General features: G+C 44.9%; 5 protein-coding genes across 17 annotated transcripts in view; 2 read left to right on the top strand and 3 right to left on the bottom strand.

Annotated features, from left to right (window-relative positions):
- TTYH3 (tweety family member 3) overlaps window positions 1-21,187 on the bottom strand; it is a 151,211-nt gene extending 130,024 nt beyond the window's left edge. For 3 of the 4 annotated variants that reach the window (XM_056535958.1, XM_056535957.1, XM_056535955.1), the window contains exon 1: window positions 20,794-21,187. In XM_056535958.1, coding sequence (XP_056391933.1) covers window positions 20,794-20,919 — 126 coding nt within the window. In that variant the 5' untranslated portion in view covers window positions 20,920-21,187. The remainder of the gene's footprint in view (window positions 1-20,793) is intronic. The other variant, XM_056535956.1, reaches the window with a different exon arrangement.
- Window positions 21,188-53,564: 32,377 nt separating this feature from the next.
- On the bottom strand, window positions 53,565-119,894 carry IQCE (IQ motif containing E). Of its 2 annotated transcripts, none has more exons than XM_056535954.1 (24): window positions 119,660-119,894; window positions 116,404-116,488; window positions 110,654-110,722; window positions 110,140-110,182; window positions 102,385-102,531; window positions 99,926-100,057; window positions 97,847-97,917; window positions 94,743-94,856; window positions 93,666-93,716; window positions 87,944-88,014; window positions 86,793-86,865; window positions 86,462-86,511; window positions 81,256-81,425; window positions 79,383-79,438; window positions 77,039-77,235; window positions 76,879-76,959; window positions 74,814-74,913; window positions 74,238-74,399; window positions 66,658-66,684; window positions 62,651-62,764; window positions 61,454-61,572; window positions 60,677-60,786; window positions 54,220-54,348; window positions 53,565-54,132 (listed from the first exon to the last, which is right to left on the bottom strand). In XM_056535954.1, exons 2-24 carry the CDS (start codon window positions 116,458-116,460, stop codon window positions 54,029-54,031), a joined length of 2,247 nt encoding a protein of 748 aa, XP_056391929.1. In that variant the 5' UTR covers window positions 116,461-116,488; window positions 119,660-119,894; the 3' UTR covers window positions 53,565-54,028. The 2 variants fall into 2 exon arrangements, with proteins under 2 accessions (XP_056391929.1, XP_056391928.1); XM_056535953.1 differs by lacking the exon at window positions 119,660-119,894 and adding an exon at window positions 119,402-119,541.
- On the top strand, window positions 119,376-153,688 carry BRAT1 (BRCA1 associated ATM activator 1). 5 transcript variants are annotated; one of them, XM_056535950.1, is made up of 14 exons: window positions 119,376-119,496; window positions 125,317-125,451; window positions 132,799-132,953; window positions 135,281-135,425; window positions 137,681-138,050; window positions 140,094-140,213; window positions 141,136-141,227; window positions 141,315-141,433; window positions 142,138-142,324; window positions 142,439-142,512; window positions 143,104-143,197; window positions 146,111-146,209; window positions 151,020-151,201; window positions 152,351-153,688. In XM_056535950.1, exons 2-14 carry the CDS (start codon window positions 125,325-125,327, stop codon window positions 153,044-153,046), a joined length of 2,460 nt encoding a protein of 819 aa, XP_056391925.1. In that variant the 5' UTR covers window positions 119,376-119,496; window positions 125,317-125,324; the 3' UTR covers window positions 153,047-153,688. The 5 variants fall into 5 exon arrangements, with proteins under 5 accessions (XP_056391925.1, XP_056391923.1, XP_056391924.1 ...); XM_056535948.1 differs by lacking the exon at window positions 119,376-119,496 and adding an exon at window positions 119,620-119,759; XM_056535949.1 differs by lacking the exon at window positions 119,376-119,496 and adding an exon at window positions 119,666-119,789.
- Window positions 153,689-158,082: 4,394 nt separating this feature from the next.
- Window positions 158,083-175,161, bottom strand: EARS2 (glutamyl-tRNA synthetase 2, mitochondrial). 2 transcript variants are annotated; one of them, XM_056534607.1, is made up of 9 exons: window positions 174,814-175,161; window positions 169,081-169,236; window positions 168,796-168,985; window positions 166,609-167,081; window positions 163,193-163,301; window positions 162,953-163,091; window positions 161,611-161,741; window positions 160,277-160,412; window positions 158,083-158,321 (listed from the first exon to the last, which is right to left on the bottom strand). In XM_056534607.1, the coding sequence occupies exons 1-9, from the start codon at window positions 174,917-174,919 to the stop codon at window positions 158,238-158,240; spliced, it is 1,524 nt and encodes a 507-aa protein (XP_056390582.1). In that variant the 5' UTR covers window positions 174,920-175,161; the 3' UTR covers window positions 158,083-158,237. The 2 variants fall into 2 exon arrangements, with proteins under 2 accessions (XP_056390582.1, XP_056390580.1); XM_056534605.1 differs by lacking the exon at window positions 174,814-175,161 and adding an exon at window positions 172,337-172,600.
- UBFD1 (ubiquitin family domain containing 1) lies at window positions 172,585-195,509 on the top strand. Of its 4 annotated transcripts, none has more exons than XM_056534610.1 (7): window positions 172,585-172,712; window positions 186,719-186,982; window positions 190,153-190,361; window positions 190,543-190,608; window positions 191,824-191,929; window positions 193,665-193,747; window positions 194,699-195,509. In XM_056534610.1, exons 2-7 carry the CDS (start codon window positions 186,736-186,738, stop codon window positions 194,807-194,809), a joined length of 822 nt encoding a protein of 273 aa, XP_056390585.1. In that variant the 5' UTR covers window positions 172,585-172,712; window positions 186,719-186,735; the 3' UTR covers window positions 194,810-195,509. The 4 variants fall into 4 exon arrangements, with proteins under 4 accessions (XP_056390585.1, XP_056390583.1, XP_056390586.1 ...); XM_056534608.1 differs by having other exon boundaries at window positions 172,662-172,775; XM_056534611.1 differs by lacking the exon at window positions 172,585-172,712 and adding an exon at window positions 173,883-174,011.
- The last annotated feature ends 10,106 nt before the right edge of the window (window positions 195,510-205,615 follow it).

Consider the following 205,615-nt stretch of genomic DNA (forward strand, 5'->3'; position numbering starts at 1 on the left):
ACCATAGAAAACAGGAACAGAAAATTAACATGTGTCCCTGCTCAGCCGATGGGGGGCCTTCTTATACACAGTTCTTCTATCTATCCATCTTCCTCCTCCTCCAGGCTTATAAACCCATTTCCTCTTCCGCGTGATCACATGACATCCTGCCATACAGCGCTTACAGCAAAACAAGCTCGGATTTGCATACAGTTTATCAGAAAGTTGCTTACACAGCAATTCCATATATCACAATCGCCGCTCCAGGGAAATACAACTTCCTCAATTGTTGTCATTTGGAACGCAGTTTACGGCAGTCTGTGCTCCGTCATCCGCGCCGGTTAGCCTACTGCGACTAGCAAGGGGTTGTACACTTCTCTAATGTAAAGCTCCTTCAAAGCGTACCTGTCATATCACAGAAAAAATAATGCTTCTATAGCTATATGTCGCTCTCTAGGTCCTACAGATGCTTTACGTGTCTTCTTTTGTGTGTCTAGCTTCTGTATTTGGCTCACAAATCCCTCTGTTCTGCTGCTCACTCAATCCGACATCCACTGCTCAGAAAGGGGCGTGTCCGAGGCAAGCACTGCTGCCCTCACTCACCTTGCATTCACTTCCGCCCTGAGTCTGCTGTGTTGTGCTGGGTCTCCTCATCCAATCACAGCAGGCTGCTTTGTAGGGCTAGGTTCACATTGCCGTTTGCATCCAACCCGTTAAGGGTCCAATGCTTGTTTGTTTGTTTGTTTGTTTTTTTAATTTATTATAATTATTATTATTATTTTTTTTTTTATTATTATTATTAATTATTATTATTATTATTATTATTATTATTATTATTATTATTATTATTATTATTTTATTATTATTATTATTATTTTTATTTCTTTATTATTATTTTTTTCAGCTGAATGGACTCTGAAATGGGTCAGGTGCAAACGGCTACTGCTGGGTCCCATTCACTTGCAAGGGATCTGTCAGTGATCTAGTAATTTTATAGGAATTTAGGATATAAAAAAAAATTTGTTTTTGCACTAATTTTTTCTCCGCTAAATTCTCATCATTCTGATCGGATCGTCATTGGAACTCCGAATAGCGTATTCCAACGGCAATGTGAAGAAGCACTAACCCCTTTATGCTGCAGTCTGATAGGACAAGAGTGAGCACTGAGGAGTTTCTAGTCCTGCCCTCACTTCATAGTAATTTTCCCAGCCTGTGCTTCAGCTGGGACAAAGATGATGCTGCAGCCGGACAGGATTATGTTCTGGATGGTATGGGGACCACTAATGGTCTTTTTTTTTTTTTTTTAAATAAGCCATGATTTCTATAAAAAGGAGATAACATTTTAGGATGTAAATTAGAAAGGTTAATGGGGTACTCCGGTGGAAAACATTGCCAGAAAGTTAAACAGATTTGTAAAGGACTTCAATAAAAAAATAAAAGAACTTAACCCTTCCAGTACTTTTTAGCAGCTGTATGCTACAAAGGAAATTCTTTTCTTTTTGAATTTCTTTTTTTGTGTTGTCCACAGTGCTCTCTGCTGACACCTCTGTCAGTGTGAGTATATTGAGTGGTGCAAAAAAAAAAAATTGCAAAAAAGGTGGTCTGCAGTGGCGCTGCCTTGTGGAGATCGGAATGAAGATTCAGTCTTATAGATAAAATCCCATTTATTGTTACATAAACTGAGATGTAGACATGCAAAACGCATTTCGGGGCTAAGTTCCCCCTTTCTCAATTGCAGAAATTACAATATTGTAATATTGTGATATTGTAATTTCTGCAATTGAAAAAGGGGGAACTTAGCCCCGAAACGCGTTTTGCATGTCTACATCTCAGTTTATGTAACAATAAATGGGATTTTATCTATAAGACTGAACCTTCATTCCGATCTCCACAAGGCAGCGCCACTGCAGACCACCTTTTTTGCAATTTTTTTTTGCACTACTCTCAAGATTACTTTCGGCCTCATACCGAGTACCCGGCTGGACCCTGCAAGAGATCATCTGACCCCACACGGAGGGGTGATATGCATGTATCGAGCCCTACCCCAGGTGAGTACCACTAGCATTGGGGTTGTGGACTGGGATTATCCCACTGAATTACGCTATCCTTTTCCTTTCTTTTTTCTCCTTACTACATGTCAGTATATGTCCAGAGCAGCATAGGGAATTTTCTCCTGCTCTGGACAGTTCCTGTGACGGGCACTAGGTGTCAGCAGAGAGCACTGTGAACAAGACAAAAAAGAAATTCAAAAATAAAAGAACTTCCTCTGTAGCACACAGCTGCTAAATAGTACTGGAAGAGTTAAGATTTTAAGTCATTTACAAATCTGTTTAACTTTCTGGCACCAGTTGATTTAAAAAAAATGTTTTCCACCAGAGTACCCCTTTAATGTTTTGCCAAGATGTACAACATATAAAAAGTTTTGGAATCTGACAGACCTCATTTAAAGGGGTTCTCCAGGAAACAGACCAAAAATAACACCACCCATGTCCTTAGGCTGTGCGTGGTATTACAACTTGGCTCAACTCACAGAGCTGTTTTTTTTGGACAAAATCTGCTCTGCCTTTACAATACTGGATAACCCCTTTAAGATTTGCTGTGGGGATTTTCTCCTGCTCTGGACAGAGGTGTCAGCAGAGAGCACTGTGGTCATGACAGAAAAGAAATCCAAAAAGAAAAGAACTTCCTCTGTAGCATACAACCGCTAATAAGTACTGGAAGGATTAAGATTTTTAATAGAAGTCATTTACAAATCTGTTTAACTTTCTGGCACCAGTTGATTAAATAAAAAATAAAAGTTTTCCACCGGAGTACCCCTTTAAGCATAAAATAAATAAATACATAAAGATAAAAAAAATGAATATGAACGCCGCACAAAGCAGCTTACTGCGTAATCCATGTTAATCACGGAAAATGTAAGGAGGATATTTTGGCTTTGTTCCTCTATAGTTTTGTATGAAAACATTATCAGAATTTCTTTTAACGACAATCATGTCGGTTATATTCTGCAAAACTATACAATTCTGTCGGGTGTCTGGCAGCAGCTTTTACCTCTTTTCACCATTGAAAACTCATTCACATCAAAAGATGTATGGAGGTGTATGGCCGCCTTAAAGGGGTACTCCGGTGGAAAGCTTTTCTTTTTAATTCAACTGGTGCCAGAAAGTTATTTGTAAATTACTTCTATTAAAAAAAACATCTTAATCTTAATCCTTGCAGTACTTATTAGCAGCTGTGTACTACAGAGGAATTTGTTTTCTTTGTGAATTTCCTTTCTGTCTGACCACAGTGCTCTCTGCTGACACCTCTGTCCATGTCAGGAACTGTCCAGAGAGAAAATCTTCATAGCAAACATATGCTGCTCTGGACAGTTCCTGACAAGGACAGAGGTGTCAGCAGAGAGCACTGTCGACAGACAGAAAGGAAATTCAAAAATAAAGGAACTTCTTCTGTAGTATACAGCAGCTGATAAGTACTGGAAGGATTAAGATTTTAATATAGAAGTAATTTACAAATCTGTTTAACTTTTTTGAAGCCAGTTGATTTAAAATAAATAAAAAAGTTTTCCACCGGAGTACCCCTTTAACACCCAGTTGTCCAGGTATTCATACACCTCTAGTCTAGTGAACAGTATCGCCATGCGGCTCAGCTTCATATTTAGCGCAGTGTCCGGCCGTACTATTGACTTGGGTGTATATTTAGCTTGGAATTAAATAGAAAAGCCCATAAACCGGTGACTGCGGATCAATCATATTCATTATCCAACCTGTAAATGTTTATCTGCTAAATGAGAAACCATAAACACAAGTCAATTACACAATCAATACCTTCTCTGCGCTTGTCTAGCGCACAATCTTCCGACGTTGGGACGAGTTACCTAAAGATTTACCTGGATCATTAAATAATTAGATAATAAGATGTAGAGAGAACATATCCATAGACGGGGGGGGGGGGGGGGGGGTTGGGGATCACTACTGGGATACTGATTAGGGTTTCTTATCGTGCAGAGCCCCAGAGGCCAGTGTCGGTGCGGAGAGCCCCAGAGAACAGTGTCGGTGCGGAGAGCCCCAGAGGCCAGTGTCGGTGCGGAGAGCCCCAGAGAACAGTGGAGGTGCGGAGAGCCCCAGAGGCCAGTGTCGGTGCGGAGAGCCCCAGAGGCCAGTGTCGGTGCGGAGAGCCCCAGAGGCCAGTGTCGGTGCGGAGAGCCCCAGAGGCCAGTGTCGGTGCGGAGAGCCCCAGAGGCCAGTGTCGGTGCGGAGAGCCCCAGAGGCCAGTGTCGGTGCGGAGAGCCCCAGAGGCCAGTGTCGGTGCGGAGAGCCCCAGAGGCCAGTGTCGGTGCGGAGAGCCCCAGAGGCCAGTGTCGGTGCGGAGAGCCCCAGAGGCCAGTGTCGGTGCGGAGAGCCCCAGAGGCCAGTGTCGGTGCGGAGAGCCCCAGAGGCCAGTGTCGGTGCGGAGAGCCCCAGAGGCCAGTGTCGGTGCGGAGAGCCCCAGAGGCCAGTGTCGGTGCGGAGAGCCCCAGAGGCCAGTGTCGGTGCGGAGAGCCCCAGAGGCCAGTGTCGGTGCGGAGAGCCCCAGAGGCCAGTGTCGGTGCGGAGAGCCCCAGAGGCCAGTGTCGGTGCGGAGAGCCCCAGAGGCCAGTGTCGGTGCGGAGAGCCCCAGAGGCCAGTGTCGGTGCGGAGAGCCCCAGAGGCCAGTGTCGGTGCGGAGAGCCCCAGAGGCCAGTGTCGGTGCAGAGAGCCCCAGAGAACAGCGGAGGTGCGGAGAGCCCCAGAGAACAGCGGAGGTGCGGAGAGCCCCAGAGAACAGCGGAGGTGCGGAGAGCCCCAGAGGCCAGTGGAGGTGCGGAGAGCCCCAGAGGACAGTGGAGGTGCGGAGAGCCCCAGAGAACAGTGGAGGTGCGGAGAGCCCCAGAGAACAGTGGAGGTGCAGAGAGCCCCAGAGGACAGTGGAGGTGCGGAGAGCCCCAGAGGCCAGTGGAGGTGCGGAGAGCCCCAGAGGACAGCGGAGGTGCGGAGAGCCCCAGAGGACAGCGGAGGTGCGGAGAGCCCCAGAGGACAGTGGAGGTGCGGAGAGCCCCAGAGGACAGAGGAGGTGCGGAGAGCCCCAGAGGACAGTGGAGGTGCGGAGAGCCCCAGAGGACAGTGGAGGTGCGGAGAGCCCCAGAGGACAGAGGAGGTGCGGAGAGCCCCAGAGGACAGTGGAGGTGCGGAGAGCCCCAGAGGACAGTGGAGGTGCGGAGAGCCACAGGTATATGGCAGGGACTGGGAGTTCATTCTGGCTGGGTACATGTGCTTCACACTTAACTGGAGAAGAGATGGCACCAGGATGCACTATGGGAAGACGACAAGCCAGCGCACATCACACATGGGAGCGCACATCACACATGGGAGCGCACATCACACAGGGGAGCGCACATCACACAGGGGAGCGCACATCACACAGGGGAGCGCACATCACACAGGGGAGCGCACATCACACAGGGGAGCGCACATCACACAGGGGAGCGCACATCACACAGGGGAGCGCACATCACACAGGGGAGCGCACATCACACAGGGGAGCGCACATCACACAGGGGAGCGCACATCACACAGGGGAGCGCACATCACACAGGGGAGCGCACATCACACAGGGGAGCGCACATCACACAGGGGAGCGCACATCACACAGGGGAGCGCACATCACACAGGGGAGCGCACATCACACAGGGGAGCGCACATCACACAGGGGAGCGCACATCACACAGGGGAGCGCACATCACACAGGGGAGCGCACATCACACAGGGGAGCGCACATCACACAGGGGAGCGCACATCACACAGGGGAGCGCACATCACACAGGGGAGCGCACATCACACAGGGGAGCGCACATCACACAGGGGAGCGCACATCACACAGGGGAGCGCACATCACACAGGGGAGCGCACATCACACAGGGGAGCGCACATCACACAGGGGAGCGCACATCACACAGGGGAGCGCACATCACACAGGGGAGCGCACATCACACAGGGGAGCGCACATCACACAGGGGAGCGCACATCACACAGGGGAGCGCACATCACACAGGGGAGCGCACATCACACAGGGGAGCGCACATCACACAGGGGAGCGCACATCACACAGGGGAGCGCACATCACACAGGGGAGCGCACATCACACAGGGGAGCGCACATCACACATGGGAGCGCACATCACACATGGGAGCGCACATCACACATGGGAGCGCACATCACACATGGGAGCGCACATCACACATGGGAGCGCACATCACACATGGGAGCGCACATCACACATGGGAGCGCACATCACACATGGGAGCGCACATCACACATGGGAGCACTCTCATGACAGATTTACAGAGCGAGGAAGATGAAGCAACAGTCAGGGTCAGCACAAACCTAGAGAGAGAAATAGTGTCACGCTGCCTTGGCGATCCTCTGCTGCCCGGCATTAAATCACTGTGACTTTATAAGAAATAACCTCATATACACCATATTGATTTCTGTCACATTCCATTTTCCAAAGGGATAAGGGGTGGGGGATATATAGTTGCACAACTGCCCTAAAATGAGGGCAGAAAGAAAGTTCAAAAGGGATTGTCTAATGTTTTTGTTAAATTTCTTTTCTCTCGGACGCAATGGGACCTTTAGTTATCAGAAGTCATCTACATGAGGACCTACACACAAGGGGGAGATTCATCAAAGCCTGTCCGGAGGAAAAGTTGCCCATAGCAACCAATCAAATCGCTGCTTTCATTCTGCAGAGGCCTTGTTAAAAATGAAAGAAGCGATCTGATTGGTTGCTATGGGCAACTTTTCCTCTGGACAGGTTTTGATAAATCTCCCCCATAAAGAATTGTTTTTCCTCACGAAAATGTCCCAATCCGCCAGCGATGCCCCCGATAAGGAAAGCCCCCATTAGGCGATGTTCACACAGCGGAAATCTTGTGCTGAATTCCTCCAGAAAATGCAACTAGAAAATTCTGCAAAATGAACTGCACATTGAATTGAAAAGGGATTCCACTGTCCCATTCCCACGGCAGAATACCGCTGCAGAAATTCTGCTTTCCAGTCTCTGCAAAAATATTGAACAAGATTTTAAATTTTGTACAAGTTCAGACAGAATCGTATTGAAGTCAATGGAGCTTTGAATTTTTGAAACGCTGAGCAGCGGAGTACCCTCTTAAGGCTATGATCACACGGCCGAAATTCTGCAAAACTGCAAAAATTCCGTAGCAAGCCAAGCAGAATGGAATTTGAGCAGAATAACAGAATTTCAGCCGTGTGATCATAGCCATAAAAGAGTACTCCGCTGCTCAGCGTTTGGACCAAACTGTTCTGAACACTGGAGCCGACACCAGGAGCTCGTGATGTCATAGCCCCACCCCCTCATGATGTCACGCTCCGCCCCTTCAACACAAGTCTATGGGAGGGGGCGTGACAGCCGTCACGCCCCCTCCCATAGACTTGCATTGAGGGGGCGGAGCGTGACATCATGAGGGGGCGGGTCTATGACGTTACGAGCTCCCGGTGTCGGCTCCAGCATTCGGAACAGTTTGTTCCAAACGTTGAGCAGCGGAGTACCCCTTTAAAGTGAATTGGCTGGCCCTGCAATGTATGGACCTGTCGGATTCCCCAGACCAAGAGATAAGGGTCCTGAAGAGTGGACCCCCGCTTTTAACTCAGAATTCCCTATTAATGTATTTGACAAAACTAGACAACCCTTTAAATGCAATTTTCCAGCAACAACATCCGTCATCTAACCACAGCGTAGGTGATCAGTGTCCAGCCGCTGGGTGTCCCACCTCTAGGACCACCAACAAGCGCAAAAATAAGAGTCGCCAATTGAAAGGAGCGATGGTCAGTTATGTGACCTCACGTGTCCATCACATTCTATGGGCCTGACAGACACCTGGGCGCTGTACTCCACTACCTCAGTTAAAGGTCTACACAGTGCTCTACCCAAGCGAGGGATACGAGACCCCAGTTCTTGACCGGTGGGGCCTCCAGTGATCAGACACTTATCTCTCCTGCAGACACTTATCTCCAGTGATCAGACACTTATCTCTCCTGCAGACACTTATCTCCAGTGATCAGACACTTATCTCTCCTGCAGACAGGTATTGTTGCCATCATTTGGATTCCAATCCAGAATGGCGTCATCTGTGGTCACAGGCTGATTCTTCAAGCTAAAAAGACTGTCTTTAGGCCACCATATACATAGAGCAAGATGTGAACCATGGGAGCAATGAAGGTCACAGCCACCAGAGCAAAGAAGGTCACAGCCACGGGGGGGAAGGAAGGTCACAGCCACGCGGGGGGAAGGAAGGTCACAGCCACGCGGGGGGAAGGAAGGTCACAGCCACGCGGGGGGAAGGAAGGTCACAGCCACGCGGGGGGAAGGAAGGTCACAGCCACGCGGGGGGGAGGAAGGTCACAGCCACGGGAAGAATGAAGGTCACAGCCACGGGAAGAATGAAGGTCACAGCCACGGGAAGAATGAAGGTCACAGCCACGGGAGGAATGAAGGTCACAGCCACGGGAGGAATGAAGGTCACAGCCACGGGAGGAATGAAGGTCACAGCCACGGGAGGAATGAAGGTCACAGCCACGGGAGGAATGAAGGTCACAGCCACGGGAGGAATGTCACAGTCATGGCACAGCCATCTTTAAATCCCTCCATCTAACCTAGTGTTTCCCAACCAGGGTGCCTTTGGCTGTCCGGGCATGCTGGGAGTTGTAGTTTTGCCACAGCTTGAGGCACACTGGTTGGGAAACACTGATCAAACCTCAAGATAAAAACAGTCCAGACTTCAAGAAAGTGTGCCGTACCAAGAACGATGATAGGTTAACAGACACCAAAGACAGGAAAAAGGCGACTATTCCCCTTTAGGTTATATACACAAAAATAAACCAGAAGATACCAGAGGGGACAAGCGAGGACGACGGCGCGGCTCAGGGAGAAACAAGCAGGCCCCGCAGCATATTGCTTCCAGATTCTCCTGTAAATTTACAGTACAACCCCCTTCCAATTCTTCTGCCAAGTTAAATGAAAACAGATTTTCTTTGCTGGATTCCAGTTTAGTCAAATGAGCCAAAATATAAAATCACTTGCGTCTGAGATTACAAGGGCCAGAAGCTTCGCAACCATGGGGGGGGGGGGGGGGTGAGTCGCTTTACGTCTCCCAGAACATGGCCCAATGCATACAGCAGAGCCCCGGGTGGGGTACAGAGCCCCCAGGGGCCTCGTGCATTCTATGGGACATTCCATTGATTTTGTGAGGAAAAACAATTCTCTATTGGGGGAGATTTATCAAAACCTGTGCAGAGGAAAAATGGTACAGTTGCCCATAGCAACCAATCAGATCGATTCTTTCATTTTTGAAAAGGCCCAAAAAAAAAAAATGTAAAAAAAAGAGAAGCGATCCGATTGGTTGTTATGGGCAACTGGTCAGCTTTCCCTATGCACAAATATGCTTTTGTATGAAGCTAAACAGGGCTGGTATGAGCCAATAGAAGTCTATGGCCATGTTCATACACAATTCCGCAGTAATATTTCAATGGGAATCTGATGAACTGGGTAAAAGGCGGTATTTCTATGGCGGCTGATGCCGGCGGCTGCAGAAACATTGAACCGGTACAAATCGGAAATTGTCTGCCATCTAGTGCTGCTGAATCAAGCGAGTGTGTGGAACAACAACCCTTATTTTCCGCCCGGACATTCTGCCCACTTTCGCCCATATGAACATGACCTATGAGTGCCCTACTGAGGCTTCATACAACTCCAGGCCCTGAACTGCCTATAGAAGCCTGATAACACAGCCGGACTTCCTACCACCAGAATTAAAGGGGTTATTCACCATAAGGTGATTTTAGTAGGTACCTGGCAGACAGTAATGGACGTGCTTAGGAAGGATCTGCGCTTGTCTTGGGGCTAAATGGCTATGTTGTGAGATTACCATAACACTGTGGCTAGCTTTTTGTGAACTGGTATTTCCTGTTTGAGTTTTCTTCTTTTGCCTACAAATTGAAACATTAATGAGCTGCATCCATTCAAAAGACCTGTGGTTTTCAATCAGGGTGCCTACAGCTGTTGCATTAGTGGCAGATTGATCTCTCTCCCACCAAGCGATCCCTCCACCCGTTGAAGCAGACAGGCTCCCTGTCATCAGCTGACTAGTGAGTCAGGTCTCGTCCGCATTGCAAGCTGGGAAATATCTGAGACAACAGTCATTTTGTATGCTGTTAAAAATAAATATTGGGGCGAAAATCACAGAAGAATTGTGAGAAAACCGTCACACACAGGTACAGACACTATATTATGAACTACACTAACTTTACAGCCCCTGTAGCATAGTCAAATAAAAAAATTCCTGGAATCCCCCTTTAATACCTCATAGGTAGGGGGTCCATCTGCAGGAACTGGGATCACGAGATCAGAGGTTTGTTGGAGTGTTAGTGGGCACGCTCAGCTGCTGCTCCACTCACTCTCTATGGCAGAGGTCCCCAAGGCTCCACCAACAGTCCAGGATTAGAATTATTCCCTATTCTATTTTAATGGAGCAACTAAAAAAAAAAAAAACTGGAATGTTGGTGGTCCTTGAGCACTGGACAGGGGGACCACTATCCTTATATAACTGCTATACAACAGCATCACACATGCCAACCACCGCTTTATCCACATGGGCACAATGGACCGCCATTCTTCTGATAAATAATGTCCTAGATACTGTGGATAAGGGACAGGTTTTAATCTTGGGATACCAATGTGTTCTCCAGGGAGAATTTTGATTTTGGAAACCATCATCTCAGAGCAGCCCAATTCTCACCCGATGGAGCCAGAAGGGTGCTGTTTATGGACGGCTCTGCTCCTGCCTGGAGCTATTAGTTGCAGATTTAGCAAAATTGTGCCATTCCCTTAAAGGAGTTTTCCGGCACTAAGACATTGTATCCCCTACTATCCAAAGGATAGGGGATAAGATGTCTGATCCCGGGGGTCCCACCACTGGGGACCCCCGCAGTATAGCATGCGGCACCCACCTGTTAACACTGCAGGAAGCGATGGAGGCTCCAAGTCTTATGCCTCCCAACCACGAGGATGGAGTATTGTCACGCCCTGCCCCCTCAATGCAAGCCTATGGCATGACGTCACACGTGGGCAGAGTCGTGACGTCACAATACTCCATCCCCCTGGTCGGGAGGCATAAGACTTGGAGCCTCCAGCACTTCCTGCAGTGCTCACAGGTGGGTGCTGCATGCTAGATTACAGGGGTCCCCAGAGGCAGGACCCCCGCGATCAGACATCTTATCCCCTATGCTTTGGGTAGGGGATAAGATGTCTTAGTGCCGGAGTACCCCTTTAAAGGGGTTATCCAGGAATAGAAAAACAGAGCTAATTTCTTTCAAAAACCGCTTCCCGTCTGTGTGCAGGTTGGGTGTGCTTCTGCAGCTCAGTTCCATTGAAATGAATGGAACCAAGTTGTAATACCATGCTACATCCAAAACACCCCCCCTGAGGAAGTTGCTGACAGGCAACGGAAGGCTTGGGGTTCAGGGGGGCACCTGCGAGGTTATTCTCCATCTGCTCTCCATTGTCCACGCTTTCTCAGTTTGGCACCTAGTGATTACATACAGGTTGTATCTAATTTATTGTTTACAGGTTGATTATTAATCTGAGGAAAGCTGCTTTTATGCCATTATGCATACTGTGGTTATCAGACTGGGGCTATAGGGACGAGTGCCATTTAGCAGGTGCCCTGTGAGTGGTCTCTCCCTTCTATAGGGGGGTCCCCCCTGTTATGTGGGGCCTTCGGGCCTTTTTTAGATGTTTTTATGAGTTTTTCTGCTATATTATTGTTTTGGATTTGTAAGAAAATATACTTTTCACTATATATAAATAGTGGGTGTGCACTTTTTTGGTACATCATCTTTTCTTGTGCTGTAAAGTTGTAATACCACAGACAACCTGGAGACAGACGATTTTTCGTGTTGAAAACGCCCCCCTCGGCTTATACTCGAGTGAACAAAAAACCACTTCTGGCTTATCTGTGAGGGGATGGGCCAGGCGATCCATCTTCGGCCATCTATGCTGCAGGGACCGTCCGGTGGGGAGTTTTAGTCGTTCTGGGCTGTCCATCTTCACCAAGAGGTCCTCTTCTCCGCTCCGAACTAGTGACGCTGCATTGACCCCACCGCGCAGGGACGTTCATGCGCAGGAACGTCACGGACGTCTGCTGTGCACGGAAGTCCCTGTGTGTCGTCGTCAACGCAACGTCACTAGTCCATGGTCGGCCCAGAGTGGAGAAGAGGGCCTCCCGGTGAAGATGGACAGCCCGGACTAGCTCACCCTTCCACAACTGGGGAGGAGAGTAGAAAACAAAAGTGGGGTCTGGATGATGACGAAGGGATTGACAGGCGGTGATGATGAAGGGGCGGGGATGACGACGTGGGTGAGGAGGATGATGACAGGGTGATGATGATGGGGGTCTGGATCATGACGAGGGTCTGGATGATGACAGGGGGGGGGGGGGTTGTATTTCCCACCCTAGGCTTATAGTTGAGTCAATAACTTTTCCTGGGTTTTTGGGGTGAAATTAGGGGCCTCGGCTTATATTCGGAACGGCTAATACTCGAGTAAATACGGTAGCTCAGTTTTTTCTATTCCTGGATAACCCCTTTAAAGAGGAATGTAAAGAAATGGTGGCTGACATGTAGATAAGAGAAGATTTAGTGTCCGGCTCTATTGACTGATTGTCCGCTTCACTTTCCCACAGAATCCCCCTCCCCCACCCTACTGACCTAGAGGAAGGAGACAAATGACAGAGCTCAGCTCTGCAGGAATGTGCGGCCACCATTATGACTCAAGGGCTATATAGCCCCTGGTGCTAAATACTATAGGAGGAGTTCTGCTCTGCAGCCACCTAAAAATGAGGACCACTAATATGGCTACTTTCCCACACTCCTGAATTTATTACACACTCCTGTTTTATCATTTGTGGCATTTTCTTCTTTTTTTGCTGATTTTTTTAAGTGGCGTTTGAACACTTATGTTTTGTGCAAAATGAAAAAAGTTTTCAAGCTTCATTATCAATTTTGCGTAAAAAAAGTAGTATATATTTGATTTGCGGCAACATATAAGCATGGTAGTCACAAGTCGATCATGTCACATCCCTCAAACTCTATGGCACCATTTCCCAACCAGTGTGTCACCAGCTGTTGCAAAACTACAACTCCCGGCATGCTGGGAGGCCCCCTGGTTGGGAATGACTGAGCTTGTTTTCCCAAAACTACAGCCTTCTGCTATCCAGGCATGCTGGGAGTTGTAGTTTTACAACAGCTGGGTTCACACTGTTTGAAAAACACCGAGATAGCTATATGAAAACTACAGCCTTCGGCTATCTGGGCATGCTGGGAGTTGTAGTTTTGCAAAAGCCAGAATCAGACTGCATTAAATGGCCAACCAAAGGCTGTCATGACTGGATGGGAGTCGTAGTTTTTCAACAGCCAAATAGCCACAGGCTAGGAAGGGGGGGGGGGGGAAATACTGCAGTAGACAATGTGCCGATTTCATGAAATTGGCCAATCCAGTCGACAAGTGTCCCTATCATTTAGAAAAAATAAACTTCTGATGTCACAGAAAAAGTTTTGATCAGTCAGGGTCTCAGTGCTAATCAAAATGAAAGGGGAAAAAAATAGAATAAAGCACTCCCTATTTTTAATTAAAAAAAATTTTAATAAGCATATAGAGGAGTAAGGAAAAATCGGAACACCACTGATCTGAAAGTTGGACCCCCATTGATCTGATACTGGTGTCCGCAGCCCCAGATGACCCTCTGAAGAACCGCAGGCGCATGTATCGTATTAAGCGCTTCTTAATTTTAATAAAATTATTTTTAATAAGCATATAGAGGGGTAAGGAGAATCAGAACCCCACTGATCTGAAAGTCGGACCACCATTGATCTGATATTGGAGTCCGCAGCTCCAGATGACCCTCTTAACAACCACAGGCACGTGTACCGTATTAAGCGCTCCAAATTTTAATAAAATTATTTTTAATAAAGCATATAGAGGGGTAAAGAGAATCGGACCCCCAGTGATCTGAAAGTCGGAACCCCACTGATCTGATATTGGTGTCCGCAGCCTCAGATGACCCTCTTTGGAACCGCTGGCGAATGTATCAAATAAATCGCTCCCTAATTTTAATAAAATTCTTTTTAATAAGCATATAGAGGAGTAAGGAGAATCGGACCCCCAGTGATCTGAAAGTTGGACCCCCATTGATCTGATACTGGTGTCCGCAGCCTCAGATGACCCTCTTAAGAACTGCAGGCGCGTGTATCGTATTAAGCGCTCCCTAATTTTAATAAAATTCTTTTTAATAAGCATATAGAGGGGTAAGGAGAATCGGAAACCCAGTGATCTGATTCTGGTGTCCACAGCCCCAGATGACCCTCTTAAGAACCGCAGGCGCCTGCATCGTACTGGGGGGGGAGAACACTCCATAATGATATAGAGGAGAGGATCCGATAATCCTGTATACACAGACAGGCCGCCATACAGACCCAGCGCTGACTGTGAGATGACGTAATCCCCTTCTCCCATCTCCACATCACAAAGGCGGGAGGAGGAGGAGGAGGAGGGAGAGTTGGGTTTTGTGCTCGCAAATGCAGAATAAAAAATTAAAAAAAGAAGCTCCCCCGAAGAGACATGGAAGCAGTTCCCAAGGTAACGCCAACAATAGCGCATCCGGGAGGCAATTCACATTGTGTGTGAGCGAGTCTGACGCCGCAGAAAACGCTGCAGCGCTACCACGCATCCTGCTCGCCATCACGGTCTCGCTGCCGTAAATTCTAACGAAAGCAAAACCGTTCCCTCTTAAGCAATGGCGGCGCCGGTTCTGCTTAGATACGTGCTCTACGCCTTTAGATACCTCTGCTGTAAGTGACAGGAGGATAAAAAGGGGCTGTGCTGCCATAGGGGTGATTTCTCCGAGTGCCCCCCATTCCTCGCGGTCATGCATGTGCGCTGCACGGTTTGCCATAATGGAGTGAGGAGGAACGGACCCCATTTTGCCGATTATTGGGGGTCCCACATTCATCACCGAGCAAGAAGGCTTGAAATGTATCGGCCAATAAAGCTGGCTCAGCCATAGGTTTGTTTACCCACCAGTTATCTGCTCCCATTCACGTGCACGCTCAGCCAAGCTGAGCATACATGTACTCTAAATGGGTAAAAAGCCAGGCCCTTAGGGAGAGTCAGCTCCCTACACACACATTGTTGGCCAATAAGGCAGTGAACTTGAATAAAATACAGTGTTTCCCATCCAGCGCGCCTCCAGCTGTTGCAAAACTACAACTCCCAGCATGCCCGGACAGCCGAAGGCTGTCCGGGCATGCTGGGGGTTGTAGTTTTGCAACAGCTGGAGGCGCGCCGGATGGGAAACACTGACTTAATGAGTAAAATCAGGTCAGTGCGGACATTCAGCCAGCGGAATTCGTACTTTGGCGGTAGGACAGTGAGGAAATTGCCATCTCCGTAGACGGCAATGCAGTCCCGTCGGAGTTCCGCCCAAAGAATGAACATACTTTCCACCGGCAGGATTCCAGTCTGAACAGAGCGGCAAAATCCCTTTGAAAACAAAGAGACTCTGCTGCACGCAGAATTACGCCGGCGGAGCGTCCGCAGTGTGGGCAGGGTCTAAAAGTTAGAACTAGTGAAGGTATAAGCTTATCCAAAAATTGGCAAACAGCTCCACCCTTGTCCTCAGGCTGTGTGCGGTATTACAACTTGGCACCATTCACCTCAACGGAACCGAGATGCAATACCGCACACAAACTGAAGACAGGATGGCGCTGTTTTTTAATGTAGTAGCTGTGTATATCTAACCCATAAACCCATTGTGTGACTGGGGGGCACAGAGCCCTGGCACCCCCACTGGTCTGGTGGGTTACGAGATCCCCCCCAATTGATCAATAATAATAGTCATCAATGTATTATAGTATTATACCTGCTAAACACCTCTTTACGTATCAATATGTATTGGGAGTGTAGGAGTTAAAAGGGTATTCCCGGGGGGGGGGGGGGGGGGGGGGGGAAATCAATAACATTTAAATCAACTGTTAATTACTTCTATTAAAAAATCTTAATCCTTCCAATAATTATCAGCTGCTGAAGTTGAGTTGTTCTTTTCTGTCTGGCAACAGTGCTCTCTGCTGACATCTCTGCTTGTCTCGGGAACTGCACAGAGTAGAAGAGGTTTGCTATGGGGATTTGCTTCTACTCTGGACAGTTCCCGAGACACGTGTCATCAGAGAGGACTTAGACAGAAAAGAACAACTCAACTTCAGCAGCTCATAAGTACTAAAAGGATTAATTTTTTTTAATAGAAGTAATTTACAAATCTGTTTAACTTTCTGGAGCCAGTTGATATATATATATATATATATATATATATATATATATATATATATATATAAAATAAATATATAAAGTTTTTCCCTGGAATACCCCTTTAACACATGTACGCACACACGGGGGGAGCATACATGTAGGTGTTGTCCTTGCTCTGCACATCTTTACCTCAAGGTCCATCTCTAGCTTTATTACTAATCCACAGGTGGTGTCACCCACCACAGAGGACGGGCATTGTTCTGGAGACGCCCGCTCACCTTCTCACGCCGTCAGTAAATTACAGCTCCGGCTTTGTCGCCGGCGTTCGGCAGCCACCACATCGTTGTCTACATAACAATTTTCTGGTTTGCAAACAAAACCATAAATGCCCACACAAGGCTTAACCCTGGGAGTGCGAACACACTGCGCCGCGCCAGTCACATCTTACATGGGCAAACAACCGCCAGCCGACCGATGCGTCTACAACTCGTGTGTACAGCGCTATGGAATAGGATGGCGCTGATTCAGCAGCAGGAAATGGAAACCCAACTGGCACCGAAGGATCCCAACAACCTGGTCCTTCTACCCTCGGAATTCACACAACAAAGAGACGCAAAAAATCTGACGTCAACCCCATTAGTTATAATAAATAAATAAATAAATAAAATATCATATGATACAATATTATATAAAATATAAATAAATATTAAAAAATAAATAATATTTATAAATAATAATAATAATAATAATAAAAAAAATAATTATTTTTTTAAATAATCTACAATTAAAATCCGAGCTCTACGGTAAGTTAACAGCGTTTTTCCATGCATGGATTGTCTGCACACAACCTTGAACTGGCCATCCTGTACATACACTCTCCTGATCCAGCTATACACATGCACGCTCAGCTCAGCCGGGTGTTCATATGTTCTGCATGAAAGCTCCAGTAGGGTCCAATACACAGTCTAAAACTGTGGTCCCCAAACCTGTGGTTCTCCATCTATTGCAAAACTACAAATCCCAGCATGCCCGGACAACAGCTGGAGGCACACTGGTTGGTAAACACAAGGGCAGGTTAGAGGGGTCTGTGCTGATTCCCAGCCGCCGCCCCCTCCCCCATCCTGTACACTGCAGAATTTCTCTCCCCCAATTTCCAACAAAACTAACCAGGAAAACAGATGTTCTCAGGAATCGGAGACACTGTTTAACCCCTCAGCTGCTGCTTCCTTAAAGGAGCCCAGCAGAAGATAGATGGCGGTATCACAGAAGTATGCCCCTGTGCCCCTACCGCTGGGCTCATTGTTGCCCCATTAGTTAGATCTCTGTATGGTATAAGATCAGAGCAGCGGCCATGCTGGAGACCACCGGAGCACACAGGGGTAAAGCACACACTGACTTCTATACAGGGGGGGGGTAATAACGTATGCAAAGTGACCATCAACAGCGCCCCCTGCAGGGAGGGGAGGGCAGTGTTTACATACAGGCTGGGGGAGGTGCTGCTCATGTATCCTGACATCATCTCATATACAGACCACATGTCCTACACACAAGGCAACCATCAGCTGCGCCGCAACTATGATGGGCAAATGTTACATGTATGATGGGTGTACACTGTCTGTATGACATGTATGACGGATGTACAGTATATGTATGTATGATAGATATATGAGTGACTTACAGTATATGTATGTATGAAAGATATATGAGTGACGTACAGCATATGTATGTATGATAGATATATGAGTGACGTACAGCATATGTATGTATGATAGATATATGAGTGACGTACAGTATATGTATGTATGATAGATATATGAGTGACGTACAGCATATGTATGTATGATAGATATATGAGTTACGTACAGCATATGTATGATAGATATGAGTGATGTACAGTATATGTATGTATGAAAGATATATGAGTGACGTACAGTATATGTATGTATGATAGATATATGAGTGACGTACAGCATATGTATGTATGATAGATATATGAGTGACGTACAGCATATGTATGTATGATAGATATATGAGTGACCTACAGTATATGTATGATAGATATGAGTGATGTACAGCATATGTATGTATGAAAGATATATGAGTGATGTACAGCATATGTATGTATGATAGATATATGAGTGACTTACAGTATATGTATGTATGATAGATATATGAGTGACGTACAGCATATGTATGTATGATAGATATATGAGTGACTTACAGTATATGTATGTATGATAGATATATGAGTGACGTACAGCATATGTATGTATGAAAGATATATGAGTGATGTACAGCATATGTATGTATGATAGATATATGAGTGACGTACAGCATATGTATGTATGATAGATATATGAGTGACGTACAGCATATGTATGTATGATAGATATGAGTGACTTACAGTATATGTATGTATGATAGATATATGAGTGACGTACAGTATACATATGTATGATAGATATATGAGTGACGTACAGTATACATATGTATGATGGATATATGAGTGACGTACAGTATACATATGTATGATAGATATGAGTGACGTACAGTATATGTATGATAGATATGAGTGACGTACAGTATATGTATGATAGATTTGAGTGATGTACAGTATATGTAAGTATGATAGATATATGAGTGATGTACAGTATATGTAAGTATGATCGATATATGAGTGACGTACAGTATATGTATATATGATAGATATGAGTGATGTACAGTATATGTATGATCGATATATGAGTGATGTACAGCATATGTATGTATGATAGATATATGAGTGATGTACAGTATATGTAAGTATGATCGATATATGAGTGACGTACAGTATATGTATATATGATAGATATGAGTGATGTACAGTATATGTATGATCGATATATGAGTGATGTACAGCATATGTATGTATGATAGATATATGAGTGATGTACAGTATATGTAAGTATGATCGATATATGAGTGACGTACAGTATATGTATATATGATAGATATGAGTGACGTACAGTATATGTATGATAGATATGAGTGACGTACAGTATATGTATAATAGCTATGAGTGACTTACAGTATATGTAAGTATGATAGATATGAATGATGTACAGTATATAAATGATATATGAGTGATGTACAGTATATAAATGATAGATATATGAGTGATGTACAGTATATAAATGATAGATATGAGTGATGTACAGTATATAAATGATAGATATGAGTGACATGCACAGTATATAAATGATAGATATGAGTGACATGTACAGTATATGTATGTATGATAGATATGAGTGACATGTACAGTATATGTATGTATGATAGATATGAGTGACATGTACAGTATATGTATGTATGATAGATATGAGTGACATGTACAGTATATGTATGTATGATAGATATGAGTGACATGTACAGTATATGTATGTATGATAGATATGAGTGACATGTACAGTATATGTATGTATGATAGATATGAGTGACATGTACAGTATATGTATGTATGATAGATATGAGTGACATGTACAGTATATGTATGTATGATAGATATGAGTGACATGTACAGTATATGTATGTATGATAGATATGAGTGACATGTACAGTATATGTATGTATGATAGATATGAGTGACATGTACAGTATATGTATGTATGATAGATATGAGTGACATGTACAGTATATGTATGTATGATAGATATGAGTGACATGTACAGTATATGTATGTATGATAGATATGAGTGACATGTACAGTATATGTATGTATGATAGATATGAGTGACATGTACAGTATATGTATGTATGATAGATATGAGTGACATGTACAGTATATGTATGTATGATAGATATGAGTGACATGTACAGTATATGTATGTATGATAGATATGAGTGACATGTACAGTATATGTATGTATGATAGATATGAGTGACATGTACAGTATATGTATGTATGATAGATATGAGTGACATGTACAGTATATGTATGTATGATAGATATGAGTGACATGTACAGTATATGTATGTATGATAGATATGAGTGATGTACAGTATATGTATGTATGATAGATATGAGTGATGTACAGTATATGTATGTATGATAGATATGAGTGATGTACAGTATATGTATGTATGATAGATATGAGTGATGTACAGTATATGTATGTATGATAGATATGAGTGATGTACAGTATATGTATGTATGATAGATATGAGTGATGTACAGTATATGTATGTATGATAGATATGAGTGACATGTACGGTCCGGGTACAATATAGCGGTGAGGATGAAGCCTTCATGGCAGTGACATCGCGGAGCCCCGACAGCCGTATACATAGCCCGGTAGAAGATGGCGGTGCTGCCCCCGACGAGTCCCCACAGGTGCCCGACCTGCTGCCCCGGGCCGTGCCCCCTCAGTCCCCCGGTCCCCTCACCTGCTGGTAGTCGGTGTCCTCCGGCTTGAAGTCTCCGCTGATGAAGTCCCAGTTGAGGCTGAGGTGCGGCAGGCGGTGCAGCAGGGTCACCCACCAGGGCGGACTGTAGCTGATCGCGGCCGCCATGTCTGGAGCTCAGCGCCGCGGCCTGCCGCTCATCAGGTGCCGGGGATGTCGGGGGGTCGGGGGCAGCGCTCACAGCTCAGACTCGCCGCCTCCCGTCCATCCTCCGATCAGGATTATTTCCCGCTGCGGTACCGGAGCCGGCTGTTCCCCGGGTCTCCCCCGCTCATCCTCATCCAGGTTACCGGCGCTGCTCCGGGAGACCCCCGGTATTCCAGTCCCCAGATCCGGCTCTTTGTTCCCTGAGAGTCGCTGTGCTCCGTACCCCCTCCCTCTCCCGGTCTGGCCCGGCCTCCTCCCCGCCCTACCCCAGCCGGAGCCGCCCTCACCCCCGCCCAGCCGCCCGGGGCTCCGGTGTAGTGTAGCCCGTCACCCGCTCCGACACCCGGTCACACTGTGCGGCTTCCCTGGGAGTTCTGCTTCATACAAGTGGGGACTGCGGCTCCTACCACTATGTAATGGCCGGGCAGTGCTGCCCCCGGACCTGTCACCTCCACCAGCTGGGAGTTGTAGGTTTACTGCAAACTAGGCTGTCAGGACATGCTGGGAGTTATAGTTACTAAATAGACTAGGCTGTCAGGACATGCTGGGAGTTATAGTTACTAAATAGACTAGGCTGTCAGGACATGCTGGGAGTTATAGTTACTAAATAGACTAGGCTGTCAGGACATGCTGGGAGTTATAGTTACTAAATAGACTAGGCTGTCAGGACATGCTGGGAGTTATAGTTACTAAATAGACTAGGCTGTCAGGACATGCTGGGAGTTATAGTTACTAAATAGGCTAGGCTGTCAGGACATGCTGGGAGTTATAGTTACTAAATAGACTAGGCTGTCAGGGCATGCTGGGAGTTATAGTTACTAAATAGGCTAGGCTGTCAGGACATGCTGGGAGTTATAGTTACTAAATAGGCTAGGCTGTCAGGACATGCTGGGAGTTATAGTTACTAAATAGACTAGGCTGTCAGGACATGCTGGGAGTTATAGTTACTAAATAGACTAGGCTGTCAGGACATGCTGGGAGTTATAGTTACTAAATAGACTAGGCTGTCAGGACATGCTGGGAGTTATAGTTACTAAATAGACTAGGCTGTCAGGACATGCTGGGAGTTATAGTTACTAAATAGACTAGGCTGTCAGGACATGCTGGGAGTTATAGTTACTAAATAGGCTAGGCTGTCAGGGCATGCTGGGAGTTATAGTTACTAAATAGACTAGGCTGTCAGGACATGCTGGGAGTTATAGTTACTAAATAGGCTAGGCTGTCAGGACATGCTGGGAGTTATAGTTACTAAATAGACTAGGCTGTCAGGGCATGCTGGGAGTTATAGTTACTAAATAGGCTAGGCTGTCAGGACATGCTGGGAGTTATAGTTACTAAATAGGCTAGGCTGTCAGGACATGCTGGGAGTTATAGTTACTAAATAGGCTAGGCTGTCAGGACATGCTGGGAGTTATAGTTACTAAATAGACTAGGCTGTCAGGACATGCTGGGAGTTATAGTTACTAAATAGGCTAGGCTGTCAGGACATGCTGGGAGTTATAGTTACTAAATAGGCTAGGCTGTCAGGGCATGCTGGGAGTTATAGTTACTAAATAGGCTAGGCTGTCAGGACATGGTGGGAGTTATATTTACTAAATAGGCTAGGCTGTCAAGACATGCTGGGAGTTATAGTTACTAAATAGACTAGGCTGTCAGGGCATGCTGGGAGTTATAGTTACTAAATAGGCTAGGCTGTCAGGACATGCTGGGAGTTATAGTTACTAAATAGACTAGGCTGTCAGGGCATGCTGGGAGTTATAGTTACTAAATAGACTAGGCTGTCAGGGCATGCTGGGAGTTATAGTTACTAAATAGACTAGGCTGTCAGGGCATGCTGGGAGTTATAGTTACTAAATAGACTAGGCTGTCAGGGCATGCTGGGAGTTATAGTTACTAAATAGGCTAGGCTGTCAGGACATGGTGGGAGTTATAGTTACTAAACAGACTAGGCTGTCAGGACATGCTGGGAGTTATAGTTACTAAACAGACTAGGCTGTTAGGACATGGTGGGAATTATAGTTACTAAATAGGCTAGGCTGTCAGGGCATGCTGGGAGTTATAGTTACTAAACAGACTAGGCTGTTAGGACATGGTGGGAATTATAGTTACTAAATAGGCTAAGCTGTCAGGACATGCTGGGAGTTATAGTTACGAAATAGGCTAGGCTGTCAGGGCATGCTGGGAGTTATAGTTACTAAACAGACTAGGCTGTTAGGACATGGTGGGAATTATAGTTACTAAATAGGCTAGGCTGTCAGGACATGCTGGGAATTATAGTTACTAAATAGGCTAGGCTGTCAGGACATGCTGGGAGTTATAGTTACTAAATAGGCTAGGCTGTCAGGACATGCTGGGAGTTATAGTTACTAAATAGGCTAGGCTGTTAGGACATGCTGGGAGTTATAGTTACTAAATAGGCTAGGCTGTCAGGACATGCTGGGAGTTATAGTTACTAAATAGGCTAGGCTGTTAGGACATGCTGATAGTTTTAGTTTTGCTACAGGCTTAGCTGTTGGGACATGTTGGGAGTTGTAGTTATACAACAACAACAGGATAGGCTGTCAGGTCATGCTGGGAGTTGTAATTTTGCAACAAGCTAAGATGTCGGGACATGTCAGGAGGTGTAGTTATCCAATAGGCTTGGCTGTCAGGACATGCTGGGGGTTGTAGTTATGCAATAGGCTTGGCTGTCAGGACATGCTGGGGGTTGTAGTTATGCAATCGGTTAGGCTGTCAGATAATGCTGGGAGTTGTAGTTATACAACAGGAAAGGCTCTCAGGGCATGCCAGGAGTTACTGATATGCCACAGAACTGGCTGTCAGGGCATGCTGGGAGTTGTAGTTTTGCAACAGCAAAACAGCCTCAGGTTAGAGACCACCGTTCTAGGGATACATAACTACTTTGTCCAGTCAATGAGAAGACAACCACAGTGACCGGCTATAGTTTGTAGATATAGATAGATAGATACAGTGGGGGGGGGGGGGGGGATTTAGTCAGTTACCAATTGTGCAAGTTCTCCCACTTTGTTATATCCCTTTGTTGGCAATGACAGAGGCCAAACGTTTTCTGTAAGTCTTCACAAGGTTTTCACACACTGTTTCTGGTATTTTGGCCCATTCCTCCATGCACATCTCCTCTAGAGCAGTGATGTTTTGGGGCTGTCGCTGGGCAACATGGACTTTCAACTCCCTCCAAAGGTTTTCTAAGGGGTTGAGATCTGTAGACTGGCTAGGCCACTCCAGGACCTTGAAATGTTTCTTACAATGCCACTCCTTGGTTGCCCGGGCGGTGTGTTTGGGATCATTGTTATGCTGAAAGACCCAGCCACGTTTCATCTTCAATGCCCTTGCTGATGGAAGGAGGTTTTCACTCAAAATCTCACGACACATGGCCCCATTAATTCTTTCCTTTACATGGATCAGTCGTCCTGGGTCCTTAGCTGAAAAACAGCCCGAAAGCGTGATGTTTCCACCCCCATGCTTCACAGTAGGTATGGTGTTCTTTGGATGAAACTCAGCATTCTTTCTCCTCCAAACACGACGAGATGAGTTTTAAACAAAAATTTCTACTTTGGATTCATCTGACCATATAACATTCTCCCAATCCTCTTCTGGATCATCCAAATGCTCTCTAGCAAACTTCAGACGGGCCCGGACATGTACTGGCATAAGCAGGTGTCCACATCTTGCACTGCATGATCTGAGTCCCTGGCGGCGTAGGGTGTTACTGATGGTGGCCTTTGTTACTTTGGTCCCAGCTCTCTGCAGGTCATTCACTAGGTCCCCCCGTGTGGTTCTGGGATTTTTGCTCACCGTTCTTGTGATCATTTTGACACCACGGGGTGAGATCTTGCGTGGAGCCCCAGATCGGGGGAGATTATCAGTGGTCTTGTATGTCTTCCATTTTCTAATAATTGCTCCCACAGTTGATTTCTTCACACCAAGCTGCTTGCCTATTGCATATTCTTTTGTTTCTGGTGTCCTTCGACAGCTCTTTGGTCTTGGCCATAGTGGAGTTTGGAGTGTGACTGAGGTTGTGGAGAGGTTCCGCACTGGGTAGGGCGTTATATTGACGATCTGCTATATTTGAGTTCCTAGTCATGTTATGGACCCAACGAAATTCCTTTTCTTGACGTGATCCTCACCAGCCAAGACGGATCTGTAGTGGTTAAACCGTACAGAAAACCAATAGCTGGTAACACTATATTGTTGAAAAAATGTCATCCAAAACGTAACCAATAATATCCCCTATGGAGAATGTCATAGACTGAGAGAAGGAATTGTTCTAAATAAGCAAAAAAAACTCTCCGACCGTCTGCTCCAACGGGGCTATTACAAGCAAAACATACAAAGGGCTAAGACTAGAGCTCCATCTTTGAACAGACAAGATTTAAAGGGGTATTCCACCAGCCAGCGTTCAAAAGTAAATGTTCCAAACGCTGTTTTCATGCTGCGGGGGGGGGGGGGCGGCCACGCCCCTCGCGACATCGTGGTCATGCCCCCTCAATGCAAGTCAATGGGAGGGGGCGTCACGCCCCCTCCCATAGACTTGCATTGAGGGGGCGTGTCCACGATGTCGCGAGGGGCGTGGCCGACCCCGCAGCACGAAAACAGCATTCGGAACATTTACTTTCCGAACGCTGGCCGGTGGAATACCCCTTTAATTTCTTACAACAGAACATCAGACAAGTGCAAACAGAATAACAACAAAACCTTTTGTATTACATCGTACAGTAGACAGTTCACGCAAATTAAACGGATCGTACAACACTATGGGGGGAGATTTATCAAAACCTGTGCAAAGGAAAAGTTCCTGTGTTGCCCATAGCAACCAATCAGATCGCTTCTTTCATTTTCCAGAGGCCTTTTCAAAAATGAAAGAAGCGATCTGATTGGTTGCTATGGGCGACTCAGCAACTTTTCCTCTGGACAGGTTTTGATAAATCTTCCCCTAGGTTCCCATTAGAGATGAGTGAACTTACAGTAAATTCGATTCATCAAGAACTTCTCGGCTCGGCGGTTGATGACTTATCCTGCATAAATTAGTTCAGCTTTCAGCAGTTCCGGTGGGCTGGAAAAGATGGATACATTCCTAGGAAAGAGTCTACTAGGACTGTGTCCACCTTTTCCAGCCCACGGGAGCACCTGAAAGCTGAACTAATTTATGTTATTAAAAAATCTTAATCCTTCCAATAGTTATTAGCTTCTGAAGTTTTCTGTCTAACTGCTCAATGATGATGTCACGTCACGGGAGCTGTGCATGATGGGAGAATATCCCCATAGGAACTGCACAGCTCCCGGGACGTGAGTCATCAGAGAGCAGTTAGACAGAAAACAGCAACTTAACTTCAGAAGCTAGTAACTATTGGAAGGATTAAGATTTTTTAATAGAAGTAATTTACAAATCTGTTTAACTTTCCGGAGCCAGTTGATATATAAAAAAAAGTTTTTGCCTGGAATACCCCTTTAAGTTTAGGTAATCTTTTTTCCCCCAGTGAATGTAAAGGGGTACTCCGGTGGAAAACTTTTTTTTTTTTTTTTAATCAACTGGTGCCAGAAAATTAAACAGATTTGTAATTTACTTCTATAAAAAAATCTTAATCCTTCCAGTACTTATTAGCTGCTGAATACTACATAGGAAACGCTTTTCTTTTTGGAACACAGAGCTCTCTGCTAACATCATGACCACAGTGCTCTCTGCTGACATCTCTGCCCATTTTAGGAACTGACCAGAGTAGGAGAAAATCAGCAGAGAGCACTGTGGTCATGATGTCAGCAGAGAGCTCTGTGTTCCAAAAAGATAAGAATTTCCTCTGTAGTATTCACTCCCCAGCTGTCACTTAAATCCAACTCATTCACCATAGACTCTAATGCAGTGTTTACCAACCTGGGTGCCTCCAGCTGTTGCAAAACTACAACTCCCAGTATGCCAGGACAGCCTTTGGCTGTCCGGGCATGCTGGGAGTTGTAGTTTTGAAACAGCTGGAGGCACCTTGGTTGGGAAACATTGCTCTAATGTAGTAACGTGGTTGTCCGGTGAAAAACAACTTATCCCTTAGTGTCTGATCTTGGGGGGGGGGGGGGGGTCTGATTACTGGGACCCCCTGCTATCAGGGGCCTGACTCTCTGCAGATGACGTGCGCTCCATTCATTTCTAAGGGAGCACCTAAGACACCTGAGTACAGCACTTGAGTATCTTCAGCGCCCCCATAGAAATAAACTCATGACCGCAGCAAGTCTTAAAGGGGAACTCCGGAGGGGAAATAAAATTTCAAATCAACTGGTGTCAGAAAGTTAAACAGATTTGTAAATTACTTCTATTTAAAAATCTCAATCCTTCTAGTACATATTAGCTGCTGTATACTACAGAGAAATTTGTGTAGTTCTTTCCAGTCTGACCACAGTGCTCTCTGCTGACACCTCTGTCCATGTCAGGAACTGTCCAGAGCAGGAGAGGTTTGCTATGGGGATTTGCTCCTACTCTGGACAGTTCCTGACACGGACAGAGGTGCCAGCAGAGAGCACTGGGGTCAGACTGAAAAGAAATTCTCAAATTTCTCTGTTTTATACAGCAGCTGATAAGTACTGGAAGGATTGGGATTTTTTTTTTATAGAAGTAATTTACAAATCTGTTTAACTTTCTGGCACCAGTTGATTTGAAAAAATGTGTTTTATACTTGTTTCCGCCGGAGTTCCCCTTTAACACTGAAATGCGGCAAAGGATTTTACAAATGGCAGTGGCGCTTTAAAGGGGTACTCCACTGGCCAGCGTTCGGAACTAAATTTGTGTGCGCTGCGGGGGTCGCCCACGCCCCCCTCACAGAGACTTGCATTGAGGGAGCGTGGTGTGACGTCACGTGGGGGCATGGCCGATCCCTGCAGCGCGCACACAGCGTTCGGAACTAAATGTTCCGAATGCTGCCCAGTGGTGTACCCCTTTAATACCTCATATTGTCAAGTAAAGCTCACTATAAAAAATATATATAAGTAAATAATTATTTAGCTTTGTTGATAGCAAAATTGAAAAAAAAAATGTTACGGCTCTTAGACCATGAGAAGGTGTTAAATTATTGAGCGGGGGGCAGCTGGGTGTTGTAGTTTTGCCACAGTTTGGAGACCACCGGCCTATAGGATCCATGTGGAGAGCTGAATTGTGCTGAGCGCCGTCCAGGCATTAGGGGGGATTGGATCATCATACAACATATTCTTACCCATATTACCAACATATTCTTTTTTTTCGTCTTAAAGTACAAATGGACGCTTTGTTCCTCGGGCAGCCTCACCTCAGCTCCTCACAAGCCACTGGGGGAAAAGTGTTGATTTCGGGGAAAAAATCTGTTAGGATGAAGAGTAAAATAAAACTGCACATTTCCAGCATAATGGGGGGAGATTTATCAAAATCCGTCCAGAGGAAAAGTTACTGAGTTGCCCATAGCAACCAATCAGATCGCTTTCATTTCTCAGAGGCCTTTTCAAAAATGAAAGAAGCAATCTGATTGGTCGCTATGGGCATCTCAGCCACTTTTCCTCTGGACAGGTTTTAATAAATCTCCACTAATCTGCTCAAATAACCATAATCTTTGGATTGGCAGAACAATGATAGCGCCTCTTTGCAGTGCCACCCTGGGTAATGCAGTTCACCATCTCTGTGCGCTGATTTATACCCACAGGCGTAGAAAATCTGTCTTCAGGCTGGATACAGGTAGAATTTCCTCATTTAAAAGGGTACTCTGCTGCTCAGCGTTCAGAACAAAATATTCTGAACCGCTTAGAGATGGAGCCGGGGGGGGGGGGGGGGGGGGTATGTCACGGCCCTGCCCCTCAATGAAAGTCTACAGGACGTGACGTCATGAGCCCCCGTCGCTGGCTCTAAGCGTTTAGAACATTTTGTTCCGAGTGCTAAGCAGGGGATTGCCGCTTTAAAGGGTACCTATCAGCAGTTTTGAGATCTATATAGAGTAATGTTTTCCAACAGGGTGCCTCCAGCTGTTGCAAAACTACAACTCCCAACATGCCCAGACAGCCTGCTGGGAGTTGTAGTTTTGCAACAGCTGGAGGCACGCTGGTTGGGAAACACTAATATAGAGGATGGGAAGAGGAGTGTAATCATACCTTGAGTTACAGTCATGCAACCTGCAAAACCAAGAGAAATGTTTTATGATCTCCTGACTGCAACTACAGCAAGTGCCCTGGAGGCGGACCCTGTGCATCAAGTGTCCAGAGCTCATTTAACGCAAAGTGCTCTTGGGCGCCCAGATCATTAAATGGACACTATCTGAATATAAAAATTTTGATATGTTGTACATTTTGGCAAAACATTAACCCTTCTAATATACTTCATTAAAAAATGTTATCTCCTTTTAATAGAAATCAAGGCTTATAAAGAAAAAAAAAAAAAAAAAAAAGAAACCAATAGGGGTCCCCTAACCATCCAGTACATAACACTGTCCAGCATCATCTTTGTGCCAGCTGAAGCACAGGCTGGGACAAAGTTCAGGAAGTGAAGGCGGGACTAGCACTCCTCTGTGCTCACTCCTGTCCTATCAGACGGCAACATTAAAATAGAGAGGAGGGGGTTACAGAGCAGCCTCCAGTAATTGGATGAAGAGACCCAGCACAGCACAGCAGACTCAAGGAGGAAGTGAATGCAAGGCGAGTGAGGGTTGGCTCAGTGCTTGCCACGGACATGCCCCTTCCTGAGCGGTAGATGTCAGAATGAGTGAGCAGCAGAACAGAGCCAACTACAGAAGCTATACACATAAAAAAAAAGACATGTAAAGACATGTTCTCCATTGATCTCTACATTAGACAACCATTCCTGCACAGTTATAGGCATTTTTATCCAGGTATATAGTGCTGTACAGTTCACTTGCTGATTAAACTACCGTATTTTTCGCCGTATAAGACGCACTTTTTCTTCCCCAAAACTGGGGGGGGGAAGTTGGTGCGTCTTATACGGCGAATACACCCCTATCGCGGAGATCCCTTCGGCCATCAACGGCCGGGACCCGCGGCTAATACAGGACATCACCGATCGCGTTGATGCCCTGTATTAACCCTTCAGACGCGGCGATCAAAGCTGACCGCCGCGTCTGAAGGGAAAGTGACACTAACCCGGCTGAAATTGCGGCGTCCCGAACAGCTTACAGGACCTTACCTGCCTCCTCGGTGTCTGCTCCATGCCGGGATCCCCTGCATGGCCGGCGCTCTCCTTCGACGTCATTACGTCGTCGCGCCCGTTATCCAATAGGAGCGGCATGCGTAGCAACGTGATGACGGCGACGTGGTGACGGCGACGGAGAGCGTGGATCCCGGGGAAGAAGACGTCCGGAGCGTCGGGGGAAACCCCGGGGATGCGACGACAGCGATGGAGCGACATCCAGGGCAGCGGTGACGGGTCCGGAGCGGCGGGGACACGTTAGTACTACCTCCTATACCAGTGGTCATTAGACCTGTGGACCTCCAGATGTTGCAAAACTACAACTCCCAGCATGCTGGGAGTTGTAGTTTTGCAACATCTGGAGGTCGGCAGGTTGAAGATCACTGTTGGGTTTAGAATCTTTTTTTTCTAGATTTTGCACCTTTAAAATTGGGTGCGTCTTATATGCCGGTGCGTCCTATAGGGCGAAAAATACGGTAGGTAAACCTCATAGCAGTCGGCACTGAAAATAGCAGAGTACAGTGAGAGGACATAGGGGAGGGCTGTCACACAGGTCAGGGGTCTCTGCTGTCACAGCTGCTGGGGGGTAAATAGCAGAACCCCCGCTGTGCGGTTCAGTCACGTCATCGCGTTTGGACAGACGCACTTGTTTATGCAACAATCAGCGAAAGGAATGATCACCTCCAGGGGAAATATAATGCTTTTTCTAAAATGTGGAAGCAATACAGCCAGAAGATGAGAGAGCGGATCTTGTTCTTATCAATTTGTGATCACATGATGCAATCGCATGTCGGCATTGCGGTACCCTGGGGCTCTACACGTCTATCTGCACTTTAAAGGGGTACTCTGGTGGAAAACTTTTTTTTTTTTTTTTTTATGTACTGGTGCCGGAAAGTTAAGCAGATTTGTAAATGACTTTTATTAAAAATTCTTAATCCTTCCAGTACTTTTTAGCAGCTGTATGCTACAGAGGAAAATCTTTATTTTTTGAATTTCTTTTTTGTCTTGTCCACAGTGCTCTCACCTGACACCTGATGCCTGTATCAGGAACTGTCCAGAGCAGGAGAAAATCCTCATAGCAAACCTATGCTGCTCTGGACAGTTCCTGACACGGACAGAGGTGTCAGCAGAGAGCACTGTGAACAAGACAAAAAAAGAAATTCAAAAAGAAAAGAATTTCCTCTGTAGCATACAGCTGCTAATAAGTACTGAAAGGGTTAAGATTTTTTTAATAGAAGTAATTTACAAATCTGCAGTTCATTTAAAAAAAAAAAAGTTTTCCTCCGGAGTACCCCTTTAAGGATATGTCCACTTTCGAATGCCATTTTAAAATTTATATTTAGATGCAATGCTGATCACAGCAGAGCTGATCTGTTATACCAGGGTGCCTCCATCTGTTGAAAAACTGCAACTCCCAGCATGCCCGGACAGCCAATGGCTGTCCGGGCATGCTGGGAGTTGTAGTTTTGCAACAGCTGGAGGTAACCTGGTTGGGAAACACTGGTATAACAGATCAGCTCTGCCATAGATTGCACTTTATCACATTACTGATCCCGGGCGGCTCAAGGCTGTGCATGCTGTGGTCATGTGATTAGTGTGCTTCATGCTATAGAATCACTTTATATAAAAAAAAAAAAGGGGTACCCAGGAGGACTATTACCTTAAATCGGTTTGAAAGTTGCTTTTTATAAATCAATTGAATGTAAAATACTTGATATAGCTTCCTTTTCATGGCTTATAAAATCATGGCTTTGTCTAAGCTGAAGCACAGGCATGGACAAAGTCCAGTAAGTGAGGGTGGGCTAGCACTTCTGGATTCATAGCCTAAACTGCTCATTACTGCTCGACAATGTCCTCCATGCTGCTGCCGGTGTTGCAGCAGTGGTGGTTGCCATCCTTTGCTACGCCTTTTTAGGTTAGAGACCCACTCGAACCAGGAGGCCATGAAGTAGATGTACAGTTTGATCAAAATGTATACTAACTATCTGATCTAAGTTTTTGTCATTATGCTATGAAGCAATTAATCTGCATATAACGTGTGGATGTGCAGCCATTTCTTCTTTTCCTAAATTTGTGACACACTCGAGGAGACTGCAGTAACTTGTAACGAGCATCATATATCTTAATGATTTTATGGCTTACACTGCTCAGTACTGCTCTACATGTCTTCCATGCTGCTGCTTCATAGAGTGTGTGATAGAGATATGGGGGTCCTTCTGTGTATGTGCAGTGTATTTGAGACATTATATAGGCTTGTCTAAAGAATCTGTAGCCATAATTAGTTCTACACCTCATGTATACACACCTGACAGCTTATCGCTTATGTTAAACGACAGGTACGCTTTATTGATCAGAACAAACACTCTGTCAATCCATAGAGGGAACAGAGCGAGTATTCATAGCCACACAGCCCTCTCTGTCCCTGCATACTGATGACCTATATGATCAGTGCAAGGCACAGCAGGGGAGCGAAGTGCAATACGAACCCCCAGGTACTAACCTTTTACCCGAAACCACAGGAAATGGGAACACCAACCTGGACCACCAGATCTAGTAACATTAAAGAGAAACTGTCAGGAATAGAGATGAGCGAACTTACAGTAAATTCGATTCGTCACGAACTTCTCGGCTCAGCAGTTGATGCTTTTCCTGCATAAATTAGTTCAGCTTTCAGGTGCTCCGGTGGGCTGGAAAAGGTGAATACATTCCTAGGATACTCTTTCCTAGGACTGTATCCACCTTTTCCAGCCCACCGGAGCACCTGAAGGCTGAACTAATTTACGCAGGATAAGTCATCAACTGCCGAGCCGAGAAGTTCGTGACGAATCGAATTTACTGTAAGTTCGCTCATCTCTATTCAGGAAGTTAGAAGGATTGTGGCTCCCAAACCACTACCATAATGTCATCCAGGACACAAATTGGTTAACTATGATGCTCTTGTATACTCTGAACCATACTTAAAATGGAACTATAATAATTCTTTATATTTATATAACACACACAGATTCTGCAGTGCTGTACACTGAAACTGGTCCCAGTGCCCACTGGAGCAATTCACCTATCAGTATGTTTTGGATCAAAGGACGAAACTGGAGTAAATCCAAGCAAAAGCTCAGGGAGAACATACAAACTCATTACAGATATTGTCCTTGGCAGGATTTGAACTTATAACCCCAGTGCTTCAAGGCAACAGTGCTAACCACTGAGCCACCATGCTAAAGGTGTACATGCTGTACTAATTACCTATAAAGAGTCATGGAGGTGGAGTCACGCTAGCCAGGCCTCCTACTGGCTTGATTGACACTCCACAGGCCAGATACGTTATAACAGGCCACCTACGGCAGCATCCAGCACATATGCAATACGCAGATGACTACACCTCCCTTCACTGCCTATGCGCTGGATGTTGGCAAAACTGGCTTGATATCATAACATATCCCACATCACAGTCCTGTCAATGGAGATTATCCCTCCAGACTTTGACATTGCAGTCAATTTGCTTAAACATTTCCAGGAGGAATAACAGAGGGACAGCACATTTGCTGGGAAGAAGGTGTTATCTTTTGGGGAAGTCACTTTGTGAGAGTATATGTTTATCCTCGGACATAGACTGATGTGGGTAATTACAGCCTGTGTACAATGTCGCAGAATATGTTGGTGCTATAGGCAGGGTTAGTGCAAGGATTTTTGCCACCCTAGGCAATAGCTAGTTTTGCTGCCCCTTGACCCCACTCATTGGCTCTGCCCTTTGACATGCCCCACCTTACTACTGGGTTGACACACTGTAACAAACCTCCTCCTCATGTAATCATCTTACTACTTGGGTGACACACTGTAACAAACCTCCTCCTCATGTAATCTCCTTACTACTGGGGTGACACACTGTAACAAACCCTCTCCTCACACAACAGTGGGGCTGGCTGGGCAGGTGCTTCAGATGAGCGGCAGCTGTTTTAGATGCTGGCTGGTTACTAACTTTCTTACAGCAATGAGAGTGGCGCCCCCATGAAGAGAGCACTCTAGGCGGCTGCCTATTTTGCCTATAGGCAGAACCGGCCCTGGCTTAAGGAGGGGAAGAAAATAAATACGAGGAATAACAGACTCTCAGCTACTGTGACTGATCATTAGATCAGAGACATGGATATGATAGAATTCAAAGAAAATGAGAAAAAATATTAATTGTGCCGTGTAGTTTGTGCCAGGTACAGAGAGTGAAAGGTAATTTCCTGCCTCTCATTCACTAAGTGCTGCAGCGATAACCACAGCGGAGGGAGAGGACAGCGCCGGCCTATGCCGCAGCTCTGCCGGGTGCCGATAATCATCTGCCGGTCTATTATCTGTCTGCTTACAGCAGATAACAGGCAATCTAATAATAAGAACCGCCATTGCGTCCGCTGATAGCCATTTTAATAAAAGAAGAGATCAGTTCCATTGGTCACTGCAGAATCTGGCTCATAAAGGGGGGGTCCTGAGCGGGGGGGGGGGCATCTTCTATGTCTATATACACTAACAGGACATACGGTAAGGGGTTGTTTAGAAAAAAAAACACTGTCAATTTCTGCAGGACCAGACGACAACTTAATGCAGCGTTCAGGCATGCGTTGAATTATAGTTTGTCAACAACTGATGTGTATGAGGACCTACCAACTTTCCCATTACAGATAATGTTGGAGAGAGAAGAATTAAAGGGATTATCCAGGAAAATTTTTTTTTTATATATTAACCGGCTCCAGAAAGTTAAACAGATTTGTAAATTATTTCTATTTAAAAAATCTTAATCCTTCCAGTACTTTTTAGGGGCTGTATACTACAGAGGAAATGGTTTTCTTTTTGGATTTCTCTTATGTCATGACCACAGTGCTCTCTGCTGACCACTGCTGTCCCTTTTAGGAACTGTCCAGAGCAGGAGAAAATCCCCATAGCAAACATATGCTGCTCTGGACAGTTCCTAAAATGGACAGCAGAGAGCACTGTGGTCATGACATAAGAGAAATCCAAAAAGGAAAACATTTCATCTATAGTATACAGCCCCTAAAAAGTACTGGAAGGATTAAGATTTTTTAATAGAAGTAATTTACAAATCTGTTTAACTTTCTGGCACCAGTTGATTAAAAAAATAAATAAATAAATAAATAAAAGTTTTCCACAGGAGTACCCCTTTCATCCTTCCAGTACTTATGAGCTGCTGAAATTGAGTTGTTCTTTTCTGTCTAAGTGCTCTCTGATGACACGTGTCTCGGGAACTGTTCAGAGTAGAAGCAAATCCCCATAGCAAACCTCTTCTACTCTGTGCAGTTCACAAGACAAGCAGAGATGTCAGCAGAGAGCACTGTTGCCAGACAGAAAAGAAAAACTCAACTTCAGCAGCTGATAATTATTGGAAGGATTAGGATTTTTTTATAGAAGTAATTTGCAAATCTATTCTATCTATCTTTCGGGAGCCAGTTGAGATATATATATATATATATATATATATATATATATATATATATATATATGTTTTTTCCCGGAATACCCCTTTAAGCATGTTGAATTGGACACCCAAACTTTTTGTTTTCCCTAGTGAAACACATTCATTGAAAAACACATGCATGCTCATCCGAGCTAAGCATGAAAGTGCATGAGGGAATAGGGAGGAAGTAAGAGAGAGTATGGCCACCTTTTTAGTATTCTTTACAGCCCCTAGTAGCACTATATAAAGATCCTGAGGAGCCAATAGTTTTGGGAGCAGGGGAAAGAAACACAATTGTATAGGTGGTCAAGCAGTGCCACACCTGGGGAAGTGCAGAGGTTATATGGGATTTGTAGTTCCATGTACAAGTGGTTGATGGCAGCCTCTGACCCTGGGGCAGCTCTCCGGCACACACAGCAGTTTAGGATGAATTGATGTTTTAAGTGATTTCTGTACTTGTGTGGTGACCCAGTACAGAATATAGCATCCTGCCCGCCCTGTGTGGTAGATCTTGCCTTCAGTGTCCGTATTGGGCCCACACTACTCAGGACTCTATATAATTTTATGCTATGGTTAATGTATTGTCATTTTCTGTGTACCTGTTGCTTTAAGCCTGTTAAACCTTAGGAACCTTGTTATTAGCGGAGTGTCCAAGAGGTGAACCATGTGACTCATCTGTCCAATGGGAATGCACAAAATCTGCCCCTTATATAGTGTGGTAGGAGTTCAGAGTTCAGTCATTGCTGAGGTACAGTTTGGAGAAAGTCTGAAGTGAGTCTGTGAGGTGTTCTGAGGAGGCCTCAAGTCTAATCCTGCAACCACACATCTTCCACAGCATATCCCCTGTGCCCAGGTGAATGTCAAGCCTAGCGGTAAGCACTAAAGTCCCGGAGATCCATTTCAAGTCAGTAAAGTCAAGTGTGGGTTGCCATACAGCAAGTCAGTCATACACAGCACAATCAACTATAAGTCACAGCAAGCCAATGAGCTTCCAAGGTTCCCCCTTCACCTCTCTTTATACCAATCTGAGCTGTAACGGATTTTACCATCTATCCTGCCTCAGTAAAGTCAGTTTCCCCGTAACCTTGCGTCGGAGTACTTATTGCCACGTGCCTGGCCCAGGAGAAGCTGGCTCAACCTCGGGTGGTGTATAGGTTAACCACGCCTTGGCATCACAAAAAAGTTAATTGTACATTTCCCTTACCCGACACCACAGTTGCTGTGTTAGCCTAACACCCTGGAGTTGGGTCCATGTCAGATCCATATAGACACTTCTATGGACCTACTTCTCCAAAGTCTGATTTGGGGTCCTTAGGAATCAAATTTAAAGTGTAACTGTCAGATCACATAACAAATGCCTAGATATGTTACTCGCTAGGTCATGCAGATTCTTTACATGTTTTTAATCCCTCTGTTCTACCGCTCACTCATTCTGACATCCATCACTCAGCTCTGAGCCCGCCCTCACTCACCCATGCATTCACTTCCTCCCTGAGTCTGCTGTGCTGAGTCTCTTTATCCCCCCTCCTTTTCATTCTGCAGTCTGATAGGACAGGAGTGAGCACAGAGGAGTGCTAGTCCCGCCCTCACTTTGTGGACTTTGCCCCAGCCTGTGCTTCAGCTGGGATGACTATGATGCTGCAGCCGGACAGGATTATGTTCTGGATGGCATGGGGACAAATAAGAAGCAACTCCCAGAACAGACAGTAATATAGGGATTGCAGAATTTGCAAGTTCCTGGATGAAGTGACTATATTGTAATGGCAGTATACGTAGACATTGTTCCTTTAAACCTTCCATACAGTGTCAGGGAGGAAGCAGCTGTTCAGAATTCAGTTTCATGTGGCGTTATCATGGTGCTGCAGACAGTGTGTGCTATCAAATGGGTAGACTGTGCTATCAGGGTATGACAAGTTTATATATAGATATATATATATATATATATATATATATATATGCCTGTTGTACTGTTCACACAGAGGCATATACACAGTGTAGGGTCCGTCCCAGAATGAGGTCACCTTACCGTGGTGGGACGGTCCACGCTATTTGGCGCCAAATTTTCAAGCTAAGTACCTCATATTTTCATAGTTTCATATCTTCATTTATTGCATTACAGCTGTGTAGCTTTTCATGTTCTATCTATATACTCATGTTTTATCTATATACTCATGTTTCATCTATATCTTTGTGCTAGCAGTGTGCTGCTGTATTCTCCTGTTGCTGTATATTTAGCCCAGCAGCTTGCACCTGCAAGCCAGGTTTTTACAATAGTTTGGATCAATAGTGCTGGCCAATTTATCCTTTGGAGATATATATATTATAAAAATTTAAATCCAAAGATTTTTTTTCCCTGAAGGAAGGTTTTAAGTAAAGCTGCAGATTTTCAATGCAGGTTCCACAGCAATTTACAGTTAATACAATCTAGTTAAAAAAAACAAAAACATCATGTTATAGTGGGGAAAAAAAAGTGCATGAAAGGGAGGGCATGCAAGTAATTTCTGTCACAGATATGGTACAGATTTCCCTCTTTGCAATGCACAGGTGGAAATCCATCTATGCGGGGCGTGGCCTGAGTGAGCGGTCTCATCCCGCAGGAGCTCCCACTACCCCGATGAAATAACCCTGCTTTTACTCACCCTGCCAGGCTGGTCTGACTCCGATGGACTGCTGAACACCGGGGGAGTCTACGGGGAGCCTGTGGTTCCAGTCCCATCAGTTGCTGTGGTTGCGGGAGCAGTCGGCTTCCGCGGCCTGTGGATCCTGGTCCTGGGTGACGTGGCGAGGGGAGGCTTTGGTGGGGAGCAGTTCGGTGCTGCACTCCACCAGTTCACAGGCTGTGGCGTTGAGAGTGGTGGGGCGGTCCCTCCTGGCAGTGTTGGACTTCGGGTCTCCGGCCATCCTTGGAGCTCCATCTTCTGCCTTCGTGGGTAGGGCCTAACTGGTTGCCGTGGTTACTCCCATGGTGGCTGGTGGAGGAGGCAATGAAGGTGCAGAGTGTTGTCCCCTGCTGTGAAGCCTCCTGCTGGAATGAAATGGTGCGAGCATCCTGCATGCTGTGAGCCGACCTTGCTAGCTCTCTCTCTCTGGCATTGGGAGGTACTTTACTTGGACAGTCCTGTGCATGCTTGGGGTAGCTTGAGGTTATTTATGAAGGGAGCAGAGTATCCTTCCATCCTGACTTCTCTGTGGAGCTCCGCAAGCAAAGGGGTGCAGTTTACCGAGGTCCGGTCAAAGCTACGTGCCAAAGGTTATCACTATTCCATGCTCTATCCTGCTCGCCTGCGAGTGGTAGATGGAACTTCTTTTTTCCTTTGCTTGGCGTTTTGTGGACACCCTGCAGTAGTTGTAGTTTTGGGTATAGGTCTGCACAGTGTTACGGGATAGTAGTTACTATGTCCCGTTTAGTGGTGGACAGAGAACTAATGGGATTGTTCAGTTTATGCTTTGCTGTTTTTCTGTTCGGTGTTTGTGCCCCGTTTGTCTTTTTGTGGTATGTGTGTGGTCCTGGTGCTCCGTCCTGTCACGATGCCGGCTGGCAGGTAGTGGATCCTCTGTGCCAGAGAGGGATTGGCGTGGACCGTGCTAGTGGATCGGTTCTAAGTCACTACTGGTTTTCACCAGAGCCCGCCGCAAAGCGGGATGGTCTTGCTGCGGCGGTAGTGACCAGGTCGTATCCACTAGCAACGGCTCAACCTCTCTGACTGCTGAAGATAGGCGCGGTACAAGGGAGTAGACAGAAGCAAGGTCGGACGTAGCAGAAGGTCGGGGCAGGCAGCAAGGATCGTAGTCGGGGGCAACGGCAGGAGGTCTGGAACACAGGCTAGGAACACACAAGGAAACGCTTTCACTGGCACAATGGCAACAAGATCCGGCGAGGGAGTGAAGGGGAAGTGAAGTATAAATAGGGAGTGCACAGGTGAACACACTAATTGGAACCACTGCGCCAATCAGCGGCGCAGTGGCCCTTTAAATCGCAGAGACCCGGCGCGCGCGCGCCCTAGGGAGCGGGGCCGCGCGCGCCGGGACAGGACAGACGGAGAGCGAGTCAGGTACGGGAGCCGGGATGCGCATCGCGAGCGGGCGCTACCCGCATCGCGAATCGCATCCCGGCTGGAGACGGTATCGCAGCGCACCGGGTCAGTGGAGCTGCCCGGAGCGCTGCGGTAGCGAGAGAGAAGCGAGCGCTCCGGGGAGGAGCGGGGACCCGGAGCGCTCGGCGTAACAGTACCCCCCCCCCCTTGGGTCTCCCCCTCTTCTTAGAGCCTGAGAACCTGAGGAGCAGACTTTTGTCTAGGATGTTGTCCTCAGGTTCCCAGGATCTCTCTTCAGGTCCACAGCCCTCCCAATCCACCAAAAAGAACCTTTTTCCTCTGACCGTCTTGGAGGCCAGTATCTCTTTCACTGAGAAGACGTCAGAAGAACCGGAGACAGGAGTGGGAGAAACTAATTTGGGAGAGAAACGGTTGATGATGAGTGGTTTAAGAAGAGAGACATGAAAGGCATTAGGAATACGGAGAGAAGGAGGAAGAAGTTTGTAAGAGACAGGATTAATTTGGCACAAGACTTTGAAAGGACCAAGATAGCGTGGACCCAGTTTGTAACTGGGGACACGAAAGCGGACGTATTTAGCGGAGAGCCATACCTTGTCTCCGGGAGCAAGAATGGGGGGAGCTCTTCTTTTCTTATCGGCAAACTTTTTCATGCGAGATGAAGCCTGTAAAAGAGAATCTTGGGTCTCTTTCCATATGGTGGAAAGATCACGAGTCACTTCATCTACAGCGGGCAAACCAGAGGGCAAGGGAGTAGGGAGGGGGGGAAGAGGGTGACGGCCGTACACCACGAAAAATGGGGATTTGGAGGAAGATTCAGAGACTCTAAAGTTATACGAGAATTCGGCCCATGGTAGAAGATCTGCCCAATCATCCTGGCGGGAGGAAACAAAATGTCGTAAATAATCACCCAAGACCTGGTTAATTCTTTCTACTTGTCCATTGGATTGAGGATGATATGCAGAAGAAAAGTTTAATTTAATCTTGAGTTGTTTACAGAGAGCCCTCCAGAATTTTGACACGAATTGGACGCCTCTATCCGAGACTATCTGTGTGGGCAACCCGTGAAGACGAAAAATGTGTACAAAAAATTGTTTAGCCAACTGAGGCGCTGAAGGAAGACCAGGAAGAGGGATGAAATGTGCCATCTTGGAGAATCGATCAACGACCACCCAAACAACAGTGTTGCCACGGGATGGGGGTAGGTCTGTAATAAAATCCATACCAATCAGAGACCAAGGCTGTTCGGGGACAGGCAGAGGATGAAGAAAACCAGCGGGCTTCTGGCGAGGAGTCTTATCCCGGGCACAGACAGTGCAGGCTCGCACAAAGTCCACGACATCCGTCTCCAGAGTCGGCCACCAATAGAAGCGAGAGATGAGTTGCACAGATTTCTTGATGCCTGCATGACCTGCGAGATGGGAGGAGTGACCCCATTTGAGGATTCCGAGGCGTTGGCGTGGAGAGACGAAGGTCTTTCCTGGAGGAGTTTGCCTGATGGAGGCTGGAGAAGTGGAAATCAGGCAGTCAGGAGGAATGATGTGTTGCGGAGAGAGTTCAACTTCCGAGGCATCCGAGGAACGAGAGAGAGCATCGGCCCTAATGTTCTTATCGGCAGGCCGAAAGTGAATTTCAAAATTAAATCGGGCAAAGAACAGAGACCACCTGGCCTGGCGAGGATTCAGCCGTTGGGCAGACTGGAGATAGGAGAGGTTCTTGTGATCGGTGTAAATAATAACTGGAAATCTTGATCCCTCCAGCAGATGCCTCCATTCCTCAAGTGCTAATTTAATGGCTAGAAGCTCTCGATCCCCGATGGAGTAGTTCCTCTCCGCCGGAGAGAAGGTCCTAGAAAAAAAACCACAAGTAACAGCATGCCCGGAAGAATTTTTTTGTAGAAGGACCGCTCCAGCTCCTACAGAGGAGGCATCAACCTCCAATAGGAAGGGTTTAGATGGGTCAGGTCTGGAGAGCACGGGAGCCGAAGAAAAGGCAGACTTGAGCCGTTTAAAGGCGTCTTCCGCTTGAGGAGGCCAAGACTTGGGATTGGCATTTTTTTTGGTTAAAGCCACGATAGGAGCCACAACGGTAGAAAAATGTGGAATAAATTGCCTGTAATAATTGGCGAACCCCAAAAAACGTTGGATAGCACGGAGTCCGGAGGGGCGTGGCCAATCTAAGACGGCAGAGAGTTTGTCTGGATCCATTTGTAGTCCCTGGCCAGAGACCAAGTATCCTAGGAAAGGAAGAGATTGGCATTCAAACAGACATTTCTGTCACGATGCCGGCTGGCAGGTAGTGGATCCTCTGTGCCAGAGAGGGATTGGCGTGGACCGTGCTAGTGGATCGGTTCTAAGTCACTACTGGTTTTCACCAGAGCCCGCCGCAAAGCGGGATGGTCTTGCTGCGGCGGTAGTGACCAGGTCGTATCCACTAGCAACGGCTCAACCTCTCTGGCTGCTGAAGATAGGCGCGGTACAAGGGAGTAGACAGAAGCAAGGTCGGACGTAGCAGAAGGTCGGGGCAGGCAGCAAGGATCGTAGTCAGGGGCAACGGCAGGAGGTCTGGAACACAGGCTAGGAACATACAAGGAAACGCTTTCACTGGCACGATGGCAACAAGATCCGGCAAGGAAGTGCAGGGGAAGTGAGGTGATATAGGGAAGTGCACAGGTGATAACACTAATTGGAACCACTGCGCCAATCAGCGGCGCAGTGGCCCTTTAAATCGCAAAGACCCGGCGCGCGCGCGCGCCCTAGGGAGCGGGGCCGCGCGCGCCGGGACAGGACTGACGGAGAGCGAGTCAGGTACGGGAGCCGGGGTGCGCATCGCGAGCGGGCGCTACCCGCATCACGAATCGCATCCCGGCTGGAGGCGGTATCGCAGCGCCCCGGGTCAGTGGATCTGACCGGAGCGCTGCAGTGAGGAGAGTGTAGCGAGCGCTCCGGGGAGGAGCGGGGACCCGGAGCGCTTGGCGTAACAGTACCCCCCCCCTTGGGTCTCCCCCTCTTCTTAGAGCCTGAGAACCTGAGGAGCAGACTTTTGTCTAGGATGTTGTCCTCAGGTTCCCAGGATCTCTCTTCTGGACCACAACCCTCCCAATCCACTAAAAAAAAGGTTTTCCCTCTGACCTTTTTAGATGCCAGAATCTCTTTGACGGAGAAGATGTCCGAGGAGCCGGAAACAGGAGTGGGAGGAACAGATTTGGGAGAGAAACGGTTAATGATAAGTGGTTTAAGAAGAGAAACGTGAAAGGCATTAGGAATACGAAGAGAAGGAGGAAGAAGAAGTTTGTAAGAGACAGGATTAATCTGGCACAAAATTTTGAAAGGACCAAGATAGCGTGGTCCCAACTTATAGCTAGGGACACGGAAGCGGACATATTTAGCGGAGAGCCATACCTTGTCTCCAGGGGAAAAAATGGGAGGAGCTCTTCTTTTCTTATCCGCGAACTTCTTCATGCGTGATGAAGCCTGTAAGAGAGAATTTTGGGTCTCTCTCCATATGATGGAAAGATCACGAGAAATTTCATCCACAGCGGGCAGACCAGAGGGCAAGGGGGTAGGGAGGGGGGGAAGAGGGTGACGGCCGTACACCACGAAAAATGGGGATTTGGAGGAAGATTCAGAGACTCTGAAGTTATACGAGAATTCGGCCCATGGTAGAAGATCTGCCCAGTCATCCTGGCGGGAGGAAACAAAATGTCGTAAATAATCACCCAAGACCTGGTTAATTCTTTCTACTTGTCCATTGGATTGAGGATGATATGCAGAAGAAAAATTTAATTTAATCTTGAGTTGTTTACAGAGAGCCCTCCAGAATTTAGACACGAATTGGACGCCTCTATCCGAGACGATCTGCGTGGGCAACCCGTGAAGACGAAAAATGTGTACAAAAAATTGTTTAGCCAACTGAGGCGCTGAAGGAAGACCAGGAAGAGGGATGAAATGTGCCATTTTGGAGAATCGATCAACGACCACCCAAATAACAGTGTTGCCATGGGATGGGGGTAAGTCAGTAATAAAATCCATACCAATCAGAGACCAAGGCTGTTCGGGGACAGGCAGAGGATGAAGAAAACCAGCGGGCTTCTGGCGAGGAGTCTTATCCCGGGCACAGATAGTGCAGGCTCGCACAAAGTCCACAACATCCGTCTCCAGAGTCGGCCACCAATAGTAGCGAGAGATGAGTTGCACAGATTTCTTGATGCCCGCATGACCTGCGAGATGGGAAGAGTGGCCCCATTTGAGGATTCCGAGGCGTTGGCGTGGAGAAACAAAGGTCTTTCCTGGAGGAGTTTGCCTGATGGAGGCTGGAGAAGTGGAAATCAGGCAGTCAGGAGGAATGATGTGTTGCGGAGAGAGTTCAACTTCAGAAGCATCCGAGGAACGAGAGAGAGCATCGGCCCTAATGTTCTTATCGGCAGGCCGAAAGTGAATTTCAAAATTAAATCGGGCAAAGAACAGAGACCACCTGGCCTGGCGAGGATTCAGCCGTTGGGCAGACTGGAGGTAGGAGAGGTTCTTGTGATCGGTGTAAATAATAACTGGAAATCTTGATCCCTCCAGCAGATGCCTCCATTCCTCAAGTGCTAATTTAATGGCTAGAAGCTCTCGATCCCCGATGGAGTAGTTTCTCTCCGCCGGAGAGAAGGTCCTAGAAAAAAAACCACAAGTAACAGCATGCCCGGAAGAATTTTTTTGTAGAAGGACAGCTCCAGCTCCCACAGAGGAGGCATCAACCTCCAATAGGAAGGGTTTAGATGGGTCAGGTCTGGAGAGCACGGGAGCCGAAGAAAAGGCAGACTTGAGCCGTTTAAAGGCGTCTTCCGCTTGAGGAGGCCAAGACTTGGGATCGGCATTTTTTTTGGTTAAAGCCACGATAGGAGCCACAACGGTAGAAAAATGTGGAATAAATTGTCTGTAATAATTGGCGAACCCCAAAAAACGTTGGATAGCACGGAGTCCGGAGGGGCGTGGCCAATCTAAGACGGCAGAGAGTTTGTCTGGATCCATTTGTAGTCCCTGGCCAGAGACCAAGTATCCTAGGAAAGGAAGAGATTGGCATTCAAACAGACATTTCTCTATTTTGGCATAGAGTTGATTGTCACGAAGTCTCTGAAGAACCATACGGACATGCTGGCGGTGTTCTTCTAGATTGGCAGAAAAAATCAGGATATCGTCCAGATATACAACAACACAGGAGTATAAAAGATCACGAAAAATTTCATTAACAAAGTCTTGGAAGACGGCAGGGGCGTTGCACAGGCCAAAGGGCATGACCAGATACTCAAAGTGTCCATCTCTGGTGTTAAATGCCGTTTTCCATTCATCCCCCTCTCTGATGCGGATGAGATTATAAGCACCTCTTAAGTCCAGTTTGGTAAAGATGTGGGCACCTTGGAGGCGATCAAAGAGTTCAGAGATGAGAGGTAGGGGGTAGCGGTTCTTAACCGTGATTTTATTAAGACCGCGGTAGTCAATGCAAGGGCGTAGAGAGCCATCTTTTTTGGACACAAAGAAAAATCCGGCTCCGGCAGGAGAGGAGGATTTACGGATAAAGCCCTTTTTTAAATTTTCCTGGACGTATTCAGACATGGCAAGAGTCTCTGGGGCGGACAGAGGATAAATTCTGCCCCGGGGTGGAGTAGTGCCCGGGAGGAGGTCGATAGGACAATCATAAGGCCTGTGAGGAGGTAGAGTCTCAGCTTGTTTTTTGCAAAAAACATCCGCAAAGTCCATATAGGCCTTAGGGAGACCGGTTACGGGAGGAACCACAGAGTCACGGCAAGGGTTACTGGGAACCGGTTTTAGGCAGTCCTTGGAACAAGAGGGCCCCCAACTCTTGATCTCCCCAGTGGACCAATCCAGGGTTGGGGAGTGAAGTTGAAGCCAGGGAAGTCCAAGGAGAATTTCAGAAGTGCAATTGGGAAGGACCAAAAGTTCAATCCTCTCGTGATGAGGTCCGATGTGCATTAGAAGGGGCTCCGTGCGGAAACGTATGGTACAGTCCAATCTTTCATTGTTTACACAATTGATGTAGAGGGGTCTGGCGAGACTGGTCACCGGGATGTTGAACCTGTTGACGAGAGAGGCCAAAATAAAATTTCCTGCAGATCCGGAGTCCAAGAAGGCCACAGCAGAGAAGGAGAAGGCAGATGCAGACATCCGCACAGGCACAGTAAGACGTGGAGAAGCAGAGTAGACATCAAGGACTGTCTCACCTTTGTGCGGAGTCAGCGTACGTCTTTCCAGGCGGGGAGGACGGATAGGACAATCCTTCAGGAAGTGTTCGGTACTAGCACAGTACAGGCAGAGATTCTCCATGCGGCGTCGTGTCCTCTCTTGAGGTGTCAGGCGAGACCGGTCGACCTGCATAGCCTCCACGGCGGGAGGCACAGGAACAGATTGCAGGGGACCAGAGGAGAGAGGAGCCGGGGAGAAGAAACGCCTCGTGCGAACAGAGTCCATATCCTGGCGGAGCTCCTGACGCCTTTCGGAAAAACGCATGTCAATGCGAGTGGCTAGGTGAATGAGTTCATGTAGATTAGCAGGGATTTCTCGTGCGGCCAGAACATCTTTAATGTTGCTGGATAGGCCTTTTTTAAAGGTCGCGCAGAGGGCCTCATTATTCCAGGATAATTCTGAAGCAAGAGTACGGAATTGTACGGCATACTCGCCAACGGAAGAATTACCCTGGACCAGGTTCAACAGGGCAGTCTCAGCAGAAGAGGCTCGGGCAGGTTCCTCAAAGACACTTCGAATTTCCGAGAAGAAGGAGTGTACAGAGGCAGTGACGGGGTCATTGCGGTCCCAGAGCGGTGTGGCCCAAGACAGGGCTTTTCCAGACAGAAGGCTGACTACGAAAGCCACCTTAGACCTTTCAGTGGGAAACTGGTCCGACATCATCTCCAGGTGCAGGGAACATTGGGAAAGAAAGCCACGGCAAAACTTAGAGTCCCCATCAAATTTATCCGGCAAGGATAGTCGTAGACCAGAAGCGGCCACTCGCTGCGGAGGAGATGCAGGAGCTGGCGGAGGAGATGATTGCTGAAGCTGTGGTAGTAACTGCTGAAGCATAACGGTCAGTTGAGACAGCTGTTGGCCTTGTTGCGCTATCTGTTGCGACTGCTGGGCGACCACCGTGGTGAGGTCAGCGACAACTGGCAGAGGAACTTCAGCGGGATCCATGGCCGGATCTACTGTCACGATGCCGGCTGGCAGGTAGTGGATCCTCTGTGCCAGAGAGGGATTGGCGTGGACCGTGCTAGTGGATCGGTTCTAAGTCACTACTGGTTTTCACCAGAGCCCGCCGCAAAGCGGGATGGTCTTGCTGCGGCGGTAGTGACCAGGTCGTATCCACTAGCAACGGCTCAACCTCTCTGGCTGCTGAAGATAGGCGCGGTACAAGGGAGTAGACAGAAGCAAGGTCGGACGTAGCAGAAGGTCGGGGCAGGCAGCAAGGATCGTAGTCAGGGGCAACGGCAGGAGGTCTGGAACACAGGCTAGGAACATACAAGGAAACGCTTTCACTGGCACGATGGCAACAAGATCCGGCAAGGAAGTGCAGGGGAAGTGAGGTGATATAGGGAAGTGCACAGGTGATAACACTAATTGGAACCACTGCGGCAATCAGCGGCGCAGTGGCCCTTTAAATTGCAAAGACCCGGCGCGCGCGCGCCCTAGGGAGCGGGGCCGCGCGCGCCGGGACAGGACTGACGGAGAGCGAGTCAGGTACGGAAGCCGGGGTGCGCATCGCGAGCGGGCGCTACCCGCATCACGAATCGCATCCCGGCTGGAGGCGGTATCGCAGCGCCCCGGGTCAGTGGATCTGACCGGAGCGCTGCAGTGAGGAGAGTGTAGCGAGCGCTCCGGGGAGGAGCGGGGACCCGGAGCGCTTGGCGTAACAATTTCTCTATCTTGGCATAAAGTTGATTGTCACGAAGTCTCTGAAGAACCATACGGACATGCTGGCGGTGTTCTTCTAGATTGGCAGAAAAAATCAGGATATCGTCCAGATATACAACAACACAGGAGTATAAGAGATCACGAAAAATTTCATTAACAAAGTCTTGGAAGACGGCAGGGGCGTTGCACAGGCCAAAGGGCATGACCAGATACTCAAAGTGTCCATCTCTAGTGTTAAATGCCGTTTTCCATTCATCCCCCTCTCTGATGCGGATGAGATTATAAGCACCTCTTAAGTCCAGTTTGGTAAAGATGTGGGCACCTTGGAGGCGATCAAAGAGTTCAGAGATGAGGGGTAGGGGGTAGCGGTTCTTTACCGTGATTTTATTAAGACCGCGGTAGTCAATGCAAAGACGTAGAGAGCCATCTTTTTTGGACACAAAGAAAAATCCGGCTCCGGCAGGAGAGGAGGATTTACGGATAAAGCCTTTTTTTAAATTTTCCTGGATGTACTCCGACATAGCAAGAGTCTCTGGGGCGGACAGAGGATAGATTCTGCCCCGGGGTGGAGTAGTGCCCGGAAGGAGGTCAATAGGACAATCATAAGGCCTGTGAGGAGGTAGAGTCTCAGCTTGTTTTTTGCAAAAAACATCCGCAAAGTCCATATAGGCCTTAGGAAGACCGGTTACAGGGGGAACCACAGAGTCACGGCAAGGAGTACTGGGAACCGGTTTTAGGCAGTCCTTGAAACAAGAGGGCCCCCAACTCTTGATCTCCCCAGTGGACCAATCCAGGGTTGGGGAATGGAGTTGAAGCCAGGGTAGTCCAAGGAGGATTTCGGAAGTGCAATTGGGGAGGACCAAAAATTCAATCTTCTCGTGATGAGGTCCGATGCACATTAGAAGGGGCTCCGTGCGGAAACGTATGGTACAGTCCAATCTTTCATTGTTTACACAATTGATGTAGAGGGGTCTGGCGAGACTGGTCACTGGGATGTTGAACCTGTTGACGAGAGAGGCCAAAATAAAATTTCCTGCAGATCCGGAATCCAAGAAGGCCATAGTAGAGAAGGAGAAGGCAGAGGCAGATATCCGCACAGGCACAGTAAGACGTGGAGAAGCAGAGTAGACATCAAGGACTGTCTCACCTTTGTGCGGAGTCAGCGTACGTCTTTCCAGGCGGGGAGGACGGATAGGACAATCCTTCAGGAAGTGTTCGGTACTGGCACAGTACAGGCAGAGATTCTCCATGCGGCGTCGTGTCCTCTCTTGAGGTGTCAGGCGAGACCGGTCGACCTGCATAGCCTCCACGGCGGGGAGGCACAGGAACGGATTGCAGGGGACCAGAGGAGAGAGGAGCCGGGGAGAAAAAACGCCTTGTGCGAACAAAGTCCATATCCTGGCGGAGCTCCTGACGCCTTTCGGAAAAACGCATGTCAATGCGAGTGGCAAGATGGATGAGTTCATGTAGGTTAGCAGGGATTTCTCGTGCGGCCAGAACATCTTTAATGTTGCTGGATAGGCCTTTTTTAAAGGTCGCGCAGAGGGCCTCATTATTCCAGGATAATTCTGAAGCAAGAGTACGGAATTGTACGGCGTACTCGCCAACGGAAGAATTACCCTGGACCAGGTTCAACAGGGCAGTCTCAGCAGAAGAGGCTCGGGCAGGTTCCTCAAAGACACTTCGAATTTCCGAGAAGAAGGAGTGTATAGAGGCAGTGACGGGGTCATTGCGGTCCCAGAGCGGTGTGGCCCAAGACAGAGCTTTTCCAGACAGAAGGCTGACTACGAAAGCCACCTTAGACCTTTCAGTAGGAAACTGGTCCGACATCATCTCCAAGTGCAGGGAACATTGGGAAAGAAAGCCACGGCAGAATTTAGAGTCCCCATCAAATTTATCCGGCAAGGATAGTCGTAGACCAGAAGCGGCCACTCGCTGCGGAGGAGGTGCAGGAGCTGGCGGAGGAGATGATTGCTGAAGCTGTGGTAGTAGCTGCTGTAGCATCACGGTCAGTTGAGACAGCTGTTGGCCTTGTTGCGCTATCTGTTGTGACTGCTGGGCGACCACCGTGGTGAGGTCGGCGACAACTGGCAGAGAACTTCAGCGGGATCCATGGCCGGATCTACTGTCACGATGCCGGCTGGCAGGTAGTGGATCCTCTGTGCCAGAGAGGGATTGGCGTGGACCGTGCTAGTGGATCGGTTCTAAGTCACTACTGGTTTTCACCAGAGCCCGCCGCAAAGCGGGATGGTCTTGCTGCGGCGGTAGTGACCAGGTCGTATCCACTAGCAACGGCTCAACCTCTCTGACTGCTGAAGATAGGTGCGGTACAAGGGAGTAGACAGAAGCAAGGTCGGACGTAGCAGAAGGTCGGGGCAGGCAGCAAGGATCGTAGTCGGGGGCAACGGCAGGAGGTCTGGAACACAGGCTAGGAACACACAAGGAAACGCTTTCACTGGCACAATGGCAACAAGATCCGGCGAGGGAGTGAAGGGGAAGTGAAGTATAAATAGGGAGTGCACAGGTGAACACACTAATTGGAACCACTGCGCCAATCAGCGGCGCAGTGGCCCTTTAAATCGCAGAGACCCGGCGCGCGCGCGCCCTAGGGAGCGGGGCCGCGCGCGCCGGGACAGGACAGACGGAGAGCGAGTCAGGTACGGGAGCCGGGATGCGCATCGCGAGCGGGCGCTACCCGCATCGCGAATCGCATCCCGGCTGGAGACGGTATCGCAGCGCACCGGGTCAGTGGAGCTGCCCGGAGCGCTGCGGTAGCGAGAGAGAAGCGAGCGCTCCGGGGAGGAGCGGGGACCCGGAGCGCTCGGCGTAACACGTCCTCTCATCCTGGTCTTCCTTTGCTTCCTACTGTTCATATATTTGGCTATGTCTAATAATGGGGACCTTAAAAGTTATTAGCGGGAATGTCCGGGGGCTTAACTCCAAGTTCAAGAGGGCCTTATGTTTAGACTTTGTGAAATGTCGCCCCACATTATTTACTTACAGGAGACTCACATCAGAGGCCAAAAGGTACTTGCCTTAAAGAGGGCATGGATAGCACAGGGATACCATGCTTCTTATTCTTGTTATGCCAGGGGTGTCTCGGTTTTAGTTACTAAGTCTCTGCCATTGGTGGTTTCCCAGGTAGCTTGAGACCACTTTGGGAGGTTTGTGATACTGCATTGTGCTATAGGCTCTTTCACATTTGTTCTTGTTTCTATTTATGTACCTCCTCCATTTCAGGTCTCTGTATTGGAGTCAATTACTAACAAACTTTTGTCTTTTTCCTCTGATCCTGTTTTACTTGTAGATTTCAATGTCGTTCCTGATCCTCAACTCGACCGCACCACTGCTATTGACCCTGGCTCCTCTCATTTTAATGCCTGGCGCACAGCGTTGAGCCCGACTGACCTCTGGAGGTGGAAATACCCCATGGCATCTGCTTTCTCCTTCTTCTCTGCTGCCCATAGATCCTTCTCTCGCATTGATCTCGCTCTGGTGTCCGAAGATCTCCTCCAGGCGGTAAGAGATGTTTCCTCCACCACAAGGGGGATCTCAGACCACTCCGCTATATTGGAAGTTCTCAATCTAGGTCCTAGTCCCCCTTTCCGTATTTGGTGCATGCACCCTGGTTGGCTACAGAGGAGGTGGTGGAGGCTTTAGGGGTTGCCCATACTGAGTACTGGGAGCATAATGCTTCGTATCCTGATCCCCTAATTCAGCGGGATGCTTACAAGGCTGCGATCAGGGGCGCTTTTATAGCCGGGGTAGCGGGTCACCGAAAGCTCAGGTCGGCCATGGAGCATAAGTTGTTGCAAGTAGTACTTTAGAGGCAATTTATATTAGAGATCCTACACCTGATAGTGAAAGGGCATGTGCTAAAGTGCAGAGGTCTCTGTTAGTTGTTCAGAAGGATAGGGGTCAATTGAAGTTGGCAGATAGGGAAGCAGCGCTTTTTGCATTTGGGGATAAGAATATGAAGCTTCTAGCGTACTTCACAAAGGCTAGTCGCCCTGCTGATTCTATTCCTTGTAAGAAGGGGGGGGGGGGATGGTTCCATATTGTCTGACCCTCAGTTAATCAATTAACTTTAGGTATCTTGGGGGTAGAGGTTGCTGCATCTCTGGCAGATTATATGTTCCTGAATTTAGACCCTCTCTGGATTTCCACAGAGGATGGGTTACATGCCTGGTCCTCCCTCCCTAGCTGGAAGGACTAATATTTTTTAAATGATTTACCTACCTAAATTCCTTTATCTGTTTCATTTGCCTCCTGTGGTTCCCCCTAAGGAATATTTTAATAAACTGTGTGGTGCTCTGGGATCCTTCCATTGGCAGGGAAAGTCTCCCTGACTCGGTCGGGCTCTCCTTCAGACTCCTAAATGGCATTGTGGTTTAGCTGCTCCCGATGTATATAACTATTTTCTTGCCTCTCAGTTAGTCTATGCAGCGTGGAGGATTGACCTGGATCTGTCGAACTCGACGACTGCCTTGGCTGGAGCACTTATGGGCTACTATGAAGCTCTCACTAACTCACCATAAAGGTACCATTCTCGCTTCTCTTATCCTCTTCCCCTGTAAACTATAGCTAAAGTGTGGTCCGTGGTGTCGAGCAAATTTCCACAGCCTTTGGTGTCTCCTAGGGCACCCTTGTTGGGGAATGTACATTTACCTCATCTACATGGGTTACAGGAGGCCGGCTTCTGGGGTTCTCATGGAGTCAAATTTGTGATTCATTTGTTCGAGAGGATCAAGTCTTCTTATCCTTTGTGGAAAACAAAAGAACGTGATGGTATCTCTGAAAGTGTCTTATTATAGGTATCTTCAGCTTAGGCATGTGGTCCAAGCGCAATTTGGCTCCCTGATGTTTACTCTTGTGTTTTCTGATGTGGTGATTCTCCTGGGCACCACGGATCTCTCACAACCCCTTACTCAGTCCTATGCTCTCCTCCAGACACTGAGGCCTATCCAGTTCTCAAACGCTTGTCATAAATGGGTGGCTGATATTTCTGATCTGTCTGTGTGCCAGTGGAAGGAAGTTGAGGGCTCATATTACTCCACGGTGGTGAGTAGTATCAATAGGTTGATTCAGTCTCGGTACGTTTTGAGTTTATATTATACCCCTGCTAAGCTGAAGCGTATAGGGATTTCCACATCAGACTTATGTTTTCGCTGTTCTGCGGAGGTTGGTACCTTCCTGCATGCAGTTGGGGAGTGTCCTGTTATAGCATCTTTTTGGAGGGAGGTGATGTTTTTTTTGGCAGATAATCTGGATTTCCCCTTCCTGCTTACCCAGGTGGTGTGCTTGTTGAGAGTTCTCAATGAGGTGGTCTCTGGTCCGCGTAGAGATTTATTGATCCGTTTCTTGCTATTCTGTGCCCGTAATGTGGTTGTTATGACGTGGAAGGATGCTTCACCTTCCCCTTTGTCTTGCTGGCTGACTTTGGTAAATAAATATGTCCCGTTGTACCAAGCCTTGTATAAGAGTCGTAGGTGCCCAAAGAAATTTGGCAAGGTATGGACTCCCTGGCTTTTACTGGATGTGTCGGCTGACCTTCCATCTGGAGTGGCCCATTAAGTTTTCTATACTAGGATATTGGTCTTACAGGCAGGGGTTGGAGTCATTAGGATGTGTGGTAGTGTGAATGTATGAGTATCTCTTGGTGTGGGGCTTCTCTGGATGGTACTGGGGATGTTCTTTACTTATGTGCATGATTGTCATTCCTGTTATTTTGGCGTTTCACCCCCCCCTTTGTTTTTAGTGACATGTCACTCGTCACCTTGTGGCGACTTTCCATGTTTTAATTAGTTGCCATTAAAGGTTAAGTTTTATTGGAAACTTCTACCCAGGAGCTGGACCCCTTCCATTTTCTTTTTCTCAGTTTCACGGGGAGTGGCGGCTCCCTGTCTCCGTGCTCCGGGACTATTGCCTGATGCTTGACACATATGGACTTTGGTGAGCTGATCTACTCCTTTTGTTTCCCTGTTATTTTATCCCTGTCATACTGATAGAGTTGACCTGTGGACCTACAGAGGCAATTGTTGTGTGTTGCACTTTATTGTGGTGTTTGTTTATATTATGCAAAACAAAACTTTAATTAATAAATAAATACTTTAAAAAATAAAAAGGAAATCCATCTGCGCCAATGTCTGTGGGCAACAAATGCGGATTTTGGTCTCATTTCTTAATGGATTTGATATAAAATCTGCAAAGGAAAAAGTATGTGTCCAGTAAACTCACTCAACCATAGTCATTATCAGTGGTCTCCAGCCTGTGGCTCTCTTTAGTTGCTGCAAAACTACAACTCCCAGCATGCCCAGACAGCAAGCAGCTGTAGAGGCATACTAGGAGTTGTAGTTCCGCAATAGCCAGAGAGCCAAGGGATGTAAACCACTGGTCTACAGGAACTTATTGGAAAAAGTATAAATATAGAAAAAGTTTTACTAAAAGAAAATTACAGCCGGTCTGGTTTTAAAGGCACTTATCAAAGTATATCAGCCATTTAAAAATCTGAGTCTTTCCTTCTTGCCGGTCGTGATGGAGATACAACGATGATGTCATCAGAATCATCAGACTGTGGGTCTTCGGTGGGTGGGTGGGATTTGCCTGGACAAGAGTAAAGATTTACATAGAAAAGAGAACATGTGTTTGAGGACACAGATTATAACTGTGCCGTAATCCAGGGTCACATACCAGATGGTGATCGTTGGGACAATGAGGTCCTGGAATTTGGCCTCTTGGTTTTTGGCTTTTCTTCTTCTTCTTCTTCAGATACCAGCTCTTCAATAAAATCTTCATTGATCTCTTCACTGCTTTCACTGGCTATAAAGTCATAAAATAAAAATAGTGATTTCCTTTTTGATAGTATAGTGAGTGAATCAGCAACATCTCATGCTTTATTATATATCGGACACTAGAGAAAGAGGTAAGATAGATAGATATGATAGTTATGAGATAGATAGATATGATAGATATGAGATAGATAGATATGAGATAGATATGAGAGAGATAGATATGAGATAGATAGATATGAGAGAGATAGATATGAGAGAGATAGATAGATATGAGATAGATAGATATGAGATAGATATGAGATAGATAGATATGAGATAGATATGAGATAGATATGAGATAGATAGATATGAGATAGATAGATAGATATGAGATAGATAGAGATGAGATAGATAGAGATGAGATAGATAGAGATGAGATAGATAGAGATGAGATAGATAGAGATGAGATAGATAGAGATGAGATAGATAGATAGAGATGAGATAGATAGATAGAGATGAGATAGATAGAGATGAGATAGATAGAAATGAGATAGATAGATAGATATGAGATACAATCAAAGGATAAATTGGCCAGCACTATTGATTCCAAACTATTGTAAAAACCTGGCTTGCAGGTGCAGGCTGCTGGGCTAAATATACAGCAACAGGAGAATACAGCAGCACACTGCTAGCACAGAGATATAGATGAAACATGAGTATATAGATAGAACATGAAAAGCTATACAGCTGTAGTGCAATAAATGAAAATATGAAACTATGAAATTATGAGGTACTTAGCTTGCAAATTTGGCGCCAAATAGCATGGACCGTCCCACCACGGTAAGGTGACCTCATTCTGGGACGGACCCTACACTATGAATATGCCAGAATGAGGTCACCTTACCGTGGTGGGACGGTCCATGCTATTTGGCGCCAAATAATTTCATAGTTTCATATTTTCATTTATTGCACTACAGCTGTATAGCTTTTCATGTTCTATCTATATACTCATGTTTTATCTATATACTCATGTTTAATCTATATCTCTGTGCTAGCAGTGTGCTGCTGTATTCTCCTGTTGCTGTATATTTAGCCCAGCAGCCTGCACCTGTAGGCCAGGTTTTTACAATAGTTTGGAATCAATAGTGCTGGCCAACTTATCCTTTGGTTGTATTACACATACGGGGGAGTGGCTACCTCCATGTTGGCTCCTGCACCCCACCCACCTCTATCAGGTGTATATTAGGTGCCTTGGATGTTTCAGACCTTGCAAAGCCTGCTGTACTGTTCACACAGAGGCATATTCATAGTGTAGGGTCCGTCCCAGAATGAGGTCACCTTACCGTGGTGGGACGGTCCACGCTATTTGGCACCAAATTTGCAAGCTAAGTACCTCATAATTTCATAGCTTCATTTATTGCACTACAGCTGTATAGCTTTTCATGTTCTATCTATATACTCATGTTTCATCTATATCTCTGTGCTAGCAGTGTGCTGCTGTATTCTCCTGTTGCTAGATATGAGATAGATAGATAGATATGAGATAGATAGATATGAGATAGATAGATAGATAGATAGATATGAGAAAGATAGATATGAGATAGATAGATATTAGATAGATAGATATGAGATAGATAGATATGAGATAGATAGATATGAGATAGATAGATATTAGATAGATAGATATGAGATAGATAGATATGAGATAGATAGATAGATAGATAGATATGAGATAGATAGATAGATATGAGATAGATAGAAAATCCAGAAACAGGGCAGCACTGAAGAATTGTGCGGTGGTGCAGGCTGTAATTGACTTGAGTCCGCAAGTCCAGGATAATCCACAAACAAAGAATGGCAGCAGCACTCAGGGAATACAAAGAACGTGTGGCTTTATTTACCAAACATAAGCAACGTTTCGTCCGTCTCTCACGGCCATTGTCGAGCAACAAATGGTACAAGTGCTGGGTATCAATAGCTTACATCCAATATTACAATTAGTGTTACAGTGACAAAATAATTGAGACATTTACAGACAATCATTGATTAAGATTACATAGATCAGGATCATAAAAAGACTCTAAAGTCTGAAGAAGCGCCCGGAGGAGGCGTGAAATAGCTGTTACCTCTACTTGGTGTGCTGTGTCCACACTTGTCCGGTTTCCCTGCACTAATGCAATAAAGAAACTGAATTTTGCACTATTCCAGGTGGTGAGTACCTCCTGTATACACTGTACTTGCTTTCCTACATGAATCTTACTAAGTTTTATATTTACATAGTAAGGGCTCCCTATAAGTGTGCAGAGTCTTTTTATGAACCTGATCTATATAATCTTAAAGGGGTATTCCAGGAATTTGTTTTATTTGACTATGCTACAGGGGCTTTAAAGTTAGTGTAGTTCATAATATAGTGTCTGTACCTGTGTGTGATGGTTTTCTCACAATTCTTTTGTGATTTTCACCCCAATATTTATTCTTACCAGCATACAAAATGACTGTTGTCTCAGATTTTTCCCAGCTTGCAATGCGGCCGAGACCTGACTCACTAGTCAGCTGATGACAGGGAGCCTGTCTGCTTCAATGGGTGGAGAGATCAATCTGCAACTAATGCAACAACTGTAGGCACCCTGATGGAAAACCACAGGTCTTTTGAATGGATGCAGCTAATTTATGTGGGTGGGGTGGCTGATGTGTGGGACGGAGGAAAATGGAATTATGGGATTTGTAGTCAAAAAAAGAAAACTCATACAGGAAACCAGTTCACAAAAAGCTATCCACAGTGTTCTGGTAATCTCACAACATAGCCATTTATCCCCAAGACAAGCGCAGATCCTTCCTAAGCATGTCCATTACTGTCTGCCAGGTACATACTAAAATAACCTTATGGTGGAGAACCCCTTTAATCACGGATTGTCTTTAAATGTCTTAATTATTTTGTCACTGTAACACTAATTGTAATATTGGCTGTTAGCTATTTAAACCCAGCACTTTGTACCATTTGTTGTTCGACAATGGCCGTGAGAGACGGCCGAAACGTTGCCTATGTTTGGTGAATAAAGCCACACATTCTTTGTATTCTGCAAGTGTTACTTCCATTCTTTGTTTGCAGATAAATAGATATTGAGATGGATGGATAGATAGATAGATGGATAGATAGATAGAGTGGGGCAAAAAAGTATTTAGTCAGCCACCAATTGTTCAAGTTCTCTCACTTAAAAAGATGAGAGGCTGTAATTTTCATCATAGGTATAACTCAACTATGAGACACAGAATGAGAAAAAAAAAATCCATAAAATCACATTGTCTGATTTTTAAAGAATTTATTAGCAAATGATGGTGAAAAATAAGTATTTGGTCAATAAATTAATCTCAATACTTTGTTATATACCCTTTGTTGGCAATGACAGAGGTCAAACGTTTTCTGTAAGTCTTCAGCTGCATTCACACTTTGTTTTTACATTACGGGTGCCGTATCCGGCTGGGGGAGGGGCAAACCGGGCTCTCCCGTACACCAGCCGGACCAGGGCTGAAATCCATTTACTTTAATGAGCCGTATTCGGTTTTGTGACTGGACTTAAAACCGTAGTATACTACGGTTTTAGGTCCAGTCAGGAAACCGCATACGGGTCAAAAATGAGCCGGCCGGAGTCACTGTTTGACTCCGGTTGGCTCATTAAAGTAAATGGATTTCAGCGCTGGTCCGGCTGGGGTACGGGAGAGCCCGGTTTGCCCCTCCCCCAGCCGGATCCGGCACCCGTAATGTTAAAACGAAGTGTGAATGCAGCCTTCACAAAGTTTTCACACACTGTTGCTGGTATTTTGGCCCATTCCTCCATGCAGATCTCCTCTAGAGCAGTGATGTTTTGGGGCTGTCGCTGGGCAACATGGACTTTCAACTCCCTCCAAAGGTTTTCTATGGGGTTGAGATCTGGAGACTGGCTAGGCCACTCCAGGAGCTTGAAATGCTTCTTATGAAGCCACTCTTTAATTGCCCGGGCAATGTGTTTGGGATCATTGTCATGCTGAAAGACCCAGCAACGTTTCATCTTCAATGCCCTTGCTGATATTAGGAAGTTTTCACTCTAAATCTCACAATACATGGCCCCATTCATTCTTTCCTTTACATGGATCAGTCGTCCTGGTCCCTTTGCTGAAAAACAGCCCCAAAGCATGATGTTTCCACCCCCATGCTTCACCGTAGGTATGGTGTTCTTTGGATGCAACTCAGCATTCTTTCTCCTCCAAACATGACAAGTTGAGTTTTTACTAAAAAGTTCTACTTTGGTTTCATCTAACCATATGAGATTCTCCCAATACTCTTCTAGATCATCCAAATGCTCTCTAGCAAACTTCAGACGGGCCCTGACATGTACTGGCTTAAGCAGGGGGACACATCTGGCACTGCATGATTTGAGTCCCTGGCAGCGTAGTGTGTTACTGATGGTAGCCTTTGATACTTTGGTCCCAGCTCTCTGCAGGTCATTTACTAGGTTCCCCCATGTGGTTCTGGGATTTTTGCTCATCGTTCTTGTAATCATCTTGACACCACGGGGTGAGATCTTGCATTTTCTAATAATTGCTTCCAGAGTTGATTTCTTCACACCAAGCTGCTTGCCTATTGCAGATTTAGTCTTCCCAGCCTGGTGCAGGCCTACTATTTTGTTTCTGGTGTCCTTCGACAGCTCTTTGGTTTTGGCCATAGTGGAGTTTGGAGTGTGACTGTTTGAGGTTGTGGACAGGTGTCTTTTATACTGGTAACAAGTTCAAACAGGAGCCATTAATACAGGTAACGAGTGGAGGACAGAGGAGACTTTTATAGAAGAAGATACAGGTCTGTGAGAGTCAGAAATCTTGCTTGTTTGTAGGTGACCAAATACTTATTTTCCACCATAATTTGCAAATAAATTCTTAAAAAATCAGACAATGTGATTTTATGGATTTTTTTCCCCATTATGTCCCTCATAGTTAAGGTATACCTATGATGAAAATTACAGGCCTCTCTCATCTTTTTAAGTGGGAGAACTTGCACAATTGGTGGCTGACTAAATACTTTTTTGATAGATAGATCGATAGACCAAAGAGTAAAACAGCACAACCCGTAGATAGATATATTCCGAAAAGCTGGTGCACACAGAATCTGGGGTCCTGGTTAAGGATCCACACACTTCAGACAGGAAAAGATAATCTCTCCACAGCACCAATGTAGTAAACGTGAAATTTATTCCATAAACAGTGTCATTACATTAGCAGCAACATTTCGGCCAGCTCAACCCAGATAGATAGAGATGAGAGAGATTTAATTAAAGGGTTCTGCAGCGATGGCCTATCATTAGCAGAAACACAATCACACTCTCCTTTTCAAGCTCCTGTCTCAATGTATCCATGGTACCTACCGGTCTCCATTTACTGTGCTCACAGGATGATGTGGTGTCAACACAAACATTTTAGTCGACCACAGACTGTAGCGATGATGTGTCGACACCACTGAGGTTGGCGATTGACTACAGTGGTCACATGTTTTAACACAATATTGCTAGTGGCGGGTGAACAGAGACTCAACAGGAAAGAGTTAGTACAGGAGCAGCAGAGGTTTGGTAAGGTAAGTATTCCAATTTTTTTTAATTTTACAGTGGTCCCTCAACATACGATGGTAATCCGTTCCAAATGGACCATCGTTTGATGAAACCATCATATGTTGAGGGATCCGTGCAATGTAAAGTATCGGACAGTGGTCTACAACCTGCGGACCTCCAGATGTTGCAAAACTACAACACCCAGCATGCCCGGACAGCCAACGGCTGTCCGGGAATGCAGGGAGTTGTAGTTTTGCAACATCTGGAGGTCCGTAGGTTGAAGACCACTGGTATTGGAGGTTATACTCCCGTGCCCACACCGCTCCGGACCGTCACCGCTCGTCACCGCTGCCCTGTATGTCGCCTTCCATCGCTGACGCCGTGTCCCCGACGCTCCGGCAAAGCCTCTGCTTCCCCGGCATCCTCGCTCTCCGTCACCGCCATCAAGTCGTTATGCACGCCGCTCCTATTGGATGACGGGATGACGTGCGCAGCGACGTGATGACGACGATGGAGAGCGCCGACGATGCAGGGGATCCCGAAGAGGACTTGCCGGAGCCCCGAGGACAGGTAAGTGATCGTCAGCGGACCACACGGGGCACCATAAACGGCTATCAGGTGGCAGCTGAAGCAGTCTGTGCTGCTGTATAGCCGTTTATGCGATGGGGCCATCGTAGGTCGGGGGGGGGGGGGGGGGTCACTGTATATGATTATCTCATATTTGAGTCCTCAGAGGGAATGGAGGATCATTAATGGCAGGATAATTTAAAAAGAGAAGATAAAAGCAGAAGGTGAGTGAATTACCCAGCGAGTGATGTCTATTCTGCCCGGAGGATTTCCTGGAGACTGGAGATCTTGTGTTGGATCTTGGACTCTTCCTGATAGGGCTCTCTCTGCCTTTCATCTCATTATGCCTAAGATGTGAGTAATATGAGCATCGCATGAGTGGCCTCATGTAACATATGCTTCAGTCATTGCTAAGTTTATGCAGAAAAGTACTTAGCATAGTCTAATAAATAAGGTCATTTGTAAAGCAAACATTCCACAGCGGTCGTAATTCTTCCCTATTTACATTATGCAGTCAGAACACAGGATATGTGACACACATGTTAGAAAGGAGAAATGTTCACAGCAAACAGAATAAGGGTAGGGTCACACGCAAAAGGATCCGCAGCGTATTTTACTTTGCGGATCCGCCGGGGACCCGACCCATATTGTGTAGACGCAACGTCTGTGTGCACTCGGTGACCCGCAGGCCCCCAGTGTGGCTGCTCGGAGCGGCGGATTGCTGCTGCGACCAGGCCTGGGGGTGGGGCGAGGGTGGGGCGGGTGGCTTCGGCAACAGCTGGAGGCGCAATATGGGTCGGGTCACCAGCGGATCTGCAGCGTAAAATACGCTGCTGGTCCGTTACGTGTGAACCTATCCTAAAGGAGGTTTATTAAAACTAGTACAAAGGGAACAGAAGGGAGACAATATGCATTAAAAAAAAAGCAATCACAATCTAGCTCTGTTTCTGACTGCGATGCTTTGTGATGTTCGTATTATATTCTGTAGCATCACTTGTGTGTACAGTTCTTTACCTTTGTTCAAGCATTTTATTGCGGGTCAAATGAGCTCGAAACGTGGACTGCAGAAAGGTCACATGGTCATCATCTTTGCTGGCCTCTTGTAGGTCTTTACTGTCAGATGTGGCGCTGTCCTGAAGGAAACACAGAAATGGTTTATGCAAAACACAGTTCTCTTTAGATGTTCTTTTGAGCCTGTCAGACAATGTATCCATTTCATTTTAGTCAGTCTAGACCAGTGGGCTTCAAATTGAGGACCTCCAGATGTTGCAAAACTACAACTTTTAGGGTCCACAGTTTGGAGACCACTGGTGTAGACTTTTTAGTGCCAGACACAGCTGCATGGTGACGGACAGCACTATGTTGGTTAGGTTATGTTTACACTAGGATATCCTAAAAGTCAGAGCTATGTTGTCGTGAGCGACCTACAGTGACATCAGACAATGGCTGCAGTACAAAAAAAAAGATATACCATATGGTGTATATATATATACATATTTTTTTACCAGCAGCCTATAGTATAGGAAAGTGCAGTCTGTTGTACTTTCCTATACAGTAAAAGAAGAAGAAAAAATGCATAACATCCCCACTGAGGCCAAAAGGAACATCTTTTGGCTTCTGTTGGGACATTTGGGGGCCTATGGCTATGGTCAGCATGTCCACGATGTGAACACAGCATAACTTCAATGAAGGAAACATGGCATTCCATTGACTACTGTAGTTCCTTCTTTTTGGTAATCTTGTAGAGACTTAAAATCCCATTGATCAAACATTGAAGGCCTATCCTAAGTATAGGCCATCAAGGTTACATCATGGGGATACATAAAGGGGTACTCCGCCCCTTGATATCTTATCCCCTAACAATCTCCCTGCTGCCTCTGTCATTCGTTTAACGCATCGGGTGCAGCGCTGGAAGCTCGTGCTGTCACAACCCCCTCCCATGGACTTGCATTGAGGGGGTGGGGTCGTGACATCACAAGCGGGGCGGGGCCGTGACATCACGAGCCTCCGCCCCGCATCGCCAGTCATCCGGCACAGAGCGAAGTTCGCTCCGTGCACCGGATGTCTGGGGTGCCGCAGCCATGATCATGGGGGTCCCCAGCGGTGGGACCCCTGTCCTCAGACATCTTATCCCCCATCCTTTGGCTAGGGGATAAGATATAGGGGATAAGATGGTGGAGTACCCCTTTAAGGATATCCTATACAACTTACCTGCTGGGTGAGACTGCTTGATCTGGGAGACCTTGCACGAGAGGCTGCAGCTGGAGATAACATTTTGTGTCTTGTTAGGTGACCCCGCAGGGCTGCTTGAAGGAACACGGTTGTCTGAGAAAAGAATGAACACAAATGATGTAGACTACTTGGAGAATTCTACCACCTGGCAGGATTTGATGGCGGTAATGTATACTGTGGTGACCATCACATCCGTACATATTACAGACATAAACAGGTTATTACTTATTACTAACAATAAAAAAAAGAGATAATGACACAATTGGATTTTAACACATTTCTATGCACTAACCACCCATAAAATCTTAATAAGTCATGCCAGATTATGGCTTCCTTATGCGGACTAATAGACTATAAACCTCACACCAGCATAAGCCATCGCTGCAGTGATGTAATGATCACATAATCGTCTCCTTTGTCCTGGAGTCCATCTGTCTGGTAGTTTAATATCTGGAACACTGGGTCAGTGCTCGGATATCAACAGCTGTCCGGCTTCCATTTATTGACACGTCACACGCTACATTTATAGCTACTCACATTCAGACTGCTGACACCAGGAATATCATCTCTTTTTAAAGCTTATGCTTCTTGAATGTTTATAGAACAGCATTTAGTACAAATTCCTGCTCTTGGTGGCTATAAAAAAAAAAGCAGATGCCGGGTCTTGTGTCACTGTGATATTATTACTTCTGCCCTCCTGCAATTTTAGGAAGCAAAGTAAACATGAAGCTCTATAGTAAAGCGTAAAATACTCTTCCTTCACTAGACCCTTTCTACCATTAAAGGGGTACTCCGCTGCTCAGCGTTTGGAACAAACTGTTCCGAACGCTGGAGCAAGCGTCGGGAGCTTGTGACGTCATAGCCCCGCCCCCTCATGACGTCACGCCCCGCCCTCTCAATGCAAGTCTATGGGAGGGGTGTCACGCCCCCTCCCATAGACTTGCATTGAGAGGGCGGGGCGTGATGTCATGAGGGGGCGGGGCTATGACGTAACGAGCTTCCAGGGCCGGCTCCAGAGTTCAGAACAGTTTGTTCCAAACGCTGAGCTGCAGAGTACCCCTTTAAATACAGTGACTCCCCGACCTACGATGGCCCCGTCATACGATAATTTCAACATGCGATGGCAGCATCAACACACGATGCTTTTGTATGTCGGGGCCATCGCATAAACAGCTTTCCGGCAGCGCTGACTGCTTCAGCTTCCGGCGGATACCCGTTTACGGTGCCCCGTGTGCTTCGGTGATGGTCTCTTACCTGTCCTCGGGGCTCCGGAGCGTCCTCTTCGGGATCCCCTCCATTGCCGGCGCTCTCCATCGTCGTCATCACGTTGCTGCGCATGCCGTCCCGTCATGCAATAGGAGCGTGAGGACGGCGACGTGAGAGCGACGATCCCGGGCAGCAGAGACGTTCCGGAGCGGCGGGGACATCACGGGGACGAAGCGACAGCGATGGAGTGAAACATACAGGGCAGCGGTGACGGTCCAGAGTGGCGGGGACAGGTGAGTACAACTTCCTATTCTTTACATTGCACGGATCCCTCAACATACGATGGTTTCAACAAACGATGGTCCATTTGGAACGGATTACCATCGTATGTTGAGGGACCACTGTACTGTAGTTCTTACAAGGGGTTTCTGAGTTTTAACACGGATTCCCTTTCCTTAGACTCATTCAATCCACAGCTCCTGAACCCCTTATTCGTGTGCATGCTCGTGAGTGTTGATCGACAATTTATCCTGCTAGAATTGCTGGGTTCAACCAACATTAAAGGAGTTTTCCAGCGTTTGATCGCAGGGACTCTCACGAGCACCACCGCCCATGGAAGTGCCGACCCATCAAGCTCCAATAGTGATCACAGGGGCCTGACCCCTGGTTCCCATCCCCATTTCCCTGCAACCTACAGAACAGGATCCTAAATCTCCCAGCTGCATGGAGCGTGGGGTCGGCACGCACTTCAAGCATTCTCTATGAACGCGCCAGAGATACCCAAGTACAGGGCTTGTATATTTTCTGCGCTCCCAAAGAGAACACATACCAAACCCTTGCTCCATGCAGCAGGGATATTTGGAGCCTTGTTCTGGAGATTGCAGAGGTGGTCTCAGACACTTATCCTCCTTTGGATAGGGGATAAGTTGTTAACACTGGAGTACCTCATTAAAGGGGTTACCCAGGAAAAAACATATATAAATATATATGAACTGGCTCCAGAAAGTTAAACAGATTTGTAAATTACTTCTATTAAAAAAATCTTAATCCTTTCAGTACTTATGAGCTGTTGAAGTTGAGTTGTTCTTTTCTGTCTAAGTGCTCTCTGATGACACCTGTCTCGGGAACTGTCCAGAGTAGAAGCAAATCCCCATAGCAAACCTCTTCTACTCTGTGCAGTTCCCGAGACAAGCAGAGGTGTCAGCAGAGAGCACTGTTGCCAGACAGAAAAGAACAACTCAACTTCAGCAGCTGATAATTATTGGAAGGATTAAGATTTTTTTAATAGAAGTAATTTACAAATCTGTTTAACTTTCTGGAGCCAGTTCATATATATTTATATATGTTTTTTCCTGGGTAACCCCTTTAATGGGGTACTCCAGTGTTAACAACTTATCCCCTATCCAAAGGAGGATTTCTGGAGCCAGTTGATTTATATATATATATATATATATATATATATATATAAAAGTTTTCCCTGGAATACCCCTACATTGCTCATTTAGGCAACACAGGGAAGGTACATGGTGTTTCAATGCACCTGCCCTTTTGCAAACCTCTATACCAGTGGTCTCCAACCTGCGGACCTCCAGATGTTGCAAAACTACAACTCCCAGCATGCCCGGACAGCCGTTGGCTGTCCGGGCATGCTGGGAGTTGTAGTTTTGCAACATCTGGAGGTCCGCAGGTTGAAGACCACTGCTCCATACCAATGATCTTCAGCTTGTGGCTCCCCAGTGGTTGCAAGAAAACAGCTGGGGAGCCACGGGTTGGGGCCACTGCTCTATACTAAGTTGGGCCTGCTACTATGATAGAATTTACCTTGAAAGAACCACTGTGTTTCCTCACCTTGCTACAGATTATGGAAATATACCTTTTATTTTATTAATATCTGGCATCGAAGAGCCATTTATAACATTTGGGTGGAAGCAGTATATACATGTAACAATGTAAAACAGGTTCTTCAACTAGTTTTATTATAAAAAAAAAAAAAAAAACCTGATAAAAGGCCAAGACAAAAAACGGCATGCTGCCAATGTGCATTACCACTTCTGCAACGTCAGCAGACGGCAAATCTAAGCTTCAGCTGAGAGTCTGGTTGCTTTGTATATACTATCTTATCACTGCTGTCTTTTATATGCTAGAAACAAGGCTTTGATTGCTAAGTCTTTGGAGAAGGCTCGAAAGCTTTAAAAGTGTTCGTGTCATTTGCAAAAACTTTTCACATGTCGCCCATACATGTCAAAAGTTTAGATCGAAATGGGTCTCAGTTCTGACTGGGTAACGCGCACCGACACAGGCTTCACATGCCGGCCGGAAGCCTGATCCTACTGATTACAGGAGTTCCCTGTAGTGCGTTGGATCGAGAGGCGGGCCAAGGAGTGAAGTGCGCGGCCATGCACTTCACCTGCAATTGCAGTGCGATCTAGGAGGAGGTCCCATGTTGGAAAATGTATTCCCTATCCAAAGGATAGGGGATAAGTGTCTGATCGTGGGGTGTCCGCCTGCTGGGACACCCCACAATCTCCTGTACAGTGCTCCTGCTCTCCTCGCACATGGAGTAGGGTTTGGCACGCACCTTCTATTCATCTCTAAGGGAGATACACATGGACTGTACTCATGTATCTCCGACTCTCCCATAGAGATAAATAGAGGGCGCAAGCCAACCCCGGCTCTTTGCTCGAGGAAGCTGGAGCGCTGTACAAGGGATAGGGGGTGCATTTTTCTACAAGGGACTTCTCCTTCTACTTTAATATTTAATCTACACTTATATGGTTTACCTCTTCCAAGTCGCTGTTTTCTTCTTTCTGTGAAAACAAGTAGAACACAAGATGTTAAATGTTAAAAAATACTAGTACTAATTTCCCTTTAAAACTTCCCTTTAAAACGTATGGTCTGTCCTCAGGATGGCTATTAATATTCGATCAGTGGGGTCAGACTTCAAGTCCCTCCACCACCACTGTTTGAAGTGGAGTCAATGGCAAGAACCATGGTCACTTCAAACAGCTGATTTGTGGGGGTGCTGAGAGTTGGACCCACACTGATCACTGATCTTAAAAAGAACAGCTCAAGCTAAGGATAGGCCATAAACTTCACACAAGCAGATAACCCAGAAACAGCTCATAAATCAGTGTTTTCCAACCAGGGTGCCTCCAGCTGTTGCAAAACTACAACTGCCAGCATTCCCGGACAGCAGCATGCTGGGGGTTGTAGTTTTGCAACAGCTAGAGGCACCCTGGTTGGAAAACACTGTCATAGATGATTCATAAAGAAAGTTCATCCATGTCTCTCTGAAAAGAGAGGACTGCCACCTAGAGGTAAAACAAGAAGCTACATGAGGCATTCTTGGAAGTGATATGAGGCTCTGATTGTTGTGGTTTTATAAACTTCCCAACTGATTCTGAACAGAAATGGTATTTATTAAAGCTTTATAATGGATAGGCTTAGGGTGCCCGATTCTTTTACAAAAGCAGCTATCTCCTGTGTATTTTTCTACTTTTCATTTACCAAATTGCTATTTAATTAAATGAAAACATCTTATCCCCTATCTAAAGGATCTCCGGGCCGGCAGCGGCGGTGTCTGGAACACGGCAGCTTGCAGCTTCCGCGTTTGTGACATCACGCCATGGCCCTTCCATTCATGTCTATGGGAGGGGGTGTGACAGCTAATACATAGCCAACACGCCTCCTCCCATAGACGTGAATGGAGGGGGCGTGGCCACCGGCATCGCCAGTCATCGGGCACAGAATAGAATTTGCTCCGTGCACCGAATGACAGGGGTGCCGGCCCAGAGAACAGGAGGGTCACCAGTGGTGGGACCCCCACGATCTAACATCTTATCCCCTATCCTTTGGATAGGGGATAAGATGTTTACAGCGGAGTATCCCTTTAAGAAACAGGAGTATATAAGAAATGCTGCAAGATTTTGTTCTTTACTTCAAATGCTGGCTGCACAAAAGCTCTAACCTCCAGCCAAATACACAATGGTGGCAGCTTTGCAGACCCACTGAACTCAATGGTAGAAAAATCCGCAGTAAATCTGACTCTGTGAACAGACCCTTAGGCTACGTTTCCACTTTATATGTCCTTTTCCCTTTTGAATACATTTCTGGCTTTGGCTCAAAAACTGTGGAAACTTAGCCTTAGGGTACCTTCACACGTGTGTATTCTGATGGCGATTTTTTCTACACATTGAAGTCAATAATACGCACGTGTGAATATACCCTTTTTTTTTTTTTTTTTTTTTAAGTATTTATTTAATTTTGGCATTTTAAGTAACAAACATCACCAGTAAGGTGAAACAACAGCCTCCGCAGGTCCCAGAGACTGACTCCAGCACAGTGACAGGGATTCAAAGTATGCAAAAATATTCGCCAGCAGGACAGAAGGGTGCACCTGAGACCCAACCGGAGAAAGCCCAATGCAGACAGACACACATACACACACACCCAAGCACATAACCCGGTAAACACAGGAGTAAACGTCAGGGAGCCAAACTGCGCCTGAACCGCATGCATGAGCTGAAGACACCTATAAAAGGTATTTCCAGGGATGCTATAATGTTCCTTCATGTCCGAAAAGGATAAGAAAACTTGATCCTCCCCAAACAAGTGGATCACAAATTTGACTCCATGAGAACCCCAGAAGCTGGCCTCCTGTAACCCATGCAGGTGAGGTAAATGTACATTCCCCCACAATGGTGCCCTAGGAGATACCAGAGGCTGCAGAAATTTACTCGACACCACAGACCACACGTTAGCTATAGATTGAAGGGGAATAGGAAAGGAGGAATGGGAATGATACCTGTAGAGAGAGTTAATGAGAGCTTCAGCCAAGGCTGTCGCCGAGTTTGACAGATCCAGATTGATCCACCACGCTGCATAGACCAGTTGGGAGGTAGGAAAATTGTTATATATATCAGGGGCAGCTAAGCCGCCATGCCGTTTAGGAGCCTGGAGAAGAGCCCGACCACATCTGGGAGGTTTTCCCTGCCAGTAGAAGGATCCAAGAGCACCACATAATGTATTGAAATATTTCCTAGGGGGGGATCAGAGGAGCTAAGTGAAAAAGGTAAAGGAATTTAGGGAGGTAAATCATTTTAAATATACTGATCCTGCCAGCTAGGGAGAGAGGGAGCGAGGACCAGGCAATCAACCGCTCCACAGTGGAGCATAAGAGCAGCTGTAAGTTTAGGGACATATAGTCCACCAGGGACACAGTCACCTCCACCCCTAAGTATCTAAAATGAGGTACCGCTTGCACCCATGCCAAAAGAGAGGAGGGGAGGGGGACACCAGACTAGAGCGCCATTAGGGAGGACTTAGCCCAGTTGACCCGCAAGCCCGAAATCAAACCAAACCGGTCAAGTAGAACAATAAAGGGACAGGAGAGAATCCCCAGCATCCGCTCAGTACACCAATGTGTCATCTGCATAAAGGGAAACCTTCTCTACCCCCTAGGAATACCACAGATAGTAGGGTCCCTACGGAAGGCTGCTGCCAAAGGCTCTACCGCCAGCGCAAAAAGGAAGGGAGATAGCGGGCATCCCTGCCTCGTCCCACAACCCAGTAGAAAGGGAACAGAAACATCCAAGTTAGTTCAAACACTGGCTCTAGGACTATCATATAACAAGCGAACCCAAGCACAGAATCGGGGACCAAACCCAAACACCCCTAGCACCTCCCACAGATAGGGCCACAGCACCGAGTCAAAGGCCTTATAAATATTTAGACTAACAACCACACCTGTAGGAAAGCCCTCCCCTACTGCTGCTATGTTGAGCTGCAGATGCTTCACATCAACATCAGTAGCACTACCCGGCATAAACCCCATTTGGTCAGGATGAATGATAGCGTTAATGACTCCACATAGGCGAGTAGCCAGCACTCTAGCCAGCCAAGATCTTAATATCAACATTCAAAAGGGAGATAGGCTTATAAGAATCAGGCATCAACGGGTCCTTTCCAGGCTTTGGGAGCACTACAATCAACGCCTCCCGCATAGAGTCTGGAAGAGAATCTGCAATAGCTATCGAGGGAAACAGTTTAAGGAGTATAGGGAGCAGTCGCTCCTCATTCATCCTATACCAATAGCCTATCATCCCATCTAAACCCGGGGTCCTCCCATGAGGAAGATCACGTATGGCCTGTTCTACCTCTTCAACTGTAAAGGGGGCATCTAACACCCCGCCTGAGCGCGATTAAGCATTGGAAGGGATAGGTCATGTATGAAAACCAGAAGTTCCCCTTGGCATGGTTTAGAAGGGGCATCATACAAAGAGGAGTAAAAGTCCCTGAAGACAGAGTTAATCAACTGGGGATCATTCACCACAGAACCATCCCGGCCCCTAATACAAGGGATAGAGGCAGCAGGACGACTAGCACTCGCCAAATACGCCAACAGTTTACCATTCTTGTCCCCAAATTCAAACAGGGCAGCTTCCCTATCCGCCAACCACAACTGGACCCTATCCCTCTGGACCACCAAAAGAGACCTCTGAGCTTTGGACCATGCCCATTCACTATCGGAAGATGGATCCCTAATATATGCCACCTCCAAGGCACTGACTTCCTGCAACATCCTGCCCTTCATAGCCGACCTAATTTTCCTCTGACCAGCAACACCCGCTATAAAAAGGAACCTCTAACAGTCGCTTTGTATGCATCCCATTGAACTAAGGGGTCAGGATAAGAAGAATTATGCTCCCAATACTCGGCATGGGCAACCCCCAGAGCCTCCACAACCGCCTTAGCCTGCTGCCAGCCAGGGTGCATGCGCCAGATACGGGAAAGGGGACTAGGGCCCATGTGCAGAACTACTAGTACAGCAAAGTGGTCTGAGATCCCCCTAGTGAAACATCACTTACCATCTGGAGGAGGTCCTCAGATGCAAGAGTGAGATCAATTCGAGAGAACGACCTATGGGCCACAGAGTAAAAAGAAAAGGAGGACGCAGTCAGGTACTTCCACCTTCAGAGGTCGGTCAGGCCCAACGCCAAGCGCCAGGTATTAAATGAGCCAGGGTCAGCAGCAGTGGTGCGGTCAAGCATAGGATCAGGAACCACATTGAAATCACAGGACATAGTAAACACCTACTACCTAACACAGTGCAGACCTAGACCCTAAATACAACTACTACGGAGCGTCAAAAGAACGCCAAGTGAGTCTAAAACTATTATTACTAAAACTATCCTCCCGCCTCCCACCATAAACAAAATTGGCCGGTAACTAAGAGAAACTACCCAGAGAGTCCTTAGGGAGACTGGAATCTATGGAGACCCTAAGGAAAAATCTCCCTAACCACTATCTAAAGACAATTCTGGAGAGCAGACTCTAGTAAGGTAGTCCAGGACAGACAGTTCAATCTGGAGATCTGACAGGGGGGGCTGCATCCACCCAGTGCAGAGCGTCAATTGGAGAAGTGAAGAACTTGGTAGAGGTCCCATCCATTACTCTAAGGCGAGCAGGATAGAGCATCGAGTAGCAGTAGCCCTTGGCACGTAGCTTCACCCGGACCTCTGTGAACTGCACCGGCTGCTTGCGTAGCTCCACAGAAAAATCAGGATAGAAGGATACTCTGCTGCCATCACAGATGACCTCGCCCTTGATATGCACTGCCCAGAGAATAGCATCTCTGTCCTTAAAGTGTAGACATTTGGCCAGGAAGGGACGTGGAGGATACCCAGGAGGAGGAGGTTGAGCCAGAACTCGGTGGGCCCTCTCAATGGAGAAAAAAGGAGAGAATGTGTCCACACGAAGAATCTCCTTGAGCCAGGTTTCCAGGAACAGCACAGGATCATTCCCCTCCACCTTCTAAGGGAGGCCCACCAGGCGGATGTTATTGCGCCTCAAGCGGTTCTCTATATCATCCATCCGACTCAGAACCCCCGTAACCTGACGCTGCAGAGAGTCAACACCCTCTGGCAGTGGGTATAAAGTATCTTCCACCATAGAGACCCTACGCTCCACATCTTTAGTGCGCTCACGGATCTTTTGGGTCTCATTTCGCAGGATAACAAACTCTTGCCACAGTTCATACACTTTGGTCACCATGATTGATTGGCATGAGGTAATGGCAGCCAAGAGTTCAGTGAACCACTGGTCAATAGTAACAGCATCATAGACAGGCCTTTCATGGGGCTGTTGCTTAAGCGGAGTCGGAGATCCCTCAAACAATGACAGCGGAGGATCAGGAGAATCCCCCCTAGGACGGTCCGGAGCCCTGGAGAACTGGCTCAGCGCTTTCATCACCTGCACCGAGACTCTAGTAGCAAGCGGGGTCTGAGCACCAGGATCCCGTTGAGAAGGGCCACAGGAACGGAAGGACCCATCATCAGAGGTCGGCCGGGAGGCCTCAGCATTCAGTTTGGATTTCTTATTCCTATTACTACCACGGGGGCAATCCATGGCTGATAGGGCCATGCAGAAAGCAGGTAGAAAGTCACTAGTCACACAGTCCAGTAAGCTCAGGGCACCCAAGCAGAGCAGATAGGCTTAATGAATGTGCAATGCAACACAAGTCCCAGCAAGTACAGATGTCTCCCACCAGGGTACTCACAAGCAAGAAGGGAGATTCAGCAGGAAGTTCAGCAAAACATCCTTGAAGAGTGAGGCCAGGACTCCAATAAGACTCTGGGTGTCTGAAGGCAGCACTTTGTAGCCCCCCCAGGGAAGGGTCAAGGAGAGATTAGCTGCCACACAGGTCTCACTGCACTAGAATCCGCAGCACAGCCAGAGATCACTGCAGAGGCCGCACTCCACGGCGGGAGTAACCACAACAACCAGGACTGGAGGTGCTAGCCCCGCCCACGAAGGCTGATAATGGCACCCAGCCCCAGGAAGGGCCGAAGAAACAGGACCCAGGGAGAGCCAGTGGAGCCAGCAGAGACCACACAGCCAGGACCAGGGGGAACCGCACCACATGACCAGCTACTCTACCAGAGCGCCGCAGCGCAAGCCAACTGGAGCCACAGGCCGCAGGGGAAGGAAGCCGCCCGCACCACCGAGAGCAGCCGGGACCGGACCAAGGACAGCACCAGATGATCCGCAGCACAGAAGGAACACTCAGGGAGAAGACCAGCCGATCAGGGTGAGTACAATCAGAGTCAATCAGCACGGTCAGCGGGAGCTTTCACTGCACACGACCGCTCATGCCGGCATCCAGGCCTCGCCCCCATGAATATACCCTTAACAACCATAACAGATCCAGCCCACTACATGCCCTCACAACATTATATACATTGGAGGATATGTATCAATGCTTACACCGGAAAGCTGGCCTAAAAAGTTTTTAAAAAATTTGTGCAAAACACAGAAATGTCGCAAAAGAGCATGCAAACATTAGCAACTTTTTTTTATGCCAGAAAACTGTCATGCAAGCCTTGAACCTCCCCATTATGTTCATGATACACCATGTGGACAGAATTGCATAGCTCTAAAGGTGTGCCCCTCCCCTGCAAAATGCTGTCCGCTGCTTGTTGTTAGGAGAAACTTGTCTCTAGTAAGAGCTTGTTATGGGCGGAACGTAAGTGGGGTGGGGCTTAGCATGTGCTATGTTCAGGAGAGAATGGTAGAAAACCTAACAGAGTCTAGGCTATATAACAGCAATCTGAGCCTGTCTGTTTGCTGGAGGTGATCAACACTGTTCTTAAAATGTAAATCAAGGATTCCCTTTTGTCCAGTTTGTAAATGCCAGTGTAGCTACCACTATATGTCCACAGTGCTGCAGTATAATCCTCCCTCACACCCTCCCTTTAGCTTCTCAGCAGTGGCAGCAGCTGTTTAGTGCAGTGTAAACCCTTTCCTTGCTGTTCTGCTACTGTTTCATAAATTTATGCCTACATAAAACCCAGTGCATTAGTAACCCCTTCTCACCTACACATGACATCTATAGTAGTGTACTGTGTAAATCATCATTCAAGAATGTTTAATGTGTTTAATATGCTTTCACCAGTTCTATGTCATGTCATAGCAGAGAGGAGTATGTGCTGTTCTGTGATTCCCCGAGAAGTAAGGGAAAGGATATACCAGTGTGTGTGCTACTGGCAAACCCCTCAACTCTGGTCCCAAACTTTAAAATGGAGAGATGGGTACCATGAAGAGGATTCTCTGGGGCTTAATCATGGCAGTAAAACACGTCAATCACCACTCTGGAGGGTTGAATAAAAAAAATTAAAAAAAACAACACGCTTTGGTTTAAAAAAAAAAAAAAAATCTTTTGGCGGCTCATTTTCAGGTAGGAAGTAATGTGCAACACTAAGGACTACCCTGTTGTGTGCCTATTCTCTGTTAATGTATGCTTCCTATTTGTGCCATCAAAAGTCAAAATGCTTTTCCTTGTCGTTGTGGTCCCCAAGCTTACCCTGCTTTTATACAGCTTCCAGTTCTTCTGGATAAGTTTTGCTGCATCCTGTTTTCTCTTCGACTCTCCTTCACTGAAGGATCCACTAGATCTCCGGAGTGATGATGTGCTCGATGTGCTTCTTGCAGAGTTTGGACGGGATCCACGTGACTCCTTCTGTGCCTAGGTAGTAAGTCATCATTTTATATTTTCAATAAATATTTACAGCTATATAAAAAAATAAAATAAAAAAAAATAATAAAAAACTGCGCTGAATGAATAGTGTGAAGTGTACATGTCAAAGGGTTATTTTTGCCACAGGATAGCCTCTATAAGGCACCATGGTAGGGCCCCCCTCTATTAGCTGCAGGTAAGGGTAGCCTGAATAGCTTCTGCTATGAAGGACTTGATGCAAACACATTTACATAGTCAATCATTCCCCATGTATGCTACATTGCACCTGTAATGTTAGTTTGCAGCATGGGAATATGTGTGACTGTCAGGAGAGTAGGGGTTGCTGATATATATACAGTATATATATTTTCTATGCTGACATGTCACATACACAGGCACTTCACATCAGGAAACATCAATAACCTTTTTTGCAGATTCCAGGGCAGCCCCCTTCTCTCGCTTCTCATCTTCCAGCTCGGCTTCTAATCTCTTAATTTTTTGGCCCAGCCGGTTGATTTCTTCTCTGTGATGTAAAAAAATAAAGAAATTTTTTACTTTTACATCCATAGGTCTGTACAGGAAACCAGGAGTATAACAACCTAGTAAGCTACATATGGTAGCATCTCATACAGTATCCCCTATATGTAAAGGCATACTCCAGGATATAATATAACCTACCTCCCACCGCTCTCCTGGTGCCTCTGGTATCCCACTCCACACCAATCCTCTTCCTTCTTTTTGCTGGTGATACGTCACACTGCGGTTCAGCTAATCTTCGGCTGTAGCGATATCTTGCCAGTGATTAGCAGTGTAATCTACTGAGCCCCGGCCCTGTTCATCCTGGTGCCGAGGGCCAATACATCACATTGCCGCTAAGCCAATCACTGGCTGAGGATTAACGGAGCCACAGTGTAACGCAAGAAGAAGGAGCGGCTGAGGAGCGGTAAGGAGGTAAGTAAATTAGTTTTTTTAAATGCTGGTAAGTTTAGAAAAAGAAAGTTATATACCGGAGTACTTCTTTAAAGGTTAAGCTAGCCATAAGGATTTCATATACAGTGTATATTATATATATATATATATATATATATTATATATGTGTGTGTGTGTGTGTCAACTGAACCTGACAATTGTGGAAGAGTTACTGTGTAATGTGTATGGTGGCCTTTGGACTCTTCCCTGTCATGGGAAAGAAGGATAAGGCATGTAAAACACAGTCGGCTGTGTACATCTGTGTGTGTATGTGGGACCAAGAGGGACAGTTCAGCCGACAGTGAACTTATGCGTGTATCCAGCTACAGACCTTAGATTTTAGTCAGCAGACACAGAGAGTGTTTAAAGGATCTAGCAACAATTTATTATCTGTGGTGCCGTACAGATAGTCTCTAAACCTTTGCCACAGCGTCTTCCCCATTAAATCCAATTGTTTCCCGAACTGTCTGGCAGTCATGTTTTTCATATCCATCCTCTGTACTGAAATAATGTGCCGTTTGAAGTCTAATGAAAGTCTGTCCATAGTAAGTCTCATAAGACTCAAACGGTTGACTATTGACTGTCATCAGAAGGACCAGTGCAAAAATACAGCCACAAGCTGTGAATTGGGGACAAGCTCTTTAACTTAAGGTAGGTGGTTATAATTTATAAAGGGTTGGCAAATTTAGGGACCCCTATGTATATGAGGACAGTCCTCTTGGTTTGGATCCTCTCTATCACTAAGCTTGTCCACATACAACTGGATGGGTATGAAGTAATGCTTTGGTGATGCAGTAGGAATGAGGACTTGGCGTCATCTTTTCATGCAGATAAATCTGTTATGTTTTTTTCTTCTGGTTCTCGGACAGTTTTGGGTCTTTCCTTGACCTATTGGTCTCCTCCTATTGCTCTGGATCTTAAACTGACTAACTCAGAGCCTGAAGGCGGGTATATCCTGCTGGGAAGAGCTGACTTTTTTTTTTTTTTTATCACCATAGTGTCACACCTCCTAGAGACAGCAAGATACACCCACTGTCTGTGTCCCCCAATGGATCCTTCGAGAAAGAGATTTTACGGTAAGTGTCAAAAAATCTCCTTTTTAACAATAAGTCAATGTTAAAACAACATACTTATAATTTTTAAAGGAAAACTGACAGCAGATTCACTTACACTAAACCCAATACACATGGTTATAGTGCGGGTGAACTGAATTACAAAGAGGTATCACTTATCCCGATTTGCAGTTTGGTTCCAGGGATATTAGCTGACATTGCTAATCTCGAAATGGCCAGCTTTGCACAATGCGGTGAGCGGCATATCAGTGCAGATTGGAAGCCATAATTGTGCAGATTCTCTGGAAATGGACACAGCCTGCCCCCCACAACAATACGTGGATAGCAGGCCGCAGAGAAGGAAAACCCCTAGTGGCCACAACTTTAGAGCAGAAGTGATTTACAGACATCACATGGAAGGAAATTGTTTGAAATAACAGTGACAACTTAGGATCATGACCATTCACCTTTCATCTTTTCTCTCCTTCAGTCTTTGCAGCTGCTTCTCCAGTTCTGTCTTTTCCTGCTGCAGTTTTTTTAGGTTAGCTCTGTAGACAAAAAAACATTACAGGCATCATAAATACATCCACCATAGAGATTCCTCAATGACAGGAATCATCTCCTTACTCCTTTGTGGCGAGTTGTTCCTGTAAAGCTGCCCGATCTTCTTTTATCTTCTTGACCAAGTTCCTCAGTCTTTCACATTCTTCTTGCGGGTCAAGTTTCTGGACTGATGGACCATCTCCCTGACTGGAGAGAGGTGTTCCGGTCACTTGTGCTGACTTGACCTGATCTGTGGATGACTTCTGCATACTTTCCAATTTCTATAGACATACAGAATGGAACTTTTATTTCAAATGATGTAAGTTACAGACATTCTAAGAGGTATTTCCACATCAGACATTTATGGCATATTCACAGGCTATGCATAAATGTCTGATACATGAAGGTCCAACTTCTGGGGCCCACACCTACCTTCAGTACAGGCACCTTCTGATTCCCGTCACACCTGGCAAGACAGCTACCAGCCACTGCACTCAGGAAGAGAACAAATGGAGAGCTGGCTGCAAATGTGTGCATGTCTGTATCTATTTAATTCTATGGCAGCTGAGGGTGGCTGATAAAGGTGGGAGATGTAGAATGCAATATGTGTGGTGTTGCTCTGCAATGGAATTTCGAATCAGAATTTTTCCGCTCGATTCCACTCAGAACAGTCTAGTCCAGTGTTTCCCAACCAGGTTGCCTCCAGCTGTTGCAAAACTACAACTCCCAGCATGCCAGGACAGCTTTGAAACTGCTGGAGGCACCCTGGTTGGGAAACACTGGCTTACTGTCTTGTTTGTTAGGCTGCCATGTATACTTTACCACTGACAGTACTCCAGCAGCTCACAGTGACCGCTGTGTACTCATCAGTAGTGACAAGTACCGTATATACTCGAGTATAAGCCGACCCGAGTATAAGCCGAGGCCATTAATTTCAACCCAAAATCCCAGGAAAATTGACTCGAGTATAAGCCTAGGGTGGGAAATACATCATCCCCCCCTGTCATCATCCAGACCCCCGTCATTAACATCCTCATCATCATCACCTCCTGTCATCATCCAGACCCTCATCATCATCACTTGTCATCATCCCCACCCCCCTTCATCATCCCACACCCCCCCCTTCATCATCCGCTTGTCATCATCCCCACCCCCCTTCATCATCCTCTTGTCATCATCCGCCCTCAGTGGTCTTCAACCTGCGGACCTCCAGAGGTTTCAAAACTACAACTCCCAGCAAGCCCAGGCAGCCATCGGCTGCACGTCGTCTCTCCTGTACACCGATCAGCCATAACAATAAAGCTACAGATGTATGAAGTGAATAACATAGATCATCTGGTGACAATGCTGCCTGTCAGGGGTGGGATATACTAAGCAACAAGTAAATAGTAAGTTCTTATAGTTGACGTGTTGGAGGTAGCAAAAAATTTTAAGAATCTGAGCAACACGGGCCAAACTGTGCCGGCTGGATCACTAGGTCAGAGTATTAGTAAGTACTTGCCAAAAGTAGTCCAAGAAAGGACAACAGGTGAACCAGCAACAGGGTCAAAGGGATGCCCAAGGGTCAATGATATCTATGGGTAGTGAAGGCTAGCCTGTCTGGTCCAGTCCCACATAAAAACTCGCTCTAATTGAGCATCTATCTGTGTGCTGCAAAAACAAGTCTGATCCATGGAGGCAAAAAATGACCCTGACACTTCACAATATACAAGACTTATTTATTGGTGCTAGATAACACAGGACACTTTTATTTTTTTTTTCTTTATTTCTTTATGTTTTTTTTTTTTTTTTTTAACTCCCCACCCCAACCACCCGCCCCATACGACCGACTCCCGGGAGGGACAAAAACACAGGACACCTTTAAAGATCTTGTGGAGTCCATAAGCTATTTTGGTAGCACAAGGGGGGTCTACACTGTATGAGGCAGGTGATTTCAGTGATATAGATGATCAGTGTTTAGTTTTCATTATTCACAATTTACCTCCAGTTATAGAAACCCACAGAGTCTTTGTGAATATACCGGTGGTCCTGTCACAGCAGCCCCTACCAATCACTAGAATAAAGGGGGCTCTGGTGATCAACAAACAATCATGCTAGAGCAGTGTTTCCCAACCAGGGTGCCTCCAGTTGTTTCAAAAATACAACTCCCAGCATGCCCGGACAGCCAACGGCTGTCCGGGCATGCTGGGAGTTGTAGTTTTGCAACAGCTGGATGCACCCTGGTTGTGAAACCCTGGTCTAGTCTAATGGAGCAACAGGGACAGCCATTTAAGTACAATCGGCTGTTTCCACAACTGCCTTGAGACCCCAATAGCAGAACAGAAAAAGGGTGAAGGAACAGATTGTATATCTGATTGGTGGGTCAGATTTTATACAATGTGAGGAGTCTAAGCAATGATTCTGGTGGAGAAATATTGTAATCTCTTACCTTTTCTAAATCCGAAATCTTCCTCACTAGTCTCTGCTTGCTCCACTCACTGTAACCTACATAAAAACAGTTACATGTGAACACAACATCTTAGGACCACAATAAGCGAACGTTTTGCCTTCAGATTTCACAGTTTCCAGTTTGAAATGGGCGCGGATGAAAGATAAGTGAGAAAAGATTCTGAATCCATGATGGACTATGGTTCCATTAATCATCAAAAAGAGCTTATCCCAATATTTATATAAATAGGCACTGTCAGATACAAAAACTTTTTATATGGTTTTACAATAGCTTTTATTAGAACTTTTTTAGTATTTCATACTGAAAAAGCCAGTCAAACAACTGCCCCCCGTCTGCTTGGACACATACTAGTCCTGCTGTGTCCATGAGTCATCACCTATGTCATGGACACACTTCCTTGATTGACAGCTGTGAGTGCAGGGCTCAGAGCTGGAGGAAAAATCCTCCCACTGTCAGCTTGTGTCCCGCTACTGTCAGTGAGGACAAGCTGGGAGTTGTAGTTTTGCTAATGCTAGGGGAGATGTGAGCAGACAGCATACTGAGGGAGGGGGCGGAGACCTGCAACAGTGAGGCCACACCCCCTTCCTTTGAGAGGAATTCAGACTAGTGAGCTAAATTAAAAGTGTAATAAAAAAATAAATAAAGGTGCTAGACACATAAAAATTAGATGTACATGGTCAGGATTAGGTACTGAGTGATATATTTAAAAAAACATTTTTTTGTTGGATCTGACGGGTACGCTTTAAAGGAGATCTGCGAAAAAAAAACGTATTTCTTATCCACAGAATAGGGGATAAGCAGCTGATCGTGGGAGGGTCCGACCGCTGGGACCCCCACGATCACCGGGACGGGACCTCTGCGCTCAGTAAGGACCACGTGCTGCAGACGGCACACACTCCATTCATTCCTATGGAAGCGCCAAAAAAACCTGAGTACAGCACTCGGGCACCATCGGCATTTCCATAGGAATGAATGGAGCGCGTGCCAGCTCACTGAGCGCCAGGGTCCCATCCGGGTGAACGCGGGTGGTCCAAGCGGTCGGACTTTCTGCGATCAGATGCTTATTCCCTTTCCTGTGGGTAGGGGATAATTATTTATTTTGCCAGAGTACTCCTTTAAGAATCATACTTCCTTCTACTGTTATGCATTTCCATTTGTCATATTTTGTGATAGGTCTTTAAACGACTTCCTATATCTAATATGTGCCAGAGCAGGCACACCGGGGGATCTTGTGCAATGTAGGCAGGAAAGCAAACACTAGTATAAATCTTTATTAAAAACATGTAAATGTAGACATCCAAAATATATAAAATGATTCCCATATTTATTTATCTGAATTGTGTAGAAATATTGGAATTGTATTACAGTGCCCCCTTGTGGAATAATTGTAAAATACATGGTGTAAAGCTTCACACAATCATTCCATAAAGGGTAACGCTCCAGGCATAGAATTTTAGTCCATAGTATGTTAATATATGCTGTAGATATTGCAGATTTTTATGCAGGAATTATACGGATCTGCAGAATTTTAAATGTGTTACATATTCTGAACTAAAATCTACAGCGAGAAATTTGCAAAAAAAAAAAAAAAACAACTATATGCAACAAAGCCATAAAAAACATCAGCAACAATCGAGTAACAAAATCTACAAGCCCATAAAAGGAAAAAATCTGAGTAAACCCCTAACAAAATCAGCAACATAAGCATTCACAAGGTTGATACTGTTATAAACTGCAGATTTTCTGAAACTGCATATCAGAACCACATGAAAGTAAATGTAAATGATGCATAATATCACAGTAAGTATAAAGCAAGCAACCAGCTCTGAAGCTGCGTTTATGGTGTATTTACCTTTGGATCTGGTAGATGTAGGAGACTGCGCCATAGCTCTGTCCAGATCAGCTTTTAGGCTTTTATTTTCCTCCTGTAACTCCTTGACTTGTTTGGAGAGCTTCAGTACAGCCGCATTCAGGGCTTTTTGTCTTCTCAGGGAATCCTTACTTTCTGGTGGAGGTCTATAGCTGATAGAGGGAAAAAAAAGAGAGGATCAGTAAATCAATACATCATAGGAAAACATGGAACAATATCCGCTCAGTCAAGTTATATACGACTTGCCTTTAAAAGGGGTTATCCAGGGAAATTTTTATATATATATATATATATATATATATATATATATATATATCTCAACTGGCTCCAGAAAGTTAAACAGATTTGTAAATTACTTCTATAAAAAAATATTAATCCTTTCAGTACTTATGAGCTGCTGAAGTTGAGTTGTTAATTTCTGTCTAAGTGCTCTCTTATGACACCTGTCTCGGGAACTGTACAGAGTAGAAGCAAATCCCCATAGCAAACCTCTTCTACTCTGTGCAGTTCCGGAGACAGACAGAGATGTCAGCAGAGAGCACTGTTGCCAGATGGAAAAGTACAACTCGACTTCAGCAGCTGATAATTATTGGAAAGATTAAGATATTTTAATAGAAGTAATTTACAAATCTGTTTAACTTTCTGGAGCCAGTTGATATAAAAACAAAAAAAAACTAAAAACTTTTTTTTTCCTAGAATACCCCTTTAATTTTCCATTGTCTGGTGAACAATAATAGAAAAAAACTGCAGCTAAAATATGAAGTATTTATAGGAATATCTGATTACAGTAAAAACAGGGAAGACAATTATTAAAACATGTGCAAAAAGTGGAGCAAATGCCCATAGATTAGTCAGATTACTTGAAAAAATAAAGAAGAAATCTGATTTGTTATCACGATTCTTCAGATCAGTGTGGTTACAAAGATACCCAATTTGTCTATTTTTTTTTATTGTTTACCAGTTTGTGTTGTTTTTCAAAAATTGCCCTGTTTTGACTCCTTCAACTTTTTTTTTTTTTTTGCCAACAGAGCTGTGGAACTGTGCAGAGCGATTTTTTTTTTGCACAGTGATCTGTAGTTTTTTCTGAGACGTGATAAAAAAAAACTCAAAAAACTGCAATTCTGGATTTTCTTTTTTTCCCATTTACACTGTTCGTAAAAGTTTGGACAATTCTGCATGCAGCAATATCAAATGTTTGTTTGTTGGTTTTTTGTTGTTGTTGGTTTTTTAACTGTTAAAAGAAGTATATGAATTTTTATTTTGAAAGATTTTTTTTTTTAAATAATTTTTTAAAACTTTTTTTTATTTTTTTTATATATATTTTTTTTTAAGTCCCCCCAGGTGAATTGAATGCGCAAACATTTGATTACTCATACAGATTGATGCAATAATAAAGTATAATAATTAATAATAAATAAATAATAATTCAATTGATTCATTAGATCACATGCAGAAGATGCAAAACACTGTAGAAATGCCGCTGTCAGATGATATTGTTGAAATGCTTGAAAAAGTTAACAAAAATATAGCTGATTAAAATAAAAAAAATTTAAAAAAAGTTCGCTGTCAAGTTTTGACAGCTGCCTTTAAAGAGTTAATAGCCAGCAACATAGATTGCTGTGTGCCAGCAGTTGGCAGTGACCAGGGCTACTGAGTACAGAGCAGGATCGAACCCAGAGCACTCTCCATACACCCTTAATGGCACCATGACCAATATATCTGCTATGAGTCCTTAAAGGGGTACTCCGGTAGAAAACATTTTTTATTTTTTTAAATCTACTGGTGCCAGAAAGTTAAACAGATTTGTAAATTACTTCTATAAAAAAATATTTACCCTTCCAGTACTTTTTAGCAGCTGTATGCTACAGAGGATATGCTTTTCTTTTTGAATTTCTTTTTTGTCTTGTCCACAGTGCTCTCTGCTGACACCTCTGTCCGTGTCAGGAACTGTCCAGAGCAGGATAGGTTTGCTATGGGGATTTTCTCCTGCTCTGGACAGTTCCTGACACGGGCATCAGGTGTCAGCAGAGAGCACTGTGGACAAGACAAAAAAAGAAATTCAAAAAGAAAAGAATTTCCTCTGTAGCATACAGCCACTAAAAAGTACTGGAAGGGTAAAGATTTTTTAATAGAAGTAATTTACAAATCTGTTTAACTTTCTGGAACCAGTTGATATATAAAAAAAAAGTTTTTTCCTGGATAACCCCTTTAAAGGGGTACTCCGGTGGGAAAATTTTTTTCTAAAAATCAACTGGTGCCAGAAAGTTAAACAGATTTGTAAATTACTTCTATTAAAAAATCTTTATCCTTCCAGTACTTATTAGCTGCTGAATACTACAGAGGAAATTCTTTTCTTTTTGGAACACAGAGCTCTCTGCTGACATCATGACCACAGTGCTCTCTGCTGAATACTACAGAGGAAATTCTTTTCTTTTTGGAACACAGAGCTCTCTGCTGACATCATGACCACAGTGCTCTCTGCTGAATACTACAGAGGAAATTCTTTTCTTTTTGGAACACAGAGCTCTCTGCTGACATCATGACCACAGTGCTCTCTGCTGACCTCTGCTGTCCATTTTAGGAACTGTCCAGAGCAGCATATGTTTTCTATGGGGATTTTCTCCTACTCTGGACAGTTCTTAAAATGGACAGAGATGTCAGCATAGAGCACTGTGGTCACGATGTCAGTAGAGAGCTTTGTGTTCCAAAAAGAAATGAATTTCCTCTTTAGTATTCAGCAGCTAATAAGTACTGGAAGGATTAAGATTTTAATAGAAGTAATTTACAAATCTGTTTAACTTTCTGGCACCAGTTGATTTAAAAAAAAAAAAGTTTTCCACCGGAGTACCCCTTTAAGGGGTTCATGTGTACTTCTCGTTATTTAAAACATTTGAGATGTCAAACTGACACATGATAAGGAGCCATTAGTCTGGATAGGATACAGAGATCTGCACTGTTGAAGGGGCTGTGGCATCACTGTGTCATTTCTCTCTGTTTAGAAAGGGTAAAGCCAGAGGCCACAAACCTGCATAGTAGTCAATGTCTAGAGCAGTGTTTTCCAACCAGTGTGCCTCCAGCTGTTGCAAAACTACAACTCCCAGCATGCCCGGACAGCCAACGGCTGTCCGGGCATGGTGGGAGTTGTAGTTTTGAAACAACTGGAGGCACACTAGTTGGGAAACACTGCTCTAGCATGATTGTTTGTTGATCACCAGAGCCCCCTTTATTCTAGTGATTGGTAGGGGCTGCTGTGACAGGACCCCTGGTATATTCACAAAGACTCTGTGGGTTTCTATAACTGGAGGTAAATTGTGAATAATGAAAACTAAACACTGATCATCTATATCACTGAAATCACCTGCCTAATACAGTGTAGACCCCCCTTGTGCTACCAAAATAGCTAATGGACTCCTCAAGATCTTTAAAGGTGTCCTGTGTTTTTGTCCCTCCCGGGAGTCGGTCGTATGGGGCGGGTGGTTGGGGTGGGGAGTGTTAAAAAAAAATAAAAAAAGTAAGAAAGAAAAAAAAATTTGAAAGAAAGAAAAAATAAAAGTGTCCTGTGTTATCTAGCACCAATAAATAAGTCTTGTATGTTGTGAAGTGTCAGGGTCATTTTTTGCCTCCATGGATCAGACTTGTATTTGCTGCACACAGATAGATGTTCAATTAGAGCGAGTTGTTATGTGGGACTGGACCAGACAGGCTAGCCTTCACTACCCATAGATATCATTGACCCTTGGGCATCCCTTTGACCCTGAAAGGCAAAAAACCCTCATACTAGAGGTAAAAATTCCTTCCCGACTCCAAATATGGCATCAGAATAAATCCCTGGATCAACGTTCTGTCACTGTAAATCTTAGCATCCAGAACCTGTAATGTTATTATTCTCCAAAAATGCATCCAGACCCGTTTTGAACTCTTTTACAGAGTTCCCCATGACCACATCCTCCGCAGGGAGAGAATTCCACAGTCTCACTGCTCTTACAGTAAAGAACCCCCGTCTGTGCTGGTGTAGAAACCTTCTTTCCTCTAGACGTAGAGGATGCCCCCTTGTTATAGATACAGTCCTGGGTATAAATAGATCATGGAGAGATCTCTGTACTGTCCCCTGATATATTTATACATAGTTCTTAGGTCTCCCCTAAGCCTTCTTTTTTCTAAACTAAATAACCCTAATTCTGATAATCTTTCTGGGTACTGTAGTCCTCCCATTCCCCGTATTACCCTGGTTGCCCGTCTTTGAACCCTCTCCTGCTCCACTATATCTTTCTTGTACACTGGTGCCCAGTACTGTACACAGTATTCTATGTGTGGTCTGACTAGTGATTTGTACAGCAGTAGAATTATTTCCTTGTCGTGGGCATCTATGCCCCTATTGATGCCCCCCATGATTTTATTTGCCTTGGCAGCAGCTGCCGACACTGGTCACTACAGCTAAATTTACTGCTAACTAAGACTCCCAAGTCCTTTTCCATCTCAGTCGTCCCAAGTGTTCTCCCATTTAATACATAATCCCAGCCCGGATTTTTCCTCCCCATGTGCATAACCTTACATTTATCAGTGTTGAACCTCATCTGCCACTTCCCAGCCCAAACCTCCAACCTATCCAGATCCATTTGTAACAGTGCACGGTCCTCTATTGTGTTATCTACTATTCTACAATACACAGTGCACTGTCCTCTATAGTGTTTACCGCTTTACAGAGTTTAGTATCATCTGCAAAGATTGCTACTTTACTATTAAACCCTTCTACAAGGTCATTAATGAATATATTAAATAGAACAGGACCCAAGACTGACCCCTGTGGTCCCCACTAGTAACAGTCACCCAATCAGAATAAGTACCATTAATAACCACCCTCTGTTTGGTTATTAATGGACACATTCTCCCCCAGCCCCATCCTTCTCATTTTATGCACCAACCTTTTATTTGGCACCGTATCAAATGCTTTGGAAAAATCCAGATATACAACATCCAGCGATTGCCCCTGGTCCAGTCTGTAGCTCACCTCCTCATAAAAGCTGATCAGATTAGTTTGACAGGACCGATCCCTCATAAAGCCATGCTGATATGGGGCCATACATTTATTTTTATCAATATACTCCAAAATAGCATCTCTTAGAAAACCCTTAAACAATTCACATACAATGGAGGTTAAACTAACATGGCAGTCATCATTCCTTCTGACCTTTGTTGTGCAGCCTCTGCTTTCGCCAGCAGCATCTGTAGCCTCTGAATCTGTTGATTTCAGACAAAATGTGATACACAATGAATTTCCTTTATTCTCAGATTGTCCCCCAATCACTAAACTAGGAAATAGGGGATGAAATGGTGGTTGTTTAGGCCTAAATGTATGTTTTCTTCCAGGACATGAAGAATGTTATTAGATCTATTTGATTATTTGGGGGCAGATTTACTATTGAAAATATGTGTGCATATGTGCCTTGTTCCACCTTTATTTTGTGCTTTTTACTGTAAAGTGCCAAGGTCAGGCATTGCTGCCTATCATCAGGACTCACCTCTTCATAATACGTTTCCATAGCTATCCTCATCTCTTCCACACTTGTAGTTTTTAGCTCAGTCTGGAGCTTACTATAAAACATAATAGGTATACACACTGCATTATTACAGGACAGGATAAGGTTTAGGTGCAGCCAAAATGCTGCTCTGCCTTCTCTCTCTCTCTCTTTATATACAGTGATCCCTCAACTTATAATGGCCTCAGGTTACAATATGTTTGGTCTTTTCTGGACCATTGTAACTTAAAACCAGACTCACCATACAATGTACAGACAGTCCAGATCTGTAAGACATGTCAATAGCTGGAAGAACCGACCAATCAGAATGGGCTGTCACTGGTAAAACCACTGTATTACTTAAGTGCATGCACTGGCTGGTGTCTGGTAGCGCCCCCTACAGTACTGGGAGGTATTACATGTTCTGTACTACTCTTTACCTGTATTACTGAAGTGCATGCACTGACTGGTGTCTGGTAGGGCCCCTACAGTACAGGGAGGTATTACATGTTCTGTACTCTTTACCTGTATTACTGAAGTGCATGCACTGACTGGTGTCTGGTAGCGCCCCCTACAGTACAGGGAGGTATTACATGTTCTGTACTACTCTTTACCTGTACCAGGGTTAGTTGCTCCTTTGGACACCAGGTGAGGGCGGCTCCATGTTACTTTTTTAGGACATTGTGTCCTGTACAGGACCCTGAAGAAGCTCCTGTCCTCTACATAGACAGTGATTACAGCTCCCAGCAGATCTTTCTTACTTTTATATGGAAGGACTTGCTTTATCTATATTTGTTATCTACTTATTTTTCTTTATTTCTCACTTTTTTCCTATTTTTGGATATTATTTTGGGCTTTTGAACCAATTAACAGGTTTCCATAGAGTTATGGTTTCAACATACAATGGTCGTCCTGGAACCAAATAATATTGTAACTTGATTGACCACTGTATATGTTATATAGCTTTTTTTTATTCCCAGATAAACGTTTTAGACCAGTGATCCCCAATGTGTGGCTCCTTTGTTGTTGTTGCGCTTCCAGCACGCTCAGGGTCATTCGGCAACAGCTCGACAGTCATAGGTTAAGCAGCGCTGGTCTTTGTAACCAAACAGAAAATAATAATCTACATCTGACAGCCAATATTGTTTTCATACCTTAAGGCATTATCTTTTTCTTTACATTGCTTTTCCAGCTTCAGAATCTTCTGTTTGAGATTATTTACTATCTACAATGAAAATAAATGAGAATGTCATGTGCAGCTATTTCTATGTAGGAGAAATATGTATTAGGACTACATAGGCTTTTTTATATATCAGAAAGCCATTGTATTTTTTAAATTTGTTTTATTGAAGTGTAAAAAACCATGGGCATGACAAAAGGAAAAGGCAGGCAATAAAAACGTGCATAGCAAAAGGATATGCATCATAAAGTGCAAAGTACATTGCCAATTAACATCCGCTCACATCAACTCGGGTAAATCTGCCGATTAACAAAGAACATAAAAACATGCGCTTGTACGCGCTAAGAAAACATGCAAAATTAGGTCCATTAGTGTATCAGGTTCCAGAACCTAACCGTAGCCATATGATTGTAGTAAAATAAGAATAAGGAAACATAGTGCCGCTGCACTTGTAGAAATCTACCGTATAATATCTTAAAACATCTGCCAAGTCACGTATTGATATCACAGATCATTGGGTAGATAAGGAGAAGCACCAGGGTCCCCATACCATTTCAAATTTAGCTAGGCAATTCCTATGTCTATACACCACTTTAGAAAACGGGATAACAGAATTAACTAATTTCTTCTACTTAGTACAAGTGGGGGGGGGGGGGGGGGTCGAGGTTCCATCCACCACAAACCAATCACCTTTTTGCCCATAAATAGGGACTCCCTGAGTAATGTACACGATGGGGCCAAACCTCCTCATCCAGGATACCGAAGAGACAAACTAGGGGGTCAGCCTGGATTGGTGGGGCCACTATTAGAATTTAGCAATTGCAGGACTTCCCCCCCCACCCCCCAAAAGGATGCCACATAGGAGCAATCCCAAATAAGGTGCCAAAAGTCCACCCTAGGGGCAGAGCATCTATGGCATGTATCCCAAGACGCACGCCCCATCTGACAGAGACAGAGTGGAGTAATATAACAGTAATGGACAATGTACAAGTGAATAAGTTTATTGTTGGCAGCTGGAGAAACCAAAAGGTGGGAGGATTGCATGTCCTCCCAGTTCTCAGTAGTCATAGAAGGGATATGGGACCTCCAGTGCCGTTCAGCAGGGAGAGGGGTCAGCTAAATTTTAGCCTGGATGAAGTGGGTGGATAAAATGGAAACCAGACCCTGTGAGCGTAGCACTCCAAACAGTGGATAGGCGGAGATTGGAGGAATACCACTGGGGAATTGGGCATTAACAGCATGGCGCAATTGGAGGAATTTATAAAATGTTTCCCTGGGGATCCCAAACTTAGTCTGGAGTTGTAGAAAGGAGCACAGAACATAGTCAGTAAAGAGGTGTTCCAGTAAAATAACCCCATAGCTTGTCCAAAAGTCGGAATCTGGAGAACCCATGGGGTGATAGAGATGTGGGTTGTGCCAAAGAGGAAGTTCAGCAGGGAAATCAGCAAAGGAATAGATCTGCTTGGTGGTCTTCCACACCTGGACAGCAAGTCTCCCGCTGGGGGACCCTCTAACAGTGGGCGAAGGGAGGGGAGCTGCACATATCTAGTCAGTGTACACTCCGCCATTGGCATGGGATCAGGGAGCACACAGTGTCGCAAGTACATGGCCAGCTAAATAATAGAGATAAAGGTCCGGCAGTTTAGGGCGCTGGAGGGTAGACAGCTTAGCCTTATGCTTATTCAGACCCCAGACAAAGAGATATAAAACATGGAAACATGTAAATGACACTATAAGGTAGGGATATAATACTACACAACTGAAAGAATATATATTATATGCAATACTGCCCTATATTGGGAGTTGGTATATCATAAGATAATGTATAGAAAGGTATTAATGACCCCCTAACAAGTGTACAAATATGCCTAATATAGACTCCAAAATAATCAAAAGAGCAAAAAAGGAAAAAGGAGCTACTCAAAAATGGGTGAGAAAAGTATATAAAATACAATCTTTATTTCATCATATTAAAAAACAGTGCAGTTTGAAACAGGAGGAATACGGCACAGACAGGCGGCATACCTGGGACAATCAATGGTAAATGTGCAAAAAATGCTAATAACTATTATATAAATACATAGCTATGTAACTGCTGGGTCCTAAGGATTAAAAAAAAGTGCTGATAATGAGATGTATGGTTAGTCTGCCTAAAGTGCAAGTGCAGAAGCAGTCAGATACCAACATCCACTATGTGACAATAGCTCATAGACAGTTACATACCACAGTATATGTAGGGAGAGTACTGCAAGTCCCAGGATGCCGCCATCCATACCCAATTTTGAGTAGCTCCTTTTTCCTTTTTTGCCCAGATAAAGAGAGCAAATAGTGAGTGCAGAGTGAGAAGAAAGGATTTAGGCACAGGTACCGCTGAGTGCTCCATGATATATAAACATTTCGGGAGGATAATGTGACCCGCCACTGCCAGAGGGAGAGAACTCCACAATTTGAACTTATCTCGTATATAAGGCAATAGGGGCATAACATTAGTGCTGAGATCTCTATTAATGTATATTCCCAGGAATTTAAACGTGGAGACCACCGGCAGACCACACACTACCGAAGCCCGAGGAGAGTCCAAGAGGGGCATAAAAGCAGATTTAGACCAGTTTATACATAGACCTGAGAAGCTATCAAGTAATTGTATATAGTAGGGTAGCATTACCTCATGGCGGGACATGAATAGGACCATATCATCAGCATATAGACCTATACGCTCCTCCCCACCCCCAAGGGACATACCAGTGTAGAATGTATCCTGCCTAATGAGCAGGGCCAGGGGCTCCACTGCCACCGCAAAAAGAAGCGAAGACAGCGGTCACCCCTGATGTGTGCCCCTCCCCAAACTAAAGGACTGTGAAAGCCATTGTATTTTTCATTGCATGCAAAGCATGGAGCTGCACTAGGCTAAAGGCCCTTTTGCACGGGCTGATTCGTTCATAGGAATAACTGGTCTGTGTAAAAGGTCCAGTAGTCAGTTAGCAAACTAAAAAACGCTGGTTCATTGGCTGATCAGATTAAGGGCAGGGTCACATGTGCCGTACTTTGCGGCTGTGTATTTTCCTACCCATTAAAGTCAATGGGTAGCAAAATATGCAGCTGATTTTTTTACCCATGGACTTCAATAGGTAGGAAAACACACAGCAGCAAATATGCAGCAAAAGTACAAAGATTGTAAGAAGTGCAGGAAAGGCACGAAACGATCTGTCGCCTAGCAACGCCCTTCTATCTTTCCTGTTGTGTCCTGTCCTGCACATGCTTTGAAATAAAGCCAAGCTGGGTGAGTACCGTTCTTTTATTACTTCTGTGTATTTATTTAATAATTTTAAGACCTTTGAAGGAAGTATTTTTGCACCATAATAAGTACAAAGCAAGAATTATAGGGGTACTCCAGAGGGAAAAAAAATTCAAATCAACTGGTGCCTGAAAGTTAAACAGATTTGTAAATCACTTCTATTAACAAATCTTAATCTTTCCAGTACTTCTCAGATGCTGTATGCTCCAGAGGAAGTTGTGTAGTCCTTTTCTGTCTGACCACAGTGCCCTCTGCTGACACCTATGTCCATGTCAGGAACTGTTCAGAGTAGAAGAGATTTGCTATGGGGATTTGCTCCTGCTCCGGACAGTTCCTAACACGGACAGAGGTGTCAGCAGAGAGCACTGTGGTCAGACTGGAAAGACTACACAACTTCCTCTGGAGCAGATGGCCCAGTATTATTTCCCTTTAACAGGATTAAGGACAAATATCATATTTCTAATCAGGAATTTTACACGTATTTACAGGTCCGCCACCGCTAACATGAGACCGACTGAGCACCCTCTGGACAGCTCCTCTCTTAAACTACTCACCACATCAGCGAGAGGGTTGAAACCATACTACAACAATCTTTTACAGGGGAACATATTTACCAAGACATACCCCTTGTGAATGTGGGAACAGGATCTCAACATAACGGTCTCCCCAGAGAACTGGCAGAAGGCATTTAAAACCATACATATCTCTTTTCAATGTTCCACCCACCTAGAATCGGCCATTAAGACAATGCTGAGATGGTACTACACCCCAGACCGCCTAGGCAAAATATACCCCACAGCCTCCTCGCACTGCTGGCGAGGTTGCGGCATGGGTGGCACTCTCCCTCACATTCTATGGCTTTGTCCTATTATCAGGTCCTACTGGACACAATGTAAAACACTCTTACAAGCATTGTTCGGTCGGCATGTCCCATGGTCCCCTCAAACTGTCCTTTTATTTTTAGATTTGCACACTCTTCCCTGTGAAGCCAGGGCTTTGTTCTGTATTATTTGTATCCTAGCAAAAACGGCCCTCACCAGCCACTGGAAAACACCGATAGTTCCTTCCTTGGAGACCCTTATTCATAAAATGAATATGACCTATGCTTTTGAGAAAATCATAGCTTGCAGGACTTGCAAACGCTCTTCTTTCCAGAAACGTTGGCTTCTCTGGTCCTCACTGCACAGATGTTTAATCCAATATCCTCACTTGCTGCACCGATGACTCCTCCATGCACTATCATCTCTCAACCCATTCACACCACTAGCGCTTCACTACACCGCAAGCGTTCATAGCACTGTTTGAAAAGAAAAAGTATCCTTCACAGTCATACCTTTGGGTTCTCTTTCCTGACAACTGCTGGACGCGTCCGGCTCTAATTATGACACTTTATTGTACATGATAAGACACTGTTTTTCCCTGTTTTGTGTATTTTACTTTGTTGTTTTGGGCTTCATTAAGAGAGTACAACTTTTTCCAACTCTACAGTACACCTCTGAGACGTCTATCTGTCCTGCATGAAGTATGACCTACTGTTACGTTTGTATTTTACTTGAAAATTTCAATAAAAACTTATGAAAAAAAAAACTTCCTCTGGAGCAGTGTATCCCAAGCATGGTGCCCTCCAGTTGTGTTGTTGCAAAACTACAACTCACAGCATGCCCAGACAGTCAAAAGCTGGGAGCTGTACTTTTGAAACAGCTGGAGGCACCTTGGTTGGAAAACACTGCTATGTAGCATATAGCAGCTGATAAGTACTGGAAGGCTTAAAAGGAGTATTGCAGTGGAAAACTCTTTTTTTTTTTTAATCAACTGGTGCCAGAAAGTTAAACAGATTTGTAAATTACTTCTATTAAAAAATCTTTATCCTTCCAGTACTTTTTAGCAGCTGTATGCTACAGAGGAAATTCTTTTCTTTTTTAATTTCTTTTTTGTCTTGTCCACAGTGCTCTCTGCTGACACCTCTGTCCTTGTCAGGAACTATCCAGAGCAGCATAGGTTTGCTATGGGGATTTTCTCCTGCTCTGGACAGTTCCTGATACGGGCATCAGGTGTCAGCAGAGAGCACTGTGGACAAGACAAAAAAGAAATTCAAAAAGAAAAGAATTTCCTCTCTAGCATACAGCTGCTAAAAAGTACTGAAAGGATAAAGATTTTTTAATAGACGTAATTTACAAATCTGTTTAACTTTCTGGCACCAGTTGATTTAAAAAAAATATATGTTTTCCACCGGAGTACCCCTTTAAGATTTTTAAATAGAAGTAATTTACAAATCTGTATAACTTTCTGTCACCAGTTGATATGAAAGCTTTTTTTTTTTGTTTCTTTCTGAGTACCCCTTTAAAATAATGCTTTTTACAGGGTCCAATAGCTTATATATCAGTAATATATATTAACTTACCAAACTGCTGTCACTTTTTTTGTCCACCAGGCTTCTTGCAAACTCTGAACTCTGTAATTAAAATAAAGGGAATATATTTTATACTATTTTCAGTAGACTGTTTTTTGTAAGTATATGTATAATACAGACCCCCCCCCCCCCTCCCACCCAGCTCTTTGGTATTACAGCGACATTCATTTGAGCTCCAGTAGCAGATGAAGCTCCTGGATGATAGCGCCAATGTTTCTGGAGGAAGGCAGCCATGTTTGTCTAATTTCCTACAACTCCATTAAAGGGGTACTCCAGTGAAAAACTCTTTTTTTTTTTTTTTTTTTTTTTTTTTTAAATAAACTGGTGCCAGAAAGTTAAACAGATTTGTAAATTACTTCTATTAAAAAATCTTAATCCTTCCTGTACGTATTAGCTGCTGAACACTACAGTGCTCTCTGCTGACATCTCTGTCCATTTTAGGAACTGTCCAGAGTAGGAGAAAATCCCCGTAGCAAACATATGCTGCTCGAGAGAGTTCCTAAAATGGACAGAGATGTCAGCAGAGAGCACTGTGCTCGTGATGTCAGCAGAGAGCTCTGTGTTTTAAAAAGAAAAGAATTTCTCCTGTAGTATTCAGAAGCTAATAAGTACAGGAAGGATTAAGATTTTTTAATAGAAGTAATTTACAAATCTGTTTAACTTTCTGGCACCAGTTGATTTAAAAAAAAAAAAATTTCACCGGAGTACCCCTTTAAGCAACTACAGATTCTTCCTATATGCACTGGGAACAACAAAGCAAACTCATTTTTCTGACAAATGTGCAGTCTCCATCCTATAAAGCAGTGTTTCCCAACCAGGGTGCCTCCAGCTGTTGCAAAACTACAACTCCCAGCATGCCCGGACAGCCTTTGGCTGTCCGGGCATGCTGGGAGTTGTAGTTTTGCAACAGCTGGAGGTACTCTGGTTGGGAAACACTGCTATAAAAGCTTTCAGGGAGCCTTTACAGCCATGTGCTAGTAGTTGTCATATTTAACTATTTTAAAAAGCCACAGGTTGGAGACGGCTGCAGTAAAGGATCAAGGGTAATGCCTCCAAGATTGAACTCGCCCTTGAGGGATCCAGTAACTGCTCAATCTGACGGTCTTTCCTGTTGTTTTCTTCCTCCAATCTCCTGAGCTTCGTTTTCATTAAATCCGCTTCAGATTTCTGTGCCTGTAACATCTGAAATGAAAATCAAAAATCAATCCAGAATTTTTTTTTATATTTTTCCAGATTATATTAAACAATATTAAAGATAACAACAACAATATAAGAAGAAGCTTCTCAACTTCTACTTTGCGTGAAGTCTTTTTTAATATCTTATTCATACTCTTCTTCCTCAGGCGTTGTTCACATCCTCTCCTCACCTCCTAATGTATACATTAACCTGAGTGCTTCCCAACCTGTGGTTCTCCAGCTGTTGCAGAGCTATAAATCCCACCGTACTAGTGTGGCTGTCAGGGTATGATAAAAGTTCTATTTTGCAACAGCTGGAGAGCCACAGGTTGGAACCACTGACCTATAGGCTATTATGGCGTCTTTTTAACAGATTACTTATGAAAAGCTCACGATGTCTACATTTAATGGATGCTTATGAGGGAAGACATGCAGTGGCATTCATCCCCAATAGGCTTTTATATTGACAAAAACATACAATACACAGTATTATTATTTTTTTACAGAAGAATTAAAGGGAACCGGTCATTAGATTTTACCATATATAAGGCCGGGTTCACACCACGTTTTTGCAATACAGTTCCCGTAATAGATTTTTTATAAAAAACGGATTCCTCAAAACCTGACTAAACTGTATCAAAACGTGTGTACAAATTTCAATTCCTATACGGTTTAAAAAATGATGTCCGGTTGCATCTGGTTTTAAGAAAAAAAAAAACTATACGTTGCTAACTTTTCATTCCATTATGAATAACGTTTCACTTGTTTGATTGAAATTCCAAGTAAAAAAACCAGATGGTGGAAACCAGATGGAACCATACGCACATACAGTTCTGTGCGGTTCCCATTGACTCCCATGAAAAAAAAAAAAAAATGTATACGATTTCCATACTGTTTTTCACCCGGACCAAAAACCGTGGTAAATAAACGGACAAAACCGTACAAGACACAAACGGATACAGGATTCAATACGGTTCCGTATAGTTTTCAAATTGGAAACATATACGGGAACTGTATTGCAAAAACGTGGTGTGAACCCAACCTAACTCATGGCAATGCCTTATATATGGTCAAATCTTCTTCCTCACCATCCCCAGGAGACATTTCTGCCCACAGGGATGATGAGGATGTGTATGTATTGTATATATATATATATATATATATATATATATATATATATATATATACACACACACACTCTCATCTGTAAGGCAGTATCTTGTAATACCTTTTTATTGGTCTTCCCTCTCCCTGCTCTAACACCATTACACCCCTGCTCCCCCTCCCCTGTCTAAGTCTTATCTTCAGTCTATGGTTCTGTAGTATAATTGTCCTTTCTCCTCCGTACAGTGTAACCACCATTCTCACCTCTGCTCTCCAGCCCCCCCCCCCCCCCTCATCCTTATCTGGATCTATCGTCCTATAGCTATACAATTTATGGCCCAACTTAATGTCCATTCTCCACATATGTTGTTTTAACCCCTGCATATTTTGTGAGATAGAACGTGTGTTTTCTCCTTGTGAGCTCAGAAATGCTTATGACTTGATAAAGGGAGGAATCCCGAAAGCTTCTCTACAAAATCTTATTAGTCCAATAAAAAAGGTATTACAAGATACTGCAACTACCGATGATTTTGCTTTTTGCATCACTGGACTAATACAGCTACTCCTAACTACTATATATATATATACTTGAATATATGGAGGTCACATTGCATTATGCCTTAAATGGTTTAGTACGGATAGTACAGTGTCAGTACTTACTGACCCACTTACTTTAGTTTATTCCTTACAAGTGTGTAGGGCTTTTGGTTAATATATATATATATATATATATATATATATATATATATATATATATACACACACACACATTAGTTTAAAAGTGTCCCCCCACCGGCCCCATAAGTAGTCTCCTGGGCTGGGAGCTATACTTACCTGGTCCTGCTGTAATCACGCCTCCTCAGTGTGATTGACAGCCTATGCACGGCCAGCGTCATTGCTCTGCTGCTTCTGCTCAGGGAGCAGAGCTGTGATGAGGGCTGTCAATCACACGGAGGGGGCGTGATTACAGCTGGAGCAGCAGGACTAGGTAAGTATAGCTCCCAGCCCAGGGGACTACTTACAGAGCTGGCAGGGGACACTTTTAAACCACAAATCTTCACCATCCCTGGGGATAGAATTGTCTCCTGGGGACGTGAGAAAGAAAATGTTACCATATATAATGTGTTGCTATGCATTATATATGGTAAAATCTGATGACAGGTTCCCTTTAATAGCATAGTCTACTACTCTACTCCATCCTATTTTTTTGTTGCAGAATACTGGTCAGATGGAGGCTAAATGGATACCTTTCTGTCACCTTCTGACTAAGGACCCCTATAGAGACATTAAGAATGTATGTCGAAACCATTACTTACATATTTGCTAAATGTATGGGAAAGCTGATTGAAGACAGAATGGAAAAATATGCTAATCCTTCTTATGAAGGGAGACAACCTTTTCTAACGATTGCCATAGCATTGATTGGGATATTTATGCACCTTTCCACAGCTTCTTACTTGTACATTATACAAGTTATATGCAAATTAAGGTATATTATAGAATATTGTCTGTATCAGTGCACAGTTGTTTTTGGTTAAGATGAATATAGTGTTTTTTTTATGCAAGACCAGATTTATTCAACAAAAATAAAAGATTGTGGTATATATTGGAAAACCTACAAATAGAAAGCCGACACATATCACTAAGTACCCCATCTAGATGCACTGATTTCAGTGGACTGAACGTAGTCTTATAGTGACTATGGCTGGTACATTAACAAAAGGTATTTTTTTTTTGTGCAGAACTTTTGAGTCCTGAACAAAAATTGTATACACACAAAAATGTACTGAACATGGTCATTATTACTACTTTCGGTCTGCTAAAAATCAACAGATCCAACCATAGCCTTACACAGTAACAAAGAAGGAAAAGAATACAGCACAGACAGGCACCTTTTTCAGGTCTATGATCTGGTCGTACATGTCCTCTTTCTCTTTAAAGTCTGGTGTTCCAGGTATGTAACCTAAGATACAAACACAAAATTACCTGAAAAAGAGAATCAATTACATCAGCAATAACAACTAAGACACAAAAAACATGCATTTTGTTTCTGGGCAGATCTCTTACATTTGCAGTATTGTTTTATTCAAACTGGTGTAATGGATTTCACTTTCACAAAATCAAAGGCATAGACCCTGCCAGTAATGCTTTCTAAGGCCTTCTTTCGTCCCCTGACCGCACTCTTTACTAAGTTTGTGTGGTCTGGTGGCCGGCACAGGTTCGCAAAAGATACGCTGGCTCAGCCTAAAACAGATGGTGGCCTAGCCTTCCTGATCCATACACCTACTATCTAGCTACCATTGCCACTCGTGTACTGGACGGCTTTCACTTGGCTCACACAAAACTCTGGGTACGCCTGGAAACGGACCTGTCTCCCTTCCCTCTCACCTCCCTGCCCTGGATTTGTCCCTCATATTGGACTGCCTGCTCCAAATCTACTCTTCCATTTGTCTCTAGGGTCGTGCTGTACTGCTGCCTCCATCACCTGGTCAAGGTGGGCTTACTTCGTCCACTAGGCCCCCTAACACCTTTAACAGGCAGCCCAGACTTCCTTCCGGGGACCTCTGTGAGAAGCTTCCTTTCTATCTCGCCACCATTGCACCTACCTATAGCCAAGGTCCTCCTCCCCTCTTCCTTGAAATCTCTCTCTGAAATTATGGGCGATGCTACCCCCTCTGTCTTGTGTACGTTCCAATATCGCCAACTCCAGCATTTCTATGACACATGGTGGGTCTCTGGTGAATTGCATAGGGAGGTCCTCCCCTTTGAGCGATTATGCTTAAGTACTGTTAGACCCACCCATACGGTATCCTTGCTCTATGCTATGCTTCGTACTCGGGACTCCCGCTCGTTGATACCCTATCAACAGGGGTGGGCTAGAGAGCTCGACTACACCCCCAGCGCTGAGGAATGGACGACCTCATTTATGCTCTGCCATAAGGCTTCCAGGGCAGTAGCCCTACAAGAAACGAATGACAAATTACTCTCCAGGTGGTACAAGTTTCTGGCCCTGCTCCACCGCTATTACCCATCGGTGTCCAATGTTTGCTGGAGGTGTGGCCGAGACGTGGGCACCCTCTCTCATGTCTGGTTATCTTGCTCCTTACTAGCTGACTTTGGTCCTCGGTTAGGGCCCTCATCCATGACATCACTGGGACCCAGGTAGCAAACACCCCACAGGCTCTCCTCCTCTCCATGTTGCCTGGCTCTTCTGACTCATTGAGAAAGAGCATGATAGGCGTGCTTTTAGCGGCCGCTAGGAGTCATACCGAGAGGTTGGAAGTCTACGCCCCCCCCCCACCACCACCACCACCACCACCACTGACTGGCTCAGGGAAGTCCTATACCTCCAGGGCTTAGACGAATGTTTGGCTGACCTTAATGGTTGGACTTTGCTGCTTCCCCGCACTTTCTGCAATATGGGCTTACTGCTTCCGCTCCTCCCTAGTGACCTCCCTCTTATTTACCGCTGATTTCCTGGTCTCCGGCCCCCTCTCCCTCCTTCTCTGCCTTTTTCTAACCTCTCTCCCACATACTCCTCCTGTCTTTTCCATCCTATCTCCTCATTGGCCCTTTTGAGTTCTTATTTGCCATGTTTTTTCCTGGACTGATTGGCTCTCTGTGATTGGAAACACTTGCATTTCTTAATTTCGTTTCACCTTGAGCCCTGTTAATGATGACTGTTTTTGTTCTCATATGTTTTAATAAAATTATTTTTGGAAAAAAAAATAAAAAATCAAAGGCATAATTTCCTTTATACCAGGCAGAGTAGTGCAGCAGACTATCCTGCTTCTAGCGCTGGTCATACATTTCAGGTGGCTGGCGGCTGAACGCACATTCACCACAATTCGACATAATGACATCTGCCATTGAAGGAGTCAGGAGGCTTATGTACACATTATATGGTTGGCCAATCTCACAGGATATAGCAGGTTTGGCAGACTGTGCTGGTAGCTTTCCATTGTCTTTACCAGTACTAGCAGAACGGGAATATTTGGGCTTCTTCATGCCAAGAGCTTCCTTAAGATACTCCGGAGTGCTGCTGCCTGGGCTCACCCAGGCCTGGCCAATATCCATGTCAGATTTCAAAGGCTGAGTGAGACCTAAGAGAAAAAGCACAAGAGGGTCATGAAGAGGAAATGAAACATCATCAACATGATAAGCTGGGCAGGCATTCCCGTGTGTCTAGATGAAAGCGAAAAAGAACAAACTGATAAACCGGGACGGTATGTTAAAAATGGCAGCAGTAACCATTGGGGAGGAGAGTATCTTTTACTTTTGATTCAATTACATTTTGCTTCAAAATTTATATAACTGGAAAACCACTTAAGGCTGTGTTTCCCAACCAGGGTGCCTCCAGCTGTTGCAAAACTACAACTCCCAGCATGCCCGGACAGCCAACGGTAGGTTTTCATTGAAGTCAATGTAATCTGCTGTGGATTTTCCATTGCAGAGACTCCACTGTAGAAAATCTGCCGCAGCTCAAACTCACAGTAGGAAACTCACTGTAATACCTCCTGTGTGGACATACCCTCGCACTTACTTTTTACTATGTAGATCTAGGAAAGTAGGGTAACAAATGATGTAGCGTTAAAGGGGTACTCCACTGGCAAGCATTCAGAACTAAATGTTCCAAACGCTGTTGTCGCACCGTGGGGGTCGGCCATGTCCTCGTGACATCATGGCCACGCCCCCTCAATGCAAGTCTATGGGAGGGGGCGTGATGCCCCCTCCCATAGACTTGCATTGAGGGGCGTGACCATGATGTCAGGAGGGGCGTGGTCGACCCCGCAGCGCAAAAACAGCGTTCGGAACATTTAGTTCTGAACGCTGGCCAATGGACTACCCCTTTAAAGGGGTATTCCTGGATCAGTGGGAATCGCAGCGGTCGGACCCCCACCTATCAGCATATTATCCTGTATTCTGTGAATGGAAGATAATGTTATCAGATGGGAATACCCCTTTATTACCATACTCCGCAGGGTCTGCAATGTATCGTTCCCAAACTATATCATAGAGCTGACAAGTAATGTTCAAATAAACCTTCTCTCCAATATCACTGCAGGATTACTGTAGGGGGACGCTGACAAAGGAGTAAGAAGTTTCTAAAGCTGTAGAAGGTTTTCTTATTTATATGGCCATAGTAGTCCCTAGAACCCTCAACCTGTAATGATTTCTTGTAGGTTACACTTTTACATATAAGAGGATATAAATGAATGTAATTGTTAAAGGGGTACTCAGGTGGAAAACATTATTTTTTTTTTAATCAACTGGTGCCAGAAAGTTAAACAGATTTGTAAATGATTTCTATTAAAAAATCTTAACCCTTCCAGTAATTGTCAGCTGCTGTATAATACAGAGGAAATTCTTTTCTTTTTGAATTTATTTTCTGTCTGTCCACGGTGCTCTCTGCTGACACCTCTGTCTGTGTCAGGAACTGTCCAGAGCAGGAGAGGTTTTCTATGGGGAATTGTTCCTGCTCTGGACAGTTCCTGAAATGAACAGAAGTGTCAGCAGAGAGCACTGTGGTCAGACAGAAAAGAAATTAAAAAAAGAAAAGAACTTCCTCTATAGTATACAGCAGCTGATAAGTACTGGAAAGATTAAGATTTTTTTAACAGAAATAATTTACAAATCTGTTTAACTTTCTTGCACCAGATGATTTAAAAAAAATTTTTTTTCCACCGGAGTACCCCTTTAAACACAGTACAGTCTGGGCATTAAAAACCGTATATAACCAGAAGTCACTGAGGGTAATTGCTATAAGCTGACTGAGGATCGGGATGAGCAATGACCCCATTAAACATCAAGTGACTTCTAATCCAACAGCAGACTGACAAGCACAAAAGCTGAAATTTCAATCCATTTTGTAAGATAGTAGATAAGATGACATAAAGCCGGGGTCATAAAACTAGAAATGGCTTTTCTGCGTGTGTGATGCTCATTGCTCTTTTGGTATCACTGATGAAGCTACAAATGAAGCTTTCATAATGAGTAAGGCTGGGTTCACATCACGTTTTAGGCAATACGGGACCGCATACGGCTTGGGGGGGGGGAGCTAAAACCCGGGTGCTCCCGTATCCCTGCCGTATGCGGCCCGCACGTAATGTATTTCAATGAGCCGACCGGAGTGAAACGCTGACTCCTGTCGGCTCATTTTTGCCCCATATGCGGTTTTTCCACATGACCTAAAACCGTGGTAGACCACTGTTTTAGGTCCGGTGGGAAAACCGCATACGGGGCAAAAATGAGCCAACTGGAGTCAGCGTTTCACTCCGTTCGGCTCATTGAAATACATTACATACAGGCGGCATACGGCAGGGATACGGGAGCGCACAGTTTTAGCTCCCCCCAGCCGTATGCGGTCCCGTATTGCCTAAAACGTGATGTGAACGCAGCCTTATACAAAAGAACAAAGCCCGAGTTTTACCATTGCCTTGTTTCAGGGAGGACAGCCATAGCTGCCTCGGTACTTTCATCATTGGGTTTTCTGAGTGCATTTGTCCGGTTCCTTTTAGAGATCTCCATACAGGGGCTTTTTTAGGGTTAAGCTTTGCGCTGGAGAGATAAGGAGAATCTGCAAAAATAAAATGACAAAACATTTAAATCTTCTGAAACAATATAAATGGAAACGAGAAGAGCATTGTTTTCACTAATAATAGCACCAGCCCCTGGACTCTCTGTATACAGCACAATATGATGACCTGACATATATGAGTGTGGGGTAGCATTAATAAGGTCAGTATAAGAAAGTTTTCTACTTTTGCAGCTGATAAAATTTGGATACTATTCTTATTATCTGAAAATCCCTTTAACCCCTTAAGGACCAAGCCCATTTTGACCTTAAGGACCAGGCCAATTTTATTTTAGCATTTTTGTTTTTTCCCCCTCGTCTTCTAAAAATCGTAACTCTTTAAAATTTTCATCCACAGACTAGAATGAGGGCTTGTTTTTTGCGCAACCAGTTTTCCTGCATAATGACATCACTCATTTTACCATAAAATGTATGGCGCAACCAAAAAAATTCTATTTGTGTGGGGAAATTAAAAAGAAAACCGCAATTTTGCTCATTTTGAAAGGTTTCGTTTTCACGCCGTACAATTTACGGTAACAATTACATGTGTTCTTTATTCTGTGGGTCAATACCATTAAAATGATACAATAATAGAAAAGTATATAATTATGGGTAACACTTAAAAAAAATCGCAAACTTTTTAACCAAATTAGTATGTTTAAAATCCTTCTATTTTGACTACCTGTAACTATTTCATTTTTCCGTATAAGCGGCGGTAATAGGGATCATTTTTTGCGCCATAATCTTTACTTTTTATTGATATCTCATTTGTGTATATAGACGATACCAAATATGTGTATTAATATTTTTTTTTTTTTTTTTTTTTACACTTTAGGGGGGTAAAATGGGAAAAAAGGACTATTTAAATTTTTATTGGGGGAGGGGATTTCTCACATTTTTTTACTTTCATTTTTATACTTTAATAGTCCCCATAGGGGACTATCTATAGCAATCGTTTGATTGCTAATACTGTTCAGTGCTATGCATAGGGCATAGCACTGATCATTGTTATCGGTGATCATCTGCTCTGGTCTGCTCGATCTCAGACCAGAGCAGAAGACGTCCGGAGCCAGGTGAGGGGACCTCCGGCCGCCATGCTGTATGATCGGATCACCCGCAGAGCATTTAAAGCAACGCACTACCGCAGATGCCGTGATCAATACAGATCACGCCATCTGCGGCAGTGCGGTACTGAGGGGTTAATGGCGGACATTCGCGCGATCGTGGATGTCCGCCACTACCGGCGGGTCCCTGGCTGCTGACAGCAGCCGGGACCTGCCGTGCATGACGCAAGCACCGGTCCGGTGCTCGCGGTCATGGTGGAGCGTAAATGCACGCCATGGTGCGTTGAGTACCACAGCACCATGACGTACATTTACGTCCATTGTCGTTAAGGGGTTAACTCTCCAACTTACTATCAGTCAGGAGGCAGGGCACAATTTAGTTTTACCTGTGGACAGCTCGGGCATCAGAGCAAGCAGAGGAGAAGCAGCTTATACTCGTTATTAAAGGGGTACTCTGCTGCCCCAGCATTAGGAACATTTTGTTCCAAACGTTTGGACTGACTGGCGGGGGTCGTGACGTCACGCCATGCCCCCTCAATGCAAGTCTATGGGAGGGGGCCCCCTCCCATAGACTTGGATTGAGGGGCATGGTGTGACATCACGACCCCGACGGCTGCACCCAGCATTCTAAACGAATATCAGGTGCTGCACAGAGATCAAGGGGGTCCCAGCTGCGGGACCCCCGCGATCAGATATCTTATCCCCTGTCCTTTGAATAGGGGATAAGATGTCTAGGGGCGGAGTACCCCTTTAAGACTAAAGTTTTTTTTTTGTCCTGTTAACATAATTTTTGCTCCCTGGTGTAACATAAGGGTCAGGAAACTCCTTACATACCAAACGTGTCCTCCCAGGGTCAGAGCCTCCTTCACTGGACCCTCTCCTCTCAGCTCACAATGACCGCTCTACTGTTCATTCAGGATAAAGCTTTCACTCATAGCTGAGAGGAGAGGCAGGAGAAATGTTCACTGCCAGCGACAACCTCCAACAGTGTCCAGGATGATGCACAGTGTCCAGGATGCTACAAGACTTGCTTCTTAGCCATGAAACCTGAATGACCAGAACTTTAGGTTCCTTTTATGGCACATACACATAGTTGCTCACACTCTTTATTTGTCCAGTTACTACAAATACAATACCGTGGAAATGAGTAATTTTAGTGTCACAAAGTGATTTTCAACCCTATATATTACTTGCTATTTCATTATCATCTTTGGTATAGGTCAATTCTGGTTTGTCCCGGTGTGTGTATATATGAGGAAAATATGGTCGCAGCACTCCAAAAATGGAGAAAAAAATATATGTGGCTTTATTCCATACAAAAAAACAGCAGCAACGTTTCGGCTGCCTGTGCAGCCTTTTTCAAGCATAAGAAGTGGCCCAAGTGGTGGGTTTAAATACATGTTCACAACAATCAATCAATTAATACAGTGGTATATTAATACAACTTCATTAAAAATACAAAGTGATATCGTGCAAAAAATTTACTTAGTGTCCATAAGGTACGGGGCGGATTTCTCCGTCCAAATAATAGTGCAGTGATCTGGTAGAGCAGCATATAAAATCACATTGAAAAAGGCATAATCACTTAATTAACAGTACAGACCATTATTAATATTTACAAAAGGGGCAGGGGTCACGGCAGGACACTCACCAGATGTTGATGCCATAATGGAGTATACACGCCATACTAGCGTGTGTGTAAGCAGTTACGCAATATCCGGCAATGGCCTCTACCAATTGGCAACCCCACTGTGTGGTCATGTGACGCGCCGTCACGCAGGATGACTGCGCCTGCGCACCAACGCCATATATATATATATATATATATATATATATATACACCGTAGTTTAGGGTAAGCCTGCCATACATTTTTCAACATAGTTGTTCTGGTGTTCCCTACTGTGAAGTGCTGTGATAATAGGGCAGTGACAAAGACAGTGAATGAAGGGATGGCTGATCAACTGCGCTACCACTCCATTCACTCAGGGAACAGCTGATATTCATTCCTGTGATGAGTGGGGGTCCCAGCAGTCAAAGCCCTACTGATCAGCTACTCATCCTCTATCCTATGGGTAGGGAATCATTTTAAGTGTGGGATATCCCCTCTAATTAATCATTTCTTTTTTTACAGAAGATTTTAAGGGAACCGGTCATTAGATTTTACCATATATAACTTGTGGCAATGGCTTATGTATGGTCAAATCTTCCTCACCATCCCCGGGAGACATTTCTGCCCACATGGATGATTAGGATATTTTATATACAGTGACACCCCGGACCTACGATGGCCCTGACAAACGATAATTTCAACATGCGATGGCCTCTCAGAGGCCATCGCATGTTGAATGCCGTATCAAGATACGATGCTTTTGTATGTCGGGGCCTTCGCATAAACAGCTATCCGGCAGCGCTGACTGATTCAGTTGCCGCCAGATAGCCGTTTATGGTGCCCCGTGTGCTCCGGTGATGGTCTCTTACCTGTCCTCGGGGCTCCGGAGCGTCCTCTTTGGGATCCCCTGCATCGCCGGCGCTCTCCTTCGTCGTCATCACGTCGCTGCGCACGCCGTCCCGTCATCCAATAGGAGCTGCGTGCGTAGCGACGTGATGGCGGCAACGGAGATCGAGGATCCTGGGGAACCAGAGACGTCCGGAGCGTCGGGGACACCCCGGGGACGCGTCGACAGCGATGGAGGGCGACATCCAGGGCAGCGGTGACGGTCCGGAGCGGCGGGAACAGGCGAGTATAACTTCCTATTCTTTCCATTGCATGGATCCCTCAACATACGATGGTTTCAACAAACGATGGTTCATTTGGAACGGATTACCATCGTATGTTGAGGGACCACTGTATATGCCATAGCAAGGCGGGCAGGGGCAAGTGGGGGACCCGAACGCAGAGCACTACCGCCAGGTGCTGAGCGTTGGCGAGAAGGGGTTGACGGCCCATACTTTATGCACCGTGCCCCTTTGTCAAATGTGGGAGATCAGTTAGCACCATGCTCCTGTAGCCCAACCTAGAAAAATAATAAAGGAAAAAAAATGCTAACTAGACATACCTAGCTAGAAAATAATAAAAGATAGAAGTTCAGGTCTGGAGAGCTCCAGACCTGTGTCTACCTCCTACTGACACTAAGCTAAAACTGATTAGCTCTGTGCTTGTGGGCGGGTATATCCTGCTGGGAGGAGCAGACTTCTTTTTTTGCCTAGTGTCCTTGTGGACAACAGCATATACCCATGGTCTCTGTGTTCCCCAAAAATTATATATACAGATTTTTCATTTTATTTTATGTTACTAATATACCATATTAGAGAAATTAAAGATCACAGTATGTTTTATGCATTCAGCATAGAAATATAAAATACTGTTCTGAGTTGGCTGCCTACCTGGACGGCATTGATTTTCCTAAATTGTCTGCTGAGGATAGGGATTTTTTAGATGCTCCCCTCACTTTATTGGAGTTGCAGGATGCTTTGGCTGACATGGCCAAAGGTAAGTCTCCGGGCCCTGATGGCCTCCCTTTAGAGATTTACCTGAGGTACAGTGAAGTACTCCTGCCTCCTTTGCTAGCCATGTATGAAAGAGCCTTTGTAGATGGGGTCCTGCCTGATTCCTTATATGAGGTGACAATTGTTGTCCTCCTAAAACCTGATAAAGACCCTATGGAGTGCGGTTCCTACAGACCAATCTCCTTATTGAATCTGGATTATAAACTTCTAACTAAAGCCCTGGCCAATAGACTGAATCGTGTTATCCTATCTCTTGTGCATCATGATCAATCCGGTTTTATGCCGGGCAAATCCACTTCGGATAATATCCGTCGTGTCCAAACTGCCGTCCAGGTGGGTAGTGCTATGGGAGGGGACTGGGCCTTGGCGTCACTGAATGCTGCCAAGGCCTTCGATTCGGTTGAGTGGGGCTACCTCTTAGAAGTGCTTTATAGGTTTGGCTTTGGCCCCAATTTTAGGTCCTGGGTCTCCCTCCTTTACAGATGCCCGCGGGCCCAGGTCCTTGTGAATGGCATGTGTTCTCCTCCATTTCACCTAGGTCGAGGTACGCGTTAGGGGTGCCCCCTGTCCCCGCTTTTGTTTGCGGTGGCGGTGGAGCCACATGCTTTGCGTATACGACAGGATCCTGATTTCCGTGGTATGTCTGTGGGGGGTAGGGAGAAGCGCAAAGGCCTTTACGCCGATTACATGGTCCTCTTTGTGTCTGACCTCACTACAATGCTCCCCTATGTGATTGACCTGATGGATCCCTTTGGGTACTTTTCGGGACTGTTCATTAATTGGTCCAAGTCGGCGGTCATGCCACTGCTGCCTAGAGCCTGGCCCCCGATGTTAGGTGGTCTCCCGGTTGTCACTACGTTTAAATACTTGGGGGTATATATCAATAGGGATCCCCTGTTGGATCTAGAGGTTAATGTTCTTCCCCTCCTGCCCTATATTAAATCTAAATTTAGGATATGGGCCCAGCTGCCACTGTCTGTCACTGGACGTATTAATCTTATCAAACTTATCATTCTCCCCAAATGCTTGTATGTACTGGAGCATGCTTCTGTTCCTGTGCCTAAATCCTTTTTAGACTCTGTACACTCCCTTATGTCCCCGTTTATTTGGGGACCTAGTAGGCCTAAGATTAGCCTCACCACTCTCCAGCGCCCCAAGCTGGAGGCGGGTATGTTTCTCCCTGATTTTTACTTGTACTACCTGGCGGGGCAGTTAAGGTATATTAGGCATTGGGTTCTGGGAGACTCCATGCCAGACTCTGAACAATCTTTGGATAGGTTTGTCCCCTCAGTGTCTCCCCGGATGCTCTTGGAAAGTCCTACCCTAGGGGGCCGTGCTTACTTACCTCTTCATAAACTGGCTGTAAAGGTGTGGCGGGCCGCTAAGTCAGTATCTGAATATGCTGATGTGCCGTCTGATACTCCTCTATGGCACAACCCCTTTCTCATTCATGTGGGTGATGCTCTAGACTCAGCTTTTTGGATGAATGCTGGTGTGCTTACTCTGGGTGATGTGTACAGGGATAATGTTTTATGTTCCTTTGAGCAATTGCAATCAGATTATGGTTTACCCCGACATTGTTTTTTTAAGTACCTACAGCTACGTCACGCATTGTCTACACAAGTCCCTGCTGGGAGTGCGCCCATATCAGCCTTCCCTCTTATTGGTATTCTGAAATCGCAGGGGACTGGTGTCCATCCTCTACACGCACCTCATTCAGGCCAAGAACTCCCGTTTCCGGTTGCCGGCTGTCCGACACTGGGAATCTCATATTCCCCACCTGACCAAAGATGATTGGGAGGAGATGCTTTCCTCACACATGGTGGTATCTCCTTCTGCTAATAATAAACTGATACAATTAAATATTATACATTATAGTTACATCACCCCTGTACGTTTACTTAGAATGGGTCGCTCTGACTCGGACGCCTGCCATCGATGTGGTGCGGCTAGAGCTGATTTTTGGCATCTTATTTGGGCTTGTCCTGTTATAAGATCCTTCTGGCAGGATGTCCTTGGACTTCTTGCCACAATTGTCCAACCTCCCCGGGGTGTGATCCTCTGATTTGCTTATTTGGAGTTCTGGATGAGGAAGTGTGGCCACATTATGTGCGCACTATACTGCGAGAATCCTTATTTTTTGCTAGGAAAGCGATTGCCCTCAAATGGATGGACCCCGGCCCGCCTTCCCTGTCTGAGTGGAAAGCCTTAGTTAATGCTATGATACCCTTTTCCCACATTGTCTACAAGAATAGAAAATGCCCTGGTAAATTCCTTTCTGTGTGGGGTCCCTGGTGCTCCTCACCATTGACTCAGTGTTCCTATTCTGCATCCTCCAGAAGAGATTTAGAGTCATAAATGTCCTTTAATTTCTAGACGTGGTTGTCTGTACCCCTTTGTTTTGTGTTTGTCGCTTTGTTTTGCCGGGTGTGTGTGATACCTCATCTCTATGGACGCACGGGTCTGCTCTAATAGTAGGAATACTTTGCTTGGTCCTCGTAACTGATTATAGCTGTGTATGCAGAGTTCTACACAACGGCCCCTCTTTAATTTTTTATTTTTTTTGCTAACTTCATTCTGCTCACATGTCCATGTTCTCAGTGCCTTTTTATCTGTATAACTCACTTTGTACCAATTTATTTCTGTGAGGCGATTTGGCTGATGTTTGTTTAACCTTCAATAAAACGTATTTAAAAAAATATATATAAAATACTGTTAATTGGTCGCCATTTACTATTAGGCTATGTACCCATGGCAAAATGACTGTGCGGAATTCCGTATGAATATTTTGCACGGACATTCTGCAGCAGCAGAGTCCCATTAATTTAAATGGGATCCTGCTGCACTGTTCACACGGCAGAATTTCCGCACCATATGTTTCTAACATGGAAATTCAGATTCCGTTGTCCGCAGAAAGAATAGTCAAGTTCTGCCGTCTATGAGAACATATCCTAAGAGTTTACTTAATTTATAGGTACACTTTGCTGCTTATTTGCAATAGGTACATGCTACTATAAAGATATTCAAGCCAACACTTACTCTGTGACCTTGGTGGTTTGCTTGATTTCTTCTTCTTTACTATCTATAGAAAAAAGGAAATATTTTATACTGACTACGGGAATGAAAAATATGCCTATTAAAAGGAGTTGTTCTGCAGAAAACATGGAAAACAAGGAGAGAGGGGGAAGACTGGGCTGAAATAAAAACAGCAGTACTCACCTCACTGTCCCCCCGCCGCTGCAGATCCTACAGTGTCGGGGTCCTCACAGGTCTTCACTTTCTGACACATGGAAATACCCACTCAGCAAATCACTGGCAAGACAGATCACAATTGTTGCCAGTGACTGGCTGAGCTAGCTCCCTTTGTGTCGTAATGTGGACCAGAAAGTCAAAATCAGGGGAGACCAGGCAACATTAAAAATGACAGCGGTGGTGGGTCAATGAGTTCAGTCCTTCTTTATAAAACCAGTCTACCCCCATTTATAAGAATATTTAGTTCATTAGTCCCCCCCCCCCCCCCCCAATTATTGCAACAATACAATATCCTCCATACCTTATCTGTGTCGGATTCATATGTAATAGCAGAAACCGTGTCATCCCCCAGCTGGGACAGTTCATGGTACTTTAAAGAAGCAGAACAAGAATTATAAAGTGTCATCAATAAGCAAAATAAAACTGTAGGGAAATAATCTGTTATAAATTACATCTGCATTTTGCCCATCTTCACACAATTCCTACCATATACTTTATTGGGGTGTGGGGCATAATGGAGGGTGGTCTTCCCCAAGTGCAACCCACTCCTGTAGAGTTGCTAGAGATATTCAGAATACTGAAAAGATCTGCATTGTTTAAGAACATATGATACTACACCCTGTTCCAAATTATTATGCAAATTCTATTTAAGTGTCACAAAGATAAAATATTACGTTTTTCAGTGTAACTCATGGATGGCATTGTGTCTCAGGCTCTATTGATCACTGAAAACAATCTCGGACACCTGTGATAATTAGATTGCCAGGTGAGCACAATTTAAGGAAAAACTACTAAAGGTGGGTGTTCCACATTATTAAGAAGACACCATTATTAAGAAATATGGGGAAGAAAAAGGATCTCTCTGCTGCCGAAAAGAGTAAAATAGTTCAATGCCTTGGAGGAGGTATGAAAACATTAGATATTTCACGAAAACTTAAGCGTTATCATCGCACTATTAAGATATTTGTGGCTGATTCAGAGCACAGACGGGTTCGTGCAGATAAAGGCAAATTGAGGAAGATTTCTGCCCGATCCATGCATCGGATCAAGAGAGCAGCTGCTAAAATACCATTACATAGCAGCAAACAGATATTTGAAGCTGCTGGTGCCTCTGGAGTCCCACGGACATCGAGGTGTAAAGTTCTCCAGAGTCTTGCAACTGTGCATAAACCTTCTATTCGGCCACCACTAACCAATGCTCACAAGCAGAAACGGCTGCATTAGACAGAAAAATACATGAAGACTAATTTTCAAACAGTCCTGTTCACTGATGAGTGCTGTGCAACCCTGGATGGTCCAGATGGATGGAGTAGTGGATGGATGGTGGACGGCCACCCTGTTATAACAAGGCTGCGACGTCAGCAAGGCGGTGGTGGAGTCATGTTTTGGGCCGGAATCATAGGAAGAGAGCTGGTCGGCCCCTTTAGGGTCCCTGAAGGTGTAAAGATGACCTGTGCAAAGTATTTGGGGTTTCTGACTGACCACTTTCTTCCCTGGTACAGAAGGAAGAACTATGCTTTCCGTAATAAAATCATCTTCATGCTTGACAATGCACCATCTCATGCTGCAAAGAATACCTCTGCATCAATGGCTGCTATGGGGATAAAAGGAGAGAAAGTCATGGTGTGGCCTCCATCCTCCGCTGACCTCAATCCTATTGAGAACCTTAGGAGCATCCTCAAGCAAAAGATCTATGAGGGTGGAGGCAGTTTACATCCAAACAGCAGCTCTGGGAGGCTATTCTGCAAACAAATTCAAGCAGAAACTGTCCAAAAACTCACAAGTTCAATGGATGCAAGACTTGTGAAGCTACAATCAAATAAGGGATCCTGTGTTAAAATGTAACGCGACCTGTTAAAATGTTTAAAAAGTTAAAATGTTGTAAAAAGTTTGTGTGAAACAGCTTTTGATTTCAGTAAATATGCTGCAAACAAATGACAATTTTCAGTTCTTTACAACCTATAAAGTGTTTTGAAACTTACTGTATTGTGATAACATATCATACTATATAATGATAGCGTGAGAATTATGCTGACTGTTATTTACATCTATTATTTAGGTAAATGAGAGAAATATCATTTGCATAATAATTGGGAACAAGGTGCAGAATACACTGGCCTACTATCAGAGCCAAAATAAATATAGCTGGTCCCAGAGTATCCCACTGCATCCGACTTCTAGTAGATTTACATGGATAAATATCACAGAAGCAATCTTCCAATTTACCTACAGAAGGAGTCTACAAAATAACGGAGTCATTATATAATTAGTATGTCTAACCTGAAGTTGTAAGTTTTATTTTCTATTATAGTCCAGAATGCATTTAAAAATCTTTAGGATAAAGAGAGCTAAAATTTCCCAGGATTCCTTGCTGGCTCAATGTTTGGTGATTTGCATTCTGGAAACTGCAATTTTTACGCCAGGCATTCAGTCATCTGAAGTGGGGAAAATTAACTGTCCCAATGCATTATAGGCGCAACGCTACGTTTCTACGGGTGTGTCTGCCAACAAGCTTGTTGACTGTTTCCACAACAGAACTGAGAATGTACCTACTGACATTACCACAGGTTGTAACTCACGATCAGTAAAGAAGAAGCAATGCAATGTACTTAAAGGGGTATTCCAGGAAAAAACTTATATATCAACTGGCTCCAGAAAGTCAAACAGATTTGTAAATTACTTCTATTAAAAAAATCTTAATCCTTCCAATAATTATCAGCTGATGAAGTTGAGTTGTTATTTTCTGTCTGGCAACAGTGCTCTATGCTGACATCTCTGCTTGTTTCGGGAACTGCACAGAGTAGAAGAGGTTTGCTATGGGGATTTGCGTCTAAACTGGGCGGTTCACGAGACACGTGTCATCAGAGAGCACTTAGACAGAAAAGAACAACTCAACTTCCTCAACTCATAAGAACTGAAAGGATTAAGATTTTTTAATAGAAGTAATTTACAAATCTTACAATGAAAGAGAGGTAGCGTGCACTCACCGCGGGTAAACAGCTGCAGGCCCGAGGTCCGGGATCACCACGGCATAGACGGAGACGGTAAGGGGCGCTCAGAGGCTATGCCGGCTGTTTCGGACGTAGGAACGTCCTTGGAGGCCGGAAGAAGGACGTTCCTACGTCCGAAACAGCCGGCGTAGCCTCTGAGCGCCCCTTACCGTCTCCGTCTATGCCGTGGTGATCCCGGACCTCGGGCCTGCAGCTGTTTACCCGCGGTGAGTGCACGCTACCTCTCTTTCATTGTATTGTTTGATACTTTATCTAGTGTGTGCACCCCGCAGGTGCTGCGTTGTTATTTATCGGGTCCGGAGGCTGCCAGTGTACACCAGCGGTATTGTATATCTGCATGTTTAGCTGCATGGTGTGCTCTCCCCTCCTCTAGTGGCTTAATTTACAAATCTGTTTAACTTTCTCGAACCAGTTCATATATAAAAAAAAACAGTTTTTTCCTGAATAACCCCTTTAAAGAGGTATTCCGGCCAAATACATCTTATCCTCTATATTCTATCCATGCAGCACCTGCATTTTATGCAGGGATGCTTCTCCAGTCTCATAAATCTCTGTGTTTCCGGGACTGGAGATGTGATGTCACTCCACGCCCCCTCCATTCATGCCTATGGGAGGGGGCGTGACTGCTGTCACGCCCCCTCCCATAGACTTGCATTGAGGGGGCGGGGTGTGATGTCACACAGGGGGCTGAGTCTTGACATCACAATCTTACATCCCCGTGGTCGGGATGGTATTAGCCTGAGGGCCTCCAGTGGTTCCGGAAGCCGTTACAGGTGGGCGCCGCATGTTAGAATGCGGGGGTCCCCAGTGGCGGGACTCCCGCGATCAGACATCTTATCCCCTATCCTTTGGATAGGGGATAAGATGTCCAGGGGTGGAGTACCCCTTTAAGTAGACAGTACATGTCACATTAAAGGGGTACTCCAGTGGAAAACTTTTTTTTGTTTTATTTTTTTTTTTAAATCAGCTGGTGCCAGAAAGTTAAACAGATTTGTAAATTACTTCTATTAAAAAATATTAATCCTTCCAGTACTTATTAGCTGCTGAATACTACAGAGGAAATTCTTTTCTTTTTGGAACACAGAGCTCCCTGCTGACATCACGAGCACAGTGCTCTCTGCTGACATCTCTGTCCATTTTAAGAACTGTCCAGAGTAGGAGAAAATCCCCATAGCAAACATATGCTGCTCTGGACAGTTCCTAAAATGGACAGAGATGTCAGCAGAGAGCACTGTGCTCGTGATGTCAGCAGAGAGCTCTGTGTTCCAAAAAGATAAGAATTTCCTCTGTAGTATTCAGCAGCTAATAAGTACTGGAAGGATTAAGATTTTTTAATAGAAGTAATTTACAAATCTGTTTAACTTTCTGGCACCAGTTGATTTAAAAAAATAAATAAAGTTTTCCACAGGAGTACTCCTTTAACATCAACATGATGCCAAGACCCGAGGTTTCCAGCAGAACATTGCTCAAAGCATCATACAGTCTTCCCCAGCTTGTCTTTGTCCCTTTGAACATCCTGGTGCCATCTCCCAGGTAAATCAGGCACATGCACCCAGATGCGTCAGACCAGCCCATGATCCAATCCTGATGCTCATGTGCCCATTGTAGTGGCTTTCAGCTGTGGACATGGGTCAGCGCGGGCACTTTGACCAATATGCAACTACACAGCCCCATACACAGCAATCTGTCATACTCTGTGATCTGATACCTTTGTATTATGGCCAACAGTTAACCAATTTGCTGTACAATAGCTTTGGTGGGATGGGACCAGATGGACTAGCCTTCACCCCCCATGTGCATCATGATCATGTTGCTGGTTTCTTGGTCGGTCGACCACCACACGAAGTGGCCGACGCGCCGCCTCCATGCATCTCTATGGGAGAGTCGGAGATACAGCTTCACGTGGTGGTCGACACACTTCATTCATGCAGTCAGCCGGGAGAGAGATCACAGACCACCCCCCCCCCCCACCCCCCATGATCTGACACCTATCCCCCATACTGTGGATAAGGGATACGTTTTTTTTTTTTTATACTGGACTACTCCTTTAATAGGGATATTCCAGGATTTTTTTCTTCAGCCTTTAAAAGGGCTACTCCGCTGCTCAGCATTTGGAACAAACTGTTCCGAACGCCTGCGCCAGGAGCTTGTGACATTATAGCCCCGCCCACTCATGATGTCATGCCCCGCCCCCTCAATGCAAGTCTATGGGAGGGGGTGTGACGGCTGCCACGCCCCCTCGCATAGACTTGAATTGAGGGGGCTGGGACGTGACATTTTGAGAGGGTGGGGCTATATGTGACAAGCTCCTGGCGCCAGCGTTCAGAACAGTTTGCTTCCTGGGGACGGGAACGTCACAGAGCCATCAGCGTATCACCGGCCGCAGCGATGTCCCACCTTGGCTGGTGATAGGCTGAGCGCACTGTCATGTAAGGAGCTGGCTGGTGATACGCTGATGGCTCTGTGACGTTCCCGTCCCCAGGAAGCAGCATGAGGGTCATGAGGCCGATACCGAGCAACGGGGGAACATAGGAAGGTGAGTCAAAGTTTTTTTTGTTTATTTTTGCAGCCCGGGCACAGGAATATGTTAAAATCATCAGTACAGACAGTACAGATGTCCTTTATTAATCATTTCCAGCGCTGCGGCACGGAACTCATTTAAAGCACCGGCGGGTCACATATGATTAGTTCCCCGATGTGGGGGACAGTGCAGAGCTGCGGCTGATAATTCATTGGGGGAGGGGTTAGAGAAGCAGAGCAGCACCCACTGGTCACTTATGATTAGTTCCCCGATGTGGGGACAACCGCTGCGGCTGATAATTAATTCATTCGAAGGGGGGCAGAGGGACCTGACCGGTAGTGCAGTGTAGGAAAAATTCATATCGTACAGAAAAAGAAAAAAACGCTATTCGGTATGAACCAGTATACCGCCCAGCACTAATTACATTTATTCTTTGTCTCCAGTTGTGCTTTAATATTGGATTTTAAAAAAAAAGTATAAAAATAGTAAAATGTCCCATGATTGCATTTGCCAACTCACCACGTCTTCAAGTTCTTCAGCTTCAGTCCCATTCTCACTGGAGAGCCAAGAAGACATCGCTCTCTGAACTCAACTACTCCACAGTCTGCAACAGAAAAACAATGCTATGTCACGGCCCTAGTAGGCTATATGGGTGGAAAAGTGGTTCCTCATTTGGCACACGGTCTAAGTTGATGTTTCCCAAACAGAGTGCCTCCAGCTGTTGCAAAACTACAACTCCCAGCATGCCCGGACAGCCAAAGGATGCACAATGCCTATAACCGCACTGCAAAATCACAGCAACATTTATTTTTTTAATTAAAGGTCCATTTACACCGCATGTTTGTCTCCGTTTTACCGTTTCTGTTTCAGAACGTTTCATTTGGTTGTATGCAAAAACGTAAACAACTACACGATTGTGTACAGCGAAAATACATATGTGTTATGGCAGAGCTGGACAAATACCAGGTTTTTGTCAGCCCTTTTGAATAAAGGAGGTCCACCGTTTAAAAAAAATAAAAATAAAAGCTGTTGCTTATCTCCGCCTACATTACTGCGCTGATACCCCATAAAGCATGCAGTCAGTGCTCTGGTGTTACAGGAGCAGCGGATGTCAGGTGACATAAAGGGGAAGATGAGGGGACAGTAATGAATGTGACACACAGAGGGCAGATGAGGGGACAGTAATGAATGACACCCAGGAGGGAGATGAGGGGACAGTTATGACTATGACACACAGGAGGGAGATGAGGGGACAGTAATGACTGTGACACGTAGGGGGCAGATGAGGGGATAGTAATCAATGTGACACACAGAGGGAAGATGGGGACAGTAACGAATGACACCCAGGAGGGAGATGAGGGGACAGTAATGACTGTGACACAGGGGGAGATGAGGGGACAGTAATGACTGTGACACAGGGGGAGATGAGGGGACAGTTATGACTGAGACACAGGGGAGATGAGGGGACAGTTATGACTGAGACACAGGGGGAGATGAGGGGACAGTTATGACTGAGACACAGGGGGAGATGAGGGGACAGTTATGACTGTGACACAGGGGGAGATGAGGGGACAGTTATGACTGTGACACAGGGGGAGATGAGGGGATAGTTATGACTGTGACACAGGGGGAGATGAGGGGACAGTTATGACTGTGACACACAGGGAGAGATGAGGGGACAGTAATGACTGTGACACGTAGGGGGCAGATGAGGGGATAGTAATCAATGTGACACACAGAGGGAAGATGGGGACAGTAACGAATGACACCCAGGAGGGAGATGAGGGGACAGTAATGACTGTGACACAGGGGGAGATGAGGGGACAGTAATGACTGTGACACAGGGGGAGATGAGGGGACAGTTATGACTGAGACACAGGGGAGATGAGGGGACAGTTATGACTGAGACACAGGGGGAGATGAGGGGACAGTTATGACTGTGACACACAGGGAGAGATGAGGGGACAGTAATGACTGAGACACAGGGGGAGATGAGGGGACAGTAATGACTGAGACACAGGGGGAGATGAGGGGACAGTTATGACTGTGACACAGGGGGAGATGAGGGGACAGTTATGACTGTGACACAGGGGGAGATGAGGGGACAGTTATGACTGTGACACAGGGGGAGATGAGGGGACAGTTATGACTGTGACACAGGGGGAGATGAGGGGACAGTTATGACTGTGACACAGGGGGAGATGAGGGGACAGTTATGACAGACACAGAGGGAGATGAGGGGACAGTTATGACTGAGGCACAGGGGGAGATGAGGGGACAGTTATGACTGAGACACAGGGGGAGATGAGGGGACAGTTATGACTGAGACACAGGGGGAGATGAGGGGACAGTTATGACTGTGACACACAGGGAGAGATGAGGGGACAGTAATGACTGAGACACACAGGGGGAGATAAGGGGACTGTAATAACTGACACACATAGGGTAAATGAGGGAACAGTAATGATTGTGACACACCAGGGGGAGATGAGGGGACAGTTATGACTGTGAAACATGGCGAGAGAAGAAGGGAAAGTAATAACTGACACACACAATGGAAATGAGGGGACAGTAATGACTATGACACACAGGGGAGATGAGGGGAGAGTAATGACTGTGACACACAGAGAGAGATGAGGGGCACAGTAATGACTGTGACACACGGAGGGTAGATGGGGGACAGTAATGAATGACACCCAGGAGGGAGATGAGGGGACAGTAATGACTGTGACACACAGGGAGAGATGAAGGGGACACTAATTACTGTCACACAGGGGGGGGGAGATGAGGGGACTGTAATGACTGTGACACACAGGGGTGAGGGGGGGGTGACCACTCAAATGCGCCAGCTCCATAAACAGCAATGCGATGTTCAGAGCGGATTCCGCAGAAAGAATTGAAACATCTACAGAGGCTGAAATCAGAAATTCAGCCCTGTGCACAGTGGAGCAGAATCCCATTGAAAACAATAGGACTCTGCTGCAACAGAATTCCTGAGCAGAATGGTTCCGCTGGAATCCGCTCGGAAATTCCGCCATGTGAACAAGGACAAAGAGGCGCATTTTGTATCTGTGTTATGGCTGAAGGTCAGGCTTGGACTAGGCATGCAAAAATTGCGCAGACAATACCTTCTTGTAAAACCGCCCTTATTCTATGTGCACGTCCCATAGCATGGCGCTGATCCACGGCAATGGCAAAATAAGCATAAGTGATTCGATGGTTCACCCCTGATTTCTACCACGCATTTTGCAGCATATTTTTGCACAATATTCGCTTCTTACTATGTAAGAGGTTTCATGAACAGTGGTCTCCAAAGTGTAGCCCTCCAGCTGTTGCAAAACTACAACTCCCAGCATGCCCGGACAGCCAACGGCTGTCCGGGCATGCTGGGAGTTGTAGTTTTGCAACAGCTGGAGGTCCACACTTTGGAGGCTACTGTTCTACAAGCATTAGTATCGGGACTTGCATTGTATTCCTCCATATTCCTATAGATAACATGTCACCCCCTTCTTCTCACCTGCTCCCCAACATCCGCCACACAACAAGGCCCCTGACGGTCGCCTGAGGCTCCGGGCTTCTCATCGAGTCCTTAGCAACCGAAACCAAGGAGCGGTAGGTTACAAAGCTTTTCCCTGCAACCCGGAACCATTAGTGACGTCACTGACTCACCAGCGCCATATTGGATTTGGGCATCAGACCCGAAATAAACAGTTACACTCTGTTATAAAACAACTTGGTTACTTTCCGTATCTACAACTCCCGAACCTCCTTTTACCTCATTGGGCGCGTCTGTTTTTTTATTTTATTCTTTTTTTTCCTCCCAAATTAAACATGGCCGGCGCAGGGAGATGACGTCATATCACGGCGACTTCCAGGTTCTCCTGCATGCTGTTGCTACTTCAATAGTTTGTATCTTTTATATGTATCTATGTTGTATCTAGGAGAAGGAAAGGTCTGATTGTCCCTATAGGGTTAATACTTCCCTGGTACAGGCGGGTGGTTGCCCATAGCAACCAATGGGAACTCAACATTCTAGTGCAGGTTGAAAATGAAAGCAGTGATCTGATTGGTTGCTATGGGCAACTGCTTCACCTTCCCAGCACTATAGATGTGTGTGTGTATATATATATATATATATATATATATATATATACATACATATATATATATATAGCAACTGCCAGCACAAGGATATAGGTGAAACATGAACATGCAGATAAAACATGGAGAGCTATACAGCTATGGTGTAATAGATGCAAATGTGAAACTATGAGATAGTGATCTACTTAGCTCGCAAATTTGTCTCCGCCGGCGGTCAAATAGCTTGGACTGTCCCACCGCGATAAGGTGGCCTCATTGGGACGGACCCTACACTGTGAATATGCCTCTGTGTGAACAGTTCAGTAAGGATGGCAGGGTCTGGAACATCCAAGACACCTTATAATGTGCTGGCAGTGTGCTGCTGCATCCTTCTGTTGCTGTATATCTAGCCTAGTAGGGTGCACCTGTAGGCCAGGTCCATATAATAGTTTGGTATCAACTAAAGTGCTGGCTGACTTATTCTTTGTCTGTATTGCACATTCGGGGGAGTGGCTACCTCCATGTTGGCCTTGCACCCCACCCACCTCTATCAGGTGTGTATATAAGGTGTCTTGGATGTTCCAGATCCTGCCATGCTTACTGAACTGTTCACACAGAGGCATATACACAGTGTAGGGTCCATCCCAATGAGGCCACCTTATCGCGGTGGGACGGTCCAAGCTATTTGACCGCCGGCGGAGACAAATTTGCGAGCTAAGGGCCTCACTATCTCATAGTTTCACATTTGCATCTATTACACCATAGCTGTATAGCTCTCCATGTTTTATCTGCATGTTCATGTTTCACCTATATCCTTGTGCTGGCAGTGTGCTGCTGCATTCTTCTGTTGCTGTATATTTAGCCTAGTAGCGTGCACCTGTAGGCCAGGTCCATATAATAGTTTGGTATCAACTAAAGTGCTGGCTGACTTGCATATATACAAGGCTCAAGTCCTGCAGGAACGCATGGGAACGGAGTTCCTGCACTTTTTCCACAGCAGGAACACCGTTCCCATTTGCAGGAGTCCTGCAGGACCAGCCCTTGAGTGGAAATATTGGGTGAGTTCCTGCACTTTTTTACCCAGGACTTGACCCCCTGTGTATGTGTGTGTGTATATATATATATATATGGCCCAGGGTGCATAGAAAGCTGTGGGGGAAGCAATTGAGATTGGACTTAAAACATGACAAAAGTGTAAAATCTGTCTAAAATGTTGTCAAATATTGTCAGTTCTGCCATGCTGGCTTCTATATTTACATCCAGAGTTCTGGTGCATTATGGTAGATCAGATTACAGAATAAAAGGAACGCACAGCACCAAAATGATTCTCTGAGGGGGCAGACCATGACACAAAGGGTTACTGCACTGCCCCTTATCTGTTCTGAGCTACTGGTTCTGAAAGGGTAAACACACATAGGGAGGATACATTCTCAGTGTACATAGGTTGGCTATGGATATTTGTAGCTGACCCAGGCCTCTAGATGAGTCTTTGCCAAACAGCGCGCCTCCAGCTGGTGCAAAACTACAACTCCCAGCATGAAATCTGTCCAGGCATGCTGGGAGTTGTAGTATTGCAACGGCTGGAGCCACAATGGTTGAGAAACACTGCACTTGATAGAAACCATGATCCGATAGTTTAAAGGGAATCTGTGAACTGTACATGAGGTGTAGAGCTGCATATATTTTTAAATTGGTGGAATAAAACTAATTGTGACTTCGATGGATGGTTTAAAATTTGCTTTTTTCTTGTCTATTTTAAACATAAGCCCAGTGTGGCCCATGTCTCCCCACTCTGGGGCTGAATATTACACAGACACACAACTTTGGATTTATGCTTCAAGGGTATGTTCACACTGAGGAATTCAGGAGGAATGTACTCGAGTAATTCTGCTTGCTTTTTCTGCTCCAATTTAGTCATCCATTTTCAATGGACTTTAAAGGAGTACTCCGGCGCACACTTTTTTCATTTTATCCCGTCCGGGCTGCGAAATAAAAGAAAACGCACTTTCTCTTACCTGCCAACGAGGCCCCCGGACCTCCGGTACACTCCGGTACAGGTGTTTGGTCCCCGGGCTGTATTCTTCTTACTTCCTGTTAGCCCGGCACGTCACACGGAGCTTCAGCCAATCACTGGCCGAGGCGGGACATCGCTGCGGCCGGTGATAGGCTGAAGCTCCGTGTGACGTGCCGGGCTAACAGGAAGTAAGAAGAATACAGCCTGGGGACAGAACACCTGTACCGGAGTGTACCGGAGCTCCGGGGGCTCGTTGGCAGGTAAGAGAAAGTGTGTTTTCTTTTATTTCACAGCCCGGATGGGATAAAAGGAAAAAAGTGCGCGCCGGAGTACTCCTTTAATGGACTTTATGTTGTCCTGTTCACACTGAGGAATATCTGCTAGCAAAATTCCGATGCTGAATTCTGTTCTGTCTGAAGATAGAACATGTTCATTCTTCAGACGGAATCCTCAAGTAAAAGCCCATTGAAGTCAATGAGGGATATTTATCAAAGTTGTCTATGTCCCGCATCAATATAGACCAAACTACAGAGGGTTAGTCTGGTCTATTGTGCACCTAATTTATCAAATGGCGCACGGCTCTTGATAAATTCTGTGCACAGACTGCATGATCTATGCTTCAGTCTATATTTAAACCTGCTCCAACATGGTCTGACATTTCGGCGTACTTTCAGCCTATGCGACTTGTCGCTGAAAAGTCGCTTTTGATAAATTCAGCACCAATGCATTTTTCAATGCATTTCAGTCTAAAATAGACTAGAATGCATCATGTTCTAAAAATTTTCTAGAGCAAAAGTCGCAGAAAAGTCGCACAGATTTAGACTGCGACTTTCTGTGCGACAAATTTAGACAAGAAAAACCAGTCTAAATCCTTTGATAAATCTCCCCCAATGAGACTATTTTTTTCCTGACAAAATCCATTTTGTGAGGAATTCATGTGGAATTCAAGCAGAATTCGTACAGAATCCAGAGAAGTAGAATTGAATAGCTTCCTCCTTCATTTCTGCTTGGAAATTCTGCACACATTACAGATTTGTAAATTACTTCTATGAAAAAATCTTAATCCTTCCAGTACTTATCAGCTGCTGAAGTTGAGTTGTTCTTTTCTGTCTGACAACAGTGCTCTCTGCTGACATCTGTCTGTCTTGGGAACTGCACAGAGTAGAAGAGGTTTGCTAGGGGGATTTGCTTCTACTCTGGACAGTTCCCAAGACAGGTGTCATCAGAGAGCACTTAGACAGAAAAGAACAACTCAACTTCAGCAGCTCATAAGTACTGAAAGGTTTAAGATTTTTTAATAGAAATAATTTAGAAATCTGTTTAACTTTCTGGAGCCAGTTGAGATACAGAGATATATATATATATAGTAAATTTGAGTAGCCGTATTAGTCCAGTGATGCAAATCATATGTTAGTCCAATAAAAAAGGTATTACAAGATACTGCAACATTTTATGATTTGCATAAATATATATATATATATAGTCAGGAAGGAAACGGCACTGTGTTCAGGACTAGAGATGAGCGAACTTACAGTAAATTTGATTCGTCACAAACTTCTCGACTCAGCAGTTGATGACTTATCCTGCGTAAATTAGTTCAGCCTTCAGGTGCTCCGGAGGGCTGGAAAAGGTGAATACAGTCCTAGGAAAGAGTCTTCTAGGACTGTATCCACCTTTTCCAGCCCACGGGAGCACCTGAAAGCTGAACTAATTTATGTAGGAAAAGTCATCAACTGCCGAGCCGAGAAGTTTGTGACGAATCGAATTTACTGTAAGTTCGCTCATCTCTATTCAGGACTCCAGGTCCAAGTGGGTGCTCTGCTGCCTAGGATAGGACTCAATCTCTGTATCCAGTCAAAAAAAAGGAAGAAGCGGCACTCTAGAAAAAAGTGGTGGTTTATTCACCCACCATTCACATGATGGGTGAATAAACCACCACTTTTTTCTACTTATTCTGGAGTGCCGCCTCTTACTTTTTTTTTTTTTTTAACTATATATATATATATATATATATATATATGTATATATGTATATATATATATATATATATATATATATATATAATGTTTTTTTTCCTTGTCTTAGCTCCAAGTCCTGTCTGGGAATCCCATGCATGCCATGGCAACCAATAGCGGCGCAAGCACAGTGTGATATCCTACTTAGGCACAGGCCTCCGGAACCGCATGTGGTTTCCACGGTGCATGCATGGGATTTCCAGACAGGATTCGGAGCTAAGCCAAGCCCTAATTGCCAGGGAGAGGGATCAAGAGGTCACGCCAGACTACGGCATTTCAGCAGCTTTTCACCGCCTCTTTGGCACTTGAATGGGGAGGAAAAAGATTTTTTGGGGATTTTTAAAGTCTTCTCCACATCATATGTCCAGGTGCCACTGTGCAGAGAAGGGTTGTGAAGGGACCACTACACATGATTAGAATCAGTGGGGGGTCACAAAGAACAGACACTCACCAGGCACATCCCAGTGATGTGCCTTTAGGAAGAGCGGAGACATTAGTTGCTGGGTAAGACTCGCTGACAGCTTGTCTATAGGTTCAGCCAGATTACAACAAATTTGTAAAGGACTTCTCTTAAAAAAATCTTTATCCTTCCAGTACTTATTAGTGGCTGTATATTAAAGAGAAGTTCCTTTCTTTTTTAATTTCTTTTTTTTTTCTGTCCACAGTGCTCTCTGCTGACACCTCTGTCCATATCAGGAACTGTTCAGAGCAGGAGCAAATCTTCATAGCAAACCTATCCTGCTCGGGACAGTTCCTGACATGGACAGAGGTGTCAGCAGAGAGCACTGTGGACAGAAAAAAAAAGAAATCCAAAAAGAAAGGAACTTTCTCTATAATATACAGCCGCTAATAAGTACTGGAAGGATAAAGATTTTTTAATAGAAGTCATTTACAAATCTGTTTAACTTTCTAGCACCTGTTGATAAAAAAAAAAAAAATGTTTTCCACCGGAGTACCCCTTTAAATATTAAGTTAAGCAGCATCATATGTCATAGAAAATGGCATGTGGAGTAAAAAAAAACGATAGATATACACCAGTATGTGATAAAATATTTAGGCAGCCAAAATATGTATGGCATATATCTTGCTGTATAGAAGTCATCAAAATTGGCAATATGGCCCCTAGCTAAGTGTATCCCAACCGGGGTGCCTTCAGCTTTTGCAAAACTACAACTCCTAGCATGCCTGGACAGCCTAAGGCTGTCCAGGCATGCTGGGAGTTGTAGTTTTGCAACAAATGGAGGCACACTGCTTGGGACACACTGCTCTAGCTGTATACTGCTGCTGCTGCAAACTTAACAGAATATGTTTTATTTTTTGCAGGAGTCGCTATGGATCCGGAGTGTTCTCAGCTGCTTCCTCATGTCTGCAAGGTCTTGGTTGACAACAGGCACCTTATGACCGATGACTCCATCTATGAGAAACTGCTGGACTGGTTTAAGTGTCTGCTTGGGACAGGTAATGGGCATCTCTTTATGGCTCTTTTAAGATTGCAACTTGTGATATGTGTTTTCTAGTAGCAGTCTTTTGGAAGTTGTAGTGCACAGTCTTTGTCACTTGTGCTCACCTCTTATTACTATTTTAAAATGAAAAGGTTTTCAGCTTTGCAATACACATCAGTTTTATCGCTGCTGATTGTCCCAGGCTGTGCTTTTGGCGCCCACTGCAGGAGAAATGTAGTATTACATGATGTTCGTTCTGGTTTGTTGTTCCCCCCCCCCCCCCCCATATTATGTACGCTTACTATTACCCACTAGCTTCCAGATCAATCTGCTATCTCTATGGGATCAGGATATATAGTTGTTATACCTATCCCCTTGCTCTATCTATATACTGCTGATGTTATCTCTATGGGATCAGGATATACAGTAGTTGCATACCTCCTCTCCAACTTTATCTATATACTGCTGCTGTTATCTCTATGTGATTAGGATATATAGTAGAAATACACCTCCCCTCCAGCTCTATCTGTATACTGCTGTTATTTCTATGGGATCAGGATATATACTAGTTATACAACTCCCCCAGCTCTATCTGTATACTGCTGTTATTTCTATGGGATCAGGATATATACTAGTTATACAATTCCCCCAGCTCTATCTGTATACTGCTGTTATTTCTATGGGATCAGGATATATACTAGTTATACAACTCCCCCAGCTCTATCTGTTGTAGTGCTGCTGCTGTCTATCTGCAGTCAGAATATATAGTAGTTACCATATACACCTCCCCTTCAGCTCTATCTGTATACTGCTGATTCTAATTCTATGGGATCAGAATATATTATATATTGTAGTTATACACCTTTCCCCCAGCTCTATCTGTATACTGCTGCTGTGATCTCCATGGAATCAAGATGTAAAGCTGTTATTCCCCTCCAGGTATATCTGTATACTGCTGCTATCCCTGTTGTATCAGAGATGCAGTAAAAATGTGTGAAAAATTCAGTAAAAATGTGATAACACAGCCTAAAGACTTCAGATCCTTATAAAACCCCTCAATTGTGATTTTGGGTGAAATCACTTTAGCTTGATGGCAATAGTTCTCTAGATAACTAACTATGAGTAAGAAAACACAGCAAAACTGCACAAATATGACCTGACACCACCCCGCTTATGAGTCTAATGAGTTAACCTGGGTGACCGACAACACTAGCAGCCGGGAATCACCGTGCACAGGGGACTTGGGAACGCACCCCGTGCTCCAATCTCCTCATTATTATATCTAGCTGGAGGCAGGTTGCGTGAATCCTTGGCGGGGGTTATTTCAATATTCCGACTTGCGGGATCGGCGCTTCACTGGGATGTGGAAGAAGTTTTCCAGGCAGTTTACTGTGAAAAACTTTTTTGTTCACCAGAGTATAAGTCATACAGAGGCAAATTGGTTTACACAGATAGCTGGGTTGGCAGGACAACGCGTTTCGAGAGGGGATTCCTCTCTTCGTCAGGTCCCTTAGGGACCTGACGAAGAGAGAAATCCCCTCTCGAAACGCACCGTTTTTCTCTGTCTCCTTTTTCACCCCCCTATTCCATTATCATATCTAGTGACGGTTCTGCATTTAAGACTTTAATAAATTTATTTTCTCCATATAAAAACCAAAATCAATTGCAATGCATTCTATTAACCCTGCAATAAACCCCATTCAGTGGACTTTTCCAACTATAAATATAAAACAAAAAACTTCCAGGTCATGTGACAGAGAAGTGCTTGTTTAAAACTTAGCTTTTAATATACAATAAGATAAAAAAGATTACATACTAGTGATCAACAATGTGATATCAACTGGATCTAGAGGGACATCCACTCAATACAGGTCTGTGGTATAGGCCCCGAAAGAATTAATAGAGACATGGACAGCTTAATAAAAACATGTCCCTGAAAATGACCAGCACTGTGGCAAACACGCCCCAAGGGATGACCCCCCCCCCCCCCCCCCCCAAACATGAAACTTGTCCTTCCTGCTTTTCCATTACCAGGGATGGAGACGTCATCAGGGGGGATAGGTGGAGGAGGTGAACAAGGGGTTAAAAAGCTTAGCCACTTTAAAGGGGTACTCCGGTGAAAACCTTTTTTCTTTTAAATCAACTGGTGGCAGAAAGTTAAACATATTTGTAAATTACTTCTATTAAAAAATCTTAATCCTTCCTGTACTTATTAGCTGCTGAATACTACAGAGGAAATTCTTTTCTTTTTGGAATGCTCTCTGATGGCATCACGAACACAGTTCTCTCTGCTGACGTTATTATAATAATAACACTTTTTTTTATTGTTGTCCTTAGTGGGATTTGAACCCAAGACCCCAGCACTCAGGGGCGGACACAGACAACAGAGGGCCCCTGTGCAAAGAATGTGCCTGGCCCCCCCCCCCCCCCAAAAAAAAGTAATATGCCATAAAATTGCACTGAAACTCACATTAATCTGCATTAGGTAGGCAGCAGTTCCCCCACATTAGGTAGCATAGTTTCCTCACATTATGTAGCATATATTCCCCACATTAGGTAACATTGCATAATTTCCCCACATTAGGTAGCGTAGCATATATTCCCCACATTAGGTAGCATAGCATATATTCCCCACATTAGGTAGCATAGATTCCCCATATAAGGTAGTGTAGGATAACCCCAACAAACAAACACACACACACTCTCACTCACCCACACACTCTTACCTTGCCTGCACTACTTACATCTGCCTGAGAGGACTTCCTGGCAGAGGTGCGCGCTATAAGTGACGTTATCGAACGCTCTGCGCTGGACGTCAGCGTCCAGGTGCTTGCGATGACGTCACTCACCGCACGCACCTCAGCCAGGAAGTCCCCATGGGCAGATATAAGTAGCAGTTTAGTGACTGGGCAAGACTGGTTTCCCTGTCATATGTGCACTGGCAGGGCTGCCATCAGAAATTTCGGGGCCCCTTACACAACTCAAGGCCTGAGACCCCCACCGATCACCTTGGTTGAAGTGGTTCTCCAGCTGTTGGAAAGCTAAAACTCCCATCATGTCTGAAGAGCCTCTGGCAATGGGAGTTGTAGTTTTGTAACAGCTTAAGAGACACAGATTGGACACAGTTTTACCCATCATCACTGCAGAACTTACAAGTGACTACAGCTCTGATGGGACAGTCATAAGAACACACAATGATGTCAGTGACCTGAGTGACGTCTTCTGACTTAAGTGATATCTTCTCTGTAATCTTTTCTTCTTCATCTCGTCCAGAGACCAGGTCTTCTTCCAGCTCCATCTTCTCTGCAGAGTCTGACATCCAGACATCATTGGCTCCTCACTTTGTCAGCAGATCCTCATCCTCTGCATGAAGACAATAATCATTATAACCTTGCCAGAAAGTGTAACCTAAATAAAATACTGCCCCACACTGTACCCTGAATATAATCCTGCCACACACTGTACCCTGAATATAATACTGCCACACACTGTACCCTGAATATAATCCTGCCACACACTGTACCATGAATAGAATACTGCCATACACTGTACCCACTAAATATAATACTGCTATTCACTGTACCTACTAAATATAATACTGCCCCACACTGTACCCTAAATATAATACTGCCAGACACTGTAACCTGAATATAATACTGCTGTACACTTTACCCACTAAATATAATACTGCTATACACTGTATCCACTAAATATAATCCTGCCACACACTGTAACCTGAATTTAATACTGCGACACATTGTACCCTGAATATAATACTGCTATACACTGTACCCTGAATATAATAATGCTATACACTGTACCCTGAATATAATACTGCTATACACTGTGCCCACTAAATATAATCCTGCCACACACCGTACCCTGAATATAATACTGCTATACACTGTACCCTGAATATAATACTGCTATACACTGTGCCCACTAAATATAATCCTGCCACACACCGTACTCTGAATATAATACTGCTATACACTGTACCCTGAATATAATACTGCTATACACTGTACTCACTAAATATAATCCTGCCACACACTGTACCCTGAATATAATACTGCTATACACTGTACCCACTAAATATAATCCTGCCACACACTATACCCACTAAATATAATACCTCTTATCCTCTGTGTCCTCATCATTCCTCATCACCCCCATAAACCCTGCCAAACCTCTCCTCAACACTACTATAACCACCCCCGCACCTCTCCTCATCGCTACTATAACCCCCTGCACCTCTCCTCATCACTACTATAACCCCCCACACCTCTCCTCATCACTACTATAACCCCCCCGCACCTCTCCTCATCACTACTATAACCCCCCCAGGCACCTCTCATCACTACTATAACCCCCCACACCTCTCCTCATCACTACTATAACCCCCCCCCGCACATCTCCTCATCACTATTATAACCCCCCGCACCTCTCCTTATCACTACTATAACCCCCGCACCTCTCCTCATCACTACTATAACCCCCCGCACCTCTCCTCATCACTACTATAACCCCCCCACACCTCTCCTCATCACTACTATAATCCCCCTGCACCTCTCCTCATCACTACTATAACCCCCCCTGCATCTCTCACCACCCCCATAACACCCCCCTGCACCTCTCTTCATCCCCATAACACCCTCCTGCACCTCTTATCACCCCCATAACCCCCCCTGCACCTCTCATCACCCCATAACACCCCCCCTCTCATCACCCCCATTATACCGCCTGCACCTCTCATCACCCCCATAACACCCCCTGCACCTCTCATCACTCCCATAACCCCCCTGCATCTCTCATCACTCCCATAACCCCCCCTGCATCTCTCATCACCCCCATAACCCCCTCTCATCACCTCCATAACCCCCCTGCATCTCTCATCACCCCCATAACCCCCCTGCATCTCTCATCACCCCCATAACCCCCCTGCATCTCTCATCACCCCCATAACCCCCCTGCATCTCTCATCACCCCTATAACCCCCCTGCATCTCTCATCACCCCCATAACCCCCCTGCATCTCTCATCACCCCCATAACCCCCCCTCTCATCACCCCTATGACACCCCCCCCTGCACATCTCATTACCCCCCATAACCCCCCTCTCATCACCCCTATAACACCCCAAGCCGCTGTTCCCCTGCACCTCTCATCACCATTGTAGTCTGCAAACAACATAGCCCCCATCCAACCCCCCCCCCCCCCCCCTTCACTTACCCTGCCGGGGTTCGGTGCAGCTGCTGCTCCTGTCACAGTGTTCCACTGCACGGGGAGGATCCGTCGGGAGGCTGCTGGACTGGAGATCGCGCCGGGACAGGTCAGGTGACTGGAGTAGACGTGCGTGCCTGCGCGGGGCACGTCGACTCCCATCAGCCCCTGGCCTGTCCGGCCCTGCCGTACTTCTTAAGGGGCCTGCGCCCTAGAAAGAGCGGGCCTCATAGTCCTGCGGGCCCCCCAGACTATGAGGCCCGGTCATAGTTCTGACAGGTACCCAGCCAGGAGTCAGTGAGTGACAGTCGCAGTCACTCACTGACTAGCCGGAAAAAAAAAAGTACAGGGACGTCCGGGCCTCCCTGAAGCTCCGGGCCCCATACAAGTGTATGGGTTTACCCCCTGATGGTGGCCCTGTGCACTGGGTCCGATGGTAGGACCGGCCCAGCGTGTGAGGGCGGGCCCCCTCACACGCTGGGCCCCTGTGCAGCTGAACCTGCTGCACAGGCGATATGTCCGCCCCTGCCAGCACTGCAAGGCAGCAGTGCTTACCACTGAGCCACCATGCTGCTCTTAGCATACATCTGCTCTGCATGGTTGCTAAAATGGACAGAGATGACAGCAGAGAGCACTGTGCTCGTGATGTCATCAGTGTTCCAAAAAGAAAAAGGAATTTCCTCTGTAGCATTCAGCAACTAATAAGTACTGGAAGGATTAAGATTTTTTAATAGAAGTAATTTACAAATATGTTTAACTTTCTGCCACCAGTTGATTTAAAAGAAAAAAGGTTTTCACCGGAGTACCCCTTTAACATCAAGATCTAAGACTGTTTCCAAGTACTAGGCAGGTTGACGATCCTTGCAACAGAATGAAAAGAGATCCCAATACACCCGAAATATGCTTGTTAAAGGATTAACTACTCCAGTGACAATGACTCTCAGTGATGTCCTTCAAGGGGTACTCCTGTGGAAAACTTTTTTATTTTTATTTTTTTAAATCAACTGGTGCCAGAAAGTTAAACAGATTTGTAAATGACTTCTATTAAAAAATATTTGGAACACAGAGCTCTCTGACATCATGACCACAGTGCTCTCTGCTGACATCTGTCCATTTTAGGAACTGTCCAGAGCAGCATATGTTGGCTATCTGGATTTTCTCCTACTCTGGACAGTTCTTAAAATGGACAGAGATGTCAGCAGAGAGCACTGTGCTCGTGATGTCAGCAGAGAGCTCTGTGTTCAAAATAGAAAACCATTTCCTCTGTAGTATTCAGCAGCTAATAAGTACTGGAAGGATTAAGATTTTTTAATAGAAGTAATTTACAAATCTGTTTAACTTTCTGGCACCAGTTGATTTAAAAAAAAAAAAAAAAAAAAAGTTTTACCCCTTTAACAGTCGTCCTCCGCCATTGTCTCGCTGTAGACACGCCCCCAGTCCGGAATGCAGGTCTCAGCTATACATACTGGTGGCGTGCTTCTAAATTGGAATGTACGGGTTGATCGTGCACTAAATTGGGGTGTCTTGTCATTCTGTTGCTAGGACCATCGACCTGCATATTACCTGGTAACAGTCTTAGGTCTTGATGTTACAATGGCAATGCTTTTTAACCCCCTGTACACCTCCTCCACCTATATCACCTCTGATGACATCACCATCCCTGGTAATAGAAACCCGTAGGGAGAACAAGTCACATTTAGGGGTGTCCCTTGAAGCGTGCTTGCTACAGTGCTGTTCATATTCAGGGACAAGGTTTTATTGTTATTTTAGCTGTGTACGTTTCTATTATTTCTCTAATAACACAGAGTTGTATGGAATGAATGGCCCCCTAGGTCCAGGTGATAACATACAAGTGACCTCCAATGTGATATCCTTTTATGTTATTGTGTATGGCACATACATGGCATATGTAGTACCTGGTGTGTATTGCATATTATTATAATAAGAGATGGGTCATGTCAGGAACAGAGCTTTTGGGCAGATACACTTGAAGAACCATTGCACTTGGCTTCTGGGTCAGTATCGCATAACTAATGCCGTTCTACTGATACACAGTTGCATAGACTTTGGTCTTATTCTTTAATAGACTTTTGTCAGATTTAATAGATTTTTGATAGGTCTTTGTTGATTTTTGTTTTGTAGTTTCTGCTGAGGAGCTTTTGAAGGACAACCCGTGTATCCCAGAGCTCTTCCAACAGGTTCTGAATATAGAAGAGGCAGACCACAGCCTCCTTGCTTTTTCTATGAGACTAGTTGGAGTCTTGGCGGCTCAGGAAGGAGGATTTAGATACCTAACGGTGAGTTTCCCTAAACACTCATCTTTTAGACAATGATTCCCCAATCTGTGTGTCAGGCCCAAGGCCCGAGTGTGAGATCGATCCTTATGTATTTTGATTGTGTATGTGTTTTATTTTAAGGTTAAATGGGTACTCCGGTGAAAAACTTTTATTTATTTTTTTTTTATTTTTTTTTTTTTTTAATCAACTGGTGCCAGAAAGTTAAACAGATTTGTAAATGACTTCTATTAAAAAATCTTAATCCTTCCAGTACTTATTAGCTGCTGAATACTACAGAGGAAATAATTTTCTTTTTGAAACACAGAGCTGTCTGCTGACATCACGAGCACAGTGCTCTCTGCTGACATCTCTGTCCATTTTAGGAACTGTCCAAAGGAAATCCCCATAGCAAACATATGCTGTTCTGGATAGTTCCTAAAATTGACAGAGATGAGATGACAGCAGAGAGCACTGTGGTCGTGATGTCAGCAGAGAGCTCTGTGTTTCAAAAAGAAAAGAATTTCCGATGTAGTATTCAGCAGCTAATAAGTACAGGAAGGATTAAGATTTTTTAATAGAAGTAATTTACAAATCTGTTTAGCTTTCTGGCACCAGTTGATTAAAAAAAAAAAAGTTTTTCACTGGAGTACCCCTTTAAGACCTGAGGGGGAATTCACTCATTGGCCCTCATTTACTATTGCAAACCCGACATGTTTTGTTTGGTTGTGCGCCAGATTCTGTCGCATTGCGCCAGAAATTTCTGTCTGTGCCAGAATTTGCGCCAGAATTGAAAAAACCCCGACTAACTCTCCCTTTTGCTAAGAAAACCTGAAAAAGGGGCGTGGTCACCGAAAAGGGGCGTGTTCCTGACATTTTCACAAAAACCCAACATATTTACTAAAGTCTCCACAGAAAATGTGGTGGATTTCAGCTGAGACCCTACAGATCGGAGCATGTGTAAAAAAAAAATGCAAAATGTAGGGAAACCTTAGTAAATACTGTGGAAAATAAATTTTAGGGAATTAAAACCCACAAAGAAACCTAAACAACACTCTTAGTAAATAAGGGCCATTATATTTTATGGGTGTATGTGTGTTGTAGAGTTTTATTGGGGCCTGTATTGTAACCGTTTAAAGGGGTATTCCAGGCCAAAACTTTTTTTTTTAATCAACTGGCTCGGGAAAGTCAGAGAGCAGTTAGACAGAAAACAACAACTCAACTTCAGAAACTAACTGCTTTCTGATGACTCACGTCCCGGGAGCTGTGCAGCTCCTATGGGGATATTCTCCCATCATGAACAGCTCCCGGGACATGACATCATCATTGAGCAGTTAGACAGAAAACTTCAGAAGCTAATAACTATTGGAAGGATTAAGATTTTTTAATAGAAGTAATTTACAAATCTGTTTAACTTTCCGGAGCCAGTTGATATATATATAAAAAAGGTTTTGCCTGGAATACCCCTTTAAGCCAGACACAAGATGTAAACTCTTGTAACTTGTAAAAAAACCAGGCCATAAAACTATGGATGAGATAAGATTGCCAGACCAGGACCATTGCAGAGATTTGAGGGGATTCAGAGGTCGGTCACCTAGGCCTCAATAACCCTCCAGCTTTTGTAGAACTACAACTTTCAGCATGCCACTATTAAAGGGGGTACTCTGCCCCTAGACATCTTATCCTCTATACAAAGGATAGGGGATAAGATGTCTGATCGCGGGAGTCCTACCAATGGGACCCCCTGCGATCTCTGTGCAGGACCCGGCATTTTCCCTTACAAATTGTCAAAATTGGTGCATGTGTTTAAAGGGGTACTCCACTGCCCTAGCGTTCGGAACATTTTGTACCGAACGGTGGGTGCGGGCTGCGGGGGTCGTGACATCACGGCCACGGCCCTCGTAATGTCACGTCCCGCCCCCCCAATGCAAGTCTATGGGAGGGGGCGTGATGGCTGCCACGCCCCCTCCCATAGACTTGCATTGAGGGGGCATGGCAAGACATCACAAGGGGCGTGTCCGTGACGTCACGACAAAATATTCCCAAAGCTGGGGCAGTGGAGTACCCCTTTAAATATGGTTTGTCAATGAAAGTCAATGGATACATCTGTATATACAATTTTTTTAAGTATAAAATTGTATGAACTAGACAAATGTAAAAATCGTGATGTGAATGCTGCCTTAGATGAATGGCTGTATTTGGAACAATACAAACACAAGAATGGCCATATTGGGGTTAGTATAAATAGCATAGTTTCTTTACCCATAAACTATATAGTCACTGGTAGCTCCCAATCTGTCTTTATGAAGTCATCTTCTTCTTTTTTCAAAATCTCTTCTATGCCTTTTCAGTCTGATAATGTAATCCAGGACATGTTTGGAGATTGTATCTACACCAGTGATACATGGAAGGATGCGTCCATTAGAAGAGCCTGGATACAAGGCCTGCTGGGTATGGTACAGCACCGGGACGCATTACAGTTTCTGGATACAGAAGGTAGGGGCAGTAAAAAGTACTTCTCTGTTGTGTCTTATGTAAAAAAAAAAATTACTTTGCATACAAGTGGGCTATATGGTGTCCTGGTTACTAAATGCATCAGCAACTAAGGCTAGGTTCAGACTACGGAATTTCCGCCTGCAATTCCGCTTTGAAATTGCAGGCGGAAATTCCGCTTGCTAAAATGTACTGTACAGTGAATGGGTTTCCGTTCACAAATTCACACTTCGGAATTTGTGAAGCGGAATTTGTGAACGGAAAATCCGCTTGGAAATTTCCGCCTGAAGAATGGCGTTGCTCTTTCTTCAGGCGGAAATACTCACGGAACACATTGCAGTCTATTGGAGACTGCAGTGTCCACGCGGTCCTAGCGTCAACTGATTCAGTCAGCGCTGGCCGCACTCGGAATCTCCGGGCGTAAATTTTCTGCCCGGAGATTCCGTAGTCTGAACCTAGCCTAACATGTCTCTTTTTTAGGCTCAGGATATTTAAAGGAAAACTGTCACATGTTCACTCCTGCACTAACCACAGGTACTGACGGATAGTGCGGGGGACGCTGATTTATATGATCTCTACCTTTCCCGGATCTGTCCGGCCATTCGCCCACAATCTTAGTTTTTCTATATATGCAAATGTGGCTGTAACTGGCATGGGGCAGGGTTTTCAGGAGCCTAGTGGCACTGTGACGCCTGTGCCACCCGTCTGCAGTGCTGCCCGCTTATGAGTATTCATCTCCCCTCCCTCCGGCTCTCCCTCTCCCCGCCACTCCTAACTGGTCTTCACTGCGCATGCCAGGAAGCGGCACATGCACAGTGAAGACCAGTTAGGAGTGGCAAGAAGAGTCGGAGGGAGGTGGGCTGAGTATTCATAAGCGGACGGCACTGCAGTCGGGTGACGCTGACATCACAGTGCCACTAGACTCCTGAAAACCCTGCCCGTGACAGTAACATTTGCATTTGCATATATATATAGAAAATCTAAGATTGCAGGCCAACGGCCGGACGCATCCGGGAAAGGTAGAGATCATATGAATCAGCGTCCCCCGCGCTGTCAGTACCTGTGGTTAGTGCGGGAGTGAACATGTGACAGTTTTCCTTTAAATCTGCATTAAAGGAGAACTACGGGATTGAAAAATGTATCCCCTATCCTAAGGATAGGGGATACGTTTCAGATCGCGGGGGGTCCGACCGCTGGAGCCCCCCCGCGATCTCCCGTACAGGGCCCCGGCTCTCTGGTTAGAGAGGGCGTGTTGACCACCGCATGAAGCAGCGGCCGACACGCCCCCTCCATACACTGCTATGGGAGAGCCGGAAATTGCCGAAGGCAGCGCTTCGGCTCTCCCATAGCAGTAAATGGAGGGCGCGTGTCAGCCTTAGGATAGGGGATAACATTTTCAATCCCGTAGTTCTCCTTTAAATAAACTACAAAAAAATGGGCCCATATTACAGTAATTTTAAACTGGTCTATCAACCCTTATCAACATAATTTCTTCATATACTTTTATTGTGACATTCCTCTCTTATTCCTCTTTAAAAAAAATACTGCTATCTAGGAGTTTCCCATGTAAGGTGTGTCTGACCCTGTCAGCCCTGATCTGACAGTGTGAGAGTGCAGGAATACCCCCAATTGACAAGGAGAATGGCAGCACCCCGATGTCATTCTATTCCAGTAGGAATAAGGCCGCATTTACACTACCCTTGTCACACGGCAGTCGGGGCCACCGGGGAAAATAGCAGGAGAAGAAATACTGCTTGCGCCGTCTTTTCTCCCACTACTCCCGCTGAAAAACAGCAGTGCCCGATGGACCCCATTGACTATAATAGGGTCCATCGGGACCCGCTGTTGCCTGTTGCGCCCCGTCAAAATGACGACTGTCGATCTGAAAAAACAAACTAACAAAAAAATAAATAAAAAAGAGTTTGTCGGCCGTTCTTGACGGGGTGCAACGGCAGTGTGAAAGAAGCCTAACAGAGGAACGGCACATCAGTTATGAGATAAGATGCTCCTGAATTATTTTATCTTAGGGAAATACAAGAACTACATATAAAAGAACTAGTACAAACTTGTCAAGTCCTGGATGTGAATACAACCTGTTACCCCTTTATAATAAGACCACTGGCCCTTTAAAAGATGCCCGCCATCTTGCACATGTTCTGTAAGTCGTTGTATGATAAATGAGGCTATTTTTACACCGCTTCTTGCAGTGGCCATCAGACATATTATATTTTTTTCTTGTTTTTTTTTATCTCGATCAGGTATAATAGAGACAATGTTAAACCTGCTGATGGACTCCAGCCTGTTTGTAGCATCTGCAGTCAATGATCTCGCAGCCCATGTCTTCCTCATGTATGTGAAGCTGACAGAACAGAGAGAAATCCGCCGCGTATCTGATCTGCCTGAAATGGCCCTGCGGATCCTTAGTCACTTAGAGAAGCTGCTAACCTCTAGTGGTTCCCAGTCAGTCACTCAGTCCCTAAAAGTTCTGACCGCTATCTTCAGGGACTGCGCTGACACCACCGCCGAGGTTCTCTGGCCACAAGTAGCAGAACTAGTAAATGTTCTATTGAAGCAGAAGACTATTCCTGCTGCCCCTCATCTAGAAGAACTGTTACTGACTGTGACCAGGTACATTAAAAAAATATATAGGACACTTGATATTCATTGATCGAGCACCAGAAAATCTTCTTACTGTACTTTGAAGGAACTAGGAACAGCAACTGAGGCCTCTTCTATTATATTGCTGGTAATAGATAGTGGTAGGAGAGACAGTGGGCAGGGCCATCAACAGATTTGTCATTATTATAGACCAGTGTTTCTCAACCAAGATGCCTCCAGCAGTGGCCAAACTACAACTCCCAGCATGCCCGGACAGCCAAAGGCTGTCCGGGCATGCTGGGAGTTGTAGTTTGGCCACAGCTGGAGGCACGCTGGTTGGGAAACACTGTTATAGACAATAATAGGTGAACATTGTAGTTCAAGTTTACACCTGCACACACACACACAAACTCCATTTTACGCCTTTAGAACCGGTGTGTTGAGGTTTCGCAAAATTGTATTCAAAGGGGTACTCCGGCGATAAACATCTTATCCCCTATCAAAAAGATAGGGGATAAGATGTTAGATTGCGGGGGTCCCACTGCTAGGGACCCCCGCGATCTCCAGGCTGGCAGCAGCGGCATCCAGAACACCGAAGCGTGGAGCTTCCGTGTTTGTGACATCACGCCACACTCCATTCATGTCTATGGGAGGGGGCGTGACAGCTAGTACATAGCCGTCACGCCTCCTCCCATAGACCTGAATGGTGGGGGCACGGCGGCTGTAATCGCCAGTCATCCGGCACGGAGCAGATTATGCTCCGTGCACGGATGACCAAGGTGCCGCGCTGGCGATGGCGGGGGTCCCCAGCGGCGGGATCCCCGTGATCAAACATCTTATCCCCCTATCCTTTTGATAGGGGATAAGATGTTTTTCGCAAGAGTACCCCTTTAAATAAGACTTTCACCTCAAGATATATCACCTAATAGAGCGTTATTACAAATTGTACTGGCTTCAGCATGCTTTTGCGTGATTCACCAATGACAGGAAGTTGTGTCGTTCTTTTATTTGCCGTATGGTGTTGTCTCCAACTTCCCAGCTTCTCCCTCTTTCCCAAGACAACGCATCATCCTCTGCTGTCTCAGGAGGTGTGGCTGGCTATTTTCTCTGAGCTCTAGCCCCGCCCTATGAGTGATGTCACCACCTCTCACTAACCCCTACAGCCTACATCACTATCTCACTGTCAAATACACATATATGCATATTACAGTATATCTTTATTCGGACATTTAGGTAGAATAAGTGTGTTTACAACATACTGCCTTGTGCTGAACAATGCCACAGGCAGAGAAGCAGACATGGAATGAATACAGCAGCTTTATCTTCACTGATTGTGTGATAGTCTGCTGTGAAATGACATGTTCTGCAGCATCTCTGGGAGGGAACTAGAATAAGTACTGTAGGAAAGAAGTAGGCAGGGTGGGAGGACTGTGATGACGAGCTGAGGGAAAGCAATCCATTTTGCAAGTTGTAGTACTGAGAAACTTCCCAACCAGATACTACAGATCTAAAACCCCAAAATCAAATGCATTTTTGGTGGTTTCAGAATTGGGCCGACAGGTAAACAATGGCCCCAACCAATTCTTGACATGTCCCTGCGACATGTGAAAAGTTGTGTATAATGATAATGACACTTTCTAATTATAAACCGACCTTTACTACCAATTGTTTTTACTGTTCCAGTGAATTTAAAATATAAAACTTTGCATATTAAATTAGAAAAAAAAAAACTTTTTTTGTATTGTGTCTACAGTCCCTTTGTAGACCTATGTGTCTCCCTGGTAACAGACTGCAAACAAAGCTTGTGTAGTCTGATCTGCAGTCATATTGTCATCCACTACTTCCTAATATAAAGAAATAGGAAAAACTGGAAAATAATATGACTGCGCGATCAGACGACATATGATTTTTCATTTATACCAGTTGCAATATTGCTTCAGTTTTCATTTTAGATGCAATTTAAAGTTTAGGATCTATAATCCATGAATTGTTGGTAAATGACCCCCCTTGGCTAAACTAGTCCTCCGTGACCATTTTGTCTCATAATGTTTGCACTGTTATTTATTGGTGTAGATTTCGGGTTCTGTGTAATCCTGAGCAGGATTTATGGATGGTCATGAAACAGGCCCTAAGAAGTCTAAGTCCAGTCCAGGCCGGTATCCTTGCATTTGGCATTCTAGAGTCCAATTCATGGTAAGCACAACTTTATGTTCTACTTTATTAAAGGGGTATTGCGGATTTATACATCTTATCCCCTATCCAATTCTGTGCTGGGCAGTGCCTCCGAGACAGGATCGTGACATCACCGCCACACCCCCTCGTGATGCTACGCCCCCTCCATTCATGTCTATGGGAGGGGCGTGATGGCGGTCATGCCCCCTCCCATAGACTAACTTGATCAGCTAACTTGAAATTGGTTAAATTAATCTCAAATGGAATAACTGTGCAATAAGTTAACAAAAATAATGTCCTGATGGTTACTGACTACAAACAAACCATGATTCTGTCCAAAATACTAGTAGAGACAGGTAAGTCCGGAACTGCTGCCCAAATGTCAGATGCCACTGGGATCAGGTGAGTAACCTGAGGGACTTCACAGGGGTGCATTCCAAAGAAGAAAAGCACAAGCAAAAAGTTAAGAAATGAATGGATGCACTCACCTGGATTACTTGCTGGCAGGAATCTTTATTCCAGTGCAGTTAAAAGTGTGCAGCGGGTAGACGCAGAGGAGCGGCCTCACAGCTACAGACTGTTTCCTGCGCTTTTAGCGCAGGAAACAGTCTGTCGCTGTGAGGCCACTCCTCTGTGTCTACCCGCTGCACTCTTTTAGCTGCGTGTGAATAAAGATTCCTGCCAGCAAGTAATTCGGGTGAAACCATGATTCTGTGGTTGCTGATTCGCCCTATTGAATGGTGCCAATCTACATCCTTGGTATACAGAGAGTGAAAATGTGTGGCAGAAATTAAATCCATAGATGTCCCTCTGGGATCTGTTGCATATTCCACTGCAGATCTGCTATGTGAACATACAGCTTTATTCCCCCATTCTCAGACCCTAGAAGTTTTATATATATTGCTGTAAAGTTTCCGTATTTCCTGTTTTTGCTTTTTTCTAGCCCCCCAGATGTCTGCCAGGAAGCTGTGTGTGTTCTGCTTCAGCCACTAGACTGTGTATTGAGAGACCCGACTACAGATTTTGGCCAGCCAGGTATTATGTAGTATAGTGAGCTCATACCAGAAATGCTGTATAACACAACATGAATGATGTATTGTAATTTGTGACTTTCATCATTAGGTTTTCTTGATACGTTTGTGTCTGATCCTGCCATTGTCGAGAATCTTTTGGCTAAGAAGTCCTCGTGTGTCAGTCTCCTCTGTCAGTGCCTAAGCCTTCTGACAAGACTGTGTGAAAAGGTAATTTAAAAGTCCCTTCAACCCACTTGTTTTCCAGATGGTGGTGGTCTAAGTACTAAGACCCTGACAGATCAAAACTTTTGACATGCTCAGAGACATGTCAAAAGTTGTTTCTTCTTTAAATGGGAGGGACACTATAAAGAGTAACTGTTATGATCTTGTTGAATGTTACAATCCTCCCAGTTCACTGCCCCCATCATGATAAACCACCCCCTGCCTTTATTTTTATTATTTTTTAGTTTTCTACCTTGATATCGCTCTGTATTTACTGCTCAGTCTCAGTCAGATTCACAGACTGGGAAGGGGGTGTTGCCCAGCAGGCGTGACATCATCTGAAGCCATACAGGGGAGAACTTCCTCCCTCACTCTGCTACACACAGCCCAGAGCAGTTCAGTGTATGAGATAAGCTATGATTGGCTAAGGCTGCATACACCCCCCATTTCCTGATTTTGGACTTCTGCCAGGCCAGCAGGAGTCCAAAGTCTGTGCAAGAGAAGGGGGAAATGTGCTCTGGAGTAGGGAAGGAGTAGGGAGACACCTAGTGGCAGCTTTTTTAAACTCAAATAAAACATAGAAAACGTAATATTTTTTAAACAAAGTACATTAGAAAGATTTTTTATTTACTATAAGGAGTACAATAGCAAAAATTAGTTTTAATGACAGTGCCCATTGAAGACCTGTTGTATTGTTTTATTTTTTTCAGGAGTGTCTTCCTATGCAGGTCCCCCATAGCACTATACTGAATTCTGTGGTGCTGATTCTCTGCTTTAGCATTGGACAAGCCGTATGTGTATCACCAACAGGGTCCCGTTTGGGCAGATTACTTATAGGTTCTCTTCGAGTCCAAAGGTCGGCGTTGGATGCCATTGGAGGTCTTTGTCGCTGGCCATGTGAGGCAAATATTAACTGAATATTGAAATACATAGTAGTTGACTACTTTAAATGTGTGATTGATTAACTTTTAGTCATCTATTTTATTAACATGCTTTTATTTCTTTTTTTAGGGAGCCCGGAAGCTTTGCTGAAAACATATAATGTGCTCACTGCTTATCTTGAGAACCCAGAAACAGACCCCACAGTAAGATTGCCCTACTTACCACAAGACTGTGCCCAAAGGCTATGGACACATTTTATATGTAGTATTTCTTGCAGGGTTACTCCGGAGGAAAATAATTGTTTTAAAATCAACTGGTGTCACAAAGTTATACAGATTTGTAATTTACTTCCATTTAATGATCTTAATCCTTCCAGTACTTATCAGCTGTATGCTCCAGAGGAAGTTGTGTAGTTCTTTCCAGTCTCACCACAGTGCTCTCTGCTGACACCTCTGTCCATGTCAGAAACTTTCCAGAGCAGGAGAGGTTTGCTATGGGGATTTGCTCCTGCTCTGGACAGTTTCTGACACATACAGAGGTGTCAGCAGAGAGCACTGTGGTCAGACTAGAAAGAACCACACAACTTCCTCTGGAGCATACAGCAGCTGATAAGTACTGGAAGGATTAAGATTTTTCAAATAGAAGTAATTTACAAATCTGTATAATTTTCTGTCACCAGTTGATTAAAAAATAGTTTTTTTTCTCTGGAGTACCCCTTTAATGGTGTTTAGTATTTATGTAGTTTCTAGAAATGGAAAATTCTAAAGTTTACCCAATTGCTGTGTTCACTGTAGGTCCTGAAGAAGGCATTCCAGGCATCCTTGAAGTGGCTCCAGGCTGGGCACACAAATGAAGAGCACTGGGCAGAGGGCAAATCTTTTCTTCAAGGTCTGATATAGATGACACATTCTTGTGAAAAATCCTAAAAAATGGTTTCTCTAATATGTTAAAGGGGTACTCCGCTGGAGCCGGCGCCGGGAGCTCTTAACGCCATAGCCCCGCGTGATGGCTGTCACGCCCCCTTTCATAGACTTGCATTGAGGGGGCGGGGCTATGACGCCACGAGCTCCCGGCTCCAGTGTTCGGAACAGTTTGTTCCAAGCGCTGAGGAGCGGAGTACCCCTTTAATATAATAGTGACCACGGCACCAGAGCTTTAGTAAATATCCGTGCAAATCTCACTACCTATTACTCTACCTGCATAGAGGTCAGATATTGTGCTGATTTTCCAAGGAAATCTAAAATTTTGTCTTCCCCATTGAAATCAATGGGGGAAAATCCACAATAAATCTGCAATATATCTGAGCATAAACTGACAAGCTGTGAATTTCTACTCCTCTCCACTGGTCCATTTCTGCACAGGATCCGTGTGTATTCTTATTTCTTATATTGTCATTCACATAGCCGCTATGGAAATCCTGCAGTATAGCTGATCCATGTGCATCTGACCCTTACTTACCCCGGTAACTTACAGCTTATACCCTACCACAACAGGTATAAACAAAGCTAGTGTTATTCCCCCTAGAAGCCATTTTCAATAGCATTTACGCCAGTGTTTCCCAACATGTGTACCTTCAGCTGTTGCAAAATTACAACTCCAAGCATGCCCGAACAGCCCTTGTCTGTCCGGGCATGCTGGGAGTTTTGATTTGCAACAGCTGGAGGCACTCTTGTTGGGAAATACCAATCAAAGCAATGAAACAGGTAGAGGACTCTCGCTTGCAACACGAAAAAAAGGCCCCCAGTTCGGCCATTTTTGTACTACTTTTTAGCCAGGTAGTGTGCCTCACCTTTTCACTGTCAGGCATACTATACAGCTATACAAAACTATTGCATTCTTTTATAGAAGCGATCAAATAATAAAAAAAAAAATAGTAATTTTTTTTTCATTGGGAGGAAAAATGTCTTATCATGGCTTTAAAGGGGTACTCCCGTGAAAACTTTTTTTTTTTTTTAATCAACTGGTGCCAGAAAGTTAAACAGATTTGTAAATTACTTCTATTAAAAAAATCTCAATCCTTCCAGTACCTTTTAGCAGCTGTATACTATAAAGGAAATGCTTTTCTTTTTGGATTTCTCTTCTGTCACGACCACAGTGCTCTCTGCTGACCTCTGCTGTCCATTTTAGGAACTGTCCAGAGCAGCATATGTTTGCTATGGGGATTTTCTCCTGCTCTGGACAGTTCCTAAAAGGGACAGCAGAGGTCAGCAGACAGCACTGTGGTTGTGACAGAAGAGAAATTCAAAAAGAAAAGCATTTCCTCTGTAGTATACAGCCACTAAAAAGTACTGGAAGGATTAAGATTTTTTTAAGAGAAGTAATTTACAAATCTGTTTAACTTTCAGGCACCAATTGATTACCCTTTAAAAATTAAAAGTAAAAAAAGTAAATTACATTGAACAAAAAGTGATTGAAAATGTATATGCATCCCAAAATTGAACCCAAGAAAACTACAGCTTGTAAAGCAAAGAAATAGACATAATGGACAGTAACAAAAAAAAAATTTGCTGTCTCCTTTGTCCGATTAGAAAAAAAATTCCTTTTATTATAATACACTCACAACTATGGGGGAGATTTATTAAAACCCGTCCAGAGGAAAAGTTGCTGAGTTGCCCATAGCAACCAATCAGATCGCTTCTTTCATTTTTAAAAAGGCCTCTGAGAAGTGAAAGCAGCGATCTGATTGGTTGCTATGGGCAACTCAGCAACTTTTCCTCTGGACAGGTTTTAATGAATCTTTTTGTAATTGACATACACTTCATGAGGTGAGGCTTTTCCTGTTACAAAATGACATTCATGAGTTAGTTATAATGAAAGATGATTCTTATACCCGGATGCCCCCCTTAGGGTGTATTCACACGTACAGTATTCTGCGCAGATTTTCTGCACAGGATTTTCTGCTGTAGATTTCAATGTAAACTAAATGACCTGAAATCATGCGCATCAAATCTGCGCAGAATACTGTACATGTGAATTAATCCCAGTCTGAATCTGCGCAGAATACTGTACGTGTGAATTAATCCCAGTCTGAATCTGCGCAGAATACTGTACGTGTGAATTAATCCCAGTCTGAATCTGCGCAGAATACTGTACGTGTGAATTAATCCCAGTCTGAATCTGCGCAGAATACTGTACATGTGAATTAATCCCAGTCTGAATCTGCGCAGAATACTGTACATGTGAATTAATCCCAGTCTGAATCTGCGCAGAATACTGTACGTGTGAATTAATCCCAGTCTGAATCTGCGCAGAATACTGTACATGTGAATTAATCCCAGTCTGAATCTGCGCAGAATACTGTACATGTGAATTAATCCCAGTCTGAATCTGCGCAGAATACTGTACGTGTGAATTAATCCCAGTCTGAATCTGCGCAGAATACTGTACATGTGAATTAATCCCAGTCTGAATCTGCGCAGAATACTGTACGTGTGAATTAATCCCAGTCTGAATCTGCGCAGAATACTGTACGTGTGAATTAATCCCAGTCTGAATCTGCGCAGAATACTGTACATGTGAATTAATCCCAGTCTGAATCTGCGCAGAATACTGTACGTGTGAATTAACCCCAGTCTGAATCTGCGCAGAATACTGAACATGTGAATTAATCCCAGTCTGAATCTGCGCAGAATACTGTACGTGTGAATTAATCCCAGTCTGAATCTGCGCAGAATACTGTACGTGTGAATTAATCCCAGTCTGAATCTGCGCAGAATACTGTACGTGTGAATGGACCCTTAATGTGCAATGAATTAATCCCAGTCTGATAGGACATTTTTACAGGTTTTCTTTACCTTTCAGGTCTCTGTCCTGTCATAATGAAACGCCTGTGCAGCCCTTCTTGGGAGGTGCGGGATACCACCTTAGAGTTCATCACCAACATGGCGGCTGCTGCTGAAGGTATCTGGAGTTTATTGCTGTTGTGTTATAAGGATCTGCTGAATGTTCCCAGGCCCTGATTTAGTTTTTCTTTAGTGCAGTTTGTTAGCTTATCCCAGTGTTTCTCAACCAGCGTGCCTCCAGCTGTTGCAAAACTACAACTTCCAGCATGCCCGGACAGCCTTCGGCTGTCCGGGCATGCTGGGAGTTGTAGTTTTGCAACAGCTGGAGGCACGCTGGTTGGAAAACACTGGCTTAGCTATAAGTAGTTCCTATGGGTAACAGTGTTGCTTATTTTTTAACCAGTTTAAAGGGGTACCCCACTGGAAAACATTTTTTTTTTTTTTTTATAAATCAACTGATGCCAGAAAGTTACACAGATTTGTAAATGACTTCTATTTAAAAATATTAACCCTTCCAGTACTTATCAGCTGCTGTATGTTCCAGAGGAAGTTCTTTTCTTTTTGAATTTCTGTCTGACTACAGTGCTCTCTGCTGACACCTCTGTAAATTTTAGGAACTGTCCAAAGTAGGAGCAAATCCCCATAGAAAACCTATCCTGCTCCGGACTGTTCCTAAAATGGACAGAGATGTCAGCAGAAAACACTGTGGTCAGAAACGAAATTGTAAAAGAAAAGAACTTCCTCTGTAGTGTACAGCAGCTGATAAGTACTGGAAGGATTAAAGGGGTACTCCGGTGGAAAAACATTATTTTTTTTTTTTTTTTAATCAACTAGTGCCAGAAAGTTAAACAGTTAAACAAACCCTTCCAGTACTTTTTAGCAGCTGTATGCTACAGAGGAAATTCTTTTCTTTTTGAATTTCTTTTTTGTCTTGTCCACAGTGCTCTCTGCTGACACCTCTGTCCATGTCAGGAACTGTCCAGAGCAGCATAGGTTTGCAATGGGGATTTTCTCCTGCTCTGGACAGTTCCTGATACGGGCATCAGGTGTCAGCAGAGAACACTGTGGACAAGACAAAAAAGAAATTCAAAAAGAAAATAATTTTCTCTGTAGCATACAGCTGCTAAAAAGTACTGGAAGGGTAAAGATGTTTTAATAGAAGTAATTTACAAATCTGTTTAACTTTCTGGCACCAGTTGATTAAAAATAAATGTTTTCCACCGGAGTACCCCTTTAAGGGGCTTGCATTTTATACTATTATAATATTATTCTAAGTGTACAATCCATGTCACCGGAGCTGCCTTGTGAATAAGCAAGCTGCAATACCAGACATCCATGGACAAAAGAGACCCCGCCGAACTCTAAAATGAAGGGGCAGAAGCACTCTGTTGAGCACTATGGGGGGATTATCATTGATTTTACAGTTTTGTTTTGTTTTTAGTTTTTGCTCAAAATACTAAGAATGAAGAAAACAATGTGAATGTAGTGCGGCATGGTGAGCTTTTTGCTGTGGTCCGGGATTTATCCACTGTGACTTTCTAAGAACTGGTGCGAATGTTTGTGCAAACACTTTCATTTTTGCACAACCTCACACCAGCCTGGACCCCGCTTTTTAGATTTGTCTACATCTAAGCTACTTTGCTCTTTATGAAGAATGTGATAAATGTGGGGGAAGTACACATGACGTACGCGCGGGTAAACGGGGGTAATTGGTGACAGTGGTGAATTTCCCCCCTATGTCCCCTCTTATTTGCTCATCCCCCCCTCAGAATGCTAATATGCAGTGCACAGATTCCTAGTGAGTCTCATAGACTTTCTATCACTTTGTACACTGCTTTCGCAGCTCTCCATGGAAAGCCAAACTGAGCTGAGCACTTCTGCCCCCGCACCCAGACGCCAGGCAGCATCTTTTTCCCCAGCACAGTGGAACAATTTTTTTTTTTTTTTTATCGGACCCAATCCTTTTTTTGGCTGAAAATATACAAAAGAAATATAGAAACATGATATGACAAATATAGACATAAATGTACAACTCAAATAGAGAAACACAGCCGTACATCCACCATTCTTCCATGGCCAGCACTCCACTCCACCCATTCGGCCCAGACGTTTTTAATTAGCAGGAGACTGCATAAGGGTTTCCTCCTAGCATTCTCCCAGCCCTCTGGTAGGTAGCACATGGTAGGTGTTCACACTGGTGTGGTGCTCTGTGGCGGCCTTTGTTACTGTGATGCTTTGTCTGTGGGGTGATGTGGCCCGGAGCCGGGGGCTTGGTCGGGCAGCAGTGGGGCTGCCTGGCCACTGGGTCATTCCCCCGGGGGGCTTGGTGTCTCGGAGGCAGTGTTCGCCGCCCGGCGCTACGCCAGTGTTAGATTAGGGACCCACTCTGACTAGGTGCCCTTGATGTGGCGAGTGGGCTTGTACTTTTTGATCAAAATGTATAATAACAACCTGTTAGTTTTTGAAATTATGCTGAGAAGCAAATAGATCAAAATACAAATGGTGGATGTGCGGCTGTTTCTCTTTGTGATGTACAAATATAGACATAATATGCTAAGCTTCTGTAGGTCGACTTGGCTGTCTCGGCTCTCACAGACTATCCGGTAACAGATCCGCTGCAGGGCGCTCAGAGGCGACTGCTGGCTAAGTTTCGCGCTGGTTGCGCTTCTTCCGGCATCGAGGCCGGAAGAAGCGCAACCAGCGCGAAACTTAGCCGGCAGTCGCCTCTCAGCGCCCTGCAGCGGATCTGTTACTGGATAGTTTGTGAGAGCCGAGTCGACCTACAGAAGCTTAGCGGTGAGTGCGGGTTGTTACCGTTTTTCTTTGTACAGTGGATTTGATCATGACTTTGAGTTTTCTGATTTCCCAGCACCTCTGGACTCGCAGGCACAGGACCCTGATCTCTCACAGTGACATATCTGAGAATCCAGTATCTTAAAGTACATGCCTAGGTTTTTCATCACAATAGTGCCACTTTGCTCTTTCTAGTAGTGATAATATATGACTAGCTTTTGCCCACGGCTTCGCTCGCGTTAAATTTGGGGTAACATAGATCTACGTTTTTACGATCCTATAGTAATGAGGCTGCTCTGGGTAAAGTCTACGGGCATCCAAACAACCCGAATTCTTTCAACTTTGATCGCCGCGTCTAAAGAGTTAATGGCGGACATCTGCTGGAACGGTACTGGAACGGCATTAGCCACGGGTCCTGGCTGCTGATAGCAGCCGAGACTGTGCAGGTATGATGCGAACTCAGCTCCTGAGCTCGCTTCATAACCCTCCCGTGCCGCAGCGCCGGGTATACCCAGCGTTCTGCGGCAAGAAGATAATTCATACAAACTTTGAATCCCCATTTCACCTCTTCAGGGGAGGAATTTTAGAAAACATTAAAACACGTGTTTCTTTCTCTCTAATTGTTAGCCTAAAAACAAAGTTTCATGCTTCTAGCTTCAAAAATGACAATTTCCATACAAACTTTCAACCCCTTTTTCACTTCTTAAGCACGTAGGGCGTACCTGTATGCCCAGTCCCGGTGTTTAAAACGGGGTCACACCGTGACCGCGCATCACAATGGGTCGGGACCCTGGGCTAACAGCGCGCGGCATCGATCGTTGTGCCACGCGCTGTTAACCCTTCAGACGCGGCGATCAAAGTTGACCGACGCGTTTGAAAACAAAAGTAAACGCTTCCCGGCAGCTCAGTCGGGCTGATCGGGACATCTCGATAAAATCGCAATGTTCCGATCAGCTGGGACGCAGCGTCCGATCGTCTATTGATTGCTCCAAGCCTGAGCTACAGGCTTGAGCAATCGAGCCCCTATCTGACTGATCCGTGCAAAGCTATGGCTTTGCAGGGATCAGCATAGGAGATCAGTGTCTGCAGTGTTATAGGTCCCTATGGGACCTATAACACTGCAAAAAAAAATGTGAAAAAAATAAGTTAACAAAGGTCATTTAACCCCTTCCCTAATAAAAGTTTGAATCACTCCCCTTTTCCCATAAAAAAAAAACTGTGTAATAAAAAAAAAAAAAAAAAAGATATGTGGTATCGCCGCGTGCGAAAATGACCAAACTATAAAAATATATTGTTAATTAAATCGCACGGTTAATGGCGTGCGCGCAAAAAAATTCCAAAGTCCAAAATAGTGTATTTTTGGTCACTTTTCATATCATGAAAAAATGAATAAAAAGCGATTTAAAAAGTCCGATCAATACAAAAATGGTACCGATAAAAACATCAGAACACGGCACAAAAAATGAGCCCTCATACCGCCCTGTACACGGAAAAATAAAAAAGTTATAGGGGTCAGAAGATGACAATTTTAAACGTATAACTTTTCCTGCATGTAGTTATGATTTTTTTCCGAAGTACGACAAAATCAAACCTATATAAGTAGGGTATCATTTTAACCGTATGGACCTACAGAATAATGATAAGGTGTCATTTTTACCGAAAAATGCACTGCGCAGAAACGGAAGCCCCCAAAAGTTACAAAATGAAATTTTTTCTTCAATTTTGTCGCACGATGAATTTTTTTCCCGTTTCGCCGTGGATTTTTGGGTAAAATGACTGATGTCACTGCAAAGTAGAATTGGTGGCGCAAGAAATAAGCCATCATATGGAATTTTATGTGCAAAATTGAAAGCGTTATGATTTTTAGAAGGTGATGAGGAAAAAATGTAAAACGTAAAAACCCTGCATCCTTAAGGGGTTTAGGGTTGAATTTCGAAAAATCCTTTCTTATTCCTCGTCTACATCTTAAAAACAATACCTGTGAAAAAATTCAGCTTTCTAGGTCCAAGAGTTTAGACTGGGCGCTGATGAGTCAGTGAGTCAGGTCTTCTCCTTTTATATATGTAGATATGACAGGACATGTAGATGAACCGAGCTAGTAATTCTGTACATTTCACTCCACTGTTTCGTTCCAGGACGCGCAGAGGTTGTGGAAGTTCTGAGTAATGCTGGAGTTCCGCAGCTTGTTCTGGATCTTCTTAAGGACCCTGAGAGCTATGTGCGGGCAAGTGCTGTAACCTGCATGGGACAAATCCTAAATATTACCCACACTTCAGCTGCCGGCTCCTTCACATCTGCAAAACCTTTAAAATATGAGGTCAGTATTTATCTGCTTCTTAAAGGGGTATTCCAGGATTATTTTTTATTAGACTATGCTACAGGGGCTGTAAAGTTAGTGTAGTTCATAATATAGTGTCTGTACCTGTGTGTGACGGTTTTCTCACAATTCTTCTGTGATTATCGCCCCAATATTTATTTTTAACAGAATACAAAATTACTCATGTCTCAGGATTTCCCAGGTTGCAGTGCAGCCAAGACATGACATCACTAGTCAGGTGATCAGAGGGAGATATATTGCTTTGAAGGGATCACAGGTGTGACCTCATACTTACAAACTATGAAACTATGGGATGTGTAGCCTAGAGAACGGAATTCAACAGGAAATACCCAGTTCTGGCAGGTACTTACTACTAAAATCACCTTATGGCGGATAGCCCTTTAAAACTACACTTATAAAGAGTCCCACTGAAGGAATGAGGGGGAGGAATCTCCGTTTACTGTTGTTCATATGTACAGAAGTTGTCCACATGGGATATCCATTATAAGGGCTATGGGGGAGATTTATCAAAACCTGTCCAGAGAAAAAGTTGCTGAGTTGTCCATAGCAACCAATCAGATCGCTTCTTCCATTTTCCAGAGGCCTTTTCAGAAATGAAAGAAGCAATCTGATTGGTTGCTATGAGCAACTGCACCACTCTTCCTCTATACAGGTTTTCATAAATCTTCCCCTATGTGTGTTTTATGTATTGTTGGGATAATGTGGAATTGTCTATTTCTATATCCAGTTGTATCGTTGTTTTATGGACAATGTAACTTCTGCAGCTTGTATGTATTACAGCACAGTGCATGCTGCTCAGTACAGTTCAACCTCAGTCTCTAGTTCTCAGTTCTTTTCTCTTGTAAATTTGGATCTATAGTAAAACTTGGCTTTATAAGATCTGAGTTTAGATGAGAATTCACAAGAGTAGAGGAGCTGACAGGGAGTCTGCTGTGAAGCTTGAGGATGAAAGGAATTAAGCAGCTTGCAGCGTATTGTAATACATACAAGCTGCAAGAAAAAAAATTAATCCAATTTTGGTAAATGTTTTATTCCACATAATACATAAAATGCACTAAAAATGATATAAAGGTGTCCATAGTCTTTAAGGGAAAGTTAAATAATTAATATTTGTGTCCTTTTTAACAGGATATGGTGCCGAATCTAATAGACATTCTATGTCATGACACAGAAGGTTTCCCCAGGAGAGCAGTGGTCAAAGTGTTCACTGATTGGCTAAGAAAAGGTCACATGCAAAAACTCCAAGACTTGGAAATTCTGCTGTCACAGATTCTGGAGACGACATGCAATGACTTGGATTGGGAGGTGAAGGTCAATGCATTGGACCTTGCAGATTTCTATATATCGCAGATACTGGAAATGGGACCTTCACAATGTTGCCCATACACTATAGGATTACCGTCTATAAAAAGCTCCGTTTCAATATCAGATGCATTGATCAAATGTGAACGAGTGGGGATTTTCCAAGCTTTATTGACTTGTCTTTGTGACTGTGACCGACCAGTGGCATTAAAGGCCTGTGAGATCCTCCTCCATCTGAAGCCAAAACTGTGCAATGGAGACGTCTACTCCTCTGAAATACATGGAAGAGACTGGCTGGAGCACACGATAAATGAGCATCGTGTTACAAGCCAGGATTGTGCTGGGGACAGGCAGCAATGTCCAGAATGGGCCACTGGGGTGATAAAGAAGATCAATTTGGATAAGATGAAGTGTTCCCTATCAAAAAGTAGTGATTACTTACATGAAACCCCCCTGTCACTGCTGCAGGACATCAAAGCCACCTTATGGGGGGGAGAAATGCACGATGCTGATTGCTATTGATATGGAAGGTTACACTTCCACAGTACAAGTGCATAGTATGTGGCACCCCTGACTCATGGGGAATAGAGAAGGGTGTAGATGTGTCTGTTCAAGAATTAAAAAAAAATCCCTGGAAGATTCAAATGTCAAAATGTCTTTTGTACATATCTATGATTATTAGTCATGTGTGGTCTCCCGGAGCAGAACACCTTTACTGCCTGTTCTGTCGGGTGGTTGTTATGTTAAGGGGCCCTCTTCTGCCATCCAAATCTGTGCCTTTAATGTGTTTTGTGATAAAAAAAAAAAAATGCTTTGTGTTTTCTAACCCTTTGATGCTACCGTGCCTTTTATTACTCTTTAAGGGTTAACTGTATTTCTCTGTTAAGGATGAGTGGGGAAGCCACAGCAGCAGTTGTAGCCAATCAGGGTGAGCCGGCATTTCCTCTACCCTGGTCTGATCAGACAGGGAGCAGGCCTCAAGCCCAGTGTATATTCATCTGTTCCAGAGTGGCTGTACACCCCTCACATGGAACCCGCCACCCAGAGTAAAGTCAAGTAGTCTCAATCCAGGCTTTGGGGGCAATAGCTAAGAAAGGATAAAAGGGGTATTTTGCTTCCCCCAGCATTTGGAACATTTTGTTCCGAACTCTTGGATATGGGCGACGGGGGGTCATGACATCACGGCCACGCCCCCTCAATGCAAGTCTATGGGAGGGGGCGTGGTGGACACCACGCCCCCTCCCATAGACTTGCATTGAGGGGGCGTGGCGATGTCTCAGGGGGCGTGGCTGTGATGTCACAATCCCCACTGCCCACACCCAGCGTTCTAAAGGAATACCGGGTGCTTCATAGATCGCGGGACCCCCCGCGATCAGACATCTTCTCCCCTGTCCTCTGTAAGGGGATAGGATGTCTAGGGGCGGAGTACCCCTTTAAGGTGTGAAGATGCAGTTTCTGTCAGTCATCTCCTCTCAAGTCCAAAGTCTAGTCTAATTAAGAGTCAATTCAGTCTAGTCTGTGTCTACCACTACTACAAGTATCAGCATTCCCATAACAGTGACCATGGCTTCTACCTCATCCATTGCTTTAATGTAAACCTGTCTCCAGCCTTGGATTATCCTGTCTGTATAATTTTCCTGCAACTAAATCTCAGTAAAGTTCCCCAGTAGTTATCTTACATCCCTGCGTTTGAGGAGTTTTTTTTGCTTACGCTCCGATACGGATTACTACTGCTTTGGAGCTGTGGTTAGTGGCCATATCTTACAGGACAACTACACCAACATCCATTCACTCCACGCTCCTGGCGTCATGAACATTTCACTAGCAGCCATGTATCCTAGTAGACTGCACTACATGCCATCCCTCACTTACCACACATGCACTTACTAAATGGCATTTTACAAGGGACAAAAAAATCTGTTCACACATACAGTCATGGCCATAAATGTTGGCACCCCTGAAATTTTTCTAGAAAATGAAGTATTTCTCACAGAAAAGGATTGCAGTAACACATGTTTTGCTATACACATGTTTATTCCCTTTGTGTGTATTGGAACTAAACCAAAAAGGGAGGAAAAAAGCAAATTGGACATAATGTCACCAAACTCCAAAAATGGGCTGGACACAATTATTGTGGTAAAATAATATTGTTTCAAGCATGTGATGCGCCTTTAAACTCACCTGGGGAAAGTAACAGGTGTGGGCAATATAAAAATCACACCTGAAAGCAGATAAAAAGGAGAGAAGTTCACTTAGTCTTTGCATTGTGTGTCTGTGTGTGCCACACTAAGCACGGACAACAGAAAGAGAAGAGAACTGTCTGAGGACTTGAGAACCAAAATTGTGTAACAAAAATGTGTAAGATAAGTGTGGTAGAGGGTGTGATGCAAGGCAGATGGCATTAACCCCTTGTATTCAAGACGCCAGGGCATGGTTTATCCTCAATACCACCCGAAGGTATACCGCTGGATCCTGGGCTTGGCACGGGGGCAATAATTACTCCGATGCCAAGTTACGGACAACGGTAGCTTTACTGAGTGACAGATGGAACAGTCTATACAGTTCAGCCAGGCCCACGGAGGTGACCAGTGACTTCAGAGACCTCAGGGCTTGCTGGGACTTGTAGTGGACTGGGACAATATTGGTGCAGGCCACGCTGACTGAAGACAGATGACTTTGACTTGAATGGGACTGACTATACCCCAATTGTAGCTTACTTGAAGACTTGTGGCTGCTGGACTGACCTGAAGCCTCCTATGGACTCCAGCCACACTCTTGGACCTAACCTTGCTGCAACTCTTTTGTGCAAAGTTCTAAATCTCCACACAGTTCTATTTGTACATCTGAGCTGCACCTCACAGGAAAAGTGGACACAGGGATGTTGTACTATTGCTTTGAGGCCAGGATTTTTTTTTTGTCCACCAGCAAAAACGCCGGAAAAACTGTTAGTTTTTTTTTCCTGCATTTTGGCAGTTTTTCTTGCTTTTTTGCTGATATGTGGAAACAGTCATTTTTGTACCCTGTGGCATTTTTTTCACTGCCTTCAGGGTACCACTCTATGGGTCGGATGCAGAGTGCCCAGTCCAGAGTATAAGGAGTGATGTATAGCATATACAGCGTGCATAGCATCACTACTTACCTCCGCCAGGGGTGCATAGTGTACCCATGTATACTATACAGGAGCCCAGCAAGGAAAGAGTTAACCCATGCTGCTGCTAAGCAGTTCTGGGTTAAGTCTTTGTGCGCTATCCTGTATAAACAGCTGTCTTTACATGATACAGTAGGCAGACGTCAACAATTGGAGGCTCCATGTTTAGGAACACAGCAGTATGGGCGCACTCCCCAGGGGAAAGCACCAAAAATGTACTAACTTTTTTTTTTTTTTTTCAATTTCAGATACGTGAATGCAGAGGACTATGTCAGATTCAGTGGAATACGACGATGACCAGCTTTTTTTAATTTCAATAAAATGGTTAATGAGGGCTGTGAGGGGGGGAGTGCTTTCTAAAAAATGTTTTCAATGTGTTGCATTTTTTATAATTGAATTTTCAGGCTTCGTAGTGAAAGGCTTCTTGTAGACAGAATCCATTACTAAGCTGGGGCTTAGCGTTAGCCCCAAAAACAGCTAGCGCTAACCCCCAATTATTGCCCTGGTACCAAACGCCACAGGGGTGCCGGGAAGAGCCGATACCAACAGGCCCAGAGCGTCAAAAATAGCGCTCCTGGGCCTAGGTGGTAACAGGCTGGTGTTATTTAAGCTGGGGAGGGCCAGTAACAATGGTCCTCACCCACCCTGGTAATGTCCGGCTGTTGCTGCTTGGTTGGTATCTGGCTGAGGCTGAAAATAGGGGGAACCACACGCGTTTTTTTTTTAAATTTAATTATAAAAAAAATAAAAATAAAAAACAGCATAGGGTTCTCCCTATTTTCAGTATCAGCCAGATACCAAGCAGCAACAGCCTGATATTACCAGGGTGGGAGAGTACCATTGTTACTGGCCCTCCCAAGCCTAAGTAACGCCAGCCTGTTACCCCCCCTAGTCCCTGGAGCGCCATTTTTGATGCTCCAGGCTTGTTGGTAATAGCTCTTCCCGACACCCTTGTGGCAGTGGGTATCGGGGTAATAATTGGGAGTTAGCGCTAACTTTTTGGGGCTAAAGCTAAGCCCTGGCTTAGTAATGGATTCTGTCTACAAGATGGCTTCCACTACTAAGCCTGAAATTTCAATTATAAAAAAAACACAACACATTGAAAAAAAATTTTTTATTTTAAAAACACTCCCCCACAGCCCTCGTTTAACCATTTTATTGAAATTTTTTTTTTTAACTTGGTCATCGTTGCAGTCCACCGAATCTGATGTAGTCCTTCACATTTACGCATATGAAATGGGAATAAAAGAAAAAACAAGAAATATGGGTTAGTAAAAATTTTTTGCGATCTTACTTGGGGAGAGCACACATAATGCAGGATGTTCCTAAACAAGGAGCCTCCAATTGTTGCTAAACTACAACTCCCATCATGGGGGGCTTTAGTTAAGCAACAGCTGGAGTCTCCCCATGTTTCCACCTCCATGTTTTACAGTGGAGATGGTGTTCTTGGGGTCATAGGCAGCATTCCACCCTTTGGTTTCATCTGACCACAACACTTTTACCAATTCTCAGATTTTTCTCTGTTCTCATGATCATTGAAACTCCACAGGGTGGGACCCTGCCTGGAGCCTCCGACTGAGGGCAGAGTTAATTTGCGTTTCCTCCATTTGTGAATAATGGCACCAACTGTTGTAAACTTCTCACCAAGCTGCTTGGAAGTGGTCATGTCACACATTCCAGCCTTGGGTATGTCTATAATCTTGTCCCTAAAATCCTTGGACAGATCTTTGGTCTTGGCCATAGTGGCGAGTTTGGAATCTGATTGATTCTGTGGACAGGTGTCTTTTATACAGGTAACAAGCTGAGATTTGGAGAACTCCCTTAAGGCTATGTTCACATAGTGCTGCTAAATTTCACAGCTAATTACCAAAATCAAGGTAAAAATGCTACATTTTACCAAGATTTGAACGATTGCAGTAAAAAAAAAAAAAAAAAAAAAACATTTATCACTATTTCGGTCATTCGCGACAAAAACGCGTGCAGCAATTCGCTGCGGTAATGCTAATAAGTCACAACGTGTGAACATAGCTTTAAGGAAGGGCTCCTAATCTCAGCCCATCACTGAGTAAAATGCTAATTAATTCACAACTCTTCCCAAAATATCTAAGTTTTTCACATGTCCAAATGCTATGGGTTAAGTTGGTCTTTAGTTGTTTGCATTTAAGACAGGCATCAATTCTGCTTTATTTACATGCTGTATATTGAATGGAAAGGTGGCTGCAAATGTGCAAGGCTGAAGTCTATGGGGATTCTGGAAACAGTTGAGCTGCACCACACACAGCCATCCCATCACCACCCACAGACACACACCCCATCAGACATTGGAGGGGGGCGGACACACTCCCAGTATCAGACTACCATCCATAAAAAAAAGAAGAAAAAAAAAAAAAAAAGAGAAAACTGCTTTTTAAGTGCTTATATTTGTATTTTTACAAAAACAATAACAGTCAAATAAAAAAGTCCCATATGTACAAACTGTTCTGGTCACTGGTCTGTGATGCTCGAGGGGTTGCGGGTCTACATGTTGTGGAATAATTCAATACATTGTATACAGGATGGAGGGTGTCAGCTGCACAGAGCCTTCTGCACACGTATAATGGACTCCTCAACTCCTAATGACAACATCATCTCCGCCACACTCGGCCCCTTCTAGAGAAAAACAACGAGACTTCCATTATTGGGGATAATCCAACTCAGAAATAACACTTTTCAGACAGTTTTCCTAAGAGTGAATGCTTCTTCTCCCACTTGTTCTAGCGATCAGTCGGTGTCTGAACACTCAGACCCAGACAGATCAAAACTTTTGACAAGTCTCTAACTTTTTACAAGTGACAGGGCACTTTAACATTTTATATGAATAGATAGGATTGCTTTAGACTACAGGCCCAAAGCATGAGGCTGCACTACTGAGATACAGCTGACAATGCGATAAATGAGCCCGCCCATCTGATGTCTGACAGATGCAGTTGTCAATGAGATGAGGAGGTACATTTATGAAAGCTGGCCAAAAAAACAAACAAAAAAAAAGTCTTTTTTGTCCATAGCGACCTATCACAGTGCAGCTTAGGTTTCTATGAACAAAGAAATGTTCTCTTTTAGACAGTTTTCATAAGGCTAGGGTTATATGGTGGCTTTGTCCAAAATATTGGTCATGCGGCCAAAGATTGCTGTGTTAGACTGTAGGGATCACGCTCCATCGAAGGCAATGTAAGTGAATGGGGTCACGTTGCGACCAACAGTCGCAAGTAAATCGATCAGAGATGGAAATCTTGTGACTGTCAGGTCACAGCCACTTGTAGGTTGCAACATGATCCCATTCCCTTATACTGCCTGGGATGTAACATGACGATCTTTAGTTATGCAATGTCGGGTGCAAAGTTGCCCTCTAGCCTAAGTCTACATGCTGATCTAGTTTGTCCTGACAGAACCGCCAACACAGGTTTGTTCCAAGCCTTAAAGGGGTATTCCAGGAAAAAAAAAAAAAAATTTATCAACTGGCTCCAGAAAGTTAAACAGATTTGTAAATTACTTCTGTTAAAAAAATCTTAATCCTTTTAATAATTATAAGCTGCTGAAGTTGAGTTGTTCTTTTCTGTCTGCCAACAGTGCTCTCTGCTGACATCTCTGCTTGTCTCGGGAACTGAACAGAGTAGAAGAGGTTTGCTATGGGGATTTGCTTCTACTCTGGACAGTTCCCGAGACAGGTGTCATCAGAGAGCACTTCGACAGAAAAGAACAACGCAACTTCAGCAGCTCATAAGTACTGAAAGGATTAAGATTTTTTAATAGAAATAATTTACAAATCTGTTTAACTTTCTGGAGCCAGTTGATATATATATATATATATAAAAAAAAAAAGTTTTTTCCTGGATAACCCCCTTTAAGCATTATCTGCATGGCCTCACTGCAGCCACATTTTAGGGTCTGTATTACGGAAGCAAAATCTGGACCTACTGAAGCTTAAAAGGGGTACTCCGGTGGAAACAAAATGTTTTCAAATCAACTGGTGCCAGAAAGTTAAACAGATTTGTAAATTACTTCTATTAAAAAATCTTAATCCTTCCAGTACTTCTCAGCTGTTGTATACTACAGAGGAAGTTCTTTTCTTTTTCAATTTCTTTTCTGTCTAACCACAGTGCTCTCTGCTGACACCTCTGTCCATGTCAGGAACTGTCCAGAGAAGGAGAGGTTTGCTATGGAGATTTGCTTGTACTCTGGACAGTTCCTGACATGGACAGAGGTGTCAGACAGAAAAGAAATTCAAAAAGAAAAGAACTTCCTCTGTAGTATACAACAGCTGATAAGTACTGGAAGGATTAAGATTTTTTTTATAGAAGTAATTTACAAATCTGTTTAACTTTCTGACACCAGTTGATTTAAAAAAATAATGTTTTCCAGCAGAGTACCCCTTTAAACCTAGATTACTGTAGAGCAGCGTTTCCCAACCAGTGTGCATCTAGTAGTTGCAAAACTACAACTCCCAGCATGCCCGGACAGCCTTTGGCTGTCCGGGCATGCTGGGAGTAGTAGTTTTGCAACAGCTGGAGACACCCTGGTTGGGAAGCACTGGAGTATTCTATCATCAGAAATGATTTTTACCGCACCTTGATCCCACTGAGCACCAGGCGGAGAAGCTGCATAGATGTGCTGTATTTTGTAGCTTTTAGCTGCTGCAGGTGGCTCTTCAGTTCTCTACTTAGCAGCTCCAGGCTGGTGTCATGGCGGCTTTTATGAAGAATCCTGAAATGCAAAAAACACAGATTTCTTTACAGTATATGTATACAGACCCCTGGTTATATGCCTTGTTATAACTACCTGCTGATTGTGAGAACACAGGTCAATGGTCACCTGAGTGAATGGAGTGGCCTTGTGCATGCTTGGCTACTGCTACATTCATTTTCTATGGGACATCTGAACATTGTAGTTCAGCATGCCACAATGTTGATGTGGTGTCCCGGTGGGGGACCTTGTCTAAGGTCCCCGCAGCTAGAGTCCTTCCACGTCTATAGGGCTCTCCTGTAGGGCTTACCCCTAGTCGTCTTAAGTAGAGTGTGTACATATTAATTTAATGTATAGGGAATATATGTATAGGACCTTAGTGGTCACGTGATACACAGTTGTAATGTATAAAATGCTTAAGGACCATTGGAGGTCATGTGATGTACCCATAATTCACTGGGTTCATAACTTACAGGTTTGCTGACCAGTGAGCTTGGTCCAGTATATAGGGGGCTGCAGCCACTAAATTCACTCTCTTGGTCTCTTATCTCCTGGACACTAAAGAAGCACAAACATCTCAGCATCATCAATTCATCTAGGCCCAAAGCCTAAGAACCTGCAGCCACAAAAAGTGAGTTACTCACAGCTCAAACTACTGAATCCTGTGTGACTACTATCAGCTTAAATATTCTAAAATAGTAGCACAGTGGCTAGCATCAAAAGCTCATTGCTTCTAAGTCCCAGCAAACCTGTGAGGAACCTGTATCCCGGTTCACTCTAGAAAAGACTTATGTTCAATACCGTTGCATAAAATCTGCAAGTAAAGTTTCTTCAGTTTACTTCATAAAATCTGCTGTGGACATTCAGTTATTTCTCCCTGCCGTTTGTGGGACGGTTGGCGGTAGGAACATTACTACTGAGGAAACCTCACCCTGGCGTCACGACATTCAAGGGTTAATACCACCAGACCCTACACTATTACCGCAACACCCTAGACACCAGTAGTCTCCCGGCACCACATTCACAATTGAATGAAAGGAGTAGCGGTGAATCATATGCACTGCTGCCAGTCCATTCAACTGGGAGACAAATGGCCTCCGATCTCATGATGGGCAGGGGTCCCAGTGGTCAGACCCCCCCCCCCACCCCCACCGGTCAGCGAGTTATAACCTCTCCTGAGTATTAGGGTTGACATGACTCCTATAAGAATAATACACACTGCACAACAAGGCTCCCGATTTCGCTTGCTTCACTTGACAGGCGATGCAGATCTTCCTGTTGCACCGAGGGCCGGACCCACAGATACGAGTAATCTGGAGACAGCAGATCTGTCAGCAAGATCAAATGTCCCTGGGAGAAAGAGGCAGAGAAGTTTTCTTAGTACACTGACAGAGATCAAAAATGGCGCAAAGAACAATGGCTGCAGGTCCTTTTTGCCAGTTATGCTATAGTCCCCACCTAGGATTTAGGCTGAGAGCCATTCTCCTTTAGCTTAGACCAGTGTGCCTCCAGCTGTTGCAAAACTACAACCCCCAGCATGCCCGGACAGCCAACGGCTGTCCGGGCATGCTGGGAGTTGTAGTTTTGCAACAGCTGGAGGCACCCTGGTTGGGAAACACTTCCACTGACCATGGTTTCCCTATCTGTAGCTAAGAAGCTGTTGCAAACCCAGAACTCCTACAGTTAAAGGGGTATTCCATGAAAAAAAAAATATATATATATCCTATCAACTGGCTCCAGAAAGTTAAACAGATTTGTAAATTACTTCTATTAAAAAAAATCTTAATCCTTCCAGTACTTATCAGCTGCTGAATTTGAGTTGTTCTATTGTGTCTGACAACAGTGCTCTCTGCTGACACCTCTGTCTATCTCAGGAACTGTCCAGAGGAGCAGAAAATCCCCATAGCAAACCTCTCCTGCTCCGGACAGTTCCTAAGACAGACACAGCGGTGTCAGCAGAGAGCACTGTGGTCAGACCGAAAAGAACAACTCAACTTCAGCATCTGGTAACTACTGGAAGGATTAAGATTTTTTTTTAATAGAAGTAATTTACAAATCTACCTAGCCTAGCAGGACTGCCTCCCCTTTTTACACTGTACTATTAGTACTCTTTTTTTGGCACACGGGTATGTGCAACGCAGTATCCTCGGTATAGGTTTTCCCTCTTTTTTACGTCGAGCTCCTAAATTTTTTGTATAATTTACAAATCTGTTTAAGTTTCTGGACCCAGTTAATAGGAAAAAACATTTTTTTTTTCATGAAATACCCCTTTAAACACTATTACGGTAGGGCATGATGTCAATTGTCACCCGGGAGAATTCGATGGCATGGTGCACACTCAGCCATCAGCCCATTCACTGCCTATGGGACTTAGCACAGAGTTCAGTGCTTGGCAATGTTCCGAAATCCCATAGACTGAATAGAGTGGTAGCTGAGCATGTGCGCTGCCGCTTCATTCATGTAGGGGGACACCTGACCTCCATTCTCATGATCCATTGGGGGTTGGGTCAGACCTCTCCCGATCAGCTAGTTATCCCCTATCCTGCGGCGAGTTCACCTACCTTCCTCAGCACAAGTATCCTCTCAATATACTCTCTATCAAACGTCGCATCCTTGTACTTCTCTCGCAGTAGTGTTTGCAGACGTGCCACCAACTGTGCCCGCATGTCTGCTCCCTCAATCCACCTGCTGAGGTGAACCCTACGAGACAGTGTGCGAGGGTTTACAGGATTACATCTCCTGTTATGTAGTATCAGGGATACGATTACGTGAAAACTCCGAGTACATAACAGAACAGTTACCTGCTGAATTCTGGAAGTTTATCCAGATCCAGGAGAGCAGAGTGAGTGCTGACGCTTTGCAGGTTGTATTGCTCAATTAGTTCAGGGAGAGTCCGTCCGATCTGATTTCCTGGATGAAGAAAAAGCAAATGTTAAATTTTACAGACCGCAATAAAAATCTGCTAGTTTAAAAAGGATTTCCTTCTTTTTCATAGTGAAATGGTAAAATAAGAGTGCGTTGGGCGTTTAGGAGGAGGTTTTAAAGGGGTACTCCGGTGAAAACCTTTTTTCTTTTAAATCAACTGGTGGCAGAAAGTTAAACATATTTGTAAATTACTTCTATAAAAAAATCTCAATCCTTCCTGTATTTATTAGCTGCTGAATACTACAGAGGAAATTATTTTCTTTTTGGAATGCTCTCTGATGACATCACGAGAACAGTTCTCTCTGCTGACGTTATTATAATAATAATAACGCTTTATTTATTGTTGGCCTTAGTGGGATTTGAACCCAAGTCCCCAGCAGTGCAAGGCAGCAGTGATAACCACTGAGCCACCATGCTGCCCTTAGCATACATCTGCTATGCATGGTTGCTAAAATGGACAGAGATGTCAGCAGAGAGCACTGTGCTCGTGATGTCATCAGTGTTCCAAAAAGAAAGGAATTTCCTCTGTAGCATTCAGCAGCTAATAAGTACTGGAAGGATTAAGATTTTTTAATTGAAGTAATTTACAAATATGTTTAACTTTCTGCCACCAGTTGATTTAAAAGAAAAAAGGTTTTCACCGGAGTACCCCTTTAATAACATGGCTGCTTTCCTCCACAAAACAGCACTAGTTGCTTCCATCCCTGTGTCTGGTATTGCTGTAGACCAGTGGTCTCCAATCTGCGGACCTCCAGATGTTGCAAAACTACAACTCCCAGCATGCCCGGACAGCCGTTGGCTGTCCGGGCATGCTGGGAGTTGTAGTTTTGCAACATCTGGAGGTCCGCAGGTTGCAGACCAGTGCTGTAGACATTTGACTGAAGCCGACCTGCAATACCAGCTATAACCCATGGACAGGGGTGATGCTGTAGTAAATCAGCCACGTATCACTAATCTTATACAACAGCAATAGATCTAGATAGATTGACGCATTTCAGGCCTTCATGGCTCGCACTTAGAGTGAAGATTATGATGGCCTGAAACGAGTCAGTCTTATTCCCTTTTTTTCTCTGCCATTTGTGAATATGTGTCTATTTGTACCTTCATATTTGTAACATTTCAATTTAGATCAATAAAGGCAAAACGTTTTACAAGAGTTGAGAAATCAACATCTTTCCATTTTTCAGATAACCATGTCCATATTGCCTTCTACAGTATTTCATTTTTCTATTTTACAAAATTCAGCTTTCCCAAACCCCTGAATGGTAAAATATGGCAGTCATATTGGTTGTTACTAAACTTTCCTAGAATATGTAAGTACATTCTACAGATAGAACTAAAATGGTTACTTTATGTGTGGTCCTGTGGACAAAGTTCACGGACTTGGGGTTTAGTTCTCTAGCCTGGCATACAGGTTGTTGCTGAAGTATGAAGAGTTGCTGATGTTACAGGTCACGTGAAGCGGTGCTTAAAAGGGGTACTCCGGCCCCAAGACATCCTATCCAAAGGATAGGGGATAAGATGTTTGGTCGCGGGGGTCCCGCCGCTGGGGACCCACGCAATTTAGTATGCAGCACCCACCTGTAAGTACTGCTGGAAGCGCTGGAGGGTCTCAGTCTTATGCCTCCCGACCATGGGGACGGAGTATCGTGACGTCACGACTCCGCCCCTGCGTGACATCACTCCCGCCCCCTCAATGCAAGTCTATGGGAGGGGAAGGAAAAAAGGGGGTGGATCCAGCTCCCGATGGAGAAAAATAAGGTAAAACTTAATGTTTAATGGACAATATAAAAAACTGGTAGCTACATAAGTGGCAAGTGTCATGTCACTAGATAAAAACCAGTGGAACGCCAATGCGTTTCGAGCTTATGCTCCTAGCCATGACTAAGAGTGTAAGCTCAAAACACGTCGGCATTCCACTTGTTTTTATCTAGTGACATGTCACTCGCCACTTATGTGGCTACCAGTTTTTAATATGGTCCATTAAACGTTAAGTTTTACCTTATTTTTCTCCATGGGGAGCTGGATCTACCCCCTTTTTTCCTTCATGTTCTGTTACCACGAGGAGAAGCGGCTCCTTTGTTCCGTGCTTCAGGATCCCAGGATGTGGTGTCTGCTCTGTGGTGAGCTGATCTATTTTTTCCTACTTGTACCCTCTATGGGAGGGGGACTGAGAGCCTCCAGCGCTACCGGCAGTACTTACAGGTGGGTGCTGCATGCTAGATTGAGGGGGTCCCCAGGACCCCCGCGATCAGACATCTTGTCCACTATCCTTTGGATAGGTGATAAGATGTCTTGAGGCTGGAGTACCCCTTTAAAGCGCAACGGTCATGAAATTTTGGTGCAATAACTTGCACACAGCCTTTGTACTGTGTGCAGGTGGTGGTGGGTATAGCAATATTTTTACCTGAAATTTGGCGGCTTTCATGACTGCAAAAAAAGCTTTTATTCAAAGCCACTGACGGTCGGATAGGCGTGGCGCGAGGTACGCGATGCCCCGCCCACCCCCACGCCTACCCCGTATGTCCGCGCTGGGACCTCTGTGTGATGGACACACAGGTCCCAGCGCATGCGCCCTTCAGCTAATCTAACCTTCGAGCCGCTGTGTGCCATCCAGCAAGCGCTTGCTCCCGCCGCCGTCTTCCTCCTCAGTGCGCCTGCGCAGTGCTAGGTGCAGAGAGCGCGCTTCCTCTCTGCACCAAGTATCGAGAACTAACCTGATTGTGCGCTGCTCTGCGCAGGCGCACTGAGGAGGAAGACGGCGGCGGGAGCGAGCAGCGGCTCGCAGGTTAGATTAGCTGAAGGGCGCATGCGCTGGCACCTGTGTGTCAATCACACAGAGGTCCCAGCGCGGACATACGGGGTAGGCGTGGGGGTGGGCGTGGAGGCGGTGGGGCATCGCGTATCTCGCACCAAGCCTATCTGACCGTCAGTGGCTTTGAATAAAAGCCTTTTTTGCAGTCATGAAAGCCTTCAAATATCAGGTAAAAATATTACTATACACACCACCTGCACACAGTACAAAGGCTGTGTGCAGGTTATTGCACCAAAATGTCATGACAGTTGCGCTTTAAGCATTTTTTAGGCAGTGAGTACAGTACATTATCAATTTGCTGTGGATAGCAAAAAGGGAATAAAAAAAATTTCATTTATAAGCAGAAAGTGATCATTGAGACCCTGCCTTTACATGTAGGCACTTGACCACCCAACTTTTACTGCTTTCTCTTATTCACGCTGCAAAATATGGTTCTAGCGCCCTGCTCTTCTCATAAGTCTCGCTCTCCATTGTTACCAGTGAATCCAGATCCGCAGTTAGTAATAATGTCCAGCATGGCGTCAGGCAGGTATCCTCTCTGGACAAAGTGTTGGATAAATATATCCCCCTGTCGTTTTGACAGTTTGCTGCCATCTTTGTTGAGCAGGAGTGGGAGGTGGGCATACGCTGGAGGCCGCCAGCCCAAGGCACGGTACAGGAGTAGATGTTTGGTGGTAGAGATCAGCCACTCTTCACCCCTCAGGACATGACTCACAGCCATTTTATAGTCATCCACCACATTTGCCAAGTGGTAAGTGGGAAAGCCATCCCCCTTCAGGATCACTGGGTCTCCTTCCACACTTGCCACATCATGATGCGTCCAGCCAAAAACTAAGTCCTGGAAGGAATGAGCGCCACTTGGTAACTGGAACCGCACTACAAAAGGCAAATTCTGTGCCAGTTTTTCCTGCACTTGAGCTGAGGTAAGATGTCTGCAGCGGTTGTCATAACTTTAGAACAGAAAAAAAAAATTATAATAATTAGCTTTTATGTGTTAGCCATCTGTAGCCATCATAGTTACATAGTTAGTATGGTTGAAAAAAGACATACGTCCATCAAGTCCAACCAGGGAATTGGAGTGAAGGGTGTAAGGGGATAAGGGAAAGGGATGTAGTTTTATAATTCTGCATCAGCATTAATGTTATTTTGTTCCAGGAATGTATCTAACCCTGTTTTAAAGCTGTTAATTGTTCCTGCTGTGACCAGTTCCTGAGGTAGACCGTTCCATAAATTCACAGTCCTCACGGTAAAGAAGGCGTGTCGCCCCTTGAGACTAAACCTTTTCTTCTCCAGACGGAGGGAGTGTCCCATCGTCCTTTGGGGGGGTTTAACCTGGAACAGTTTTTCTCCATATTTTTTGTATGGGCCATTTATATACTTATATACGTTTATCATATCCCCCCTTAAACGTCTCTGCTCAAGACTAAACAATTGTAAATCCTTTAATCGCTCCTCATAGCTAAGATGTCCCATGCCCCATATTAGTTTAGTCGCGCGTCTCTGCACCCTTTCCAGCTCCACAGTGTCCCTTTTATGGACAGGCGACCAAAACTGAACAGCATATTCCAGGTGAGGCCGTACCAATGATTTATAAAGGGGGAGTATTATGTCCCTGTCCCTTGAGTCCATGCCTCTTTTGATACATGACAATATCCTGCCGGCCTTGGAAGCAGCAGCCTGACATTGCATGCTATTCTGTAGTCTGTGATCTACAAGTACACCCAGATCCTTCTCTACCAGTGACTCTGACAGTTTAATCCTAAGACATACGATGCATGCAGGTTATTAGTACCCAGATGCATAACTTTACATTTATCCACATTGAACCTCATTTGCCAAGTGGATGCCCAGACACTTATTCTATCCAAGTCATCTTGTAACCTATACACATCCTCTATAGACTGTACCGTGCTACAAAGCTTGGTTCACTGTGTTTAAAGGGGTACTATGGCCCGAAGACATCTTATCCCCTATCCAAAGGATAGGGGATAAGATGTCTGATTGCGGGGGTCCCGCCACTAGCATGCAGCACCCACTTGTAAGCACTGCAGGAAACACTGGAGGCTCTCAGCGTCGGGAGGACCATGGGGACAAAGTATCGTGATGTCAAGACTCCGCCCCCGTTTGATGTCACGCCCCGCCCCCTCAATGCACGTCTATGGGAGGGGGCGTTCACGCCCCCTCCCATAGACTTGCATTGAGGGGGCGGACGTGACGTCACAGGGAGGCGGAGTCGTGTGACACAATCAGACATCTTATGTCTTGGGGCCAGATTACCCCTTTAATAGTATTGGGTGGGGGGGGGTGCAAAGTGAACAACCGCTGCACAAAGTGGCAACCAGTGTGGACCCACATCCACGCAACTTGCATGGCCCATTAATTTCAATAAGCAACATCTAATATTTTAATCAGCATGGCTACATCCATAATTATTACAGCCGATCAACAGCCCCTCCCCCCCCCCCGCAGGCCCCATTCCCCAGGATCAGGGACTGCAAATGGGAAGTCCAATCCTGGCGAAAGAACTAAGCACAAACTACATGTGACATATGGGGTAAATCCATTCCCTTCATGCCTAGACAGCCTTCGGCTCTCAGAGCATGGTGGGAATTGTTATTTTGCAACAGCTGGAGAGCTACAGGTTCCAAGGGTCCACCACCTTACCGAGGGGTCTGTCTCCTCCTCAGGGCTTCTTTTTTGATCAGTTCCAGCCTCTGCGGAGTACAAAAACAACGGTACGCTGATCCGCTTTCCAGCAAAGCCTGAACCGCCTCATGATACAAACTCAGACGTTGTGACTGTTCATAGGGTCCAAACAGACCTCCTCGCCGAGGACTCTCGTCAGGTGGGATCCCTGGAGGGAAAACATTTACAATGCATGTATTAGCCACATCCTGAAAATTCTACTTGAAAAAGCTAAAATGCCAAAACAAAAACATGAAGGTCTACCGGCCCACTCCAACATGTCTTCTATACCGTCTGCCGCTCCTGGAACCAATCGGCTCCTGTCTGTGTCTTCAAGGCGCAGAATAAAATTTCCTCCATGTTTCTTGGCAAAAAGGTAATTGTAGAGTGCAGTGCGCAGACCACCGAGGTGAAGGAAACCTGAGGACACAGAAAAAGAGACGACCAGTGAAGCTAAACACAAAGGTATATACTACTAGAAAAGTTACATAATTCATGAAAAAAAACAACAGAGTCAATCAAGTTCAACCTATTTCTCTATAGGTAGAAGCTGAAGCTGCTTTGCAGTTAGTTTTGATTACTAATCTGCTGCTTTTTGTATACAACTCCTATACAGACCTACAGGTGAAACTCAAAAAATGTGAATATTGTGCAAAGTTCATTTATTTCAGTAATGCAACTTAAAAGGTGAAACTAATACATGAGAGACTCATTACATGCAAAGCAAGATAGTCCAAGCCGTGATTTGTCATAATTGTGATGATTATGGTTACAGCTCATGAGAACCCCAAAGCACTATGATTTGGGGAGCTATGTTACATGCTGGTGTTGGTCCACTGTGCCTCATTAAAGGGGTATTCAGGGAAAAAAAATATTTTTATATATTAACTGGCTCCAGAAAGTTAAACAGATTTGTAAATTATTTCTATTAAAAAAAAATCTTAATCCTTCCAATAATTATCAGGTGCTGAAGTTGAGTTGTTCTTTTCTGTCTGACAACAGTGCTCTCTGCTGACATCTCTGCTTGTCTCGGGAACTGCTATTGCTATGGGGATTTGCTTCTGCTTCTACTCTGGACAGTTCCTGAGACAGGTGTCATCAGAGAGCACTTCAGCAGCTCATAAGTACTGAAAGAATTAAAAAAAAATTTAATAGAAGTAATTTACAAATCTGTTTAACTTTCTGGAGCCAGTTGATATGTATGTATGTATATATATATATATATATATATATATATATATACATACATATATAAAAAAAAGTTTTTTCCTGGATAACCCCTTTAAGTCCAGGGTCAATGCATCCGTCTACCAGGAGATTTTGGAGCACTTCATGCTTCTTTCCTTTTAAGCTGCATTACTGAAATACAATGGACTTTTGCAAGATAATCTTTTTTTTTTTGGTTCACCTGTATGTGTCACCATGGTAAAAGATCTAAAAAAAAATTAAAAAAAAATTTAAAAAAAATCACTGGGTGGTTATTCCATGCCAAACATACTATTTTGAGTCTTTGTGGCCCTGTCACTTAGACCATTGTGCCAGTCTGCTCAGCCATGCCCCTGCTCTTCTCAATATAACTGCGTTCCAATAACCTATGTTTACCCTCCTTGCTGCCTCCTCCTTGGCTGTACCCCTGGGCCGCAAGGTCTCTCTGCACACTTTCACACGGTTTTTATTTTTGTTTTTTAAACATCATTTTTATTAAGATTTTTCAATGTATTAATACAACAGCAGACAGGGGTAAACACCCCTGTTGGGAAAATGCCTCCTGACAAATAACAAGCGAAATACATTGTCGGGATTAGAAATACACAGAGGCACAAATAACAGGCTTGACAAAGAGTGCAAAAAAAAAGTGACGAAATAGGCTCGGCTCCCAACGGCAGCCCTGTGTATGTTTTTGTCTGCGCATGTGCCTCGATAGTGGATAGTGAGTCTGTGATCAGACATACTGCGCATATACACATGTGATGTCCCAGTACAGGATATAGTCCCGTACAGTACTTAGGCCCTGTCAGGTTGAGTCCTTCTGTGTCCTAGGGGCTCTCATGCAGTGTCTCCCCCCCCCCCATTGTGTTATCTGTATATTAGGTGTATTATGGATAAAGGACCTTTGGGTTAGTCACATGATAATGTGTTGACATGATGGCCCTCATTTACTATTGCAAACCTGACATGTTTTGTCGGGTTGTGCGCCAGATTGTGTCGCATTGCGCCAGAAATTCTGTCTGCGCCAGAATTTGTGCCAGAATTGAAAAAACTCGACTAACTCTCCATTTTGCTTAGAAAACCCCAAAAAGGGGCGTGACCGCCAGGGAAAGGGGGCGTGGTCTCCGAAAAGGGGCACATTCACAACATTTTCACAAAAACCCAACATATTTACTAAGGTTTCCACATAAAATGTCGTGTTTGCAATAGTAAATGAGGGCCAAAATGTGGGGGATTTGAGCTGAGGAAAACCCCACAGATCAGAGCATGTGTACAGAAAGCAAAGTGTAGGGAAAGTGGAAAATGTAGGGAAACCTTAGTAAATACCGTGGAAAAGAAATTGTAGGGAATTAAAACCCACAAAGAAACCTACACAACACTCTTAGTAAATGAGGGCCAATGTGTTTGTTACCCAGAGAGCACCAGCTAACCAGGTGACCTGCAGCTTGACCTATGGGCTTCTGGCTCAGCCCCCCTTTATAAGAGAAGCAGCCATTACAATCTCTGTCTTAGATCCTGAGGTACAGTAAAGACCAAACGTCTCCGAGCTGTGTCCAGCACATCTGGAGGCCTTAAGCCTAACCAGCAGCCACATGTCAGTAAGTCAAATCGTCTATGTCTGCTGTCACTACCTACAGTCAAGTCTATTATAGTCAGCGTGGCTGTCCTAAAGTCTGTCAAAGTCACTACAAGTCCCAGCAAGCTGCAAGGTCCTTCTGTGTTACTGGCCACCTCTCTGGGATCCTGGCCTAGCTGTGAAGACTATTTCCATCTGTCTACCTCAGTAAAGCTACCGTTAACCCTTACCTGGCCCTCCATCGCCGGCGCTCTCCGTCATCATCACGTCGCTGCGCACGCCATCCCGTCATCCAATAGGAGCAGTGTGCGTAGTGACGTGAGAGCGACGTACCCGGGTAGCAGAGACGTTCTGGAGCGGCGGGGACACCATGGGGACGCATTGATAGCGATGGACCAGCGGCAGCGGTGACCAGTGGTGGACCAGGGCAGTGGTGACCGGCAGGGACAGGTGAGTACAACTTCCCATATTTTCCATTGCACGGATCCCTCAACATACAATGGTTTCAACAAACGATGGTTCATTTTGAACGGATTACCATCGTATGTTGAGGGACCACAGTACTACAACTCCCAGCATGCCTTGACAGCATTCCATGCTGGGAGTTGTAGTTTTGCAACAGGTGGAGCAAAATTACTGCACTATAGCACCATGATGCACATAGCTATCATATTGTCCAGCCTGTGTTGTCCTGTCAGTACCAGAGCCGGGTTGTGCACAGTAGTGTGAATTTACCTGTAGGGCTGGGAGCAAACCGCACCCGAATTTCCTTGTGAGGCCCTCCAGCACACCCCCTGCTCCCCTGACGTACTGCTGGAAGCAGAACCCTGCCTAACAGCAGCCGCATCTCCCTCAGGATTATTGCCCTTGTCAGTCAGTAACCACCACGCTTTTTACCACATCCCGGGTTCATGTCTTTACCGCAGGCGCCATTTTTTTGGTGACCTGCCATAGGCGTCTATCAGTTTTAGACTTCAACAAAATGGCGGCGCAGGAAAAAAAATTCTATTCCGGAGACCGTTCTGTTATCCTGCGACTCTGTCTCTATGGTATCGGCGATTCTTCCGGGAGCCTACGGTGGCCGGCCGGGCCCAAAAGAAACGTCTGATTGGTGAGTTTCCCGGCAGCACTCGCGCTGGAGACTTGTACACAATCATCATGGCGTCCCAGGACGGTGGGTACCGGGTCCCCCGAGGGCAGAGCTGTGTGTGTTAACCCTTTGTGACCCGGACTGAGATTTGCGGCCGTGTGTTTGCCCTGTCATTTAGAGACTGTTGTGCCAGTCTGCTCAGTCATGCCCCTGCCCTTGTACCCCTCTGACTATAACTACCCCTATATATGCCCTTCTTGTTACCACCTCCTCCCTAGGATCCGCCTTAACTTTATGCCCAATCTGTCATTGCTTTGTGCCCACTTTGTGCCCTCCCCTGCCTATGTTAGCTGCTTCTGTGCCATATGTAACCCATTGCTGCCTTATTGTCTGCCATATGTTGGCATAACCTCCAGGTGGGGCTATCTGTGCCCTTCATAGCACTGGCACCTCATTCCCTGTATGGGCCGGCGCCATGTCCTTTAGCACTTGACAGCTTCTCCTAAGTGACATCACCCCTGGGAGCTGTCAGACCCTCCCCCGTGGGGGCGAAACCAAGATGGCGGCAATGTGTCAGGTGCCATAAGTTGCACTTTACAAAATGTCGGTCATGACTGTCACCGCGTGCCATAGGTTGTCTCATAGCGCCCTCTCTTGTCCCCGTGCCCCGTGAGTTTTAACTATCTGTGCCATGTGTTCGCTAGCATAGCTTGCCTATGTGTTGCATGAATGTATTGGTTATACCCCCCATTTCTGTATGATAGGAGTGTGGCATCGCTTTTCGGTATGTTCCTTTTATAGCTGTGATTTATTTTTAATTTATTTTAGGGGAAGCGAGTGATCTCCAAACTGTGGATCTCCAGCTGTTGCAAAACTACTACTCCCAGAGTGCCCCAAAGTCCACACTTTGGAGACCTAGATCAGTGTTTTTGCTTTTGCAAAACTACAATTCCCAGCATGCCCCGGAGTCCACACTTTGGCGACCTAGGTCAGTGTTTTCCAAACAGTGTGCCTCCAGCTTTTGCAAAACTACAATTCCCAGCATGCCTTCTCAGCCGTTGGCTGTCTGGGCATGCTGGGAGTTTTCGTTTTGCAACAGCTGGAGACAAACTGTTTGGAAAGCTGTTGCAAATCTACAACTCCCAGCATGCTCAGAGAGCCACGGGCTGCCCAAGCATGCTGAGAGTTGTAGTTTTGCAACAGTTTTCCAAACTGTCAATGGCTGTCTAGGCATGCTGGGAGTTGTAGTTTTGCAACAGCTGGAGGTTTACAGTTTGGAGACTTAGGTTATAGGTGGAAAAGAGGGATAGATACTAGAAGGTGGTTAGTGCTTAAAATATGAAATGTATTAATATAGCTTAAGTATGTCTTTCCAAAATGCCATAGAGAAGTGTTGTCTAACCTGTTGCAAAACTCCAGCTTTCTCGGTCGCTCTTCATTGGGGGACACCATTACTGATGGGTATATGCTCTTGCCACTAGGAGGCACTGACACTAGGAAAAGAAGTTGGCTCCTCCCTGGCAGGATATACCCGCCCACTGGAAGTGAGGTGATCAGTTTTAGCTTAGTGTCAGTAGGAGGCAAGACACAGGTCTGGGAGCTCTCCAGACCTGGTCTCTTTTATTATTTTCTAGTAAGGGCTGTTTTTTTTTTTTTTTTTTTTTTCTCCCTTTTGTTTCCCTTTTTCAGGTGGGGGTTCAGGGGCATGGCACTACCTGTTCCCCCATATGCGACAAAGGGGCACGGAACATGAGTATGTACTGTCAACCTCTTCTTGCCAACTGCCAGCTCCTGGAGGTTGTACCCTGGATCCGGGTCCCCTACTGCCCCTGCTCGCACCGCTATCTTAGCCTGGTATGATGTAGCGTGCCCATAAGCTGGTTGAAGATACCTGGGTAAGTATGAGAAGATGGAGTCTGTTGGTGAGTATGTCTAACATCCTTCCCCTTTTCTCCCCCTCCCCTTCTGTACTCCGCTAGGGCTTCTCCATCCTAAGCTCCCTTTTCCCCAGCGCGGCTCCTCAGCTGCCGTTACACGTGGCTGTGCTGGGCTAACCTTGTGGCCTCCTGGTCACGCTACCGGCAGCCCCATCTGCAGCAATCCTCAAATCCCAGTGACTCACTTTCCATGTGAAGTTCCACGAAGTGTCTCTGTGGGTTCATTGAACCTGTTATACCATTCAGACTCTGCAGGTTTCCTGCCCCACATATTTCCTTCATCTTTTTCATCTGTGACAGCAGTCCTAGTGTTGGGCACCATTAGGAAATGGGGTGTGGGCGTTTTCTACAGGTTCCATGGCTTTTCACGGCAACTACAGCACTCTGTTCCCCTTTCTAAGAGTGCCACGTTGGTCTGCTAGCTACATGGTTGTGACACACCATTGGGTGCTGAGCCTGTCTTTCATAATGCGGACTTGGATGTCTGCGATTCCTTTCATGTCTGCAATCTTGGTTCCTTACTACTATCGAGAGGTATCCATGTCGGTGTCCCTACGTATGTTAGGTCTCTCAGCACGCGTAGAGCCCACCTTCCCTTCTTCCTTCCTGTAATCTTGTTTCCACAGGTCTGCGGCGGTTGAGTACCTCTGTTCTGGCATGGGGCCTGGTGGGGCGTCAGACAGTTTAACCCCCATGTCTCCAGGTATCTTCCTGGATTCCTGTGGAGGGTGGCTCAGGCACCTGCTCGGTTGCCTTACATATGACTAGACTGGCTCCGTTGGTGCCCATCTGGCCTGGGGTTTTACCCCGATGCGGTGTTCCCCTCAACGCTGTTGGTTGCTGTATGTGTGTGTGCTTCTTCCTTGCATGTGTAGTCATGTCTTTGCTTCTTTGCCCAGCTCCAGTGTCCAGGATTCCAATCCCTCTGGGGGCACAAATTGGCTCTTCGATATGTTCTCGCAGTGTTCCGGGGGGCTTCGTCCACGCAGTACCATTGCCGAAGGGCGACTTGTCCCTGCTCCTAAAGTGCCTTGTGCACTTTGACAATCCTCCTTCCATGGGAGTACGGGGATCAGGGGGCTTGGCATGGTCAGTGCCTGAGTTTAATTTCCATCACCCCTTATTTTCCACTCCACTATTGGGACTATTTCACTGGTCGCTTTCAACTATCGAGATGGAGTCATCTCTCTCTTCCCACTTTATAGGTGGGATATCTGTCTGGTCCCTTGTTTTTCCCTGAGAGGATTCAGTAGAGCTTTTCGCTGACTCTGCCTGTGTGCTTGCTGACCACTATTGCAGCCTGGCACTCTTCCTGTTTCTTGGTTATCTACTGCTGCTCAGGCAACCTTGGCACTCCCCTCTGTCGGAGGTGTTTCTGCTATCATGTTTGGCTCGGCGACAGCTGGTCTAGCCTCCGTCTGTCGTTTGGGTCCTGCCAGTGCTCTCCTCCCCCCTCGGCACAAACTCCCTGGTTGGGTGTGTTCCTCCTTTCCTTGACTGTGTCGGTACCGCTACACTGACTCCACAGTTTTCTAGAGTTACCTTTTTTGTGCCCAGAGCCTGGGAGTCCCAGCCGGGTTCACCTTTTGTTCCCCCTTTGTTCCCATCCTGATGGGTTGTTACTTCGGAGTTCTCTGGTCCGCTGGTGCCCGGGGCTGGTTGGTCTCCTTTTCTTGGCCACTATCCTGGGACACTGTAGCGTGCCTTCTTCTCTAGGTCGGCCCTCCTGGTTCTTTGGGCCTTAGTGATGGTTGAAGTCTCGCGCATGTGTAGTGGTCCTGCCCAAATTTCTCTGCGATCTCATTTATGGGGCGCTCTTTCTGTACCGCACTTCTTCTGTCTCGGCACGGATCTTTGTCACCTGGACCGTTTCGTGGACGTTGGGTTTGCTTACCCTTCAGATGTAAGTCTTCTGGGAGCCTCCAATTCCCATGTCGGCTACTCCAGTGTTCTGGATACTCCTTTTCAGGGTCTTCTGCTCCTTTCTTGGCCCTTTTATTCTTCTGTGTCCATCTTCCTGGTGACACAGAAACCTCCATTTCCCATGTCTGTCGCTCTGGTGTTCTGGGTTGCCCCTTTTCTGGACATTCCTCTTGTTCTTGCCATTATTACCTTCCATCTTCTCCTTCAGGGTCCATGTTCTCTCAAAATGGAGGGCCTTCTCGTCACCCGGATTACAACAGCTATATCACCTCCCAGGTGCTCGCGGCGGGCTCCTGGATAGGGGTTTTGGGTGTTCAGATGTTCGATCTTCCGCACCAGGCCTCTCTAAAAACTGTTTCTGCCTCTTTTTCTTTTGTTGTGAAATTTTGCACTTTTGTTTCCCAGCTGGACTAGCCCTCTATCTGGTTCTGTGTTCCTTTTAGAGTTGATTTCCTACCTCCTTTCGGGATGGTTCCGGCCCCTCTGGCTTTCTAGTCGACACTTTCTGGTCTCTCTATTAGGACCGTAGGTTTAGAGTCCCTGCGAAGGATGGTCCCTTCCTTTGGTGGCCCAGTCCATCTCCATGGCTGGGGGATCTTCCGGGAGCCCTGTTTCTAGGCCTCAGTTTTCTCTGGCCTGGGGTCTCATCCGCACTTGTTACAGACTAGTGGGTTCGGTCTCGAGACTGATACCCTTTTGCTGTTGGTTGTTTTTCCTTCCCTAGGGGACTGCTTTGGTACGTCTCATCAGTATAGGTGTCCCCCAATGAAGGGCGACTGCGAAAAGGAGATTCTTTTTTTGTACTTTCCTTAAAATCTCTTTCTCGTAGCCTTCATTGGGGACACTGCACCCACCCATTCCTTCATTCTTTGTCCGGATTTTCTTTTCCGGTTCTTGTTTTTTTTATCTGGGATTTTTTTCTAGGGTCCTTCGGACATATTTCTCTGTTGGCTTCTCCTACTTCTTTGTGACAAAACTGATTACCTCACTTCCAGTGGGCGGGTATATCCTGCCAGGGAGGAGCGAACTTCTTTTCCTAGTGGCAAGAGCATATACTCATCAGTATAGGTGTCCCCCAATGAAGGCTACGAGATAGAGAGCGATTTTACAGTGAGTACAAAGTCTCCTTGTTGCACGTCAGGGCAATGCTTGAGTTGGAGTTTTGTAACAGGTTGGACACCACTGCCATAAGAGCTGTCAGGCCCTTCCCTGTGGGGGCAAAACCAAGACGGCAGCAATAAGTTTCCCTTTACAGCAGCCTTTCCATTTTTTGTTGTTCCAGTTCTTAATGGCCGTCATGCCCGATTCACTACACCTGGCACCATGGCCTTATTTCGCCCTTTGTACCATATTATAAATCCCAATCCTATCTATCTGTGCCATGTGTTCTCTAGGGTAACTAGCCTATTTGTTGCTCAAATGTAATGTTTATTCCCCCATTCTGTATGTATGCTATCCCTTTTCCAGAATGTGCCATAAAGCTGTGATTTTATTTGTTTTTTCTTTTTATAGGGCAGTGTTTCCCAACCAGAATGCCTCCAGCTGTTGCAAAACTACAACTTCCAGCATGCCCGGACAGCCAACGGCTGTCCGGGCATGCTGGAGGTTGTAGTTTTGCAACAGCTGGAAGCACCCTGGTTGGGAAACACTGCAATAGGGCAATGGTTCCCAAACTGTGCATCTCCAGCTGTTGCAAAACTAGAATTTCCAGCATAACCTGATAGCCAAAGGCTTCTCCAGGCATGCTGAGACTTGTAGTTTTGCAACAGCTGGATCTAGGTTATAGATGGATAGCCCAACACACATCCTGTTTTTCTATTCACGGTTAAGGGGAATATCCCAAGATTTTATTATGTTAAGGTTAAGTTATAGATAAGGGGGGTAATTAGTTGATTGGTAGGACCATCCCCAATCATGAGAACGCAGGTCAATTGTCCTCCAAGTGGAGCAGTAGCGTGCATGCTCGGCCTCCACTCTATTGATTTCCTTTGGGGCTTCCGAGCATTGCCAAGTTCAGCGTTAAGAAACTTCAAAAGAAATAATGCAGCAGTGGTGGAGAATACATATGCCTCCCTGTACATTTAAAAAAAAAAAAAAAAAAAAAAAAAAAAAAGCAACATGCTTACCTCCCCCACTCCTCCTTAAAGGGGTACTCCGCCCCTGGCATCTTATCCCCTATCCAAAGGATAGGGGATAAGATGTTAGATCTCCGCGGTCCCGCTGCTGGGGACCCCGGGGATCCCCGCTGCGGCACTGCGCTATCATTCCTGCACAGAGCAAGTTCGCTCTGCACGTAATGACGGGCAATACAGGGGCCGGAGCAGCGTGACGTCATGGCTCCGCCCCTCATGACATCATGGCCCGTCCCCTTAATGCAAGTCTATGGAAGGGGGCGTGACGACCGCCACGCCCCCTCCCATAGACTTGTATTGACGAGGGCGGGCCGTGACGTCACAAGGGGCGGAGCCGTGACGTAACGATGCTCCGGCCCCTGTATTGCCCGTCATTACGTGCAGAGCGATCTCGCTCTGCGCAGCAATGATAGGGGGGTGCTGCAGCGGCGGGACCCCGGCGATCTGACATCTTTGGATAGGGGATAAGATGTCTAGGGGCGGAGTACCCCTTTAAATAGAAGGGAAAAAATAAAGAGACCAACGGAGGCGCCACGTGTGTTACCACTAAAACCTTTTGTGGAGTAAAATAAGCAGTTAACGGGCACAAATCGCCCTTAGGTAGTGGGCGCTCACCTTGAACGAATAGAAAATTTGCATATCACCCCAGCAATGTGGGTTACCAATATGCGGAGGAACTGCTGCTATGCCCGGGTTCCAGGAGAAGGAATAACCCAATCCTGATGAGAGCCAGTGTAGGAGGAAGAAAATAACCCTTGCGGTGGCGCTGCTGGTTCCAGTAAGAAGTAGAAGCCAAACCAGGGAGAATATCAATCACTGGAGTGGTTTATTGAGGAGTATAAAAACAATAAAACAATTTTTGTTTTTATACTCCTCAATAAACCACTCCAGTGTTTGATATTCTCCCTGGTTTGGCTTCCACTACTGGAACCAGCAGCGCCACCGCAAGGGTTATTTTCTTCCTTGAACACTGCCGCTTCTCCTAAGGCCGGGTTCACACCACATTTTTGCTATACAGTTCCCTTATACGTTTTCAATTTGAAAACCGTACAGAACCGTATTGAAAACCGTATAAATTGACTCTCCATTGAAAACCGTACGCCAAAAGATGCATCCGATTGTGTTCGTTTTGCATCCTATCAACAGAACAAGAGACCAGTGTATGGAGGGTTAATTTCCAAAATGATTCAAATGACCATCAAAGGATGGCCCAGTAAAGTACCCAATCTTCCCATACACCATTTATTATAATAAAAGTGCAATCTTTATTGATAGTTGCGCACGAAGGGTAACCCTTCGTGCGCAACTATCAATAAAGATTGCACTTTTATTATAATAGATGGTGTATGGGAAGATTGGGTACTTTACTGGGCCAAAACAGTAGCCTACCACGGTTTTTGGTCCGGGTGAAAAACCGTATTGAAACGTATACGTTTTTTTATAATTAAAATTTTTTTTTTTTTTTTTTTTTTTTATTCTTTTATATAAACATCGGAGTCAACAGGAACCGTATGTGCGTACGGTTCCATCCGGTTTTTGACTTTGCACAGTTTTTTTTTCTTGGAATTTCAATCAAACAAGTGAAACTTTATTCATAATAAAGTGAAAAGTTAAAAACATATACGTTTGTTTTTTTTCTTAAAAAACGGATGCAACCGGACATCATTTTTCAAACCGTAACATTTGTACACACTTTTTGATACAGTTTAGTCAGGTTTTGAGGAATCTGTTTTTCATCAAAAACCTGATACGGGAACCGTACTGCAAAAACGTGGTGTGAACCCAGCCTTACGTATTCTAAACCCCATTGCGGTTCTCTCCTTCTGTATAGGAACTGCATGCTAAAATGGATGAGTGGGTTAGCGGGCACAGAATGCTGTTTTTTTAGTTTTTGTTTGTTTTTTCATGCATGGGGAGGCATATACTAAAATAATAATTTATATATAACGAAGGTAGCTCGGCACCACTCTCTGTATCTTGAGGACAGGAAAGGCTGGGACCCTTTATGACTTCTCCCCTTGCAACTGCTGGAGGTACATACAGGTGCTGCTACGCTGATAGACGATATAAACAGATATCCAATAGGAAAAAGAAGCGGAGCACTCACCAGACCTTGAATGCAGGTTGACTTTATTGACCGGAACGATCAAAGGCACATCAGGGGGGGGGAGGTGGTACAGACAGGGGAGTGCGACTTAGAGACGCGGGGGTATCCTCTCGGTGACGGACCGTTGCACGCCGAATCGCTTCTCCAGACCGAGAGAAGCGCTTCGGCGCGCAACGGTCCATCACCGAGAGGATACCCCCGCGTCTCTAAGTCGCACTCCCCTGTCTGTACCACCTCCCCCCCCCCGATGTGCCTTTGATTGTTCCGGTCAATAAAGTCAACCTGCATTCAAGGTCTGGTGAGTGCTCCGCTTCTTTTTCCTATCTGCAAAGTAATAATTTAGTTTGATGTACCTCAGAAATTTGCCCGACCTGTGCACAGTTGCGCCTTTCTACACACAGTGGCCCTCACTTACTATTGCAAACCCGACATGTTTTGTCGGGTTGTGCGCCAGATTCTGTCGCATTGCGCCAGAAATTCTGTCTGCGCCAGATTTTGCGCCAGAATTGAAAAAAAACCAGACTCTCTATTTTGCTAAGAAAACCCGAAAAGGGACGTGCTCTCCGAAAAGGGGAGTGTTCCCGACATTTTCACAAAAACCCAACATATTTACTAAGGTTTCCACATTAAATGTAGTGAATTTGAGCTGAGGAAAACCCCACAGACCAGAGCATGTGTTGAAAAAAAATAAAAATGTAGAGAAAGTGGAAAATGTAGGGAAACCTTAGTAAATACCGTGGAAAAATATTGTAGGGAATTAAAACCCAAAAAGAAACCTACACAACACTCTTAGTAAATCAGGGTCAATATGTTGGGTTTTTGTGAAAATGTCGGGAACATGCCCCTTTTTCGAGACCATGCCCCGTTTCCCGGCAGCCACGCCCCTTTTCGGGTTTTCTTAGCAAAGTGGAGAGTTAGTCGGGGTTTTTTCAATTCTGGCGCAATGCGACAGAATCTGGCGCTCAACCCGACAAAACATGTCGGGTTTGCAATAGTAAATTAGGACCATTGTGGGGGAGATTTATGAAAACCTGTGCAAAGGAAAAGTTGCTGAGTTGCCCATAGCAACCAATCAGATCGCTTCTTTCATTTCCCAGAGGCCTTTTCAAAAATGAAAGTAGCGATCTGATTGGTTGCTATGGGCAACTGGGCAACTTTTCCTCTGGACACTTTTTGATAAATCTCCCCCAGTATGCCCAGTAAGGGTTATCCCAAGTTGAAAATGTGTTCTCTATCCTTGGGATAGGGGATAACTGGCTGATCGGTGGCGGGGGGGGGGGGGGGGGGGTGCTTGACTGTATGGTAAATGGGGTAGCAGTGCTCATTCTCGGTGGTCAAGCATGCAGGTTGCCTTCCCATTCACTCAGTGGTCAATAGACCTCTATTCTTGTGATCAGAGGGGGTCCCGGCCCCCGCCATCAATCAGCTAATCAGTTAAGGAGATATGTCAATCTTGTAAAGTGATGGCATATCACACTTTATGATTGTTGGGGGGGGGGGGGGACGGTGTCCAACCTCAGGGACCAGCACTAATACCAGGAATGAAGGGGTCACAGCGCTCAGTTGGGGCTGCATCCCTTTCTCACTCTTTTCCTGCACGGTGGCACATGGCCACCCACAGTGAGGACCACAGCACAGCTCTTCTTAAAGGAGTAGTCCAGTTTAGGAAAAAATGATCCACTATCCCAGTCTCTCCCAACCAGTGTGCCTCCAGCGGTTGCAAAACTACAATTCCCAGCATGCCCGGACAGCCAACGGCTGTCCGGGCATGCTGGGAGTTGTAGTTTTGCAACAGCTGGAGGCACCCTGGTTGGGAGACACTGCTCTATCCTAAGGACAGTGCTTGATCGTGGAGGTTCCAACCGCCGAGCCGCCATTTGATCTTCTGCACGGCCCCCTGACTTCCCTCCTGCACATAGTGGGGGTCAGCACGTGCCCTTCCAGCGGTTGGACCCACCGCAATTAGACACCTCCTATGCTTTGGATAGGTAATTTACTTTCCTGATGAAGAGGACGCTCTCCTGTGTCACATGATTTGTGTGGGATGTCATCTGACCCCCTGGAGCTGCCACCCCATGATATTGTGTAATGCCCATGACATGTGACTGAGCCGTCAGTGCTGCCAGGTGACAGCTGACATTGATGCCAGCCTCCGGCATCATCTGTAATTTATATAGTATATATCAGTGGTGTCCAAACTGTGGTCCTCCAGATGTTGCAAACTTCAACAGCCGTTGGCTGTCCAGGCATGCTGGGAGTTGTAGTTTTGCAACATCTGGAGGGCCCCCGTTTGGACACCACTGGTACATATAGTACGCAGCACTTAGGCTTAAAGGGGTTCTCCGGTGGAAAACTTATTTATTTATTTATTTATTTATTTTTTTTTTTTATGAACTGGTGCCAGAAAGTTAGACAGATTTGTAAATTACTTCTATTTAAAAATCTTAATCCTTCCAGTACTTATTAGCAGCTGTATGCTATAGAGGAAATTCTTTTTTTGAATTTTTTTTTTGTCTTGTCCACAGTGCTCTCTGCTGACACCTCTGTCCATGTCAGGAACTCTCCAGAGCAGCATAGGTTTGCTATGGGAATTTTCTCCTGCTCTGGACAGTTCCTGATACGGACAGAGGTGTCAGAAGAGAGCACTGTGGACAAGACAAAAAAAGAAAATGAAAAAGAAAAGAATTACCTCTGTAGCATACAGCTGCTAATAAGAACTAGAAAGACAAATAGTTTTTTTAATAGAAGTCATTTACAAATCTGTTTAACTTTCTGGCACCAGTTGATTTAAAAAAAAAGAAAAAAGTTTTCCACCGGAGTACCCCTTTAAGAAATAACACAGTGTTCTCCAACCTGTAGCTCTCCAGCTGTTGCAAAATGACGACTGATCAAGTCCTGACTGCTGAACATGATGGGAGTTGTTGTTTTGAAATAGCTGAATCCTCATGATGGAGAAGACTAAGGTAAAGTGTTGATCACACGAGCGGGGATAACAAGAATACAGTCAGCCTGAAATAACTGATAACAGGGAACAATAGACTGCATAGAAAATGTAGGTTCTATAGATGCAAAGGCCATTATTATACATTATTTTTTAGAGATGTCCCGATAAAATTTTTTTTAAGTACGAGTACCAATACTTTTAATTAATGTCATGTGACAACGGAGGTGGCTCTAGACTTTGTGAAGCCTGAGGCGAAAGTCAAACTTGAGGCCCTCACTGATTAGCCCCCAGTAGTTAGGAAGGGAATCCTCCCCGCTATTAGGTAGAAGCCCCCAGTAAGTAGGTTGAGACCCCCTTATTAGGTAAAAGCACCCAGAAAATAGGTAGATAGGGAATCTCTCCTATTAGTTTGAAGCCTCTAACAGTTAGGTAGGAGATCCCCCCCCCCCCCCTATTAGGTAGATTCCCCCAGTAGATATGTAGGAATCTTCCCTATTTGATAAAAGCCCCCAGTAGTTAAGTAGTAGGAAATCCCCTTTATTAGGTAGAAGCCTCCAGCAGTTAGGTAGGGAATACTCTCTATTTGGTAGAAGCCTCCAGCAGTTAGGTAGGGAATCCCCTCTATTTGGTAGAAGCCTCCAGCAGTTAGGTAGGGAATCCCCTCTATTTGGTAGAAGCCTCCAGCAGTTAGGTAGGGAATCCCCTCTATTTGGCAGAAGCCTCCAGCAGTTAGGTAGGGATTCCCCTCTATTTGGCAGAAGCCTCCAGCAGTTAGGTAGGGATTCCCCTCTATTTGGTAGAAGCCTCCAGCAGTTAGGTAGGGAATCCCCTCTATTTGGTAGAAGCCTCCACCAGTTAGGTAGGGATTCCCCTCTATTAGGTAGAAGCCTCCAGCATTTAGGTAGGGAATCCCCTCTATTTGGTAGAAGCCTCCAGCAGTTAGGTAGGGAATCCCCTCTATTTGGTAGAAGCCTCCAGCAGTTAGGTAGGGAATCCTCTCTATTTGGTAGAAGCCTCCAGCATTTAGGTAGGGAATCCCCTCTATTTGGTAGAAGCCTCCAGCAGTTAGGTAGGGAATCCCCTCTTATTTGGCAGAAGACTCCAGCAGTTAGGTAGGGAATCCCCTCTATTTGGTAGAAGCCTCCAGCAGTTAGGTAGGGGATTCCCCTCTATTTGGTAGAAGCCTCCAGCAGTTAGGTAGGGGATTCCCCTCTATTTGGTAGAAGCCTCCAGCAGTTAGGTAGGGGATTCCCCTCTATTTGGTAGAAGCCTCCAGCAGTTAGGTAGGGATTACACTCTATTAGGTAGAAGCCTCCAGTAGTTAGGTAGTAAGGTAGGTAGAAAACCTCCTATTAGGTACATGCTCAAAAATTCCCTTCCAAAAGCAAATAGTAAAAGTCCCACTCACCTTCCTATTGCTGGACGGTATGACCAAAATTGCATATCATGGTATTTTTGTAAGTTATGGCGGTTCCACGGTATTTAACGGTATTTCCCCCCTGCTGAGGTACTAATCATATGTGACCCCTGGGCTTTTAGCGCTTGCAAGGGGAGGTGACAGCTTACCGCAGCCTGCATTTCATTCATTTAAAGTGCCGGCGGCCCGCATCTCATTCATTTAAAGGGCCGTGGCCCGCATCTCAATAATTTAAAGCGCCGCAGCCGCAACTCATTAATTTAATACGCCACCGCAACTCATCTGTGGCTGATAATTCATTCATTCGAGGGGGGGAGGGGCCCGACCGGTTTTGCGGTATGGGAAAACTTCACATCGTACAGAAAAAACATACCGGTATTCGGTATGAACTGGTATACCGCCCAGCACTACACCTTCCCTCTGCTCCCACCCTGAGACCGCTGTTTCCTTCGCTCTGTTAGGCCGGGTTCACGCTACGGATTTTCCAACCGGAATACTGCTCAGGAATTTCGGTCGGAAATTCCGCAGCATGAAGCTCACCATGCAGGTTAATGGGTTTTCGTGAACCCATTCACATGGCAGAATTTTCCAACAGGAATTGTTGATCAAAAAATTCTGGCAGAACATTTAACCTGCTCAATGTTCTTACAGAATCCACTCCGCAGACATTTCCATCTGTGTTTACAGCAATGTCTGCACAGTCCTAGTCTCCAGTCAGCGCTTACCTCACTCATAAGCTCTTTCTATACCAGTGTTTCCCAACCAGGGTGCCTCCAGCTATTGCAAAACTACAACTCCTAGCATGCCCGGACAGCCAAAGGCTGTCCGGGCATGCTGGGAGTTGTAGTTTTGCAACAGCTGGAGGCACCCTGGTTGGGAAACACTGACCTAGTTGGAGATTACCCTGGCAGTACCCCCATGCCGGTCACTTTGTCAATGTTAAAGGGGTACTCCAGTGGAAGGAAAAAATTTCATATCAACTGGCTCCAGAAAGCTAAACAGATTTGTAAATTACTTTTTATTTAAAAAATGTAATCCTTCCAGTACTTATTAGCTGCTGTTTGCTGCAGAGGAAGTTGTATGGTTCTTTTCTTTCTGACCACAGTGCTCTCTGCTGACACCTCTGTCCATGTCAGGAACTGTCCGGAGCAGGAGAGGTTTGCTATGGGGCTTTGGTCCTGCTCTGGACAGTTCCTGACATAAACAGATGTGTCAGCAGAGAGCACTGTGATCTTACTCAACTTCCTGTGCAGCATACAGCAGATAAGTACTGGAAGGATTAAGATTATTTTATAGAAGTAGTTTACGAATCTGTTTACTTTCTGGCACCAGTTGATTTGAATATTTTTTTTTTTTTCCACCGGAGTGCCCCTTTAATGTATTAATGTCTCCTATGGTTATCATCCCAGAGTCATTTGCAAGAGGCGAGTGAACTTTTTTGTCACCTCAGTGACGGGGACAGTACGGACGCGTTACCTTTATTCTGCTGACGCGGTTGTCCGTCTGGTGTGGAATAATCTGTGTTGTGCGCAGCTGAACTAACCGTTCGTATCCCTGTCCCCTATAGAAGTGGAAGAGCTGGGGATGGAGGCGGATGGACAGAAGGTACAGCTGAGCTGTGAAGAAAGTGGAGATGGAGATCCTCAGGCTTCTCAGGACAGCAGCTCGACACAAGCGGAAGCGGACGGCGCCGTCAGTAACGGAGGGGACTCTGAGTCAGACAAAGAGCTTGTAGAGTTTAAGATCATTTGGAATAAGAACAAGTATGATGTAAAGCTTCCATTGGATAGTACAGGAGCAAGCCTTAAACAGAAGATTCATACCCTCACAGGTGAGTCCTGACACACATTCATGGGATAGACCACTTTAAAGGGGAACGCTGGAGTCCACAAGAGGGGGTATTCCAGGAAAAAACATTTATATATATAAATATATATATATATATATATATATATATATATATATATATATCTCAACTGCTCCAGTATTAAAAAAAAAAAAAATGTACCCTTCCAGTACTTTTTAGCAGCTGTATACTACAGAGAAAATTCTTTTCTTTTTGAATTTCTTTTTTGTCTTGTCGACAGTGCTCTCTGCTGACACCTCTGTCCGTGTCAGGAACTGTCCAGAGCAGGAGAAAATCCCCATAGCAAACCTATGCTACTCTGGACAGTTCCTGACACGGACAGAGGTGTCAGCAGAGAGCACTGTGGACAAGACAAAAAAGAAATTCATAAAGAAGAATTCCTTCTGTGGCATACAGCTGCTAAAAAGTACTGGAAGGGTAAAGATTTTTTAATAGAAGTACTTTACCAGTTGATTTAAAAAAAATAAAAAATGTTTTCCACCCGAGTACCCCTTTCCAAAGGATAGGGGATAAGATGCCTGATCGCGGGGGTCCCGCCGATGGGGACCCCCCTCATCTTGCACGCAGCACCCCGTTAGAATCAGACCCCGGAGCACGTTCGCTCCGGGTCTGATTACTGGTGATCACGGGGGCCGGAGCATTGTGACGTCACGCTCCGCCCCCTGAATGCAAGCCTATGGGAGGGGGCGTGACAGCCCCTGTGATCGCCAGTAATCAGACCCGGAGCGAACGTGCTCCGGGGTCTGATTCTAACTGGGTGCTGCATGCCAGATCACAGGGGTCCCCAGCGGCTGGACCCCCGCGATCAGGCATCTTATCCCCTATCCTTTGGATAGGGGATAAGATGTCTTAGCGCCGGAGTACCCCTTTAATCCTTCCAGTAGTTATCAGCTGCTGCAGTTCAGTTGTTCTTTTCTTTCTGACAAGTGTTCTCTGCTGACACCTCTGCTTGTCTCAGGAACTGTCCAGAATAGAAGCAAAACCCCATAGAAAATCTCTCCTGCTCTGGACAGTTCCTGACATGGACAGAGGTGTCAGCAGAGAGCACTGTGGTCAGAAAGAAAAGAACAACTCAACTTCAGCAGTTGATAACTACTGGAAGGATTAAGATTTTTTAATAGAAGTAATATACAAATTTGTTTAACTTTCTGGAGCCAGTTGATAGGAAGAAAAAAAGTTTTTTCATGGAATACCCCTTTAAACACTATTAGGGCATGATGTCAATTGTCACCCCGGAGAGTTCATTGGCGTGGTGCACACTCATTCACTGCCTATGGGACTTAGCTCAGAGTTCAGTGCTTGGCAATGAATACCCCTTTAATAGGGATGTCCGGAGTACAAGCACTGATTAATTAAAAAAAAAATATTTACTAGTACCAATTTCCAATACTTTTCTTATGTCATGTGACAGCAGAGGCTGCCCCTTCTCCCTTACCCTATGAATGCTCCTTTAACGAAATGTTTTGCAGCTCGATCATAGAATTGTGAAGAGGCTACAGCCTAAAGTGCGAACTCGCGTAAGACCCTGGCGCCGACTCTCGCACTACACCTGTGATGCCGGTGGCACGCAGGGGCATTTGCAGGTCAGCTTAAAGGGCTTATACAGGAATAGAAAAACACAACTACTTTCTTACAAAAAACCGCTCCCCGTCTGTCTCCAGGTTGGGTGTGGTTCTGCAGCTCAGTTCCATTAAAGGGGTACTCCACTGAAAAACATTTTTTGTTAAATCAACTGATGCCAGAAAGTTAAACAGATTTGTAAATCACTTCTATTGAAAAAAATCTTAATCCTTCCAGTATTTATCAGCTGCTGTTATGATCCACAAGAAGTTCTTTTCTTTTTGAATTTCCTTTCTGTCTGACCACAGTGCTCTCTGCTGACACCTCTGTCCATTTTAGGAACTGTCCAGAGCAGGATAGGTTTTCTATGGGAATTTGCTCCTACTCTGGACAGTTCCTAAAATGGACAGAGATGTCAGCAGAGAGCACTGGGGTCAGGCAGAAAGGAAATTCAAAAAGAAAAGAACTTCCTGTGGATCATAACAGCAGCTGATAAGTACTGGAAGGATTAAGATTTTTTAATAGAAGTAATTTACAAATTTGTTTAACTTTCTGGCACCAGTTGATAAAAAAAAATAAAAGTTTCCAGTGGAGTACCCCTTTAAAGTGAATGGAGCCAAATTGTAAAACCACGCCAAACTTGGAGACAGACGTGGAGCTGTTTTTGAAAGAAATTATCTGGTTTTTTTTCTATTCCTGGATAATCCCTTTAAGAAATGCAGCATAACCATCACCTCTCACTTGCATATCGGTGAGCTTAGCTGTCCAGCCCTCTCCTGAGTCCCTCACCAATAAAATCCGAATGAGATGAGCTGCTTCGCTGGGTGCGAGTGAACTCTGATTAATGAAAGGTAATATTAATTAAAATTTAATAAAAGCCCTTATTCCTTATAAAAAAAAATAAATAAAAAAAAAGTAAAATGTAAATTGCAGTACATAAGGGACAGGGTCTAAGCATTAATGCAGCATGTCCAATGCATTTTGATTTAAATATGACTATGCCCCTCCCCTTCATGACATTGGCAAGAAGAAGTGGAGCACAGATTACATTAAAGGGGTATTCCAGGCCAAAACTTTTTTTTATATATCAACTGACTCCGGAAAGTTAAACAGATTTGTAAATTACTTCTATTAAGAAAATCTTAATCCTTCCAATAGTTATTAGCTTCTGAAGTTGAGTTGTTGTTTTCTGTCTAACTGCTCTCTGATGACTCACGTCCCGGGAGCTGTGCAGTTCCTATGGGGATATTTTCCCATTATGCACAGCTCCCGAGACATGACATCATCATTGAGCAGTTAGACAGAAAATTTCAGAAGCTAATAACTATTGGAAGGATTAAGATTTTTTTTAATAGAAATAATTTACAAATCTGTTTAACTTTCCAGAGCCAGTTGATATATATATATAAAAAAAAAGGTTTTGCCTGGAATACCCCTTTAACATAAATGCCCCACTGAAAAAATTAAAATCAGTTTACCCCGTTGCTGTTAACCCTCCTTTTACTAAGTCTTACACTGCTGTAGTCAGGTACAACACACAATAATGACACCGTCTGTTTCCTTTGTTCTTTCAGGTCTTCCACCAGCTATGCAGAAAGTTATGTTTAAGGGGCTTCTCCCCGAGGACAAGACACTACGGGAAATCAAAGTCACCAATGGAGCAAAGGTTATGGTAGTAGGTTCCACCATCAATGACGTACTGGCTGTTACCACCCCCAAAGAGACCGTCCAGCAAGAGGTGATGGAAGAGGAAACCAAGAAGGAGCCGCTGTGCAGGCAGAAGGTAAGGGCAAGAGCTGGGGTGCCTACTCCTCATGCATTCTATCTAGGAAAAGTATCAGCAGTTAGTGGTAAACTTCTTCCAAAGACCACCCCTTGTCTAGATTATGTTTTTTTTTTTTTTCTTAGTGATTTATATTCCGTTTTTCGTCTTAGATATTTCATTTTTCTATTTTATATTTAAGCAACACAGAAAGGTACTGGACAAAGGCAAACCGGAAGATGTCATGCCATCCCTTAAAGGTGTGCAGGTAAGAAACAACCTTTATTTTTTTTTTTTTTTTTGGGTGGCACCTGAGAACAGACACTTGGTAGGCTGAGCCTGATAGATATTGCTGGTTTTAAAGGGGTCCTCCAGGACTTAAAAATGTATCCCCTATCCACAGGATGGTGGATAAGCATCTGATCACCAAGGGACTGACTTCTGGGACCCACAGTGATCTCCAAGACGGGGGCCCTGTCACTCCCTGTGCATGTTGTGGTGTGTCGACCCGCGCTCCTTGCATTCTCGGCGGAGCCAAATGGAAAGGAAGGTCCAGCTCTCGGGTCACTTGCTGTTATAACGTAGCTCTTACTGACTAATATTTAAAACGTGGAGAAAAGAAACACAAACACCAAATTTCATTAAAAAAGAGCACTCCGGTGCGTTTCGAGCTTCAAACTAGCTATTTTGAAGCTCAAAACGCGTTTTTTATGCACGTTGGTGTTTTTGTTTTTCCATGTTTTTAATAGGAGTCAGTAAAAGCTACATTATAACAGCAAGTCACCTGAGAGCTCGACCTTCCTTTCCATTTGGCTACTGCATACGGGAAGCGGCCCGCACAGTCCGGCAACTTCAATACAGCCGAAGTCCTTCTGCAACGTGTGCACAGTGGGTGGTGAGCTGAGCGCCATTTTTCTTTTTACATAATTTTCAATGGCGTGCCTGAGTGCAGCGCTCGTGCACCTCTGCCCATCCTATAGAGCAGTGTTTCCCAACCAGGGTGCCTCCAGCTGTTGCAAAACTAAAACTCCCAGCATGCCCAGACAGCCTTCGGCTGTCTGGGCATGCTGGGAGTTGTAGTTTTGCAACAGCTGGAGGCACCCTGGTTGGGAAACACTGCTATAGAGAATGCATGCCGACACGCCGCTCCATGCGCAGGGAGGAATAGGGCCCCATTCTGGAGATTGCGGGGGGGTCCCACAAGTCAGACTTCCCACAGACAAATTATTTTCCCCTATCCTGTGTATAGGGGATACGTTTTAAAATACTGGAGTACACATTAATGCAAACATTGCCAATGTGACCTGTTAATTGGGTTGTTCGGTAATGACCGCTCCTGTGCATGTGCCTTTTTAAGACTTATGAACATAATTGAGGCGAGGGGGGGGGGGGGGTCCTCTGCTCTGGATCACCCACTAAGCGTTGGAACCGAATCTTCACATGGTGCCGAAGATGTCTTACCATTCATGTGTATCTATTACAGGAAAGACTTCCAACTACTCCTATATCTGGTATGTACAATAAATCTGGAGGGAAAGTCAGACTGACATTTAAACTGGAGCAAGACCAGCTATGGATTGGTACAAAAGGTAAGTAGTGAGGAGCCAGAGACTTACGTAACAAGTAGATGGACGATTTGATAGAACTATGCGGTCTGTGTAGCAGGGCTAAAGTGACGAGGTCCTGTTGTTTCTGTGCGTCTATAGAAAATTATTCAGTCCTTTTTGTTAAAGTGCTTTTATTGTACAGATGTAATAAAACAAAACTAAAAATATGAAATATTAAATAAATAATAAAAACAAGACGTTATAGGACTACGATGAAAATTAAAATGTTTTGGCTCTTAATGAAGTGATAAAGAAGCGGGGGGAAAAATCCCTTCAAGGCCTAATATAGCTGCATCTTTAATCCCTCAAAGGAGAAGTCCGAGATATAAAAACGTATCCCCTATTTTTAGGATAGGGGATAAGTGTCAGATGGTGGTCCGGCCGCGGGAGGGTTTCTTTTTAACGCAGTGCCACTTTATGGTAAAACTGTCATGTTCTCTTTACTCTGTGGATAAATGTGATTTAAACAATACCCATGTTTACTTGCTTTTCTATTATTAAATTGCGTAACTTCCCAGCTTCGGCTACTTCCGGCTTTTCTGCCCATCTCTGGCAGCCACAAACTGTCTAGAGGTGGCCGAAAAAAGCCAATTGAGGAGAAGTGACAAGCCCTTTTAACGGTGCCCTTACACCTTTGACAGCTGTGGGCCAAACATTTGGTCAGCTGACCATTATCTCTCCTGTTTACCCTATATTTATGAATGTTGGACTTAGCCGAGAAGCATGCGTTCTAAATTGAGAGAATGAGAGGTAAGCTGCTGCCAGACAGCTCTGGCGACAGCTTACCTCTTTAATTGGGCACTATTATTAAAACAAATTTTTGCTATTGCACTGCTTATGGTAAATAAAAAATCTTTCTAATGTACTGTAAAAAAATTCTATGTTTTATTTGTGTTTAAAAAAGCTGCCACTAGGTGTCTCCCTACTTGTCCAGAGCACATTTCCCCCCCATCTCTTGCACAGACTTTGGACTCCTGCTGGCCTGGCAGAAGTCCAAAATCAGGAAATGCTGTCTGGAATGCTGAGGGGTGTGGGAGGTGTAGCCTTAGCCAATTATAGCTCTTCTCACACTGAACTACTCTGGGCTGTGTGTAGCAGAGTGAGGGAGGAAGTTCTCCCCTGTAGGGCTTCAGATGATGTCACGCCTGCTGGGGAACGCCCCTTCCCAGTCTGTGAATCTGACTGAGACTGAGCAGAAAATACAGAGCGATATCAAGGTAGAAAACTAAAAAATGATAAAAATAAAGGCAGGGGGTGGTTTATCATGATGGGGGCAGTGAACTGGGAGGATTATAAAATTTAAGAAGATCATGAGGGGTACTCTTTAAAACCATAAGGTTTGGGCATTTGAAGATGGGTAGCTGGTCCTGACAAAATTGGTGAGTTTCCCTGACTTTTTCAATAATGTGTATGGGGAGGGGAGATTTGGCCTACTGTACATTGCCGATATAGGGAAATGTGGTATTACACTGTAGTTTTCAGATAAGTGTAATATAGGGGTCTCAAACTGTAGCCCTCCAGATGTTGCAAAACCTCCACTCCCAGCATGCCCGGGCAGCCATTGGCCACTATTTGAGACCACTGGTGTAATACACAGACAAACTGGAATTGGAGTGATCCGTGCTGCTGTGGGTCAGGGAGCAGGAACTGTATTTTCGGTTATGACGACGCTGTGTGCAAAGAATTGTGACTTAATTTTATGGTTTTGTTCACACAGAAAGAACAGAAAAAATTCCCATGGGTTCCATAAAAAATGTACTCTCCGAACCAATTGAAGAACATGATGACTATCATATGATGGTAAGGGTCCTTGCACCTCCCTGCCATTAACAGGGAACCTGTCATGTTGAACTTGGAGTGCGATCTGGAGCTGAGCAGAATGACAATTGTCGCGTTTCATAAGTGTAGCTGGGTCATGTGATTACCTGTCCGACCCACAGAAAATCACTGGGCTTAAAGGAGATATCCATTGAAAATTAACGTATCCCCTATCTACACTATAGGGGATAAGTAACTGATTGCAGGGGATCCAACCACTGGGACCCCCCGCGATCCCCTGAACGGGCCCCAGCAGGAGCGCGTGCTGCAGGTGGCACATGCTCCATTCATTTCTATGGTTGTGCCAAAAAAGACCCGAGTACAGCACTCGGGCATTATCGGCGCTCCCATAGAAATGTAGGGATCAGGGGTCCCATCCCGATCAGCTACCTCTACCACAGTTCTGCAAATCATGGTAAAAATGTGTATTTCTACCGCAGCTTCAGAAAATTGCAGCGGAAACCAAAATGCAGTAAAAATTCAATGTGCAAACACTGTAAAGACTTAAAGTCTAGACAATAGTTCTTAAAAAAAGAATGAAAAAGTGACTTAAACCTGCACATGATGTGAAAAGACCACAACCGACTTATGAGTCAAATGAGTTCACCACGGTGACCTCCTGCACCAGCAGTCTAATTAGATGATTAGGTGCAGTGATCAAACACCACATCCCCTCTCTCTGCAAAGGCAGAGGATATATAGGAAATGTAGGCAGTATTACAGAACCACTTCAGTGATGAACTTGGAGCCTATCCCAAGCCTGCCACCTGAGCTAAAATAGGTAAGACATACACAAGAACCGCTATGTTATTCTTTAAAAGCCTGTGCTACATTATGTAATTTTTTTTACATTTGCAGAGTACTTGTTTGATATAATGTTGTCTGTTCTCATTCCTCTTTCTCCCACACTGAATTTTCGTTTCTTATTGGCAGGCATTTCAGCTGGGTCCTACTGAAGCATCTTACTACTGGGTATACTGGGTTCCAGCACAGTATGTGGATGCCATAAAGGACACAGTGTTAGGGAAATGGCAGTATTTTTGAAGTTACGCTCACCTCTGGCACAGGACACGAGACAGTGGGAGGAGCCAACCTACAGCCACAACTTTTCTCACCCTGCATCCTCAACACCCATACCCCGGTCCTGCAATTCAATCCTTTTCTCCACTGCTCCTCGGAAAGTTACAGGGGTGGAACTTTTGCTGTTGCAAAACATCCTGTGGGACAGAGAAGGCTTATTTTATAGGAGCCAGAGGTGACCGATCCAAAAATAGTTTACATTTTAACTCTTGCACGTTGCAGGATCCCACCTGTAGCTGCGTCAGCCATATATCCAAGTCAATAAAGCAAACCCCACCTTTTTTTTACCACCTTTTAAATCCTCGTTCTGCTAGGGAGACTTGTATGGAACCCCAATATATATAGCTCTTCCAGAGCAGCCTCGAGGGGAGTATTGGATAATTTGATGCTGACAACCTGCAAAACTTGGAACACCGCCCCCTGCAGATGCCACATCTTCACTGCATGCAGGGACCCCTTCAGGACACACCAAGAAACCCAGCTGGGAGCAAATTTTCCATAAATTGTCTTTATATTTAGTATCTGCCACCGCAGTCATGGAGGGATGTCAACCTGCTTAATTGTTCTTAGTTTTTTCAGGATTTTGATTTTTTTTTTTTGTTTGTTTTTTTGTTTTCTTTTGGTTTCTTAATATAGAAAAAAAATTAAATGGATGCAGGAAAGGCTGCACTGTAAAAAATGTCTGTGTTCATGTCTAACTGTTTATAATGCAGAACTACATTGTAAGTCCTATGCATGTGTGTGTGTGTGTGTATATGTGTGTGTGTATATGTATATATATATATATATATATATATATATATATATATATATATACACACACACACACACACACACGGGATTCTAAAATATAAAACACTGCAGGGGGTCTCAGCAGTCGGTCTCCCTGTGATCAGACACTTATCCCCTACCCTACAGACAGGGGAGAAGTTTTAAAGTACTGGAGTACCCCTTTAAAGCCATTGTTTGGTCTCCTGACTGGACAGTCAGTATAGGCTCTCTACATGGGGTAGAACAACTCACTAAGTACAGGTGAGACCTAAAATATAAACACTTGATAGCTAGTCATTGGGGCTGGTCCCAGGGTACTTCCATCCCCCCCCCCCCCCTTTGCTGGCTTGAGTGCCGCCTCTCTCTCTCTCTCTGTGTATTGGGAAAGAAGCATCACTCAGTGCTGGCAGGGCAAAGAGCAGCAACTAGGACCTCCTCTATGACTAGTTACCCAGGTCCCGGCAGCATTTTAAACCCCCGAGCGTATAGAGCAGTGGTCTCCATCCTGCGGACCTCCAGCTGTTGCAAAACTACAACTCCCAGCATGCCCGGACAGCCAAAGGAGTTGTAGTTTTGCAAAACAGCTGGAGGCGCACGGGTATGGAAACACAGCTCTGATGCAAACAATAAAGGTTTACATTCCCTGACAGCAAGCAGAAAACTCAAAGCCTGTGTCAACTAGAGACAATCCGGGCCTATTTTTTTTGAGCCTCTGATGCAAACAATGAAGATTTCCATTCGCTGACAGCAAGCAGAAAACTTGTTACCCTCAAAAAAGCTAACCGTTTTGTCATCCTGGAAATGCCCCTGTGTCAATTGGACCATTTTTTTTATTTATTTTTTTACCTCTGATGCAGTGTTTTCCCAAGCAGTGTGCATCCAGCTGTTGCAAAACTACAACGCCTTTGGCTGTCCTGGCATGCTGGGAATTGTAGTTTTGCAACATCTGGAGGTCCGCAGGTTGAAGACCACTGGTACAGAGTAAGTCTAAGTGCTGCCTGCACCAGTTTTATGCTGCCCGCGCTTTGGGCATTAAAATGATGACATGTTCCCTTTCAACTTTGCTTATATGTAAGTTTTCACACATGTGACATGTCAGAAGTTGTGATGGGTGGGGGTTGACTCTTGAGATCCCAACACACACACACACACACCTACCTACCACTAATACGAGGGGCAGAAGCACTCACCTGTGTGCTGTGCCCCTCCCTTTCTGCCAGGCTTTATTTGGAAAGCCAAGTGAGCAGAGTACGGACTCATTGAAGTCTGTACGGCCATGCTTGGCGGGACAGTTACCGAAACAAGTGTACTGCGTTTATCAAAGGTCTGTGGACAATGCTATCTTCCCATGCTGGATCTGAAAATTGTGCAGGCTCAAAACTTTGGCTTTACACTTTAACATTTGCTGGGCCGGATTCAGACTACCCACCCAAGCAAGTGTAGTGAGTGTAAGCTGCAATGCATACAGCTAGGCCTCCTTATATAAAAGTCCTTGCTCCCTTACACTCTACACATTCATGAATGTAACGGAGCAGGGACTCCTATCAAACAGCAGTATCCTCCTGTACAGTCCCTGTGCGAACACCCTACTTATCAGCTGGTTGAAGAGTGTTGCTGCCTCCTCATCGCTTACCAGGCACAGTCCTGTGCATTTGGAAGCATCTGGTTTTGCAGCTCGTCCCATGGGAGGTAATGTAACTGCATTCATGAATTACACCATCTAGCAGAAAAAGGGGTAGTAATGTAACACAATTCTGCTTTCAGAACAGAGCAGTGTATTCCAATCTGGGTGTCTCCAGCTGTTGCACATCTACAACTTCCCGAATGCCAAGACCGCATTTGGCTATCCGGGCGTGCTAAGTGTTGTAGTTTTGCAACAGCTGGAGGCACACTGATTGGGAAATAGGGGAACAGAGTAAGGCCATGTTTACATGGCGGAAATTTAGCAGAATGTCTGCCTGGAAAACATGGGTGGGCATTCTGAAAATAGCTAGGGCCGCTCAGAAATATGCCTTCTCCATAGACAGCAATGCATTTCCGAGGGGATTCTGCGGAATGAACATGTTCGTGGAAACATCTGGTGTGGAAAATCCGCTGTGTTCACGGTGCAGCACAATCCCATTGAAAAAAATGGACTCTGCTGCAATGGAATATCCAAGCGGAATGTTTCTGCCAGATTCCGCTTGGAAATTCCGTCGTGTGAACATGGCTAAGGTGGCTTGTGTCTTAGATCGTAAGCTACACCAGATGGCAGAGCCTGAAACTAAGGGTAGGAACACACTACGTTCTGGCCCCCGTTAATCGTATCTGTCGGCATCCCGATGCCAACGTATACTGTTAATGGGAGCAGCGCACCCTATTTACTTCTGCTGTCAAACGGAGTCACCCCTGGTGACTCCGTTCGGGACATATGTGCTATTTTATGCGCACTCAGGACAGGGGCTGTTGCGCTTTCGGAATAGCGCACACGTCCCGAAAGGAGTGACGAGGTGACTCCTTTCGGCCATAGAATTGAATGGTGTCCTCTGTGTCCGTTAACAGTATACGTCAGCATCCTGTATTCGGACGGATGCAGATGGATACGATTTAAGGGGGACAAAATTTAGTGTGTTCCTACCCTAAATTTGCAATGGGCTGCTGCCAGCTGAGAGAAGCCCGGGGGCCAATACTGAAGCTGTTATCGGTGCTTATTCGGAATCCTAAACATGGAAAGAGGTAAGCTGCGGCCTACTAGGCCTTACTAAAGCAAGGGCCTAGATTCAGGGAGATGGTAAAAGTAATGCAACGGTATTACATGCATTTTTTTTTTAAAGGGGTTCTCCGGTGGAAAAATTTTTTTTATATATATATAAACTGTTGTCATAAAGTTAAACAGATTAGTAAATTACTTCAATTAAAAAATCTTAATCCTTCCAGTTCTTATTAGCTGCTGAATACTACAGCAGAAATTATTTTCTTTCTGCTGACCTCACGAGCACCGTGCTCTCTTCTGACACAACTGTCCAGAGTAGGAGAAAATCCCCATAGAAAATATATGCTACTCTGGACAGTTCCTAAAATGGACAGAGATGTCAGCAGAGAGCACTGTGGTCATGATTTTAGCAGAGAGCACTGTGTTCCAAAAGGAAAAAAAATCCTCTTTAGTATTCAGCAGCTAATAAGTACTGGAAGGATTAAGATTTTTTAATAGAAGTAATTTACAAATCTGTTTAAGGTTGGGTTCACGTCACGTTTTTGCCATACTGTTTTGAATCAGTTTTTCTAAAGAAAACTGTATGGCAAAAAACAGATGGAACAGTATGGGAAAAAGTAAACCGTATACATTTTTAAACTGTATACTGTTTTTAAAAGTGCATACAGTTCCATCCGTTTTTATAAAAAAAAACAAAAAACATGTTTTTGAAAATTTTGTCCATTTTAAATGGGAGGGCTGTTGGGTGGGGACTTTAGGATGCAAATGCGCATGTGCAAAGTAAAAACCGTATAAGCACTGCAGCAGGCATGAAGTATGCAAAAAATACAAAGTCTTTATTTAGACATGGCAATAATGAAACATGATAAAAAGATAAAAACAGATGAGAGCAACTGAAATGGACGTCCCCAGAATGCTATGTAAGTGGTACAAGATATACAGATTAATCCCATGAAATACAATAAGTAAAGGGCATACATGCAGTAACAGTGTATCTTACATATAAATAAACTGCATATTGAATATGGCACCTGCCAAACAAAAGTGCAATAAGTGACATACAGTCATGGCCGTAAATGTTGGCCCCCCTGAAATTTTTCAAGAAAAGGAAGAATTTCTCACAGAAAAGGATTGCAGTAACACATGTTTTGCTATACACATGTTTATTCCCTTTGTGTGTATTGGAACTAAACCAAAAAAGGAGGAAAAAAAAGCAAATTGGACATAATGTCACCAAACTCCAAAAATGGTCTGGACAAAATTATTGGCCCCTTAACTTAATATTTGACTGCACACCCTTTGGAAAAAATAACTGAAATTAGTCTCTTCCTATAACCATCAATAAGCTTCTTACACCTCTCAGCCGGAATGTTGGACCACTCTTCCTTTGCAAACTGCTCCAGGTCTCTTATTGGAAGGCGCCTTTTCCCAACAGCAATTTTAAGATCTCTCCACAGGTGTTCAATGGGATTTAGATCTGGACTCATTGCTGCCACTTCAGAACTCTCCAGCGCTTTGTTTCCATCCATTTCTGGGGGCTTTTTGACGTATGTTTGGGGTCATTGTCCTGCTGGAAGACCCAAGATCTTGGACGCATACCCAGCTTTCTGACACTGGGCTGTACAGTGCGACCCAAAATCTGGTGGTAATCCTCAGATTTCATGATGCCTTGTACATATTCAATGCACCCAGTACTAGAGGCAGCAAAACTACCCCAAAACATAATTGACCCTCCACCATACTTCACTGCAGGTACTGTGTTCTTTTCTTTGTAGGCCTCATTCCGTTTTCGGTAAACAGTAGAATGATGTGCTTTACCAAAAAGCTCTATCTTGGTCTTATCTGTCCACAAGACGTTTTCCCAGAAGGATTTTGGCTTACTCAAGTTCATTTTGGCAAAATGTAGTCTTGCTCTTTTATGTCTCTGTTTCAGCAGTGGGGTCCTCCTGGGTCTCCTGCCATAGCGTTTCATTTCATTTAAATGTCGACGGATAGTTCGCGCTGACACTGATGCTCCATGAGCCTGCAGGACAGCTTGAATATCTTTGGAACTTGTTTGGGGCTGCTTATCCACCATCCGGACTATCCTGCGTTGACACCTTTCATCAATTTTTCTCTTCCGTCCACGCCCAGGGAGATTAGCTACAGTACCATGGGTTGCAAATTTCTTGATAATGTTGCCCACTGTGGACAAAGGCAAATCTAGATCTCTGGAGATGGACTTGTAACCTTGAGATTGTTGATATTTTTCCACAATTTTGGTTCTCAAGTCCTCAGACAGTTCTCTTCTCTTTCTGTTGTCCATGTTTAGTGTGGCACACACAGACACACAATGCAAAGACAGTGAACTTCTCTCCTTTTTATCTGCTTTCAGGTGTGATTTTTATATTGACCACACCTGTTACTTACCCCAGGTGAGTTTAAAGGAGCATTTTATAAATCTTATTTTTCCATAATTTTGAAAGGGTGCCAATAATTTTGTCCAGACCATTTTTGGCGTTTGGTGCGACATTATGTCCAATTTGGTTTTTTTTTCTCCCTTTTTTGGTTTAGTTCCAATACACACAAAAAGGAATAAACATGTGTATAGCAAAACAAGTGTTACTGCAATCCTTTTCTGTGAGAAATACTTCATTTTCTAGACAAATGTCAGGAGTGCCAACATTTACGGCCACGACTGTATAGCAGCAAGACAGCAGCAATCCCCACATAAACACCACAAGCAGCTGGGAGGCGTCCACCCCTACGATCATTTCGGAGCTATGTCCTTCTTCCGGTGGTGACGAAGGACATAGCTCCGAAACGATGGTAGGGGTGGACGCCTCCCAGCTGCTTGTGGTGTTTATGTGGGGATTCCTGCTGTCTTGCTGTTACTGCATGCATGTCCTTTACTTATTGTATTTCATGGGATTAATCCCTATGGGGGAGATTTATCAAAACCTGTGCAGAGGAAGAGTGGTGCAGTTGCCCATAGCAACCAATCAGATTGCTTCTTTCATTTTCCACAGGCCTCTAAAGAGGCCTGTGGAAAATGAAAGAAGCAATCTGATTGGTTGCTATGGGCAACTGCACCACTCTTCCTCTGCACAGGTTTTGATAAATCTCCCTCCATATCTTGTACCACTTACATAGCATTCTGGGGACGTCCATTTCAGTTGCTCTCATCTGTTTTTATCTTTTTATCATGTTTTACTATTGCCATGTCTAAATAAAGGCTTTGTATTTTGTGCATACTTCATGTCTGCTGCAGTGCTTTTTGTAGGTTGTGTATGTTCCTTACTGCGGATGGCAGATTTTTTTTAGAGGTCCTATATATTTTTCAGGGGTACAATAGGGGCTGATTTCCCCTCCCTATGTTACTGTCTTTCTTATAGCTTGAATCTAGAGATGAGCGAACTTACAGTAAATTCGATTCGTCACGAACTTCTCGGCTCGGCAGTTGATGGCTTTTCCTGCATAAATTAGTTCAGCTTTCCGGTGCTCCGGTGGGCTGGAGAAGGTGGATACAGTCCTAGGAGACTCTTTCTTAGGACTGTATCCACCTTTTCCAGCCCACCGGGGCACCTGAAAGCTGAACTAATTTACGCAGGATAAGGCATCAACTGCCGAGCCGAGAAGTTCGTGACGAATCAAATTTACTGTAAGTTCGCTCATCTCTACTTGAATCTTTTACACATACTGATATTATATATACCTATATTATATATTCTTTATCCTTGCGTTTGTTTTTGCATAACAATAATAATCGAGCCTTATATTTACCTTGTTATGCCGCCTTCCTCTTGGCACCGGGATGGGTTAATGTGATGTATAGCAGAGATGACATATTGTGATCTGACAGCTTTGAAGACAAGTCAGGCTTTCAGATTAGCATAAACAATAGCGGAACAGCTTCCCCGTTCAGAAGAATTCTCCTGCTGTGCCAGCTATGCCAGCCAGAGGACACACAGTGGCACAAGGTGTAGAAGGCAGAAGGAAACCAATGCTGCCTGGGCCAGGCCTTGTCATTGATCACAGGTAGTGTTCACACGTGTACGTGGTGGGTGTCACCGCTTATCTGTAATCATTTCTAGTGTTGAGCGGCATAGGCCATATTCGAATTCGCGAATATTCTCGAATATATGGACGAATATTCGTCATATATTCGCGAATATTCGCATATTCGTTATATTCTCGTTTTATTTTCGCATATGCGAAAATTCGCGTATGCGAAAATTAACATAGGTGAATATTGGCATATACAAAATTAACACGCGCGTAAATTCGCATATGCGAAAATTTTCATATACTAATTTTCGTATATGCGAATTTTCGCGCGCCAGTCTCACACAGTAGTATTACAGCCTTCTTTACACCACACAAGCTGGAAGCAGAGAGGGATGATCACTGTGATGTGTACTGTGAAGAAAAAAAAACAAAAAACGAATATTCGTAATTACGAATACATAGCGCTATATTCGCGAAATTCGCGAATTCGCGAATATGCGATATTCGCGAATAATATTCGAATTGCGAATATTCGCGAGCAACACTAATCATTTCTAGTCCTCACAGCGACACAGGCATCCACAATTTTAAGTATTCACCCCCCCCTTCCCCCATAACAGTGTGGCAGATTTAATAATATTGGCACAGATGTTTAATATGCAGGATAATCCCAACATATGGCACATGGTACTCCTTGTAGCCCCCATTCATTTTTATGGGTGGAGGAAGACACAAAGGTGTCCTGTTCTGCAAGAAGCCAGGTCTAAAGCAGACACGTTTTTCGAATTAATGGCGGTTCCAGTAGTTGGATCCCCATAATTGTCAATGGGCTCTAAGTAGGGATTATTCATGGTGGAGAACACCTATAAAGGGGTACTCCAGCATTTAAATGGGCACTCTCATTAAAACTAATTTTTGCTATGGCACTCCTTATGGTTAATATAAAAAGAAATCTTCTAATGTAAAAAATCTTTCTAAAATGAAGTTTTCTGTTTTAGTTGTGTTTTAAAAAGCTGCCACTCGGTGTCTCCTTACTTGTCCAGAGCACGTTTCCCCCCCCATCTCTTGCACAGACTTTGGACTCCTGCTTGGCTGGCAGAAGTCTAAAATCAGGACAGGCAGGCTGGAGTGCTGAGGGGTGTGTGTGCAGTCTTAGCCAATCATAGCTCATCTCACACTGAACTGCTCTGGGCTGGGTGTAGCAGAGTGAGGGAGGAAGTTCTCCCCTGTATGGCTTCAGATGATGTCACACCTGCTGGGAACGCCCCTTCCCAGACTGTGAATCTGACTGAGACTGTGCAGAAAATACAGAGCATTATCAAGGTAGAAAACTAAAAAATAATAAAAATAAAGGCAGGGGGTGGTTTATCATAATGGGGGCAGTGAACTGGGAGGATTATAATGTGAACTGTGAACTGGATCGCAGGGATTCCCCAAATCCCGCACTCCATGCATTCTCTATGAGAGCGGCAGAGATACCTGAGTACAGCGCTTGTATCTCCAGAGCTCACACAGACAATGCATATAGTGTGAACCAACCCCACAGCTCCATGCCGCAGGGACATTCGGGGTCCTGTTCTGGAAACCACGGGGCGTCCCAGTGGTCAGACCCCCACAATCAAGACACTTCGGGGATAAGATTATAATGGGGTTCTCCACTGTAAACAACCCCTAATTTTAGAAGAGCCCATTGACAATAAGTTGATCACTAAGGGGGAAATATATCAAAACCTGTCCAGAGGAAAAGTGGTTCAGTTGCCCATAGCAACCAATCAGATTCTACTTTTATTTTTCACAGGCCTCTTTAAAAATGAAAGAAGCTAGCTGATTGGTTGCTATGGGCAACTGCACCCTTTTTCATCTGCACAGGTTTTGATAAATCTCCCTTTAAGTGCCTTAGTCCTGCACCCCCCCCCCCCCCCCCCCCCCCCCCAGTAATTGATTTCCCTGTAGCTCCTCCAGAGGTGAAATGAGGCATTACAGTTTCAATGTATGTTTATTCCAGGACGGGTCCTGCCAGAGATGCTCTTTATAACCGCTCTCCACTCTGGTCAAGAGATGATGATCCTGAATAGAGGACCCCAATCTATTAACTCTGAATATCTTAAAGTGTAAGTCCAGAGTTGGTCTCCTGCCTGTTCTGCACAGATCGAGTCAATTGTACTTCGCCTAGGGAGTCCTGTGCATGAGCCTGATGAATGGAACTTGCTGGGTGTCGTACGTTTGTCTTGGCATCTAGACCACCCACAGTGAGCTTCGTCTCTTTGCACCAATCTGTGCATAACAGGCGGGAGACCAGCTCTGGACTTATACTTTAATGAGGTTGCTGGAGTGTTGTAATGTAACCCCATCCAGTTACATTAGCTGCGATGAAGCATGATCCTGCTGCACGACACGCCGATCTTTAGCCGTATGAGTTTATCTCCACCCCTAGACATCTTATCCTCTATCCTAAGGATAGGGGATAAGATGTCTGATTGCAGGTGTCCCGCCGCTTAGACCCCCCCGCGATCGCTCAACCTCGGTTTTGACTCCGGTTTAAAAACTGTACTGCAACCGCATACGTTTTTTTAACATGGACGTCAATGGGAAACGCACATGTATACGGTTCCATACTGGAAAAACATATACGTTTTTACTTTGCACATGCGCATTTGAATCCTAAAGTCCCCACCCAAGACCCCTCCCATTAAAAATGGACAAAAATTTCAAAAACTTACGTTTTTTTTTCTATAAAGATGGACGGAACTGTATGCACTTTTAAAAACAGTATACTGTTTAAAACCGCATACGGTTTACTTTTTCCCATACTGTTCCATCCGTTTTTTTTGCCATATGGTTTTCTTTAGAAAAACGGATTGAAAACAGTATGGCAAAAACGTGATGTGAACCCAGCCTAAGGCTGGGTTCACATCACGTTTTTCAAATACGGTTACCGTATATGGTTTTCCGCTAAAAACGTATGACAAAAACCGTATGCAACTGTATACAACCGTATGACTCCAAATTAAAACGTATACGTTTTTTCCCCGTATGGTTCTATCCGTTTGCATCAGTTTTTGACAACGGTTTTAACTATTTTGTTGGAATTAGTTTTCCAGCAATTTAATAAAGTTATTATTGTTCTATTGAAATTCCAATCTGCGCATGTGTCAACTCCAAAAACGGATTATAAAAACCGTGTGCAACCGTATTCTGAAATTCTGTGTACGGTTCTCATAGACAACAATGTTAAAAGAACCCCATACGGTTTTCCAACCGGAGGCAAAAACGTGGTCAACAGCGTTTTTGCCTACGGTTGAAAAATCGGCAAAACCGTA

This window comes from Hyla sarda, chromosome 8 (assembly GCF_029499605.1).
Source record: "Hyla sarda isolate aHylSar1 chromosome 8, aHylSar1.hap1, whole genome shotgun sequence".
NCBI lineage: Eukaryota > Metazoa > Chordata > Amphibia > Anura > Hylidae > Hyla > Hyla sarda.

Coding starts and splice junctions, on each gene's coding strand:
- EARS2 (XM_056534605.1), bottom strand. CDS start 172,448: ATGCGGCTGCTGTTAGGCAGGGTTCTGCTTCCAGCAGTACGTCAGGGG. Junction 163,302..166,608: donor CTGCGGATCTGGATTCACTG/GTAACAATGGAG, acceptor TTCTTCATCCAG/GAAATCAGATCGGACGGACT. Junction 158,322..160,276: donor TGGTGCTCAGTGGGATCAAG/GTGCGGTAAAAA, acceptor GTTTTTCTCTAG/AAGGGGCCGAGTGTGGCGGA.
- UBFD1 (XM_056534608.1), top strand. Junction 190,362..190,542: donor AGCCGCTGTGCAGGCAGAAG/GTAAGGGCAAGA, acceptor TTTATATTTAAG/CAACACAGAAAGGTACTGGA. Junction 191,930..193,664: donor GCTATGGATTGGTACAAAAG/GTAAGTAGTGAG, acceptor TTGTTCACACAG/AAAGAACAGAAAAAATTCCC.
- IQCE (XM_056535954.1), bottom strand. CDS start 116,460: ATGTCTTCTTGGCTCTCCAGTGAGAATGGGACTGAAGCTGAAGAACTT. Junction 94,857..97,846: donor AGATCATAGACCTGAAAAAG/GTGCCTGTCTGT, acceptor TTTTCATTTCAG/ATGTTACAGGCACAGAAATC. Junction 60,787..61,453: donor AATAAAATGCTTGAACAAAG/GTAAAGAACTGT, acceptor CTCACATCTTAG/GCATAATGAGATGAAAGGCA.
- BRAT1 (XM_056535950.1), top strand. CDS start 125,325: ATGGATCCGGAGTGTTCTCAGCTGCTTCCTCATGTCTGCAAGGTCTTG. Junction 125,452..132,798: donor TAAGTGTCTGCTTGGGACAG/GTAATGGGCATC, acceptor TTTGTTTTGTAG/TTTCTGCTGAGGAGCTTTTG. Junction 142,325..142,438: donor AGGTCTTTGTCGCTGGCCAT/GTGAGGCAAATA, acceptor TTCTTTTTTTAG/GGAGCCCGGAAGCTTTGCTG.